The sequence below is a fragment of the Notechis scutatus genome, chromosome 3 (assembly GCF_049901735.1).
Source record: "Notechis scutatus isolate UNSWTSFEM ecotype Mainland chromosome 3, rNotScu1.2, whole genome shotgun sequence".
Taxonomy (NCBI): Eukaryota; Metazoa; Chordata; class Lepidosauria; order Squamata; family Elapidae; genus Notechis; species Notechis scutatus.
The window spans coordinates 145,334,037-145,565,441 of NC_142011.1; the positions used below are offsets into that span (position 1 = coordinate 145,334,037).

Sequence of the window (231,405 nt, forward strand, 5' to 3'; positions counted from 1 at the left end):
ACTGTAGAAATACCTCAACAAGTATAATAGAATTGTTTATTGTCCAAGTGTGATTGGATACATTAGGAATTGTCTTTGGTGCATAAGCTCTCAGTGTACATAAAGGCTATGTGATAAATCATGATCATAATCATAAAAATACATTCATAAATCATATGATCCACTCTATGAATTTGTTGTAAAATAGATACATACTGGAGTTGCATTTTTATATGGCATTGAATGAACACTTTGATTCCACAAATAATAATGGATTTATATGAGTAATAAGTATGTCTGTATAAAAAAACAAAAGAGGCTATGAGGATACTGTTTATCTCCTTAGGTAAACAAAAATATCTGCTTACCTAAAGCTGTATCTAGACATTAAGTTATTGGGAACAGTATGAGACTAACACATAAGTTTGGGAGAACTCAATTTTTATTAAAGGTATGATTCATTGCAAATACTGACATACAGCAGAGGAGGTTCTCTGTAAGGATATGCTGGATTTTCTCAGAGGTCAGAGTAGCCTCAAAAGATTATCCTGGTGTTGCTCATTTTAGTAGTTCTTGGGATTTGTCCAGCTGCTCTATGTAGCACAATTGTTTTGTAACTTTTAGCACAACCTTTAAATACAAACAAGACATTATCCACTTATCTACATAGCGCCTGGAGTTTTCCTATCAGTTCTTTTTTCATTTTCTAGTTGACCCAATTTCTGCATTCTTTTGCTTGCAACTTCATGTCCTCAATCTTGCCGAATCTTTGGAAAATGTTCTCATTCCTTCATTCATGCTTCAGGGGGCTTAATAAATTTAGAATCTATGGTAATAAGGATCAATACATTCCTGTAGAATAAACCAGACAGCAACCCAAACACTATTCGCCATTGTGCGGATGAATCACAAGGCCAGCTTACATCCCCAGAGATGTAGAATAATTGTTCCTTAAATCAATGAAGAGACTCTTTACTCTCTATTCAATAAATAAATGAAGAGAAACGTTTGGCTGCAAGTTGCTTGAACTAAATATTTTAACTGCTGATTAAATTTTTTGATGATGATGATGATGATGATTGCAAGATGTAAAATCTTCCAGGCTTTTTGCTCTTCCATGTGGCTTATAAATACTTCAGTAAAATAGATTGAATTCACACGATCTGGCTTCTCACATGAGAATTTGTATTTATAAAAAAACAGGGAAACCAAAGGGGAACAACGAAGGGGCCGCGTCCCTTCATCTAGACTCGAATCAAAGAAATGGGTAGCTGGTTTTCACTACGTCCCTTGGCACGCTTCGAAAAGGTCCCCCACCCCATCTTTTCACAGTGGCTGCTTATTCCAGTGGAAGTCAAGATCGATATAGACCATCCCTTCGTGCGTCTGGCTGTCTCCTGGCTTGGATCCCTTAAAATAATAACTGTGTGTGTATGTGTGTGTGTGAGAGAGAGGGGGCTGCAGCGAGAGGGGCAAGCAGCCTTTTTCTCCCCCCTCCCCCATCTGCCTGACAGGCTCGCCTCAGGTGGAGAGGGGGGACAGCCAGTTTCTCCTCAATGCCCGTATACTCCTCAATGAACGGCTGAAAGCGCTCCCCTCACCCCACCTCCGCCCCGACGTCGCCGGCGGCGGGAACAGCCAGTTTCTATAGCGACGGCACTGATCCGGGCTGCTCTCCTCCCGGTAGTAACAAAACCAGGGAGCCCCGCCGCTCTGCCCCGACATTCCCCGTGGCTGCTGCGGCAGAGCTGGGTGAACGAGCCAGAAGGAAACGCGCCGTCGCCGCCGCCAAGCGAGCGAGCGAGCAAGGTAAAACGCGGGGCGCGCCGGATTGCGCCTTCGCCCGCGTCCGGTTCGCCGGGTTGCAGGGAGAGAAAACCGCTCTCGGGGAGGAGGAGGAGGAGGCTCGCTCTCTTTTTCTCCCCCAGGGCACAACGGGCTCCGGCAGCCTCCGAGCTTCTCTCTCCTCGGGCCGCTGAGGGTGGTTGTGGAGGGGAGGGAGGGAGGGCGCGACAGGCGGGTCGATTCGATGGAGCGAAGTGGCGTGAAGTGAGGCGAAAGCAGATCGAGAAAGCCGCAGCCTCAGAAGTGAGGAAAGTTTAGCCGCTCCGGTTCCGGCTCAAGCAGCCGCCAAAAGTGCGCAGGTCTGCGGGGCTTCGGGAGGTTGGGGGTGGGGGGAGGATTTGGTGGACCCACTGAGGCGGTTCCCCTTGCTTTTTCATTGATGGAAGCGGGTCGAAATCCTAGAGGTCCTTTCGATCGTTTGTCCTGGTCTGAAATCCAATAAAAGGGGAATATTTATATGTAGCTCAGGGTTGAAAGGAGGGGATCTTGGTGTTCTCTGAGCTTGCTCGTCTTCTTGCAGACGTTTCATTACCCAAACTAGGTAACATCATCAGGGCTAGTAAGGAATGGGGTTTGCTGCAAGCACTCCTTAGTAGCATTGGTGATGTTACCTAGTTTGGGTAGCGAAACGTCTGCAAGAAGACGAGGAAGCTCACAGAGCACCAAGGCAAAGACCCCCTCATCCGATTCAATGAAATCTGCAAACACGGAGAGTTGAAAGCCCTTTTGGATTTCTGGGGATCCACTTTTACTCTAAGTCATCTCCTACCCGTTGCGATTAGAGCAATTAGAGTTTGTGGAGATGTTGCCTCTAGGAAAGGTTGAAAAAGATGGAAATGCCTTTTCTTCCACAGGGCACTTGTAGTAAGTACTTCACTGCTTCCTTGATGAGGGTCATTTTTCTAGCTTGATAGGGGGAACAGATTCATTTACTTAGCAATGAGTATAAAGATAACTTTACAAGGAACCGATGCTTGTATCAGTTCCATTTACTCTCCCCAAATGACATGTAAGAGGCACAGCATTTCTTGGTTCTCTTGAATACATGTTTAATGTCTGCATTTTAAAATATGTGCTGTGAATGTTAGTGTTTTTGCTGTAAAGGAGTAGCGTAGCAGATCCTCTTTAGAATATCTGCCTAATACTGTATTTTGATCATACGAATGGTATATTGTATTTACTAATGTATTATAATTGCAAAACAGTTCAAACAATATTGGGTATTATTTTTCTAATGGATCCTCAAATTAACTTGAATTTTTAATGTGAAACATTCTGTTATATTTACATTTAGTTGTTATTCTAAGAGGACACTTTTCTTCAATATGGTTTAATATGCTGACAAACTAAGATGGAAACACTTTGCTACTTCAAAGTAAAATAGTTTGATTCAGTGACAAAGAGAATAGCAAATGAGCAATTTGTAAGCTTGTACATGCTTGCAATACAAATAGTTTGAATTGTATTTAACCAAATTGTTAATGTTAACTGTTAGCTTTGCTACAGTTTATTCCTACGAACAAGTAGCGTTTGGTGGAAACCCAAGAAAATATTCCTTCAGAATAATTGTTCTGATCAAGTATTTTTAATTTATGAGGTACTTCATTATTATTTCAAAAGGAAAAGAATGTTCTGACTCCAAATAATTGCATGAAATTTTTAAAGAATAGTAGATGTAAAAAAGAAGAGGGGGTAATGAATCAAAAGGATTACAAATGACAAAAATCAATAGTTTTTAAAATAAGCAGTTTAATCAGATTTAAGTCGGCAACAGTTTTCTGGCAGAATTTATATTTAACAAATAGTTAATAGGTAATTTTTTAAAGGATCCAACTGTTTCTAGTATAGTACAAAGGTACTGTTACAGATAAATCTGTAGATTTAATCTGCCATGTTGCTGCCATGTTACAACTCCTAAACCCAATATTCTTTAGCAAGGTAGCATAGACATGAAAAAATAGATGATAGACAGACAGACAACCAAACATGTTATAGAAGAGAGACAGAGAGAGATCAGAGGTAAGGGCTGCTGTGTTCAGTAGAATTGCTTCATGTTGGGGTTGTATTGCAGCCCAAGACATTATGGGCACTTTCAGACATAGTATTTGCATCACTCCAAGATCAATGGTATTCTTGTGATCACATGCCACAGCCTCTATTAGATGGAAGAATTGATTAACTTCCAGCTTTGCTTGATACAAAAGGAATACAACTAGTCCTCTACCTACCGAGTTCACTTAGTGACCGTTCAAAGTTACAATGGCACTGGAAAAAAAGTAATTTATGACCATTTTTAGGCTGAAAAACAGCTTCTATCCCAGGGCAGTAGCTCTTTTGAATTCTGCTGTATAGTGCAGTATTGGTGCGGTGTCGGGGTTTTCGGTTCAATGTGTGGAGGGTCAAGGATGTGTGTTTGTGTTTATTTTCATGGTCATGATGTAAAGATGGTATTTGATTTCGTTGTACGAGGTGCAATGACAATAAAGTAAACTAAACTAAACTAAAAATTTTCACACTTATGACCATTGCAGCATCCCCATGGTCACGTGATTTGCATTTGGATGCTTGACAACTGGCTCACATTGATGACGGTTGCAGTGCCCCGGGGTCACGTGATCACCTTTTGAAACCTTCTGACAAGTCAATTGGGAAACCAGATTCACTTAACAACCGTGTTACTAATTTAACAACTGCAGCGATTCACTTAACAAATGTTGGCAAGAAAAGTTGTAAAATGGGGCAAAACTCACCGAACAAATTTCTCACTTAGCAACATAAATTTGGGGCTCACTTGTGGTCGTAGGTTGAGGACTAACTGTATGTGATATGCAGTATCACAAATAAAGTGCTAAAACTTTGAAGCGGGCAATTTCCCGCCATGCTATATTTCAAGTCCCAGTTCCTGTCCTTCCTTTTCTCTGTGGCTAAGCCATGTATTGTCACACACTATTTTTGCACAAGTTTAAAGAAATGCAAGTGGGAAATGTCATGGCCTCTTACTTTCATGTCAATCTTTTTATTATAATTGCTGGGAATAAAGCATAAAGTGAAGGAAGGAAGGTGCAGTGATAAGCTTTTTCCAGTTTTTTAATTACCTTGTCAGCTGGAGATAACACTGGTTGGATCACCCAGAATTCTGTGCATTTCCAAAAAGGCAGCAGTGATTATGACGTCAATGCATTCATACATTGATTTTAAGGGTTTGAAAATAATGGTTCTGTGGGAATGGCCTTTTGCTTCAATGACTGTCGAGTTCACATATACACATAGGTGTATGCGACTCTGGACTATTTCTATTGTAAAGATACAAAAATAAATTTAATATTGCAATATCTTTCCATGAAATTTATAGTATATGAATGCTGAAATATTGAGAACAACAGTGAATTCCCAAATGTTTAGAATAAATGTTGAAATAGTGAAAAAAAGCAGAATAAAATACTCTTGACAGTACTAGGTTTGTGCAATGTTATATACACTATGTCAAACAATATTTTTCATTTGCTGCTTCTTTTTATTGTATTTCCTTCTGTTGTGTATATTTTTATGTAATAATGTGATACCTTTTTATCTGTGGAACTGACAGAAACTTATGTTAGTAGCCTAGTACAAAATTGCATAATTAGGATTTTTTTCCTTAGTGAAAATTACAAATATATTATCTGGCAGCAGGAGATGACGTATCAGTGTAAAGAAGCCATGGGTCTAACAGTGTGTATGGCCCACATAAGGAAAACATGGAAAGTTAAAACACATTTAACATTGAAACCCCAAAGAGAATTTAACACCTTTCATAAAACATTAATAATCAAGTTTTAACAATACCCAATGATGTATTGATAAATTATGTTATCCTCTGCATTCAATTTTAATTTAATGCCGCACATGTAAAGCTATGTAATAAAAGTGAACAATCTAAGTACATACCCTGTTCATATAGCAGTGCATAATTGCATAAATGTACACTGTAATCTCTTTGAAGGCATATAAGCAAAAGAGTACATTTAGTATCCTTTGAAAGGCCATTCTATATCCTCTTGATCAAACTATACTGACCATTAGGATGGAGTGAAAGAAGCACAGAAGCCAGGAAGGAAAATGTAGTATGAGACAGTTGGCAGCAATAAAATTTAACATTTTACATGCATGTTCTTGAAGATTTGGGTTCCTGCAAAAAAGCAACTTCAAGGACATGTAGACACTTGACAATGACCCCTAGAGCCTGTGGCTTTACTGTTGCTATGGAACTCTGATGGGATCTAGTTGTAAGCTTTGCAAGGAAATCTCCTGTGGCCCGCACAGACATTCTGAAGTGTATCTACTTCTGCCTATTTATTGAGTTAATCACAGTGTTAACAAGCTACTGACATACACCTGCATCTTAAGGTGTGCTTTCCCCCAATTAGTCCTCAAGTGTTGCTATCTTCAGCTGTTTGGATTTCATCCAAGCTCATCACTTGTTCCTTGCTAAAACACCAGTGGCATGTCCTACTTTGATGACAGGCTCATATTTCAGAACATCACAGAGAAAGGTGGGGTTTTTTGCACAGAATTATACCTTCTCGTTCTTTAAATAATGTCATCAAAGTGTTCTATTTACAGACAGTACATATGAACGTGGAGTAAAGTGGACATGCATTCCCTTGTTGCAAAGTGATCAGTGTGTTTTATATCTACTCTGGCAGTGAGAGTTACAAGTGGGATAAGTACAGGTAGTTTTCTACTTGCAACAGTTCATTTAGTTCATTTGGTGACAGTTCAAAGTTACAACGGCATTGAAAAAAGGGACAACCATTTTCCACAGTTACATCCTTTGAAGCATCCCCAAGGCCACATCCTGAGAATTCAGAGGCTTGGCAATTGATTCATACTTACAACCATTACTGTGTCCCAAGGTTTTGTGATCCCTTTTTTCAACCTTCTGACAAGCAAAGTCAGTGGGGAAGCGAGATTCACTTAACGACCGGATTACTAACATCAACCTCAGTGATTCACTTAACTGTGACAAGAAAGGTAATAAAACGGGACAAAACTCACTGAAGAAATGTCTCAATTAACAACAGAAGCTTTGGACTCAATTGTGGACTCATTATACAAGATTACCTGTATAATGCCAGAATTGGGATTGGCAGGAGAAACGGAGAATCAAGGCACTGGTATCTCTCAGCAACCCGTCCTTTTGTTATATAAAAGAAAATAGAGCAGTGAGCAAGAATGTCAGTGAGGAAAAAAGAAGAGAGCGAGGAAGAGGGAGGAAGGAATAGGAAGAGAGAATGTGCAAGGTGGGATAACACAAAAAAAGGGATAATTAGTGCATCGTCTATAGAATAGGTGGGGGCTTCCCAATAACATAGATGTCTCAATTGCCATATAGTTCACGTCTGAAAGGTGAGTGAGGATCTTCCTGGAAAAGCAGAAAAGGTGAAAAATTCTCCCATCCACTTTGCAGGTGATATTGACGAATAATAATCTATCAAACCTCATCTTTTCCATCTTCATTCCAAACCCATGGTTAGGCAATGTTAGGGATAACATTGTTTTACCCTAACTGTTTTGGGTAAAGATAATAAATATGGTATCATGGTTTGTTAGTTCAAGCAGGGATCCCCAACCTTTTCGACGCCGCGGCCTGGTTCCGGCATCAGCTGGGCGCCGCGGCCCGGTACCGGCGTCAACTGGGCGCCGCCATCTTTTTATGACGAAAAAGCGCTTCCGGTGACATCACCGGCGCTTTCGTCAAAAAGATGGCGCCAGCGCTCGGTGAGCTTTTTCGGGTAGAAATGGCTTTCTACCGGAAAAGCTCACGAGCATAGCCGCCATCTTTTGAAAAAGCACTTCCGGTGAGCTTTCTACCTGGAAAAGCTCACCGGAGCGCTTTACCAAAAGATGGCGGCGCCCAGCAACCAGCGGCCCGGTAAGGCTTGTTCCGCGGCCCGGTACCGGTCCACGGACCGGCGGTTGGGGACCCCTGAGTTAAAGTGTGTGTAACTTTAACAGCAAGAATGTAATTAAAGGTGTGGTTGTAAAAGCACTATATAAGAAGCGAGGCAATAGCAGCTCTCTCTCTCTCTGGCTAGAAGATCCCTAATTACTGGATGATTGATGACTGCGTTCTTGCTGAAATGGGGAGTGAAGAAGTGTGTTGATATTTCTCAACGGAGAGAAGAAGATAAAGAGAGATTGGACTGATTTATTGTAAGTGTACTGACATTGGCTATTCAACACGGACTTTGCAAATAGAGTATCCCCGACAAGATTTGACTGAAATTGATATATGACTAATGGACCGTTTATTTGACTATGCTATAATTCTTAAATGGAATAAACTATATTTTTGATAGCACAAGCGTATCTGCATTTTTACTGCGTGTTAACTAGAAAACTTATCTCACACATTTACCTGTCTTCCTATCTGACTTCGCTGTACATTCTGTTTAGTTTGTTTTCCTTAACACCCGTTGGGGAATCCAGGCTTAACACTGGTTATGGGCCCAGAGAGACTGCAAAGTCAGTTTTACTAGGATAATAACAGGTTTATGTAAAAAGTGAGATTTTGTGTTGTTACACGTTACAGTAAACAGACAGCTGTGTTTTATCAATTATAGTTTTATATCCATATAGTGAAACATGGCACAAGTCAGTCTACAAAGTTTGTCCCTTATATCCAAGCTGGATGGAACAAACTATGTTTCATGGTCTATGAAATGTAGTCTACTTCTACGAAGAGAAGGTCTGTGGAACATAATTGAAAACCCACCAAACGTAGAAGAATGGGATCCTGAAGATGAGGAAGATAGTCAAAAGATAGAAGATTTTAAACAGAAAAATGAACAAGCACTTTGCATCATAGGACTATCATTAACTGATCAGCAGCTTGTTCATATACGCGGAGAGCAAACAGCTGTTGGGTGTTGGCAAAAACTGAAGAGGATTTATGTCAGAGATAACGTTGGTGCTCACATATTTACCTGTCTTCCTATCTGACTTCGCTGCACGTTCTGTTTAGTTTGTTTTCCTTAACACCCGTTGGGGAATCCAGGCTTAACAGGCAGAACCATGGTTGATCTTGTTTACAACCAGCAGAAAATTTCCCCGTTGTTTTCCTTAACTTGTCTCACATGAACATTATCAGGGCAGCCCCACTTGTTGGTCTTTTTCTAAGGGAGATTAGACAGGGGTCGCCAACCTTTTGGACCTCAGGGACCACCAGACTCATAATTTTAAATCCCGCATACCAGAGACCCTGGGAAAATCCCCCAGAAAGTCTGCAGGAAAATTCCCCACCCCGTTTTCCTACTGATCGATCATTCTTTATTTGGGATCGCAGGATACCGTCTCCAGCTCCGTTCTCAGGGGGAGGGAGAGAGAGAGACTTTGGGTTTCATGCAAGGAAAGCAGCAGAAGTATTTTTTTTCTCTCCCCTAAATTCCGCCAGAAATGAGTCTTTATGAAACTTGTCGCGCCGGCGCAGCCTCTTGGAGCAGGATGCCTTGCAGGGTCCCAAAGACTCATTTCTGGTGGAGTTTGGGGGAGAGAAAGACTTTGGCTGCTTTCCTTGCATGCAGCCAAAGGCAGCAGAAGAAAGAAGTGGAAAGAAGCAGCCCGGTGGCCAGGCCAGGTGTGTGGGCGCGTAGGGCAATTCCCCCCCCTTTCCCCCCTCCCCTCACTACCTCAGGTTGTTCGCATTGCAAGCGACACAAGCCTTGTGTTCCTGTAGGCCATGTGGGCGGAGCAGCCTTGTGTTCCCATGCAGCCTGGATTAATTGCTTTGGGGGTGACATTTCTCTGCAGACCACCAAAATTTTCTCAGGGACCATCAGTGGTCCCCGGCCCACTGGTTGACCACCACTGGATTAGAGCATACCTGTCAGGATAGAAGAAATGATGAAAGCAGTCGAGCAGGTGTTTTGAGTCCTAAGACTATGTGTTTAATTGCTCTCCTGCAAGTGTTATACAAAGGGTGATGGAGATTTTTCCATACATGGTATTTAACTGAGAAAACATTGGTATTACACTGCTGCTTTTAGAGCTTTTGCAGATCAGGTCAGCAAAAATCCAGATGACTGGGTGATGAAAGAGAGATACTAAAAATACCTCTTTAACTGGTTAGTTCCACCCAGCAATAACTTGGATTTCTGGAGACCAAATAAGGTATCCTTACTTTATCTTTTCCCATAATGTCCTCCTTCTTGAGCAGCCAAGCCAATTTTCTTTTGGTTTGGCTTTGGTAGAATTCAATACAAAACTTGTATTTTGCAATTTGAGGCTCTGGAGCTACACGTTATTCCTTACAGTTTTTGATGGGGTTTATATCTAGAAGAATGACATCTTGACAGGTAGACATTAATCCTCCTCAAACCATCCCTTGTTTGCAGAATGGCCAGAGAAAACACACATAGCATGTAGTGAAAACTTTGTCTCCTTTCTCTATGTAGATAGAATAATGGGATTTTTCTTACTGTAGGAACTTTCATAGCTTGTGGGGTGAGACATCGACTGGATTTTTGCATTTTCGTATTGCTTGGCTGAAGAAGCACTGTTCCTTGCCAAATTTCAGCAACTTAAGGTTGTCAGGAATGAAGATAACCGCACAGCCAGCTTCAAACTACTTTACAGGGGTCTGTGGAATGAAAACAGCACCATATAAATGCCCAGAGAATGCAGTTTTGATTCTGTGAAGATGGATAAAAGATCTGTGGGAAAATCCATTTCAAGTTGCAAAGATTTCTTTGAAATGGAATGACTAAAACACTACTGTATGTGAAATGTCCTTGCAATGCATGGGAGTTGCAGCAGTATCTGCAAAGGGGATACATTTATGATAGGCATTCCATATTGGAGCTACAAAATTGTAAGCAAAAAGATTAGATAACAAAAAGTTATGGAAACTCTAGCTCTTTGCTCCCACCTAGTGGTTGTGATGATTTTTGCTACCTTTTGTCATTTCAAACCTCTGCCATAAGGTAGTCCATGCCCCATTATGGTCATGAGTTGTGAGAATTATAAAGTAGATCGTCATGTGACCCACCCAATTTTACAGTCTTTTTTTCAGCGGCCGGTAAGAGAAGCACCATGGTCATTAAGTGAAACCATTGTTTGATAAACATCTTTGCCGAAAACCAGAAGTAAATGCTGGTTTTCAGCAAAAACATTGTAAGTCACGTGATTGTGGGACTCTGCAAACAGCTATTAATGTGGGCCAGTTGCCAAGTGCCTGAAATGATCATAGAAGGGGTCCAGACATCAAAACTTTGGAACTGGTTCATAAATACTTTGGGTGGGGTGAGGTCCACTGAAACTTTGAATGATTGCTGAGTGACTGATTGTAAGTCAAGGATGCCCTGTAATCTGTCCTTTTGCTTGAGGCCTTTTGCTTGGGATAGATATTTGTGTATGCTTAGATAATTAGATGTTAGTTAAGAAAGCTGATATTTGTCACAACACTGTTCCGTAGCCCAATCTTTTACTGTATCATTCAAAGCAACAGATTGGCAAGTAGAAGTCCAAGTAGCACATTATAGTTAATGCAAACAAAGACATTTTGCAACATTCTATGGGAAACATTTTACAGAACAATAATCTGACTGATCGCGTCTGCGGGTGTTTATATTTACATGAACTACGCAGTGGGGTTTTTTTGTAGGCTGATCTCTGAAGAGATGATATATGTTAATACCATAAATCTGCCTTTGAGACCACCACCTTCATTTTTCAATACCTATTTAATAATAGTATTTAAAAAACTTAAATGTAATTGGCAAATTTCTTTTCCCAGCATTGTAATTTCATGTCAAGAAAATCTACGTTAAAAAAAGTGTCTAACACAGGACCCTTGCCAAAACTAAAGATTTATAAGGTATTCTTGAGGACTTATTGTAATATGCTGTGTTTTCTCAGAATGTGTATCACTGTTTTGTAAAGCAAGCCTAAATTTAGAACCCAATTGCCTATATATAGTCTAAATTTGTGTATACTCATGAACTACTTCGTACATGAGTTATACGCAAATAGTATAGCCAATTTGCCTCTAAATTTAGGCTTGCTTTACAAAACAATCATGTATTAAAAGGTTATTGTGCCTGGATGAATGTGAATCACTAAAATACTACCATATTATTAAAAAGCTACTAGAAAAGGACTCCAGATTTCCTAGATATTTCATCTAGTGGTTGGATTAGATGGTTTACAAGATTTTTTCCAATTCTTATATATTGTTTTCTGACTAAGTCAGAATGATACATTCTGTTCTACACTCTGGAATAGAACAGAACAGATCATTATCATGCATGAGGCTGCTTCTTTAAAAAGCATAGTATATATTAATTAAACTAGTCAGTACATTTTTTAGTAGCAAGATCTTTCCTTAACCTTTGACAAGGACCTCAGTGATGATATAGATGGGAACATGGAATGTTTATACTTGGGGACTTGTGATTGTGATTTGTTTTTCCTTTAAGCATTTTGCATACAAAAATAAATACAAATTATGAGGTAGAGGCAAATTATGAGGTAGAAGCCATGTATTTTAATTTTGACATATTTTAAAGTAGAATTCTTAGTTCATTATTTGAGGTTTTTAGTATTTTATGCCTGCTGATTATTAATGTAGTTTTAAGTTTTGAATTGTATGTATGTATGTATGTATGTATGTATGTATGTATGTATGTATATTGTATATGTATATATAAAATAACAAAACAAAAACTTCATTTATTTATTTTTATTTTATTTATTTATTTTATTTGTCAAGCAGGTATTAGATAACAGGTCTAAGTATAAACTTTATTATGAATACATGAAATGGATACAAATAAAAAGGAACATTAGGATAGGGATGGTAGGCACGTTGGTGCGCTTATGCATGCCCCCTACAGACATCTTAGGGAAGGGGTGAGGTCAACAGTAGACATTCTAGGGATAAAGTTTTTGGGGTTTGGGGAAGAAACCACAGAGTCAGGTAGAGTATTTCAGACATTGACCACTCTGTTGCTGAAGTCGTATTTCCTGCAATCAAGTTTGGTGCAGTTAACCTTGAGTTTGTATCTATTGTGTGCTTGTGTATTGTTGCGGTTGAAGTTGAAGTAGTCATTGACGGGTAGGACATTGCAATAGATAATTTTATGTACTACACTTAGGTGGGACCGAAGACAGAGTAATTCTAGGGTGTCTAAGCCTAAAATTTCAAGTCTGGTGGCATAAAGTATTCTGTTGTGTATAGAGGAGTAGAGGACTCTTATCATGAAATATCTCTGGACTCTCTTGACTGTATTAATATCTGATATGTAGTGCAGGTTCCAGACTGATGAGCTGTATTTGAGTATTGGTCTAGTAAATGTTTTGTATGCTCTAGTTCAGGGGTGGGCAAACTTTTTGGCTCGGGGGCCTCATTGACTTTTAAAATTTGACAGACGGGCCGGGTCAGCACAAGATACGATACATATAAAAAACTGCAAAATCTCCGCAAAATCAAGTCACTGCGCCTAATGCGTCACCTGGTGTCGAAATGCCTGTCATTACAAGTCAAAATCAAATGAATGCAATCATTCAATCATTCACATCAAACCTTAATTCTGTACCAATCTTCAGCGGGCCGGATTAAAAAGACCAACGGGCCGGATGTGGCCCGCGGGCCGTACTTTGCCCACCCCTGCTCTAGTTAGTAGTGCAATATTACTGGAGTAAAAGCTACGTAGGATTTGGTTAACAACTCTTAATGCCTTTTTGGCTATGTAGTTACAGTGGGCTTGAGTACTTAGATCATTAGAGATGAGTACTCCAAAGTCCTTGACATAGTGGGGGCCATCAACAAGATCTTGACCATTCAGCTTGTATTTTATTTTCTGATTTTTTTGGCCAATATGTAAGACAGAGCATTTGTTTGTTGAGATTTGAAATTGCCACTTGTTTGACTATTCTGACACATAGTCGAGGTCTTTTTGAAGTGTAGCAGCATTGTCAGTGGTGTTGAATAGCTTTACATCATAAGCAAAAAGAACCCAGTTGCTATTAATATGATCACAAAGGTCATTTATGTAGACTATAAGGAGAGTTGGTCCTAGAACGCTGCCTTGGGGGACACCGCTATTAACAGGTACGGGATTTGATAGGGCACTCCCTATTTTGACCATTTGTTGCTTGTTTGACAGGAATGCAGCTGTCCAGTTATGCAGGTGTCCGGAGATACCATAAGATTTTAGTTTTAAAAGTAGTTTGTCGTGTACCACTGAACCAAAGGCTTTACAGAAGTCTATGTAAATAGCATCTGTCGCTTTGCCCTGATCATGTTGTGTAGTCCATATGTTTTTGCAGTGTAGGAGTTGCAGATTACAGGATAATTTTTTTTCTAAAACCAAATTGTTGTTTGTCTGTAAGTGGAGGATAATGGATTGGTTAATAATTGATTCCATGACTTTTCAGGTGACGCAACATAAAGAGATTGGTCTGTAATTTTCAACTCGGTTGAGGTCTCCCTTTTTGAAGATGGGGATGACCGTGGCTGGTGACCATAGGTTTGGCAAGGAGCTGGTCCTGAAAGATTTTTCAAAGATTGTGCTTAGAGGTGGAAAGCTTTTTTAAGAAGTAGGCACATAGTCGGGGCTAATAGATAGAGATGGTTTTAGATGGCATAGTGCTTTTTCAACGCTATTTTCTGTAACATTGATACCTACTTGATATATGTATTAGGTCATTGTAATTGTCTGAGGTTTGATTATGAAATATTGGGCATGATCCATTGCTATTTCATAGTTTTAACATTTTAATAGTTTAGAAACCCAATATTTTAGAATATTTTTTTTTCTTTTTGAGCCTTTGGGTCATTGTTGACTTGTAGCAACTGCCTAGATTAGTCCCTGCAATTTTTTGACAAAGATTTTGGAAGCGGTTTGTCATTGCCATTCCTAGGACTCAGAGAGAATGACTAGCCAAAGTTCACCCAGCTGGCTTTGTTTTTAAGGCATGACTAAAATTCATGGGTTCCAAGCTTCTAGCTTTATGGCTAACTACTATATCAAATTGGCTCTCATTCAACATAGTTAGCAGTCTAATATTTAGGTAAATTAACCTTTTAAGTATTTCAGACTCATTTTAATTTTTTACCACCTTTAAGTACTAAAATACTTATTATCTGTATTTATACATTATGTATAATTTGTGTAGAAACTTTTCATCTTCTTATAAATTCTGTGAACGTTCATGGAACTATGCAATTTAATACGATTATTTTGAAAACTTAGATATTAACTTACCAAAAAAATGTGCTGCTATAAACACCTTCAACATTTTTAAAAATTGGTTTTATATATCAACTTTTCTTTAGAACATCAAGCCAAGCTTAGACTGGAATCTTTTTTATGCTATTCCTGCAATAACAAGGAGAAAATCAGTGACTAGTCCATGGTCACAGTCAGTCTATTGCATGTATCTATTTAAATATCAATTTATTTTATTAGAGTGAATTCCTTTAGGAACTTAAGACAACATGTGTAGCACTACGGTATCTCATCCACTTTTTCTCAGAGCAATAATCTATGAATTAGGTTGTTCTTTGGTTCCAATCCAAAAATGTAACCACTTATCTCATGCTGGCTCAGTTTGTATAATTTTCTTAGCTAAAGTCATGACTGTGTTCATGACAATTGAGCACAGAAAGATGGAAGGATTGCATTCCTTTTTCAGGAAATCTGCAAACTGGAAAAACAGTTCTTGCACAAAATTATCTTAGATTATTGAAATAAAAATTGAAAGGGCGTTAAAGAAAGATCATTGGTGCAGGCACATTTCATTCAGTTCTGCCAAGAAAGTTTGTGTATTTTATGTAGAAATGCTTTTATTTAATAATATTTTAATCTGCATTTTAATGCATTTTTTTAAATGATTTGGATATTCTGGTGTCTCCTAGGGGACCACTGTTACTAAAAATGCCATCCAATTCTGTAGTTGGGTATGCTTAGCCAGGTTTAAATTGCTCTTTTATAATTCTACACAATTTAAAGATGCTTCAGCAAGTGAGTCAGCCAATAAATTGGCTAAATAACTAAAATAGTTACAGTTATTTGCTAATGTCTTATTCTTGCCAATACATAGATTAGGATATGAATCAAGGCTCAATTCATATGGTAAGGGTGGGTCTCCAAATCAGCTGTTTTCCAACCCTTCAAATCAGAATTTGAATCAAACCTTGTGTTTTGTGTACAGATGTATACTGAGGCATTTATTAACGTACCCTTAGCTTTATTATGTTATGGGGATGTGTAAAACCTTTGACAGGAACATTTTACTACATGTATTAACACAAGCAAAATCATTCCTTTTTGAAGCATTAAAGCAACTACATCATTTCAAGTTTGTTGCACGTGGATATACAGTACATACAGAGATAACACTGCCACTGGAACCGCCATGCTCTGTGAAGTGCCACTTTGTAAAGTGTCCTCTCTATTGGTTTGTACATCTATAATATTTTAGAGGTGTTTTTTTTTTAATGAAATTATAAACACTTGGTCAATAATACAAAATGTGTATTATAAACCAAAATAGTATCTTTTTCATGATAACAGCTGTTTTATATCACAGTACTGCAGTTTTACAAAATGAAACAGTCTTGTCTTATTCACATACCAGTTGCTTCTGTTTCACTGGGAAATAAAAAAACCTTCACAAGAACAGCAAAGCCTATGCATGTATTGTATGAAAATTGCACATTGTTACTGCAACTGCACAGGTACAGCATGTTTGTACCCCCAATCCAAAATAACTCTCTACTATTTCATTAAAATCTGTAGTTTGAGACACTATCCTTAATTCACATAAATTATTTTGTTACGCAGATAGTCGTTTTGTTATCTAGACTGAATAGTGGTTTGTTTTTGAGTAAGGGGGGGTATCTAATGAATTCACAATAAATGGCTGCAAAATAGCATAAGATTTTCTAATCTCATAAAGAAAAAAGAGAACCGAGCTTGTGGTATGGGTCTTCTCGACCTATTTTAACAATAAGCCCCTTTTCTCTATTTCCCTACCTTAAGCATGATGCAACATTTCATGTATACAGTACATTGTCCTTAATATAGATACTTGGAAAGATATTTTTTTTAAAAAACCCTTTCTAATGTAATTTCTCAGTAAGAGCAGATCTATATAAAATTGTTCTGTGTCTGACCAAAGGGCTACTTAATCCTGTCTTTTGCATAAGGGCAATCAGAATGAAGTAAGGGGCCAATATACTTACGCAGTTCTACTGGATTGTTTACAGGGAGAGTCAAAACGGGAATGTGATATAGGTTAATCTCGTTCATAACTCAATAGCTTTTGATAGCATTCATTATGGTATCATTCTGGACCAATACTGTAGGTATGGGAGTTGATAATAGAGTTGTACAATAGTACCACTCTATGATGTAGACAGATGGGGGCATCTTTGGCTGACAATGCCTCAGCCCAACAGCATTGGATTATAATGTCCCACAAGATTTCATTCTGTACCCCAGTGCTATCTGTGTGTCAGGAATTATTTGTACCAGGAGCTAGGAGACCTTGTCCCCCCAAAGGGAGAAATATTGACTGTATCTATATCTCATCTTTCCTTCAGGAGTTCAAGTTGATATGTATAGAATCCTTCCATTTCCCCCCACGACAATAAACCAGTGAGATTAATTGGTCTGAGAAAGAATGATTGGGTTAAGATCACCCAGGGTGGACTTGAATTAGCAATAGCAATAGCACTTAGACTTATATACCGCTTCACAGTGCTTTACAGCCCTCTCTAAGCACTTTACAGAGTCAGCCTATTGTCCCCAACAATCTGGGTCCTCATTTTACGACCTCGGAAGGATGGAAGGCTGAGTCAACCTTGAGCAGGTGAGGATTGAACCCTTGGCAGTCAGCAGAATTAGCCTGCACTACCACACCTATTAATTAGAACATAGAATAACAGAGTTGGAAGGGACCTAGAGGTCATCTAGTCCAACTCCCTGGACTGGAGCAGGAGAATCTATACCATTTCAGACAAGTGGTTGTCCAGTCTCTTCTTGAAAACCTCCAGTGATGGACCACCCATCACTTCCCTCCCTCCCTGGATGCCAACACCTTAAGCACAACTCTACCTGGGTATTAATACAATTAGGGAAATAATAATAATTGGGGAAATTCAGTAGTCCACCATCAGGGTTCCATTTCCATCAGATGCTAGATTAAATGAACCCAAAAGGAAATAAAGAAGGGAAAGCCTTTCTCTTCAGGCTGAGGAGGAATTTTTGCCACGGGCATCTTGTTTGACTATGCCGGGGGAGACGCCTGCTTTGGCAGTCTCCCCTCATCCAGTGTGCCATGACCAACCTGTTATATCTTGAGAGGGGGCTCCTTTATTCCTCATTCAGTGCAGCATCTTAGTGCTCCTAAGTAGGCATCTCCCTCCTCCCACCCTGTGAACACTGAGGCTTTTATGCTGTTTGTCCACAGCTGCAGCATTCCATTCATTTGTTCATCGGCACTGCAGCCGTTTGAGAATCCAGTGTTTCACCACCTATTCACTTCCTTCTGTATGCTCATTGTACAAAGAGTATGGTTAAAGGAACAGATCACCTGCATCCCTCCCTCCCTGATACAATCCTCTGTAGGTGAAACTGTTGGGACAACTGGGGAAAGCAAGCATCATTTATATGTTGGTGACATGCTTCTGTGCATTGTCTAAGTCAGGAGAAAGAGAGGTAATGAGTAGGTTGGTGGTATATTTCTAAATCGGGAGAAGTCAGTAAGGCGAAACTTTGAATCCCAGCTTCAGATTTAGTCACTTTGCATAGGTGATTAACTGGGAATTATAGCAATAGCCCCTTAGACTTATATACTGCTTCACAGTGCTTTACAGCCCTCTCTAAGCGGTTTACAGAGTCAGCATACTCCACAAAGAAGCATGGTTCTTGTAGCCATCATTTGGAAGCAAAATGGCTGCTATTACAAGGGGTACATGAATTCAGCTCCACTTGACGCACTACCTACAACTGCTCCTGTATAACCTGGGCAAATTGCTCTGGTAACTTACTGCAGTATTTCCTATGGGGGATTTTCCTTGAGAAACCTGCAGTTTCTTTGGTTAAAAAATTACAGTATTGCCAAATGCACGTAGTCCTCGAATTACGACCGCAGTTGAGCCCCAACATTTCTGTTGCTAAGCGAGAGAGTTGTTAAGTGAGTTTCACCCCATTTTACAACCTTTCTTGCCACCACTGTTAAGTGAATCACTGCCGTTGTTAAGTTAGTAACATGGTTGTTTTAAGTGAACCTGCCTTCCCTGTTGACTTGGTTTGTCAGAAGATTGAAAAAGGGGGATCAAGTGACTCCCGGGATCCTGCAACATCGTAAATATGAACCAGTTGCCAAGCACCTGGATTTTGATCATGTGACCGTGGGGACACTTCAGCAGTTGTAAGTGTGAAAAATGGTCATACGTCAGTGCCATTGTAACTTCAAACGGTCACTTGATGAATGGTTGTAGACTCCGGGACTATTTGTACCACAAATAGGTAGCTGAATGGAACAACCTAATTTATATTATATCATCATATTATATTATAATCAAGGGTGGGATTCTACCGGTTCTGGTGAACCAGTAGTTGTGGCGATGATTTGGCCCTGCCCACCTGCCCCTACCCTATTCTGTCCTTTATTTCTGGGGTTATCAGCTCAGCTGTTTAGCACGACATGGTGGATTGCCGCGCCTCAGCTGAATTACTCACCGGGACTGCAGCAGAAGGTCAGTTTTAGATCGGAAAGAGCAGCATTTTTCAAACGCTGCGCATGCATTTGGCGCTTGCTCACCAAACCGGTTGTTACACCGGTTGAATCGCGACCCTGATTATAATATGAAGTATGTTGTGGTTCTGGCTGCCAGTTAGTTACTGAGTTAAGTTCAAAAAAAGTATAATGTCCTATCATATGTATTGTTGCTTAGAATTGGGGTCCCCAGTCCATGGACTGGCACCTATCTGCAGCATGCCAGCAACCAGTGAAGCCCCAAAATCATGCCCCCTTTGGTCCATGAAAAAACATCTCCATGGAGCCGGTCCCTGGTGCCCAAAAGGTTGGAGGCTGCTGGCTTAGAACATCTCCTTTTGGATGCCAAAGTATGCTCAATGCAAAGCAAGACTAAGGTTCTAGAGGCTTGTATGAAATCACACCGTTCTTCTTCTTTTCAACGCGCTGCATTTACCTTTCATCCCTTTCATGGTTGATTGGAAGAGTTATAATGCCTGGAGGGCGTGAGGTTTGCAAACTGCTGACCATCTGACCTGATGCTCAATCAGCAGAGAGAATCACAATGCAATAGAGGAGGAGGAAAAGGGCAAGGGCAGCCGTTCGTTATCTCAATCTGATTCCCCTGGGAGAGAGAATGCCATAAGCAATTTACAGGCTGCTGGTGTTTTGCAAACTGTAGCAATTTAAGAGCAGATTAAGAGAAACACACCTTTTCTTTTTTTTTTTTTTTTCTGGGCTCTGGTGATTGAGAGTGGCTGCCTTTGAAGTGGAATCCAGATTTCTATCATTATGCAAAAAGTAGGGTGTCCATCCTTCCCATTGCAAAGATATTTATTTCCAATGACGTCGTTTTATTTCATAAAGTTGTATGGATATTTACTTATTAAAAGTTCCAATTTTTTTTTTTCATTAGCCCAGTAAAATCATTATGTGGATGGATACATTAACTCAGGGGTCTCCAACCTTGGCAACTTTAAGGCTTGTGGACTTCAGCTCCCAAAATTCCTCAGCCAGCTTTGCTGGCTGAGGAATTCTGGGAGTTGAAGTCCACAAGCCTTAAAGTTGCCAAGGTTGGAGACCCCTGCATTAACTCACTTTAGGGAATCATCGCATAACATATATCATCACAAGAGTTGTGAACTCTTACTTGGCTATCTGACAAAACAACTCCCTTAGATGTTGGCCTATAACCAGCATTTTTGTGGCCATGGCCTCATTAAGATTCCTCACTTGCCAAGAAACAGCTGCAGTAGTGACTTAAGACAGGACATTTGCAATACAAATGCACCAATTCAAGAAATTTCTTCCTGTCGTCAGTTCCTAATCTTTTGAGCTTTCTGCAACAGCTTCCTTCTTTCCAGACTGAAGAACAAATGCTACTGCTTTAAGAAGCTCCTTGTGAATTGAACTCTTGAAGAAATGGTACTGTGTTTTTTCCCCCCAAACTCAGTGTATAAAATCCAGCAACTATATTTGAACAGCAAAGAAATGTAACACTTGTGCAAGGACCAAGAGAGGAAATTTTTGTAATTGCTTCACAATTCTAGAGTCCCTGCCTTTTCTGCAATCGATTGTATTTGTTGTTGCTCTCTAAATAAGGTTTTATTGTCATTCCTCCTGTTTTCATTTATTATTATCTAGATTTGTAAATATTTTAATCTTGTATTTTATATTTTATGACATATAACATGCCTTATTTTAATTGTGACGCTTCTATAAACAAATAAACAAACTACTGTCTAGATCTGAGAAGACTCTGGGAACAGAAAGCTTTTGCTTGAACTGTTAAAGAAGGCTGTGTCTAATAATAAAGGTTTTTGATTGGGTCAAAAGAAAATCCTTTCAAAACATTTCTGTAGTAAAGAAAATGTGAAGGTTAAGCATTCAAGACAAATCTTTCGGAAACACTATACCCCAACATTCATTGGATCATAGTTAGAATCCAGCAATCCTAGGATTTGTGGTGCATCACTTTTCTTGTTTCTTATTTTCATTAGACTTTACGATCATTTATAATAGGTTTCTTCAGGCAAAAAAACTCCAAAAAATAATCATATAATAAATTCATCTGATGCAATTTTTAAAAGATTGATCATTTGGTAAGACCTGCTGGACACAATACGGTTTTTGAGATAAGGATAGGTAAAAGCTGCACAAACAAGTATCAGCTTCCCGTTAGTTTCTCTTTTTTGTTTCAAATGAAATATTATGACTTTTATCATATTTCCACACATGTTTATAACCCTCTTGTGGCTTATTACAAAGAGCTTATTTGCCATTCCGTTTCCAAATCATGCCACAAACATAAGAAAGATATATTTCTACTGTTTTCTGAATAGTGTAACAAAATCAATGGAAGCTTTGTCATCAGCTTCCAAAGAATGAAAGCTGTAACATGTGAGTTTGATCTTTGCTCTGATTTCTGATAAGGAGCCATTTTAAAATGTGATTCCTGAACAGATAAGTGATACTTCTGTAGAAAACAGCAAATGATCTTGTATTAATTGAACTCTAAATTAATCCAGATCTGCATATAAAGTCACTAGGCAGCGTAATTGCAGTTATAAATCTGACACATTTCTAAGAATATAAAATCTAAGAAGGGAAGGGATGTTCCAAAGTTTGTTTCTCAAAAACAGGCTAAAATAAAATATTGTATTATTTCTACAGAAATATACTATTTTATATACAACATTGTTCTGCTTATATATTGCAATACTCCATGTTGTATTACTTTATCCAAGCTCTCCAACCATCTGAAATTTATTTAATTTGCCATACATAATCAGGTCACAGAATTTTGTACAGAGAATTTCAGTTGCCTTACCATTATTGGTCTCAGAATATCTGGTGGAAACTTATTTTCTATGAGGCAGATATGAAATATATCAAGTTAGTGCTGTTCCACCATTAGGTATCACATTGTCTCTAGTACTTCTCAGAATTCTTCAAATGCATATTGCTTTGTATTTACTATATAAGTAATATAAGTTTTACTTGTAGTAAGTATTGCTAGTATTGCTGATTTCTATAGCAACCTAATTGCTAATCTAATCAAAGAAGTTAATTTAATCATCTCTGCAAGTTCTATAATCTTCACCAACCACTCTTCCTTTGTAGGTCCTGAACTTACAACCAGTCACCTAACAATGTTCAAAGTTACAATGGCCTGGGAAAGGGTGCTCCTGGCATTGTAAAACACTGTGCTGGCTGCCACTTCCTACTGTCACACATTGCATTTCAGATATTTGACAACTGGCTTTCATTTACAACTGGTAGCCAAATACCCCATTATCATGAGATCTGCCATTTGCAAACTCCTCTGCCTCCTTTCCTTGCAAGTGGAGGGAAGGAAGGGGACAGAGGTGGTATTCAGCAGGTACTGACCAGTTCTGGAGAACCGGTAGCGGAAATTTTGAGTAGTTCGGAGAACTGGCAAATACCACCTGTGACTGGAGATTATACAATATCCTTTCCCTGCCACATCCACCAGGCCACGCCCACAGAACCGGTAGTAAATAAATTTGAATCCCACCACTGGAAGGGAGTCTGAAATCCTTTGTGGGACTCCAGGAACAGAGCTGAAATCTTCAGAATTTCATCTGTATTCCTGCAGGCTGTCAAAGGATTTTTCTCCCCCTCCAAGCAGAAAAAGGAGGAGAAATCCTTTATGGGGCTGCAGCTGAAATCTACAGGATTTTGGCTCCACAAAGGGTTTCCCCTCTGTGCATAGAAAGGAGCTAATTTTTGTGGGTAGGCTTGAGAACATTTGAGATCAAATGGGCTGCTTCCTGGTTGGGCTGCTCTTTTACTCCATCTGCTTAACCTGGGAAATCACCTAACTACCACAACCAAGAGTGCCAGAATTGTGGCCGTTGAGTGATGTAGTCACATAGGCATTTTACTTAATGATCACTTTATACATTCATTTTATCATACATTCTTTCACTTCTTCTGTCTTTCAACAAAGTTTATACTTTTTAGCAATAACTTGTTCATTATTAGTACAGCTTTCTGTTTCAAACTCCAATCTTACATTGTTCAAAACCATAAAATTCTTTATCCACTTTAATCCTGTCTGGTAATTGTACACAAGAAAACCATTGACAAATATATCCTTGGTTTGTCAAATCTCTGATTTTATTTTGCAATCCTCTTGAGGAAATTCTAGTACATCTAGTACAATTCTACTACAATCCTCTTGAGGAAATTCTAGTACATCTAGTACAATTCTACTACAATCCTCTTGAGGAAATTCTAGTACATCTAGTACAATTCTACTACAATCCTCTTGAGGAAATTCTAGTACATCTAGTACAATTCTACTACAATCCTCTTGAGGAAATTCTAGTACATCTAGTACAATTCTACTACAATCCTCTTGAGGAAATTCTAGTACATCTAGTACAATTCTACTACAATCCTCTTAAGGAAATTCTAGTACATCTAGTACAATTCTACTACAATCCTCTTGAGGAAATTCTAGTACATCTAGTACAATTCTAGTACAATCCTCTTGAGGAAATTCTAGTACATCTAGTACAATTCTAGTACAATCCTCTTGAGGAAATTCTAGTACATCTAGTACAATTCTACTACAATCCTCTTGAGGAAATTCTAGTACATCTAATACAATTCTACTACAATCCTCTTGAGGAAATTCTAGTACATCTAGTACAATTCTAGTACAATCCTCTTGAGGACATTCTAGTACATTGGTACATTCTAGTACAAGTTAACCATTTGTGTTTGCTTATCGTTTCTTTTCTATAAAATGCTTCTTGCACTGAAAGTCACAAAAGTGTTTTCAGGCACAATCTACGTTTATATTTATTCCATACTCTAAAAATGGCCCATCTGGCATAATGAGTTTTGAAATCTACATTAACCTTAGCTTGGTCACATCATCACAGGTATCCCTGTCACATGTTCTCAAAAGATTTTCCAGATTCTCTTGTCCAATAGTACATTAAATGGTAAAGCCCAATATCCAAGTTGCCCTGTTCACTGATGCTTTGATTCTTACAATCTTTACATCACTATCTCATTTTTTTTTCTTTACGAATTACAGTTGTGTCAGTAAAAACAATGTTAAATTAATGGACTTAATGTTATAATGCTAATGAAAGCTAGGGAGTTTTGTTACTTAAGCTTAAATGCCACTTCAAGAAAACTCAAGAAGCCAACTGCAGAGACATCAAGGGAAGTAACTGTGCCAATAAATGAGGATAAAGAGATTGCAGAAGAGCTAAGGAAATAATGCTGTTTTGTTTTTAGTTTGTTTCTTACCATCATAATTTGTCTCAATTTGGCTTTTTAATTTGTTAATAAATGGATGTTAGGAGCAACGGTGGACAAGTACATTGGTGATGTCAAATTATTTTGTATAGTTAGCTCAAAAGGGTACATACTGGTTGCAAAAATAGATATTTCACTGTAAATAATGACAGTATAGAACAAAACAATACAGTTGCAAAATCACAACCGATGGTGACAGCCATGAAGGCTTTGTGGGCTCATGGCTCTGGGTCCACTTCACAACACACCTTCTTGTGAATTTTTCTCTGTCCTTGAATTAGCAAAGCAAAGCAAGTTCTTAAGTTTTGATTTTATGCATACAGCATATTTCAGACAGCTGTTTCATTCCTGCATGATTGATCACTTTCTCCTACTTTCGTGCATCTCTCAGTTTCTGATAAACCATAGCAAAATGCTGGCAAGGCTATAAAATAACAGCTTGATTTGTATGCCTCTGGCCATGCATATTGAAGTTAACCATCTCTGGATGGACATGTGTGCAGACCACATGTTCACTCAATATGCCCAATGCTATTTCTGTATTCCCACTTCCTACTTAGGGTTAAGGAGTTAATTTTGCTGGCTGGCAGGCTCATATAGTATTCTGACTTTATTCTGCCTCTACGGAAGCCATCTAACATTGGGAAGATCTGTCTGTCATTGCCTCTTCTTCTTTCTTCAATAGTTTTTGGATCTTTATCCAAAATCCAAATATTTTCCCAAGATTTTGGAACCAATAAGACTTGAACAGCCAACACCACCTAAAATCTGTTTTGGTTTGGCATTTCACTCCCCACTGCCATCCTTCCAAAAGTTTGTCTTTAAATTTCCAGCTGTCTCCTCCCCGTTGCCAGTAACAGTTTTCTTATGGGAAGACACAGGTTATCTCTCTTTCTCTTGGCTTCTATCCACTAAAAGATAAATGCATGTATCTTTAGGTGACTATGTGATATTGATGCTGTGACACAGTGACAGAACAGAAAAGGAACATTGGGATTACAGTGGATATTTCAATTACAAATATCTAATAGGCAACTATTAAGGGGAAAGTAAATTCTATTTTGGGGTCTAGTTGGAAATAAATTGAAAACATCACTGCTGATACTATAATAATTGTATGTGAAGATACATAAGTAACAAGAGGCTCACATTGGTTGGGCATAGAGAACCATTACCATTATCAGGTAAACTAGTGTAGCAGATGATAGACCAAGGGACAATTTGCTGGGGGCCCTCAATCCTGCAGGTTTGCTCCCATTGATAAATGTGAAGTCCTTCACGTTTCCATAAATGTGAAATCATGTAAAAAGCTGCTCCTATGCCAGACCTGGAATTCTCACATGCTTTTAAAAGAACATATTTCTTTAAATAAGATCTCTGTGGTTTCCTTTTCATGAGAACTGATGACACCCTGCATCTTTCAGAAAATATCTGGAATATTTTAAATAGTCTAGAAATAAAATAAAACAAATAGATGGCATGTTGCTAAAATGTGAAGCATACAGATCAGATCTACAGAATAGAATCAAGTAGTCTATAAATCAAATAAATAAAATGTTCTGTGGCTTAGATAATCATGTTGAATAAACAGGATAGAAGATTTTTAAACTCTAATGTTTTAGGGGGAAATGTTCCTTTGGAATGGAGCAAAAGAAAAGAAAATTGCTGCTTCTAATTTTGCTGAGACATGAGCTGGATCTGATTTCTTTTCTCCCTGAAATCATTTCCTTCTAGCTGTTCATTATAATTTTAAGAAGTTATATCTGTAGCCCATATGCAAGATATGTAATAGTACATCCCTTTGCGTTATGTTTTTCAGAATAAGATTTGTTTTATCTTTTTAGTAACTTTTCCCAACTCTCCCTATCTTACGTATTGAGATTGTAACTCTCAAAACCATCAATGTTAAATTATAAGGTAGCAAAATAAAGTATTTCAGTGACAGTTTGTGAGATTTTGAATAAAGATGTAAGTATTTCACATTAATTATGCCTCTTTTTTTAATCTCTGCAGAAATTTCATCTTATATTTAGAACACGAATATAAAAAAAAAGGCACTGAAGAATAAAGCAGATAAATATGAATGAATACCATTACTGCTTCCTTTTACCTGGATGGATATAAGTGATGTGATAATCATATTATTTCGGATATTCATTATTTTAAAAAAAGAAGATAAGGGCTTGGCTGACATCCTTCTCCAGAAATCTACAGCATATTAAAAAGAAATGACAAGCCTATTGGCAGAAGATAATGTGGAGTCCCAGGGCTCAGATGAGCTTGAATGCAAAATCTGTTACAATCGCTATAACCTGAGACAGAGAAAGCCCAAAGTCCTGGAGTGTTGCCACAGAGTATGTGCCAAATGCCTTTGCAAGATCATAGACTTTGGGGAATCTCCTCAGGGAGTCATCGTTTGCCCATTCTGTAGGTTTGAAACATGCCTGCCTGATGACGAGGTGAGTAGTCTTCCAGATGATAACAACATCCTGGTCAATTTGGCTTATGGAGGAAAGGTAAAGAAGTGCCTGCCGGACAATCCTACAGAGCTTTTGTTGACTCCTAAAAGGTTGGCATCCCTTGTCAGTCCTTCCCACACCTCCTCCAACTGTCTGGTTATTACCATCATGGAAGTACAAAGGGAGAACCCGCCAACACTGAACTCCACCCCGGTGGTGGAATTCTACAGGCCTACAAGTTTTGATTCTGTGGCATCAGTACCCCAACACTGGACAGTGTGGAATTGTACTTCCTTGCTCTTCCAGACTTCCATTCGAGTCCTAGTTTGGTTGCTAGGCTTGCTGTATTTTAGTTCTTTGCCTTTAGGGATCTACTTACTGGTATCAAAGAAAGTCACTCTGGGGGTAGTATTTGTCAGCCTTGTTCCCTCGAGTCTTGTTATTCTCATGGTTTATGGTTTTTGTCAATGTATATGTCACGAGTTCTTGGAATGTATGGCTGCTTCTTAGTGGCAATCGCAATGAAATAAGCAATGAAACGTATGAAATGGCCATAGGTGTAGCATAGGTAACTTACTGTATCCTTCTCTTTCATAATCTTGTTACGTTTATCCATTGAATACTGACCGGTTTTGTGGTCCTTTTCTTACTTTTAAGAGTAAACGAATTGTTTTATTCTGCTCTGTTTATCAATGAATAATCACTTTTAATAGACTAAGCAATAGAAAGAAGATGAGACCAGAATAACTTCTTAACTAGGTGCCTGATGCTACATGACAACAGTGCATTCATTTAAAATAATTTCTTCACTTAGGGATACAACAGGCCTTTCTGGAGCCATTTCAGATGAAGTATCTATTGCATTAAACTGTGTGTTATTTCTGCTGGTGCTTGAGTGATATTCTTTGGGGTGTTATGAACTGGAGCCCTCTGCTACATTAGCTTCTTTGAAATCATAAAAGAGGTTTACTAGAATACTTGAACATTGCACTAGGATTCCGTAGATGTCTGTGGAGATTCTCAGTCATCCAAGCCAGGGTTGTCCCAAAGATGCTTTTTGGAGAAGCAACTGGACTTGCTAGTTTTTCTTTCTCTCGTTTCATATCCCATCCAAGAAACTTCTTCATCTCTGACCGAATAGTGGGAAATGGAAGTATTCAAATAATTTACTTATTTAAATAAATCCTTCCATTCCCCACCGTCCAGTCAGAGCTGAAGAAGCTTCTTGGATGGGAAGCGAAACGTCTTCAAAGAAAAACCAGAAAGTCCAGTTGCCTCTTGAAAAAGCGTCTTAGGGATAGAATTCCATAGGTTTCTGAGCATGGGGTTCAGGTTTCTACAATCCACAAAGAGAACTGGGGATATCTCTATACCAGATGACTTCAGAGAAGTCAGGGGGAAAAAAGAGAGAAAGATGGACCCTTGGATATTTAAGCAACTCCTACAGGTAGCAGGCTGCAAAAATCCACCATCCTTAGGCATATTCCATAATAACATAATCCTCTCCTTATATTTATCCTCAATTATTTTCTGTTTGAAGGAAAACAGAGTTGATTTCATGATTGATTTCACAAATGGCAATTTTCACAAAGGTCATTCTTCATTATTATATACATAGCTTATGTATTTTTCTTTTCAGTTGCGACCATATGGATTAAAGCCTTTGGCCTTTCCCTACTTGCACTCAACTGTGGGACAAATGTGCCACATTTTTTTTCTACCTGATCACATGATATGAATCAGAGGATCTTTGAAACTCTACCGGTGTAAAAATAGCAATATTTGCCCTCGTTCCAACATTTTGCCTCGCCAGTACTCTGCCTCTTTTTCAAACATTGCAGTTGATTTCCACCAAGGCAGTGAGGTGAAAAGGCCTAATAGGTTCTGTAAAGTTGTCCTTGGACAGTGTTGGAATGACAACAACTCAGCAGATTTGGTGTTAATATAGTTTTTTGCTGACTCAGGGATGGTGGGTAGCATTTCAACCCGGCAGTTTTGTTGCAATGTAAGGTATAAGGTTGAGGCATAAGAACAAGAAGGAAGCGCAGGTGGAGGTAAAGAAGAAGGAATACATTCAGAAGATTCAGCCAGGCTTTTTCAGAAAACATAGGGAGGATTTCCATATTGAATTTGTACAGCAAGGGTGTCAAGCTTGCAGCTGTCATGTGACATTTCTCAATGTTTTCCCCTTTTGCGGAGCTGGGGTGGCCGTGGCCTGCGTGTGACGCATCTGGCCCACGGGACGCCAGTTTGACACCCCCGACAGAATGCATGGTTTGCTTAGCACATATCAAACCAAACAATGCACTAAGTGTCATATTAGCCAAAAAAAACAACACAAAACATGGTTTCAGTTTGCAGGTAGAAATCAAATTTTAACTTTTATGATGGAGAATATAATTAGACTGTAATAATGTGAGTTTAACCATATAATGATACTTCGCTGTTTTGTTCTACTTAGTAAACTAAATGTTACTAATATTTAGATGATTTTAAGGGGAGCATTAGAGGTCATACGCAGAATGTAGAATGGGGGGGGGGGAAGCAAACAGTGTAAAGAAGATTTTGGATAATATCATAACAGGAAAGAAGACCAATTCCATTTTTCCATCAGAAACCCTTAACTATAATATAAAACATTGGTAATGTTGAAATAGCATTACATTAGAATGTGAAAATGTCGGCTATAGCTTGCTCTTACTGTTCTATTGAAATCATTGGTTGTTAAAGTGCTTTTATCTCAACTGATACAAAGCACACACCCCAAAGCCTAAAGAAATGTTAATTCTGCCAATTGCTAACAGCATTAAAAACAATGTCTTAGAATTATATATTAATACTATTAATGTGTTTGTAGCAATGCATGTGTAATCAGATGAAATGCCCTGGCCAGCACCAGTAAACCACGAAGCATCATCCATGACTCCAAACCATTCAGGAGAAAAACATTTTATACTGTCTGTGACATTTGTATAACTTGTTTATGTGTATATATGTCATGAGGATTTATATATTTGTAGGGAATTCATACTCAAGATTGTTCAAGCTGTACTCTTTCATAATAAATTTATTCTTCATGCAAGATGAAAATTAAAGATAAACGTGCACCATTTCTGTAAATGTTTATAAGTTGTGGCTGGCAGTGATACTAATGCAAGGTTTTTGGCCTACGCATTAAGAATTTATGTTGACACAGTATCATGTTCTGCGTGTTTCAAAATAGTGCCTTCAAAGCCAATTCTTTATTTCCTTTAAAAATGAAATAATAATATGCATTAATACAGATAGTCCTTATATTATTATTATAAACCAACAGTTGGTTTAGTGACCATTGGAAGGTACAATGGCATTGGAAAAAAGTGATTTATGGCCATTTTTCACCATTGTAGCATCCCCGTGGCCAAATGATGTACATTTGGATGTTTGACAACAGGTTCATATTTATAATGGTTAGAGTGTCCTGGGGTCATGCGATAACTTTCCACGGCCTTCTGACAAGCAAAGTCAATCGGGAATCCAGGTTTGTTTAACAACTGCTATTAATTTAACAACTTCAGTAATTCTCTTTAACAAATGTGCAAGAAAATGGGGCAAAATGTATTTAACAAATTTCTCACTTAACAACACAAATGTTGGCCTCAATGTGGTTATAAGTTGAGGACTACCTGTAATGAAGTAATCATATTCTACTTCATTCCAAGTCTTTAAAGTACTTTACAAAATTTTACAACTTTTTAAACCAAATATAACTGAACTGCATCATAAGTTCTTCTCTCATCCCCTGAACAGTTCCTAAAATGTTTATTTTTTTTTTATTTTCTGGAGGAATATAAAGGAACATTGCCCATGGGGTCGTGATGGGTTGGACATGACTTCACAACTAACAACAAAGCATTATGTTCTATATAAGATTTAAATATATTATTTGAAACCTTAAAATTTTTATGATGTGCACATTGTCTCTTCACTTCCACACTCATATCTGAGTGAGTAAATAGTTTTAAAATTAAAGTTGAATTTAGAGGTTTAAATCAGGGGTGGGATTTTACCAGTTTGGCCCGGTTCTATAGAACCAGTAGCTCCGAAGAGCAGCTGACACCAAACTGGTTCTCTCCAAAGATCTTCTTTCCTTCAGTTGGGCCCGCCCGCCCACCTGGACTCTAGGCTGTCCTTTATTCTTTTCTTCGTTGCTTTGCGCGGCACAGCTGAGTGCCGCGTGTCAGCAGGAGATGGTGATTACTTGCAGGAGAAGTTGTTTTACAAGTACTGTGCACGCGGGCGCAGCAAAGTGTGCGCTCACCAAACTGGTTGTTAATGCCGGTAGGATCCCACCCCTGGTTTAAGTCAGGATATAGAGAAGCAGTTGGTGTTTCTCTCCTGTCAGAAATTATACGAGTAATAATATGAGTGTTTTACCTGGCATTAAAATGTACAGGTAGTAGTAATACACAATTGAACCTCAAGTTTCTGTTGCCAAGTGAGACATTTGTTAAGTGAATTGCACCCCATTTTACAACCTTTCTTGCCACACATGTGAAGTGAATCACGGAAGTTCTTAAATTAGGAACACGGTTGTTAAGTGAATCTGGCTTCCCCATTGACTTTCCTTGTGAGAAGATCGCAAAAGGAGATCACCTGACCCCGGGACACTGCAACGGTCATAAGTATGAGTCCGTTGCCAAGCCTCTGAATTTTGGTCACGTGACCATGGGGATGCTGCAACATTTGTAAATCTGGAAAACGGTCAAAAGTCCCTTTTTTCAGTGCCGCTATAAATTTGAACAGTCACTAAATGAACTGTTATAAGTCAAGGACTACCTGTGCAATGTTCCTGAGGTTTTCCATAAAACCTGTTCCTCTTTGGGCTGCTTTTGCATACTCGTTCTTGCAATAACATCTTTCACATACTGCTTGACTGCAAGATATGCTAGAGTTGTGATATTAACAGTTACTAGTGGGATTCTGCTTGAAGGGGGGAAAAATAATAACTGGGGAAAATAAAAACAGGACAGTTTTATTTCTGTCAAACTGAGACTAAGATGCAACAGTCCTGTTTTCTAAGTCATTTGCTGTTTTAGAAACCAAGGGAACAAAACACTACATTCTGGTGAGTAAATCAATGCATACAGGGCCTATTAAAAGTAAAAGAAAGAAAAACAAAGGGAAAGGTGTTGGGCTGCTTGTATAAGATAAAGCAACCTCATCACAGAATTGGCCCCTCCTTTTTCTGCAGGCTTCATTTAATTAGCTTTCCCTTTCAACTTTAACAAATGGGGATCATTAAAGCACAGCACAGAGTTGAGAAGCAGCTCCATTGGAAATGAACTAAATCACATTTTTTTTTATAGGATTGTAAATTGAGCAAAGAAGAAATAATAGGCTAAGAGACAAATGGGAGGGAAGAGATGCTTTTGATCTCTCCTAGCCCCAAAGGCCTGGTGGGTGGTAGGGAAAATTTATTCTTAAACAGTGTATATCAAATGCATGGGAATGGAAGTGTGAACCTGTGCGTTTTACAGAGCGAAAGCTAAACTTCGTCTAAAAGCAACTATTATAGCAATTTAAGCATGCAGCAAAAGTGAATGTATCTTGCATATTTATCCCTATTATTTATTGTGTGTGCTCCTTGTTCATCTTCTAAACACGGTAGATACTGTGTTCTTCTATTAACCATGTGCTTATTAATTAGTTGTATTTTGAAAAACTACTCCACACCTTCAAGTTACACAACTCTAGTGACTATATGCTCTTGTTTATGTTATTTTCTTGAAAATAATACATGAGTAGTTAGTCTTTGTCTTCTACTAAACCGTTTTCTCAGCTTCCCTGTCAAGCTTGCAGCTCTGGAATTTCCTATGAATTTCATTAAAGTATTAGCCAGACCCGGGATCTGCTTAAATGTTTTTAAATGTTTTAAGCTCACCTTAACTACTAGGTGTTGCAGTCATTGTTGCAAAGGCTAGACAACCGGATGTCTTTACTGCTGGCAGAATGAGAAAAGGAAAGAAGGCAGATAATTGTACCATAGATCACATGTTCTACATTCTATCTAAATGTATTCTGAAAACAGTAAATATTTTAATGACTTCTCCCAAGAGGGATTTCTTTAGAAAGGGGTACATTTAATTTTTAAAAACTGTTGAATCTACAATCCGCAATCAACAAAGTGACTAAATCAGTAGACCAACAAAATGCCATGAACATAGTATGTTTAGACTTCAGCAAGTAGACCATAACCTACTTCTTGGTAAGTTAGAAAAATGTGGGACAGATAGCATCACCACCAGATGGATTCGTAATTGGCTCTACAAACTGTACTCAACAAGTAGTGCTTAATGGTACTACATCTACATGGAGGGAAGAAGCAATGGGGTACCACAAGGTTCTGTCTTAGGCCCAATACTCTTCAATATCTTCATAAATGGCTTAGATGAAAGAATAGAAGGGGAACTCATCAAATTTGCAAATGACACTAAGATGTGAACCCTGATTCAAAAACAGTAACTGGGAGAGGGATTTTGGAGTCCTAGTGGACAGTCACATAAACATGAGTCAACAGTGTGCAGCAACAGCCAAAAAGGCTAATAAAATCTTTGGTTGTATAAACAGAGGCATAGAATCAAAATCACGTGAAGTATTACTATTAGTAAAGCCTTGGTAAGGCCTCACCTGGACTATTGCATCTAGTTTTGGTCACCACATTACAAAAATATGTTGAGACTTTGGAAAAAAAGAAAAGAAAAGAATCAATACGGATAGTCCTTGACTTATGACCACATTTGAACCCAAAATTTATGTTGCTAAGCGAGACATTTGTTAAGTGAATTTTGCCCTATTTTACAACCTTTCTTGTCACCATTGTTAAATTAGTCAAACTGTTGTTAAGTGAATCTGGCTTCCCCATCAACTTTGCTTGTCAGAAGGTCACAAAAGGTGACCCCGGAACACTGCAACTGTCATAAATAGAAGCCAGTTGCCAAGCCTTTGGATTTTGATCACGAGCTCATCGAGATTTGGTTTTAAATGTGGGTGCAGCAGAGCTTTTCTCCCTTATCAAGTCCATTCCTTTCATGTGTACTCCCTCATTGCCAGTCTTGAAATGTTTAATCTCCAGGCCAAGTACCTTATGAAAAAAATAATAATCTTATTGTCATAGTCCCGGAATTAACTGCATCGCCATCATCTCACTACCTTCTGAATATGTAGATCACTGAGGTGCCCAGAAGGGCTAATTTCTTTCCCTCTCAGATGATGAATACATTCTGAAGCTTCAAAACTTGATAGCCAGAGAAGCCTGAAGGGTTGTAAAAAATCTGGGTGCTGTCTCAAAATAAGGAATCTGGAAAATCAGCAGTCACACTCCCCGAATTCTACTATAAAGTACAGTCGGTCCTCAACATACGACTGCAATTGAAGCCCAAATTTCTGTTTGCTAAACAAGACAGTTGTTAAGTGAATCACTGCAGTTAAGTTCGTAAGAGCAAGAGCATCTAGACTTATATACCGCTTCACAGTGCTTTCCAGCCCGCTCTAAGTGGTTTACAGAGTCAGCATATTGTCCCCAACAATTTGGGTCCTCATTTTACCTCGGAAGAATGGAAGGCGGAGTCAACCTTGAGCGAGTGAGAATCGAACTGCTGGCAGTTGGCAGAATTAGCCTGCAATACTGCATTCTAACCATCACGGCTCATGACACGGCTTGTAACACGGTTGTTAAATGAATCTGGCTTCTCCATTGTCTTTGCTTGTGAGAAGGTCGCAAAAAGTGATCACATGACCCCGGGAGCATAGCAAATGTCATAAATATGAGTCATTTCCCAAGTGTCTGAATTTTGAATACGTGACCGTGAAGATGATCGTAAGTGTGAAACTGGTCATAAGTCACTTTTTTCAGTGCTTTTGTAATGTTGACCGGTCACTAAACGAACTTGTAAGTCAAGCACAATATTTACAGTCAGTATGAAGACTATTTGTATAGCTGTGTGGTATTCCATTACAATGGCACATCTTGTCAGCAAATAAAATATGGTCCAAAAGAGTTACTTTGCTTCATTTATTCACCCCCTTGTCCTACAGAGATGTCACTGGTGCAGGTAAATGAAGGATAATGGCTAATGCCTATTTCTCATGCAGATAATATAACAATGGCTTTTACAGTCATAAAAAAGCCATTTGTTTTACTCCCTGTCTCTTGATGAAAGCAAGGGTAGTGTTTTTGATGCTTTACATTTTTATATTTCACCATTCTATTATACAGGTTTGATCTTAAGATCATTTTGATTTACTGCAAATTTAAATAACTATCTCATTAAAGGAAATAGCTCCTGGTATGCATGATACCATTTGTGTGTTTTGTATAATTTATATTGAACTGAATGACTGTGAGAGAAATAGAAATGGGTAGGTCCTTATATCCAACCAGAGGCCATTTGTTCTTCCTTCTTCGCTTTGTTGGGGGACCAAACAAGGCATTTGAACGAGTTACGGGGATTCCTCGAGTTATGACCATTCGTTCAGCAACCATTCAGAGTTACGACAGCACTGAACAAATGCTGTTTCTGGGTCCTCATAGTTCTGACTATCGCCGCATGCCCACGATCACAGAATGTAGGCTCTTGTTCTGACCAAGGCTTCCTGAGACACCAACAAACACACGTTAAATCCAAAATCCTTTTATTTTAGTTCAACGGCTGTGAATTATTGTCATTCACAGCCCCTAATGAGTCTCAACCAGTTGTAAATAGTCCCATGGAAGTCTGCCAAAGTTCTTTAGGAGAAGTCTGATAAGAACGCACCTTTATCTTACTTGAACGACTAAAGAACCAATTCGTCTTTCAAAACGGAGCACAAATTCACCACAGAGCTTTCAGGTTCCAAACCGACCAGAGCGAAACAACGTTGCTTCCTGAAAACGTTCCTGTTCCTTTGCACTTCCTTTATATCCTATGGAAGGGGCAATCACCTCCAAACCTTACTCCCGAGTCGCCCCTTTTGTCTTAACCGCTTTTGCCTTCTGGCAGCTCTGCGCACAACACACCCTGGGAACAGGCTCCCCTTGTTCCTCTGCCTTGCTGCTGTCAGATTCTGGAGGTTCCGGAGTCAGCACATAACTCCCAGATGGCCCTGGCCCCATCTCTGTATTGGATGCAGGACTATTGTTTGAGTCCTCCCCAGACTCCCGGACTGGCCCATGTTCTTTCCCACTGTCTGATTCTGCTGCTGTCTCCACAGGCTGCCGGCAGACCACAACAGTTCTGATGTTCCCTACCAACTTCCTGGTAAGTCAATGGGGAAACTAGTGAAAAGTTACACTTATGTGAAATAGTCACTTAATGAGCCACATTATCCTTGCTCAAAGATGGCAGATGAGACTGCTGAAATTGCCTTCATTAAGCAATGTCCTATGATGCCACGTTTTATGACGACATCATTTAGCAACATTTGGGTCCCAATTGCTGTTATAACCCAAGAATTATCTATAGTCATAATGCAGTACACAGATTGAGCTGGTTAAATAAACAGTTTTGTACTATATTCCAGCCACTACTTTACATGTTCGTCTTAGTTTCCTATACGATCTTTCAAATGGCTACGGAGGAGTAATGAGTAACCTGCTAAGAGTTGAAATGTTTAAGCTACTGTTCATTTAAGCATCATTTTTTCCGTAGTAAAAAAATAAAAGTCAGCCACCTAGGTTTTAAGACTTTCATGCTAATATTATGCTAATATGATACAGTTCGGATGTGTGATGTGTTGATTTTAAATTTTGGAGTAAGGCAAATAGTAGGGCTCATCTCGGAAAAATAAATATTTCAACCCTCTTCCAATATTGTATTGCATAAGCTTTTCATAAATGTTAGCTACTGTTGACATCAGTTCCAACAAATATATTTAGCACAATACACTGATGTGTTGGCTTGGTAAACTGCTTAATGAGTCTTAAGGGAGTTTTCTTTCATTTGTTTTAAATGGCAGTCATAACAAAGGGAACAATTAGGTTAGAGAGATACAATTTGATTCTTAAAATGCCTCCTAAAGCCAGGTCCACAAGTCTTAAAATTGCCAAGATTGGAGACCCCTGTCCTAAAATCCATTCATTGCCACTTTCCCCACAACCTAAGAGTTTAAATAATACCTACAGTAAAACTAACTCCATACCCTACATTTTCTTACATGCAGGCAAATATACTTTTTTCTCTAGCAATGTATGATACAAAAGCTACCATGCCTCCACCTTTATCCTCCAGAGGAATAAAACATTTCTGTGGATTGAGATATAAATTACTGGTGCTAGAACTGGCAAGCATCTTTGAAATCTTCTTGTCCTCTCGTCTGTTCAGTGTCTTTATTATCAATGGCCTTTTGTGCCTCTCAGTGTTGTTTATACAAGCATGCTTATCTTACAGTGGCAACTGAAAGAAATTCCTTTTTCAGCTGTGATGAGTCCTCACTGATATAATGCCACCATCAGCATTTGTACACCATTCAATATTGTGTTAAAAGGAGTCACTTATCCGATCTAGTTGAAAGTCATCTAAACTCTCTTTCAGCAACAAACCTGTAAGTATATAGAAGAACACTGTGTATGAATCAATACACTCCCACTAGAAGTTAGGTTGAAAACAGCATTATTCCAGAAACCTGATAGTGATAGATGACTTCTTGACTGAGTGATTTGTGACTATGGTTTGTTATGATGGTTATGTAATCCATTTTTCATTTACCATGGAATGAATGAAACACACACATACACAGCAATTTTGTCTTTTGGTCTGACAGCAAGATTCTCCTTATGTTCTTACGCATGCAACATCCCAAAGCAGTTCCAGATAAAGCAGAAACGGTGGTGACCAAATAATGATTTATGGACTGGAATGAAACATTATTTGCTTGACAGTCAGTTTTCTTGATGCAAAAATGAACAAGGAAGAGCTGTCATTGACCTCTCCACAAGATTTCCTGACGAGGTGGATGTGTAACGACACAGTAGCATTATTTATCCTTTGAATGTACAGGAAATATTTGATTTGCCAATATGTATAATAGCTTTTCTTCCTTCCAGGATTCTCCACAGCTGCAAATTCTGTTTGCTGTTGTACAGTGATGTCCAACTGCTAGCAGAGCAATGATGCCCTGGATTCTTCTTCTAGTGTCCATCCAGCTTTCCTGATCAGTTATGGAAACAACACAAAAGATACAGAATGTAAGAAAACAAGACAAACTCCAGTCTATAGAGAAGTCTACTCAAATGTTAAATGTAGACCAATATAAACTACAATTCTTGAGAAATAATATGTTTCTTTCTACTCATTCCCTTATTCAAAAAGGCAAATTCTGCTGATCAAAGAAATAAATACAAAAGAAAGTAGCATATGAAAAAAAATGTTCTCAGACACCAGATCAACCACTTTTATTCCTCACTGAATATGAGGCCGTCTCCACCTAGTGGTTAAATGCTTCTATTGTTTCACCAATATTGTTATAAAATGGGCTTAAGCAGCTAACTGTGGAGCCTTTGTTATTAATTTGAAAAGATTTCTTCCATCTTATTTATTTATGACATTTGTATGCTCCTATTAGGACCCTTAAAAGATTTCAAAGCATAAAATAAGTGCAATTTAATAATATAGCCTGCTCTGCTCTTACCAGCTTTTTGTAGTGGTATAAAATCATAGCTAACCCCCAGTTTGTCAAGTGCTTTGGCTGAGTCCCATGTATTGTGCTGCCACTGGTTGAAGGAAATTCTGCCCCTGCTGTTGGTTAGTTGTATCATGGCATTCTGCCAATTGGTGATTCGTGTCTCTACTTGCAGCTAGTATTTTAACAATGTTGCTGCCAGATGTTGGGCAGATAACGGCATACCTTGAGGATCAGATCCAGAAACTTCTCTTTTTGGAAGAGAGTATTATTAGACTTCCAAGATTGACGTCAGCCTTCCCAGTATACCAGATAGGAAACAGACCAGGCATGCTACTGCTCCTTTATTTAAGGCTACTTTAATAGAATATTGCAAGTGTGAAAGTTCAAATCGCCCGCCATTTATTTTTCAGGCTGAGAAGTTAAGAAGGGTCTCTTCTTTGCCTCTTTCTCTACCCCTTGTACAGCTGTGGGCTGTACCCTCTCTTAGGCAGCATCTCTTTGCCCCATTTTTCAAGGTTTTTCCCCACTCACTGTTACACATTCATTGGAAAAATATCATGAAGAAACGGTAGCTTCATTTTCTCTCCAGAACACTGCTCTGACATAATAGCAATGTTCCATATCTAAGGGGCTGCACAACAAGAAGCCATGGATGGATACTAATGTAGGAGATGATCCATCTAGAAATCAGGAAAAAAAATTCCTGACAGAATAAGCAATCAGTGGAACAGATTGCCTCCAGAAGTTGTGGATGCTCTATCATCGGAGGTTGATTGGGCAGTTATTTGGCCAGAATGGTATAGGATCGGGGGTGGGATTCAAAAATCCCAGCAACTGGTTTTCTGCCTGGTTGCTGGGTGGGCATGGCCTACTGAAACTTCCTGTTTCCAGCTTCCAGTGAGATTCCAGAGCCTGGGCGAGGCTGTTTTCGCCCTCCCGAGGGTCCAGAGGCTTCCCCTGGGCCTCTGGGAGAGCAAAAACAGCCTCTCCCGAGCTCTGGAACCCCACCAGAAGCCGGAAACAGGCCCGTTTCACAACTTCCGGTACTTCTGGGAGGGTGAAAGCGGCCTACCTCAGGCTCTGGAGGCCCACTGGAAGCCGGAAACGGGCCTGTTTCTGGACTTGCAGAAGGCCCATTTTTCCCCCTCCCAGAGCCTCCATGCAGACCCTGCACTTACCTGCATTGCGTCGAGACTCCTGGGAGGGGAGGGGCAGGGTGGGCGGGGTCAGCCGGTTGGTTGAAATACTGGTTCAGCGAACCAGATGTAACTTTAACATCCAATTCACCCGAACCGATCTGAACCTGTAGAATCCCACCCCTGTGGGATCACCTGCTTGAGAAGGGTTTGGACTAGAATGTCCCTTCCAACTTCATTATACTGTTATTCTTAGCTAACAAAGTCTCAATTAAAAAGTATTTCTCTATTGAAAAAAAAAGTTTTGGGGGAAAATCAACATCGACTGATAGCTGGTTTGGTGGAATAGTTAAGGTACTAGACAATCTGCAAATAGCCACATAACTTACTGGATAACTTATCCAGGAAAAAAAATAACCACAGGATTACAATGTTTTTTTTCTAATGAAGTTAGAAGTCTGATTTGGAATCACTATAATCCACTGTCAGTGTCCAGATTGTACTTCTCCGTGTAACCTGACACTTGATTTCCTTTGGGAAGGCAATGGATCATTGTTGTGGAGAATGCACAAACAGCAACTTTACTGCGCAGTCTACAAGTTGTGCAGGGTTTTGTGGGCTGGGTATGACAATAGCAGATACTGTATGTTTCCCCCAAAATAAGTCCTAGTTTGATTTTTACACGTGTCCAATATAAACCCCCAAAATAAGCCCTAGTTAAGCCCTGTCCACCTCTGGCTGAATGAGGTGGAGCAAGGTGCAGGTGTAGAAATCAAGCTGGCGGGGGGTGGTGGTGGAAGTGCAGAATGCCGTGAGGCTCATTGTACCGGTGGAGCTGCTCTCGGCAGAACTTTTCATCCAGATGGAAAAATGATGGAGACTCAAAGCTTCATGGGCTTGCAAATGGGACAGTTTGAAACGGAGCAATTAGCTCTGTTTCAAACCGTCCCCTTTGCAAGCAGACAACGCTTCGTCTCCCTCTGGGTGAAAAGTGTTTGGGCAGTTACCACCGGTCCCACCATCTCACTATCTGCTTACCCACAGCCTCAATCGGGGCCAAGCTCTCGGCACGCTTCGGCCTTCACCTGCCCTGCCAGGGCAAAGAGCCCTTGTGAGGCACCGTGGCCGAGAAGTGTCCCAGCGGGAGCTGGGTCAGCAGGCAGGGAGGGTGGAGGTCGGGGCGTGTGGAGAGCTTGGCCCATTGCATTCCCAGGCAAGGAGAGAATGGGATGGAGAGGGGCGGGGCCAGGAATAACTGCACTCCCACTCCCCTTGGCCCCCGCACTCGCTGTCTCCTGCACTTAAAAAAAAATAAGACCATCCCCAAAATAAGTCGAAGTGCTTATTTTCAAGCCCAAAAGAAAATAAAACCCAGTCTTATTTTCAGGGAAACACGGGTAGGTAAAGAAGACTCCTGAAGACAGCGGCCAAAGGCATCTCCATGCAGGTCAGGGAGATAGCAATCATCTCAGTCTTGGCACATAGGAGATAAATGGATCATGGAAGTAGAACTAAATCTTCTGGAGGATCACAACACACCACCTTGGCATCCTCTAGATACGTTGGACCTACAGTTGCCCAGATTCTAAAACATCTGATAGGGAATTTTGGAAATTGTAGTTTCAAAATAACCGAAAGGTACAGGATTGGAGAAAGTCTCTGAAAAAGTCTTCACTTAGTTGTTGCATCTGAAATAGACTGGATTGTGCACCCTTCCAGTGTGTGGGTGTGTGTGGGTGCTGTGTGCTGTGTGTTTCTAAGAAATCAGATCCAGAATAATTATAGACAGATACCTACTTTTTCTTCCTGTTCTGAAAAGAACTGCTGGTTGGTGATTACATTAAATATGCAAAGATATACTGGGCCTGCAGTGCACAGCATTTCTTTAGCATAATTATCTCCCATCAAATGTTCATTTTTCTATGTATAGAAGGAACCTTGACCAGTCCATTTTTGTCTCCCGGGAACAGCAAATCTCCCAAAGGTATTTATAGAGATACATTTATGCATACATCTAACATTATTCGAAATGTTTTAGAAACATTTTTGCTTTTGCCAGTTTGGTCTCATCTGTGCCATCCAGAAATATTGCACTGCAATGTTCACAAAGAGGCTGGGGGTTAAAAGATGAGGCTCCTTCCAAACACACCCTGTGCAGAATGGCTCCCAGTCCAGATTGGTCTATTATGACAATACAAATATCCTGGAAGCCGCACACCCACACCTTACCTAGTGCATAATACAGAATTCAGTAATCAACCAGATGTAAGAAAAAGAAGTTCTCTTCAGGCAAAGGCATCTGTCTAAATGTACAGCAGTAACAGTGCTTACATTTAATTCCTGCTTGCATGTAACAAAGGGTCCTTTGACACCAGTACTGTTTCAACTCAATCCCTCAAAACAGCCTGAAGATAATAAATATCTGTAACAGTATGTGAGAATAACCTTGGGAGATTGGGGGACTGGAGAGGGGGAGATGCTTCCTAAGTAACAATTAAGAGTATGGGAGCCCTCCGCTATATAAAAGCAGAGAAAGAAACTTGGAAATTTTTATCAGACTATAAAAGAGACAGTAGGCTATTTGTATTTTCAGACTTCCAAGATTCTGTTAATGTAGCCAATAAAGTAGAACTAGTTCATCTGGTCTGTTTCCTGTCTGATCTACCTGGGAAGGCTAACAATAGCCAACCAATCTAGTATGATCATAAAAGTCCAGCACTGATTCCAAATTGACAGAGACTTCTGTGTGGGTATGCCTTGGGATGAAAAATAGCAGATAGTTCAGTTAATAAAACACGATCAGAAAGTGAACTGAGCATTTCTTTTATAAAGAAGGCAATCAGAAATTTAACAGAATTTGGGGAAGTTAGGAGAAGAAAGAGATGGTACCAGGGCAGAATGAAATAGAGGAAAAGGAAAAAAAAATGATATACTGTAAGTAGCATATATATATATAAGAGAAAATAAATGAAAACTGATATCACTTATGGCCAAATTTTATTTGATCAGGCTCAGAACGCTTCAAATCAGTATTCAGCCAAAGCCTGGATTTCTAAACATTTATACATCTTCCACTTTGTATGCTAAGATGTTTACCTGACAACTATCAAAGAACAATTAGAAAATCTGACATGCAGAGAAGCCACAATCGCAGGTATTTGTATGGCCAGATTGCTGCACAGTTCCAGGCTAAAGATAGATGTAGGTTTCCACAGTCCAGGGAATATATATCTATGGAGAAATATATATCTATGCAGAAATATTAGTTAATCAGCATGTGTTTTAAACTGTTGATTTCAAAGTACCTGACATATCAAGATCAGTAGGCTGTCAAGATTTTCAGTGTTTACAGATCATGAAAAAATAATAAGATTCCTGCCAGATGACTAATTCTCTGTGGGATTTGCTTATCACATCCTTGCAAAGAACATCTCTTTACATAACTGTATTGTTTTCTGAGATTTAGACTCATGCACCAATGAAAGAAATTTAGAAAACCGAGAAAGTTTGGGGCACATTTTACTAAAAAAACAACTTGATCTTTTACAAAAACAAGCTTCAGGCCATGCACCTGCCTGTCATATATAATAAGATATATTAACACTGTTCAATATAAGGCAAGATAAAAGGATCTGCTGACAAGGGAGAAAGATGTGAGACAAAATACAAGATTTATCAGATATGGGCAGCCAAAATCTGAATGAACACTATGTAGTAGCATAGATTTTTGTATATCTTTGCTGATATTTAGTGGTCATCTATATTTTTGGTATATTTTTAGATTTTTTTTTCAATGTATTAAAACAATGAGATCTTTTTTTATATATAATAACATTTCTCCCCACGAAATATTGAAGGTTTTACAGTATATCCAAGAACCAGGTTTTTTTTTTAGTGAACTGATATTAGTGCAACCTATATTTTGTTGGAGTTTTTATTTTATCCATAAACTTTCCAGAGGAAAAACAATCTATTGGCCAGGAATTTGTGGATTAGATTCATATATATGGAAATTCCAATGGCAATACTAATTAAGGAAGTTTCAAATTTGTTTGTTTAATCAACTATCAAGCAATTCAAATGTTTTAGTTGAGCAAGAACTTTTGAATAGTGATTATCATTATATCATGTTGGTGGTTGTTAATATTGGAGATAGTTCAGTGATTTGGATATATTTTTCTAGACAAATCATTTTACATATTTGTTTTGCAAATTATTTTAGGTAGACTTACCTAACCAAGAACATGCTTTTTTTTCAATTCCATATAGCACTTGTTCTCATTTAAACTTTTAAAACTGATCCATGATTAACTTGGTTGGAACAAATTACCATTCCTGATCAAGTTCTGGGAATGATATTCTTATCTTTTGATAAGAAAACCAAAGCTGTTGTATTGGTGTATTTTAATAGGTCCTTGCTAGAAGATATATAGCTGGTTGTAAGATCCTAGATGTGAAGTTGGGGAGCAGAGATCATAGAAGATTGTTTGTTTGATTGTTTAGATAGAAGATTTGTTTGTTTGTTGGCTTAGAAGATGTTGCTAGTGTACCACACTTGGAGCAAGCCCTGTTTGGTTTATAGGAGAATTAAATATTGTGGAGTGACACACATAATTATTTTTTAGTAAGGGAGTGAAAAAAATACTGTCTTATAAAACCACTGAGTGTCCCCTCTGTATTTATCCTCTTCTGCACTTACTTTTTACAATCCACCTACATGTACAATTATTCAACTAAAGTCGTGGTCATACTTTTTCCTCAGGACAGGAAAACTTTCACACCATCATTTATAGGTCCCAGTCCCAATCCCTTTCTTAATCCAAGCTACTCCCCCAGATGTGGGGAAAATGGGCGAAAGGAACATGATGTACATTGCTTTGCATTACTAATGAAATGCAATAGATAAATCTGCATTTCATTTCTGCCATCTTTTCTTGCTGATGAGTAAAATCACAGTTCTATCCTAGCCTGCTGAAGATCTTGCAGCAATAAAAAAAAAATCCTCCCAGTCTAACCAGGGGTGGGCTGCTGGAGACTCTGCGGGGCTCGGAGAGCCCCCAATAACCTTAGAAAGACAAGCAGCAAGGTAAAGCTCTTAATAGGCTTAATTGAACTTCTGGGCATTCAGCCAAGAGCATCTCACACCTCATAAAAGTGTTGCAAGCTAGATAAACAATCCACTCAACGCTTGTGAGGGAGAGCCATTGAGAAAATCAGATACCATAGTCACTAGCCTCCGAGGGGATTAATTCCCAAATAATAAGAATCGCCTAACTCACCAGAAACTCCACTAAGACTCCAAGATCCCTCTCACAGTCACTGCTATTAAGCCTGGTTTCACCCAATCTTTTATTTAAGTATTAAAGGCACGAAATAATAAACAACTTTTTGGTATATATCTTTTCTTTAGCTAATTAGGGCAAAGAAATGATGTCGAGTTGGCCACACCCACCCAGCCAGTCAATTAGGGCAGAGAGCACCTTGCTAAAAAATTTGAAGCCCACCCTTGATTCTAACCCACAAAAAAGGAAAAAATGGACATCGTTAACTTCATGTCACCCGAAGTAATAAATATGAACTGTGACATTTTCAAGCCAGGGTTCCTTTTTACCGCACTTGCTGAGATGGTAAAAGCTCAGGAGTTGGAAAATGAATTCAAGAGTCATCTCAGTTTCGAGACCCACACAGCTTCAGCATCTTCAGCTGAAAACTAGCTTCCTGGATGCCTCTCTTTCCTGAAGACAAGCCAAAAGTGTAAATCAGTGCAGTTGCCAAACAATAGCATACTATCACAGAAACAGAGCCAATCTGGAAAAGTTCCAGCTGCTAGAAGCGTTTGATTAAACACAAAAACCTATGCCAAGAAAAAGAATGTTAATTATTAAATGGTCAGAAGAGCCTTTTGTTAAAAAGAAGTGAATTGCTTTTGAACTCTTCAAAGGTTTAAACCAGGGGTGTCCAACCTTGGCACTTTAAGACTTGTGGACTTCAACTCCCAGAATTCCTCAGCCAGCAAAGCTGGCTGAGGAATTCTGGGAGTTGAAGTCCACAAGTCTTAAAGTGCCAAGGTTGGACACCCCTGGTTTAAACCAAAGCCTTGTAGCCTGCCATAGAATAGCAGTCTGTCCACTTCCCATAACGTTTTTTTTCCAAGCAATTAAACAAATCAGTGGATTTGATTGATTTCGCAGTCTTTCACTCCTGCTAGAGTATTGCAATTGTCACATGTCCCTAACTGTGTCTATTTCTATGGCTGAAAGGAGGCCACAGTGTGGGTGGGAGTAGAGAGGAGAAAGGGGCTAGAATTAAGACTGAAATAGTTAAATCATAGGCCCATGTCTGCAGCTCAATTTAAAAGCAAGGCTTCTGAAAATATTATGGTAAATCTTCCCTTTCTAAATGTGGATGTCCTTTTTCCAAGCCAAGTAGAAATTACATGTCTCCTGTTTTATCCTCCTGAACCTCCTGCAGTGTTTTTGGATTATACAGGTAGTCCTCAATTTACGTCCACAATTGAGCCTAAGATTTATGTTGCTAAGTGAGACATTTGTTAAGTGACTTTTGCCCCATTTTACAACCTTTCCTGCCACATTTGTTAAGCGAATCACTGCAGCTGTTAAATTAGTAACATAGGTTGTTAAGTGAATCTGGTTCCCTCGTTGACTTTGCTTGTCAGAAGGTCGCAAAAGCGGATCATATGACCCCTGGGAGACACTGCAACCGTCATAAACGTGAGTCAGTTGTCAAGCATCCAAATGTAAATCACGTGACCATGGGGATCCTGTGATGATCATAAGAGTGAAAAGTGATCCTCAGTCACTTTTTTCAGTGCCATTGTAACTTTGAATGGTCACTAAATGAACTGTTATAAGTCAAGCACTACCTGCAGTTTTGAACAGAAAAGTCAACAATGTATAGATAAAACACATGGCTGGAAGCTTAATTCCATATTCAGAAAACTTTATCCTTTGGATCATGACACAGAACTTTGCCCAGATGGACTGGTTCAGTCATTTAGGACTTGCCTTTACTTCAAAGAGACTTCATGTGTAGAGCACACCTAGAGTTCTCCATCCAGTTTTGGTCACCATACTATAAAAAAGATGTTGAGGCTCTAGAAAAAGTACAGAGAAGAACAACCAGGATGATTAGAGGACTGGAGACTAAAACGTATGAAGAACGGTTGCATGGCTAGTCTAGTGAAGAGAAGGACCAGGGGAGACATGATAGCAGTCTTCCAATATTTGAGGGGCTGCCACAGAGAGGAAGGGGTCAAGCTATTTTCTAAAGCGCCTGTAGGCCAGACAAGGAATAATGGATGGAAACTGAACAAGGAGAGATTTAACCTGGAAACAAGGAGAAACTTTCTGACAGTGAGAACAATCAACCAATGGAACACCTTGCCTTCGGATGTTGTGGGAGCGCCATCACTTGAGACTTTCAAGAAGAAATTGGACTCCCATCTGTCAGAAATGGTATAGGATCTCTTGCTTGGGCAGGGGATTGGACTAGATGACCTACAAGGTCCCTTCCAACTCTGATTATCTGTTATCTATTATCTATTATCACGTTATGACTAATTTTAAACATGCTCTAATCTAATCAACATACACTAATATACTCTAGTCCAGGGGTCTCCAACCTTGGCAACTTTAATACCTGTGAACTTCAACTCCCAGAATTCTGGGAATTGGTCCACAGGTCTTAAAGTTGCCAAGGTTAGAGACCCCTGCATCTAGTCTGTAGCGAAGCTGGTATTTTGGAAAGTACAGTACAATACCAATGCAGGTAGTCCTCATTTAGCGAGTGTCTTGTTCAGCAGCTGTTTGCAGCTGCTGTATGATGATGATGAAAAAGTAATTTGGTGACCAATCCTTGACTTTGGCAAGTCTCTAAAGCAAAAGAAACCTGAAATATGAATGCAGGGAGAGTCACAGTTTCACTTAGGAGCACCCACTTCACTTAATGATCGAGTTGCGGTTCCCATCTGAGGTCTCTGAATAAGGACTACCTGTACTTAAGTCCCAATACAAGAATTATCTATATAGAAGCAGGTTCAATAGAGTTGGATTATCCTAAAAGTAATACCTAGGATGAGAATGTCAGAATGACCAGAAACTGAAGAACTATAACTCACAGCATCTCTCATTATTGGCCAAACCAGTTGAATTGCTAGAAATTTCCTTCCTTACTTCTTCCCTTCCCTTCCCTTCTCTTCCCTCCCCTCCCCTTCCCTTCCCTTCCTGGTTTCTCATATTTCTTTTCAGCAACTGAAGGGGAAAAGTCTTCAGAACCAGAGTCCTTCTATTGCATAGCTTTTCTCCTCCTTGAAAAACACATTTGATGTAAAACAAAAGGCAACCTGTGAATTTTCCTGCTTCAGCCACAAACCTGCTAATAATTATTATGGAAGCTTTCTTTTTCTTTCTTTCTTTCTTTCTTTTTTTTTTGGCTTTAGGGGATGTTTGTGTATTTACAACAGGAGCCAAGTTCTAACAAAATGCTTGCCTAAAGAAACAGTTCCGATTATTTTCCTGCTTTGTCTCTGTTTAAAGAGTCACAACCTTCTTGATTATTGAATGAAGATACTTTCTAAGCAGCCTCTTTGAGCTTAGGAAATATATTTCGAAAGTGATTTTGGAGGTTTGCTAGTCCAACTGAAGCAATTTAACATACCACAAATCCAGGGGTGGGATTTGGACTGGTTCAGGTGAACTGGATTTTAAATTTGCCTCTGGATTGCTGAACTGGTATTTGAACTGACCAGCTGGCCCTGTCCACACCACCTCACCCCTCCCAGGACTCTCCATATGGCCCATTTTCAATGCAGGTAAGTGTACAGTCCGTGCAGAGGCTCTGGGAGGGGGAAAACGGGCCTTCCGTACAGGGGTGGGATTCAAATTTTTTAACAACCGGTTCTGTGGGCATGGCTTATGTGGTGGGCGTGGCTTGGTGGTCATGTGACTGGGTGGACATGGCTTGGTGGTCATGTTATTGGCTGGGTGTGGCCAACTCAATATCACTCACATCGAGGCATGTGTCTCCTCACCTGGCCTCTCGTGATTGTGGGGATGCTGCAACAGTCGTAAGTGTGAAAAATAGTCATAAGTCACTTTTTTCAGTGCCATTGTAACTTTGAATGGTCACTCCACACAAGCAAAGTACTAGTAAAGGAAGGGGGGGGAAAAACTCTAGAGACGTTCCTAAGACAGGAAGTCTAGTCCTGCCAAGAATGTAATAAGGGTTAATGGAGAGGCGGTTTCTGTAAGCAACACCAGAATGTTTCCTTCCTGCCTTCCTTACAGGATGAGGCCAGTAATTTCTTCTAACAACTGGTTCTCCGAACTGCTTAGAATGTTAACAACCGGTTCTAGCGAATAGGGGCGAACTGGTAGAATCCCACCCCTGCTTCCGGAAGTTTGGAAACAGGCCTGTTTCTGGTTTCCGGAGGGCCTCCAGAGCCTGGAGAAGGCCTGTTTCACCCTCCTAGAGGCCCAAGGGAAGCCTCTGGATCCTTGGGAAGGCGAAAAATGGCCAAACCGGAAGTACCAGAAGTTGCAAAACAGGCCAGTTTCTGGCTTCTGGAGGGCCTCCAGAGTCTGGGGGAGGCCGTTTTCGCCCTCCCAGAGGCCTGAGGAAAGCCTCCTGACCAGTGGTGGGATTCAAATTTTTTTACTACCGGTTGTGTGGGCATGGCTTGGTGGGCCTGGCAGGGGAAGGATACTGTAAAATCTCCAGTCAGAGGTGGTATTTGCCGATTCTCCGAACTACTCAAAACTTCCACTACTGGTTCTCCAGAACTGGTCAGCACCTGCTGAATACCACCTCTGGTCCTGGGGTCAGATGATCATCTTTTGTGACCTTCTGACAAGCAAAGTCAATGGGGAAGTCAGATTCACTTAACAACCATGTTACTAACTTAACAACTGCAGTGATTCATTCAACACCTGTGGCAAGAAAGGTTGTAAAATTGGGCAAAACTCATTTAACAACTGTCTTGCTTAGCAACATAAATTTTGGGCTCAATTGTGATCCTAATTCGAAGACTACAACTCTTAAACTAGCTGCTACATGTTATATATCTTCATCTTCACTTAACGACCCCATAATCCCTTGCGAGGTGAGTCTGGGCAACTGAATGGAGCTAGCAAAGTGTTTTAATGGCCAGATGCCCTTCCTATCACCAATGCAGAGTTTTGTTCAGCAAATATATTCTCATTGTGTCCGGAGAGAGAAATATCTGCCTCTACTTAGGATTGAACTCACAGCCTCCTGATTAAGAGGCGAGAGCTCCACCTCTAGGCCATCACACCACTCCTTGCTACGTATTATGTATATAGGACAATAAATACGTCAGTAGGTTTCTACTAACAGTCCTCATGCCAATTAAGTTAGTTATATGTTTTCTAGCTCATTTGATCCAGCTGTGAGTTTTACAGTTGCCAGAGGGATTTTGCCTTCAAACGCTTTTTAAACTAGTTCTTTAAAAAAAATGTGATTAGTAGCCAGCTGGGGATAATTTGAAAATCCATACCATGTTGTTCACTTTTTAAAATTTTACACCCCTCTCTTATCAACAAATAGATCAGGTCAGAATATAGGAAATATATTTTTAGAATAATCATGCATAAGAGATAAAGTGTTAATGGAAATAAATGTTCTCTTGCAGTCTTTCAGACTCATGAATTTGTGTTTCATTAATCTATACTGATGCATCTTATAATATAATTCTTTATTTGATCTGCCACATAATATTTGAATGGTTGGTGTTCTTCCTAGTTTAGTTCTGTCCCCTGAATTCCCACCACAGCCATGAATTTATGGCACTAAATACTTGTAGAAGTTCACTGATAATAGATGACTTGTTATTTTTGACTACAACGATGTGACATACAGAAAGACTTTTCTGTCAAGATAGTGAGATATTTTAAAAGAATATATTACTGTACTGAAGCTTTTTCTAAGCATTACGGTAAGAACTTTGGAATTTTTCATGAGAATGTTCAGCACGGTTGGAAGTTGTAGTAGAATTTTAAAGAACTTTCAAAGAGGCCGGGGCTACACCAGATTTTTCAAAGAGCTTATTCATATGATACAAGAGAGCTGTTGCATGAACTTTCGGTGGGACATAGCCAAAAGTGGCAGTGAATTCCAGGAAAATGGAGATTAAATGGATATGATTTAGAGTTAGGAACATTGTACAGAAGAATAAAAATGGGTCACTATGGTTTCTCTGGCATGTTGTGATATGCATAGGAAATGCTGCACTTACTTAAAGGCCATGTGATTCACCCAATCCATCTGTATCTTCATGCAGGAATGCAGCTGGAATGCTTTCTTTTCACTTTGCAATTTGTCTCCCTTATGTATACCTTAATCCATTGAATGGAGCTATAAAACCCATGTAAAATTATCACTATTAAACCACAGCCAAACCCGAAACCATCTAAATATTGCAGTAAGCTACAGGAGATAGTTACATAATTTAGGATATTCATAGTGGTGCCTAACCAACGTGTATATTTTACAGAATAACCTCCTGTTATGACCTAATTAAAGATAGATAAATCTGTGACAATAACTGTCTGAGCCAGATTCTTGGAGAGATGTTCTACTGAGGAGGACATGTCCTAAATTTGAGTGTTGTTAAATGGAATTTGGAGGACAGGGGTACCTCATCTGGCCCCATACTGCCATAGAAATCACCACCATCATACTGTATATGCACTCTGATTAGTGATATAAACTTTTCCATCATGTGTTTATTAGGCAGTGCCACCGATGATTGTTTTATGATTTAGTATTAATGGGAAGGAGGTGCACATTAACTAGAGGGAGACTAAAGTGGTCAGAATTAATTCTGCCAGAGCAAATGCTCCAGTGGGCTATAAATTCCTATTTGTATTCCTGTACAAAGAATTCAAACTCGTCTTCTTTATTTCTCATACTGTATAGTATATACAAAGACCATGAACTTTTATGAGCCAAGGTTCTACCTGTTTTTCCACTCGCTAGTTTAAATAGGCATCACTACAGCATACACCCATTCCAACACAAGTCTTTATGTAACAATTCAGGGTTTTCATTTCCAATCCTCACAGGATCCAGTTAAAGTTTGCCATTTTTACCAGTCTTTGAGAATCCAACATATTAGCATTACCTTGAAAAATCAGATTATGATCTCTGAAATCAGATCTCTTATGTTAGATTTCATTTATTAATTTGTATCCTGCCTTTGTATCTGCAAAACCAAGTACTCAGTGAATTTCTATCCTTTTCCATTTTCTCCTGTATATTTTTGTACTTGGTTATGCAGAAAAGGAAAAAGTACAAAGAGAGAGAGAGAGAGAAAAGGGGTGACTACCAACTTTCTTCAGTGCAGTAAAATACAAAAAAAATACAACCTCAACGTTTTGCTTTACATTTCATTAACACTTCAAGCCATTTCTATAATAACCAATTATTATAATCATCAAAACCTAAAATATTTTTTCCCATTTTCAGCAAGTGCAAAAGAGGTTTCCAAGGAGAAACAAAACTAGATAATTTTTTCTCTTTAATTAGAAAGCAGTTCCCGCGGCTGCACTAACCCCATCACCTTTTTTCTCCAGCTTTTCAAAGAATTTCTCTCTGAAAACAGCTTGAATGAGTTAATCAGTCTGTGTTCTTATGCTTCAAAACCATAAGGTAAAACGTGCAAGGGAGGGAGGAGAGGTGGAGAAAGCAGGGAGGGAATTCAATTATTTCAGTGCTGAATACAAAGGACCAGGTTTGTCTCCATTTTGCAAGGCAGATTAAGCACTCTCCCAGTGGCTGTTGCTCCTAAAATGGATATTGTCTTGTTGGAATATCCATCTGGTTCAGTTCCAAGTGGGGAGAAAGCCACTGGAAACACAGAGGCTGATTGGAAAGATGATTTATTGATGGACAGGACCACATGGGTTTTAGGTCCTGGGCAGCTGACCACATGGAGGAGAGAGAGGTATTTAAAGCCTCTCTTGGGCCTTGCCCTTGAGCTTCCTGTTCCTGTGCAAGAAATGTATTCTATTGGTTGTCAGACTCCCAGGGGGCTATGCAGGAGCCATAGCTGAGGATGTCTGAGATAAGTTTGGCTGAACCTTGCTGGGTGATACAATGAAGGGGCTTAGTTGTGCCATGTGGTGAGCTCTGCTGATAGATAATCCTGTTATGTCCTTGAGGGTCATGTCTTAATCCCATCACCCTGGAGTTGAAGATTATCTACATTGTCTTGTAGATAGGCTGGCCCAGTCCTGCTCAATGGGCACCAAATATCTGCTGGGGGAAAGGAGCTGCAAGAAGCTGCTCTTTCTCTTTAAAAACATGTTCCTCCTTTTCTCATCCAGGGAAATATAATATTCTGACTTTTAATATTTCCTAGAATATTTCATTAAGTGTGATCATTAAGTGTGATCATTGTGATCATTAAGTTTGCAGATGATACTACCATATTGGGTCTCATTACAGGTGGAGACGAAACAGCATACCGGGGGGGGGGGGAGGTTCAAAAATTATCCTCATGGTGTCCAGAAAACAACCTGCATCTAAACATCCGCAAGACAAAGGAGATGGTGTTAGACTTCCAGAAGAAGAGAGAGGAACCTGCCCCGAGGGGGGCTGTGTGGAGAGATTTTCCTCCTTTAAATTCCTGGGAGTCTACCTCAGTGAAGATCTCCCCTGGAAAATCAACACAACCCAGGTGGCCAGAAAATCCCAACAGAGACTCCATTTCCTTAGGGTCTTGCGAAAGAATAAAGTGGAACAACAACTGATGATCTCCTTTTACCGGTCCACAATAGAAAGCGTCCTCACATATTGCATTACAGTATGGTATGCTGGCTTGACAGCCGTGGATAGAAAGACACTGCAGAGGGTGGTGAGCACAGCATCAAAACATTGTGGGCTGTTCCCTGATACCACTAGATGACATTGCTAGGGCTCGCTGCCTTAGAAGAGTGAGGAAAATTTTCAGGGATGACTCACACCCTGGTCAGCACTTCTTCACTCTCCTACCATCAGGTAGAAGCATAACCCGAAGAACAGTTTCTTCATAGGCTTCATAGGCTGAAGAACAGTTTCTACCCTTGAGCTGTCAGACTTCTTGATGTCAATATAGTATGACAGACTTGCGGGGCCAGCGCATTGTGTAACAAGGTCACAGAGTAATAAGATTGGGACTGGGTTAGGGACTTCTGTCCTCACTGTGAGTTGTGTATGTATGGGTGCACGAAGGGAGGCTCAGCCAATCTCACTGTACACATGTTGTACTCTGACAGTAAAGGTAATAATGAGAAGGGTGGGTGCTAACTTTCTATAGTCTTCATTTTAACGACAATATCACCAATTAAGAACTTTGATTTGTCTTTTTCTAATTATTTTTCTTTTTCTAATTATTACAGTCTACGTTGTTAGCAAGACAGAGCAAATGAGCAACTATCTATATCTCTTGCCTCTGCTGTCACTTTTAATATTTTTGCAAAATAAAAACAAAACAAAAATCAAATAGTAGTACAGTAATGGGGGTAATAATACAAAATTGAAAAAAGCTAATTAACAGCAAATCAGAAATAAGCAACCCTCCCTCAACTGGGATATTACTGCATATTTACATGGCTTTGAGCAACTTGAACATTAAAAAAAAATCTATTAAATATTTCTATTAAAATATATCCTGATAGTTATCTATTGGGGATATTTTTTATAAGCTAATAATTGAGGGCTACATTTGACTGAACTTGTGTTTTATTTCAGAGCTCTTTGTTGTTTTAAGTTCTTAAACCAAAGCACTCTCCCATATTTTTAAATATTACTAATCCAACAAAATGTGTGTTGCAATAACCTAGCAGACAACTTAAAACCGAGTCAGTTTCTTAAACTTCATCAATGTGTATTCATTAGATTTATACTATAGATCAATTGCAGATTCGCTATGAAATTTCATTGAATAATTTACCTTTTTTTTTTTTACCAGAAACACTGTTTTTCAAACCATGAAAAATATTTGCCTGTCACACTTGTTAAAGACAAAGGTGACAATTTTATCTTGATGTTACACCATACTTTTTGATAAACTGAAATTCAGCTTACAGAATCCACATGACAAGGAAACCAATGCTTTTCTCTACAAGTATATGTTTTAGCAGTTAAGAGTTTTAAAAAGTTATTTGAAGACTAAACATCAAAATAACTTTTATTTCATCTAGTAAAGGATTCAGGCTAAAACCAAAATAGTCTAGAAACACGTATATATCAAAAGTTATTGCCATGGCCCCTTCCGGTTTGAGCTTCTTTGGTGACAGACCGAAACCTCATCTCTCTGAGGCTTTGATCCGTGCTCGCCGCTGGAGCGCCCCGAGCCAGCTGATTTCGGGGCTAAGCCACCCCATAGAGGTGGTGAAGAGGGGGGAGACTGCCTGCAGGGTTGAGGAGAGCTGCATCTCTCCTCCCCAGCTGGCCATTACTGCCTTTCCCGAAGGCGGTTGTAGCGGTGGTCAGAAATGGCCACCACAAAGAAGAACTCGACCGGAAAAGAATGTGCAGGAGGAAGATAAGAAGAGAAAGTTTTGGTTGACCGGGTCAAACAGCAAAGACAACAAATAAGGTACCCTGGAATTTAAACTTAACAACATTGTTCCCAAAGAAGATTTTGAAGCTGCGAAGGAGAGAGAAGGGAAAGGATTAGGTTTTTTTTCTTCCCTTCCTTATACTGACAGCTAAGAGACTTAAGCAAGAAACTGAAAAAAAATCCACTTTGACATTAATAGGCATCTAAGCTGAAAATAAAAGTCAAGGGGATAATAAAGATTTCTGGACATTTAAAAGTTTTTAAAAGCCGGAAAGGAGAAAAAAAAAAGAATAGAAGGGCAGGATCTGGAAAAATGGAGGAGACTGCCTGGAATTAAGGAATGGAACTGTAATTAAAAGGAACTTACAGTGAAATTTTAACAAGATTCCTCAAAGATACATTTTAATGGAAACTTGGTAACAAAATAATAGAACCCAGGAAGAGAAAGTGGAAAAAAGAAGCAAGTAGAAACAGCCTTGGATTATTTGGATTACTTGGTGATTTTTGGTTTTTGCATCTAGATGACTAAAATTAACCGGGTGGTTGTTTAAAAGTTTTTAAAATGGTATCACTCTTAGAAGAACTGAAAATGGAACTTAAAAAATGGAAAGAAGATGCACAAGAGGGGAGAAGTTCTTTTGGCTTCGTGTTTCAATTCTTAGAAATGGAGATCTGGAACTATGAGAAGCAACAAGAAACGCTTGCAGAACAAGAAGATTGGGACAAAGAAGAAGCCATCTTTAATGATCAAATAATTTTAAGTTGGGGGGAAAAAAGAAAAGGGGGCAGAGAGAGTGAAAGGTTTAAGACTAGAAAAAACAACCAAAAAGAAGAAGAACAATTTGAAAGATAAGTATAATATTAGAAAGCAACAGAAGAGGGGATTACAGATGAGAGAGTTAGAAGTAGAGAGATGAGGGGGTAAAAAGGGGAGGGAGAAGAAGAGGGAGAAGAAGACAAGGAAAAGAAGTTGTAAAAGACAGAAACAAGAAATGGAGAAACAGGGAAAAGATATAAGGATTGTAACCATAAGTTTGTTTAGAGATAATGGGTGAAAATTTAATTGTAAAAGGGATTCTGCAAAGGTACATAAGATAGCTTTGTTATATTACAAATAGAAATAACTTTAGAAAATATGATGATGGATAAAATATTTATTGTAATGCAGTGGGATGTTTGTTAATAAATAAATGAATTAAAATGATTGAGAGAATTAAAAGGGAACATTTTTAATTATTAGTAATGATTTAAAAAATATAAGTGAGAAATATGGGGAAAAAAGAATTAACTATGGAAAGTTTATAAGTGTTCCCAAGGAAGTATGATATTTAATTGAAAAGAAATGTTAAAGATGTTAAGATTTTAATGCATATTAATGATAGAATTGAACTGGAATGGAATGTGTTTTATTTACATATATATATATATATATATATATATATATATATATATATATATATATATATATATATATATAATTTTTTTCTTTTTAAGAATATAGTGTTTATTTTAAGAATGTACCAAGCAGAATTTGATTGGAAGTTATGTATTATATTGAATACTATAATCTTAAAGCTATACATTGAAGCTTAAATAAGAGCTTGAACGGATAAAATTAAAGGATATAAAGGTGTCATACTCTAATTGGTAACTACAGGGAAAAATTTGCTTAATAAGAAAAGATGTGAAATTGTAACAGGACAGACAAAAGTATAAATATAATGATTTGAATTGAGATAATTAAAACAAAGCTGAGAAAATTAAAAGAGGGGAAAAACTATGTAGAAAATATAAAATGGTAATATGGAATAGAATATAAAAATGAGCATGAAATTGAGTTTTGTGTCTGTATGAAGAAGTGATAACCTGGGACCATGCTATTTTCAAAAAAGAGGTTTTATTTGTATTTTGTTTTTGTGAAAACCCAAATAAAATTTTCAAAAAAAAAGTTATTGCCATGGTTTGATGGTATAAAACAGGATTTAATTATTTCAATACACTAAATTCGAGACAATGAGATGATTTTCCAGCATTTGCAGCTGGGTATATCCTTTTATCTCTGTAGTATGAAAGATCTCTCTTGTGTAGAGAAAATAGGAGTAAATGAGATTCCTTTGTTCCAAACTATGATGACAAACAAACTTACAATAAAACTTTTAAATAATTTAACAAGATGGGTTAGATTTAATAGAACTTTATTATATTTAGGTATTTATTAAATTAACAGTCCAAGAACAGATCTATGACAATTCATGAACATACTTTCTGATATTTTTATCTTATATTATCAGTGCCCTAGGGATTCTTGTCTACTGAAAATGTGCATCAAGACCAAAGTGGGCAAGTGGAAGTATATGGGGCTATTTTTTATGTTTTGCATTTATTCCAAAGCTTAAATCATTCCCAAGTCTTTAAACATAAAGCTAATATTCAAATGGGATGGCACAAGGGACACAGGCCAAAATAAGCGGGAGGTTTCGGCAGCAAAACCTGACAATCGCAAGGATCGATACGCACTGGCTAAATGAACGTGAATTCTTGTTTCTGATTATTCAAATGTAATCTCAAAGTTAGTCCTTTAAATTGTTTCAGGATATTTTTGCAGAGAAATAAAGACCATGAACTCATTGTCAACCCATCAGGTTGGAATAAAAGAAGAGATGGGAAGCAGAATTACTGTATCAGCTCTAAACCACTTCTGATTCCAATATTGTTATTTCCCATACTGTTAAACCGTTACTAGAACCTTCTTCCTTTCTTCTTTTCTACTCTTGATATCTTTTTGGGGGAGTATAAAACCAGTAGAGATAGTCCTTGACTTACAACAATTTGTTTAGTGACCATTCAAAGTTACAACGGCATTGAAAAAAGTGACCTATTATGACCATTTTTCACACTTATGACTATTGCAGCATTGTAAATCACATGACCCCCGTGGTCAGGTGATTTACATTCAGATGCTTGACAATTGGTTCATATTTATGGCGGTTGCGGTATCCTGAGGTCATGTGATCACTTTTTGTGACCTTCTGACAAGCAAAGTCAATGGGGAAGCCAGGTTCACTTAACAACCTTGTTACTAATTTAACAACTGCAGTAATTCACTTAACAAAAGGGGCAACAAAAGTAGTAAAATTCACTTAATACATTTCTTAGTTAGAAACATAAATTTTGGGCTCAATTGTGGTTGTAAGTGAAGGATTACCTATAGACAAGGGCTATCTTGATTTTGTTGATTTTATGTCAAGTCTTTTGGAAACTACTTTTATCTGAAGAAAAGGGTAAAAATATTTTAATAAGTATTCTTACAATTCCATAACTTGTGTTTCTGGCAAGTGCAGAAGGAGAATGGTAGTTTAAAAACTAAACACTGGAATCCTGTAAAGACTACAAGTAGCACACATCTCTAATTCCTTTTATTCTAGGAATGTGTCCTCACCCCCAAAGTGTACATGTGGTAGCCCAATAGTTACTTTTTTGCATTTTCAGCCCCATCCCACACTGTGTACGATTGCTGAAAGGGAAACATTGCAGAACTTTTTGGTTTTGGGTTAAACCAATTTTTCTTTGGAAAAAAAAATTCAGGGAAATTTAACAGTGATTTCAAACAGAGGCAACAGAAAATGATCAGCTGTGAGTTTTGGATGGCATCCTTTTCAGGATGATAAAGATGGCTGCAAGCTCAAAGACGGGTGGAAATGATTTCAACTCATTTATGGAGAAAGGCCTCAGAATGATATTTTGGGATGATTTCCACTCCAGTCCTCAGGGTCACCTGAGTAGTACTCCTGGTTCCTGTAGTCTGCCATTTTTCTTCTGGAAATCCATTTATATGCCCTCACCATTCAAAGGGTGTTCATCCCAAATTGTATAGCTAAAAGTCTGTAGAGATTCTTAGTCCCAAAGGTACAACCAGGAACCAGGAGTACTTCTCAGGTGACCCTTTAAAAGGATGCAAATGACCAGCTGTCTGCAAGGAATAGAAATCCTTCCATTCCCCACTATCCTGTCAGAGCTGAAGAAGCTTCTTGGATGAGAAGCGAAACGTCTTCAAAAGAAAAAAGAAAGTACAATTGCCTGCTGAAAAAGAAGGGGGGGGGAAGCACCTTTTCCTTTGCAGGATTCTCTCACACACACACCTGCGCGTTTGTGTGCAATTCTCCCCAGCGTGTAATTACTGTAGGCGGGCGTGCATACGGAACCCGCCTCTCTGAGGATGTTGGGGCTCTTCCCACGGGCTACGTACGCGTGTGCTCGTTTTGTTTCCAAGTGTGCACGCCCGTCAGCCGGAGAAGGGAGGGGAAGAAAAACGACAACAACTGGTGACACATAGCCGGGCGGGTGTTATCTCCCGAACGTCATTCGAAACCACCCGCCTCTTATGGAGGCGCATGCGTCTCGCGCGCCGAACCGGGACCCGTACACGCCGGAATTGAGCAAACTTGGAGGAACTGAGCGCTTTTCTAAAGAGAGCCACCGGTAGACCTCCGGCGCGAAGGGAGCAACAACAACGGCTCCGTGGCGTCGTGCAAAGCCAAAGCAGGGATGGTCAGAAGTCTAGCCGCTGCCGCCATCGTGGGGAACGGGCAAAAGGGCTTCCTCTTCGTTCAGGGAGAACGCGGCGTCCTTCTCGGCGCCGCGCGCTCCCCTTTCCCCGCCGGTTGCCTAGGAGATGGGAAGCGGGCGAGCGGCCTGGCGAGGAGGGCTTTCCGAGCGCGCGCGCGGCCGGCGGCGGGAGTCAGCCCGGGCTGGCGGCCGTGCTCCGAGGCGCGCGCCTCGTCCTTGTCCCGTGCCGAAGGCTTCCCTTCGCCTGCCGTGGGGAGCCGCTTCCTCAGCCTGAACGGGAGCCGCTGCCGAGCGGTGGAAGGACAAGGTGAGACGGGCAGGGCAGGTTGGAGGGGTGGACACCTGCGCGTCGCTTCTGTGGAGGGCTTCTCTGTACTTGGGGAGTAGGAAAAAGCAGCTTTTTCCCCCCAGGCTCTTCTACTGCGGAGTAGTTAACCCGATGCGCTTTCCACGTTTTCGATTTCTCCCCGGTTAGTGATCAAGAGTTCGTGGAGGTTGTATTATATAACGCGAAACATTTGGAAGGTGTCGGTTTGATTTATGGAGTCATCCAGGTCATGGTTGCTTTTTCAGGAGGCAGCTGGACTTTCTAATTTTTTTTCCTTTGAAGTCGTTTCGCTTCTCATCCCAGAAGCTTCCTCCTGCTCTGACTGAAGAATTCCCCACCATCCAGTCAGAGCTGAAGAAGACTTCTGGGATGAGAAGCGAAAGGTCTTCAAAGAAAAAACGGACAGTCCAGTTGCCTCTAGAAAAAAAGCTCCTTTGTGTGTCGGTTTGATTGTAAATGATCACATCATTTAGGTAATAAATGATAAAAGATCTAGGTGCAGTGGCAAAGGATGATTTATTATATTTATGGAATTTAATTTATTAGCCACATGTTCTATAATTGTTAATATTGATGTATAATTTTATAGACTGACTACTTCCATATAAATAACCAATCACAATTTGACAATTGTATGATGTGTTAAATAAGCATCTACTAGACTTGATTAGTACCCAACTCTGCGGAACTGGTAGCAGATTATAATAGGCAGAGTAATTTTAAGCAGTAAGTCATGTCACAATCAAAAATACAAAGTGGAAAGTTAATGATAGTCTGATCCACACAAATCTAGAAGCTCTACATTTTTTTGTTTGATTAGTGTATGTGAACGTATTATAGAACAAAAAATAAACTCGAGCAAGTACAAACAAAAATACCACAAATTGTTGGGAGGCTCTTCAGCCATCCATCATTATTACCACAGGATTAAAAAAAAAAAGACTGAAAAATGAAAAGCAGTAAATATCTTTTTTTAAAAAAATCAAAGGTTTAGTTCCCTCCGATATATGCACATGGTCACAAAATTTAAATTATAAAGGAAACAACTTTCCCTCTGCTAGCAGAATTTTTCTTAGAATATCTTTATAGGGTAAAAAGGATTTGGAGGAAAAAGTATCTTACTGGCTCTGGGTGTTTGGAAAGGCTGCCTGCACAGAACATCCTTACCTATATCATACTAGGTGAGCCAAGCTGACCAGATTTAGAAGATGTCTAAATTACACTATTAGTCTATTATTCAGGATAATTATTTAAGGATTTGATGAAATGGATTGCATCCCACAACTTATACTATAATTTGATTAAAAGATTTGTATTCTGTTTCCTATTTTAAAAAACCTTAAAGCAATGGCTTAAAATAATTAAAACTGCAATAAATGTGACTTAAAATAATTATTGAAAATGTGTATTAATTAAAAAATACAATTAAAAAAATTAAAAAAATCAAATGAATAAAGCAACAACAAAAGAAATATAATGAACTGTTAATGCTTCAAGTTCCATAAAATCAGTAGTTTATCTTAGAAATGATAAATTATCCATGAGAATTTAGATGGAATCCCTGGGCCATAGAAGGAAGGATTCCATCTAAATTCTCATGGATAAGAAGGCAGGCAAAATCTAGCCAGAGTCACACTACAAGATCATCTTGGTAGATAGCAAAGGAGACCAGAGACCAGCGCTATAGAATTAGTATAATGACTTGCACTTTGAAGAAAGACAACTGCTGTGAGCTCTGTTGAAAGGTCACCTTTCCCCCATCCTTAAGAAGTGGCCTGGAAAACAGTATCTAATCAAAGCGAAGTCCTTTCAGATGACATAGATTAAAACAAAGGACATTTAGGAATGTACTTCATTTTAATCCATGTGAAATCGGTTAAACATTTTAAAAAGTTTAATGGGCTGAATTTGATGTTAAAACACTTCAGATTAAATGGTGTATGTGTGTGTAATCATAAACATTTTATACTTATTCTCCATCATTGCATGTTTGCAGTTAACTATTTAAGGACAAAGGAATGAGAATTATAAAAATTCCACTCCATTTTTTAAATTAAAAAATAGCGCTAAATGTTTTAATTGGTGGAACCTGTAGTTATAGAGAATATATCCCAGCTATTTAAAGCTGAAATACATTGTTTTTCTGTAAAAGAGAAAATGGTAACTTGTTTATATTAAATCTTTTTTTTTTTTACATCAGCTCTGCAGTTTGAAAACAGCAAAAGTAGATGTTCACCATTGGGAAGTAGAACACTTTATTTTGATACCCATGCCTTTGTATGCCTCTTGGAAGAAAATGGTAACAAATATATTATTCTACAATTTGAATAACAATAACAGTTTTGTATTCCTTTATCTCTTCAGAAATAACCACTTACATAAATACTATTTTGCATACATTTCCTGGAGTAAATTAGCTGGCATTTATATTTAGTTGTAGTGTATTTATGTCACTGTAATAGTAAGCATGTGTTTTTGTGGGAAGATAATATGAATGATTTTGCACCTTTGGATATTACTTACATATTAAAACTAGATTTCATTTTCTATCCATTTCTGTATTTTGAAAGTAATGCTGTTAAATATTCATATGCATAAATCATACAAGTATTTCATTGCTGATTGATTTTATTTAAGATGCTACCTTCTCACTAGTTGCCTCTTACAATAATGTAAGGCTTATGCGTAGGGCTTTTTTTCAAATATTATACACACATATCAATTTTATATGTTCCATATTCAAACTGCAACATGCCATCTGGGAACACTTGAAAACGTTACAGTAAGAACAGATGCAAAGGCCATAATTTGTCAGTGGCTATAAGGGAAGGCAGGGCATGGAGGGAAGGTAAAATGTTGAAAAATTTGGGTGCCAGGAGGACACCTCGTGCTGGAAGATGTTAAGATCATTGCCTTAAGGATTAAGGGCACAATTGGTGGCCTGTTCTCTAATGATAATTCTATGGGAAAGGGTAGAGTTTTTTACAGCTCACCAAATTATTATTGAAAGCTCTTGTTTTTATGATTATCTTTGTTGAAGCAATGTGTATGTAGTAAATAATGTTTTATATTGTTTTAGGATTCACCACACAGCAGTCTGAAATCATTGTGTCTGCTATAATGAACATCATGAAAAACAATATGGATATGATACACAAAGACATGGTCACCAAAATGCAACAGGTTGAGAAAGTATTTAATATATAATTATATTTACTAGGGTGGACTCAGATTAAATCCATCTAAATTATAGAAATTTAGTTATAACTAGTTTTGATAGTGCTACTAACAAAATGTGTTACGAAGTAAACATATAAAATATGTCTGTGCTAAACAATAGAATACTCTGATCTCCATCTATTCATAAACCATGCAAAAGCATTCATTGTTTGCTGATATGGCTTTATTTTGCATGGATTCTTATATTTACCTTCAAAGTTAGTACTTCTTCATGAGTCCAAGGTGAGTGTGTGGCCATGCATATGGCATCTGTCTTACAACTCTTCAAATCAAATAAACATTTTTGGAGATCACACTACAACTGCAGAAAGCACCTGCCATTCTCAGGAAAAGACAGAACTATTTTAAGTAATAACAGAGGTCATGTGAGCACCTCAGCAGATGCCAAAACTGCTTTTGGCCTTTGAATCTCAAACAATTGTAATAGACAAAGTATTGCACAAACATGCATACTGCAGGAATGTAGTAAATCATGGCTTAAATAGTCCTACATCATAAAACTAAACTACCTTTCCCTCTCCCTCCCAATGGATGGATGGATGGATGGATAAATAAATAGATGAGATGAGATGATCTCATCAAGCATTCCTTTTTCACACCATGGAAACTGGGCAGAATGATTTTTATATTATTTATATATTCCTTTCTACATTCAACTAAATAAAGTCCCCATCAGTTCTACAATATATTGCATAAACCTTGTAGCTAGAATGAACATTGAGGGTGATATCTTAGCACTGATGGCCTGAAGAAACCCTTTTTCTCTTGCTCCAAAGGAAATTGCTGTTCAGCAGATAATGTCTCACATTGGTGGTGTAAAAAAGGATATGATTATTTTGGAAAAGAGTGAATTTTCAGCACTCCGATCAGAAAATGAGGTAATTTTTTTAAAAAAGTGTAATGGGTATTTTTTGAACATGTGGATGAAATTTTAGTGGTGGCTCAAAAATACTGTACGTTGAATCTATTGAATATCAGCTACCATCTGAAATTAAGGAAAGGCTTTTGTTTTCAGTTTTAAGATAGAAACCTTGTACTAAATAAAATCACTGACACCATACTATTGAAAGGGTTTTGTATTTAATCACACTGAGAGCAGTAGACAAAAGAATGTGCTATGCTGGTGCCTATTTCATTTCATGAAAACCAACAAAAATACAAAACAATATAGTTTCTTTGAGACTGCAAATCTTGATTTTTTACTTCCCTTTTTCACTTCCATGTTCATATTTATGAATTCTTTAATAAGATCAATGTGCTTGCTACCGTGTTTCTCATATAATAAGGCCGGGTCTTATTTTTTTTTAAGCCCCGAAAAAATGGCTAGGTCGTCTTTTCGGGGGTGACTTAATTCCCCTCCCCCTTGCATCTTCGGGCGGGCGGGCGGCGACAGCTTGGATGTTGACCTCAGCATTGGTGGGGCACTTCGTATCGGGGTCAATGCAGGCAGCACCATATCCAGGTGTGCAACAAAAGTACTTCCTAATGGCAAGCGCCCCCCCAATTCCCCCCCATTTTGCATGTTTTAATATAGGCCTTAATTTGGGGGGAGGGGCTTAATTTCATTTCATGCCTATAAAACATGCTGGGACTTCCTATTGGGGGAGGCCGTATTGTTGGAGAAACAGGGTACATTCAGTTCAGCTTTGTACAGGCATATACAGTAGGTGTGTTTTGAATATATCTATATACACTCACTCATACATAGTACTTAATGTAGTTAAGTGAGAATTCCAAGTTCCCCTCTTCTACCTCATTATTAAACTAAGTTGAGTGTAAACTAAAATCTGTATTTGCTACATGCTTCACTTCTTTTTTGCCTGGTATTTTAACTAAGCTTATTCTCTTTTTTATGCAAAGAAAATAAAACTTGAACTTCAGCAGCTAAAAAAGCAAGTAACAGTAAGTTACATTATTTTAGAAATGCAACTTCAGAATGTAGAACGAATATCTACTTTCTGTAAGAAGTTATTTTATAATTTCACCCTGTATTGACTTATATAGGAGCAAATGCCATTGAATTCTACTGCCCTTACTTCTGAATGAATATGTATAGGATTATATTCTAAAATTACAAGCACTTGGTGGAGGAATATGTATGAGTTTCTATAAATACGGGTAGTCACTGCTGAATACAAAAATTCTGTGTTAGTCTAGAAAGGGTTTGTTGCTTTTACTCTTACAACTCAGAATGATAATGAAATTATATGCTGACAAAGTACTAAATACACATGATATACATATCCCATGCATTTATACTAACAATCTGTACATGGAACAAAGTTCTATCTTGTATCTTTTGGCCTGTGCCCTGGCTGTACCAAGAAATTGCTGGGAAAATTTACTAAGCCCCAAATTTAAGAAGAGGGCTAGGTCTTCTGTTATCAAAATAAGTTGTCTACGTAAAGTGAAACCATTTAATTTGCTTTTCATCTATAATAAATTAATCCATAGGAAACAGTGCTAAAAGAATGTTGGTAATAAAAATATTCTAGTAAAATTACCATAGCTAAAATATCTTCAGCAAAAAAATGAAGTCTTTCTTATAGGTAGTTGATAGAGGTTGTATACTCTGAAATACAGCTAGTCCTCAACTTATAGCAGTTTAGTGATCATTTGAAATTAAAACACTGAAAAAAGTGACTTCAGACCATTTTTCACACTTACAACCCATTGCTGTATCACCATGGTCACATGATCAAAATCTAGAAGTTTGGTAGCTGATTCATGATGGTTACAGTGTCCCGGGGTCAAGTCATCACCTTTTGCACCCCTCCGACAAGCAAAGTCAATGGGGAAGCCAGATTCACTCTACAACCGCAGTGATCACTTAACCATTGCAGTGATTCACTTAACAATTGTGGCCAGAAAGTCGTAAAATGGAGCAAAGCCCACTGACCTGTCTTAACAGCAATTTCTATGCTTAGCAACATATTTTGGGCTCAATTGTTATTGTAGGTTGATGAATACCTGTACTGCTTTGGAATATGCCTTATAATGTCTTTCCCTACATTATAAATTACAATCATTTCTCGCACTGGATTATGTAGTGAAACATACTGCTGTTGAAAAAGTAAATCATTGATGGGTGTTTCTGTGATAGTGTTCAATAGATATTGTATCATAGCAATGGAAAGGGTGTGTGGCAGAATTCAGCTAACTTAAGGCACCTTTTATAAATTATATTGAGGTTTCTTGACCGGATACCAAGTAATATAGAGAGTAGTATACATTTGAGTAAAATACACATTTTCATGCTTTTAATTTAGTCTTCTCCTTCTGCTTTGGGTCTCTGAAAAACCTGGAACAATTTAGCAGGAGGAGAGTTTGGTAGTATATTAAAAGAAATGACATATTTCTGGAATAATTTAGGGCCATTGACTGTGGAAAATTTCATTAAATATAGCATTGCTATTTTTGATTAAGGAATCTGAATACAGGCATTCAGTTTAATTCTATGAATTTTTTTTTTCTAGGATGAAACTTCTAAAGTGCGAACAGATAGCAAGTTAGATTTCAATCTAGAAAAAAGCAGAGTAAAAGAATTGGTATGTATACTTTCCTTTTATATAAAGTTTATTCAGAAATACCGTCATACTGTATCATGCAATTCTGTGTTAATTGTTAAACAGGTTCTCTTAATTATGTTACTATTTGATCAAATAGTATTGTGAGGATGACACCTGTCTAATGTTTAATCCATTAGATTAAATGAATTAAAATGAATTAAACTAATGGATTAAACATTTGTTTTAGATAATCCTTTTTTTAAAAGAACTTTAAATTATTTTAAGCTCGCTGGCTGCAGAGTTTAGATTCTCCTCATTAGTGCTTAATGAGTTCAAGAATCATAGCTAAAAATAAACTTTGGAAGATATTTATGGTTTTCCTGGGCCAATGTAGATTTAAAAGAATTTCATTTGGAACTTTGCCTGATGGTATTTAGATAGTATTTCATTCATATGAACTCTAGCTGCAGTGATATTTTAAGACGATTAATGACAAATGGAAGGTGACCTTTTTTTTTAGAAGCAGAAGATAACTAACTACTCTCTTCTTTTTCAGTATTCACTTAATGATAGGAAAGTATTGAAAATGAGAACAGAAATAGTGGAATTGGTAAGAAATACAAATATAATTATTAATATAATTATTAATCATAGTGAAAGTCCTTTTCATATCTGTTTTCAAACTTACTTAGACATCATTAATTAATCAAATGAATATAGCCATCCCTCTCACAGAAGGCAACTCTGAGCAGCAAACTATAATCACATAAGAACCATAAATAAAAACAAAAAATATACACCATAAACATCATTTTTAGTAATAAATATCATAAAACAAAAGATACAAACCATAGAAGTGGGGGAATAAAAATGGCTACCTCAACAATAGAGCCATCTGAGCAGTTGCCTGGGAGCCACATGGCTGGACAGCAGAAGTGTGAGGCTTTTCATAATACCAATAGGGATGGAGCTATGATAATCTAATGTTGGGGGAAAGAATGTTTCCATAAGGTAGGTACTGTTGCAGAGAAGACACCTATCCTGGGACTTCTCAGTTAAAGGTCCCTAGCCGATGGGACCCACAACATGCGTGCTCTGCCCGATATAGATGGATAGCTGATATAACTGGGAGAGGCAGTCCCTCAGATAACCCATGCCATGAAGGGTGTTAAAATTAAAACCAGATCTTGAATTGGACCTGCAAGCAAATTGGCAGCCCACTTCTGGAACAGAAGTATAACATGGGCTGCTTTAGAAGTGCATATAACTGCCTGCGCTGCTGCATTTTCTCCAAGCTGTAGTTTCCAGAAAGTCTTCAAGACAGCCCTATGTAGAACGCATTGCAGTAGTCCAATGTGGAAGTGTCCAGATCCAATGTGGAAGTGCCCAGAGCTTTGTTGACTGTGACTGGGCTTAATGACCCAGGAATGAGTGCAACTGGTACACAAGACAAAGCTGTGGTATAATGGGGTTGCTGTCTAAACAGCCTGAATAGTGTAGAAATAGATCTTTTGACTATGACCATTACAGCTGGTTCTTACTCTTTCATGAATTACTAGAAAAATTATAGTGCAATATAAAAATGAAAAGGTTTAAATGAAAAGGTTTTAAAGCTTTAGGAAATTAAAAATCATGAATTACGCAAAAATGATGGATGATAATATATGGCTTTAAGCTGATGTCTATTTTAGAATATGAATATCATCTAGAAATAAGAAAAATCCTTAGATATTTCCCTCATTTAGCCTTTTGTTCTTAGTAAGTCCTGTTATATTTTCCAAAGCATAATTTATCCAACTGGTATATATCTCCAAAAGCAATATGAAGTCTTGATAGGTTTTTGAGAATTGGTGAAGGTTGGTGAAGGTTTAAATCTGTTTGAAATGAAGTGTCATTCACAAATTTTAAAAAACCCTAATACTATATACATTAAGATATTTGATTCAACTTTTGTATTAAATCTGTGAAATTATTTAAGTAGTGCTGCCCTACCTACATATATTCAACTAAGTTATATTAGAAGTGAATTTTTAATTCTCAGACAGGGAAAAAAGAATGTAGCATTTCAATGTGATTGTAATACTGTACACAAGCAATTAGCACTATGTAGTAATAAACACATATACCACATTTTATTAGAGCAAAAGTAGGTTCCCCCCCCCCCCTTTAAAACTATATATTAAAAAAGAGAATCTGTTACATAAAAAATGTACAGTATTATTTTTGGGGTATGTTTGCCTAATATTTTAATAAGATGCTTAAAATGGTATTATATTAACACATTTGTTTAAAGGTGTTTTTTCTACTTTAAGCATGCCCAGCAAGATCGAGCTTTAACACAGACTTATAGGAAAATAGATACTGAAGTTGCAGGTCTGAAAACAATGCTTGAATCACACAAACTTGACAATATCAAATATTTAGCTGGTAAGTTATCCTTTGTCTACATATATGCTTGGTCAACTTCCTTATTTGCCTGCTCAGTTTATGCTTACGTTTAATATTTATGTCAAAAATGATAGTTTCTAATTGGTACCAGAAACTGACTGTTTAGTATATTAGTTTAGATTAACATACAACCCCTTGTTATTACCTCTATTGGTATATTTGGTTGGCATAATCTCTTGTCTACATTGGCTATGTTTTTGATGCTGGAAATAAATTTTTCCTACTAGTTACACAGTATAGCTTTCACTTTTGATACTTAATTGCTAAAACAGATAGGATCTATAAAACAGGTCATATTAGCATAAATTTATTTTAATATATGTATGTATTAAATTTGAATAGCATAAACTGTTTTTAAAATTGTGATAAAAAACTTGAAAGAATAATTTAAACAATCTTTTTACTCTAGTCCTACTTACTATTGTATTTCTTCCATTTATTTGATTATTAGTCCTTTTTTCAATTTCTTCATTCTCTGAAATGATATTGATAATAATAGGCTTTGATCTACACAGCCTAGCAAAACATTAGTTTCCATGTTGTCTAACAATACACAGTTACATGCGAGATTCTAGTAATATGTTAGAACATTTTAATGTTGATAGAATTGTATTTTTGAAAGGACTAAAACAACCATATTTAAACTTATTTTTATATCCAGAAACCCTTACGTATATTTTTTCTCCATTTCTTCATCTAGGTTCAGTATTTACATGCCTTACCGTAGCACTCGGATTTTACCGTTTATGGATATAATGGAACTTTATTTTCAAGGATCTTGTATTAGCTTGCCATATGACATGTTATTTCCATCTGAAATAATGATTTTTTTCAGAAAGAGTACATTTTATTTATTTGTTGCACTGAAGAATATAATCAAAGAATTACATATGGGCGCCTGAAAAATGTATGGGTATGAAAATATTGAAAGAAACCTTGCCTGTGTTGTGGACATCCATATTTTGCACAGAATATCTCCACTCAGAACTGAATGTTTATATGTCTCCAGGATATTATGATCCTAAAAAGGTAGCTTTTAAAATATCTATCTACTACATATATGAAATGCAAGTTTTAAGTTAAAAGATTAATGGTATTATAATAACAGACATTAATGCTAAGTGAGAAGTGATAAAATAACCCAACTGCCTTTATCATGTTCCTTCACAGCTAGAAATTCTTGAATTATGTTGTGGTTTACTTCCTTTTTATCGATAAACAGGATTCTAAAGATTTCTTGCTGCTGTATTTAATGGATGTTTCCATTGTCATCTGTTGTTAATAAATCTCAGTCCAACTAAAAATGTTTTATAAGCAACGGTTGTAAAAAGATTGTGCTGATAACAAAATATCAAAAGAATAGTAGACAAAATCTTAACTGTTTCCTTAATATAAAAATAATGGAAGCAAAAAGTTTTCCAAAAGTTTAATTATTAAAGTTTTACTTCCAGTATTTTTATATTACGGAAACAGCTAGAGAAACAAGGATTTTTTTTCTTAATAAAATAATAAAAGGCTACCAACACAATCAAAAACCTAATTTTAAAAGAAAGGTTAATCAGGTTTACTCTCAGCCAGTAATTATAAGGTTATAGCCTATTGAATTTTTTTTTATATTTTCGGAATAACAATAAGTATAAATCAGTAATGAAATTTATCTGCAGTTATGCACTATAATAAGTTCTTAAAGAGAAAACTTTCCCAAGTAGAAAATAGTATCGGCAATTGCAGCTAGCCACAAATACATACCTGGAAATAAATTCTCATGAAATCAAAAGAATAGTCATTTTGCAGAGTGGAAAATTGTGTATACAAGCTATGCCAAAATTTAAACCAAGCACATATATCCAAAGGTACATTTCTTCTATGGAAATGTGGAGGAGAATGCTTATTTACATAAGTAATTGGTTAATTGTTAAATTTGGCAACCTAAAAGAAGTTATTATCACTTTTATGATAAAACAACAAATTGATAGTAACTTTATTATTGCCAAAGAAGAGCCTAGGTTTTCTCAGCTCAGATGCCAAAATAATCCTGCAACAAAACACTTTTAGTTGTTCATACTTATTTAATTATTTCCCCTTCTTTTGTGATTTTTAATTGTCAGTGACAGTTGATTATGAACTATTGAGTTAACCTCTTAAGAAAGATTGAATAAATTCTTCTTAAAATAAAGGTGACTTGAGTGGTTGCACTATTTTTATCAATTTTATAAATATAATATATATATATATTGAAGAATAAGATTTACTGAGTAATACAAACTGAAATATCATTTCAACATAGTTGAACCTTTTTTTTATTATGCTACATGTGTAATTACTTCTTTGTAATAGCAGTTCCAAAGTCTTTTTACATGTAAACTGTCACAAATTAGTGGCAAATAATGTTTTTATAAAGAAATTCATTTACAAATAGATATATTACACTAAATTAAATAATAAAATAATCTGAACTAGTTGTCATTGCCAGGCCTGAGATTGGTGTATTTGGTGAGCCCGTTTTGTGTGTGTGTTTTTGTGTGTATGTATGTATGTGATTATTATTGCTTTTTAGACCATGCAGTTATATTTGGTGACTAACTTTTAACTGTAAAACATAATAACTGTATTTTTAAAATGCCATAAATACTTTTAAATTTTGGTTTTTGCTAAATTGTATCTTATTAGTGGTTTTTCTTTCTAAATAAATGTGTCTGTCTTTCTAAATAAATATAGATGGATGGATGGATGGATAGATTGATTTGAAATATTTATATACCATTTCTAGGGTTGCCTTCTTGAAATTTCCTATTTGAATAATTTTAGTGGAAACTAAATATAATTTTAATCAGTAAAGACCCAAGAATATAAATGGGAATTAAAGTTATTAGGTTTTCTATCACGTCATAAAATTTATTGGGCTATTAAATGTCAGAATAATGTGGAATAATTATGTGGAATAAGTGCTTTAAATAATAAATTATTCAGGATAACTTTATTGCCCCTGAAATTATGTACTACCATGAGAAAATTATATTGCTGCTGCTATCTTCTCTTTTCTTTGGGCAATATATAATCTCAGTGTAGCAATACATTATAAAATGGGTATTTATATGATTTTTTTTCATTCTAGGATCAATATACATGAAATTGGAAGTTAACAATGTTTTATGCAGAAATGTATTCTATTGATTAAATTTATACTTCTCTCTTCAGTCCAGTCCAGTCCAGTGTATAGATTAAATTCAGGACAAAGCTGTTTATGTTAGAAAGTTTGGAAAGCTCTCATTTTTAGATAGCATCATTTAGGAAAATACATATTTAATATAAAATGATTTAACTTACAATTAGATAGATAGGAGATGAGATTGGGGGTCTTTTATTAATTGTACTATTGGCTCTTGGCCTAACTGAAATTTCTCTCAGACAACTTCAGGAGATAAGAATGAAATAAATATGTATTTGATTACTATGCTATAAACCTGGCTGCATTTATGGAACATTTTTTTTCAGAAAGCTCCCCATTTTAGCAATGGATTTTCCAGGTTTAAACATTTGTTTAAAATTTCTCCAATGAGGCAAAAAATTGGAGCTAGTTCCAGTATCTTTATTGTACATTTCTTTCGTATTACCACAAGGGAAGAGATTTTATGTATCAATCATCCCATTGCATGAAACAGGAAAAGAAGCCCCTGGGACATTTTTGCTTCAACAATATAACTTTTCTGAAAAGCCATATGGGTACAGAAGTAGAAAAGCCAGCTCTGACGTTTTTGTTTCCCAGTCGATGACCTTGAGGTTTAGGTCTGCCTCATGCTTCCAGGTGGCACGCTTGCTTTCCACAGTTCCCTCCCAAACCTCCCTTACCTTCCAGTGCCTTCCCTCCCCCCTCCCATTACTGTTGTCTGGTTGCAAGCAGGGCGGCATAGCAAGTCAACCACGACATTATGTATATTTCACCAGGAATTGGTAAAATCCTTATTGGAGTTCTAGCCATACTAAAGTATCATTCTATCCTAGTTTTACCAAAGAAGTCTCAAGATAAAATAAGTTTATTTAGAAGAACCTGAATTCACTGGATCAGTACAATCACAATATTTTATGTGGTTTCCAGCAATTACCTCCAACAGATCATCAAGACCAGAGATTTGATAACCATATGAATGCAAAGACCTTTATAGTTGAAATTGGTGGATGGGTAAGTTTGACTGTGTTTCATTTCATGGCAAGGGAGACGTATAAATTTGCCTGAGGTGAGGGAAAGAAAAGCCTCACTGCAAAGGTACTGGATTTTTTTCTTTTCTTGTCTCTGTACTCTTAGCAATTTCACGATAATGAGTCTGGGCATATTGCCAATTTAAGTCTTCATCTTTGAGTTTAAATGCTTGGTTTGAAATTGTTCTGTGTATTTACTTGTAATAAGAGAGATGAACTACAATACTATCTCACTGAGAAGTCATGCAATTCTTTATTTCTTGGGGGGAGAAGTAAAGGTTCTTTTCAGTTTTATAAATAATCCGTGTGCTGTTGGGTTATTGTTTCAGATTTTTTTTTTTACCTAAACACAGACATAGTCTGGGCAAAAAAGCACTGAGTGGGAATGGCTTTTGATTTCCTGCTGGCATTCCCATTGAATATTCTTGTGGGAAGCTGGCAGGGAACAGATGGAAGCAACATTCTCCCTTCCTTCTTCACTGTTCTTTTCTCCCTTCTGCCCTCCTTCCTTCCCTTCCCTTCCCTTCCCTTTCCTTGTGGGTATCTTGCCATAAGAGAATCAATGGGGAAGCTTGGAAGTTGCAAGTCCAAGGCTCACAGGCAGGTAAGGGGGCCACAAGAAATTCCATATATGTCAGGGATGGCACAGGTTGGAAAAGAGCATTGGGGGGGAACACAGCGGTTTAGGCTGGGAGTGTGGGGGCGGATTTCTTCCTGTTCTTCCCTTGCCAGTTGCCAGCATGTAGGTAAGTCACTGCTGCTGGGTGAGGAAAGGAGCAAGGCGTTACGAGAATGGCTGGGAAACTCATGAAACATTCAAAATGAACATCAAAAGACTGCAGCAGCAGCCCAGCAGAGCTGAAGCAGCAGCAGTACTGAAGCAGCCATAATTTTCTCATGTTTCATTCCCTCAAGATTCACGAGTCCCGGATAATTGGACATATTTTGTAAGTTAGCCCATTTGAGGTACTTTGGTTCAAAAATGGTTGCCCTATGATGTACTCTTGCCCATTTAAATGTTACTAGGAACAAGATTTTTGGTAGTTTATAGATGTCATTCTTTGTTACTTTAATTTCTTATAATCACATTTTTTTCTGTTAAGTATAGATTCTCTGCATATGTAATATATTGCTATTTGAATATTCATTTGAGTTCCTATGAAGGTTCTACATCTGTAAATAGTATTAAAAATATGATAAATATTTAAATACTGTAAAGTTCATAACTAGATATTTGTGAAATGATGCAGATTATACAATGAATTGCTGTTGGGAAAACATTGATAAGTGGGCCAAAATAAAATTAATGAAGTTAATATAAAAAGAACCTCAAGAACCGAAAAACAAAATTAAATTTTAGCATATTTAAAATATGTTAAGGGCAGATATTTCTTATCTACAGGAGACTCATTTAGTAGAATAGGAGAAACTTTTATTAATAAAGTATAAAATGAATTTAAATATTAATCTACGAATATTGTGTGGTACAAATTTACTTACAAATACTTCAAAGACAGCTAAATATGTGGCTAGTTTGTTTCAAAAAAGATTACCAATTGATGTGCAACAAATTATTATTGATGCAAGGAAGCAGGAACTGTAATAGCTATGCTTAATATTTATGGAACTAACTTAGATTATCCTATTATGTTCTGTCAATGTTTTCAATACTTGAATGAGTGCATTTATGACAAAGTAGAAGGAGATTTTAAAGACATTGAACCCTGACCTGGATAAAAATACACCGCTGTGGGGGGGAAATCATTAGTGAGGGAAACAATTAAGACCTACAGTATATGGAAGAGATAGCTCTCTGCATGCCAGTAAAGAAACTTTGTCATACATCTCTGGTCTGCTTTGGTTATTTAAAAAGTGATCTATTTTTTTTTTTAGCACAACAGCCTGTCATAATCAATAGAACACAAAGACTAAGTATTGGGGGGAAAGGGTTCTCTTTGTCATCAGTGTTGTGGTTCGCCGGCAGCCGGTGCAGACAGCAGCAGAATCGGACAGTGGGGAAGAACAGGGATCAGTCCGGGAGTCTGGAGAGGACAAGGACAAGGGTCCTGCATCCGATGCAGAGATGGGGCCAGGACCATCTGGGAGTGGGGTGCTGCCTCTGGAGCCTTTGGAGCCTGGCAGCAGTGAGGCAGAGGACCCAGGGGAGCCTTCCAAGTGTGTGTGTGTGCACAGAGCTGCTAGAAGGTGAGAGCAGCTGAAACAAAAGGGGTGACTCGTGAGTAAGGCTGGGAGGTGATTGCCCCTCCCGTAAGGTATAAAGGACAGGCAAAGATGACAAAACCTTTGCAGGAAGCAAAGTCGTTAGTCCGGTTCAGATTCATTTCTTGAAGCTTTTTGTATTTTGGTTGGTTTTTTTTTTCCTAGTTCATTTGATACTTCTGTTATTGGCAGCACTTCACAGAAAAGAAAGGCGAGTGCTTATCTCGAGGGACTGTTTGAAATTAATTCTGGCTGGGAATGAAAACAATTCCCAGCATTGCAATAAAATAAGTCTTGTTTTTAAAATAAGCATGTGCGTAGTTATGGTCTAGGAAGCCTTGGTCAGAACAATCAAGCCCAAGAATTTTTCTTTACTGGCATGCAAAGAACAATCTGGCTTCCCAGCCAAAAAAAATACCAAGAGTCCCAAGTATTCCAAGGGCAAAGAATTATATAAATGAGGAAATTATATAGATTATCCACAGATGTTCTGAATAATTTATAACATGATAGATGAAGGGGCATTTTCAGATAAAATAAGGAGATGGAGTTCCACCTTGGAACACTGGTGCCTCTGCTTCACTGTAGAAGGTTTCCTGCTTACATTTGTATACCATCAACACAATAGGATAAATATTCCTCACATTGCTGCATTTTATCATGTCAATGGGATGACTTTTACATCTCTACCAGGAAATGCCAAATCTGGGTACTGCAGTCTCTATCACTCAAGCCCAGAGTTTAATTTGCAAAAAACACCTGACCCCTTGCAGAAAATAGCAAGAAGTTATACAAAGTTTGATCCTAGTTTCTGCTTAGATTCTAGTAAATCTAAATTCAATGTACACAGGTGATAGCCTGAGGCTTTGCAAAATCAGTATCTAATATATTTGCCTCATTGGTCAGCTAAAGTTTTAAATTACTTCAATAACATTGAAATATCTCTTTGCAGCTAACTTCTTAAATTTTCCGTGAGGTTATATTGTACTTTTTTAATCTTACAAATTCTGTTGGATGGAAAAAAGCTGAGACCAACTTAAAACCATAAACTTCATAGCTAAAGTCTAAATATTTTGTGGCATTTCTCCTTTGACAAGTTAAATCCCAAACAAATAATAGTTTGTTAAATAAATCATGGGGATCAGGTTAACAGATACAGATTTGGCGTGCAAATTACTATAAGCCAAAAGCAGAAAAATGCCAATATAAGTAGTGTTAGATGCAAACCAAGCCTACCTGTCTTAAGTTGATTAGTACTAATTTTTAGTACTAACTGAAATTGATTAGTACTAATTTATGCAATATACATGTTAGCATACTTGTGCTTTTCATGATACTTTTTTTTCTATTCAGTTGTATCCAATTCTCAGAGACTGCATTCTTGGCAGAAGTGGTTTTTTTATTGCCTCCTTCCAAGGGCTGCAAGAAAGTGAGTAGTCCCAGGTCACATGACTGGCTTTGTGCCTAAGGCAGAATTAGAATTCATGGTCTTCCAGTTTCATGCGTGATGCTTTCACCATTATACCATCATTACATCATTCATGAGACTTATTCTGTGATAAATGTACAAAGGACTGCACTCTTGTTCTTAGATAGCAGTCTCCTACTAATAGGGTAGTGGCACTGCAGAAGCTAACTTATCAAATTATTTTACATCATATTCACATCATGCCACATATTATTTAGAGCAGGGGTTTCAAACTCGTGGGCCGGATGTGTCACGGGCTGGCTCTGCCCCCGCCCAGTTTAGTGAAGGGGGAAAAAGTCCCAATACGTCACGTGATGCCACTGGGACGACACGAGTTTGACACCTCTGATTTAGAGGCTAAAGGAGAAGCTCTTTTTGGACTAGAACCAGATTTCAGGAAAGTTGTCACATTGTACTAGATCTAAATTAAAATAAAATCTTATGTTCAAAATAGCTTACCTACAGCATACATTTTAATGAATGATTGTCTAAACATAGTGGGCTACAATTAGATAGCAGGTAGATGGTATGAGAGAAAATGCTGAATAAATATAATAATATATGAGAACAGGACATACTTAACACAGTTTAAAACCACTATATATTTTTAAAATTTGCATTGTAAGTTCTCCTTAAATTTTTTTGGAGAAATAAAAGATTTTCCTGTTAAACTGATCAGGGGTCGGCTTTTCTTAAAAAAAAAAAAAAAAAAGGAAAAAAAAATAAGGAAGGAACAAATAACAGAACAATATGTTTTTTATTAAGTTAATTGGCTTCGTTTTTCTCTTTCCATGGCCTCACTAGTTTATTTTCCAACCCTGAAATCTTTGGGATGACATGGAAGAATTAGGTCACTTGGCTCAAGAACACATTTATTGTAAAAGGCAAAACTGTTAGTTGAGTTTTAAATGCACATTTATTACCCAATTGACTGGAAAAGCAAAACAGATTTTCAAAGTCAGATCCAAGAGTGGTAAATATTAAGCACGTATGGGCTTATTAAGTTCAGTTATAGAGTCACAGCTTGATCTGCAGCAAAATAACCATTCTTTACATGCAAAGGAAAGCAAATACAAATTATTTATTGCTTTACATAACTCATTATACTACAGGTAGTCGATTTATGGCCACAACTCAGCCCAAAATTTCTATTGCTAAGCATGACTTTTTTGCCACCGTTGTTAAGTAAATCACTGCAGTTGTTAAGTGAATCATGTAGTCATTTGGCAAATATGGCTTCCCCCATTTACTTGGCTTGTTGGAAGCTGGCTGGGAAATGGTGATTCCATGATTCTGGGGCAATGCCATTGTCATAAATACATGCCAAGCATCCAAGTTTTGATGCCGCAACAGTTTTAAGTGTGAAAACCGGTCATAAGTCACTTTTTTTCAGTACCCTTGTAATTTCAAATGGTCACTAAACAAATGGTTTTAAGTTGAGAACTACCTGCGTATGACAATAAGAACATACTATTCACTGTAAGATTACTGTAAAAGTAAGGTTATCCTCAGATATCAGCAGCCCATCATGTAATTATATTGTCTTTCCATCTTCTATTTTGTTTTAAAAATGCATGGCAGTTAGAAAGTGCTAATGCTGTTCTGGGTTTGTTTAGGTGGGAATGGCCCGGTAGTGATGATAAAGGTGATACATAAACCAAGTACTTGCATACTAGTTACTTAGAGGAATACAATATTTATAGAAAATAGATCTTTAACAGTAGTGCTAGTTGAACATTACACAGTGGGGAAGAAAATATTCCACTTCTATGACATAATTCCTGAGTTGTGGACAAGATCCAGACTCCGATCTAAACTAGGCTTATTGAGATAATTAGGATTTGGACAAATCACTTATTTCAATAAACTGCTCTGGACAACTGTGAAAAATTGTGTGGCAGGAAGGCTAAGTATTTAAAAACTCAAAAATAAAGAGAGGAAAGTATGTTACTAGTGCAAAACATTTCAGAACAATGTATCTCAGAATAGTGTCTGCAGAATTAGTTTCCCTTTTTTAGTTATGAGTCAGATCTCTGTGTGCACATATCCTTTTCTTTCTGTCTCTTGAGAACATAAACAATTTTCTAAGATTGAATTGCATTAAGTAATCCTTTCATTGCTGTCCATGAAATTTATAAGATGAAGAAAAAAATTCTCTTCATTCGAAACTATGAATGAAAATGTCTGCAATGTTCTTAAAGGGGATCCAAGTATATCTAAAAATAAGTGGAGTTGGTTGCTTTTGTTGTTGTTCTGCATTACAGGAATACTCTCATTAATACTCTTTGCCTGACAAGACACTCTTGTCCATTCACGCAGGATACCATTGCCTATACAATTTTAGAACAGCACTGACCTGTAACAAAATGTTATCTAGAAAAATAGTTCGTCTTGTCTGTAGATGCATCAGTGCCATTTTTAATGGCATTTGCTTTATCTTGTTGACAGCACCTTGGCACCTTGTCATACTGTTACCTGGCATATATAGACTCGCATGTAAAGATAAATTCGTTTCATTGGTATCTACAAAAGTAGACCTATAAGAAAACAATTTTGAAATTGTTTCTTCCTTTGATCCCAAGTTGTAATTGCTAACAGTCTAATGTAAGAGACTGCTTGAACAAATTAGGGCAATGAAAGGCTAAGACCTGCTGATTATATAGAATGCTGAAAACAACGCTCTTCACAATACTTGTTTTCTTAAATACAGCCTTTCTGGGGATGTTATTCTATTCTTCAGTGCAAGGACTTTTACTGTTTGTTTAAATGAGACAAAACCAATGCTTTGTTTTAAAGAAATATTTAATGTGGAATATTAAATTTCATTATTTATCTGATGTTCTAATATCCTGCTTTTGTCCCTCTGGAAATCAAAATGGCATTCTTTTCTTTGTATTTGGTATAAGTACTTCACAAGGGATAAGACATTTGTTAATATGAGGGTCAGACATTATTAGTTTGCAGATGAAATCCAGTTGTATATCTTGATCCAGGCTGAACCGGAGATGTAATAGAGGTTGTATCCTGGTGCCTGACTGGTGGGATGTAGAACAAACTCAGCCTTAATCTGAGCAAGACAAAGAAGCTGTGGATACAGAAATGTTCTGCCTTCACGGATATTCAACCTATAGTTCTTTGTGGGGTTGCACTCTTTCTTGCAGAAATGGGTTGTAATCTAAGAGTCCTCTTGATTCATAGAACAAGTGGCAGCTGCCGATAAGGAGGTTTTTGCAGAGTTATCTTGTGCCAATTGCAATCATTCCTGGAACATCCCTGACCTTGTAGCAATCACTCATATCTTAGAGATCTTTTAGTATAATTCACTAAGGAGGTTTTACCCTTAGAGACAACTTTAAACTTCCAAGTGGTCCTGAATGTATCTGGCTCCAGTAGTGATAGAGCATGAAAGCTACCCCATGTAGAGTACAGTAACAGCCTGCTTCATTGCATGGCTATTAGTTTACACTGGTGTAGTAAGGTACCAGTTGTCACCTTTAAAGCTCTACATGGCTGAAGAGCTGTATATCGTTGAAGTCACTTTTTTTTCCCAATGATTTCTGTGTAACCAATAATACCCTGTTTCTCCAACAATACGGCCTCCCCCAATAGGAAGTCCCAGCATGTTTTCTTGGCATGAAATGAAATTAAGCGCCTCCCCCCAAATTAATGTATCTGGCTCCAGTAGTGATAGAGCATGAAAGCTACCCCATATTAAAACATGCAAAATGGGGGGGAATGGCGGGGGGGCTTGCCGCGGCGTTTGGAGCAACGCCACGGTGTTTGGTGTAGCCACGCGATGTTTGGCGCAGCCACGCGCGGCCAGCCAGGGCTCCTCCCTGCAACCGGAGCCTGGTGGAGACACTTGGCTTCAGGTGCTGCTTCCCTGGCCAGCAGGTCCAGCGGAGAGAGCCTGAAGCTGCCCATCCTTTCCACCCCTCACCCAGCCCGTCCCTGTCCCCACGCACCTCCAAACTCACCGGCAGCTCCAAACGCTGCATGGGCATCGGGCAGAGGTGCTCACTCGGTGGGGCTCAGCTCGGAAGACGCGGCGCGGGCTGTCGTCTTGCCTCCCTGTCCACGGATGGGTGAGCTCTATCACTGCCTCGGGCGGCCTCTCCCAGTGGCCCCTTCCAGGTCGGGCTGGAGGGACTTGGGAAGAAAGCCAAGCTCGAGTCAGCCCGGTTCTTTTGCTTGGCAGGCGGGTGCGCACCAGCAGCTCGCTTTCCCGGCTCTGCCAACCCCACCCGGCTCCGGCGCGGCCCTGGCGGGATGAGTGGAGGGTCCGGCTGGGAGGCGCTCGCTGCTTTGGCCAGAGCTCCGCCGCTGGGCAGGAGGGCCCGCCTGTCAGCTGCACTGGGTGCCCCAGGCGAAGCTCTTCGCACTCTGCCCGGCGCCAGGCAGGGATGGCGGCTGGGCGCTTCTCCCAGGGTGGGCTGAACCTGCGCTGTGGCCCCGGGAGATTTGCCTCCCCATGTGAGGTTGGGCTGCCCTTTGGGTAGGGCAGGCTTTGTCGTACCGGTAGTAGGGTGTCGTTTTTAAAAGAATGGGCTTTGCCTTCGAACGAAGCCCGGGAAGGCGGCAACAGGAGTGCCTGAAGCCGAGTGTCTCCGCTGGGCTCCATTTGCAGGAAGGACCCCTGGCCGGCCCTGCATGGCTGCGCCAAATGCTGCGTGGCTGCGCCAAATACCACAGCGTTGCTCTAAATGCTGCAGCAGCACGGGGAGAAGGGAAAGCAACGGTCACGGAAGGTCTCCCGATACAAAGTGCCCCACCAATGCCGAGGTCAACATCCAAGCCGTCGCCGCCCGCCTGCCCGAGGATGCAAGGGGGGGGAATTAAGTCACCCCCGAAAAGACGGCCTAGCCGTTTTTTCGGGGCTCCAAAAAAAAATAAGACCCGGCCTTATTATATGAGAAACACAGTATTAGATAGGGGAGACTCTCTACAGGTCTCTTCTTTAAGGAACGTCAAAACCCCAGAGTTAAGTCTTTTCAATGGCAGTCCCTTTCCCAAAATCAAATTAGCACCCACCATGTTATATTTTAGGAACACCACTATAACCTGGCTTTTCAAGACAATCTTTTGGGTGGAACTTTTAGGAACTATAATCCCCCATCCCGAGTTTCTAATCTGTTTGCTGCTTGTGTGTGTCAAACTTTTTGTAATTATAACTGCAACTTTTTTGTAATAAGGAAATATAAGATGTTCAGTGTCTTGGATTTGAGTAACATAAATAAGCCTCATTAATTCAGTAAACATGTCTATTGTTAAAGATAAAGAGTTTTCCTGTTTATAGTAGTAAAAGAAAATGCTGCAATATTGAGCTCATGAATTTCAACATGTTTGAATCCAGCCATTTGGATTATAACCACAATTTATGATAGTACTCGACTTTGATTTCTTTTGTATGCTGTGATTAAATAATCCATGGTTTAGTATGATAAGCAAGACAGTCTCTCCATTATGATCTGAGAAAGAATTATAAACTGAAGATAATAGTTTTCTAGTTTTCCCATGTAATTTCTACTGTCCAGGACTAAATTGTGAAAGCCTTCAAATAGCCTGTCATCAAATTGGAGCATGGTGATGTAGCACAAATAATTACAAGCTTCAACTTGTAACTGTGAGGTCCAAGTCTATTCACAAGGTAGTCAAGCTCCAAATGTACTGAAAACTCCAGTTCCTTTCACCTTCTGCTGAACATTTTTGGATAGCACTATACTGGAAAAAATAATGGAGGATCTGCCTTAGTAGAGTGATGTAGGCTAACACACAGAACCTATTATTATCCTTTCACTGTACAAATACAATGCCAACTTTATAGAACATAAGGCAGGGGTGTCAAACTCCCATTGTCATGTAATGTATCGGGACTTTCTTCCCCTTCGCTAAACCAGGCAGGGGTGGGGCCAGCACATGATGCATCCGGCCCATGTTTGACACCCCTGACATAAGGCAACAACATTGTTTATTTTCATTATTTTCTTTTGCCATTCCATTCATATTCTATATATCTGGGTGGCCATCAAGATTAGAAATGCTAGAAAACTATTTAAATTATAAACATCAAAGATAAAAATATAGAATGAGAATGTTACATTTAAAGTGTAGTATTCTCTTGGAGTCTATTTTTAGATGACTTGCCTATTCTATGGATTTTTAATAGGTAAAGCTCATTTCTACAAGCAGACAACATTTATAACTTTTTAGGTCCTGAACACAAATCCAGTCATGTTAAATTAAGATTAAAATCAAGCATTACACAACATGTATTGTTAAAAAACATTCTCATGATGCCAAAAAAATCTATTTAGAATTCTTCATCTACACAGTCCCACGCAGTTTATTGCTCCTGGCAGCAGAATCCGCTACTGATAAGGTAAATTGTGTTTATAAACTATTTTTAATTCTTAAATAGGGATGTACAACACACAGTCTTCAAAGCTTGCTGCCATATTATAAATTTTAATCTTATAGAAGTGGGAAATTATTAAAATGTCAGAATTGTATTTAAATTTAATTTAAAACAAACCTTACTGTTTGCATGCCATTCAAAGCCACATACAGTTATTGGTTAAAAAAAGTATTTAAACTTAGATGTCTTAGACATTCCACAATTCTGTAAATTTTCAAATCAGTATAAAATAACAAGATATTAGACATCTATATTTGCCATGCAACTGGAAAATCAACATTAAAAATATGGTAATTTTTATATTCTACAGAAAAATATTCATATCTTAAAGGTATTCCAGTCTTCAGATAAGAATTTAGCAGCTACAAAGGGCTTTTCAGAAAGTCAGGTGTCTATGCAAGAGTTTACTAATATAGGACAAAATTCCACAAAGTAATAATTCTATAATATACAGCAACTGTGAGATTGACTATGATTTAAAAATCAGTATGTCTGCATGGGTGAAAACTTTTTCTTCATTTCATGTAATAAAAAACAAGAATTTAAGTACTGTAAGTAGATTATATTTTTTAAGTGCAGAAAGCAGGATCATTTTGCAGTACCTGGAGAACACTTTTCTCTATTACTTTTAAATAAGGGATTGCATTTGTTTTTATAGAACCCACCTATCTATTGCATTTATAAAAAAAGCCACCAAAAAGATTAGTGCTTTGTACTAAACTCTAGATAATTAACTAAATCGCATTCCTCCCAAACTTTAAATAAATTATCTCAATAATAGTCCTGAAAATCTTTTGCTAATGAGATTAAACCAACTAATTTAATGTGGACTAAGCAACAGCTAGAACAGAAACTGCTCTTGCAGAGAACGGTCATTATTTTAAAACAGACTGAGACCTGAGATACAGATGGTAGTCAAGAATACTGATTTGCTGAAATACTATCAGAAATTATTCACATGAAAGTCAGCCTTCTGGGGCTCAGATATATTTGCATATGATGCATCCCTAAACCATAGGCAATATTCTTTATTATCAAAATACATGTAGTCCTCTATTTAGGACCACACTTGAGCCCAACATTTCTCTTAAGTGAGACATTTGTTAAGTGAGTTTTGCCTCATTTTACGATTTTTCTTGCCACAGTTAAGTGAATCACTGCAGTTGATAAATTAGTAACCCAGTTAAGAGAATCTGACTTCCCCAGACTTTGCTTGTCAGGTCACAAAAGGTGATCACATGATCTTGGGCACAGCAATGGTCATAAATATGTACCAGTTGCCAAGCATCTGAATTTTGATCATGTGATGCTGCAGAGGTCGTAACTGAGAAAGATGGCCGTCACATTGTAACTTTGAATGATCACTAAGCCAACTAAGTTGAGGACTACCTGTATGGTAAAATATTAGCTAATTGACAAAAACAGGTGCTGATATGACTCCATTTTCTTGTCTCTGTTTTATGAATAATTAAATGCAAATGTTTGAGGATATCACTATCATTTTAAGGCTTATGTATTAGGTTTTTATTCTGCCAAATTCAACATAATGATATAAAGGACTTTCACATATCCAGTTAGATTTAAATCCAGATTATCCAATATCATGTGCCTTTGCATTTTGTTTATAACCTATTGTGTTAAAAATACTAGTTATCTGACTTTCCTGAATTATTAACCAAGTACCATCTTTCATTAAATAAATGTATGTGATAAGATTCTTTTTATGTTGTTGCTGTAATTATTTTAAGACAGCTTTAAGGTACATGTACTTTTTCTCATAAAAATACCTTGTACAATTTGTCAATGTAAATGGATATGAATTTATATTATATTTAATTTTACTTAACAGTAAGATAAATGTGATATGAATCAATTATTGAGACTTTTCTTCATTAAATGTTTTCTGGCAGAAGCTGGAAAGCTTGGGAATGTTTTAGCTTGGTTTCCTTCACAAAACAGAGGGGTGGATTCAGTGGCCAAGTGCCAGCTCCAATTCTTTCTGGTCTTTCCCAAAGTCACCTAGTCAGCTACTGTGAAAATTTATACTAGAAAGGCCTGCAGTCAGGACCAGCATTTTTTTCCTTTGTTTTTAATTCCATGCATGCTCACTACTATCCTAGCCATTTGGGAATAGACTTACTGAACTCAGCAGGCTAAGATGAACTGATTTCTATTTGGCAGTGGCACCGATCAACATATTTAATTTTACTCAAAGTAACCCCTACTTATTCCAATGGCATTTCCACAAAAATCCAACAATTGATTGCCACTACCCCTAGGCAGAAAATTAAAAATGTCTTGGCATGCCTGGAGGGGCTACCGGATTTGGCCTGCAAAACTCCAGATGGTCGCTAAACGGCAGCAAGGAGAGATGGAAATCCCTCATTCATTCCTGTTATGGTTGAGAAAGGAGAGAGTGACTGTGTGTGGGAGAGAGAGAGAATGAGAAAGTGAGACAGACTGTGTGTGTGTGAGAGAGTGAGTTTGTGTGTGTGAGAGAGAGTGAGTTAAGTCGCAGCCCCTCATCCTTTCCTGTTTTGCGACACCGCGGGGCGAGGAAGCCGGCCAAGCTCTGCTGGTTGCCGCCTGGCCCATCTGCAGCTCCAGGCCCGACAGCCCACTTCCACTCCCGTTCCTTTCTCCCTCCCCTTTCGCAAGCGGGGTAACCGGCGCGGACCCTCGCCGTCGTCCCCTCACGCACTCCGTGTCACTGGCAGGCAAGCACCTCCCCTCGGCTCTGCCACGCCGCTCAGCTGATTGAGGAGCACGTTCGCAAGCGGCGGCGGCAACTGCTGCCACCGCGGAGTTTAGGGAAGCCTCGGCGAGGCGGGCAGCTTCAGCAGCAGCCGCCGCCCGAAAGGCTCGCGGCGCAGTAAGCGACAAAAAGCCAGAGCTCTCCCTCTCCCTTTGGCGTCACACGCACACGCGCGCGCGCGCAGGCTCCCGAACTCTAGGCCGGGCGACTCGGCCGCCTCCTCGCGCGCGCCTTCACGCACAACATTTACGGCCTTACACACACACACACACCTCCGCGCGCACCCCCGCTCGTCATCACCTTCGTCGTTTCCAATCGCTTTCTCGTAGTCGCGCGAGCTTCCACAGCCGAGTCGCCTCCGCCGCCGCCGCCTCTCCCCCCCTCCCCTCCGGTTGTGTGGCTCCCGTGGTCTCCGCATCTCGGACTGTCACTCCGGTGTGAGAGGCTGTTTGCATTCTGAGAGACCTCCGCTTCCTTCGAGAGAGAAAGAGACAGAGAGACCAAGGCCGGCATGTCCGGGCAGCAGCAGCAGCAACAACTGCCGGCGACGGCTCCTCTGGCGCCGAGCAACCCGACTCCCTCGCCGGCCTCGGCCGCGCTCCTCCTTCACCCTCCGCCGCCACCGCCGCCACCGCCGGCCACTTCGGCCCCGCCGCCGCCTCCTCCTCCGCCCGCCGTAGTGGCGGCCCCGGCGGCGACGACGACGACGACGGCAGCGGCAACAACAGTCTCGGCTGTCTCCTCGGCTGGGCCCATGTCTGCCGGGAGCGGCAGTAGCGCCCCGGCTCCTTTCCCTCACTGCGGCGATCCAGCCCTCAACGAGCAAGAGAAAGAGCTCAAACGGCGCCTTAAGCGGCTCTACCCGGCCGTGGACGAGCAGGAAACGCCGCTCCCTCGCTCTTGGAGCCCGAAAGACAAATTCAGCTACATCGGCCTCTCTCAGAACAACCTGCGCGTCCACTACAAAGGTGAGGGGCGGGGGGGGGAGAAAGGTGAGGGGGCGACGGACAAGGCCGAGGCCAGCCCGCTTTGCTCTCCGGCCTTCCCTCCGGCAAAGAGACACCCAGGCAGGCAACCCAGCAGGTTGTGTGACAGGATGGTCGACAGAATGGCAGAGGCCGGAGGTTGTCGACTTCTTCCACTGTCTAGAGAGCGAAACCCCAACCCGAGTATTTCCAGGTCGACCCCTAAAACACCCATCCCGGTTCGGCCAGGGAAGGCCCCCCCTCCCAGCCCCCCTTGGCACCCGCCGCTGCCGATGGACGACACCCCGCTTCTTCGTGCATCATTTTTTGTTTCCACCTTCAGCAGACAATACTGACGCCACCACAGTCTCTCCCGCTGCCCACTTCCCAAAAAGCCGAATGGCATATTATTCTTTCTCCCTTCTAACAATCCAACCCTGTTTTTGACGCCTTTTGTTTTGCTTTGCTTTGTTTTTGTTCTGCTCTCTCTCTCGATTTCCTTTCTGCCCCATCTACCTTCACCTTCGGTAACTTCGTTCCCCTCAGCCGGATTAAGAGCAATCGGGCCTGTTATTTTAAGGGAACTAGGCCTGGGATTAGCTGTTTTTTAAACCTGATACTTCATCTCTTAAAAAAAAAAACATCCCTGGTTTTCTTTTCTTTTAACCCAGGAGGAAACGTTTTAGAAGCAATCGATTGGGGGGTGGGGGGAAGGAGGAGAAATGTTAAAAAATAGAACAACAGGAAACAAATCTCATTGGGTCCTCTTGAGAAAAAAAGTTAGGAAGCCAAGTAGACTCCCTCTCAGCTTCATTTTTTTTTTTCATCTTCCAAATATTGGGAGGTTTGGATGAGCCTTTATTTTCTGGTTGTGGGTGATGTGGGGAGAAGGAGTGTATAAAGTGTGATTTTCTTCAGAAGTGAATATTTCTCTTGTTGAATAACAACTTGGGGTCAGGGGAGGAGAAAGCAAGTCAGTCAGTGTGACGTGTCCAATTAAAAATAACCGGTTTGGGCAAGAAATGTGTTTGTTTAGCAAGAGAGTAAAGGTCAGCAAAAGTTGGAAGAATAAATGTAAAATCTTTCAAACGGGTAAAAATGAAGAAAGAAAGCCTTTGTTTTGTAAATTCATCCTGCATCATTGTGAACATTAGCTGCAATATTGGCTGATGAAAAATTAATTCCTTCAGATTTGGTTTCTGTTATCTGTTTATCTTCCTTCTTCTGATGAACTTCTCAGGAAGTTAAGAGGCAAAATCTGATGTACAAAAGAAGTTGTATTTTCTGTTGTGCTGAAATCATTTGGGACAGTTTATGTTTCCTTCTGCATTTTAGATTTATATGTGTACACATGTACTCATTCATCTAAAATGGAATCGGAAGCAAGATAGACTTAAATGAAGCAAGAGAAAAAAGGAGACAACTGGTTACTGTAGAAAAAGATTCATCTATTGTTCTAAATTTAACTTTTAAACTTACAAAGCACAGGCTTTGGAAAAAAATATGTAAGTGTGTGTGTGTTATATGTATGTATGTATGTGTATGTGTATGTATATGTATGTATGTTATGGCTGAGGATATATACATACATACAAACAAACAGGAGCACTTCACCTAGAATGCAGGAAAATGAAAACAAATAAGAATCTATTATATATAGCTTCTGATTTACAGCAAATATGAAATCCTCAATATTTAGATATCAGCATGCATCTTTCACAAAAAGAGGTACAGTGTCCTGATATGCTGACAGTCCCTTTAAGCACTGGAAGAAGTTTCCTTGTTTTGATGCTGAATTCCTACATGGTGAAATAATATTTTTAAGTTTGGAGTTTTCCAAGCCAAGTTTTTCTTTGGATGAGTCTTTTGTATGTTGTATGATAGTACTGTAGTGTTTTATTTGAAATACATAATAATTTAATGATTCAGAGATAAAGGTAAAGTACTAAACTATCACTAACCTAAATGAGAAAGATGTTCTGTCCTTGAGTTACATACTTCTTATCCCTGTGAAAAAGACTATAAGTAATTGCTTCCATTTTTATTAATTGCCACTTTTCATATCATCAAAGGCCAGATCAACTTTTATTTATGTTAGTTATGATTAGAAATATTCAGAATTTGAGAGTGTTATGAATCTATGCTCACTAACCATAATCATACTATAGGATTTGGGAGAGATGCTAAACTGAAGTTAAACTAAAATAGAAATGGATGGTTTTGAGTTGATAGCAAGGGGGAAGGTAGAGGCTAAACTTGTTGGGCTAACCATGATTTATGTACTGTTAAGTCTGAAAAGTGCTTAACTTCCTACGGATTTGAGCTTTGAGTTAATATGCTCCTTATGATTTGCATTGTTAATCAGGAAATATACTTTTAAGAATAATTTGCAACTATCCCATATTCATTATTTTATTTTGTATTATACTTTTTGTGTGATATTTTATTAAGTAGTATAGTAGGTAGTTGGCTTAGTATAAAAGTATAATAGTGGTTTCTTTCTTTTTCTGTAATGTTCAAAAATAGTTTCAGCTCAGAAAATTTGGATTGAGCTGATTTCACCTATAGAGAAATAGAAAACTACATAATTCATTATTCATAATAATTACTGTAATTCAAACAGATTTAATTATTTGAGGATATATATAAGAATATTGAAGATTTGACTATACCTTTTGAATTTTTTCTTAGAAAAAGTTTATTTAGAGAGATAAAATGTAAATCAATTCAGTTCAAACAGGTATAAATCCTAAAGAGACAATTGGCGAGTGCATCTTTTCCAGTCTTAGATAAAATTCTCAAATATAAAAAATAGTTCTTCATGCACACAGTTGTTTTGCTGTATAAGTTATATTATTTAGTAGTTTCAAACACCATATATTAAAAGATAGCGGAAAAAAATATCTAAAAATCTTGTGTAATAACTAAAACTAGAAAATGAACTTATTCAGAAGAGGAAAGCATTGTATTTTGATATATAATATTATTTTGAATAAGTTCAATAATAAATTTAACTGTTTTGTTATTAGTTACATAAATGTAGCATTTTAAAACTATAATAAATGTTCCACTAAATTATAAGTAGATTATTCAAATAGTGATTCTACAGCAATAAGATTATGTGGAAACCACATAAACTGTTTTCTATAAATGTCTGTACTAATTTTCAGATAGCTGAAATGCAACTGCTCCTGATTAAAATCATCCCAGCTGAACATTAACTTATATTGAACTAATATTATAGCCATGTTGCTAAACATCTTTTTATAGCTTAAATACAAATTAAACGTATTTGTTATTGCTTAACCCAAACTGCATATGGGTTTGAATGGATAGCAGTGTCATTTTTCCCCTGTTCCTTCTATTGCATAAATACCACTCAAACTGAGTATTGCTCTTTCAACCCTATATTTTAGTGGGCTGTGTGCTATATTTTGGTTTTCTAGCAGCAGATATGATTGTTTGTATAAAAGTTTAAATCTGTGTTAACTTTTGTTTTGTTTTAACTTTTAAAACCATTATTCTACTCTGAAAAAAATAATGTACATTTATAATTTACCATAGGACATATAGAACCTATGCCAGCATAAAATAATGTGGTATAAAATTTGTATTTCAATTGCTAAGCCCTATTTTGATAGTTGGTTCTATACCTATTGTTTAAATGCAGGACAAAATAAGGAAAATGATTGGTGGATTCCCATGGATTACTTTCTCCTTCCACTTAATGTTATCTGCCAATGGGGAAAAATATCATTCACTTTCCCTGATTTGGAGAAAATGATTTGAATTAGATTGAGCAAGTTTAGGCAAGTTTAGCTTTTTGTCCGATTATGCAATTAACACAGGTCTAAGGTGCCGTGGCACTGGATCCTATTAGACAGATTATTTCTGAATACAGATCTAGTACTTTTATGGAAAGAAACTTAACCTGTATCTAAAATTAATCCTGATAAGTTACATTAATAGAAGAAGAACATAGGGAGGGACAGTCTATAACAAGCAGGAGGGACAATCCATAACAAGCAACATGTTCATCCTGAGTGCTGCAAGGGACTATCAGTGCTGGCATGCAGATATCCAGAAGTAGCCATGGTGCCAGAATGCTTTAGCAATATAGTGCTGCATTCCCCCACCATCAGCATCATAAAAGTACAGCTTCATGAACCTTTTATTGGCAGAAGCATTGGAAAACCTGCAATGCATACAATGGTGTCAACAACATACAATTAGTGGGTAGAAATCAGCTCATTCTCCCCAGCCTTTTACTCAACTTTCTGAGCAATTAAAAGACTAGCAATCTCTTTATAAGGACCTTATGTAAGGCCTAATAAATACTTCAAAAAGCACCAATCAGGCAATTCAAGAGGAGATACATATGGAAATATATGTACAGTGTTACTCTAAATTGCTTTGAAATTCATCGAATTTGGTACTCAACACATTTTGACATAAACATTTTGTCCTGGTACTCATGGTACTCAACACACAAGCTAGAACTTGTCAATGTCGGCTGCCTTTTGACTAATTATTCCTTATGGGGAAATTGGTATTTATCGTTTTTGGTACTCATTGTGCCTCCCACTACCAATTAACAATGAGTACCAAGGTACCATTGTATTTTTAACACATACGTAGAATCGTTTAAAATGTAATCACACATTTTAAATCTTATGCGGGTATCTAAATAATCTTATATCTGTAAAACTATTTAACCATGATTAATCTTATTTATTGATTTGAGAGATGATTTTTTTTAGTAAATACTAAGAGCAGATGTCTTTTTGGAGAATAAAACAAAAAATAATATTTAATTACATAAAAGTAGTAAAATACCCAGTCTTCGCTTTAAAGTAACTAATGTTAAACTCTTTGTAAATTTCTTCAGGTACAAGGGAAGGTTGTAAATTAACCATTGTTTTAATACAGTTTTACAGACGGATCTTTCCTTGTTTTTTGATCAAAGTGATGATGAAAATGATGGTTTATTAAATTTGTATAGCAGTCAACTTCCAACTAATCAGGGCAATTCACAAGAAAAAGTATTAAAAACAAGAAAAAAATGCAGTAGGCGAAAACAGAAAGAAAGAAAAAGGTGGATGAGAGAAATCGATCCGAAACAAAAGAGAAAATAAACTTATAGAATCCTAGGGGGGACCTTGCCAAAGCCTGGATATAGACACATGTCTACAAGAGCTTTCAAAACATCAGTAAATTGGGGTACCATCCCAATCTCAGCGGGACCTCATTGTAGAAGACAGGCCACTACTAAACTGAATGCATGTTTCTAGGGTTCCAACATGTTTAGCCTCTCACATATACTTGATTTTGTAGCTGTTTAATTAATGAATACATTGTCTTCAATTTCTAGAATATAATTTAATATATTTTTCACAGGCCATGGGAAAACTCCAAAAGATGCTGCTTCTGTTCGTGCCACTCACCCCATACCTGCTGCTTGTGGAATATATTATTTTGAAGTAAAAATTGTCAGTAAAGGAAGAGATGGGTAAGATTTTCATATATATTATTGTGAATATAGTTTGATTTGTACAGGCTGACATTTTAATAAAAATTAGTGAAGTGCATGCAATTGTTGTTTCTAATTTTCTCCATATATTTAAAGTTGTTCAGTTTATTCAATTGAAGAATTGTTATAGGCTGACATTGTTCATTTTTTTCAATAATCAATTTCTGTATAGTCCAGAGAAATCAAATTCTTGGCCTACTTACATTACAAACACTGGTAATTTAATACAGTAATACTGTTAAATTAATAGTATACATACTACCAAACCACTTCCTAGATTAAAATAGAATTTTTTATTTTTCATTTCTGCTTTCTGATAGTGTTTAGTAAATTCAAATTTAGTAAATTTGTGGCTCATGTGAAATAATCTAATACAGCCTACAATTTCAAAATCCTGATTTCTTTGATTCAGTCTTAGTCTATAGAAGAGTTCTGACTACCTGAAAAACCATAGCAGGCTTTGCAAAACATGATGATAATTATGGTCCAAAAGTGAATAGGTCTAGGGTCTTTTTTATAGAACAGGCGTTTTAAGGAGTCAAATTAAGTGATTATCACTAGGACTCCAATCCCTCATGCAGTTACTGCTATTGAGCCAAATTTCATCTAATCTGTATCTGTACATTTGGTTTCTCTTGCCTAAGGGTAAAAAGCTTCCTTTTGTCTACATTGAATTTCATTTTGTTAGATAGAGCCCAGTGTTCAAATCTGTGGGAATCCATTTGGCTCTTGGGCCTATCTTCTGGGGTGTTGAGTATTCATGTCAGCTTGGTGTCGTCTGAAAATTTGATGAGTTCCCCTTCTAGCCCCTCATCTAAATTGTATATGAAGATATTGAAGAGTACTGGGCCTAAAACAGAACCTTGTGTTAACCCTCTGCTTCCTTCCTTCCATATAGATGCAGTTCCATTGAGGAGTAAACATTGAGTGTGGTTTGTCAGTACAAATCCATCTGGTGATGACGCTATCTATCCCACAATTTTCTAGCTTACCAAGATGTAGGTTGTGATCTACTTTTTCGAATGCCTTCCTGAAATCAAAGTACCTGTGTTTCCCCAAAAATAAACCTGGGTCTCATTTTCTTTTAGGCTTCAAAATAAGCACTAGGACTTACTTTGGGGGGTGTTTTATTTTTTCCCCCAAGTACAGGAGGCCCATTTCTATTTGGTCATGGCAGGGCAGGAGGCCGTGTGGCGCATCAGATCCGCCATGAGGCAGGACGGGTGGAGCTGTCCTACATGCCCCATACCAGATAACCTCAGGGACCCCGCAGCCAGGCTACCCATGCCCCAACACCTGCCTCGCCTCGTGGCAGAGGCTCCAGCATGCCACTCCTGCTCTGTTGCAGCTGCGAGCAAGCAGAAGTGGGCTGGCAGCCATGAGGGCTCCTGCTGCACGTGGTTGCCAGTGCTGTTAGTGCTGCGGCCGTGAGGCAGGTGTCGGAGCATGGATAGCCTGGCTGCAGGGGCCCTGAGGTTAGCCAGTGCAGGGCACATGGGGCAGCTCCACCCCTTGCCTCACCTCATGGCTGCAGTACCATGAGCAACCAGACAGAATGGACATGTGGCTGACTGTGCAGGCTCTTAAATAGGGCTTATTTTGGTGGGTAGGACTTATAATTAGGCGCACACATAAAGCATGCTAGGGCTTAATTTCAGGATAAGTCTTATTTTTTATACTATATCCACAGTATTTCACTGGTCCACTAATTTAGTCACTTTGTCAAAGAATGAAATAAGATTTGTTTGGCATAATCTGTTTTTGATAAACCCATGTTGGTTTCTGATTATAACTGCATGCTTCTAGGTGTTTGCAGATTGGTTGCTTGATTATCTTTTCCAGGATCTTCCCAGGTATTGATGTCAGGCTGATTGGTATGTAGTTTTCTGGATCTATTTTTTTCTTTTTTTTGAAGATGGGAATCAAATCTTCTGGTAATTACCCGCTGCTCCAGGATCTTTGAAAGATATGGTTCGATAGTTCTGAGATCACGCCTGCCAGTTCCTTCAGAACTCTGGGATCTAATCCATTAGGTCCCAGGGATTTGAACTCATCTAGAGTGGACAAGTGTTTTCTTACCATTTTCTTGCCTATTTCTATATGAATTCCTTGTCTGTCTTTTACTATTCTGTTTTTGGTAGGCTGGGCTATTTTTTTCTTTTTGTGTAAATTAAGCAGCTCTGCTTTCCTCCTACTGACAGTCACTTCCTTGTCATTTTCTCCCATTAGTGGACCAATGTTTCTTTGACTTTTTTCTTGTTTTTTATATGTTGAAAGAAACTTTTAAAATTATTTTTGACATTTGTTGCAAGTTTTAGATCATTCTGAGCCTTAGCTTTCCTGACTTCATCTTTGCAAATTTAGGCTATGTGCTGGTATTCTGCCTTGGTTATGTCCCTCCTTCATTTTTTATACTTACCCTTTTTGTCTTTTATTTTATCAAGAGAGTTCTTTGTGCAGCCATGCTAAACATTATAAATAGACAGAGGCATTCGACAAAGTAGACCACAACCTACGTCTTGATAAGCTAGAAAAAAGTGGGATAGATAGCATCATCACCAGATGGATTCGCAACTGGCTGACAAACTGTACTCAACAAGTAGTCCTTAATGGGTCTAAGTCTACATGGAGGGATGTAAGCACTGGAGTTCCACAAGGTTCCGTCTTAGGCCCAGTAGGCCCAGTACTCTTTAATATCTTCACTAACAACTTAGATGAGGGAATAGAAGGGGAACTTAACCAAATTTGCAGATGATACAAAGCTGGCAGGAATAGCTAACAAGAAGATAGGTTGAAGATCCAGATGGATCTTGAAAGACTAGAACACTGGGCCATAACTAACAAAATGAAATTCAATGTAGAGAAAAGTAAAGTCCTAAACTTAGGCAAGAAAAACCAAAAGTACACATATAGACTGGGTGAAACAAGGCTCAATAGCAGTAACTGTGAGAGGGATCTTGGAGTCTTAGTGGACAACCAGCTAAATATGAGCCAGCAGTATGCAGCAGCTGCCAAAAAAGCTAGTGCAATCCTAAGTTGCATTAACAGAGAAATATAATCGAGATCAAGTGAGGTACTAATACCACTCTATAAATTCTTAGTAAGACCACACCTAGAGTACTGCATCCAGTTTTGGTCACCACACTATAAAAAAGATGTTGAGGCTCTAGAAAAAGTGCAGAGAAGAGCAACCAGGATGATTAGGGGACTGGATAGTAAAACATGAAGAATGGTTACAGGAACTGGGCATGGCTAGCCTAATGAAGAGAAGGACCAGAGGAGACATGATAGCGGTCTTCTAATATTTGAGGAGCTGCCACAGAGAGGAAGGGGTCAAGCTATTTTCTAAAACACCTGTAGGCCAGACAAGGAATAATGAATGGAATCTGAACAAGGAGAGATTTAACCTGGAAATAAGGAGAAACTTTCTGACAGTGAGAATAATCAACCAATGGAACAGCTTGCCTTCGGTAGTTGTGGGAGCATCATCACGTGAGACTTTTCAAGAAGAGATTGGACTGCCATATGTCAGAAATGGTGTAGGATCTCCTGCTTAGGCGGGGGGTTGGACTAGATGACCTACAAGGTCCCTTCCAGCTCTGATTATCTGTGATCTGTAACCTCTGTTTTGTTTAGCAAAACCAGCTAATGCACTTTACAATGCTTGTCTTTTGCTTTATTAAATCATCGCTAATGCCAATAGTAATATGGGATGAGGGTGTATCTGAGCAGCCATATTATAATAATATAATATAATATAATATAATGTAATGTAATGTAATGTAATGTAATGTAATGTAATGTAATGTAATAATAATATAATATAATTAATATAATATAATATAATTAATATAATATAATTAATATAATATAATTAATATAATATAATTAATATAATATAATTAATATAATATAATATAATATAATATAATATAATATAATATAATTAATATAATATAATATAATATAATATAATATAATAATATAATATAATATAATATAATATAATATAATATAATAATATAATATAATATAATATAATATAATATAATATAATATAATATAATATAATATAATATAATATAATATAATACAATACAATATAATACAATATATAATCTTGTATCTTTTGATAGAAGAAGTACAAATTGTGGATATAATAAGTTGTATTAAGAAAGTCCACTTCTTACAGTTTTCTCTGATTGGAATAGTATATCTTTAGCTTAATATTTATCATAATTTAATGCATGTAAGTCTTAATGTAATGAAATAATAAGTGGATACGCTAGCTAGTGGAAATATTTAATCATATTGTTTTTGTTGCTTGCGTGGTGCAATTCTAGAGAACATACTAGAACCTGAACTTGGCTTTGTTTACTCAAACAAAGTCCTGTTAACTTTCTTAGAAGTGTGTAATATTACAATAAAAGGTGCAAAACTGTAGCCAATTTTTAGTAGAACTCTATAGGATTATCCTGTAAATCTGTTATTTTTTTATATAATGAAGATAATTTTTTTTCAAGAAACGTTCAGGCTTTTTGTAAAGGAGTTTTAGTCTATTTGTTTTAATTCTGGAGTAGATATTAAAATGAAGGTCTGATTCATTTAAACTCCACATCTGAATTATAATCATTGGTTTATTTTATTAATTTATTTGCAATGGAATTTGAGTTTTGCATTATTAGAAAATTAGACTAGAACATCTGAGTGAGTGTTCTTATATTTATAATTCTTCAAATAATTTTAGATTTCCTCAACCACTACCATCCTTTTGTTATTTTACTTCATTATTCAGTCTATAGAAATGCAAATAGGATCTAGATGCTTTGCCATTTTCATTTGTGGGGGGAATCAGTATTTTTTTTAAATAGCCATTAAAGAAATATCACAGTGTCATATAAATAGTTTAATGTAGTTTTATTATGGATCCAGTTCCAGTTATAGTATGTTTTATAAAATATAAAACTTGCATCAAGTTTTAAAATCCTTTAAGTTATTGTAAACACAATTTGAGCTAGGAAAACCTGTGGAACACCAATTATTTAGCTAAAATTGAAGAGTAATATGAATATTAAATATAGCTTTGAAACAAAGAGTTGTAGTAATCAGTATGAATAAATCATAACAAAGAGTCTTAAAGAGTATTATGTTTCTTCTAATTTTGAGATAATTCAACAAAAGATTATTATTTATTGGACATCAGAGAAAGTTCTTAAAAGGTTGGGTGCAAATTTTATTGTTTAAAAATGGAAAATTATGCAAAGGCAGTTACCTATATGGCTTCTTCACTATTGTCTTGGTTTTGTTTGATATCCATAGTATTGTTAATAAGGTTTTGGGGAAAATAATGTAAATTATATACCTCTTGAAACCTAGTTGCCAAAGAAGTGATGAAAATTAGATATTGGCTTATCAGTCAATAGTATCTTGCAGATCAAAACAACAAATACAATTTTAGGCTATATCAACAAAATAGTTGATGATTTCTGAATCATAAGAATTAGTAGTTTATCTTGCGATGGTGAATCCCATCTTCAGCACCACTGTCCTTTTTTTACAGTGGTAATGTATGTATTTAAATGTCTACATTAAGTCACTGAATAAACTTATTCAACACATGATCAGGGGTCATCAGTATGCTGATAATATTCAGTTGTATATCTTATTTCCAGACCAAATAGGTGAGGAAGTACTGTTTGGAAGTCTGAGGATGAGAGTCTCAGTGAGGAGAAATATGTTCAAGTTTAACCATAGCAAGACAAAGTGCTTTGTATTTGGAAACTATAATAGCTGATTCCAGAGACTTCCTACCTTCAGGCCTGGCTTGGGGTTGATAGGGGAGAAAAAAGGTCCAGCACGTGGTCCCAATTGTGTAGGGTTGCTGTAGAGCTTGTTGCTCTCTCATCTTTGGTTTAATATCTATGTAAAGTTTTGTAAACCCTGTGGGTGAGGTCATCCAGGTGCTTTCGTATTCTGATTAAAATATTTGTGATTTTAATAAATTAAGCATACCCCAATAGCTTAATATAAAATTGTACAGTGTAAGAAATAACAATTAAATGTTGTTAATCTTAATATCTGGGTTGGAAAGCATATAGTTTCTGTTCTATTGTTTATATTCAGCTTTCCTCACATAACACTGAAACCTTTCCTTTGAATGCTATGAATACATTTAATTTTGAATACTTTTACATTGTGTAACACTCAAGTTAATCTTTGGTTGTGTGAAGCAGTTTTAGCCTGAGAAACTGGTTGATTGACATTTAAGTTTATAATATTCAGTTTATTAACAATAAATTACTTTGCATATAATGATCTGTCAGAATCTTTAAGAAATTTGGCTCATTGTTAATAACTAGTTGGTTTATGTTGCCCAATCTTTCACCATTGACTCCTGCCAACAAAAGAATCTAAATCTGTCATTATGGAAATTCTAATTCTGAATTTGTGAGGCATCATCAAGTTGCTTAACTAAGGACTAAATAAACAAGGTTATTTCTATCTATGCTTCTCTTGGTTTGTTGTTTTTCTAATTGGAATCCAAAACCATCTTTTTTGTTAGACAAGTAACAGAGATTTCAATATGAATATGAAACTAAATAAGGCCTTAGTAGAGATGCCTTTGATGAGAAACAAATAGGAGCAGTTAGATTACAGTTACATAGTGGCTTCTTTTAAAAATCAGAATTTGATATTAAAACTGGTCACTATTAACAAATAATGTATTTGGTTATTATACCTGAGGATGCAGGATATGGAATAACAGTTATAAATTAGAGGGAAACATTATTTAAAAAAAACCTAATAATAAGAAAATGAAACCTGTTATATTGGGAGAATGGATTCTCTTTGCTGGGTCCATGCAGAGCCATCTGGTGAGGGTGTTTTAATTTAGAGATGTATACAAAAGTCAATGGCCTAAATATTTGTTTACATTATTATTGTATTTTTATGGGTACAGTAATAATAAACAAGTACATATGTTAACCCCTGAAACTATTCCCACAACATATGGTGTAAATTGAGCGCTACTTGAAATTATGGTTTCTTTGTTTGTTTAATTGATTTATATAGCCAGCCTACTTGACATACAATTCAAATTTATGCGATACTTCATAAGAAGCCCAGCCTGATTCATGTTTCTAAACATATAGGACAGCTATGGTTTTGATCAGTGTCTATTAATTGCTTATGGGCCAGTATATGAGCACAGTTCAGAAGCACCAATTGTTCCTAAATAGAACAGTCACCCAAAATTCAAGGTCTAGACCAGGGGTTGCCAACCTTTTGGACCTCAGGGACCACCAAATTCATAATTTTAAATCCCGTGGACCACTAATATGAATCTAGCATGCCGCTCGCTGAAGTGCCTGAACTCCCACTGACGCGATGGGGTCCTTCAGGCACTTAGCTTGGCTGCCTGTTTCTGCAACTTTAAATACTCAAAGAGTCATTTGGACCCGTTTCCCACAGAAAACAAAACACCAGGATCTCTCTCTCTCCCCCCTCCCTCTCCCCTCCTCTCTGTCCCTGGGGGTGGGGGGAAAGGAACCTCTGAACTGGTGCTGGGTGGTGGGAATCTGATGTCTGGAGGCTGACAAGTCACATGCTGAAGACCAGATGGCTGGTGGGGAGGTGGCCCAACAGGGATGATACTGGTGGTGGATGGACTGATGCGCGTGGGAGATTGCGGCATCGAAGCCCTTCCCGGGTGTTCCCTGGCCTGCAAGGGGGATGGGGATGGAAGGAAAGGAACCTCTGAACTGGTATTATTTCCTGCCTCCGCACATCGAGGTGGTCGAGCGGCTGCTAGAGACGCCCTCATGTGAAGATGTTGCGAGGGGGAGGCTCGACCTGCCAAGCTTCCGCCTTCCCGCTGGGCATGTGAGCACTTCTGGCAAGGACGGAGAGAAGCACGGTGGGAGGAGGTTTGGTGGCTGCCAGAGGGGCGGTGAGCGCTTTGCGGCTCCTGAGTGGAGGGGTCCATCCGCCCCACAACCTCTTCACCTGAGGGCATCACTGGCAGCCACTTCCTGTGGCTCAGGAAGCCCGCACACTTCCCGCTGCTGCTCAGCCTCCTCGATGCACAGAGGCAGGAGGCAGCAGCCATGACACAGGTTTGCTAGGGAGACTGCAGGATTGCCCCACCTCCACGCCAGCCATCTGGTCTTCAGCACATGGTTTGTCGGCCTATGGACATCAGATTCCCACCACCCAGCACCAGTTCAGAGGTTTCTTTCCACCACCCCTCTTCGCAGGCCAGGGAACACCCCAAAAGGGCTCCGATGCCATGATCCAGCGCTCTACCCTCCCTCCCCGTGCGCATCAGTCTATCCACTGCAGATATCACCCCTGTTGCAGACACGGGTGCGCTGCGGAGCACCAGAATTTTCTCACAGACCCCCAGTGTTACGTGCCCCACCGGTTGGCGACCACTGGTTTAGATGGATTTATCTGAGTAGCCGTAAAGTGCAGCATATACCAAGGTAAAGCATTGTACCTGCTTTGTTCTGTATAGGCAGATAATCACATAGAGATATGGATATAAATTCAAGAATGGAACTATCATCAGCCACCTCCTCTATGTAGAGGCCATCAAACTGTGTGCTGAGAGTGAATTGACTCGCTGATCCATCCATCCATGAATCTACAGTGAAGAGATTGGGATGTCGGATTTCATTTGGACTCGAGAAGTGTAGCCAAATAATAATAAAGAGAGGAAAGGTAGTTGACTGATGAATGAAACTACCAGCAAGCCACATAAAACCCATGCTGACCAGCCTCAAGTATCTTAGTATCCAAAGGTCACATGGGAACCATGAGGAGGTGGCAAGGAAGACACCAACACCAAAGATAAGAGCAAGTTCCATGCCATCAAGATGTATGTCCTGCTAGTCATTAGATACCCTGCCAATATGGTGAGCTGGCCAAAGGAGGACATGGAAGATTATGCTGTGAACCAGAAGCTCCTCACAATCTATAAAGGTTTCCACCCAATGTCCAACACCCATGTGTAGTACACCAGTTGGAGACAGTATCTAAACCAATGTCCTGGATGAAACCTATAACATCTGGGAATACATCAGTAAGATAACACCCAAACATGATCTGCTGAGAAAATATCTGAGGCAGCAATGGACAAAGGAGGAAGATCAAGCAGAGGAAGCGCCATTGCAGGACAAGATCAATGGTGGGCTGCAACCGGTTTAACAACTGGTTCGGTGAGTGCGCACATGCCTCAGGCACTTGTGTGCAGCGCAGAAAATCGAGCATTTAGAAGCGCAACTGCTTACCTTCCAAGTCAGCAACAGTAAGCAGAACAGCGAGGTGTGGGGGAATCAGCTGTGTTGCGCAATTGAGATGAGCTAGAAAGCAGGAAATAAAGGACAGGATAGGGTGGGGGTGGATGAGCGGGGCTAGCTGATCCTCAGAACTACCGGTTCGCCCGAACCAGCAGCAGTCCACCACTGGACAAGACCTACAAGGGATGTACCATCGCGAGGTAGCTGAAGTGGTTGACATTGGGAAATCCTACCAGTGACTGGATAGAGCTGAACTAAAAGAGAACACTAGTCGCAGCAGCACAAGAACAGGAACTAAGCATCAGATCTATAGAAGCAGTGGTCTGCTGCACTAGCTTGGACCCAAGTTGCAAACTGTGCAAAAACAGTCCAACATATAGTGACAGGATATAAGTTTCAGGCAGGAACAGCATATATTGAAAGGCACAACCAAGTAGTTGGCATTGTGTACAGGGACATTTGCACAGTATATGGGCAATATTCTCCCAAGTCCGGATGAGTGATTCGTGGAGAATAATAGGGCTAAGATCCAGACTGGAAGGCAATCAACCAGATAATAACTTGATTTCAGGTTAAGGCTTTGAATCTGTTCGTCTTTTGGAATACATTCCACTGAATAAAAATAATACCTGAATAGATATATATATAAGTTTAGCCCAGGAATAATCCACCTCCAGATATTTTAAATATTTCCAAAAAATCCCAAGTCGATGTTCATGTTGGCTGCGGTTAACAGGAGTTGATATCCAAAACATTTGGGAAGGATTGGATAACTTGGCTCTGCATTAATAAAATATAACGTAAATCTAGCATATTCTGCAAATGAAAATGGTAACTTAGGAAAATAGAGTTCTTCATAAGGTTGATAGGGAATGCCTATACAGTTCTGTTGGCAGTCATCAATACTAATTTTAGAATTCGAATCCATTATTGAACATAGGGCATGGTAGATAATCCTTGAGAGGTAATCCATCTAGATTCTAGCACTTATAGTGTCTTAAATTCTAGTAAAGCTTACAGCAGGCTTGTCCAGCCCGCGGGCCGCATGCGGCCCAGGTCGCCTCATAATGCGGCCCAGTGCCCACCCCAACCTTCTGGCAAGAGGCAGCGAGGAGGAGGAGGAGAGGCAGGCGTGAGGCGGGGCGAGGCGAGCGCCACGCCAAGCAGCAACAGAAAAGGCGGGCGCCGCCTTTGCTGCTTCTGCCCCCGCCGCTGCTGCTTCTGCCCCCGCCGCCACTTCTACCCCCACCACCGCCGCCACCGCTTCTGCCGCTGCTGCTTCTGCCCCCCGCTGCCGCTGCAGCTTCTGCCCCCGCCGCCGCCACTTCTGCCCCCGCCGCCACTGCCGCCGCCGCTGCTGCTGCTGCACCGAGCCTCCCGGTCCTCGCCTTCCAGTCCTGCTGCATCCAGCCGGGCCATTTGCAGGAGGAGAGGTAGGCGCGAGGCGGGCGAGCTTTCTTCCCCCCCCCTGCAAAATTTGGCTGGAAAATTAATAAAAAATAAATAATTTTTAATAAATAATTAATAATAAATAATAAAAATAATTTATTATTTATTATATAATTTTATAATATAATTATTTTATAATAATTTATTATATGTGCGGCCCAAACCAAATTTTCATATTCTAATGTGGCCCAGGGAAGGTGAAAGGTTGGACACCCCTGGCTTACAGCATTAATTATAAAATGCATAATTTATTATAGCCATTATAATTGATAACTTGATATAATTTGTATTGTTCTTTTACATAAAAATACATTGCTAAATTGTTGTGTGATAGGAGATTATGACTGAGTTTCAAGGGATAATAACTGTAAATTTTGTGATGATGACTATTAACAATCTCCAGTTTATTCTTTATCAATTTACTTTGAAATAGATTATATGTGCTTATCGATACACATTCATCCTATAGAAATCTTTAAAGATTCAATTCAAATATTGAATTTGAATTTCCCTATCAGAGTCCTGGATATTAACATGATGCTTTCTCAGCTGCTAAGCAGAGGGGGGGGGGGAAAGCTATTGTTAACATTAAATATCTCTGCAAAAATGTATTTTCTTCATTAATGTTTTTAGAGGATGAGCACCTCCATATAATAGAGGATTTCCCTTTGAAAAGTAGATATTTTCCTGAATTGCTTTTTACCAATGAAGGGAAAATCCAACTTTAACATTCTAATTCAAAATACACATTAAAGATGTCTAAATTATTCTTCTTTTCCAAAATCTTACTTGCTAGATAGAAATTAATACAACTTTCTTTCTTTTTTCTTTTTGTCATTTTCATGGAATGTGGATTGTTTTTCATTATTCTAGAAAGATTTTAGAAATCAGCATTACTTTCCCACAACCTATAGGAATTTCATCCTAGAAGACATTTGATTTGTTTCTACCACATTTCTTTCTTCTCTTTCTTCTCTCCCTAAGCTCATGGATTTTCCCCCAGAACCATTTTAGGGCATTTCTACCTGTCAAAGTCAGACTCCATAGCTTGCATGTTATCTTTTAGAAAGATTCTTGGAATGGCAAAATTCAAAGTTGAACATGGGTGTGTTCCTTGCTGAAATAGTTCTTAAATCTTGGCAAATGTTTTTTAGATTGATTTGCAGAGCAAAATATAATCCAAATGGGAAATGTAACATATAACTTTTTTTTCTGATTAGTTTGTTATACCAGAAGAAATGCTGAATAATTCCTTAATATCTGAATATTGGAAAAGTGTTTTAGCAGTCTAATAGTAGGAAAATGATAAAAATCAAACAAATATTTTGAGTAAAAAGTAAAAAAAATGGTATTATCTTTGAAAAGCTGGAGTAAAATATATAAATGAAATTTAAAAATTGCTTTTTTTGTTCATTACTGTTTTGAAATGAGTATATATAAAGCAGAGAGAGATTACCTGTTTAATTTCCTTTTTTCAGTTATATGGGAATTGGGCTCTCAGCTCAAGGAGTGAACATGAACAGACTGCCAGGTATGATGAAAAATAATTATTATTTTTTTTAAAAAAACCTTTATTATGATATATTAATCCATTCAACTTTTCTTTCTTCTAGATGAGAACTATCTTTAATATGGTTTTTTTGCTTTTGTTCAAGCTATAGTTTTTGTTGGTTTTTGTTCAAGCTAAAGCTATCGTATCAAAACTTACTCCAACATTTCAAGAGCGATTTGCAGGAAGATAATGCAGGCCTTCCATGCAAACATCAATTAAACACCATTTTGCATAACAGAACTGAAAAAAGCACTCTGTAATTCAGTATAAATTTCATTTGGAATAGGCTACTCATATAGATGGGTATTTTTGTCCAAAAAAGAGGATATTCAACATGCCACAGTTATGTGAATATCTTAGCTCTGCTTAGGAAGCCTCAAAATGTAACATTTTGACCAAGAAAAGGAGTTGAGTTGCTAATAGAGAATTCGAAAAGATAGTTTTTACACTATTCTGATGCTGATTTCACTTTAAGCACAATATATTTGAGGAACATTTCCTAAACAATTGGACCAAAAAAGAGTTATCAGTAACATAGATGTTTTTCTTAGCAGTTATTTGAAACTCTTCTTGGAAATTGTAAATGCTTTGGAGGAATTGATTGCTAATTATAAAATAGAATAGAATACTTTATTGGCCAAGTGTGATTGTACACACAAGGAATTTGTCTTGGTGCAAATACTCTCAGTATGCATAAAGAAAATGTACATTTGTTAAGAATCAAGAATCATAACGTACAACACTTAATGATAGTCATAGGGTACAATCAACAATCAAATCATACTAGGAAACAGTCAATATAAATCGTAAGGATACAAGCAACAAAGTTACAGTCCTACAATCACAGGTGGGAGGGGATGGGTGATAAGGAGTGATGAGAAGATTAACAGTAATAGAAGTGTACACTTTGTAAATAGTTGAACAGTTTTGAGGGAATTTGTTTAGCAGAGTGATGGCTTTCGGGGAAGAAATGCTTAAAGGTTTCTGTGTTGGTAATTGCCCAAATTGCACTGTGTTTTTCATTTTGTATATGCATGGTGGTTTAAATTACCACTCTCTCAAAAAAAAAAATTAATCCTTTTTTTCTTAATTGAAATATAGCCAGTTGTTAGATTAATTTATGTATGGCTGAATGAGTGAAGGGCTTCAAACTGAGCAGACAAGAGGATGTACATACTGGCCTTAGCCCCTTTTCTCCTCCTGACTTCGATGTATTCTGCCTGAAAATTGAAGACAGAATTTATTCATCTGTTTAGTACTATTATTGATACATTTTGGAACTGTTTTTTATAAGAGTACTGAATCACATGAAATTCTCTATGGTAGTTCAAGCAAACATATTATATAACACTTTTTTAATTTCTCAAACCATAGTCTAAAAATCTAGACTAGTTTTTATAATCAGTCATTCTTCACTGCTAGTCAGTCTCAAGTACACTTATTTTTGTAACAGTAGCATAAATCCTAGATTTAGTTTTAAACTACAAAAAAAAAAATCTTAAAATGCATTTTAAATAATAATTAAATAATTTGATACATTCTAAGATTGGTTGTGATTTTATCCCCGGCACTGTGTATTCTAACTGTCCTTAAGCAGTGGAGAGGAAATGCAGAAAATATTCGTGGTGTGAAAAGTTTAACAACTATATTCACATATTTCAGAGTATGTCTCCTTGAAACCAGGGGAATTGTTCTTGAAAAATCATATTTATAAACTTCTTTATATGCATTTTATTTACATTTCTAAAAATTGTACTGGGAAGGAAAATGAGAAGGGAAGAATTCATTTCATTAATTAATTTTATTACTTTGAACCAGATTTTAATTATTTGTTCTCATACAGAATTCAGCAGATTATTGATGCGAATGCAGAATGCCAAGAGTCCATACATAACTTTCCATGCATCATCTGTTTTTTATGCTTCTCTAGCCTCAGATGCAGCAGACAGTATCATGTTGTAATGCCAAAACCAGGTTCATTTTCAAAGTCGGTTTACTGAAGATTTCTAAACTCTGTTAATTTATTTGTATAAGACTGATACAACTAAATAATACAGGAATGTGTGAGAAAATTTCAACCTAACAGCATGGTGAACAGGCCAATAACAATCTTGATAGAACTGACACTAGAAAAGATGGGAAGGGATGGGACTTGGGAAGAGAAGAAGGGGAGAATACTGTTTCCTAGGTACAAAGAGAACATTTCAGTAACTCTTCTGCTGCTTTCAAATCTTGCACTGAACAAGAACTTCACAGTCAGTTTTTACATGCCAAACCTTTTAATCTATGGCCTGTGCTGAATCGGGGACAAATTATTTGGTGAATGGGTGGCAACTATAATTAAGGGAACTTTTGTGTAACTCCATCTTGAGCGCCAATTAAGGCCTTTCCTGGAGAACTTGCTCATAGTCACTCATGCCTGGTCACCTTTAATTTGGACTATTGCAATGTGCTTTTCACGGGGCTGTCACTGAAAATCACCCCAAAGCTTCAACTGGTTAAAAAATGCAGCACTTTTAAAGTGATGGGAGCCTTTAAGTTTTCCCGTTTAACACCTCTAATGCAAGAGCCTCACTGACCACCAGTTTTCTTCTGCATGTAAAATAAGTGCTGGTTGTTACCTTAAAGCTCTGTATAGCTTAGGTACTGATATTTATGCAATCATCTTCCAGTGGCTTCAACTCTGGACCCTTAGGAAATGTCATATGCAGGAGTCATAGCAGTAAGCTGTTTTAATTGTAGCCCCTTTCTCTGGAACAGCATTCTTTATGAGGCCAGTATGGCTCTAACCTGTTTTCCCATTTGGAAATCCATTAAGCCATTAAATTAAATTAAATCCATTAAACTTTGGGAATAACTTTGTGGTGACAGAGACTATGTTTGGAAACTTTAGGCTACTCCTTGGAGTGCTGTTATTCTGTTTTGATATGGATTTTACTACTGTTATTTTAATATTCTTTCTTATTTATTTTATTCTGTAAGTTAATTATACTATTTTTTAGATTAAAGCAGCATTTAGATTACAACAAATAAATAAATAAGCATTCTTCCTATCTAATAGTTCATAGTGCTGCAAACACACACAGCTAACTTATGTATCCATGATACCTTCTGTTTCTTGAGCTCAGAAGCACAATGTTTGTCTTCCTGTCTTTATAAAACATTTTTTTAAAAAATTCTTGCATGTTGAGGCTGAGACAGTCCAGACATTTAGTTTGCATCCAACCTTCAGCAAACTAGTACGATTTGATATAGTATTTGAATCTGTTGAAAGAATAATTAAATTTAGATGCAGCTCAATCTATTTCTGGGCATTTTATGATATAGTAAATACTTCTTTTTGTCTTTTTTCTAGGTTGGGATAAACATTCATATGGTTACCATGGAGATGATGGGCACTCATTTTGTTCCTCGGGAACTGGACAGCCCTATGGTCCAACATTTACAACTGGTGATGTCATTGGTTGTTGTGTAAACCTTATCAACAATACCTGCTTCTACACAAAGAATGGGCATAGTTTGGGTATGAAAAAATTATTCTATTTTGTGAAAATATCAAATCCTGGATGATAGCAAATTTGACAAATCTTTCCAAATTTTATATTTCTGTAATTTTGATTCAGAGCTTAACTCTTAACAAAAATATAATGGTTAAAGTTTGGCTCAAACAGATCTTGGTTTCTCAAGCAAGGTCCTTGTTAGTACCTCTCTGAGGGCTATGATCTGCTTTGGAAAAATGTAATATCCAAAGTTATCCATTTTAAAAGAATAAAATATTATTAGTTTGAAATGAAGCTACAGTTTTAATAGCATGCTTGAAACATGCTTCTGTTCTGTGGGAATGGCATTCCTGAAACACTAAATGAATTCTGAAAGTGTTTCTGATCTTTTATCAATGAAAGTTCAGAAAACTTCATTCATTCATTTGTATAGCCACCCATTTCAAACCAGTGACTCAGGGGAGAAAGTAAAAACAATAACAACACAATACATTAAAAAATGAAATACAAGCAACAGCCAATTGCTGTTACTTGTTGGTTCTATGATCTATCATCAGTGGATGGCAATTTGATAATAGCTTTGAAATTTATATAGATTATTTTATTGTAAATATAGCCTTTTAATATGTTTGCTTTCCAGTTACTCTGGTTATTTCAAGAATTAATGTTTGAGTAAGTTAAATATTTTTCAGTACAGCTTAATTAAACAAATAAGGATATGGAATTATACATTCAGTGAAAAAAAATTGAAATGAACACATATGTGATAATTTCCCAGTTTTGGTTCTGTTGGTTTCATGTAGTAAATATTGTATAATGAATGCATTACAGTTTTAATTTTCATCTCAACAAAAGAGAAAAACTAATAGACCTAATTTTATAGGGTAGTTTCTTAAGGTAAAGTATTGTATATGATTTGAGAATGCTAGATAAAATATATAGCATCTTAGTAGAACAATTAGACTTTCATATGAATCGTTGATAACTTAGATAATACGTTGCCATTACACCCAGAGTTTTGAAATCTAGAGAGCTAGATTTGTATTAATTAAATATATGTATATACTGTGGGAGAGACAACAAAATGTATACCTGTTATGATCTCAGTTTCCTTCTGGCTTCTGTTGGTGAATGGGATTCTGTTGTAACATCCATCTAATATTGTTGAAGGTAAAGTATTGAAAGTGAAGGCATTATTAATATGCTGGTAAATAAAGTAGAATAAGTAGCTTGCAAGTATCAAGTTTTTTCAACGAAAAAACCCACCCCAGGTAATGAATGGGCTGTGGTATTCAGATCTAAGTGCTGAGAATGGTATCAAAAAGACTTTGAGGAGTTCAGTCTTAACTCTTTAGAACTAGGATCAGTAGAGAAAAGAGAAAAAGATTTCAATACACAAGTCGGCTGAGATTTTTGTTTCCATGTTGATGAAATGTAGTGGCTTTCTCCTTGCAATCCTGCCATGCATACTATTGTTCAGTGTTTTCCTGTTGGTGATCTCAGGAATACTGACATTCAGCAATGCAAGAGAGGCCTTTAGTTTGTTAAGTTATTACCCTGCTGTTCTTTGAGACCTCCTGGAGAATTGCCTCCATATATAAACAATCTGCTTTCTTTGGAAATATTTATATTTCCAGCCTGGTGAGCATTAACAACTGTTTTTTGGAAGTCCTCAGAAATCTCCCTTGTTTGAACCGTGACACATTTCTACATACCTATGTTGTGAAGATCAGATTTTGAATATCCAGAACACTGTTCTTTAGGCAGGACACTCCCCCCAACACACCTGATTATCATCCCATTGATTGAAGGACCTGACTTTAACTTTCCCTTCAAATGAGCTGATTATCCTAGAGGCTCAGGTACAGTTATGTGACTTTGAATCATTTCTTCAATAAAAATGAAGAAGAAGAATATTTTTTACTCATATGTTTAATTGGATTCATTTTATCCCGTTCTAAGATTTCTGTGGAGAAGAAGTCACATTTTAGGTCATATTTATACAGAAATATTGAAAATCCAAAAAGATTCAAAACATTTAAGCACTATTAGAAAGAGAAAAGAGTTGCCTATACATATTTGTCCTTCATATCTGACTTGATAAGGTGCAGTCTTTATGATAATACCAAAATAATTTGCTACATGAGAATTACATTTTTGCAGTAGCAGAAAATGTTAGCTGGAATGCTACATAAGAGACAGCGGTTATTTTACTGAATTTGGTAACAAAGCATTTGTTAGTCATAATATCATGTAACATTTAAATAATGCTGTATTTGTTTAAACTTGGACAAAGTAAGCATTGGAGAAATGTCCAAAGTTAGGTTTATTGCAATTACTTTGAAAATTTGAATAATATATTTAGTATCATAAGTTGAATAGTTAAGACCTGGTTATACCAGCAGGTCTGGATACACCGGGAGATGGGTGAACTCAAAGGTTGCTCCATTATTGCTCCACTGTTTATTACCTTTCTTCTTTAGTTCTGTTTTTATACAGAACTATTATATTACAGTTTTTAATATTCCTTAATATTTTAATTGTTTTAGGTAACAATTGTTTTATATCTGTTTTATTGTACTATTGTATGCTGCTCGGGGTCACTTTCCATGAGAAAGGGGTGGTCATACAAATTTGATAAGCAAGGACACTTTGGTAACCCTTTTCAGTTTGGTACACAGTAATGGAAGTATGATTCATAAGAATAAACTGAAAAAGTAACTTTTCAGATAGCTTTTCTTGAAAATGAAAATAAGAATTTCACTTGGTAAATTGGTGCTTGATAAATACTTTGACAATCCTTTACTTTCTGGCCTTGTTCATCACAAATGTAATTATATAAATAATGGAATGCGGTTGCTATTGGATGTTTTGCCTGTATAAATTTATTTTCTAACAAAAAGAAGTGAATAGCTGTTAATATTTTCTCTTGTATGGAGATATATTTTAACTACAAGAGCACTTGTGTTGACTGTGACAGCTCAGATTTTAATTAAATATTTCTTGATTACAGGTATTGCTTTTACAGACTTGCCGGTAAGATCATTGTATTAAAGTATAAAATATCTGTGCCCAAAGAGCATTTTCCTTGCTTACATAACATGCATTTTTCAGTTAATTCTATTTTTTTTTAATTATAAGAGCAAAGAGCATTTTAAAAGTATCAACATTATTTAATAAGCATTGGTTTATAATAATGGCAGAAGATTCTAAGGAATTGTGATTACTGTTTGGAGTTCTTTCTAACTTTTGATGTTTTATCTGGAGGATTTGCAAATATAGAATTTTAAGTTTAGCAGTAGAGTACATCCTTTGCATACTGAAGGTCTCTGATTAGGTTTTTGGCATCTTCATAAATATAAAAAGAAGTACTGACGAGGAAATTTTTGTGCTGAAATCTCTAGGCAGCAATGGCTAGTTTTTATGCACAGTAATGAGGTAAAAGTACTACACTAGATTAATACCAATTCTGTCCTTCCCCAATCTGAGTTCCCACAAGATGAATGGACTTTAGCTTCCAGAATTCTTAGCACTAATACTGCTGTTCATTATGCAAAGTCCACATTTTTAGAGGACATCCAGGTTGAGAAACAGTGCTATAACATCTACATCATGTTATGAGAATGTATTGATTTTAGTTTTTTTTTTGTTCTGGTAGATTTGAAAAATACTGTCCACCACATTAACCCCCCAAAAGCAATACATTATTTTAGAATGTTTGTTATATTAACATCTTCATTACAAAACTTATTTTTTTGTTTTTATAATTTTTTATTCTCGGAGACGCAGGCTTGCTTCAGACTTCTTGAAACCTAGATGCTGCTTCATTCAGTTCATAAGATTACCAAGTCTCTATTGCCTATCCTGATTGGCAAGAAGTCTGCAAGTTTCACTGAGTGAAATTTTTCCTCCTGAGGATTTCTTAAATAGCCTTGAAACTCAAACATTAACTACTTAATTTTTCTGTTGGTGGAGCATGCAGAAGTTATTAACTTAACGATGTGGTTTTAATGCTAACTTCAAATTATTTGCATTTTGTACAATTAAATTTTATATTGTAATTATCTCTTGCAGCCAAATCTATATCCCACAGTTGGACTTCAAACACCTGGAGAAGTGGTGGATGCTAATTTTGGACAACATCCATTTGTATTTGACATTGAAGATTATATGCGTGAATGGAGAACCAAAACTCAGGCTCAGATTGACAGATTCCCTATAGGAGACCGGGAAGGAGAATGGCAGACGATGATCCAAAAGTATGATTTGAAGATTATAATGAGTGTCTGTTTAAATTCCTATTCAAATTTGGGAGATTTTAAAACTGGTCCATTTTGGTCCTACAAATCTTGTTCTATATTTCTTGTACATTTGTGCAGTGAAATAAGACATGCAAATATGATTTTTATTCCTGAGAGGGTAATTTTATCTGATGTAGTTATCTCCATGTAAAACCATGCATTGAACTCCTTTGAAAAAATGTTACTGATTTTTTTGTATGTGGTAGGGCTGTGCAGCACTTTGGATTTGAAGGGAAAAGGGTAATACAGAGTTTCTTAAATATTTTTAAGGGCTGCTATGAGGACAGCCATGAGCCTGGAAAAAGACATTGTTGTTTTAAAGAATATTAGACAGAAGGTACATCTCACAAACACACACGTGTGCACGCACACATGCATACACACATACTCCTTGCAAAGCACTTTTCCCATCTTCATATCTGAAGCATTGCACAACTCTCATTATCTGATTACTGTAACTTGGTGGTGGCTGCCTTGATTTCTGGTCCAAACTTGTTCTAGTACATCTAATTTAAAAGGTATTTTATGATAACATCTTGAATCATTTTTGTGCTTGGAAATGTTAGAATTATTTTATGTTCACTAATTTCAAGTTTAAAAGTGATCTATAAAATGCAAATGTAGTTGGTAAAATTGTTTTAATTTAAGTGCTGCTCTTTTAAGCTTTGCATGCTTCATATTGATATTTTCAATAGGGTATGCAGCACATACCAGGAGAGGATAATTAGCATATTCTTGATTGTCACTAATTCCAACTGTACATGCCTTAATTCATACCATACCATGCAAATTAAGCAGAGAGCCCTGTCATTATGGATTCTTCACAATCATGATAGGGTATTTCATGTTATTGTGAATTGTTAGCACTGAAGTGTATTAAGAAGATACTGTTCTAGTAATTTGATGGGAAGATGGGTAGAATTATTTTCTCTTAATTATTTTATGAACAGTGTACTGCAGGTTTGATTCTGCTTGATTGAGGATGGAAAATTGTGTATATTTTTTCAGTGAAAGCTAAATTAACACATGCCATTTATTACTGTTGCTGCTTTTCATTCAAAGCCATTTGTAACTAATAGTATGTTTTTGAATCATGAATCATGTGGACACACTTGGATAAATTTGATGGATAGAGAATACAGATAATCTTTCCTCTTTAATATCCAAAACTACTTTGTCTAAGACAAAGAATACTCTTTGCATGCACATTATTACGTGTGTTACGCATCACTATGTTACCGCTTCTACCACACCTCTCACTGTGCTAAACTATTTCTCCATTGTGTGTAATTCCATTTTATAATCTTTGTTATCTTTGGCACTCTTGAATGTTCTGCTTAAACTATTAGGTTCCAACTGGTAATGAAGTGAATGTACATATGTATTTAAATATACATATGTATCCAATTTTAAATTGAGAAAAGTTAAATACATATAACTTGTAAATACATATCATGATATCCTTATTTATATCATATTTTATAATATATTTTATTTTTAACACTGTATATTAGAATAAATGTAGCATTTTATTCAGAGTAAATTTGCGTAACCTACTGAAAAAAAGTTTGTATCGAAGTGAATTTTCAAAGAAAAGAAATACTTGTAAATAAATTGCCTAATCAGCGGGATTAAATGGTAAAACTGCCTCCATGCTATATTTTGTATTAACTTTCTTTTACAGGATGGTTTCATCTTATTTGGTACATCATGGATACTGTGCAACAGCAGAGGCATTTGCTAGATCTACTGACCAGACTGTACTAGAAGAATTAGCTTCCATTAAAAATAGACAAAGTAAGCTTGAATAGTGCTGTGATGTTGTCTAAAAGCATTTAAATATTCAGTAAAAGAAATGCTTCTTCATAAGTAGCCTTTGGATTTCAGATATTATATTTCATTGATCACTGTTTTAAATATCTGAATAATCAATAGAAGCATGATTTTGTTTTACCAGAAATTAATTATGCACAAAAAATTGATTGGATTGTTACCTGATAAAAATAATGGTTATTTACTTAATTTCATTTTTTCACATTTATATTATGTGTTTATAAAAACAGCTGAATAAACAAACTGACAAAAAAAAATCTAACAATATGTAGAAATTTTAGTACACTTCCAATGAAGTAATGCTTACATGCTTTATTATTAGTTAATATCAATTTGCAGTTTAAAACAGTCTATATACATTGTCAAGACACCAATAGATATATAGCTTATAATTGTGATCAAAGCTATCTGGAATATTTTATATATTTTTGACAACACTGTATTAGCACTAAAGCAGATTAAAAATAAACAATTGTATGAATCCTTTTATTTTATTTATTAACTTTAGATCCTAGTCATTTGATCTCAAGTTTAGTAAAACATGATTAGAAAAAGATTTGTGGGACCCAAGGAATATATCAATAACATCATAACAAAGAAATACATACTCTTACCAAGACTGGAGACAAGAGATCCAGAAGTATTAATTGTTGCTTAAACTGGTCCTCAAATATACATTTTTAAACTTGTACTTTTGTTTCTGCTAATAGGAATTCAGAAACTGGTTCTAGCAGGAAGAATGGGAGAGGCCATTGAAACAACACAGCAGTTGTACCCAAGTCTATTAGAAAGAAATCCTAATCTTTTATTTGCTTTGAAGTGAGTCTTTGTGTAATGCAGATGTTTGTGAATAAATAGTCTGGGGGAGTCTATTGTGTCCATTTTATAGTTTCCAAGCTCCTATAGCAGCAAATTACTTTACTGATCATCTGGGAATTTAGGTAGTTATATTCACCGAATGAATAACTAAATAATGGGTCCAAACTTTGCCCTATTTTTTAATTTCAAAAGATTAAAACAGTTAAAAACTAGATTAAAATTTAAACATTTCTGATTATTGATTCTACAATAGATCATTAGAATCTCCTTATAGCCAGTTTGTGAAGAGTGCCAATAACCATTCATTTGAGTTTTAATTTTTACATGTCTATTGCCCATAGATAACATCAGTGCTGCAATTCATTGTTTTGCCTATAGAGTTGCGTCCCACGGTTTAAAGACTTTTTTGTTGTTAAAATGTGTTTTTTTTTTAAATTCCCCCTAAGTGAAAAGGTACCTCCTTGTAATAGTTACTCCCCCAAGAAGCAAAACTGATTTGATTGAATGGAACATAGTTCTGGATATGCATGTTGTCCTTGCTTAATTTTCTAATATACTAGACTTCTGTGGGAGACAAAGAAGACTTCTTCCTTTATTATTTCATTATTTTAATATATCAATTTAGACACGTACCTAATTAAATAGATGCATAATTGGCCATCGTATAAAATAACAGGAAGGCCCCATTGTACAAATCTTTAGTGCTAATACTACAAGCTTGGTTTTTAAAATTATTGTTTAATCTTCATAAATAACTTCTCTTCGTGTTTTCCAGGGTACGTCAGTTTATAGAAATGGTTAATGGTACAGACAGCGAAGTACGGTGTCTAGGAGGTCACAGTCCAAAATCTCAAGATAGCTATCCTGTTAGTCCACGATCATTTAGTAGTCCTAGTATGAGTCCCAGCCATGGAATGAATATCCATAGTCTATCAACGGGCAAAGGAAGTAGCACGCACTGTTCTGGTGAGTTTGAAGAAGACGACATGCCGCTTCCTTATCTTCTTCAGAGTTTAGACTCATTTGTCACTTAGCACGTGGAATACTTTGTGTTGTGCATCCTAGCCTGGAATGTCGAACAGGAGAAACAGCCTTTTTTTTACCAGTATCTACTTCATGGGTTACCAGCTGTTTTATAATACTCTGTCCCCACTACAGGTTGCACTTCCATGAACAGTTTACATAATATGATCTAGTTTAAACTAGAGGAGTTCTTGCTTTGTGTGATGTCATTTGTTTTCAACAATATTTGATTTAATAAAAATTGATATTCTGAAAGTTTGAAAAAAATAGAAATGGAGCAGGAGGAAAGAGAAAGAAAACATACTCAACAAACTGCTATAGGTGTTAGCATCGCCTTTATTGTGAGAATAAAGATCACTCAGAAATTTGTGTCATGATGTGTACCTAGAATAAGGGAAGTTGTTTATGGTACTACATTCTGGGAAAGAACTATCCTTTGAGCAGGACTGGATTTTAGGTATTTTAAGGCAAGAATCAGGATTTCTTTTAAATTAGCTTACCCTCTATATTACTTGATGTATAAGAGGTATTCTTATGTGATTATAGCATAGCTATGTCCATGTAGCTTATATTAGTTAATGCATACAAGCTATATGAACTACATATACTGTAATCATGTAAGAATACATTCTGTTAATTCAAAACATTATCTGATGCCTTCGCCTTTTTTTAGGTTTTGAAAATAGTTGCAGTAATGGAGTGATATCAAACAAAGTTCATCAGTCATATTGTCACAGTAAACATCAGTCTACCAGTTTAAATGTACCAGAACTCAACAATATAAATGTAACAAGATCACAACAGATCAACAACTATTCCAGGTACATAAATGTAATTCTGTCTGGTTCTATTATTTTTCACTCAGCTGTCGTGTTTGTTTTCCTGCTCTCCTTTATTATACTCTATTCCACTCTTTCCTTGTTCTCCTCACCCACACGACAGTATTCCTGTATCAGTCTGGAGAGATGGAGGTGGGCTGCCACTGAGAATTGGGTTGATAGCAGCTTGGTATCAATTCTCATATGTGCATGTCAAGGACAACATATCACAATGTTAATAGGTTAAGTATCATGACAAGAACTTAGCATCCCCCATCATGCATGGGTAGATTGTCTGCCTGCAAACTTCCAGATTGCAAAGGAGAGCAACAAGAAAGCCCATGGCTTCATTTGATCTCCCTAAAATTTAAAGCTAGGGCTATTTTGTGTATTTTATCATTTTTTAGGCTTTTTCTAGAATCATTTAACACCATGTTGAGCTGCAAGATTTTCCCTATTGACTCTCTTATCTTGGCAAGAAAAGAGCTGTCTTACCGTAGCACAGGCTCTATTGAAAGAGTCAAGAATTTCAGGATGCTGGAAGCTATAGCTCAGCAAAACCTGGAGGCAGCATATTCCCCATCCATGGGCTACACATCGTCTGCTGAAAACAGAATTTAACTGTATTGTGGATATATAGTTAAATAATGGTGGTATCCTGCCACATCAAGGTTGTAGATTACAATATGATTATTTATAGATGAGGTTTAATTCTAAAAAATATCCATTACTTTCTTCACAGCAATGATGTAGACATGGAAACAGATCACTATTCTAATGGAGTTGCAGAGACATCATCCAATGGTTTCTTAAATGGTAGTTCTAAACACGATCATGAAATGGAAGAATGTGACACAGAAATGGGTCTGCAATGATTTTTTTTTACCTATCTACCTTTGCAGATTGATTTTTATTACTGTTATTTGAAATGATTTCCAAATGATAAGAATAGTTAACTCTTATGTCAGTTTATATATGTAACATTATCATGAAAATATTTTATGCAAAGTATACCTGAAACATACCATAGTATCCCCCAGATATGTTTTTGTCCATGTTCATACTGATGATAATAGGTCCAAAATACCTGGAAGGTACAGGCCACCTTTGCCTGAATACATAAATATTAAGTATCTCAAATACTTGAATTAGCATTATTTTTGTTCGATACCTTACCTGTGTCAGTTTCATGGCTCAGCTAAGTTGCAGAATACTGATGGGATTAGAATATTAAAATGGGGATAAGCTCCATTTGTGTAGTATTTGATTAGGTAAGTGCTCAAAATGGAGACTCGGATGTGCTTGGTAGTTTGATGCTACTTGGTATGCTTCTTCACGCCATCATTTGATTCTTCCGGGTTGAATAGTATGTCTTGGCATCAACCACATAATTTTCTTGGCAAATGACTGATGTGAAATAAAGACATAGATTGAACAATGCCACAGTACCTCCTCTACAAATGTTTTAGAAAATGAATTATCAGTCTACAGAACAAAACGTGACATAGGGTTTTAATATTTTTGGTAACTGCCTAAATTCTTTGTATGCTTTGACTTACTGCTTGAGATACAGAACAGCCTAATTTGTAGAAATATCAGAAAATAATTCTGTGACAGTTGAATTTTTCAGAGGTCAGAGTTGGGATATAGTAAAAAGCTGTGAACAAACAGTTAGATGCTCAGAAGCTATATTGTAGAGCAACATTTGCAAGCTGCAAAAGGATCACATGCATTTTTCACACAAGGACTAAAATGAGCCTAATAAGATGTTTAAAACAGTGTTTTTGTCTGAAGGATTTTCAAAAATTGCCGATTCTCTTTATTTTATAAGGGATAGAATAATATCATAAGTGTTTGTTGTTCAGGTTCAAGGAAGCTATTTTATTCCTTAACTTCTTCCCCTCTCCCCAAGCCACAAAAAAATCTCAGGCATGTATATTCCAGAGAAGCAGAGCATCTTCAGATTGCCACATCTTTTGGCTTTGGTCTCCACTTCATAGAACTCTTTTTCAAAGTATTGTTTAGTGTTTGTATTCCTTGGTGATTTCAGAAAAGCCGTAAAAGCTGTTTGTTTCCCTGGGCATTTGCGCCCTTGAAATTTTTTTAAATTGGTGTGTCATATGAAGTTTCCTGTAAAGGTAGTGTAGCGTAGTGGTGAAGGTGTTGGACTTGGACTAGGGAGACACAGACAAATCCCCAACTGATGTTCAAACTGTCTGAATGTTTTTAGACTAGTCACCCAGCCCAATTTACATTGTAGGAATACAGTTAATGGGAAATCCTCATATAACCTTTTAACTGTCTGAGATGGCTGGCTAGAGAGAGAGAAAAAAAAGTAATCATTGTTATCATAATGTACAGCAATCTTATAAATACTGTATATACTACATATATAAATACTGACTTAAATTTGAACATGTCCCATACTTGATTGTTTTCATCATTATCTAATTACTACCTTCTTGTTCTTTAAGAGGTGGATTCCAGTCAGTTAAGACGCCAACTATGTGGAGGTAGCCAAGCAGCTATTGAAAGAATGATTCACTTTGGCAGAGAATTGCAAGCTATGAGCGAACAACTAAGAAGGGAGTGTGGCAAAAACTCACAAAACAAGAAAATGCTCAAAGTAAGTCACCTTTGTATAGAAATTGCTAATAATATGATAGGTTTAGATTCTACTCCATTTATACAATGTAGAGGAAAATTGTCATTTGCTTGCAGACATTTCATTAGCCAGCTAGGTAATATCATCAATGTAAGTATGGAGTTTGCACCCTACTTATATATAGTAGCTTTTCCTGCCAGTTTTGATGGGGATGTGGTTTTCTTCTCATTAGTTCCTAGATTAGAATACCATATTTTGCCTGATTGCTTGACTGGTATTTATCCCTGTTTATCTGGGTGTTTGGCTACTAGAGAAGATGTGTTCTGATCTTTTTGTTTCCTCCTTAGCTTTTTTTATTGTCTCTTGAATCCTAGACTAAACTAAATCCAGAAATATTATGGGTATTTGGAAGCTTGGCATTCAGACAAATCAGCCATCAGTAGACCCATAGAAATAAACCACATTTCCATGCTATTCAAAAGACCCAATAAAAACACCAGGAAGGAAACAAAAAGACTAGAACATATTCTCTCCAGCAGCCAAGATATCCAGATAAAGGATTAAATAAGGGAAACAATCAAGCAGAAAACAATACTGTAATCAAGGAACTGCCAAGGAGAAAACCACACCCCTACTAAAACTGACAAAGCTGTAAACGGGGAGCAAACCCCACACTTACTCAAACTGATGATTCTACTTTCTTGGATAATGAAATGTCTTCAGTCAAACAACTAAGCTCAGAGAGTGCCAAAGACTCCCCAGTTCAACCCCGAGTTACATAAATTCTCTTCTCTTGGTACTGAAAATATAGCTAGCATGAAATTGTGCTGACTTTTCCTTTTGCATAAGTGATTGGAAGATTGAATTGTATTGAGGGGAATGCAGTAGAATTAAATTTGATCTTGAGTAAGGTAAAAACTAATACTGAAAATAACCTTAGTTTATTTCAATAGGAAGAACAACGTAAATGTCATAATGGCACATTTCATAGAAGGTCTCATTTAAGTCATGAAGCCTATTCTCCTGCTTTATGCAGTAATCCTAAATTGAAGCATCCAGAATCAATGACTATCCAGCCACTAATTTCTAAGATTTGTTTTTTCCCCCCAACAGGATGCATTCAGTTTACTTGCATATTCTGATCCATGGAATAGTCCAGTTGGAAATCAGCTGGATCCCATTCAGAGAGAGCCTGTATGTTCAGTTCTCAACAGTGCAATACTTGGTAAGCCTGTTAAGTTTCCTTCTTTATACAAATTTATTAAGGCACATTAAACACAGAGGAAACAGATTACTTGATTATTGAAGGAAATTCTTGTACCATAATTCACTAAACCTTAGCATTCCATTTGGTGTGCCATTTACTATCAAACTCATGTATACAAAACAAGCAATTCCATCCAGAGGCTTGTTAGCAGCCAGAGTAGGAAAGCCATTTCACTCCCCCCCACCTCATGCTTTTCTCTACTCTGCCCCACTCTTATTTCTTTTTCACTCCTCTGATCATAGGGAAATATGAAATTTTCAGCTACTGACTTAGAAACAGAACAAAGGATTGCTCCATTACACCTAAAATAATTAGCATCATTCCATAATGTCTTGACATTCAGGTACTGTGTCACCCAGGGTGAGCACCTTTGCATTACTAGTTGAGAGGATACAAATGGGCCTTCTCTTTCACCAACATCAGAACTTTCTATCAAGACTTTATTAATATTAAGTAAATATTGAAGGTATTAACATTTTATGATTTGACATGGTCTGCATAGTGAATTAAACTACTACTTAGTATGGAATTAACATTCCATTCCAGTAATTTTGAAAATAAGTTACTTGAGTTGGATAGAAATATTAGTGGAAATTATTTTTTGAGAAGTAAAACAAGTTAAAATAGTGCATTGTTGAATTTTTTCAGAGACACACAATCTACCAAAGCAACCTCCTCTTGCTCTCGCAATGGGACAGGCTTCACAGTGTCTAGGTCTGATGGCCCGATCAGGAATTGGATCCTGTGCATTTGCCACAGTGGAAGATTATCTACACTAGCTATGCATCTGAAGGTGTCCATGGTGTATAATGTGGCATATATTCAACATGAAAGTAGACCAACTCTGCCAATTGGGAGTTTGGATTTTTTTTAATTATGTACTAAGGACAGGTCTGTTGCTTTACATTGCTTCCTAGTTTACAGCATGATGCAAATGATTTTCTAAACTACTGTTAGGAGATATTTTCCATCTTTAACCAGAGTTAAATATCATCAGTAACATCAGATTGAAAAACCTTTGAATTGTTACAAACAAACCAAAAAGTTCTGCCTTCCTCCTGGAGGGCAGGGCAAAATAGATAATGTTGTGGATGTGTTAGTATGTGGGTGATGTAAACTTCAAGCAGAATAATTTGCCAACTTTCACCCTCATTACATAGATCAATCAATGTAATTTGCAAACTGCATATGTACCTGACAGTTTGGCTGTATAGTATTGATGGGAAGAAATATTTTTAATGTGTACTGTAAAACTTGAAATACTCAGGAGCTGAGTGAATATGTTTGTTGCTACTTACAATCTCAACCTGTTTCCTAGTGGTTTTTGTTTTAACATGGTTGTTTCAGCTCTGTTTCCTGTTTAACTGCAAACAACTTTTGTTGTAGACTCACCTGTTTAACTGTTGTATTATAACAGTATTACATGTCAACACAGTGTGGTTATGGCCTATTTATATAAAAACCAAATATTTAGTCAATTTCAGTCTTAATTTAATCTTTGTACACCCTGCATTTTAAAAAGTGCTTAAATGAGTACTCTATTGCAATAAAATGTAGTGATACCATAATTAATCAGCCATTAAATACTTACATATGGTAGGATTGCTACCTTATTTTTCTGCTTGTGTTGTATTTTGGATTCAAGTAGATTAAATTTAAATATTTAAATTTAAATATTTAAATACTGTGGTTTCTCTTCAGATGATATAAATCCTTCATCCTTAAAATATTATTGCTAGGTCAAGTGACCTATCATGTTACGATCTAAGGCTGATGCAACTAAATTAACTGCCCTGAATTAATTGTGGTTAACCTTTGCTAAGCATATACAGCTGATATAAAAACAGAAATAGTTGTGTAAGTGGATAGCAGAATGTGGTTACCTATACCAAGTGTCAACAAATGCAGGCAATGGACACCCAACATATGATTCTCATAGGTCGGGCCCTATACTTATCCCATACTTTATGCAGCAGGAAGTCTACATAAGAGCTAACATTTGTTTCACATTTGACATTAAAAGGTAGCAAGATTGGATGTTATACAAAACCTGATCTTATCCTATAATAGGAAAGAACCCAAATACATACATTTGCTTCATTTTTTTTTGTCTGGAGGGAATGAAAAAAGCAGCATTAATAGTTCCTTCAGATATTAAGCCAGGAAAGCTTTTATGCTTTCACCAGAATAGATCCTGCAATAATCTACCTGTGGTTCTTAATGGAGTGGCAAGGAAACATTCCTGAATTATTGTGTAAAGAACTTATATTGGGGGAAAATGGTCCAACTTTATAAACAACTGTTGATGCTTTTGTTTGGTAAAGCCTTTTGATCTCACTGTACCATGCTCTTAACCATCTGCTTTTCTGGCCTGACAGGTTTGTTGGCATGGCTCATGGGCAACATTAACTCCTGCTGAAAATTATGGATTAAGGCCCCACTTGAGCAAGATTGTGTTACCTATATTATTCTCTGTTTTGTAAAGAAGGTATACTACTAGCAGTAATTTAACAGCATCTCAGGTCTATTCATAGAATGAAAGTCTCGTATGTCTCCAAGCAAATTTAAAAAATATATATAATGAAACGTGCAACATCAGTAGCAGAGTGGAACATCCCAAGGCTGTGATAGGCAGAATTTGCAAGGTGAAGATTTGGCCAGGCATCATTATCAGTATTGAACAGACTATTTCATTACTCAGCCTACTCCTTAGGTATAGCTACAGATGTAAAGCTAGAATGCTTCAGCTTCTGCAAAGTCAATCTACTGAGTCACCAAATTTGAAGGGATTATGTGATTGCCTTTGAATACAATAACCACTAGAATTAAAATATACTGTATTAGCTTTCCAATCTTTAGACTTTGAAAAGTAGGAGAGGAAGAATATTAATGAACTTTGGAGAAAACTCTTGAGACTATTGTGGACAACGAAAAAACAAACAAACAAATCAACCCAGAGTTCTCACTTGAGGTGCCAGTTGACCAGGCTCTAGTGACCCTACTTTGGGCATAAGACAGCTCTCTGGAGAAGGCTCTAATGTGGGGAAGGTGGAAGAAAAAGGATGGATCCAGACAGAGTGCCATGAATACACCACTGCCAAGAGATCTGAAACATCAGGTTTAGGGACAGATAAAATTTATGTGGCTGCTAAGAATCAGCAATGGCTTGATGTGTAATCAAGTGTCTCTCTTAATGCTAGTTGTTATTCCAATTCCCTTAGCGCAGGTTTGGGGGGCGTCACACACTGGCCACACCCACCCCTGGTTTAGCGAAGGGGGAAAAAGTTGCGCTACGTCACCTGACAACATGTCATTGCAAGTTTGACACCCCTTCTTACACCCCTGTGCTTAGAGAAATAGGGAGAGCAACAGAATTTGAGTAAAAATTAATATAATCCAGTGATGTCAGGAAATAATACTGAGATTTTAGGGGAGCCACCCTAAATTACCTAGTTCTAACTAGGATTCTGACTGAGATATGTAGATCTGGACTACAAGAATTATGGGGTTACTCCATCAAGAGACAAACGGCAGAGAAAAAAAAGCTTGCCCAATTACTTAATAGTGGTCTGTTTAGGCATAGTGGATACCTGTTCCTGAATAGTTCAATTTTTACAGTTAGTTCTTGATCAGTATAAAATTCATTCAGATGAAGGACAACAGCTTCCAAGTTTAACTTTTTTTTACTGGAAAGGAGCCAAATGTGAAATAAATTTCCTGACAACCTGATTTCTTCTTTGGACCTGCTTTGCTACTGGTGTTGACTCCTAAAGAAATTCAGCAGTGGATTATAACTATACCATTGTCTGCTGTAAGTATTCTGTGCTGGCTTCTTGCATATGACCATTCTGACTATGTCTCTTACTCTAGTAAGTGGGCTAGGGATAGGCAGTTAATGAATTAGGTATTCCTACTGATTCACATCTTGTGGTTCCCATAGGCAGCTAGACGGCAGGTTGGGGAACAAGCATTTTTGTTGGAATATTTACTAATTCCATGGGAATTATTTTCAGGCAAACTAGATTCAAAGTGTTATGTTTTAATATTTCCCATATTTGCAAACCTATATACAAATTATTTCAAGATATATCTTCGTTTTACAAATCTAATGTACTTCCAAAAAGCATGTTGTGGGTGCAGTAGTAAGTCAATTTACAGGTGTGGGAGAGTCAAATGTTAAAAAGCATTTTAGTAAAAATAGTGTCAAAATATTTAATAAACTTAATTTCTCATTCAATCAAAACTTAATTCAACTGAATTCCAAAGATCCAGGTAAAAACGTTTAGTTGGAACAAACCATTGCAAGACCTTAATTACTTTCCAGAAGGTTATACGTTTTAATTCTTTGTAAAGATTTAAAAGAAAACATAAATCATAAAAATGTTAACATATAAAACAATAGCAAGGACATTGTGTAATTCAAATACAAGGTATTTTGCAATGATATTGTACATAAGCAATAGCAAAATATTTCAGGGAATTAGTTTTGAAGATACCCAATGTTTTGTAAACCGAGTAGCTTTTTCTTTTTTTACTTTACCTAGGGAACAAGAAAACAGACAATTAGTTGAAAAAAGAAGTCAAGAATACTAAGTTGCTATAGGTTCCATAAAAGCTTGTATTTGCCACTGCTTGAGCAATCCCATTTAAGAAAATCCATTCACTTTCAACAATCTATATAAAAACAACTATAAGTCTATGGCATATACAGTATTTGTGAACAATTTGGTTAGATTTGCCATTACAGAGCCAGTTCATTTTATGTTAATCAAGCAGAAAGGGGAAAAAGTCTTCCTTCCATCTCTGGAATTTGAGATTGTTTTCTGTACTTTTCTGTAATTTTTTGAATTTGGTGGCCCAAAGAGACGAAGTACCTTGCTCCTTTTATTCCTTTGGTATCAAAACTCATATTTACATGACAAATCAGACATCCACTAATATCAGAACTCTCTCTCCAATATTATAGGAATAAATACAAAAATGTCTATTGTTTCTGGGAAGACTTTACAAGATTTGCAAACTAAAAAGGTTTCATTCAGGTCTTCTACCCTTCACGAACTTAAAAAAGCTTTATATATAAACTACAATTCTCAAATAAACATCTCTCTTTCATTTTTCTGGCAAAAATACAGATACAGTTTGACATTTGCTTTTCTACATTTTTTGCCCCTTTCAACTTTACATGGTAGCCTACAATCCTGGAATCTCCAGATGGTTTTACATCCGACTGTTTGACGCTGCTTGCTTTTTTAAAATGAACTAAAATTGACTATATGTGCTGTTATTATTGTTCAAGACCATAGGTGCTTTGAATGGTAGGTTATCTTGAGTATACTCAGTAGTAAACAGCTCTTATCTTAAACTACATGGACAGCTTTATCACCCAATTTCACACTCAAACTTCATAACCTAAGGGTATAAATGCCTCTCATGTTACAGACATCTTTAGCTACATGTGCTTTTGTTACACTTGACCATATTTATATTTTTCATATGTCGGAGCATGTAGGAAATTACCATTTTGATGGAAGGTCCTTCAAAATGACTACAGCAATTGCTTTGAACCAGATTTTCACATTTAGTAGATGTTCCTCAGTTAAAAGAAATGCAAAACCATGCAAAACCTAAGCTTAAAACACTGAAGTCAATAAAGCACAATCACCACAAAAGCTCTTTTAAATTGTTGCTATAAGACAAAGGAATATCATCTTACCCCAAGATCTATTCACAAACTGCATTGCAGCTTTTTTAACTGCATTTTTCTTGTTTTCAACCGAAAAATATTGATTTGCTGGAATAACAAGAGGGATTTAACTGAATTACAATTGTCATGCGATCAATATATTTTCTAAGTTCATTATGCAAAACTCCTTTACCAGTAGTTCGATTGCAGCTTGCTCCATAAAGATGTTTCTGTATAAAGTCTTTTGCTTCCTGTTGCTGTCGATTGGTTAGCTCCTGGTCTTTTAACCGCACAGCCATGTAATTTGGCGGGCATCTAATGATAAAGAAACAGTTAACGTATTCACTACCTTGGTTTTTTGCTTCATTTTACAGAGCAAAACCACATTCCCTATATATTAACCACATTGACTAAATAAAGCAATAACATGCAAACAAGCTAACTCTTATTCTAAATGTATTTCCATTATTCGTGTATTTACATGCTTAACACTCCCTCACTCTCATGACTTTGGGCAGGACTGTTCAACTCCCAAGGCTTTGAGAGGTTTACAATAAAATTAATGTTAGATAAGGAGATAGGTAGATGTCACCTGTTTAGGTTCAGATTAAGCAGTTTAATTTGAAGAATTGCTAGTTGCAGCATGAACTATGACTGAATTCAAGCTTATCAAGAGTTTTACTGTTTCAAATATTTAGCTTACATAAAGTGGTGCCACTTAACAGAGCTTCATCTGCAACTGATACTTCAATTTAAACTATTGCAAAAACCTGCTCGAAACAAAACAAATGTGCAATAGCAAACCTCGTGTTTGTTGTAACAATATTTTTGAATTACTCCAGATCACTGCAAAGTCTCACCATCCATAATATAAGCTTCTTCAGCATACATCGCATCAATTCTACAGCTACAGTCTTTTGAAGCTAAAACAAAGTATTTCTAAAAGTTACTGTAAGAGTGACTTCCATTTTAACTAACTGTGGCCTCTTCCTAAAGAAATTTAATTTGGGACCTTATAAAAGTACAGCACATCTCAGCAATCTGAACCTTCAGGAGACAAGGGTATCTACAACTGCCTAAATGAGAATGTTGCTTTTATTTGAGAATAAATTACAAATCAGTTTTTGCAAAGACGTTATCTTTTCTTGAAATTACTGTAATAGTTTAGTTCATCATACCAAATAATAACAACAAAGTCAGGGCTTACTAAACCTGGGGCCCTCTTAAGTATGGATTTCTATCTCCAGAATTATCTTCCTGCTGGCCAAGGAATTCAGAGCCTTGGTCTATACATCCAGAGGGTATCCAGAACTGGGACAGCTAAACTAAGCCATACCTGGTTGCCAAAATTTCTTCTTCACTGTCTTTTTCTGAATCGTCTTGATTTTCAACTTCATCTTCAACATCCTGATCTATAAATCAATACATGTGCTGAATATTAAAGGCCTTAAATTAATTTTAAATGGGATTTTAGAAACCCTTGCTTATAAATGTGTGAAATAAACTGATGACTTGTTACCAGAAAGAATTACAGTTCAGGATCCAGCCTAAATGGGAATTTTTTAAAAAATAAATACCAAGGTAGACAAGAATTGATCTGCATGCATAATCTCCAGAGGCTTTGATGCAAACCCTCCCTAAGTCTGAATTTTGATAGGAATCAATTGGGAAAATTTGATAACCTGCTTACGAAAAATCCCTTATCATTTTTATTAATATGTTGTTTAGAAAATATAATCCATTCTGCTCGGTATTTGCTGGCAGATATGGTTGTTATATTTGGTTAGCTAATTTTAGCATGACCTACTGATGCACAACTTTGCTTAGTCTCTCAGAAGTAACAAAAGAGTAATATTATTTTAGTTTTGTTAAGAACTTTGCCTTCTACAAGGATAAAGCCAGAGTCCTCCACTTGTACTTGTTCATGGATGGAGACAAATCTGCTAACCAAGACTTAAGGTTTACATGATGTTCTAGAACTCCCACGGCAAACTTGTTAACTATCAACTTGGAATGTTTTTTATCTGCAAAGAGTGGGATTACAAAAATGCCATCTTAAAAAAATACTTAGAAGTATTTACTGATCAATATTAAGGAACAGTAATATTTTTCTAAGTAGGGTACAGTCTTATTGACTAAAACTTTTACATCATTCTTCTAGACCACTTAGAAACATCTGAATGACCATCACAGAGAATTTTATATATTCATCTATTTCACATATTTATTTTATAAATAATATAAATATTAAATATTACTTTGAATTATTTTTTCAAATGGCCCAGTTCACCTTCTCTATTTGATTCTATGTCTGCCACATTACATGTGGATCTCAAACCACATTTTTATTCTAGTCACAAAATGATAACACACAGTAGAGGTAATATAAAAAGTAGACTTTTATACATACCTTGTTCATCAGTTGTTGAATTGATGCTAATAATGAAAGAAGTTGAGGAAGAATTTAAATATTTCATAATCTATAAATAAAAAGTTAATCACATGCAACCAAACTATCAATACTAAAATAATTAAAATATAGGAATTTAATATGACAGACTGTAAATTCCTCACATTCTTTCTTTTCAGAAATTGACAAGTTTTTGAACTGGAGGAAATAATTTAGCTTTATTTCAGGTAGGTACAAAAATAGTCAAGTACTTGACTCATTAACAGCAAAAGATTTCAACCTGTTTCTTACATCACAAGTTACTTTTGGTTTCACAAATGCCCCATAGAGGTGCTCCTTTACTTAACAACCATAATGGAGCCCCAAATTTCTGTTTCTAAGTGAGAAAGTTGTTAGGTGACTTCTGCCCCATTTTACGACTTTTCTTGTCACTGTTGTTAAGTGAATCACTGCAGTTATTTGGTTAGTAACACAGTTAAGTGAATCTGCCTTCCCCTTTGATTTTACTTGTCAGAAGGTTGCAAAAAGTAATCACATCACCCCAGGACACTGCAACCATCATAAATATGAACTAGTTGCCTATGTCTGAATTTTGATCACTTGACCATCACAGTTGTATGAAAAATGTTCATAACTCACTTTTTTCAATGCCAATGTAACTCTGAACTAAATGAATTATTGTAAGTCAAGAACTACCTGTAATACAATTTGATAAACATACAGTACTGTCATTTAGGGAAAATCAAGCCTGAGAGAAATGATGGAATGAACTGTTTCTCAGGATTACAGATAAAGATACACTGTATCTTAAAACTTGGAATAGTTACATGTCTCCCAGAACATATTTGCTTACCTGTTCTGTGTAGATGCCAACTCCTCCAAGACATTTTCAGGAAGCAGCTTTCTTTTCTGAGAAGATTAAATTTTTCCAATTAATACTACTTCTAGTCATTAACATAGTCTTCTAATGATTTTTTTGGACTTGGATATAAACTGTAGATCTAGTTAATTTAAGGCAGCAAATTAAATATGAAAATATAACATTATAACAGTAATGTAATACCTAAATCAAGCACATATTGATGTTTCCTGCCACAGCTCCCCAAACCCTGATCAATTGTGGTGCTAGCAGAAAATCTTTGCACAATTGCTTGTTATTGTCCCAGAATTACCTACTTTTTTAGTCGGTAAAAACAGCACTAAGGAGTTTACTTTTGCAAACTGCCAAATGTTCTGAGAGGAGAAATGGTTTTCATGGTAGGGAATAAATCCCTAAGAACAGTTTATTTCTATATCATTTGCTACATTCAGCACATATTCCCATGTCATTTTCATTGCTTAAATTTGTCCAATTTGATTTTCTTTGGATATGCCAAACAAAACTCACATCATCCTCAATCAAGTCCAGCTCACTTGAAGGACACATTAAGGCCACTTTAAAATGGTAGCTGAAACACTTAGTGGTACAATAGCAACATTTTGGTAGCTTTTCATCAAGACAATTCCTTGTTCATTAATTGCAACATGCTGTTACAAATTCTCAGAAAATCAGAAGGTGGTATATGTAGTCAAACTTACGGAGAAACATGATAAAAATTATAATGATGTTTATTCCCAGGTAGGGTGTAAACAGGTCTGAACCTTTTTATGTTTAACAAAGCATGACCGAGTACAATTAGCATATCAAACAAACCATCTCAAGAATTATATACACAAGGTGCAAAATTACCTTCTGTTCCTTAAATAGTTCTTCTCTATGCCGTCTCTTTTCTTTCAATACGGCCTTTTCTCTAAGAAAGCAAAATAAAATATTTAGGAAAAATATGCATTTGCTCCACAAAGCTGAAATCCTTCACACAATGCTGCCTACGTACAAGATAATGTAATTAAGGGAGATTTTTCTTTTTATGGGATGTATCACTTTGATTAAAATCTGTCTTCTTGCAATGTGTATAATCAACACCCAGAACACTAACAGAGTTGGAAAAGGGACCTTGGAGGTCTTCTAGTCCAACCCTTTTCTCAAGCAGGGGACCCTATCCCATTTCAGACAAGTGGTTGTCCAATCTCTTCTTAGAAACAATATGCGATGGAGCACCTGCAACTTCTGGAGGCCATCCGTTCCTCCCATTCATTGTTCTCTTCTAGGTTGGATCATCTCTTTCTTTGACAAGTTGCCATCCGTTACTTCCTATCCTGTCCCGAGATGCTTTCGAGATGCTTATCGACCCCCCACCCCTCATTACAAACGATACGAGAGGCAACTTTACAAATTCCTTCCATGAATACTGAGGCCAAACAAAGACAACGAGGAATGGAGCGACGGAAGGGAAATTCCTACTGAAAGCCTGGCCAGGATCGGACAAGGGGCCACCCCTGAAAACTGTCGCTGCAGTGACTTTAAAGGCTGCCTCCGTTGGCTTTTGGCTTCTCGGCTTTGCTATGCCGGAGCGGCGCACCCAGGAGAGGGAGGCGGTCCGGCCGCTCCGAGGCCTCTCTCACCCGTTGTTGCCCCGCCGCCCCGGTTCTCGCCTCGGGTGGCGGAGGAGGGTTCGTGTTACCTGCAGGCCCGCTCCCCCGCCAGCCGGCGCTCCTCCGCAGCGGCCTCCCGCGCCCTCTCGAAAGTCACCTCCTCTGGGGCCTCGTCGCTTTCTTCCCCGTCGGAAAAGGCAGCGGCGGCCATAACCGCCGCTTCTCTCGGCTCCCCTGCCTCAGCGCCACCACTGCGCGCCTCCATTTTGCTAACCTAAACTTCCGGTTAACCTCGAACTCTATCGCCGGAAGGAATCCCCCAGAACCTAAAAAGACCGTTGGGGGGGTGTCTGCTTGCTTCCGTTTAGGTGCCGAGGAAGGCAGCTGGAAAATCGCCTTCATATTAGACAGTCTTTTTTAAGATAAAATCGTCTCGTTAGTGGTTTGTGGAGACAACAGAAACAATGTACAGTGTAAAATACCTGTAGGTGGGCGTTAAAGGGCTTTGATAAGGAAAGTGTGTAGAGATTCTCCGTCATCCAGGTCATGGTTGTCCCAAAGGTGCTGTTTCGGGAGGCAACTGGACTTTCTTATTTTTTTTCTTTGAAGACGTTTCGCTTCTCATCCAAGAAGTTTCTTCAGCTCTGACAGGATAGTGGGGAATGGAAGGATTTCTATTCTTTGCAGACAGCTGGTCATTTGCATCCTTTTAGAGGGTCACCTGAGTCGTACTCCTGGTTCCTGTAGTCTGCAATTTAGAAATCCATTCCTACTCCCACATCATACAAAGGGTATTCATCCCAAATTGTATAGCTAAAAGTCTGTAGAGATTCTTAAGTCGTCCAGGTCATGGTTGTCCCAAAGGTGGACAACCACCTTCAGGAGGCAACTGAGATTTCTTGGATTATTATTATTATTATTTTTTGAAGAAAAGACTATCCCGTCAGAGCTGAAGAAGTTTCTTGGATGAGAAACTAAACATCTTCAAAGAGAAAAAGCAAGAAAGTCCAGTTGCCTCCTGAAAAAGCACCTTTGGGATGCCCATGGGAAAGAAGATCCCAAAATGTAGGTTCTGACAATTATTTTTCTTACACCAATTGCAGCATTTTATGCTTCCCTCTCTTCCCAAAATGAAGAGTGGTCTGGTTAATTATGTCCCTTTGGTGTATCTGTCTGTGCATTGGATGAACATCTTTTCTTTCTAAACAGCCCATCTTTTATCTTGAACAGCAAATTAAGGTAGTGGTAATTGGAGTTGGTAGGAAGTGCAGTCCAAAACCCGGGCTATTATAATTGGACCGAAAAGCTGTAATTTGGCAGCAGGTTTTCAAGAAGTCTATCCAGGTGGACAGGGCAATCTAGGTAACCAATGAGTGACAGGACATAAACAGAAAAGCCTTTGAACCAGCAAGATTACATACTTTGATATTACATGTTCCAATTCTGTGGTGCTCTCTTTGACCCACTTTAATATCTGGTCTTCCATATTTGTGCAACAATCTCTTTTGCAGAGTGAACTTTGCCCTTGTCATTTGGAGAAACTTGAAACTTTACCTGTTCCTTTGTTGTTCTTTTTAGAGCAAGTTATACCCCCATCCTCATAATGGAATTGCTAGCAGACGTTCCACTTGTTCTGAGCATGATTTTATTTTCTTTATATTGTCAGACCAACACAATTATTACAGTTACCATAGGAAAATGCTGTCTTTTAGGATTATAAGATTCAGTCTTGTTTTTCAGATTTTACAATTATGAACTATTTATGCTTTCTACATCTTTTTTGTCACACGACTGGTCACTGACCACCATAAAATTGTAATAATCCAAAGAGATGGTAGATGTGATCCAAGGCTTGACACCTATTTCAGCAGAGTGCTTGAATTTGGATTCTTCCACTGAGCAAGATTGGCCCCTTGCAACTTTAGGATTTGAAAAATATTCTTTCCAGTTCACCCAGCCAAACTGACTGCTAAAAAGGAGGGGAACAACCGTGGCTAATAGCATCTCTATAAAAATGCATATTACAGGCATTCAGAACGGCTCACTGTGGAAGAAACCAGCGGAGCATCCGAAGAGGAGGAAGGGGCAGGAAGCCACCTTGCTGCTTGTTCTCCACTTTCCACAAAGCTTTTCACGAGGAACCAGGGGCTGCAAAATGTTACCTCTCCATTCTTTCCTATAGCACAAGCAGGCCTCTATATCAAGCTCAGTTCCCTTCAATGTGTTTATTAGTGTTACTCTAATAAGGGGCAGAATATAATCAGTCTACTCTATGCTACCTGCTAACATAATATAGCCTTATTTTTTGATCAACAAAACGTTATTAATCAATTAAAAAGGCATTGATTTATTTTAGTGCATTAGAACAGCTAAGAATTACAACTAATTAAGTCCATACATATATTCATTCAACTTTGGAAGTGAAATGGAAGTAGGCAACCATATGTAAATTGAAGCTATTAATCTATTTTTATATTGCTTACAATCTGAGGCATTTCATCTTATAACAAAGAATACTTTTGTTTACTGGTTTCCTGAAAAGTATTGGAGTGTAGGCTCTATTAAAAGCTAGCTTATTCTTAAAATGTTCAGTTTTACCCCGTTTTCAGAAAATAATTTTGTGAAATATGAATAATGGTAACATTCTCTTTTTTCTTGACATTTATCCAAGATACAGTCTGAAACTATGAAAGTACAAATATCCTTTTCACCATATTTGAGCAGTTTGTATATTTATACATTCAATTCACATGATTTTTTTCCCAACAGTGATAACCACTTTTCATGTCTCTGTCCATCATCCTTTTTCACTGCTCATTCTTGTCATCTGAGAAACATGATTTATTTTGTTCACCATCATCTTGACATTCCATTGTTCAGTTTCAAGCAAGGTGTTTTCCACAGGAGAACTTGTTCCTCTTACATTTGCACCATTACTGACATTGGCAATTATAGTTTTTCTCTTACTTCTCATAAATATTCAAGAAGTGATCTCAGTTTCTTCACAGGCAAGGGCTGGGGGCAATGTAGTGCCACAGGGACCTGAGAAATGGAATCTGAAAAAGATTTGGGATTTAAATTGTTTTTCAATAAATTATACATAGTGTGTGTGTGTGTGTGTGTGTATGTGTATGTATATGTATATGTATATATGTATATATGATGTATATATGTATATATGTATATATATAATATAATTTAAACCATTTATGGAGTTGCCACGACAGTACCTATTAGAAATGCATTTTGACTATTATATCAAAACTTCAATAAAAAAATAAGGCAACCTTAGGAGAGAGGTGTCTGACCCCTCATGCTAGTATAAAAAGAGAGACTGCTAAGCTTTTTCTTATTCATTCATCTTTCATATTCATTTGTTTTTCCATGAATGTCTACAGTGTTACTAAGAAGACATAACAAACTAAAAAATTATAAGTAATAAAGTAATTATAAAATAAAGTAATAAAGTAATAAACTAGAAAATAACCTTGTCTTTTTTTTCTCCAAAAAGTTTTTTGTTTTTTAATTATTTAAATACATCTTTGTGAGAACAGTGTGGTTCCAGGTGTTTTATATTTTAAATCAATCATATCTATAATCACAAATACAACTTTCGAATATCACTTCATTATCTATTATCATTTTTCATCTTTATATTTTCATAAATTACTTTGCATCAGTCTTTTTATTTTTATTCATTCACTATCTTCCTTAATCGTGTACAATTTAATCTATTCATATCATTTCATTAATTATTCAAAATTTCATCTTAATTTAGTTATCCCTTCTCTAATTTAATTACCATGTTTATATTATCAAATCTGTAATATATCCTCATTACCTTAGAAAAATGGATAACAGAATCTTTAAATCATTATGAATATATTAATCAATTACTAATTTCCTCAATCATGTATTCTTGTGCTCACCATGTTTACAATTTCATACCATTCTTAAAACATTTAAAAATTCCATCTTAATTTATATTATCCCCTATTATATTCCCCAATATTACATTTGCCACAGTTGCTTATATTTTATTTTCTATATGTTCCCTTCCCTCTAACATCTCATTTTTGCACAAGAATATTTTCTCTTAACCAATAAGTTCAAACTTATATTATTGCCTCATTATCTTATATATATGAACAAAAAAAATATAATTCATTAAAAATATTATCCTATCATATGGTTATATCTATTCTCTATCAGACTCCACATAACATTTCTTTTCATATATTAACTATTAATTACTTGCATCTTATATAAACATTTCTATCTTACTTAATCCATTATGAATTCTTATTTTCATCACTATTACATTAGCATTATTCCTTCTTGTTCTTATTCTTAATCCCAATTCCTCAAAATCTATTATATATTTTTACTAAAAATATACCTCCCTCCTTTCCATTTCTAACCATCTCTAAGTCTTTCCTTTATATCAATTTGTTTTTTCTTTGCTTGCTTACCATTTACTATCATCTTTTGGCTTTTTCCCTTAATCCTTTCTCTATTTATCATCATTTCCTTATATTTTCTCTCACATTTCAGAAAGTTTGCCCTCACCCTCTTTTGATCTCCTCTCTGTATTTCCCTAACCATTTCATTTATCAGCATTCCAATCTCAATATCTCCCCTTGTTTATTATATCTATCATTAATATCTCGTGTTCAATTTATTTTTTCTTCTTTTGTATTATTTGTTGTTCCTTTTATTCTGTTTCACTAGTTCCTCTTTCTTCTAGCTCCTCCTTTCTTCTTTCTCCTTCTACCGTTGCCATTTCTGAATTTTCTTCTGTATTCTGTATTTTAGTGCATAAATCCAACATTCTATCCCACATCTCATTCATGTCTTGAATGTCCATCTGTATTTCTTTGCATATATTACTCATCTTTATATTTCTTATTGTTCCAATTGTCCAGTATCCAGTAAGTTTTATTTTATTTAAACCATTGTCTCCTTTTTATTTTAAAATATCAATGTCCTCCAAATCTTTATATCCCACTGTTAATCAGACCAAGTCACCAATTGTTCCAGGGATAGTATCCTCCTGTATCCTTACTTTTCGATTATAATATATTCCAACTTCCGGTGGTCTTATTATAATCTCTTTCTTTTATTCCTTTTTTAATTTCTTCCTTTAATAAAATTGTTAGTTTGAAGGGATCTACAGGATTCTTCTTTCATCAACAAGTGGCGCTTTTAGTCCAGTTTCACAGCCACTCTTTTTCCGTTTCTTTATTTAGCTTCACCAATTTTAAAAATCAAATATTATTTCTCTTTAAAACAATTATTTCCAGCATTCAGATTAATGCCTTTCGATGCCAAATCCTATCTGATCACCAATTCCAAATTAATATTCTTCCAAATTAATTCCTTTTCAAATTTAAAGGTTTTTTTTTTTTGACTCTTTATATTTCCCAATTTCTTCTATCTTCTACCCGCCGCTAGCACAATTCTTTATTCTTATTCTTCTCTATTATAGTCTTCTGGGGTAGTACAAATAAAATAGATTCTTCTCACCCTTCTCCAAACACCGTTCCCAATCTCCACTCCAGCACTGCGCTTAGATGTTCCTCGTCTGTCCCAACTTTGTATCAGCCATCTTGGCACACTCTTCTCTCCGTCGTGGCATACAGAGCAAGCTTGGGGTTTTTACAGGGGAGTTGCGTTCTCCCCCGGAACCTCACTGGGTACCTCTCCTTAGCTTCGCCATCCCTCCGAGGCAGCTTTCAGCTCCATTTGAAGCCCACAAACGGCAAGAAGCCAGCGCAGGAACTGAGACCTCTGTTCGCTGCTTCTGGTCTCGTCGTGACGTCAAGTCAATAACCTTGTCTTTCTAACAAGCATTTATAAATCCTTCCAACTCTATTTACATTACTGCAAAAAAGATCTCACCATAACAACAAAAGGTGTTACCTGAACTTATCTGTTGCCGGAGTGCTTTGCATGTTGAATTCTGCAACTGGCACTCCCCTGGCAGATACCTGAGGAGCAAACATAGCAGCAGGATATACTACAGAAGAAGTTCCAATCTGTGAAAGAGAAACAAAACATGGCTGTATCAAAGTCAGCAACAGGCTGACGAACTAATAAAGCATTCATCTGACTTGCCCTCTAACTTTTCCTGAGGCAAATATTTGCTTTCTCAATCTCTTTTAACTAGAAAGCTTGACCCCAACCATAGAAATGCAGCATTAGGACCAAACAAATGGCAATACTAGCCTTCAGCCACAGATCTACAAGCCATTTCTCAAATGCTATTCCTGCTTTGGACTCAGATGTTTCTTATCTGACCATTTGCCTTGGCTGCAGCTCTTCCTTCTGATCCTCAAAGTTACTCTCATAGCCCATTGTAGTAAGTTTTAGCAATTAACACAAATATCAAATCAGTTTATACTATTATTTTTGCCCACCAATTTGTGCATGCACATGTATGTGCGCATGTGTATCTGGGTTATTTTTGACTCTGGCAACTCTCTGGATAAGTCCACGCAGATTTCTTGGTGAGATTTTGAAAGTAGTTTGCCACTGCTTTCTTCTCCTAAGAGTTACTGGCCCAAATTTCCCCAGCTGGCTTTGTGCCTAAGATGGGACTAGAACTCCCAATGTTCTCGCCTGATTCTTTAAACCACTGCATCAAACTGACCCTCATTGATTATAATAAGAAATTTTAATTTTAATTATAATTAATAAATTGACACTATTGATCTATACAATGTTCATTTTGGGATGCTCCAACTTAGTAGTATTTCTTAGAACCTAAAACAACAGGGGTCTTGGAGGTCTTCTAATCCAACCCCATATCCATGGCAGGAGATCCTATGCTATTATGGACAAATGGCTGTCCAATCTCTTTATGAATGTCACCTTTGCCCAGCTCCTGAGTCAGCTCTTAACCAACCACAGTTGATTTGGGGGGGGGGGGAAATCCCTAAATTGACACTTTTAAACATTGATGTGGGAAAAATCTTCTGAGAATATTGTAGACAGCCAAGAAAACAATCAAATGAATTGCCAAACAAACACAAGTTCTCATTCAAGGTACAAATGACCAGGCTCCAAATATCCTACATTGGATATATGACCTAGATGTCTGGAGAAGGCTCTAACACTGAGAAACATGAAAGCAAAGAGAAGAAGATGGAAACCAGCAGGCAGGTGGTGATGGGTGCACTGTTGGAAGACCTGAAATCCCAGGATAGGGACAGGTCACCACAGAGAAAATCTCACTGTATGGATGTTAGGAGTTGACAATGATTTGATGGCACATAATTAAGCTGGGCTGGAGAAGAAAAACCCAGGGCTGGTTACTAGGTTGGAAAAAATGAAAAACAGAAGAAAGCAGTGTATCGTGTATATTGTTGTCAATGAAGCATGCCACACTTGATATTTGTTGAGAGATAGATATCTCTCCTAAAAAGAATAGAGTTTTACTTAGTTAAATGTCCTAACACCGAGAAACACTATGGTTAGTAGTTAAAATGTTGGATTAGGGTCAAGGAAACCCTGATCCTAGTAGTCTTTCAGTCATGAAAACCCCTTGAGTACTCTTTTGGCCCAGCCCATCTCATATTTTAGTGGAAGGGAAAACAGAAGGAGGGAGTACAGATATTTAACCCCTGGATTAAAAGTGGAATACAAAGTTAATCAAGTAAGAAAAGCAAGTAAGTTTTAAAAACTACTCACCACCAAACAAAGATCACATATCTCAAGTTCTTTTTCAACCTCTGTAAGGATATTAGAATCCAAAGTTTCTCCAAACCATACAACATGAGGTCGCAAGAGGCCATTGCACAGTTCGCATCTGTCTCCCACAAAATATGGAGAAATTATATGTATAATTGAAGCAAAGCAGAAAGTTTAGTAAAGCAGTGTAAAAGAAGTGATCACTATACTTTAGAATATGTTGTACATGTATCAACTTCACTGCAAAATTATTGTATATTGTTTAACTTCTAGAAAAATCCATTAGGAAAATCTTCATATTTTGTACAGTATATACATTTAATCCAAACAAGCTATTCAAAATATTTCACCAATCTTGATATTGTTGTTATGCAAATAAACATTCCAGCCAATGAACCAAATCTAAGTTTTTGGATTTTAAAATAGAGAAAATTATACATATAATGCTGCTAAAAATCACTGGGCCAAAAAAAATACTCAGCTTAGATAAGTCATATAACAAAAGGCTGGACTTTCATAATATTAATATGAAATTCATCATGTTAGTCTATGATAGCATAAATCCACTGTTTTAATTAATTTTAATCCTAAAACCTCTTAGAATGAACAGAACAAGAATAATAGCAGAATTCTAAGCAACTGCATTTCAAATTAGGGGTCCCTGAATTAAATATATACTTAGAAATGCAGCTTAAGAGACAGTGGTCAGTAGCCCAACAGGTATCCCCAAATGGTGGAAATCATTCCTCAGCAAAACTGAGAGGAAGATTGGAGGCAATTCTACTTCTCCTGGAAGTTTGGGAATCTATTCTCAAGCCAATTTAGAAATAGGGAGGGGGAATAAAGGGAAAAATCCTGGACAAGAGATCCCTGTCACTGATGGATTATTTTTATCTCGAGCGTGACACTAGCTAGATGCTACCAATACTTTCATGGACAAAGCATTTTAATGTTAATGCAACTGTTTTCTGATTGTTTGAACAAGAGTGTACGTTAGGTGTATTCTTTTATACTGTCCAACAAATGCTCTTACAGAACAGAGGCAGCATGTATATTCTGTTCCCTCTCTGAACATTAGAGTTAATGAATATGAAAGCTGCAAACTTGTGGTCATTCAACTGCAACCCAGATTTTGTTGTAGCGCAAATAATAGTATCATGGATAAACACACACACACTGGGTTTGTTTTGTTTTGTTTTTTTTGAGAAAATTGACATGAAATCAAAACTTACCGAGGAAGATCTCCCGCAGGAATAGTAGCTTCTTCCGTTTCAGGATCTGGAGCACTAGAGTTGTTAACAATAATAAGAACAAACATTTTACTCATAATAAAGTACCACATAAGTATCATATTCTTCCTGATACTAGAAAATGTTTAGTTTTGATCTTATTTTAGTGAGATAATCAACAACATGCACATTTTTCCCCTTGAAAACTAGTTTGAAAAAAGCAATAATGATTTTAAGAAATAGGCTTAATTGGCAATAACAAGGAAAAGTTTTACTCTAGTGAGAAATGAATACAGTATTTTGCACATTTCCATGTAATAAAGCTTTTCTTGTTTTCCTTTTTCCTACTTTAGATACCTTATTTTTTGAGATATAATTTTCTTGAAATTTTAAACATGAAGGAAGTAATTCAGCAAAACATCAGTCTTTGCACAGTCCTCATAACTGCTCATCTATGTAAATGCTTAAGCAGACGTTTATATCCCCCGTTCTTGGAATAGTGCTCCAAAATTACAAATTAAACCGCTAACAATTCTACATAGCAGCTACAGTAAAATACTACATATATGATGTAGGGGCCTACACAGGACAGCAGCTTGCCCACTCTAGGTTCATATAACTTGCCTGCCTATTTAATGGTACCCTGTATTTCTATCATTCTTCACTAATAAAAACTGTGACTATCATGGCACAGATAATTACCCTTTTCCAGCTAAGGCAGGACAGATTGGACTGTTGTAATTCTCCACCACATTTCTACAACTGGTGCATCGGGTTTTGAATAAGCTACCTGTGACGTTAAGCAATAATATCAGATTACAATATTAATATTTAAACTTTTATTTCTGGTAAAACTATAGGAACATGATACAAAATGAGAAGTAACAATATAGCTTTCATCTACAACAAAATCTAAGTTAATTGTAATATTTTGAAAAATGGAATGTAAGCACCAACACGTACAAGTTATAAAATACTATACAAAAGGAATGGTAAATAGCCAATTATTTTTGGTTTACATTTCCAGACATAAAAAATGCTTTCCTTACAGAGATGTTTTAATTTCCTACATACTTGTAATTTGGGAATATGTAATGTTCATGCATATTTCTAGAGCTACAATATTGCCCATTTCCCTTTCTTGCTGAAATGACTCCCTTCAAGATCTGCTGGAGGCAGGACAGGAATAACGGGCTTCAGAGAAAATAAAAGAATCCTCAACTGTTCTGTATAAAAATGTGTACATAAGCCTTGAAATCTTAATTTGTTTATATATGTAATTCTTATTGTCTGTTTTCAAATGTTAATTTATAATCCACATTTTAAATTCATCTTATATATTAAAGAAAACAATGCTTTTTTAACTAAGCAGAACCTTAAAATTGCCTATTTATTTGAGCAGTGGTGTTGGGAAAAGGAGTAATACAGGTAGTCCTTGACTTACAACAGTTCATTTAGTGACCAAAGTTACAAAAGCACTGAAAAAGTGACATGACCATTTTTCACACTACAACAGTTGCAACATCCCCATGGTCATGTGATCAAAATTCAGATGCTTGGCAACTGGTTCATATTTATGACAGTTGCAATATCCCTTGGTCATGGGATCAGCTTTTCTGATCTTCTGATAAGCAGTCAATGGGGAACCTGGATTCGCCTGACAACTTTGCTACTAATTTAACTGCTGTGGTGATTTCCCAAACAACTGTGACAATAGAGGCCATAAAATTAGGCAAAACTCACTTAACTAATTTCTTGTTTAACATCAGAAATTTTGGGCTCAACTGTGGTCATAAGTCAAGGACTACCTTTATTATCCTATTCTTCCATACTTCCATTCCATGTTTCCTTAATCAAAATCCTTTATTATTATTTTTGCTCATAAGCTAAAATATAGGAAAAAGCTTTCAATCTTTACAATATAAGCATAAAAGCTATTTTGATACTCTGCTGAGGGAGAATCAAGAGAAAGAAAGAATCCAGTCATAGCATGTGCAAGATCTTAGTATGGAATTTATACTGACAAATAATTATTTATATTGATTTATTAATATAAAATATGATTAAACGAGCCCTTTCTGTGAATTCCTACCATGAATTTCTAGAACATGCTTTGATCCTGCTCTTTTGTGGAGTTCATCAATGTTTTGTGTGATGATCGCAACACTCCTGCCTTGTTTGCTTATCTTAGTCTCACAGTCTGCTATGGCAAGGTGTGCAGGGTTTGGTTGTTTGGTCATCATTAATTCTCTACGGTAATGATAAAATTCCCACACTCTAGAGGGATTCCTTGCAAAAGCTTCTGGAGTAGCCAGTTCCTGTGAGAGGAGAAAATTGTTATTTTTCTAAAAGAAAGAAAGATCCATAGCTGACTATGAAAACTGACTTCTTTATATGAAGTTGCAACAATATAAAATCAGTTTGCGTTTATACAGTGTATTCCTATGTTCATAATGCTTTATGAATATCATGGGGGAAGGCTAGTATAACTTTGGCCTGTTTGCTTAAAACCACACATTATATCAAAGCAAGTTTTTATATAATTGAACAATACCCTTTCCCCCCCAACTAATCCATTAAAATAAGATTTTATATCATGTTAGTAAAAGTTAATAATTCTAACAGAATTGAACTACGTTTACCACAGATACTGTAAGTATTCCAATCTACACTGAGACAATTTTGAAAATAATTTGTTTGACACTGTTGTGTTTCATCTAGTAATACACTGAATGATTAGCTAACTAGCCTTCATATCAAGATTTTAAGTCTACTATAGAGTTACATGTCATTCTAAGCAAAGGACTTGGTTTTTACTTAGAATACTGTGTGAGTCAGGCCACAGTATCAACCATACTCAAAGCAAACTGTTGCTTAACACATGTCATACTAGGTATTAATACTTAAAAAGTATTAAGGCTTTTAAATAATATTTAGCATCCTGCAAGTATATCTATAGTACATACTTGTGCATGCCATTTCCTCCAAAAGCCTCCTGCACCTCGGAAAGTTGGAACGCCGCTCTCTGCACTGATTCCAGCCCCTGTGATAATTGCTATATGTTTTGCTTTAGCAAATATTTCTCGAAATTCAGCCATATCTTAAACATATAAGAAAAATGCAAAGAAAAATATAAGAAAAAATTAATACATTTTGAAACATGTTCTCAATACACGTTATTTTTATTAGAGTGTGGAAAATTTATAGTGAAATTGTTTTTCAACTGTAAAGGTTCCTATTCTGGGTGGTCCTAAATGAATTCAATCCAATAAGCTCTGCCTAAATGTTAGATGTGGATCTTAACATTTCTGAGGACAGACAAATATGTCCCAAAGGTAAATTATGCTTGCTTGTCTTTTGAATGTTTAAACTAGAGCTAAAAAGGAGAATAGATAGTTTATACTCAAAATTAGATACACATGAAATCTATTTTGCATGGTAAAATCCAAGGAATCTTATGCAGCTTGGCATATAAGTCCTAAAAAATTAGAAACAGACTTTTCAACAATTTGTATTGATATTTTCTTGTTTTTACGTAAATATGTCAAAGAAATGACAGCTTAGTTCTATGATTATTTAGCATATCTAATCAATTTATTTAAAAAAATGTTCTTTCTGGGGCTAATGTTAATTGTTATTTGTTGGTCAAATTTAGGAGGTCCAACTCTATAAAATCATTGGGTTGCATACAATATTAAAAAAAAATACTATAAGAAAAAGAATGAAGCACATCCAAAAGGGGGGAAAACATTCCAATTAACATATAAAGGGATATAAGAGTTTGCCACCCACAGTAATATAAGATCTAGAGGAAAAGTTGGTTTTTGGAAACTTTCTATAGTTAACTTTACTGCAAACCTGAGTCAATAATTTTTTTTTACTAGCTTTAAAAACTGACTGAGGAATAAGAAACAAGGAGATTTCATATGAATCATTTAATACAGTATGAAATCGGTTCCCCCTCCTTTCAGATTTTATATTATAAGTAAAATAAATCTCATTTTTTATCTGAAGAGAAGAAGCAGGCAAATTTGGGGAGCTAGATCATCCGATTGCTGTTTTTAAACCAAATGATTTTTTGGAGAGAGTAGACATGGACAGAGAAATTATGAGGAAGATATAGTGGCACAGGAGAAGCAATCACCCCCTCCCCGTTTATTTAATATGGTCATAAACAATTTCTTTGCTCTCTTCATTCAAGCTAATAAAGCTAAATTCAACCTAATTCAAGCTAATGCATTTGCCAGTTTTACTTTTAAAAGAAACTTAAATGTACCCAAAATATTCATTTAACAACAGAAAATAAATTAAATTCCATTATTTGTACAGTCTCCACCATTAACTGTTCTCAATGCCCACATACTGTGCATGTCTGATGTCACAATTCCTTTGTTATACAAGAAGTGATATTTTTAAACTTCTGAATAAATAAAAGAATCCCATCTTACTTGAACTGGGTCGTGCCATTTCAAAGTATGCCCTTTCTTTCTTGGCTGGAGCAAGTTTAAGCCCGCAATATACTTGAGAAACCACGTTCCTCACGGTAAGGTTGAAAAGCTTCATTAGGATCCTGAATACTGCTAAGCAAGATTGAAAAGAGTAAAATGGAAAAGTAGCCATCTGACAACATAAAAAAGCAAAATGGGTTTGCCTACATTTATCCTGGATATATTTCATAGTAATTACCATAATACTATATTAACTAGCACCCTAATAAATTGGCCTACATTATGAGCTACATTCTATTCTAGTCCAGAGCACATAAATGTATTATAATACATTGCTTTTTATGTTAGCTTTTCTATGATTGAATGTTCCACAAAGATTGCATCCTTCTTTCTTCATTTTGCCCATAGCCTTCCTGCTAATACAAGTTGTTGAAGCTTTTTAACACATATTCACCAGAGTGACACAAGAGAATACCTGAAACTGGAAGCTTGAGAAATTATTTGTCAAAATGTATCTTTTCACAAAAGAGAAAAAAATCTAATTTTATTCACCGAAGGACCAGTCCAATGCAATTTATATCATTAATTTTTAAATTCTACCCCTTCTAACTAGATTTAATCTTTTAATAAAACCTTTTTAAAAATCTGATGTTAACTTTTATCTCAATATACAATCTACCAACTCAGATAAGATTATTCACATTTCCTGCCTTATCATTTCCTTCCTCCATAACTTTGTCTATGAAGATTCTAAGTCATCCAGGGTTGTTCCAAAGGTGCTTTTTCAAAAGGCAATTGGATTTTCTGGTTCTTTCTTTGAAGATGTTTCACTTCTCTTCCAAGAAACTTCTTCAGCTCTGACTGGATAGTGAGGAATGGAAGGATTTATACTCCTTGCAGACAGCTGCATTCTTATAGCAAGTCAAGTTGTTAAGGCCACCTAGAAGTTTATTTGTGTTGTCAGGGTGAATGGTGCAATTGGGTGTGGAGCCTTCTTGGAACTGTTGAAAGGACTATGTTTTTTTATTTTATTTATTTATTTATTTGATTTGCCAATTGTTTACAAGATAATAAGTATAAGTGTATACATAGTTGTGAATACATGAAATGGGTACATATAAGAAAAATAAAAGAATAAGAGAAACAATAGGACAGGGACGGTAGGCACGTTGGTGCGCTTATGCACGCCCCCTACAGACCTCTTAGATAGATGATATCATATCCCCCCCCCCCACAGGTGGCCTCTTTGACCCCTCTTTCAAACCAGCAGTTCTCTCTGTCCAAAATATGGACTTTGCTATTTTCAAAACAACGGCCGTTGTCTTTTAAATGCAAATGGACTGCTGAATTTAGTGGGTTTGTTCTCTTACGTTGTGCCATGCCTTTATGAAGTGGTTCATGAAGCTGTCTGCAAGGAGTATAAATCCTTCTATTCTCCATCATCCAGTCAGAGTTGAAGAAGCTTCTTTCTTGGATGTCTTCAAATGTCTTCAAAGAAAAAACCAGAAAGTCTCCCTTGAAAAAGCACCTTTGGTTGACTCAACTTTGCTGTGATGATGAATGACTCGAAGGGACTTTGCTGTCATAAGTGACTCAAAAAAAATGTTCATATTACAGAGATCCTTACAAGATGACTTACCAGATGTCACCCAATGTGTCGGTTATTAAAGTATTCATACATTCACTTTTAGTTGGGAAAATTCACTAGGAATGCTGATGTTATTAGGTAGAAAGCCCAATGCCAAAATAAGTAGGGGGAAGAGTTGTTTTGAGATGGGGGAGGGGAGAAAGGAGGGTAATGGCCCAGTGGCAAACAATACTGCAATCCCGTTCAGTTCCAACTGAAGTTCTAAAGGCAAAAAATAAAGAAAGTAACAAAATTTAAGAAGAAAAAACTATAGAGATACGTTTTGATCAAACCAATTCAAGCTACCCAAAGCTTCCTTATCAATAAAGCAGGATTGGAGATAGGGACAGCAGCAGATGCCCCATGAAGCCTAAAAAACACTTGACACCCTTTAAAAAAAAAACTAGATTAAGTGACTATTTAAATTCAGCATCTGGGGTCCTATCATTTTCAGTTCTGCCTACTGCATATAATTAATGGAGGGAAAAGAAGGGAACACCAGAACTTTAGTTAGCACAACCGTAGATTCACCACCTTGAGGTGACGTACAATACGTACGTACATACATATAGTCCTCGACTTACGACCACAACTGAGCCCAGAATTTATGTTGCTAAGTGAAAAATTTGTTAATTGAATTTTGCCTCATTTTACGGCTTTTCTTGCCACATTTGTTAGGTGAATGACTGCACTTCTTAAATTAGCAACCCAGTTAAGTGAATCTGGCTTCCCCATCGCCGTTGCTTGTCAGAAAGTCGCCAAAGATGATCACAGGACTCCCTGGGACACTGCAACCGTCATAAATGTGAGTCCGTTGTCAAGCATCCGAATGTCAATCACTTGACTGTGGTGAATGCTGCAATGGTCGTAAGTGTGAGAAAGGGTCATAAGTCACTTTTTTCAGTGCCGAACGGTCACTAAACGAATGGTTGTAAGTCGAGGACTACCTGTATTATAAAAGTGGGATACAAATATATTATTATTTCTGTCACAAACGGCAAGAAAGAGGCCTAAACAGACGAGGGCCCGCCTCTACCCCCACCTCCAATACAGGCCACCCAGCGCTTCTGGACTCCCCCAAGAGGGGCTGGAATTGGTTCTTCCTCCTCAGGTAATGAGGCAATGGAAGAGCCAGGAACAAAACTCGCCCTCCCGCCCCCGGGCCACACTTAGTTGTCGGGTCCCCTTCCTCAGAAAGCGGGAGAGCAATGCGGCAAAGGAGCCATCTAGTGAAACCCACGGAGCCCAGCGCTCCCGGTTCCCGAAGGCTCCGAGTGTCGATCGAGCGGCCGCTTTACTTACCCCGAGCCCCGCCTCACGCTTCCCCGGGCCCGTCCAGCCACCGCGACCGTAGGCCGCCAAGATGTGGCAAGCGGGCCCAACCACCAGAGCGAGCCCCCTGCGGCGCGCACGAGGAGGCCCCGTGTGAAGGGCGGCACGTCCCCCGCGCGCCGGTCGTCCCTAAAGTGCCTGTTCTGGGGTTGCTATGGCAGCGGTGGGGGGAGGCAGAGGGTGTCCGTCCACGTCTCTGTGCTCTCGCTTCGAACTGACAGGCATCGCCAGCGAGGCGGGGTTTAGCGCCGGGCTTTTATGGGATCTTTTTACGAATTCTGGGAGTTGAAGTCCGCCTAGCTTAAAGCAGCCAAGTTTGAGAAGCGCTGGTCTAGATCAAGGGTCTTCAAACCGGACAGCTTTAAGACTTGTGGACTTCAACTCCCAGAATCCTCCTCCAGTCATGTTAGCTCAGGAATTATGGGAGTTGAAGTCCACAAGTCTTAAACTTGCCAAGGTTGAAGACCCTTGGTCTAGATCAGGGGGTTCCAAGCTTGGCTACTTAAAAGACTTATGGACTTCAACTCCCAGAATTCCTCAGCCACCGTGGGGAGTTATGGGAGTTGAAGTCCACACGTCTTAAAGTGGCCAAGTTTGGAGTCTATTGATCTAGGTCAGAGGTCCCCAAACTTGGCCACTTTAAGACTTGTGGACTTCTACTCCCAGAATTCCTCAGCCAGCTATGCTGAGGAATTCCCAGAATTCCTATGCTGGCTGAGGAATTCTGGGAGTGGAAGTCCACAAGTCTTAAAGAGGCCAAGTTTGGGGACCCCTGATCTAGGTGGTGGAAAGGAGCTGCTGAACTATGGTAGCAAATGTCTGTGGAGATTCTATGGTTGGAACAGATATATGCAGAAATCAGTCAGTTTGCTGAGAAGTACCCAGAGAAAGGCTCCAATCCTAGAAGACTTAAAGGTAAAGGTAACCCTGTCCAGTGTTGTGAGGGAACCAGCGTTTTTCAAAGACATTTCTGTGGTCATGTGGCCAGAATAACTATACTCCAGGCACAATGCTGTTATCTTCTCCTCGACTTGGTACCTGTTTATCTACTCACTTTGCATGCTTTGAAACTGCAGGATGGGCAGCAGGTGGGTTAAGTAACAGGAGCTCACCCTGTCCTCTGGTTGTGAACAGCAGCTGTCAGCTACAATTAAGTTTTCTCCCAAAAGAATGATTATGAGTTTATCTGAGATCTTGAGGTGTTTTTTTCTCCTTGTTTGAGGGGTGTTAATATCTGGTTATCCAAGTGTTGTCTTTGGAGAGGCTATATTCTGGTCTTTTTGTTTCCTCCCTTAGTGTTTGGAATTTAATTTTTTTTGAATGGTACGTAAATATAGTTTATCTTTATTGATGGGCCATTTGTCTGAATGCCAAGCTTGGGCTGTTTTTTTTTTTTTAAATTTAGCTTGGTCTAGGATGCTCACAATTTCCCAGTTGAAACTGAGTCTGTCCATGTGTTCCGAGATTAAAGATTTTCATTAAACCCTGACTGCACTACTTAGTAGCGTTGGGCAAAGTATTTAAAAGCAGGGCTTTGGAAGGAGAGATCCAGCTTTCTGTATGTCCTTTCATCCCAGAACTATTTTCATACAGAGACAACCTCCAAAGCAAACACAAGAACCTTTAAATGTGACTAGTTTAACACATTGAGTTGTTTGCTCATGCTAAAGCCATTTGCACAACTCCTTTGCTCAACAAGAATCTTGATATCAGCAGGCTGCTAGATGCACTGATTCCCAATGGGTTTCCTGGCACAATATAGTCGGGCAGCAAAGGACAAAGCTACACATTAACCAATTAGCCATATAAATGTAAAAACATAGAACTAAATAAAAACTAAATGAGTATATTTCATTCTGTATGGCCATGTCAAAAATATTCAGAGTCCTCCTCTGGATATAGAGTAGGCTAGATGGGTGACCACAAAGAAATGTCTTCATAATAACAGTATCCAGCTTACTTTATGTCCTTCCCACAAATATGTACAGTATAAGGCACCAACAATGATATTTATCACTGTCAGAATAAGAATACTAAAATACTGTTTTTAAATGGCATTTTATAGTTGTTGTAAACCTCTAGTTGAAACAAGATTTCTCTTTAATAACTGCATTGGTGTGTTGCATTTATGTGTCTGTATGTAGTTTATGTATATATACCATTAGAAGGCAGAGCTCATAACTACTGATTAAAATTTCCTATAGAATAATATATCCCATTTATAAAAGTAAGTGAACTTCTACCTGTGTATATCAACCATTCTCTACACACACACACACACACATTTCCCTCCCTCTTTTAATGCATTCAGGAGTGGGAGTAGCTGCAGTGAAAATGGAGAAGGTACATAACTGGGTGAGGCAAGAAGAAAGGTAGATAAACAAGAATAGAAAGAAAAGACAAGTTGTTTTTAAATGCTATAAAAATGGTTCTGTTCACTAGTCAAGCAACGGGCTAATACAGTTTAAACTAAGCTATCTTTATTTCTCAGCAAAGACATGTACTATCATTTGTACCTCATGCTTATTCACGACCTTTCTCATAGACTATTTATTAGATATGTGACGTGCTTCGATGTGGGAAGAGCAGCTGTCTGTGCCTTTTAATACAGCTGCATTTTTTTCTGAAATTGCATGTTTATTTTCCATTGCTACATGTAATCCTGGGGAAAGATGTGGAAGTTGCAGACAAGTGCTACGGTTTGTGCTCTGAAGTACCCTGTAGAATCACTTCTAAAGTGGCCCACAATCCCAAATGATTATCACTAGTTCCTCCCATACTCTCCTTGGTGCTGATGAGAATCCTCCTTGCGCTCTTCAAGTGGCAAAAGGAACAGGGAAAATTGGCAAAATTACTTTCCTTCTCACATCACCAGCGGAAATCCAAGTGGCAAAAGGAACAGGGAAAATTACTTTCCTTCTCACATCACCAGTGGAAATCCATAATTTCAGACTAAATTCAGTAAATATGTGTGATGAAGCAGCTTTCATATATAAGCTGGAAGCTACCTAATGGTATAGAAGACCATATGCATTGTAATCAACACAAGGAATGATGGTTTTGCAGAGGGGTTTGATGAAATCTTCATTGAACATACTTTATGTCTTTAATACTTTGTCATCTTCAAAAAGTGTATCCAGACATAAGTATAGAATATGCTAAATTTTGAATTACTGAACAGTTTAGTTAATAAAATGGTGTGTTACAGAATATAAAATCAAATAAGCAAAAACATTTATAAAAATCTGAAGTAAACACTCTGTATTCTAACACATTCTGTACCAATTAAATACAGTATAGCAGAAATAGAATATAAATTACATTCTTTACAATAATTGCAAAATACTAGGAGTTAGCTTACCATACATACAAATCAAACAGCAGTAGCAGCAGTTTGTTCATAAGGTCCCATTATCTCAATTACTCTCTAAAAAGTGAAAACTACAGTAGGCCATTCATATTTCCTTTTTCTTGAACCATTTGCTACTTTACATATATCCAACATAGTATCTATACATGGAATAATTCCCTAAAACCCTCAAAGCATAATACAAGTTCATATAAAAATATATTTACAGATTAAATCACCTTAGAACATTTTACCTAAGTCTTGTCACACAGCCAGCAACAAACAGTGCATTTGTTTGTACTTATGACGCTGTACTGCTATTTACTTTCTTGTGCCCACAATTTTAAAAAGCAGTAATACTGTTCCTGCATCTAGAATGGCTGGTTGGCATGTATACACACTAAAATGCCATATATACAATATTTAGGCATTTTAAATATTTCCAATAAATGTCAAGTTGACACAGTGGCAGGCCCATAGGAAGACAAAACATGAAATCAAAGTGAAAACAGTATCTTCAGTGTTCATATTAAACAAAAGATATACGGTAGCATGATGCCAGGTATTAACCTCTAGAAATATGGCACCAAGCTGTCAGTTAAAATGTATCCATACCATTAAACCATGATATAAACAGCATGTGTATTAATCTAATACAAATTCTTTGGTAATTAACATATTGTAGGTTTTCCCTCAGATGCATATTTACATCCCGTGACCTTTCCACCCAATAAAATATTCTGTATAAAATGTAACCCAATTTGTTCAGTAACATTCAGTAAAACTCAACAGTTTTATCTACAAACAGTGCATTGATATACATCCATTCTCAGGAATCCAATTGAGCTCAATGGAGTACGTATCCAGCTTATGATAGGATTGTATTCTAGTGTGCAACCGTGTTTGCCTTACGAGTAGACAAATGATACACAGTCAACATAGTTTTTTTAAAAAAAACGAACCATAAAATTGTATCTGTGATTCAAACATTCAATTACATCTTAAAACTACAATTTTGAAAAAAACTGTTTCCCTCCCCCACCCCCAGTGATATGTGCAGCAAGTGCAAAACCAAAACCAACCTCAGTTAATCCAAGATTTCCTAATCTCCTGTTTTCTAGAAAAAGCAGAAGCTGCTGCGTCTCCTGATTGACAGAAGGCTTCTGCTTTGAGAGAGGATGATCCTTGAAATGTTGAACTCTTCAACTTCTCCACATTGGACAATACCTGAGATTGTGAAGTTCTACTGCGTAACTTGACTTGAGCTGGTGATTTAGCAAGGCATTCAGGACGAACAAATATCCCATGTTGTGGTTTGCAATGGAAGTATTCTCTGCCTTTTACAGTTCCATCATGTTTTCCTGAAAACAAATAAAAGTTACATTATCACCTTGTTATGCTGCAATTTCAATAAGAGTTAGATTGAAAATCTGAAGTATAATCATCAGAGGAATTCATTTCTAGAACTATGCAAATATTCATTAAAATAGCATCTTCTCTAGACAGATTCCTCAGCTAAAGGAAGAACTGTTTTGTGAAGAACTGTTTTGGATAGTAAATTTATTGCTGAAGATGTCTCTTAACAAGTTTATAATTCCATTTTACTAAGGAAATGAGAAAGCCAGTTTGCCATAGCAGATAAGAAATGTTGACTACAAGTAAGGAATCTTGATTTCTAGACCTCTCTTGGGCACAAATCCAGCTAGTTGATTTTGGCCAACCACTCTCTCTCAACCCTAGGAAGCATCAGCAAACCAGTTCTGAAAACATTGCCAAGAGAACTGCATGTATATGCTCATTTTATCACCAGAAGTCTTTTCTTGCCACTGTTGTTAAGTGAATCACTGCAGGTATGAAGTTAGTAACATGGTTGTTAAGTGAATCTGGCTTCCCCATTGACTTTGCTTGTCAGAAGGTCGCAAAAACCGATCACATGTCCCTAGGACATTACAACCGTCATAAAGATGAACCAGTTGCCAAGCATCTGAATTTTGATCACGTGACCATGGGGATGCTGCAAAACTCGTTAAGTGTGAAAAATGTCACAAGTCACTTTTTTTCAGTGCTGTTGTAACTTTAAACGGTCACTAAATGAACTATTGTAAGCTGAGAACTACCTGTATTACTAAACAATTTACTAGTATAAGATTCTAAATATTTTATAAAAATAATGAAATCTTACCCATTTGAACGTGTAATTCAATGCCAACCCAAGTACCAGTTGAAAAATCCACAGGCCCAATGTATCTTACTGTGCCAGTCTTATTATCATCAACGTATACTTGCTCTCCTACTGCCAACCAATTAGAATGTTCTTCAGAAATAGTATCTTCAGAACTTGGGACATCTAAATGATTTTTTCCAACAAAATCACCTACTGGGAGAGAATCTGCACACTGTTGGCAATTGGAAGACTCTTTTTCTCTGGCGTTCAACAAAGGATTTTCAACACTACTTGACAAGTCGTATCTCACTGATCCGGATTCCAGACAGCTCAAAGCACTATCTTGGTCATGAACATTTTTTGAGAAAGGTATGAGAGAGTTCATTCCAGCTGCTAAGAATTTTTTTTTTCTGTTAGCAGTTATACTTGTGGAACATTCAAATTCTTTTGTGTCATCAACACCCATGAATTCTGTAAATGCACGATCCTCAAAAACATTTGAAATGTGCTCAACTGTTGCTTCTCGAGATGGAAATTCAATCTCATGTTTGTTAGTAGAGGAATCCAAAGAGGAACCCTGTAACCCTGGAGCATTTACATTTGTGCTTTCAGACACTTGAACTTCTGTTGCTAAGGCACAAGTTCCTGTGATTGGCAATACCATTTTTTTACATTTAGCAAAGTCCCTTTCTGCCTCCGAAACTGCTTGGTTTGATGATTTTAAAACATGGGTTAGGTGTGCTACAGAGTGGTCATTTGAATCCAAATCCCTTGTCTGATTGGCTAATTGGTCCATGCTTTCACTACATGGAATAAGCATATCCGATAAAGTTGCATTAGAGGCACTATGAGAAAAGTAGCCACTTGTAATACTGCTTGTGGTGGGGCTCCGCGATACTTCTTTCGCAGTAACACAAGAATTTGTACAATCTCCTTTAGTGGATAACCATTCCTTATTTTCCAGACTGGCATTGTAAATACTGAAGTCAGCAAATTCCACGGGCACATAAGGTTTCTTGTTATTAATCTCCAAATCATCATCTTCCTCAGAGTCCTGCTAAAGGATAAGAATGTGATATCAATAGTCCTACATTTTAAACAAAGGAAAGATAAGTCATCAATGAACAAGGGATATGATTAATGCCTAAGTAAAGAAGTTACTATGACATTGTTTAGTTAGTATGTAGTAACAATTTAGTGTAATGTTTCAACAATTCTAGTAGTATAATTTCAAAACTAATAATTTATTAGATTAAACAACATGAATAACAACTATTTACTTCATTATAATTATACTGAATTATAATTATCTCAAATTATAAAGACACGATTTATAAAGACATGATTTAATGAAAAGGTTACTTTTGTTAACTTTGTTACCATTAAATGCATTTAAAGCTTTGGGTTATGGCAGTTTCCAACATGTAGAATCAAGATAACGGTTTTTTTTTTACATTTTAATAAAATTATAAATGACTATTATATGAAACAGAACAAAATGAAGCTCACTATTAAATATTCAGGTTGTGAACTTTCAAAAAGTGTTAATATATGTTTAAAAATCTTTTTATAAATAACAGCAGTGGGTACCTCCCCTTAAATTTGCTTTTAATAAAGAATAATTTCTTTATCACATGTTAGTCTTGTTACAGTGAACTAGGAAAATAATGCTATTTTTCCAAATACTAAAACTCTCCTGGCATGAATTTCATTTTATTTTATTTTAGTGGAACTTATTAGTCTTATTTTTAAAGAGCATCTGCTAGTCATATTATTCTCAACGTATGTTTTTTGTATTAATGAAATTTGCTATTTGCCAGGTCTCTCTAAGAAGCTTTACAGCTAGGATCCACAATGCTTTATAAAGCTTATTCAGAAAATGGCGTACATCCATCAGGATGTTTGACATTCTTTCAGTTCCCCATCATACTTGTTTTTAAAAAATATCCATTCTGTTTTAACAGTTTGCCAGGATGGATTACATAATGTACAGTATGGTTTAAGAAAAATGAACATGAAGCTATGTGTTGCAGATTCTAGCACTAAGAGTTTGAATAATATCAAGTTCTAATTTAACATCTATTATTTCATTCTGATTAAACTATTATCATAATATAGATGTTAATATCATTCTCTAAAAATACAAACAATCTGTTAACTGTACAGATCTATACCTATAAATTATTTGTTAAGCTAGCAACACAATCAGAATTAGTGCTGGAATTAAATGAAAACATCCAATTAACCATTAGCACAAGTGTATCAGGATGACAATTATAGTAAAATATGTAAAATCCAGGGGGGGAATCTAACATAAATGCCTACACCTTTTACAACATACCCATTTTACCACTTTATGCCCTAACATATTTGTGCAGAAGATCACAATTTTAAAAATCTGAATATAAAAGGAATGCAACAAATCAGCATTCATAAAACTATAATATTCAATGGATATTCAGACACTAGAAAATTTTATTTTTTTCCAATGGAATTTTGTTCTGTAGTTTATAGGTTCAAAAGCAATGCACACTCCCAAAAGTATTTTTTAGTGCTTAAGAAAAAAGTCTTATTTAGAACATACTCAGTTCCTGGTGAATACAGAAGTAAGACTTAGCAGTTTTCTGGACAATATGAACAGTCTGCCATTATCTTCTTCCAGGTTGTTTTTTTCAACTTCCTAATCTAGTTTAAGATGCATGGGCTTCAATCTCAGAATTCCACATTCAGCATGCATGCAACATGCATTACATTTGTCAAGATTGAAAAATACTGGTCTGGGGCCTCCTAGTTCTGTCCTATCTAAGATATAACTGCAAGAACCCTGGTGGCACAGTGGTTAGAATGCAGTATTGCTGGCTAATTCTGCCCACAGCTTGGACTTCGATCCTGATGGGCTCAAGGTTAACTCAAGTAGACTTCCATCCTTCTGAGGTCAGTAAAATGAGGACCCAGATTGTTAGGAGCAATATGCTGATATTGTAAACTGCCTAGAGAGTGCTATAAAACACTGTGGAGCAGTATATAAGTTGGGGCAGTATATAAGGCTAAGTGCTATTGCTATTACTAATCAAAACCAGCTTTGCTTAGCTTGGCTAGGTACTACCATCTAAACTGAAAGTGAACTATTACTTACTATGGCACTATACGATCAGTTGCTAAAAAAAACTAAACTGTATATGAACAGTAGCTAGCAATTATCAACCACAGGCAATCAAGATAAAAGGAATGTTTCCAGCTCTCACAATAAGGTGTATTTTTATATGGCTAACCATCATTATTGCAAGGAAATTAAAATTTACATAAAAGCTTCTATCATAACAGAAGTCATAGATTATGCCTTTGGCCACCAAAGCAAATTACAACCGGTAACCTATGATTTAGATCCAGAATTTCCATTGCAGAGTGATTCTTTGTTTCTACAATATTGTTGTATATTTTTGACAAATCAGCAGCAGCCACCAACAGATGATTGTCATAGAATTTATGCTATGATCTCTAAAGCTGGAAACAGATTTGCCTGCCTCAATATGAAGGCACTATTGTTAAAGAAATTTTTCTTCAGTAGTTCAGGTATCTACTCCTGGATGGCCATGGAGGAGACAATCACAACCTAGAAGATGCATTTATCTGCTGTTTCAGCTTTAAGAAGAGTTCTGACTTTCTCTTCCAATCTGGCCTTTTGAACAGGATCAATAATAAAGTTAAGTTCTTTCTGGGTTTTAACTATTTTATGTTTTGTTTGTCTCTTGACTATTAGCTATCCTGAGGGTCCAAAAAGTAGCAGGCTGAGGCAGAAATTGAAATAGTAATGGCCCTGTTCTCCTCAGATGGTCACCTAAATGGTGGGAACAATTTTCAGGGGGACTTAATAAAAGAGAAGTGAGAGATTGATTTTAAAAAATATTCAGCTCACATATTAAGTTATGTTTAAAAATATGACCTTTTTAAAATTTCCAAAATTTATTTCTGTAATTTTTTTTCTTTCTGTAGAGAGTAATGCAATTGATGTAAATTAATTGTAAGTTGCTGTTTTTAATTAAAATCGAAATTTGAATTAATGGCCAAATAACATAAGCTAAACGAATAGAATTGGCTGTATATCCAACAATGCTCAGTTAATTTGTTCAATAGATCAGAATACAACAAAGCCTTTGTTGGATCTGAAACAACTTCTGTACTTTCAATATTCAATATCATTCAGTCACTACTTGCGGTTCCCCAATAAAGAAAAAAATATCCAGATCTCAGTTCTCTATTATCACTGGGAGGGGATTCTTGTATTTTTAAAAAATACATTAAGCCTCATAGATCTTGTGCTGTTTTCTCATGCAGCTTCAGAAAATTAAAGCAACATTCTCTGGCCAACAATCTCATCTTCAAGTGATTTTTGGACAATCCTGCTCACTTATTAGTATAACTGACATTGCTATTTTCTGATATATCCGAAGTATACACATTATAATTAACTATTTTAACTATCTGAGCATGCCAAAACAACACCGTGTGATCTGAAATACAATATTAGACTCCATTTTGGAAAATGTATCAGTACTAAAAGTGGTTTAAAATATAGTGGCCAAACTTCAGTCATACTGTTTATTAAAATTTATTTCAATATGTTAGATCTAGTAATCTATAAAATGGGCTCACCATTCAATAGACTTTTTAAAACTAGTCCAAAATGGTCTAATCATTTCAGAATCTTCTTGTCTTATCCTTCATTAGCTAAGTTATCAACAATACAATATATCCAATCAATGTCCTGGAACAAGGGGAAAATTCCTGGCAACCCTCTTCTACTCTGAAGAATCCTTCCAGAGAAGAAATAAAAGCCAGGGGAAAATTAGTTTTTGGCAGCATCATATCAACAAGACAATGAAAACCTACATTTTTTGTGCATGAAGAAAGTGGTTTTTACTTGATAAAAGTACTGAATCTTGACCAATATGTTATTTGATGAATGCTTTTAAATAAAAAGGGAACTAGGCAATTTGTGGTGTAGTAATAATATTTAGCTATGTATAAATCTAGTATGACAGTTTTGGACCGTGGCTGCCCCAGATGAGATTATGTTATACTACACGTTTATATAATATATTAGATACTAACATGATTATTATCTTTGTATCTATGTCATAGGGATACTACTCATAATAATTTGCTGATGCACACATCAGATTTTTATATCAGTTTAAGAATAAAGAGTATATCAATATTCATACCACTGAATTTAAATGCTCATGTGGAATATTCAGCATATTTATTTATGAAATGTAGAGGCCCTCCAGCTCCCAAAGGATTCTGGATGGCTTACATTAAAAATAGAAAACATTAAAAGGGAATCTCATGCATCTCAACCTTAAATGGCAAAAACATAGCTATATAACAAAATGGATAATGTTCCTTTCTTGTAAAAGTATATTTTTAATGTATTGCTGCAACATCTATTGGGCATTTTATATTCAGCTTTTACTTTCACGTTAAGCAGTATATACTCTGAATTACCGTGCAGAAAAAGATAAAGATATTGAGTAAGCACAGTTAGATCGCTTCAGCTAGAAATTGGCTTATAAATGCAATGTAATCCTCAACTTACGACCACAATTGAGCCCAAAATTTCTGTAGCTAGGGTGAGAAATTTAAGTGAGTTTTGCCCCATTTTATGACTTTCCCCCTCCCACATTTGTTAAGTGAACCACTGCAGTTGTTAAGTTAGTAGCCCGGTTGTTAAGTGAATCTGGCCTCCCGATTGATTTTGCTTGTCAAAAGGTTGCAAAAAGGGATGACATGATCCTGGGATATTGCAACTGTCATAATAAATATGAATCAGTTGTCAAGCATCCAAATGTAAATCCCATGACCATAGAGATGCTGCAACAGTCATAAGTGTAAAAAATGGTCATAAGTCACTATTTTCAGTGCCGTTGCAACTTCAAACGGTCACTAAATGAACTGTTGGAAGTCAAAGACTACCTATAGTCATACTATACTACAGTCTTCAAACTCTGGTCCATGGACTGGGCTGAGCAGTACGTGAAGCTCCATATTTGCAAGCGGTGTGCGTGTGCACAAGGCTACACCACCACCCCCGCCCCCCGCTGCTCCCATCACCACTGTAACTCCATGGAGCTGTAAAGGTTGGGGACTGCTGGTATAATGGAATGCAACTGAAAAGATAGGGCTAAGATTTCTAAACATGGAAGAGTATAAGCATTTTCTAGTTGTTCTTTTAAGCATTCTGGAAGGAAGTTTAGAGTTGATAAGCCTTAAAACTAATTTGTCATATGCTTTCTGTTGGTTTTCACCAAAATACAGACTAGGAAACCTCTCAAATTCCAAAAACACTTTACAAAAGTTTCCTGGTCCTTCTTTCTACAGCAAAGGTGAAGAGGAGGAAGGAAGAACCCTGCTTCTTGAAGGGCCTTTCACTTCTCCCTCTTTCCCATGCACCGCATTATCCTTTATTCTATAGAGTCCCTTGACTTTCTATATAATATTGTCAAGGAATTAAAAGGCCTGTTGCGGAGAACAGAGCAGGAAAATCCATTTTGTCTCCCTGCTATGTGTGCTAAAACTGGATTTTGCTTTCTGTATTTTATTGAGTTGGCCCACGCATGCATGAATGCATGCACATATGCATACATGCATAAGTGAATGGCAAACCTGCCTGTTGCATGCTTTTAATATTAACTGCACTCAGTCTAAGGTACATTATCACTTTCAATTTAGTACTCTATCAATTAAAAACGAAAAGTTTTAGAACACTGGTAAAAGTTGAAGTCAGTGCCAATTTTTCAGATTTCAATCCTAGCTGGGGGTGGGGAATGAAAAAAAATTTTTTTTTAACCCTATCCTTTTTACATCTCTTTTTAAATAGTGAAATATCCATTTTTAAAAAGTGAAATATTATAAATAAATGATCGGTCTAAAACATCAATGTATGGATTTTGTCACTTTCATAAGCACCACCATGTAATCAAGAATTCTGTTACATGCATTTTCCCTTTATAGCTGGAGCATAAATGCTTATTTAGAATGGCCACCAGGCTTTAAGTCAGAAACGAATGCAACACTTACAGTCTTTGCCTCTTGTATGCTATTGAGTTCAAATGGCATGCTATTGCCATTATTTCCTGACAGCACAACACAATCAGCATTATATACCTGAGATGATGGCATGCTCTGCAAAGGTTAAGATACACAAAACATCACACAAAGAAAATACTGACGTTCAACCATGCATGTTAGTACAACACAAAAGGTTCTTGTCCTCTAATTAAAATAATCTAGGCATGGCAGTTAAATTAATTGCAGAAATCCATGCAAAATGAGCTTTTGGACTTTAAAAATATTGTTTCAAATACTGTGCTAATGTGGGTTAGACATTTAAGCATGCAAACATATTTAAGCAAAAATATAATACATGCAAGAATGTTTACCAAAGGAAGGTGACACTGAAAGAATACCCCATTTAAATAAACAGACCAAGTTTAACACACAATTAATTCCAAACGCTTTCCTATCATAGATACAAGTTGTGAGCTTCTTCCAAGATCAAAATACTTACTATCCACATATAAAGTCTAATATAGCTGTATAATGTTACTAAAGCCTATATTTCTTCCTACTACTTACCTCTTTGCTAAGTAGAGGTTGCGTCTCAAGAGAGGCCTTTTTATTCTCTTCTCTTACTGGCATTAATGGTTTGAAAAATTTGGGTGGTTGTGGAGAGAAAGCTTTAAATGAACTGATACTCGATGTGTGTAGATTCTCTGATTACAAAATAAAAACAACCACAAACATTCATTATTTTAACATCAACTGAAAAATAAACAGGCAAATGCTGTGAAAGACAAATAAAGCTTCACAAAATATTTGGTCATGAGTTTATTATTCATCACAATAGTGGTTCTTGAACTCACAGCAATGTTTATTCAGAAAATTAAGAGAGGATATTGAATGAAGTAGGATCAATTACATTTCATAGGATTCCTCAGATTCACTAATCCTATTATTCAACTGATCATTCTACGAGAATGAGCAGCATCACAAACTGATAAGCGCCATTTCAAAGGCCAGTTTGTTTTTTATTATAAAGGAAACAGATGGTGAATGTTCCATTAATGGTACCCTACAGCAGGAAAATTTCCATACAGCAAATATTTTTTGAATCATATGATTCTTTCTCACCAAGAACTGCTCTAATTTTGTATTCAATTCACTAAACATTTCAATTGAGGAAGCTCTTCCATCATCTTATCTGTATATAGAATATATTGCAAAGAGACTTAAATACCATAGAACATTTTAGAGTCTAGGGGGCTCTTTTGTAGTTACAGTTCATGGCGTTATATCAATTCTATTAAGGTTTCAATAAAAGAAAAAACAGTAATATGTACTATTTCTATGTAGCCAAAGCATATTAAAATAACATTTGTGGTGTGAAACACTGTGGGAAGGAACAAAGAAGGAGTAAAAGTTAAAGGTGAGAAGAGACCACAAAGCTGCAGGAACAAGCTTTTCAGAAAGATTTCATGTAAATTAACTCAGTATGGTCCTGACTGGAAATATGCTCTCTCAGTATTCTTTTTGTTAATTTATGTTGCCCCAGACCATCATTAAATATATTTTTGGTGGTTTTGTTTCATTTATCTTTTCACCTGTGTGGAGCTTGATACTCATGTACATAGGTAATTAAAAATAACCACAATAACTTTTATCTTTGACAGTGCTGCTTTAGCTTTTTTTTTAAATAGCTTTTTAAGAAACTATACTGCACATACATGCACATTCTTCCTATGCTTCCCTTCTATAGAATTTCCTCCTGTAGAAGTCATAGAAAAATTACTCTCTTTGTAGTAATGTTATTATGCCAAATGCGATATGCACTAATGGCAGAACATAGAATAATTTACCAAACAATGAAAAAAGTTGTAAACCAGCTTCAGGTGGCTTCCAGTTTGAGCTTCTTCAGCGACAGACCGAAACCTCGTCTCTGCAAGGCTTCGATCCGTGCTCACCGCTGGAGCGCCCCGAGCTGGCTGGTTTGGGGGCTAAGCCACCCTGTAGAGGTGGTGAAGAGGGGGGAGACTGCCTGCAGGGTTGAGGAGAGCTGCATCTCTCCTCCCCAGCTGGCCATTACTGCCTTTCCCGAAGGCAGTTGCAGCGGTGGTCAGAAATGGCCAGCACAAAGAAGAACTCGACCGGAAAAGAATGTGCAGGAGGAAGATAAAAGGAGAAAGTTTTGGTTGACCGGGTCAAACAGCAAAAGCAACAAATAAGGTACCCTGGAATTGAAACTATTAAAAAACAATAACATTGTTACCTAAGAAGATTTTTAAGCTGCGAAGGAGAGAGAAAAGGGAAAAGATTTGCGTTTTTTTTTTTCCTTTTCCTATACTGACAGCTAAGAGACTTAAGTAAGAAATTGGAAAAAAATCCACTTTGACATCAATAGGCATTTAATGCTGAAAATAAAAACTCAAAGGGATAATAAAGATTTATGGATAATTAAAAGCTTTTGAAAACAGGAAAGGAGAGAGGAAGAATAAAAGGGCAGGATCTGGAAGGGAGGAGACTGCCTGGAATTAAAAAAGAACTTATAGCAAAATCTCAACAAGACTTCCAAAAAATACATTCTAACTGAAATATTGCAACAAAAACCCCAGGAAGAGAAAGTCGAAAAAGAAATAAGAAGATATAACTCGGGACTATCTGGATTACTTGATGATTTCTGGATTCTTGGTTATTGTTTTGAATGACTAAAATCAACCGGGTGGTTGTTTAAAACTGTTTAAAATGGCTCCACTTTTAGAAGAACTGAAAATGGAACTTAAAAAGTACAAAGAAGATGCACAAGAAGGGAGAAGTTCTTTTGGCTTCGTATTTCAGTTTTTAGAAATGGAGATTTGGAATTATGAGAAACAACAAGAAATGCCTGTAGAACAAGAAGATTGTGACAAAGAAGAAGCCATCTTTAATGAACAAGTAATCTTAGATGGGGGGGGAGGGGAAAGGGGGGAAAGAGAATGGAAAGTTTAAGATTGGGAAAAACAACTCCCCCCCAAAAATAGAGTGAAAAATAAGTATAAAATCAGAAAGCAACAGAACAGAATTATTTTCTGAGAAACACAGTAGATCTAAAAGCCACACCTTTAACATCAGAATATAGTAGCTAGAAAATGGGATCTACCCCAGAGATGGAATATGGAAAAAAATCAAATATAGAACCTGAGAAATCTGAAGGAATAGCAATATATCAAGATAAGGTAAGAAAAAGGGCTGTGTACCACTTAGGATTCAAAGACAAAAGGCACTTTGGAGGACTCATGCAATATCTATTTGCAACTCCTTGCCCCAAATGTGTATTTTCCTGAGATTGTGCTGCAGCCATGGAGGGCATTGCAGCCATGGAGGGCAGCCACACAATCTTAAAGAGATACAGCTGATTATAGGAATTGTAGACTCATGCTAGGGGAAACATCTGCATGTTTTAAAAGATCTTTTCAACTTTGAATCTAAAATCCTGTACAGTATGGCTTTGTTTAAAAAAAAAAAAGTGGAGAAGAAATTACTTTCTATGTATAGCAACATTATTTCTCTGTTAAGGTTGCCAAGAGAATCCTAGAAAGTCAGGTTAATCTGGGAATTCAGAGCGTCCTAAATCTGTGGCTGTGCAAAAATATTATTTGCTTAGATTACAACAGTATAAAACTTGGCCTGTATAAATTGCACATGAAACAACTGCAACTGGGTTTATATTTCACACTATTAATTTCTCTTTCACTACTTTACAATTTCATCGATATCCTAGTAAATGAAACACAAGAAAACCTTACCACTGTTATCTTTATTTTTATGAGGTGAATCCCTTGGTAAAGTACCATAACATGATATATCTTGATAACTAGAACAGTCTATGACATCTAGATGACCTTCCAGCCAACCCTTGTGATGTAAACAAAGAAAAAAAATGCATTAATTTTCAAGTAAAATAGCAACATTTTCAGTTGCCTCCAACAAAAGTTCCTCTTTCCTTTATAGTTTCCACATCACTGCTGGTTTGGGGTAGTACAGCATGTTTTATGATTGTATGGCTTTGGATCAGTTAATATAGGGGTCCCCAACCCTTAGGCCATGGACTAGTACCAGTTCATGCATGTTAATAGGCCGTGAAACCTACTGTAAACTGTGCATGCGAGGGATCTAGATTGTATGTTCCTCCTCCCCAGTGCCCTGTGGAAAAATTCCACGAAACCAGTCCTGGTGGCAAAAAGATTAGGGATCACTTAGTTAATAGTGATTAATATTTATCATTATCCCATCCAAATGACAAAACCTGCTTACCTAGTATGACTCTATGGTAGTATTTAAAATTACAAAACCCACTGATAATCCCAGTTTGGATTTGTAACATTTTCAGCCTTGGAAACCCCTGGTCTATTACAAGTGATTATTAAATCTTATGACACAAAGAAATCTAAAATTACTTCTATAAAACACTTTTAGGAATTAATCAATTTTATATGCAAATTTCAATGACTGAATGGAATAAAAATTACATTTTTATAATTTTTCCCATCAATCAAGAGGAAACAAATTCTGTTGAATTTAACAAGTATTCACATATTTTTTCTACTAATACAAATACTTTTTCTAAACAATCTGCAATAATTTTCCTAAATGTTGATATGTATGATTTTAAATGATATCTATATAATCCTGTATTAAAAATGAAGAAAAAATATTTGTATTTATATTTTCAAAGTACTTTAAAATACTAAATTAATAAATATTGCCAATAATTTAAATACCTTATCTTCATCACAGCCAGAAAGATCTAATCGACTAGAAGATACCTAAAATAACAACCATAACAAATTTTAATCTAATGAATGCTATCAACCTGCTAAGAAATTACAGTACACTCCCAGACTATCTACTACTAAGTTTGATACTAATATTCATGGCAAACAAAGCTTAATCTACAATTTATCATATATTTAACATTGATTTTTTTAAAATGCAATTTTAAGCATATCTACCAAATACTTCTTAAATTTACACAGGACCACTTCTCTGTCCAATGCCCTATATAATCCTATAAGTGCAGGCAAAGTTTGCACATAAAGGTCTCAACAATTAAACAACATGTAATGGGCCCAAGAGGTATACTTGTCTTCTGAATCAACATTCCCCTCAGGATCTATCTCAGAATGTAATTCAGAATGGCTTCAAAAAGCTGGCAGACATTGAGTAGGGGTAGCTTGTGGACCAGCTGGATGAGATATAACTGAAGTTTCTGTCTTTCTTGGGTGTAGATCTTTTTTTATTCTTCCTTGTTATTACAATGTGCTTCTGTAAGTCACCTTGAGTTGCTTTGTGGATTGGGCAGAGTTAGAAAGTGAGTAAATAAATAAATAAAATGCCCCAAATAAAATTGTAGATTGCCACAAACAACTAGCAGAAATTACTAATTTTACATTTCAGGAAGTTCCCATTTATTACACAATCTGAATTTATACACATTTGACTATGACATTAACATTTATAGTAATGCAGCAGTGCAATATCTTAGAAGATTATCTTACATTGTGAACATTGGGTGTGCTAATACTCCTTTGTAGGTGTCGAGTTTTAGCAGAAAGAGCTTCTTTAACGGTGACTGCCTGTGTTAAAAAAGAAGGAACACAGTGAACTCTACTTCCTTTAATAGAGCTAGACAATTAACAAGCAATACTGTATGTAAATTTTTCTATTTAGAAAAAAGGCTCCATTCTTAGTATATATAAAGACTGCAACATAAATCATATTTCAGGATAAATAAGAACTACATTTATTTATAGCATGTTCTTTCTTTGCTGTTACATATCCAGTGATAATCATCTTTATTACCTCACGATATAGTAAGGATGGGTCATCACTTTAAAATATATTTCAAAAAATAAGTTTTTACGGTGGACTTCCAGTTTGAGCTTCTTCAGTGACAGACCGAAACCTTGTTTCTGCAAGGCTTCGATCCGTGCTCGCCGCTGGAGCACCCCGAGCTGGCTGGTTTCGGGGCTAAGCCACCCCATAGAGATGGTGAAGAGCGGGGAGACTGCCTGCAGGGTTGAGGAGAGCTGCATCTCTCCTCCCCAGCTGGCCATTACTGCCTTTCCCGAAGGCGGTTGCAGCAGTGGTCAGAAATGGCCACCACAAAGAAGAACTCGACCGGAAAAGAATGTGCAGGAGGAAAATAAGAAGAGAAAGTTTTGGTTCACCAGGTCAAACAGCAAAAGCAACAAATAAGGTACCCTGGAATTGAAACTATTAAAAAAACAATAACATTGTTCCCTAAGAAGATTTTTAAGCTGCGAAGAAGAGAGAAAAGGGAAAAGATTTGGGTTTTTTTTTCTCCTTTTCCTATACTGACAGCTAAGAGACTTAAACAAGAAATTGGGAAAAAAATCCACTTTGACATCAATAGGCATTTAATGCTGAAAATAAAAAATCAAAGGGATAATAAAGATTTCTGGATAATTAAAAGCTTTTGAAAGCAGGAAAGGAGAGAGGAAGAATAAAAGGGCAGGATCTGGAAGGGAGGAGACTGCCTGGAATTAAAAAAGAACTTACAGCAAAATCTCAACAAGACTTCCAAAAGATACATTCTAACTGAAATATCACAACAAAAACCCCAGGAAAAGAAAGTCGAAAAAGAAATAAGAAGATATAACTCGGGACTATCTGGATTACTTGATGATTTCTGGATTCTTGGTTATTGTTTTGAATGACTAAAATCAATCGGGTGGTTGTTTAAAACTGTTTAAAATGGCTCCACTTTTAGAAGAACTGAAAATGGAACTTAAAAAGTACAAAGAAGATGCACAAGAAGGGAGAGGTTCTTTTGGCTTCGCATTTCAGTTTTTAGAAATGGAGATTTGGAATTATGAGAAACAACAAGAAATGCCTGCAGAACAAGAAGATTGCGACAAAGAAGAAGCCATCTTTAATGAACAAGTAATCTTAGATGGGGGAAAAAAAGGAAAGGGGAGAAAGAGAATGGAAAGTTTAAGATTGGGAAAAACAACCCCCCCACCCAAAAAAAAATAGAGTGAAAAATAAGTATAAAATCAGAAAGCAACAGAAGAGGGAAATTCAGAAGAGAGAATTAGAAGTAGAGAGACAAGGGGGTAAAAAGGGGAGGGAGAAGATGAGAGGGAAGAAAGAAAGGAAAAGAAGTTATAAAGGACAGAAGCAAAATATAGAGAAACAGGGCCTATTTAGAGATAATGGGTGAAAATTTAATGGAAAAAGGGATTCTGCAAAGGTACTTAAGATAGTATGGTTATATTAGAAACAGAAATAATTTTAGAAAATATGCAACAATGTATGATTAAAATGTATGATAAAATAGCTATCGTAATTCAGTGGAATGCTTGTCAATAAATAAATGTAATAAAAGGTATATTTAATGATTTATAAAACATATGTGAAGAGAAATAAGGGAAAAATTAATTATGGAGATTATATGTGTTTTTAAGGAAGTATGATATTTAATTGAAAAGAAGTGTTAAAGATGTTAAGATTTTAATGATTATTAATGATAGAACTGAACTGGAATGGAATGAGGGTTTATAATTACATATATTTACAATCTTTTTTTTTTAAAGAATATAGTGTGTATTATAAGAATGTACCAAGTAGAATTCGATTGGAAGTTATGTATTATGTATTATATTGAAGGTCATAACCTTAAGGTATATATTGAAGTTTAAATAAGAGTTGAATGGTTGCAATTAAAAGATATAAAGGTGTCATACTCCAATTAGTAACTACAGGAGAAATTTTGTTTAATGAGAAAAGATAATATGAAATTGAAACAGAACAGACAAAAGTATAAATATAATGATTTGAATTGAGATGAGATAATCAAAATAAAATTGAGAAAATTAAAAGAGGGGAAAAACTATATAGAAAATGTAAAATAGTATAAGATATGGAATAGAATACAAAAAGGAACATGAATTTTGTGTCTGTATAAAGAAGTTCAAACCGAGACCATGCTATTTTCAAAAAAGATGTTTTACTTGTATTTTGTATGTGTGAAAACCCAAATAAAACTTTATTAAAAAAAAAAAAAGTTTTTAAGGCGATTTGCCATACATCTACAGGTAGTCCTCGACTTACAGCAGTTCATTTAGTGACCATTCAAAGTTACAGTGGCACTGAAAAAAAGTGGCTTATACCATTTTCCCCACTTATGACCATTGCAGCATCCCCATGGTTACATGACCAAATTCAGATGCTTAACAACCGGTTCATAATTATGACCGTTGCAGTGTCCTGAGGTCATGTGATCAACTTTTGCAACCTTCTGACAAGCAAAGTCAATGGGGAAGCCGGATTCACTTAACAACCATGTTACTAATTTAACAACTGCACTTTGGCTTATATAGCGCTTCACAGTGCTTTTACAGCCCTCTCTAAGCAGTTTACCGAGTCCGCCTATTGCCCCCAATAATTTGGTTCCTAATTTTACCGACCTCGGAGGAATGGAAGGATGAGTCAACCTTGAGCCTGATGAGATTCAAAATGCAAAATTGCAGGCAGCTGGCAGGCAACAGAAGTAGTGTGGCAGGAAAAGTTGTAAAATGGGGCAAAACTCGCTTAACAAATGTCTCACTTAGCAACAGAAATTTTGGGCTCAATTGTGGTTGTAAATTGAGGACTACCCGTACTTCCAGAGTCACAACAACATTAAGGAAACATTCGGGATGCAAGGTGCTTCAGATCAGATGCAGAAACAATGCTTTGGAGGGCTCATGCATGCCACACCTGTCGACACCTCCTTCAAGAAAACTGTATCCTATCCTGGTTTACATGGTAAACATTCATTCCCATGAAAATGCATGCTTGAGTAAGAAGGCATCAACAGCATGCCCAGGCCTGTCTCAAATATGAGTGCTTCTTTACCTTGAACCCTTGACATTTTCTGATATGCCTCATACCTAACAACCAAATGCAATAAGCCCAAAACTTTTTTTCTATTCACCTGTCTCAGACGTTCAAGACTCAAAATATTCTCCACTTGTAATACCCCACGTATATATTTTTCAATGTATGTTTCACCATCAGAGGTACCCTCACTTTCATGTCTGGCTGCCATCAGAGCTAGAGTCTCTCGGTCCTCAATTTCTTCTGTGGCCTAAAAATTAAATGTTAGGTTTAATGCAGGATTCCAACCTTACATAGTTCAGTCTGCAACAAGGTTCATATCAGAATGACTTAATATGAAAAAAAAAAAAAACAATTAGGTTTTTTTTCTTGATAGGAGCACAGTTGTATTTACCTTTGGTATGTTGGATACTATTTCATAGGTCACACCACAAGCATACCATATATTTTTTAGAGATATTCTTCGTTTGAGACTTTGTGTAAAACTCTAGGGAAAAAATTAAACCGCAAATGAGCAAATTCTCTAAACTAGTATATCAAATATATATTGAATATATCTTCTCAAATCTACTTCAGGCACAGCATATATATGAACTTTTAGAAAGAGTATGGTTTTTTTTTCCATATGGTTCAACCCACATCTACAATTTAAATCCACATGAAAAGCTTTCAAACCGCAAAAGTAAATCAGAATGTGTTCAGTAAATGATAGAACATAAACGGTTTAAGCGTGATATTCAAGCCTTTTAAAACTTTTTAAGGATGAATGAGATTTAAGTATAATGTTAAAAATGCATGATGGGAAATGGCATGGGGTATATAAGACATCACTTACCTGCTTATTATAAATATTAGCAGCAATCCTTTTACGTAACACTAATTCCATTGTAGCAGGATGGCTGAGTTGGACTGTAATCTTGACAATCAAATATATTCTCTCATTTTGAGGTGTTACTCTGTTTAGGTGAACTGAATCATGTACAGAAGAGTCCCAGGCTGCAGTGGCTGAAATCTAAAGGAATAGTTTGGTTGAAGGTGAAATAGAAAACTCACCTCACCTCTATGTGGATCTGAAGTGTAAAGATACCTTTTCTTGAAGAAAATTATTTATCCGAGGTAATAAAGCGTACATTGAGACAACTAACAGAAGACTAAATGAAGTTTAGTCTACATCAGGGGTGTCCAACCTTGGCAACTTTAAGACTTGTGGACTTCAACTCCCAGAATTCCTCAGCCAGCAAAGCTGGCTGAGGAATTCTGGGAGTTGAAGTCCACAAGTCTTAAAGTTGCCAAGGTTGGACACCCCTGGTCTACATCTTATTTTCTATAGTTCTCAGTCAGATGTTGAGAGAACTGAAAGTGAAGTCATTATAACTAATAATTTAATATTCATTCATTCCTTTCTTCAACAAAAGGGCTACAATAATAAAGAGTTAAAAAAACTAGAGAGAGTTTTTTTTTTAGGATACTCTTTAAACATCTGTATGTTAAATTTTATTCTTAAGGAATAGTTGTTCAACAAATAAAATGCAACAATGAGTATCAAGAGATTTGAGTGAATTAATATTATTCGTATAATAGACTACTAGTAATAGAAGTAGAATAACTATAAATCTATTTACCTCATCCTTACTGTGCTTTATCATCGGCAAATAAAAAAACTGACTTCCATGCTCCTTTGGTAGTATTGAATTTACTCCTGATGCATGTGGACCTATCAGCTGTTCATTGGCACTAAGATCATCAGCTACCAACAAAGAAAACAAAGCTACAATTAAGACAGGACTAATTTTAAATTCTACCCAAGACCATGTGGGTGGAATTATAACAACAAACAAAAAACATAAAATAAATCCTAAATACAAATTACACGGCTGATAAATGGATTTCTGTTCGATTGGCAATCAATGTCAACAGCTGGATTCTTAATTGGGGACAGTTACTGATGGAGGTGTTCAAGTTATTTTAAGTGCAATCTAAATTTATCACAATACCTGATAAATCTTTATTCAAATGTCTACAATATCCTTCCATGTTTCATCTCCGAGTTCCGACTAAATACAGCAGAATGTATGTTTCCAACAATAACCAGCTTTTTGATTAATTTATCACCCACCACTATGAAGAAACTGAAAACCTACATGCAATTTTTGAATAGATTTTGGATTTTTAAAATTATTATGTTCCATGAGCTACTTTTTTATTCATGGAGATTTACCATAGTTTATTTCACTGAACTGCCTCAACACAAAGATATCTAGATGACTAGATGACATATATTTTTATTAGGATCTTTTAAGTATATCTTCCCATATTTTAAAGGATTTCATTGCCCAAGACTGGACTATTCTCAATACATTCAACAAATGGTGCACTTGCCGAAAGTCACTTCAGGTCCAAGGTCCAGTTGAAAATTTACTATTTTCTATGCAGCCCTAAACTGTATCATGAATTCAGCTTGGTATCATGAATGCCAAGATGGAACTTACCATTTAAATCAAGGAAAAGTACAGGGACATGTGTTTCCATTCCAGGAGGTGGGACCCTAATAACAAAGAAATATATCAATCAATAGATTGAATCATAATTTGCATCGATATTTTAATGGTAAATTAAATATCTCCTGGGTTGTGGAAGTAGCAATGGTTCACACCCTCCTCAAGGGGGCAATCTTGGACCCAATGTTTTCCAATCTCCAATTTGTCCCTAGTTGGACAAAGTTGTCAGTCTGAAGTGCAGATGTAATAGTATATGGCAGCTACAAACTCATTCTCAATGCCCCCAAACCAGGGGCGGGATTCAAATTTCTGTGGGCATGGCCTAATTTGAGGGTGTGGTTTGCTGGTCATATGATTGGGTGGGTGTGGCTTGCTGGTCACATGACTGAGTGGGCGAGGTTTGCTGGTCACGTGACTGGTGGTGTGGCTTGCTGGTCACGTGACTGGGTGAGTGTGGTTTGGTGACTGGCAAACCAAATACAAGTGGTCCTCACTTAATGGCCGGTTGCTTAGCAAGTGTTCTAATTTATGACTGGCCTCCCCAGAACTACTTGACCTGTTTTTGGAGTTTTGACAGCCATGCACACACATATACACATACTCCCTTCCAACCCTGCTGGAGCTGGTCATTGGACTAGAATCAGCAAAGCATCTCTCATTAGATTCTAGTAGTGAATAAAATCTAATCAGAGATGCTTTGCCGATTCTTGTTGATTTGTTTTATTTGTATTTCTTTATTTTATGTTGCTGAATTGCATTGACATGTGTGTCCCTTCTTGTGCACAACCCAGAAGCTTTTGTGATTCTTTGCAGCAAAAATTACCGACCTCTGGCTTTGCTCTACTTTTCAAACGTGCCAGCACTGCTGCGTTCTAGGTGCCAGCTCCGCAGGTCCACCCCATTGAGCCCGCTGCACTGGAGGGACCTGCCCAAGCAAGTCTGAGAGGAGTGGTGCACCAAATCAATGGGGTGAGCCTGGGAGAGGGAAAGAGAGAGAGAGAAAAGAGAGAAGGAAGAAAAGAAAGAGAAAAGGGAAAGAAAGAAAAAGGAACAAAGAAAGGGGGGCACGGAGGGATGGAGTGGGGATGGGGAGAGAGGGAGGGAGCGAGAGAGAGAGAGAGAGAGAGAGAGAGAGAGAGAGAGAGAGAGAGAGAGACCTGATGCATCAGATTGAAACGAGGCCTAGTTTAGAGAACCTTTTCCACATTGAAACATCTTTGCCAGCATCTTTGCCAGCACACTGAAACATCTTTGGCTTCTATTAATTAAAGGTTTTGTGGACGAAACATGGCCAAGACTATCAGGAAGCTCTCACATTTTGTTGAGGCTTTAAACAGGATCCATTGGACCAGATCTCCACCCTAAAAAATTACTTTTCCCCAATGTATTACAGTGCCAATTCTGAAGAAGGCAAAACCAAAATGCATTGGTAAATTACAAGGAAAACACACACACACACACACTCCCTTCTAACCCTGCTGGAGCAGGTGATTGGACTAGAATAGATATCTCATTATCTTTCTCCTCCCTCCCTCCTTCCTTCTTTATTTCTTTTTCTTTCTGTCCCTTCCTTCCATCCCCCCTTTCTTTGTCCCTTTTTCTTTCTTTCCCTCTCTGGCTTTGCTCTCCTATTTCCAACACTGCGTTCGAGGCGCCGCCCCGCCACCCTGAACACGGCGGTGGGATGTTTGAAAAGGCTTTGCTCTCCAATTCCCAACGCTGCATTCGGGGCGCTGCCCTGCCGCCCCAAACACGGCGGCAGGATATTTGAAAAGGAGAGCAAAGCCACTCTGGCTTTGCTCTCCTTTCCCAACGCTGCGTTCGTGGGCAGAGCTCCTTGCACCAGAGCGTGCAAGTCAATGGGATGATCCTATGGGGCCTTGACTCGAACGCGGCAGTGGCGGCATTTTTTCTCACCCCTGAATTGTGCCCTGCCGCTCACCTCCAGCGCCCTCCTGCTGCCTCTTAGCGCTCCCCTGCTGGACCCCTTGCCTCTCAGCGCCCCTCTAAGGCGGATTTTCCACTGCCCCCAGGGGCGGTACCGCCCACTTTGGGAACCACTGACTTCAATAATAAGCCATTAATGCCTCAAACCTGACCACTCCATTTCAATTTTTCCCTACTTCTTCCTCTAAATTCATTGCAACAGCCTTAAATTCTAATCATTTTGAAAAATGTGATCCTTAGATCTTTATAGGACTATTGAGAAAATGCAGTTAAAATTTCTTTAACAATTAACAAAACACTCATTTCTGCATTCATCAACACTATATGCAGAAACAGCTGTCATCTTGAATTATGGTACTGGATGAAAGACAGGGCAGAAATCAAATCATCTGGATGAGCCTATTACTGTTTGTCTGGAAATAAAATTAAGGTCTCACCCAAAAGATGCTGGCTCCTTCTATTTTATCACATAACAAGTCTGTAAAATAGGTTGGTGTGTGATTAGCCAAAGCCATTCAGGACTGAGATTGGCAACTCCTAGTCCAACATCTTACACCACACTGGCCTGAATGACAGAGTATAATAAATCTAAATTCATAACTACTGTACTACTGGTGAAGGAGGAATTAATTAAATACATTTCATTAATTAATTAAATATAAATTTTTATTTCCCCCAAATTTCTGTTGCAATCGAACTTGGAAAAACAAAGATAAGCACCAAAAAACTTCACCACGCCTAAATGCACTAATAGAAAACAGAGGGGCAGGGGAAAGACATCAAATGAATTATTTTTTATTATATGATGTTGTATTACCCTATTGTAATTGGGTTGCTTCTGTTTGTGTTTGCGTTACTTTATGTTGCTAACTTTTCTCAGAGAATCGGCTTGATACGATAAAATTTAATATAAAACAAAAAGTCCCACATGCATTGTAACCCAGCAACCTCCTATCTCTGCATTTTGATACTCATGTGACCTTATTTTACACTGAATGCATAATGTGATGCAGTGACTCTCTCCACCTACCAGTTTGCAGGAGCACCTGGAATACCACTGTTTGGTGCTGGGACCAGCACAGCATTTCTCTCCTCTGTAAGTCCCACCCATTGTTCTACAAGCCTGGCTTCTCTTTCTATGTCATCGTCTGTTTTCTCTATAACGCAAAGTAACCCATTAGAGGAGGCAAGAGACAACATATTGGAGGCAACAATTTTTAAGGTACAATATGTTCAATATTGTGAAGGAAGACATGGCAGATTATTTTTAAATTAATCATGGACAAAACTCAGCTGTAACAGAACTCATGAAAAGGTGCAGAGAATAGCAAAAAAGATTATTAGGGGGCTAGAGGCTAAAACATGAAGAACGGTTGCAGGAATTGTTGGTTGCCCTAGAATAATATAGTGAAAAAAAGGACTGGGGTGTTCCAATATTTGAGGGGGTCAGGCTATGTTCCAAAGCACTAGAATGCAAAATAAGGAACAATGGATGGAAATTAACCAAGGAGAGAAGCAACCTAGACCTAAGGAGAAATTTCCTAATAGTGAGAACAATCCACCAGTGGAATGGCTTTCCTTCAGGGATTATGGGCGCTCCATCACTGAAGGCTTTTAAGAAGAGACTGGGCATCCATTTGTCTGAAGTGGTATAGGATTTCCTGCTTGAGCAGGAGGTTAGACTAGTAGATCACCAAGGTCCCTTCCAACTCTGATGAAGATGATGATAATGACTGTCACTGAAGTAGCTATCCTGTTTCATTTCTAATGAACTAAACAGCATCAGGGTTGCCATATTAAAAGTTCTTTTTGAACTATATCATTTTCAAATACTAAAATAAATATGTGTAGGAGGCCATGACAGCACTATGCCCTATCTACAGAACAAACAATTATAAAGGAAGCAAGGCTCACAAACCTTGCTTGTTGTTGATTTTTTTAATTTGCTCATCTAAGTACTCTTTGCGTTTTATTAGCGCTTCTGACCACTTCTCCCTCACGCAATTCAAATCTTCTTCCTAGTGGAAAAAAACAAATATTTGAAATGGTAATATACAGATTTAATTTTCTGCGGTTTCAGGTTTGATTGGAGAAGATTACTTAATCATTTTTCTTATTGACACAGGGAAGAATAACTACTTCCGTTACCACAGTCGCAATAAATTGCCCCCAAAGGCAAGCTCACCCAAATGGCAAATAGCAAAGAGAAAGAAAAGCTGGAAAATGCACCAGAATTTTCATAGAAATATTTCTCTTTCAAATTTGTTTTTGTAAATCTGTGACTTCAACCTAAGCAGGAAAGTAATGCAGCAGTCAACAAATTATTTAATAGCATAAGGAAATGTTGATTAAATCAATATAACAATCCTTAAAACTGCATCAATTCTTTCATATTTTGTTCTTACCAATGCAACTAAACCATCCCCATGCAAAACCAAAAACCATGCAGTCATGCTTTTTGACATTACTGGAATGTTTCATCTGGTCCTTAGCATACATTATCAAGAAGCACTATAAGCAGCTTGAAGCACATTAGTAGCTAATTTGGGCTCAAACTACTTGTGAGAGTAGTTTGGTTGTGTATTTAAACTTGGATCTATGCAAATCAAACAGGAGTAAGGGGGGTATGTAACTTTTGCCTGATTTAATTTACCTTCCCATAGTCTGACCCTGAAGCCACCTTCCCTTCAATCCAGCTTAGAGTCAGGAATGCATCTAATCACAGAGGATGGACTAGGGAAAGGTCTGCAGAAAATTATCGATATTTGCACTGGAGAAAGGGAATGGGATTCTGTTCTCATTATCTATAAACTCCTTAAATTGGATCCAGATGGTCCTCTTTGTACATGATAGGAGTTAAATTGAGTCTCAGCATAAAGATTTACAAGTAGTTCAAGTTAAGTTTCCATAATAAGTCACTGTACAACGTATTAAACTAATTTAGGATATGTTGAAACTAATACCTGGGCTAATTCTGCTGCTTCTTAAAAGTTAAAAACCTCTATTAGTTTTGTGTTCAAATGTATTATTTAATTCAGAAATCTCTTATAGGCTATTATTAGAAAAAAGCATTCATAGATATTTTAAAAAGTTAATATGTGATTAAAAATTGAATTGGCACATTTCAATTTTTGAATTGGCACAAATCAGAATAAAACTTAAAATAAATTCTGGATGATTACTATATTTGAAAATCTAATAGGATTTTGTATGAAATTTAAAATGTAGATATTCATAAATTAAAAAAACTTTCAACTTTGTGCTAGAATTATTCTATTAAGTAATTCACTAAATCTGAATTGTTTTGGAGATTGTTGAGAATATTGTTGAGTTGTGGTTAGGTTTTATAGGCAGCCCTCTTAAGGAAGCCAGTGCTGCTTGCCTGAACTCCATCAAAGTGCAAAAATTTCTCAGGCAAGCATTTTACTTATAATAATTCATTATTTTTATCTATTAAAAGAAGCACCTATTATCTTTCAAACTATTCATTTATTTTATATGCTGTTTTATTGTTGTTCTAACTATTTTGCAAGTCATAAAGAGAATTTTTAACCCAAAGTTTAGTTAAATGCATTTTCAAATATAGTGTATGGTATATTGATAGTTATAGATGTCAAGTGCAACAATATAGTTTATGGTCCAAATTTAATCTAAATAATTGAAAAGGTCTTTAAAACCAGAGTACTTCAAAAGCTAGTACTGTTTGTGCTAATATTCTAAAAATGCTTTCATGACAATTAGCATTAGCTGTGCCCCATGCCGTGTGATTTAATAGCAACAGCAGCAATACCTGATAACTATCCATATCACCATCATCATCATCTCCTTTCTGATGGAAAAAAATAAGCTTTATAAACACATAGAACATGCATTATTGGTAACACACCTCAACAAATGCAAGATACATGCAACACAGATTTTGAAATACCCCTCTCCCTCATATTAGCCTCAGTAGTTGACTGACATTGCTCAAGGAAGCAATCAAGTGTTTCTCCTCTCTTACATACGCAATAAGGTTATGGGAGCTCAGGCTTCTAGCTATGCTGGCTGGGTTATTCTGGGAGTTGAAGTCCACACATCTTAAAGTTACCAAGATTGGGAATCGCCAGCATAGAAGCCTGAGTTTCCCCTAACTTTATTGTGTGTGTAAGAGAGTCAGGTGTTCCCCAAAGACTGGGAAATTCTGTTCTATGCTGCTGATGTGATCTGTCAGTTACACTTTCTCAAGGAAAATAAACTCTATAAAGGAGAGTTTCTTACAATCAGACATAAAGTAGCAGGATGCTCTGGCCACCACAGGCACCCCTGATACGAGTGACTTCAAACTGGCCATGCCGCCCCTGACCACACACACCCCAAGATCAAACACAACCCCAATGTGGCCCTCAATGAAATTGAGTTTGACACCCCTGTTCTAAAGTAAAAAATGAAAATGTTTTAACTTTTCCCCATCTGCATCTGAAAAAGCAGCACACACATGTGCCTATGGTAGAAATACATGTACTCATAGTGTTAACGGAATTTGTTTAAGAACTTCTAAGTCATAGTTTGCATCAGGATAATCTGGTTCTTTTCCAAGTGTTTGGAAGTAAACTTTCAAAAGCCCCAGCCAGTCTGTCCCATAGTCAGAAATTCTGAGAGTTTTAGTTCAAAATAGCTACAAGTCACCAAGTTATTTAAATGGGGGCAGGAATCACACAAACATCACCACTGCGTTTTGAAATATGTGAAAGAGAGAAAGGGTGGGAGGGAGGGAGATAATAAGAATATTAAGATCCCATGACTTTAGCTTGGCAGGCAGATATATTTCTTCCATACTGCCCAGGCTTGTCTATTTTTCATTCCATATCTCCCAATAAAGAACTGCTGATCTTATAATGATCTGAAGGTCAACAAATGAGTCAGAAGGAAGTTGTGTACATAGTACTAATTCTAATATTGGTGCAATGTTTCGTTTGTGAGTTACAATGCATAAACTTTGAGAAAGCATGTCAAATGCACAGGTTGACAGCTATATTATATGCCACCACTGAAAGACTACATTTGCACCATGCTTTAATATTTCAATATTTAAAAGGCCTACCTGGTAACTGTCTAAGCCCCGTTGCAATTTGGTTGATCTGGCAGTCACACAGCCAATGGAAATGGACAGAATAGCTTCAACCATAAGTGGCAACGTTCCTGAGTGTTGCACTGGTGTAACTACCACCTGAACTCTACGAGAATGACCCTGCACAATTAAAGAAAGGGAGAGGGGGAAGTAATATAAAAAAAATATACAAATATGCTAGCATTATTTTTAGAGGGGAGAATCCCATCCACTCTACCTGTCTAAGTTGGAAAATTCCTCCTGTGTTTACATCTTTTGCCTGGTGAAGCTCCACAGCTGCATAATCACCAATTTCATTTAGTTCTTGAATTGAAACCCACATTTCTATTCGACGTGTTACTTCATTCCACCTAAAAACATGTAAAAGAAATCAATAATTATACTTTTCAGGAGCCTCAAAATAACTAATTCCTGATGAAGATTCAAGGATAATGTAATACCTGTCTCTCAATGTCCTAGATTTTGCACGAAGAGAATCGACCTCCCATATGGAGGTCCCATTTCCAGCACATCTGTGACCCCAGACCTCAACCGCAAGGGCTCCATCTGCAATGAACTCCAGAAATTCCTCTGTTACGTTCACCACATAATCCTAAAAAAAATAGGAACATTGACCGCAGAAAACACGATGTATGTTCTTGTATGGTAAAGAAGAAATAAATCAAATTCCCACTCAAACTAGATTGCAATTGTAGAGAAAAAATACAGCTAAAGCTGTATGGATAATTCCATGAATCAATTCATCTGCACCAACAGGCTGTACCATGCAGAATCCAGGAAATAGTGAACAGATTTCTATTTTATAACAATAGAATGTTTTCACAAATAATCAAAAACCAGTTTTTATAGTGGTGGATACAATATACAGCATTTTGTATTCAAACTTATACCTCAGAATGACAAAGTTGAACTTGAAATGATTGCTCTCTATCACCCCTCCTCCCCCATAAACTTTACAATTTACAAATTACAAAATTACTTATACTATCTTTTAAATTTTATTATTATAATATATATTATTATATTATAATAATAATATATTATTATAATTATATATTATTACATAGTAATGTGTAATTTCTTTCTGCTTATATGTTTTTCATTGGTTCTGTTGGCTTTAGCTAGAAGTGTTTGTGCATGTGTTTGACTCAGTGTTGAATCTGGCCAGACAGTACTAATTAATCCCTGCATTTATCTTGTCGAACAATCTGGAAGTGGTTTGCCACTGCCTTCTTCCTAGGATTGAGAAGGAGTGTGCGGTCTCAGTTGGTTTCATACTGAGGCAGGAAGGGAATGTCCTCTTGTTTTATAGCAGACTGCCTTTAACCTCTATACCAAATTAGCTCCCTTCACTAATTATTTTATATGAATTGCATACGTTTAAAACGAACTGCAAATTGAGAAAAGCTTTTTTGAACAGTAGATGTAAATCCAATCTATAAATTGGATTCATGTTTATCCTCTGATACCAACTGTTCAAACAAAAAACAACAGCTTCTTATTTCTCTTAAAACTTCCTTTTTCCACTGGTTTTCTCTGAAGTTTAAACGATCTTACAGTTAGTCCTCAACCTATGACCATTCAGCAACCATTCGAAATTATAATGGCACTCAGAGTTACAGCTATTCCAGTACCTTGTGGTCAATGAGATTGCGATACGGGTGCTTGGCAACCTGTTTCCATGACAACCAGTCACAATGCCCCACAATCATCACTTGCAATAGTCCCTGCTGGTTCCCCAGAAAGTCAATTGGAAAGCCATCAGGGAAGGTCAGAAATCTCTGGGTAAGTCTTCCCCACCTGTACATCCTCCCCCACCTATCTGTGCTTGTGCTGCACTCATTCATCCTTGCGCACCCTCCCTGACCTGCGCCTCCCTTGCCTCACCTAACAACCATGGGATTCAGTTAATGATGGCAACCAGGATTGCAGAGATTGCTGTTGCTAAGCAACGTGGGCATGCTTTACCTAATCTTATTGCTTAATAATGGAAATTCTAGTCCAAAACGCTGTTGTAAGTCAAGAACTATCTGTAGGAATTCCTACCAGAAACAGGATACACAATATCTATCTTTAATATATGTAATACAGTAGCTTATAGTTTATAGTAGTTTAATAAAATCAACAATTGATTAAATTTCTAAATGCCTGCCTAGGGAAACACATAGAATCAATTATAATACAGACAGCCCCAAAAGTGTATTACTAACTTCAAATAGGCAGGAAAATGAGCTATTCTCCGATATAATTTCTTTTTGCATAGACTTCGCTTAAAAGTAGCGAAGAGCACCCTCCATCTTAAAAACAAGTACATATGTTTTAAAGCAGTCCTCATTGTGTGTACTTGTTTTTGAAAAACTACTCTTAGTTTGATGTAGACAATTAAATGAACTGGGCTTGCAAATAGATACAAAATAATTTGCATTCTTCATTTTTTTCGTATGAATACATATCGAGGTTTTTGCATTTACAAAAATGAACTAACTCAAATCTTTACCCTACAGTGTATATCAATACACAAATCAAAAACATGATCATGATGGTCTCAGGAGAAACAAATAATTACCCTACAATGAGAGAAAGTCACTGTAAATTGGACATCTTTGCCCAGAGGTGAAGGCACATCTGGATCTACAACTGGTGCTGCAACGGTTGGTTCACACTGATCCCAGAAGGTATATTGGCAAAAGACAAAGTTTGAAAGATTCAGTGGTAGTCCTGTTGCTTCTTTGATTTTTACCTGGACAATTAGGAAACATAAATTCAATAAACTAAAATATTTATCTTTCTAAACAAATATTTAGTTACAAAAATGTGTCTCCTATGGGAAAAATTGTATCTCTTAATTAGCATAGTGCTACAGTTTTGATTCCAAAGGTTCTTCTGGTACCTCCGAAGGTACTTATAGCATATCAGGATTCAGACATGGCCCTTCTCCACAAATTATTAAAACACTTATTTATTTTCCTGAAACCATGCAGCTTCCTTCCCATGCTGCCACCTGAAGCTTTTTTGAAGGAGCTGCAGAAAATTGCTATGTTTTGTGCTCCAAAACACTTTTGGAAACTGAATCCAAATTGTTGCATGAATCTGAGATAGAGAAAAACAGAGATGGCAAGGGACATACGGTATGTGAAAGGGTCAACTGACTACATATCAATTAAAAAATGACCCCTAAAGCAAATAAACTCCTTACATCTATCAAATTGGGGTTTGGGGTTGTTGTTTTTTACTCACAGAACAGCAGCTCTTTCTAAAACTGACCATGCAAGTGTTGGCTGAAATATGAATACATCTCCAAGAAAAAGAAATCAAAATTCTTGTAAGAACAGGATTAGGAATTATTTCCAATCAAGGAGCTGAACTTGAGTTCACCCTAGAGGCTGCATACCAGCAGAAGGTAAGGCAGCCATGAATATTCTCCCTGTTAACACATGCATGTTCACTCACAAACACATCTTTCCAGCCCTACTTTCTCTATTCGCTCAGACAAAGCAGGGAATTTTTTCCCTGCCCAGTTCTGAGATGGATTTCCTTTTTCAGTTCAGGGCCAAAGAAACTGACTTATTTTTTAACCCTTTCTAAATGGTGGCAGAGAAAAAAATAATTTTGTCCCCATCACACCCAAAGAAGATTGAGTTTTGCCTTTATTTCAGTGCTATGGTCAGGGGCAGGGCCTAAGGAATGATGCATCTTGGACATGAATCTCTCCTCCACTCAAAGCTTCATTTTGTCTCTGGTCTTCAGCACAGAATACAACCAATCAGTACAGAATACAATATGAAAACCTCTTTATTTTCATATAACTGACAGTTAACTGAACATAGCTAGAATATAGATTTAACCCTAGAAAATGTAACTGTGGAAGACTAGTACTTTCTAGAGCATAAATACGGAAGGATACACCCTGTCTTTGGGAAGCAAGCGTTCCAAGAGAAAGGAAAGCACACATAAAGCTTGCTTCCAAGGTTCCGCTCCACCTATTTCCTGTAGGGTTGGAATCCTTTCTGTGTCCTTTCTGTGTTGCTGTACATTATAAGTAATCATGAAAATTTTAAATTGAAGTTGCTCCTTCAAGATTGGCCTATCTTGGAATCAGACCAGGATTAATAGCCACTTGATCTTGCTGGAATTAAACCTCCATTTGTTTCTTCCTACCCAGTCCCACACAAACCCTAGCTACTACCTCAAGACTTTTGACACTATCAGCTGCTAAGCCTAGGTGGTACCTATCTGGTAACATCAGCATATAAATGATATACAGCTCTGAACTGCCTGACAACCTTTCCTAGTGGCTTCATGTATCACAGGTGTTTTAATATTATCAATCAAGCGAAGCTCTAAATATTGACAACAGAAACAATTTCCTATTGCAGTATTCTAAGCTGTGTAATTACCAAAGTATTTTTTTTAAAAAAAAATATCTACCCCTAAAAAACATCTGAACATAGATGACGCAGCCCTTACTCTGCATGTGAATTTTTTTGGTCTGTGAATAATTTCTCCATTATTATCCATGATTTCTAAGCTTCCACTTTCACTGGAGTTTTCAGAAGAATCGTCTCCTTCCATAACACGTTCTGGTACAGCACCAGTGACACGCATCACTTCAACATGCAGACGGCCTACCACCTGTATTACAAAAACATGTTAAAAACATCTAATTATCAATAGTGCAAATGAGATACACATATATTTTATATATATAATTTATATTTCATACAACTGTATCTTCAGCAACTAAATAAAGAAAAAATACATATATAATATTTTCAAGTTTGACATACTAGTTTTCTTAAACAACATTGATAATAAAAAATACTACAAAGATTTATATGTATGGGAATGATCCTGGGATCTTCACAGTATGTAACTGTGCATCTAATTATTAATTTACATATTCTAAAAGAAATAATAATTTTGAAAATCCTTTGGTATAGATACCATTCTTTCATTGATATGACCTTTAAATTAAACACACTAGAACTCTGTGTGGAAAAACTATTTGTCAGTATATGAAATTTAGTTGATCTCCATATGTCCCACAGATGTCCTGTTTATTTGTGGACATCAACTGATGATTTTTCTTTTCCTCAGGCTTTCACTCCACAGATCAACAATGTAGTATGTCTGGCATTTTTTCCTTTAAGCCACATCCTTTGCCTTTTCCAACCCTTTGCTAATAGAGACTGCAAACAGCATCACCAACAAATAAACAAAGAGAAAAACACGAACACAGCAGATGGCAATTCCAACTGTGCTATACATAATATGAGCCATTATTTGCAATTCATTCATTCAGTCAAGGCAGTTATTCACAGGATGTATATGGCTGCCTATCTCATATAATGATTCTGAGTGGCTTACAACAATCAGTAAAACAAAGACACAAACCAGAAGTACCCTTTTCCCTAGACACCAGACCAAACAAACCTCCCAGCAAAAACCCCATCCTTGCTCAATATTTGGGGGAAGAGCCAAGTCTTCAAGGTCCCCCAGAAAGCTGAAAGGGCAGGAATGTACATGTATAACAAAGATACTCCTTTCACAAAAAAAGTGCAATATTTATTATGGATTAAGCCTTACCTCTCCTTGTTGGCTAATTATTGGTACCGCATACTGAAGCTTAACATCACAGAAAAGGCACTCCAAAAAGACATTTGCTACGCCAATTAAATTGTGATTTTCTTGGGCTTCATAAAAAGGGTCACCTCTTTTTCCCGTGAGTCTCTTCATCTATTTTTTTTTTTAAAAAAGAAGATAGGAATTTCAAAGGCATGAAGGGTTTACCAGAATGATTCAATATGGAAATGGCAAGCTATATTTTGGAATATATATCATTTATCGTAAATAATCACAGTATTATTTTCATTTTTATTATTATTAATTGTAATAATTATATTACGTATCACAGCAAAAATATACATATTATTTGCACCAAAAAGTTATATCAGTTAACAAAAACATTTTAAGGACCAACAGTTTATCTTTAAAACAGAAATAATAAAAACTTCAAACAATCTCTATTCTCTCCCAAATACAGGACACAATATATTAATTAGGATCATTTTAACTGTCAGGATAGAAATGTAAATGTAGTAATAAAGCATAATAATAATCCTTATTTCTTATCGTTAGGCAGGCAATATATCTTACAATGCTCAACAAAAATCAGTGAAAGGAACTATATTTCAGAGTACTAGCCATTTAATATGGGTAGCATAATGAACCAGACCAGTGATGACGAACTTTTTAACCACGGCATGTTAAAAATTTGAAAAATGTCTAATTTGAGTCTGTTGACATGTCACCCGCCCCACAAAAAGGAGAAAAAATTCTCTCTCCTCATGCACCATTTAGGCCACCCTGAACAGCGGCACTGAGCAGCAGCACAGAATCTGGGCCTGAAGTTAAGGCCTGGATCTTGACTTCAGCTGTAGTGCCACCACTCCCATTCGAAAAGGCACCTCATGCAATTCCACAAGGCATATGAATTTGGGGGAATGATATGATTGCTCCCCAGGATCAGCTGCATGCCATCCTAGCAGTCCCCAGGATCTGCTGCATGTCCCTTTGCAGGAAGTATTCTTTCTCTTTATGGTGAGAGACACCTGGGCCTATCTGAGGGTGCCCAGGTTGCATATGGCCTTTGTTCTTGAAGAAACTTCAGAGGATGCTCTTCTGCAGCCTTGGCAACCTCTGAAAACCATCTGAAAGGATGCCCCATTCTTGTGCAACTTCCAGAGTTACACAAAACCATATTTCACTCTCATGTATCTACCACAGCTTCCGAAAATCATGAGAATGTTCTGTGCTTTTGAAATTAGTTGTTGTTGGGCATCACATCACCCAAAACTTTGTGGTGTATGCCACCTTTGATGCGCATGTCATAGATTTGCCATCACTGGTTTAGAATAAACTAACATAAAAATGAATTAGGCAATGGAGTCCACACAGGGCTTTATGCAAGCATACTTTTATAAATCTGATATTGGAAAAATGGTTAAATACCTCCTGAGAGCTCTCTTTCCATTCTTGATATAACTCTCTCATATCGATTAATTTGTTTTCTAGCTTTTCAATGGTCCACACCTGAGTGCTTTTTCCTTTTCTTTTTACCTGAATAGCTGGTTCACTGACAATTGCTCCTCTCTGAATAACAAAACACAACCATTTTATTTATAGTATTTATTCAATGTGTGTACTGCCAAAATCTGCCAAGGTATTCTGGTGATGTAAAATCATGAATCAACATCCTCAATAAGAAAATAATACATTACTATTGTAATTAATGTTGATCAAATTGTTTATATTTAATAATATAACATTACCATAATAGCAAAACATTTAACAATAATGTAACATTAATAGTAATACTTAAAATTAATTTATTAAAACATGAAAGTTCAGTGGTAAAATGTGTTTTAAAAATATGTATTTGTTTCTCAGATGTCAATATACATTTCTTTCTCTTTTTATTTTTGGAGAAATATATTTGAAAAATCTGTTTCCAAAGTTAAGCACATGGAATTACTGTAGTTAAATGTAGTTTTAAGATTTCATGCATGAATGCAAATCTCCTTTACTGAATGTATTGCAATCAACAAAGAATCTTTTATTTTGGCATAATCTTTCATAGTTACATCCACTTCACTGAATACATCACAGTCAGCTATTTGTTAGGGGAGCTGAACATGCAGGCAAAATACAGCACAGTTTTCTAACAGTTTGTATGACCCTACCAGAATATGCCTGCATGTGAAAAGTGGCATGCAAAATGAGAGCTTTTATCTCATTTTAAGTTAAGATTCTATGTACTGAGTATTCCAGACACGTTCATTAATGGAAGTGATCTGTGCTCTCACCATATATACAAGACTTCATCTTATCAAATTTGAACTAATGTGAACTAATAATGATCACCAACAAGTTCTTAGTTTAATTTTTTGGAACTGATTACCTGTGGATACTTTAGTACTTCAGTATAGTACATGTGTGAATCTCTATTTACATTGATATGTACAGGTTACAGAGACAAAAATAAAAGAAGCTGCTTATTCTGGGTGTATAACTATTCTCATTCTATCTACTTCATGCACAAAAATCAGCGAATTTTATCTTGAATGCAAAATGATTGTGGACTTTTTGACTTTTTATATTAAACTATTTTATATAAAATAGTAAAAAAAATTACCTTTCTGTTGGCATTCAAGTTAGCAGCAGGGATCTGAAGTGTGACTTGATAATCTGTTAGCTTGCTCATTTCTTCAGCTAAAAAATTCGCTTCCCTTACTAATGCATTGGCTTTAACTATTTGTTCTCTCAGTTTTGCTAAGCTTTGTCGAAATAATTCATCTCTACAAGGGAAACACGACATAAATATATCAAAAAATGTAATTTAGAAACCCAATTTCTAAATACTATTTAAAATACTATTGAGGAGACTATTACATTATTTTTAATAAATTCTCAATGAAAAAGCATGAATTTAGCCACCAGCTGTAGAGTTCTGATGGAAATTAGAATAATCATGCAGCTGAAAAGCATAATAGTACTAACATTAATATATGTAGAATTTATAATTAAAAATTCAAACAAATTGCATAAATTAATCCATCCTTACAGATGTTTTAAGAGACATTATCTGTAACTAAGTTTTCCTGGGAGCTGGAATCTAGATTATTTGATTTATGGAATCAAACTTAAACTATGTAATATTGCCTATAGAGGCTGTATTTTATTATGTTACGAATAACACATGAACAAAGGTTCAAAGCAAACTAAAGCCGTCTGATAAAATCAAGAGCATTTTCTATTTTTAAACAAATATTTAATCTGTTTTTATTCAATGATTTCAAACAAAAAAAGTCTCTCCAGGTTACCCCATAAACCAGGATAAAATATTTTAAATGTTAGTATGTAATACTAATACAATTGAAAAAGTCCAGAAACATTTCACAAGAAGAGTTCTCCGCTCCTCTACTCATTGCAGAATACCTTATGCCATCAGACTTGAAACTCTAGACCTAGAACACCTAGAACTAGGCCGCCTCCAGTCCAATCTAAATATAGCATATGAAATCATACATTGCAATGTCCTACCTGCAAATGAATACTTCAGCTTTAATCATAACAATACAAGAGCACACAATAGATACAAACTCAAGGTTAACCGCACCAAACTTGATTGCAGGAAATACGACTTCAGCAACAGAGTGGTCAATGTTTGGAATACTCTACCTGACTCTGTGGTTTCTTCCCCAAACCCCCAAAACTTTAACCTTAGACTGTCTACTATTGACCTCACTCCCTTTCTAATAGGCCTGTAGGGGGCGTGCATAAGCGCACCAATCGTGCCTATCGTCCCTGTCCTATTGTTTTTTTATTTTTCTTATAAGTATCTATCTCATGTATTCAAAACTATATTTATTCTTATACCTGTATCTTGTAAGTGATTGACAAATCAAATAAATACTAAATACTAAATATACTAAAAAATGTAATAGCCACAAGATACAGTAGACCTATCCCAAAAGTGCTTTAAAAAGACAACTGGACTTTTTCTCGAAGATGTTTCACTTCTCAACCAAGAAGCTTTTTCAGTTTCAAGAAACATCAAGGAAGTTCAGTTGCCATTTTTAAAGCAGTTTTGGGACAACCATGACCTAAATGATTGAAAACCCGCGTAGACGAACCATAGGCCTAACTTAGCACCACTTGCACAGCTACCATTCAAAGGTACGATGACTCTGAACAAGAGGACTTTATAAACGTTCCTCACAGTTGCAGCCATCACAGCAGGATTGTGATTCAGGCACTTGGCAGCCGGCTCGCAATTATGATTGCAGCATCCTGTGATCATTGCCATTCGTGACCTTCGCTGACAGCTTTCGATAAGCGAAGTCAATGGGGAAGCTGGCAGGAGGTTGCAAATGGTGACTACATGACTACAGGATGCTGCAATTCAATGGGATTTGCCTAATGACAGCAAAAGGAACTGGTGCAACTGCTGTTGTAAATCAATGCAGTCAGGTGACATCACATTTTATGACCATGTGGCTTAGTGGCAGAATGGCTGATCCCAATTACCATTATTAAACAAGGACTGTTAGAATGAATCAAGGCAGGTACATCTCTTAGTAAACTGGATTACACAATATTTAAAGAGGAAATCGTGCAAAAAAAAAACCAACAACAACCCAGTTCAATGCACTGAAGGCCTCACAGACACAAAATATGAAAAACTTAATTGCCTCAGCTTTGAGCAACAAATTAAGTAGATAACCCTTCACATCACTATTGATTCAAAATGATTTCAAGATTTTCTTTTGTCCTCCAGCACAATCTCTCGGTTACTTAAATACCAATATTCTTACCTCTCTTCTGACCAGAAGTTTATTTTCTGCTGAGCAGTCTGGGCAGCATCTGAAAGGCTGCCACCACACTGCTGATAATGCCTTTCTGGAGAAAGCTGTTGCCTGAGCTGTTCCAGCTCCCGCTCATACATTATCCGCTGCTCTTCCAAAGCACTACGTTTTTCTTCCAAATATTGTTTCTCCAACACCTGGACCACATTTTGCAATGGATCTAGACAGAAAGGAGTCCACGCCATTTTAGGACTTATTTCCAGTGGGAATGCTCAATATAACATTATCACTTTATGAAAATCCTCCTAGGCTTAACAACCTTGTGCACTGACCTGATTAAAATACTATCCCAATATGCGTTCTGCATAGATTGGCTCTATTACTTCTTAACATGGAACATTTTCACATATTCTTATAGCTACAATGTTTTAAGGTGGAATAAAGGACATGACCCCCCCAAAAAAAAGTATATATTCTAGAAAAAAAGCACAAAGAAAGGATAAACCCCATAAAACTTTCAGGAAACATACTGTATTTAGGTTCCATCTATCAGAAAAATAACCTTGGGAAAAAATACTTCAAGTTTTCTATTTGAACATCTATTTACAGAAAATCACTACAATTATGCATTGTATTGATAAAGAAAAAAATGTATCCTTTTTGTTATATATCAAGACAACCCAGAAACCTGTCTATCCCTGTTTGATTTCAGCATCCCTGAACACCATTTTCTCACCATTGCTGTTTAGCATTTTCATTATAACTTCCATTTGTGCAAATTCATAGTTATAGTCTGGTTCTGAAGAAGCTTCACTGGCTGCATCTAAATCCTGTTCTGCTTCATGTTCTTTTTCTTTTTCAGAGTCTTTAAAACAATCTCGACGCTTTCTCTTAGGAAGATTAATTCTATATGAAAAATAAAAAGGTATAAAATTACCAATATGGTTTTAAAATAAACTTGTATGAAGGAACTGGGGACAGCAGGAACAGACATACTTGCTCCAAAACACAGGAAGCAAAACATGTGATTATAGTCCTTGATCATCCTATGAAATGTGAATACAAAAGTTTACTGCTGGCTGCCATCAAACCCTTGGAACGTCACTAAACGGTTGCTATGGAGGATCATTATGGAAGATAACCTTCAACTAGCAGGAAGCCAAGATGTATTATGTTTGAGATTTTTAGATCATGGATAATTACTCCCGCCAAGGAGGTACTCTGGGAGTAGCCTGGGAATAACAGAACAATTTATAGTTTCTTGTGAGTGAAGGATCCAGTTTGGAGTTGCTACCATAGAGATACTTGTATAAAGCAACAGCGCCTAGGTTTTTTTGTGGGGATAATGACCATATTTAATTTTTGAAAGGGAGAAATTGAGTCAAACATTCTAAAAACTACTGTTTTTGGGTCAGTCTTTCCATTACCAATGGCAAATATGATAAAATGTGATTTTTGGTTTTTTTAAAGAATAAAACAATTTTATATTATGAAAAATGATATTTGTTGCCCTTTACTATCAAGATTGTTTGTGATGAATATTGCTAAATATTAAAAGCTGATGCAAGTGATAACCAATCTAACTGAATTTAGATTAAATTCATTTCAAATTCTCTTCTATACAGTTGTCAGAGTTATGAAATTGCTTAAAAATATCAAGTGGGCTGAATAAAATCCTTGAAATAGTTGCTGGAGCCTGTATGCCACTATTCCAAACTGAGAAAAACTATTTCTGAACTTTCAAATATAGTAACTTTTAAAGTAATGCTATTTCGAATTATCCTTTGCAAGCAAAATCATTCATTTGTATATTATCTATATAAATAAGATAAACTAAGTAAAATCTTGACCTTGACTCTTGGTGGTTTCACGGACAAGTCCATGTTATTTTTCTTCAAATATGTGCTTTGCTGCTATGTTTTTCAGGGATGCTTTTTTTGACTTCAAAGTCTGGCCTTTGGTATTCCTAGCGGTCCCTCATCAGTGCAAAGTACAATCCAGTTCACATCATGCTTAACTTTATGACATCAGAAAAGGGTTGGCCAGGTATTGCTGCCTAGTATTACAATGGAACTACTATGGAACATTAAAAACAAATACCTAAAAAAGTGGTTGTTTCCCCATAAGATTCTATCTCCGTGCCACAGCTGAGTCACAGAACATACCAGTGTACCATTTACGCATGATCTGAAAAATATAAGACATTTATAAGACTAAAATCACTCTTCGTAGTCAAGTTCTCACACTCTATTGTGGATATTACTTCAGCAAAGTCCAGTCTACCAGGGAATTATTCTAGTCTGTAAGATCAGTCAGGATGAGTAAGCACTAGACATTTGCTACCTCTTTGTATGGAGAAACAGAAAACCTAGTCATGTCTCTTCCCTCTTTTGTCCTTTAGTGAAAGAGTGGATAATCACTACCTTTTTGGCTGTGAATTTGCCCTCATTCCCCAACAATCTGGAAAGAGTTCCAAATGTCCCCTTAGACAGGCTATATTTAGTAAGTGCTGGATTGACCAGCCGTTTCAAATCGCTGCTGGGTCACTGTGATACTAAACTAAATTGATGCAGCTCACTGCTTGATAGGCTAAATACAAATATGTGGCCATTAAGTGTAATGGAATACAGAAGTGACAAATCTCACTGCTCTAGTGTCTTTGTAGGCTGCATGACTTCATCCAAGTGATTTGATTTGATGCTAGCTAGAGAAATATAGCATAGTTTAAATGGCATGTGAATAATTACACTCAACCCAGCAAGCTGTTGTAGCATGTATGGTGGAAGAAAAGAGAAAACTAAAAAGCTGAAAATCAGAAAACTGCTTAGCTCATCTAGTGAGCCACACATGGGGTGGAAATGAGTGGGCAAGGAGAACTTGCGTAGACTTTCTAGAAAATATCTTAACCAGAACAGCCCTGAACCTCAATATCTTTGCTCTTCTGGAAAGTGTATAGAAGGCTCCTTCTAAGCCAACCCAAAGTGAAGGTTGCAATGGAGTGGAGGTAGGGATTTGTGCATGTGCTTGTAGGGCAGAATTAGTGTGTGGATGTATAAACAAACAAGGGCAGTCCTGAAGAGAAAAATGATTGACTCTTGCACATACATGACTGGGTGGAAGATATAAACTATGGCCTTACACACCCGATAACAAAATCATAGGAGACTTCTCCATTAGACCATCCACCTTCCCATTGAAACGAGACCTATAAAGTTGTGGGAAGCTCACACTGCAGATGCTCCATCTAAATCTGATTGTTGATGGCTGATTATATGAAGTTCTATTCAGGTCTTATAATTACAACTAGAATTATTTGATGATGAGCAGCCCACATCAAAGGCTACCATTTTATCCCTTACTAATTTTTACTACTTATATCTTTCTGTATATTACAATATTTTGCGAACTAATGAGACAGAATTTTTTATAGCTTGTATATTCCAGTTTTGGGAACATATTATTAATAGGTTACCCATTTTTTTTAACTTAATACAAACATGAATGAAATAAAAATAGTAACTCTGTATTCAGTGTTAAAATCATCAAGGATTTAATTAAGACTTCAATTCTTCGTGACAAAAACATATTTGCTGCAGTACATCCCTGCTGTAAAAAAAAATGGGGAAATAGCCAATGCAGTGCATGTATTTAAGTAACTGGGTCACAGGCTGTTTATCACAAGCCATCTGCAGAAACCTAGTTTAAATCTCCTTAATGAGACATTTACTTAAATCACTTCAAAAGTAACATAAATTATTCTAATATGCAGTTATTCTGTGAAAGTAATGTTTATTTCCTATATAAGCCAAAAGAAGCAAAATATACCTTTTATTATCAGTTTGGAATATAATTTAAAAGAAGTAGCTTTTGTATAACATTCCACTCTGCTCATAAACAGAGGCACATAAACCAGGAAAATAATTAATTTTCCATCTCAATTTTCTCAAGCAGATGATATTTAGGCATAATTTCTTTGTTTTGTGGCTGACAATATAAATAATCCTCAGTACTTCAACTGTAAAAAAAAATCTTCATTTTAAATTCATTTTCCAGTCATTAAGAACTTAATTGCTTTTTCCACAAGAATCAACAATGAACTGACTCAACTGATTGCCATTGTAACTCTGTAACGTAGTTTGTACTTATTTAGAAATCTTGGATGAAACACAAATTAAATAAAGTTTATTTATCTATACATTTTTTCCAGTGACATGCATCTTTATTGTTGCCAGTCAAAATGACTAATTCTTCACAATGCAACTATATCATAACACTGAATTCCATCTGTTTGGAATATTTTTGTTGTTAAGCCTTGAACTTTCATGGTAACACACTCAGGTCTTACACAAAACCATAGTGAAACTAATTTCTATATATTCACATGTTTCTAAACAGCTGGCCTCCCCCAATTAAAGAGTAAGAATATTTGTGTAAAATCTCTCTAAAGCAATTATACTAACTAAAATCTTACTGAAAAATACTTTCCTGCTTTGTTTTTGGCTTTAAAAAGAGTCAAAAATGTAACCAATGATAAATGTGTACGTGAACACAAATCAGCACTTAATCCCAAAATTACCGATACTAATATCTGCATGATGTGAAATAAGGAGGGCTCTTAACCTCAAAACAACTTGGAACCATTAGGCACAAACTTTGTGAAATGTATGCATGCTGTCAAGTTTTTCTGAGGGAAGAAGTCAGGAACAGAAATTAGTACTAGCTAAGATAAATTATAACTTTCAAAGATTAGGCAAGTTTACAGAGTCTTCGTCTCTTTATTAATGCAAGGTCATTTTGTTTAAATTACAAAGGCTCCCAATTTTACAGATGCCCTTACCTTGCATTTTCTTTTGGTGAGAGAGAAACTTCTCCATCTAGTGCAATGTCTATCTCACAATGTTCTGGTTGAATTCCTATCCCAAATAGCTGTATGTCCTGGGAGGTATCCGCACCAACCCTAGTGTGGTCCTGATTAAGACAAATAAAGTGACAATAAAATCTGCTGCTTCTATCATCCTAAATAAAGATTTATAAATTACAATGTATGTGCAATCTAATACAAACTCAAAATGTTTATATTTACTGTAAAATGTGAAATGAGTGATATTACATCTTTCTACAAACACCTTTAATCTTCTCTATTTAGTTTGTCCATGCCTCATGTACACTGAGAGGCCATATGTGTCAGAAAGAGCTATTTTGAAATCTTTCACATGAGGAAGCTTCATATGCTAGCCTGTCACAAGGGTTTCATTAAACACTGACTAGTGTGTGGCTAGATGACTTTCAAAATATAGGTAGTCCTTGATTTATAACTATTTGTTTAGTGACTGTTCCAAGTAACAATTGCATCAAAAAAGTGACTTATGACTATTTTTCACATTTACCACCTCTGCAGCATCCCCACAGTCATGTAACCAAAATTTGGATGCTTGCAACCAGTTCATATTTATGCTGGTGGCAGTGCCCCGGGGTCATACAATCACTTCTGACAAGCAAAGTCAATGGGGAAGTCAGGTTCACTTAACAACCATTTACTAACTTAACAATTGCAGTGGCAACTGTGGCAAGAAGGATCGTAAAATAGAATAAAACTCTCTTTAAAAATGTCTTGCTTAGCAACATAAATTTGGGCTCAATTATGGTCTTAAGTCAAGGAACACTTGTAAAAGATTTACTGGGTGCAGTAGACATAGTAATCTTCCGTTTTTTTTCTTCCAAATCCTGTTTGACAAATTTCAATAAAAGGAAACTTTAAAGAACTTGTAAGTATGGATTATTATTGTTTTTTACCTTTAAATAATAAAGCAACAATTCATTGAGTGCAGGATCTGCATTTAAATTCACCAGATAACACTTATCTTCTCCCATCTTGATGCCCGAAGATTCAAGAGAAATGCCCATGCTCTCTAATTGCTTTTGTCTTTCCTGTAAAATTCATAGGAGGTTTGAAGTAATAGCTGTTAATTATCTTCACAACAATGAAATTAAATATTATAAACTGTGTCCCAAAAAAATCACAAGTGGAAGAAATATACATGCTAATACTTCTCTATACTTATGCTACAGTTTATGCCATACGGTGTTGGGTATTGAGTAAGATACTGTATTAATTCGCCATTAGACCAGAACAATTTTTGGTATAGTATTCAATTATCACACACACACACACACACACACAATTTCGCTATGAGCAGAATCACTGTTCTTCAAAGTCAGTAATAGAGAAGGAAAGTAAATGATGCTCAGAAACTAAAAATGCTCAGATTTCCTTGAAGAACTCAGGCCCACAGATACTAATTTAATACAATGTAGAATAAACAGTTGCATTTTTCTGTTATAATGAGAAATACTTGCCTTCAAAATGCTGTGACTACCTACAGCAGGGGTGTCAAACTCAAGGCCCACAGGGTGCTTAAATCTGGCCCACGGGGCTGGCCTGGAAACATCAAAGGAACGGCCCGTGGTGCCTCTGCCAGCCAAAACGGGTTGCAGGGGCGCAGGGGCCGTTTTCAGCCTCCATGGCCTCTTGCAGCACTGTCGGCCAAAAATGGACCTCGTGGAGGCCTTGCAAGGCTCTCGCGTGGCCTGTTTTTGTCCTCCCCGGCCTCCATCAGCACTCAGCTGGCCAAAAACGGATTAAGGTTAGGGTTATGGCAGGGTGCTGCAGGAGGCATCTGTCCCGTCTCCCCCCTGCCCCCCCCCATCGGCCCACGGAGAACTACAATGCTCACCTGGCTCTCGAAGAAATGCAGTTTGACACCCCTGACCTACAGCATATATAAGACTCAAAGCCTCTTCAACCCCAGCACTGTGTATTGGCTCTATAACATTATTACAAAAATTAAAAATATGTTGCACCTGGAACATGTTTAGGAATACAAATTTAGTCCATCTCAATTAAGTACTAAATGTATAAATACCTGCGCAATTTCTTCAGTTTTTCTTAATTTCTCTTCCCAGGTAATGGTGAGTTCTTTTATTAGTTTTTCAGATTCCTCCAATTTTTCCTTTAATTCTGGTGCTTTCATAGACTTTAATATTCAAAATACACCTGTTAACAGCTTTCTCAAAATTCCATAGTGGTTTATACAAAATATTTTCATATCAAAAATTATAATTAAATAAATTGGAAAAAAAATGGGGGACAGATCAAATCACTCTCTTGGGGTATATTTATAAACTGCAGACATTACTCTTTGTTCTCCTTTATAGAATCATAGAATGAAAACTGAGTTATATTTCTCTCTGTCCTTTCCATCAGAACCTCAAAACAGCAACCTTTAACAAAACCTTTTTCTGATACAAAGTTTACAGAAAACCCCAAATAATTAATCTTATCTAAATGAATTTCAGAATGCAAATGCATTTTGTCCCTTTCTCTTATTTCCATTTTACTCATTTTATAAATATCAATGAATAAAAAAAAACTTTATCTGCTTTACCTCTGCCTGAGAAAGTTGCTCTTTCAGCTTCTCTACTTCTTCCCGTAGTTCTCGGATAACCCTAGCATTGGGATCCTCATTCACTATAGCATGATTTACTATCCTTTTAGCTCTATCTGCATATCTCAATGTAGATAATGTTTCTTCATAATTATCAGCTGCTGGACTGATTGTAGCTATCATGGCTGTTTGGCTATTTCCTCCCAAGTTGTCCTAAAACGTTTATTAGGGAATAGATAAAATGTGTAAAAAAATATTCTTATGTCTGAAATATATTATTTCTTCTTAACAGATACCATTTTAAAATCTATTTCAATTGTAATTGATCTGCTCACCCGTAGACATTTTTAACATTCAGCATTAAAAATGACTATGTAAAAATTAGAACGACAAATTTTGTTGCAAATGTCATAAAGGAAAGACACAAACCCCCAGAAGAGATCTTATTGCAGTATTGCTCTTTTTTACTAAACATGCTACATTTTGTGCAAGGTTATTTGAGGGCAATAAATGTGCAAGGTTATTTGAGGGCAATAAATGATATATTCATTTTGAAATAGGAGTAGAATATGGTTGTTCTATTCCTATATTTTACCTTGAGAAGCCAAGTGAGTACAGAATCTCGGTAAGGCACAAATTTATTTTTCCCCTTTCCTGCTGCTTGGTCTGCAAGTGATGAAATAACCAAACCTAGTGTTGAAAGGGACCTATGAAAATAACAAATATGATCAGTTTGAACATGTGACCTTCGATTCAGAAAGATGGATACAATTAACAATGCCTTATTTTTTAAAAAAGCAGGCTGTACAATATGTAATAAACTTTTTGAAGAGGAACAGGAATCTGTAGAAGATGACATTATACATGCATGCAAGTTTAAAACTTCTTTATAACAAAAATAATCATCCAAATGAATCTATTTTAGGATCAATTATTTAAAGACTTTAAATGTAGTAATGTTATGAATTATTGACAAACATGATTAGTTTTGATGTAGTGTGATGTCCAATACTGTTTATTTGTAATTTAAAATTGCTTCATATAGCATGCTTACAGTAAGAAAAAAATCCTGTGTAGTATAACAACATCAGTCACATTAACAAAATTCACATTTTGTTCTCCTTTTTTGCCCAACTAAAACTTTGTTATATGTAATGTAAAGATAAACAACACTAATACATTCCTGCACACATAAGCGTGTCATAGAACAGAGGAAAGGACACATCATACATTGGAATGCATATCCTTTCAAATACATATGGAAAGCATTAGTATTTGTGATTCTTGAACTAGTTCTGACTTTTTGAGGGAGGGAATTGGAACAATGACAGAGAATTAAAATTACAAGGTATCTTAGGATATTGTGAGAGATACTACACAATTAGCAAATCCCTGGGTCTAGAATGCCATCCACCTGAGAATCCTTAATGGAGAGAATTAAGAAATGGGGTAAGCAGTGATCTGTCCAAGTCCCCAGATTGTATCAAAATGCTTAGAACAGTATTAGTGGATGTTCAAGTCCAAACCCCTTAAAGTTGCTAAGGTTGAGAAACATGGCTCTAGAATGCCACTGAGAGAAGATGAAGAATAGATGAAGAATGAATCTGACCAAGCATTGATAAGAACCTTTCTTAAGGCTTACTTTGTGAGCATATGGGTAGCAAAAAGTAAATATTGTTCCACTCTTATCGTGTCCATAGAGAGCTAACAAGAGGCTCTGTTTAGAGTGACCCAAAGAAAGTGAGGGATCCTGGAAGTGTGCCTTCTACATCATATTGCCTGCCTATAGACATCATTTCCCCTGTGATCTGGATGGTCCTCTCTTTCCCTGTGGATCTTTTGCAAAGTCTTAAGACCTAGTTGTCTCCCCATGCCTTGGGCCAGGATGTTAATTAAACCTGGTTTTATGATTTAAATCTGAGGAGAAGGGGATGAGTCAGATCTCAATGTCATTGAATTGCGTCAATTAAAGTTATTTATTTTTGTTGCTACTGCTGTTAAATTAATATATTTGATCCAATCTGGGTCGGTCACCGGGACCATAGGTTCTGTCTTCCAGGCTTTTGGACTTATCCTCAGGGAACTTCTCTCTATCAGAGTCTCTCTAGCACACTCTGCTAGAGAGAAGTTCCCTAAAGGTGGGCTTCAGCATGGGTCTGATAGCTCGGAAGACAAAACCTCTGGTCCCGTTGACCGACCCAGATTGGATCCTGCAACATTATTCTGGGACACCTTCATTTTCACCTATGTTCACCTTCATTTGTATTATATTTTAGATGGGAATCAATATTCATATAAAACCATATGGAAAATGTCTCTGTTCCTCAAAATATTAGGCTCAGAAATCAACTAATAAAATTGACTGAGGAGGGAAAATGAACTCACCACCCAGAGTGAGCAGGCATTACTCCTTTCCTCCTGGGATCTAATGCTTTGGGGCTGCCTAGGAAGGAAAGTTAAAACAGCCACAACCCCTCCTTTAATTGGGAGACTTCGTATATAAAGTGGATCAGATGAATCAGGCATGTGTGTGGGTGTGGAAAAAAAAGAAGTCAAGCCAGGAAGACAGCAGAGAAGTGGGGGGGAAAGCACTGAGGCAAGCAACTCAGCGGCAGTCCCCAGACAGGGAAACAAAACTGCCAATCCTGATGCCCCAAGACCTGCCGAGAGACAGAGGGGAAAGACGGGAGAAGGGAAAGTGGACCAGAATCTGCAAAAGGAACAGCTCAAAGTAAGCCCCACTAGGTGCAGCAGCCTGGCAGGAAGCTCCACAAATCAGCTCCAGAAAATAAGGACTCTGAGGGCTTGGGAATTGGGGGTGTGGAGAAAAAAACAGCACACGCTCTGCTATTCCCTGAAGATGGCCTCCAGAATGAGTCTACAGACTTGGAAGACGAAATCTTTGATCCCAGTGACCGACCCAGATTGGATCCTGGAGAGAAAACTATTTGTAAGTCTATAATGGAGCGGAAAGGATCTTCAAATGACTCTGTGACTAGAGCTGGGGAAAAGGGAAATATTTCAACAGGTAGGAAATGGTTAAGACAGAAAAAATGCATTGCTACAAACATAGAGACAGCATGCAGAGATTTAAAAAAAAATAGTTGTAATAGTAAGAGGAAGTTGCTAAATTAAGATAGTTAGGAAAATAGAAACGAGCATAGAATTAGCATTAAGAGTAGAAGAAAGATATAATAGTTTAATTTGATGTAAAGCAGCTTTTGTCCGGGGGGGAACAGAACCCAAACTTAAGTCTTTGTGCCAGTGATCTGTACCAGATTAAGAAAACCCTGACTGGAATCAATTTAAAACAGGAAAAAAAAATGTTTTGCCTGTCATACAGCATATAATCAGCCTGTGGTGTTAAAGAAAACTTGGTAATAGTCATCTTTAAAAGGGGACTGGAAAAATATGCAAGTATACTGAGGGCTATCATTTCTGAAACCTCAACATTACCTTCAGTTGAGAAATAGTAGTAGACCTCAAGTATCAGCAAGAGTGGGAGCAGAGCTAGAGAACAGCATACATTCACTTATTGCTTATGAGCCTCCCAAAGAAACTAAGTACTAAAAATAGCCTTAGGCCAGTGGTGGCTAACCTTTTTGGGCTCATGCCAATAATTGTGTGCATGCTCGCATGCGCACGCTCGTGTGCCATCAACCAGAAGGCAATGTGCACAACCCACACGCCCCCCGCGCATGTGCATGCACATGCAACCCACACGCGGCACATCTCTGCGCATGCTCACGTGATCTCCATGCCATGCATTTCTACGCATGCACGCACATGCCCCCACATGCGCCGCGCCCCCCGAACGTGCACACCAGATACCCGACAATCACCTGGCGGGCAGGTGGCGTGCGTGCATGTGCGGTAGGTCTGCTCTGGTAAAGGTCTCGCGTGCTGGCAGTAATGGCTCTGCATGCCACTTCTGGCACACATGCCATAGGTTCGCCACCATGGCCTTAGGCTAACCCATGAGGGTTATTATTATATCCTTAGAATTAAATGAATACTAAGATCTGCTGTAAACATTTGATAATTCAAATTCAATTACTGTGGCTGACCTGAAGTACTTTCAGGTTAGATTAAAGGATAATTATAAGAAAAGGGCTTTATAAAGACTTACTGTCTCATCTTGCAAAAAAAACCAAAAACCAATTGTCATAAAATCAAAATTCAAATCAAGATACACATAAGCCATTTAGAAACTGAAAGAGGCCTTTTGGCAATTGCTACACTTCACAATGCAGCATTCCAATCTTATGTAGTATAAAATTGCTTACCTGAAAGAAAAAAAAAATCCCATGGGCTCACTGGGGCTTACTTTTAAGTAATTATACACAGAACTACACTGTGGATACATATGCTTGATCAAATTACTGGAAAATGCCTGTAATAATGGCAGAAGCTGCAGGCCTGATTAAAAGCTTAATACTGATCAAAATGTTGGACAGTGCTGATTCAGATAAAATGCATCATCATAACGAACCCAGACAAGGAGGAGAGAGGCTTTCATACAAGACAGGGCTGAAGAAACAGAAAACATGATCTATGGCTATTTTCAAATTCTACAAGTCTAAATGTATGGTAACACTGCTTGAAAAAAAATGAATTAAGAGGAAATAGGCACGTGCATTCAAATATATAATAAAATAGGTCTGCTAAAAAGCATGTAAGAAATAATTATTTTATAAGCCATCCTTTGTTTCATTAAAAAAGACCACAGTGCAAATAGCTTTAGTGGAAGCAAATAAGATAGTTTTAAGGCAAATACGGAAGTTTCTGGATCAGAACTTTTTCTTTTGAAAAAAAATTACTTAGTTAAAACTTGTTTCTTTCATTTACTTGTTTCTGAAAAGTACATTAATTATGTGAAGCAGCCCTTCAGTTACGATTCTTCCCATTTATTTAATAGCTATACATTTTGAAAACATGACCCTCTACTCGGTTCATTATTTTTATATTTTGTAATTGTATTTTAAAACCCCACAGAAAGAATAGTTTGAAAAACTTCGTATTCATAAACCTAATTTCTCCTTGTTGCCAGGGGTGGGCTGCTACGGGTTCACCCGGGTTCAGGCAGACCCGTTGATAACCTTAATGTTGGGTCGGCGAACTGCCAAATCCCACCCCTGGCTGGCCCCTCCCACTCCTCCCAGGAGTCTCCACGCGACCCGTTTTGGATGCGAGGTAAGTGCAGGACCCACGCAGAGGCTCGGGGTGGGGGGGAAATGGGCCTCCCAGAAGTCCTGGAAGTGGGCCTGTTTCTGGCCTCCGGAGCCCGGGGAAAGCAATTTTCGCCCTCGCAGAGGCTCGAGGAAAGCCTCTGGAGCCTGGGGAAGGCAAAAACGCCCCCTCCCCGAGCTGTGATGCAGGAGACCATGGCCATGCCACTTAGCAACCAGGCAGAGAACCCATTGCTGAAATTTTTGAAGCCCACCCCTGCTTGTTGCCATACCAAAAACTGCTTGGGTTGATTTCAGTGAATTTGTTTCAAGGCAGAAGATCCGGTTTAAATTATAGTTCTAGCTCCTCAATAGAAAATAAACGCAGGAAAAAAAAAAAGTAAGACATCCAAGACATAAAATCACAATTATCATGTAGCAAAATGACCAGAAACTTGATTTGAAAAGGCCTTCCAATAAATGCAGCTAGAATCAATTTACTTGGATAATATAGTTTCATCAGTGCCTTACTTATTTATGTTGCTGCCTTCCTTTAAACGTTCTCCCGCAGCTCCTGTTTTAGATACTCTCTCACTACCAGCCAGATCAACCAGGCTAACTTTGCTTACTTTCTCTCCAGAGTTCTAAACAGGAAAAAAAAGAAAGGAAAAAAGGTGAAGCTTAATGGACATGGAGATTTACAGAAGTAAAAACCGACAAGACACGTGTAATCCACAGTACCTCACTGATCACATCCAGCAACAAGAAATTTCACTGCTGAAATTTGATGCCCAAATGGTTGAGTTTCCCTTTACTGACTTCACTCTCTTTACCACCAAATACCTAAGGCAGTGATAGCAAATTTATGAAACGCATATCACAGGTGACATACCACACCATGTCTGGTGACATATGCCAGGCCTCCAGACCCTCTGAAGCTCATCTGAGAGGGTCTTTCTCTTGCACAACCTTCTGAGGCATCTGAAAATCGTGCGAGGATTCTCACACAATTTTCTAAGTTGCAGAAGCCTTGCGGGGGGCCCTCCTGTGACTTTTGAGGGTTCAGAGAACGGAGAGGAGAGTCTGGAGAAGAGATCCTGAAAGGTCTCTTTGGGCCAAGATGCAGGTGGTGATATGACATGCCAGAAGTCAAAGGTAAACATTTTCTGAATTTCTGACACATAAGAGTCCAAAAAGTATCAAATCACAGACCTAAGGTATGATTATTAACCAACACCCTTCAATAAATTACTTATGTAAAGTTCTGGATTACAGAATTGCACCCATTTTTGTTTAGTTGCATAGGCACACATTGAAAAGCTATATCAAATAAATGTGGTTAAGTGTCATATTGGATCTTTATAATTCAATATTTATTCTGATATTTAATGCAAAATAAACTGTAGTATGCATTAAAAATCTTATAATATTAGAGACTACTTTGGCTGAATTTAACTGTCCAAGCATTTTAATCTTAAAACTGTTTTATCACCTAGTGTCACTTTAGCCTTTATTCTAGATTTAAAAAATAATCTTTATACCTACAACAGTAGAAATTTCATTGGACATACATTCATGTTTTACATTGTTATTTATACAATTTTAGGCAAATACCACTGAAAATAACTGGACAAGGTTTAAATTTTTCAATATATTACTCAAATAATAACATGACTTTATATTCAATTCACTTACACCAGACTGCAGATCATAAAGTGTTTGAGTAATGATAATATTAAATACAGCATGAGAACGGCTGCTTTCTTCATTCATGTTGGTTGCTGCAACCGTCCGGGACTTATTTCCCTCTGACATTAGTGACTCTATATCCTGATGAATAACATAAAACATTGCACATTACAATTTCCTTTTTCCAGTTGCAGCATTTTCAATTTATATAAACCTATCATTTTAGATGTAAACAAACAAATAAAAACTTAAAACATTATATGCATATTATATGTGTATTTTTTCACTCTTATGGAACTCTTCCACTCTACATTTACTAAAGTTCCATCTAAAGTATGGTTAAGATCTATTCTCTGAGGTTGCTGTTCAAAATAATTCTAGAGAGATAATGATATTTCCATGATTGTAAATACAATTTTATGCTGTTTTGCTTTACTTACCAATAAACACAGACCAAGACTCCCAACCAATCAGGATGAAGAAAAAACCATTCTGGCACAGCAGTAGGCTAGCCCCAAATTTAAAACTGAAACAACTGTAAAAGTCTGACTCACAGACGAACACAATACAGAAGCCTGATGATGGCAGATGAGATTCTGCCGAAACGTTGCTACAACTTTAAAAGCACAACTATAATGACTTGGGAAAATACCCGAACAAAGCTGAATACCATACATACATACATACATACATACATACATACATACATACATACATGATTTATATATATAAAATTGTTTGATGTTTGCTATACTAATTCAAAACGTACCTCCAAAATAGCTTAGTCAACTGAAAATGAATACATTAATATAAATGTTTTAAACAAAACCTGTTTAGTTATCAGTACATCTAAAATGTATTAGTGGCTAATGTGGTTTAAATACTAATTACTGCAAATAACTTATATAACTTATATTTTCTCTTCTAATGCATTTTCCTTGTCTGTTTTTTTAACAAATATGTTTAACACATGCATATTTTTTATGCAAGTGAATCTATCTTACCACAAATAACTTTCTTACATATACTGTCCTTATATAAATTAGCCCCCATTCTTCTTTTCTCACCCTGCAGTACAAGCATTGAAGTGCAAACTCATTCTTCAACCCAGGAATACCGTTATATTGACCAAATTCTTACACTTTACTTACTTCAAAGCAAGTAACAGCTAGTTGAGACAAACCATCTACATATGGACCCAAAACTTTATGCTCACGAACTTTGAGGGATTGCCGACTCCTTTAAGACAAAAATATTGTTAAAATTTAAACTTTGTTAGGAAGATGAATCAGTAAAATTAACTCATTGTAGGCAATGAACATATAAACTTGTTCTCAAAAGGAAAATTCATTTATCAGAAATATAAAGATTTTTATTAAAAATATTTTCATATATACACTGTAAAAAGGCAGGAAACAGAAAACAAAACAATGAAATTAACACCCTCCTTGAAAAAAATCTGGTTCCTTTACAAATTTTTTAAAAGTACTAAATAACTTTTCTAACATCTCCATAAATGTTTTTTTTAAATCCCATTTTTCCATTAAAATTGGCATCTGTATACTCTTTTTTAAGACAAAATCTTACAAGTAGCAGCCTTAATAAACATTACTCACTAGAGACTCTTGACAATTCTGCTTGAATAACCATAGCTCTCTGTAATGAACAGGATCAGGCTTACACTACACATCCCAGCAGCAGAGATGTGACTTCAAACTGGTTTCTCCAATTTAGATAAAGTGGTGGTAGAGTGCAACAAATGGAAATGCTGTCAGTTAAGAAAACAGTTCCCATTCTTGTCCATACACATTTTCCTCATTAAGAACAGTTAAGTTTAAAGATGGAGTGACACAGTCATGATGTGTAATTGAATCTCAAATTAAAAAGGAATTCTTTTTTTGAATCTACCACAGCAACTAGCAGGGTAAACAAATATTATCAGTGTTATTCTTATATACTATTAGGAAAACAATGCAAAATACAAACTATAAAGCGAAACTAAAAAATATGTACCAATGTTCCCCTATACATTTAAATTAAAAAGGGTTGGGGGGGGGTAACTCACCCTTTAGGGTCAAGTAGATCTCTGACCTTTTCATTATAGATTTCCATATAGGACACCTCCACTTTAAAAGTGTGTGAATCATTTTGTTCTAAAGTGATTCTCTGAAATAAAGCACAGCAGAGGCGCGGGATCAGACCCAACTGCTCCGCATTTCCCATCATTGAGAAGGATTTTCCTGAGCCTAAAAGAGGAATATAAAGATGCATTTTATATTTAAAAATGGAAAAGTTATCAATCGATGTCTCTTTCGAAAATGATAAGTAACAAATAATAAACAGTATAAATTGTACCATCTCAGGAAAAACGTGTATTTGAGTTAAGGAGGTAGCATAGAACAAAGTATCATTTCCCAAGAATGCATGTTAGCTACAGAGGGAAGATTCACAAGCTCAGGAAAAAAAAAAATGGCTGCTTTAAGGTGTTCCCAAAAGATGCTACATGTAAGTCCACACATACTCACAATCACATTTTACCTTTCAGTTCCAGATCTCCACATAATCCTGTCAAATAGTTTTTCTTAGTACCCAACAGAAAAATCAGAAACAATGCAAAAGTATGCCCCAAGGCTCAGCCCTGACCACTCACTTAGAAAAATATCATGCCTGATTGTATTGAAAGCCTCCAAGAGTTCTAAAAGAGCGCCCGCCTACCCCCACCTTTTGGGCAACAGGGACTAGTTTCATGGAGAGATATTTTTCTGCACATTGGAGGGAGTGGGGTTTCGCATGCTGCCTGCATCCAATGGGGCTTCACTTATTCGTGTGGCCCGGTTTCCGGCCCAGTGCCAGTCCATGGCCTGGTTGGGGACCCATTCCAGAGAATCACCAAGGTTAAAGCAAGATAACAAAAGGAGAACAGATTGAAAAATGCAGAAAAAAAACCCCAGACCGAAATAATTCAAGAGAGGACAGGGCCTTTCTGTTTATATATAAAAAAAAGCCATATTAAGGCAAATGGTGAGGAGGGAGGATGACATTATTGGACCTAAGTCAAGTCCTGACCTTAAGGAGAGTTAACACAGTGAAGAAGACACTGGTGAGTGGTTCGTCTTTCCCAGAAGATGGTGACAACCTCCGCAAAATATATCATTTCCGTTTGGAACTTATAAATACAACTCTTACCTGTTTGTCCATATGCAAAAATGCAAGCATTATATCCCTGAAAGGCTTTCTCAAGAATTCCTTCTCCAAGGCACTTAAACACAACTTGTTGATCTACAATAGAGAAAAAAAAGGAAATAACTGAGATGGAATTATCTATACTGTAATGCACTTTGCCCCCTCTGTATCATTCATGGAGCTACCACTGTTGCTTTTACCGATAGCAATTCTAATTGTTGGAACACATTGGTTCATATTTATGACAGTTATAGCGTTCCAGGTAATATGATTGCGTTTTGCAACCTTGTGAGAAGCAAAATCAATGGGGAAGCCAGATTCACTTAACAACTGTGTTACTAATTTAATAACTGCAGTGATTCATTAAATAACTGTAGCAAGCAAGGTCCTAAAATGGGACAAAACTCTGTCTCATTTAGCAACATAAATTTTGGGCTCAATTGTGGTCATACCACAAGGACTAACCTGTCAAAAAAGTCAAGAACTCTCTGTATTTCTATGCTGCCTATCTCATCTAAGTGACTTAGATTCTGCGGAGCCATTATTTTGTTTGTTTTTAGTTTTTACTGATGTGTACATGTCAGAGAATCAACCATAGCCTCTTGCTGTTCTATTGGCTGAAGTTGATATGTTCCCACCGGCTGATGGAAAGAAAAGGATAGAACTCATGCTGTCCCTGATTAATAAAGAAGGCTAAAGATGGCAGAACGCTTGGGCTAGCCTAGTGATATATGGAAGGAGCAAATACAGATAAGCTCATGATTAGCGCAACTACAAATAATGCAGCATACAATTTAGCGTGAATTGTAAATTGATACCAGTTCATTTAATGGAATCCAAAATTTAGTTAATGCAAAGCTAGCACGTGAGTTGTTGCAACTGAGGATTTAAACGGCAATTTGTTAGGATTGATCCTTGGCTGAGAGTGTGTGGCCAAGGATTGGAAAGCTGATAGGACTTAACAGATCATCTTGCAACCTTCCCTACGGGCTTCTCTAATGACTTTGCTTTGCCAAATGGCAATCACATAACCACAGGATGCTGCAACCATTGTCAGTATAAGCTGGTTGCCAAGCTCCCAAACCACACTTATATGATTGTGGCAGCATTGTAATGTGAATGAAACTTCGAGAAACAGTTTATCACTCATTCAGCACCACCACAATTTTGAACAGCTGCTGAACAAATGGTCAGTAAATGAGGATTATCTGTACAGCCCAAATATATTAACACAAATACCATAACAATTGAGAAAGCAAAAAAAAAATCAATGTTTTATGTTATACAGGAATGGATAAGAAATTTTTGAATCAGCTAAAGATAGTAGTAATTAAAAATCATACCTGCATATTTGGCAGTGTTTGATTCATCCATAGACCAGAAACAGTAATCAAAGGCAAATACCTGTGGGTAAATATACTTTATATCACTACTTGCACTAATATGAACTCAAACCATATTTTTAAAAGTTTAAAAAATTAATTAAGCTTACATACTTAGTTCTTAGTTTCCCTTTGATTATTTCAACTAATTTCTTATCAAAAATAAGACACTTAAAATCCAGTCTAATATGCTTATCCTTTATTTCTAGTGAAGATTTCATACGAGTCCTATTCTCTTCACTAAGTAGCTACAGTGTTTAGGGCAGTAATGATAAAGTCCTGGAGGAGTATTGAAAGACCCTGGTTCTAGTCCATCTTCAACCATGAAAACTCACTGGGTATTTTTGACCTGGTCATTTTCTCAGAGCCCAACCCATGCCCCACAGAACTTTTGCTATATGGGATTAGAAGAGAAGTATGCCTTCCCCCCTTGCTTTCTGCAAAACAACCTGATGTTTTACATGACAATGCCCATCTGGATTGGCAACCCTGATCCATGCTGAGGGACAAGTAGGTTTGGAAGTCAAGATAGTTGGATTCTAGTTGGCATCTAACTAAAGGTACTTTTACATAGTTAACAATGTATAATTCAGTATAAAAAGATTTGGCAGGAGAGGCTAAATAAGGAGATTGATAGGAACATATCCGAATACAGGTCGTCCTCAATTTATGAGCAAAAATTGAACCTTGATTGTTGAGCAAAAATGGTCATTAAGCTAGATGTCCACATGACTGCTTTGCTCAATGACTGCAATTATGGCACTCCTGGTTGTGGTCATTAAGCAACATCCCAGATTAATAAGAAGATGGAGTTAAAGTGTTGCCTGTTGAATTCAGCATGAAGGGAAGGGAACTGCTCTGGCAGGTTGGGGGAATAGAGCTTGGGCCTTCAAGATTTGAGCTCCATTTTGCATTCTGTTTGAAGAGTTGTACTCCCCTATATTATATAGTGTATTAGTTATAATTTAATCTTCAATTCAAATTTAAATTACTGTGCATTTTCATAGAAAATAATATGAACATGATTCCTGCTATCATAGCTCTACTAGAGGTTAGTATGAATACAGTTGTATGTGAAAGTTTAGGTACCCAGCCACTAATAAAAACTATGTATTTCAACAAATTCATAAGTGAACAGATACTTTTTATATGCAACTGTGTGCAGATTCCAGAAATGAAAATTGGATACGACAAGCAAAGTTTAGGATCCTTTAAATTTATATTTTACACCATCTCTTTTTGTAGAAACAAGAGTTTCCAAACTTTTTGTAAAAATCTTTCTGTGCCTAATTTTGCAATTTTTCCCACTCTTACTTGCAGAAAAGATTCTTAGTACTCCTGGTATATACTGTGTGTCTAAAATCTTCCTATAAATTTCCAAAATATTCATGTCTATGACCTCTGAGATGCATTCCAAAACTATTATTAAGGTTTTCAGAGAAATATAATCTTAAAATTTGTAGTATATGAGATTGTCTCAGATTTTGTTCATTTTGAAATTAACTAAAACATGGAATTTGACTAGAGGTGCCTAAACTTTTTCATATCTCTGTATATGTATTTTAAATACTTTCAGTATTAGTTTCAGAGAAGGTATGGCATTATTTGAACTGAAAATTAATATTCCTGTTCCCTGGTCTGCTCTTCCAATTTAAGTGCCTCTCACTTCTATTTCATAGATGAAAACTAAATCCAAGTAGAAGATATATATGTTTCTGCTTATTAGAGAAAACGAATCACATGTATATATGTATACAGTATTTTCCCATTTTTTCATCTCTTAAACAAAAGTGAAAAGAAAGCATATCAAGATTATTCATACAATCATTGAATATGCCATAGAACATTGCAGCAAATATAGACATGCACTAGACGCTATTCCATCTGAACCGACCATCAGTAATATATAATCTACATTGGACAAAAGGAGAGATGGTTGAACATCCACCTCAAAATGTATCGTAATATCTACTACCGGTATTATTTGAAAATTTGTTCATTGATTCTTGTATATATCTTTGAAGCCCTTTCTCTGTCCCCATTTTAACAAATTAACAAAATACAGATAGTTGTACTAAATCACATTAGATTACAAAAGTATTGATCTGAAAGCAAAATGGCATTATTAGTGCTTAAAACTAAGACCTGTATTATGTATCACTGTAAGCAAAAGATCTTGATTCGAAATTACAAAATCAAAGAGAATAGAAATAAGTTGCTTACCTTTGGTAATTTTCTGTGGTGTGGAAATCCAAGTGGAAGATGAGTAAGCATTAAAAAGAATTGAAATCGGATTAGTGTTGGTAACTATTAAATCACTTTAATATATTTTTTTCTATTGTGAAAGATAGTTGAATTTAATATTTATTGATGGTGGAAAAATGTGTTTTTGATAGTGGGAAAAAAGTAGCACCAACAAGATTTAGATTAAAAAAAATAACTGCTTAGCACCCTAGTAACATTACACCCTTTTCTTATTTAGCAACTACAATTCCTTCTTTAAATAAGAAGGAAAATGGTCATTTATAGAACATGTGAGAGAGAGGGAAGGGAGAGGGGGGAAGAGAGAGGGAGAGAATCACAGATTGCTACTGTTTCATGAACAGACCAACTGTAATTTTGAACAGTTAAATGACCAGTTGTAAGTCAAGGACTACCTGTGTTTTAGATCCCACTAGTACACTATTCTATCTGGAACCTCTGATTAAGACTCAGCATCAGGTTTTCAACAATAAAATGATTTCTGCAGTAGTCTATGTTATGATTGCTTAACAGATGGGGAAAATGTTTGATCAATCATTTTTTTCCCTCATTGTTCCTCCTGAAGAAAGATTAGTGATGAGTTGTACATACTGTATGTACTTTGCGTGGAGAGATGAGTCGCATGGAACATAAGAAGGATTTGTCATGTGGCATTTAATGTGATAAGACAGCTTTTTCGTGGAAGGAAACAATGTATTATGAAAACCGCTATGATAATGGCAGTGGTAGGATTCAAAACCTTTTACCACCAGTTCGGTGGGTGTGGCTTGCTGGGCACACTTTGGGTGCGTGCTCACACTTCGTGTGCACGTGCACACCAAACACACACTTTGCGCAGGCGCAGAGGCGTTCCGACTCACCTCCTGCAAGCCTGCACTCTCCCGGTTGCTTCAGCAGCTGTCGCGCGGCACTCTTCTGTGCCGCGCAAAGCAGCTGCGCTTCAAAAGCAGAAGATAAAGGCAAGTATGGGAGCCCGGGAGGGTGGGCCCAACAGCAGAGTGGCAGAGAGAACCAGTTTGGTCTCCACTGCTCATCGGCGCTACAGGCTCGGCAGAACCGGTAGCATACCACCACTAGATAACCACTAGCTATTCTACGGTTAAAACATTAGTGTGAAGAACGCAGTAAATTCAACTGAAAACTGGCAGAAAACTCTTGGCCAATTTTTTTTCACAGATAAATATAGTGTCCTAAAAAATGTGTATCAAGCTATTCTAGAAGGTAATGTCCCACACTCTGAAGAAACTAAAGCTGAAAAAAGATTGGATATTTCAGAAGTCAATTAGGTGAAAGGCGCCTCCATATCTACATGAAGTATTTACAAGAAAGAAAAGTAAAGATTTTGGAATATTTTGATTATTAATGCAGATCTGTGAGCAATCTCAACATGTGGTACCCCCAAGGAGACAAGAATATTTCTGCAAGAAAAAATTGGGGGGGGGAATCCAACAAAAAGACTCAGCTGAGTAGAATTATTTAATTTCTGCCAAGAGAGGTGTTATACTGTCTGAAAGTGCATTCAAACCTCTGCGATTTCATGTTCATTATTTTCTTATTCAAAATCTTTAAACAATTTAAATACAAAGAGTCAGTATGCATTCAGATTTGCAGATATACCATATGTAGAAGTTGCGTCAACTTTTGGACATTGCTAGCTGAACCAGAGAGAATGTATGTTTCAGTGGAATGAAACCTCTTTGCAGCCTTGTCCAGCAAATAATCTTTTAACCTTAGGATGGACAGAAACAATGACATGCACAAACCAGAAGTTGATTAAGGTATGTATGACTAATGGATTAAAGTGCCAAATGTTAGGACATGAACTTCCACGATACAGAACTGCTTAAAAATAGCCAGACCTCTCCCTGAAATTGCATGTTAATTTATAACATTATTCCAAGACAAGACTGATAAAAACCAGTTGTTCAGAGTCCAGTATTTTTAGGTTATAAAGTGAAAAAGAGGAGCTAGTAGAGTAATCTGTATATATGTGTGTGTGTGTGTATGAAACGTACCATTGTGCTTACTGCTTTTGCCAGCTTTTTTTCTTGCTATCTTCTCTACTTTGGGATAGCTTTCTGAAATCAAAGAGTAGCAAGAACTTTCTGTAACTATGGCTAATTTAGAGAACTTGCATTGCTTGGGGAAAACCCTGTGGATCCATGCTATAGTATATACCTTCAATTAGCTGCAATTGCGAAACCTATTAAAGCAGCAATTATATTCAAGCTGTGATTCAGTAAACCTGAATGTACATTGTTGCTTTCCATGATGATTGTGCCCTTCTGAAATCCAGAAGTGCTTAAATTTTAGCATGTAACCGTAGTACTACTGAGAGCCAATTTGGTGTAATGGTTAAGGTATCAGGCTATTAACCAGGGGACTATGACTTCTACTGCTGCTTTAGGCACAAAGCAGTTGGGTGATCATGGATCAGCTACTTTCTTTCAGCCCTTGGAAGGAGACAATGGCAAACCACTTCTGAAAAATGCTGTCCTGAAAACTGCAAGGACTTGTCTAGGCAGTCTGAACAAGAATCAAACATGATTTAAAGGAAGTAAAAAAAAAATACTATTATACGATGGGTTGAATGAAAAGTACTGTTCCGCCTCCATATCTTTAGTTTTAATTTGGGGTATGTTAATAAATGAAACAGGAAAATAATTCTTGAAATAAGCCCTTTTGTTAGTGTATTTACTTTTCCACATGATCACAACCATTTGCTCCACACTTCTGCCAACAAGGGACAAACTTCTTACAGCCATCATGAAAGAAACCTTCCAATCTTTTCATTTGAGTCAGATACCCGCAATGGAATTTTTTCTATTTTGCAAAAAGATAGAATTTGCAAAGCACCCAGCCTGCGTAGTCTACCAGTGAAAATTAACATCACAACTGCTTCTTGGGTGACTTGTGAGGCACAGTGTTTTCATGCTGCAGCAAAATTTCATTTTTGTGCTTCTGAATGCTACTAAACTGTTGTTTCAAAGTTTTGAGTGTTACAATGTAGCACTGAATTGACTGTGGTGCCAGATTGAAGGAAATCGATACAAATAACATTCTATGTACCTTCCCATACACAATTAGACCTGAGGTCTATTTCTCTCTCTTTCTCTATCAACTTTGTGATGGTACTTTATGGATAGACGTTTCATTTCTGGGTCATAACAATTAGCCTATGGGTAGGGTGCTGTCATGATACTATGAAGAAATTCCTCATATTTATTCTGATAGTATGACAACAATTGTGAGCAAATTTCAACTTGTGAATTGTTTATCTCTATCATGGGCATGTGAAGAGCCTATTTTGGACAGACTTTCCAATATTGAAGAACATGAACAATGGAACCATTACTTTTCTGTGAAATACCAAGATTGACACAAATTTTCTTTCGACTGTTTTGCTGACTGTAATCATATCAACCTTTTTTCATATGAAGCTTGTTAGCTGTCATCACAGGTCTTCCACTTGAGTCTAAATCACACAAATCAGATCTTCCTGTTTCACATCTTTATTTTTTTGGTCCAGTAGTGCACAGTACTCGTCAATAGAGTACTCACCACCATAAATAACCTGCATTCAGCAATGAATATCATTAAGAGAGCCTCTTTTGGCAGCAACCATGGCATATCCCTAAAGCAGCTGACAAGCACTCACTACAGTTTTCGATTTCACAAATAATAGCAACTTTTCCTCCCTAATTCTTGCCAACTAAAGTGAAAGAACACATCACAGCTTCCAGCATATCAGTACTGCCATCAATTGTTGATAACATTGGAAGCATCAATTTTCCTTCAACCCTGAACAACCCTGTTGTTCAGTTCTAGTCTCACTAACATTATCATTTGCTTACTGTTTAATGAACATTACAACCCCATGGTTTTAACTGACCATGTCAGCACGGGAGTGATTGTTTACTGCATGTGTCCATCTGGGCCACAATGTTATATTCATTGAATAAATAATGTTTTTTTGAAAGTTCAAAGTTTCAGCAGGTCCAAAGTTTACGGGCTACATTTAGTTGCTGTACGTTTGAAACAAGAGGATACTGAAACAAGGTTATAACACTGGAAGATATTTTAAGCATGCATCCAAGTCTCTTTTCGTTAAATAGGCCATTCGCTGTTGCCAGTGTGCTTTTTAGTAAAGTAAATAATTTAAGAATTTAGGGAAAGGTTGACTTAAAATATCTTAATATATCTATATTCAGTCGCATGTAAAAGATTATGATGGGGAAAGTGAAAACTTCACTATCCAAAAGGAGAATATATACAGTGTGTGTATATACCGTATTTCTCACAAAATAAGGCCGGGCCTTTTTTTTTTTTTGAGCCCCGCAAAAACGGCGAGGACATCTTTTCGGGGGTGAATTAATTTCCCCCCTCTGCGCACCAGCGCCGTCTCCAGCAACTGAGTCGCTCCCGCTTTTCCCCGTCCCCGTAACAACAGGAAAAAAAAAGATTTTGAGGTACCTGGGAGCACCGCGCACTCCGTTTTGGTTTAATCCCGAGCAGCTGGGTGGGCGCGAGAAGAGCCGAGCGAGCGTCTCTGCTGCTGCTACCCTTGGTGCTCCAGCCTCGGGCTCTGCAAGTTTGCAAAAGCCCCGGTGCGCAGCCCATTCCTGCATTCCAAGCACTCAGGCCGAGCTGCAGCTGTCCCTCTCGCCAGCACTGTCTCCAATAACAGCGGCAGAAGCGGCGGGAACCGTGGAAGCGTTTTAGCTGCTTCTCGGGTGGGGGAGCCGCCTCCGTAACTTCCACTACTATGATATTTCTAAATAAGGGCCATGACCAGAAAAAAAAAAGTTTTTTCTAAAAAAAGATCCCTATTTTAATATCTTAATAGTATTGCCACAGATCTGCCATCTTAGGACCTGGGTCTTAATAATTCATAATTTTAGAATAACACTCTAATAATTAGTATCTCACACAACATCTGAGACAAAAGCAACGTGGTTAATGGGTAAATGTTTATATTTAACAATATGTTAATATTTTATAAACTGAAAAAATGAACATGATGAGCAATTTAAAAGAAATCAGAATAACTTTTTTTTTAGTTTTCTATAAATAAAGGCTAAGGATGCAGTCAGCTGTTATTCCATCGACTGCTTCTGGCAGGTGATATTATAAGAGGGCCTGCATAGCAGCTTCTATCTGGCTGATAATATGTTGGATAAAAAAACAGTTGGTATCTGTCTCATTTCACCAGACACTCCACTTAGATAAGATGAAACTGAGGGTTTTACAGTGAACTACTAACTCACCACAGCTATAACTTTTACCTATTAACTTGATCTAAAGCTTGAGGCTATGATAAATAAGCACATCAGCCACTATACATGGCATATATTGTTTCTAATGAAAAGGTTTAAAAAGTTAGAATTAAAAATGTTATCTAAATATACTGTATCTTGTTTTAAAATATATGTGTACCATATAATCTCTGAAAAAAATTTTTTTAACTCATTATAATCTATATGTATAAAAGCGAAATACCATTCACGCATCATCACAAAATCTACAAACTCTGTAAAGCCTACAAACTTGAAATTTGGCACGTATGTTCCTCTTGGCTTCTAGGTGCTAGGTAAGAAAGGATTTTTTGAAATGACCACCAGAGCACCAGTATTTTGTGTGTTATTATTAACAAGCTCTGATGCTAAGGAGTTCTACCCCCCTCCCCACCTGAAAAGAAATCTGTTCCAAATGCAAAACACAGAGGAGAGGAATTTCAGTTTCAGTTTTACTTTCACAGCACCAAGCAGCTTTAGTACAGAACAGTTGAGCTAAGCCATGCCCAGGCTCCTTGCTGTCTCCTTGCTCACACAAATACTATTTCAGTTTCCAAACAGCCCTCAACTCTAGCCTGATGAATAACGATGGATGTTAGTAGGCAGAGGAAGAATTCTTTTTCCTTATTTTCCTCCCCCAAAATAAGTCCGACCACATAGTTTTGTAGCGAAGCACGGGTGTCGAGCTAGAGATATCCACATCATTTTAAAATCAAAATATTTCATGTCCAAAATACATTGCATCAATTACTGTAAAAATTTAGAAGCCCTGTTTCAAGCTTAAAGCAATTATTTTGAACTTGGAAATAACTCTTCTCAGCTTGAAACATTTTCTGATTGATCTGAATAATCCATTTTGAACTTGATACTGGATGTTTCAACTCAAAATGTTTGGCACATTCCTACATGAAATATGGTAATCATTTCAATCTGCACGGGAAACTGTAGAAAACAATTAGGACTTAAGCACACAAGATTATTATTAAATCTTAAATATAAATTATTGTGTTACAATGAGACTTATTTGGTTGTTATCAACTTGATTCTATGAAAGCGCCAGCATGGTGTAATGATTAATAGTGAACTCAGAGTGGTAAGACCCAAGTAATTTAGTCTTCTCTTAGACATAGAAGCCAAATCAATGTCAGCTAACAGTCCATCTGTTCACATTGTACATTGTAAGCTTTATTGGAAGAACATGTGAAATACAAAAAAAAAAAAATGGCCCATGCAACTAAGCAAGACAAAGAGAAAGTAGTAGTATCTTGGAAGCAGAACTGGACATATTAAAGCTCATTACTTTTACTATCTTTGGATATATCTAATTTTTGATGGGACTGGGCTATAGCTTCATTAGACTATTGATAACAAATTACAATGAAGTCAGTGGTAGATGAGAATCTTGAGAGCACTTCTGGAATTGTCTTTACTCCTGGGCCGCTAGTCACTGTGGCACAAAAAATGGCCACTCAGGTTTTGGTGATACTACACCTGGAGATGTTACTAAAGCAGGTATATTATTGCCAAATACAGGTCTGCTTTCAGAAATATTTGGAACCTGTGGCTGGTACAAAATGCAGCCACACCTAATATTGTTGTGACAGAGTGGAAAAGTCTGATTCACAACTTACTTCCATTTGAAGTTCTATCAATGGGCAGGAGAGAATAGATATTTCTCATCAGTGGGCAGCAGACTCTGCAATTACCTCCTGCAAGAAACCTATGTTGCTCTCTCTTCTGAAAAAGCTGTAAAGCAAGTATTTAATCCACCTATTGCATTGTTTCACAATAGTTTCATGGTGAATCTTTATTTCAATTATTAGGCTACACTGTACAGATAGTCCTCACATTATGACCAGAATTGGAACCAGAATTTTCATTTTAAGTTGTTGTGGTCATAGGTTGAGTCAGGCCCAATTTTACCACAATTTTTGTAGTTGTTAAGCAAATCACACAGTTCTTGAGTCAATCCAACTTCCCAAAAGGCTTTTTTTTTTACCAGAAATGGGCAAAAAAAAAAAAAAAAAGCTGCAAATCACGATTACATGACCATAGGACACTGCAACTGGCTGTAAATGCAAGCCAGCTGCCAATTGCCTGAATTGTGACCACATGACTGTAGAGGTGATACAAGGGTTGTAAGTAGAGTACAAATTATAAGTATGGTGGAATCACAAGCTGAAGGAGAGGAAATCCCTTTAGGGGGAATAAAGAGACATTCCAGCATGGAATCAGTTTGGGAGAGAAAATATCTGAGGTCAAAACATTAGTGTGGTGGAAACTCAAGCTACACTGGAGGGATGTGTTAAGAGGGGGCCAAGCTTAGAATCCTTGCACTGCAGAAACCTCCACAGACTTGACCTATCTCAGAATCCCTGAAGCTTTTTCTGACTATTTCCAAGGGAATGCAGTCAATCTGACAAGATTCCTATAAGTGATCAACAAAAATATCTACCTGGGCATATTCACTAGCGATTCTGGTTTCTTGCACCTGACAATAAGTCACTTTTTCCAAGGCTGTCATAACTTTTAACCATTGTTAAATGAATGGTCATAAGTTGAGGACTACCTGTATATGTTTAAGCTACCTGGCGAGCTATTTGCAGACATAATAATATGTAGCAACTAACGTTCATACAAACAAACATTACACATCCCTTTGCAATTTCCTTCAGCACTTGCAAAAGTTAGTACAGTTTTCGTAAGATACTGTACTTGCGCAGAAACTTCTTCTAATTCTTTTACTAGCTGACTTGGAAGACTTCTGCCAATTATGAGCGCCAGAGGAACTGCAGGATGCTGCAGAAGAGAGGAAAGTAATATGGCCACTTCAGTTTATTCTGAAAGTAAAGGAGCCAAGTCTCTTCATGAAACAGATTCCAGAGTGAGCTTTGCTTTATCTTTCATTGAAGCAAACTATCCACACGGAGCCCTACTGTTTAATACATTCAGATGTCAGTGTGACACTCTACATTATAGTGACTTGCATTCCTAGTATAATGTTGTAAATCAGTCATAGCTATGCATACTAACTATAGAATTACTATAGCATTGATACAGAGAATAAAGTCTCAATTGCTCAAAAAGATAATCAACCTGATTCAATTCAAATGAATCTGATTTAGAAAAATATTTGACTTGATGAATCAAAGAGTCAGAAAATCAATCCAATTCAGTTACTGGAGCTTAACCAGGTCAATTGTTTAAATTTTGATTTGAATAAAAAAATCTTTCTGGGCATATGCCGAGGCTTTGAAATAATTTAGACAAATTTAAAGCCATTCATTTTGGCCTTCTGATTTGATTTGGAAAGGTAATTCAAGTAGGAGAGTCAAATCAATTGCCTTCAAATCAAATCTCTGAATCCAAATTTCACATAGACCTAATATTTCCTTTAATTCCCTGGAACAGTGTCTTGATATAATAGAAAATACTGGAATATAAAAGTAACACTATAATAAAATTATACAGAAGTATCCCTTACACATCAAATAGTCATTTATCTCTCATCTCCATAACTAAGACACATAATTTTCATTGAAAGACAGGTTCAAATAATATAACTTTCCTTTTTTATAAGAAAGCTGTAACTCAGATCCACTGAATAAAAACTCACAGAGACACAGATTCATATTTTAGTCAGGAGATCACTATCAAAAAGTAGAAAATGTAAATTTTCCTTCTGCACCTTTGCTGCATAAGTCCTCCTTATGAATCTCAAATGAATGGGGGGAAATCTGATCTATTTTTAAAGTTATTTTGGTATTTGGGATGATTTCCAATTGCTCTTTTCAAGGATTTATAAATAAATGCCAGATATATTCTTACAACTATAATAAACCACAATCAATAAGGAATCCAGGAGAGGCATTCTGCACATATTTACGAACTTTTGCATTTAAGCACCAACAACCTCCATTTCTGCCTGAAATTCTAAATATCTTTCAGATCAACCCCAAACCCCACACACATACTACTGTAATGCAAATCATTTAGAAGACAGCATTAACTTTTTATTCATGCAGCTGGATATTCTGATGTTCTGCAGGTTAACTAACCTTATTTCTATTTGGCACCTGCATGAGCCAGAAAGGGATCATGGCCAAAACCTTTTTTTTTTTTTTGGGAACAGAGGCAGATTAAGGAAGCAACTGATGTGCCCATAACAAAAGCTGCTGGGCTCCAGGACACAGGTTTGGCTTTGTTCTTTTACCTGCTTTCTCCTTGCTTGTTGTTTGAAGGCGGAGGATGCAAGACAGTCTGATTCCCTTCCATTTCCACAACACACTTGGTATTCAACTCCAACTCTAGAATGTAACACAGGGCACTTCAGAACTTTTGTCTGCCCCAAAGAATACTTTTTTTCTCCCAGCTCTCTTGTGATTGATGGATGGATGGATGGGTTGATTGATTACAACACACTTCATTGCTAGCCAGCGGGAACTTTTCCCGTTTTTTTCCCCTCATGCCCAGCCAAAACAAAACAAAACACAACACAACACAACAACCCCATTCCCCACTCACGAGTAGAAAAGCCAAGGAAGCAAGATGGGCGTTGTTCTCCCAAATACTGAGAAGGAGCGCGGCGGGGTTGAAGCCCAGCAAGACACTCGAGAGGATTTCTGCTCCAAGCGCTCCTCCGGCACAATCCGAGAGCTCCGTTTTTTTTCGCAGGATCGCGCTCCGCAGCCCGCTTCCCACGGACCTTCCGCCGTTGCAAAGAGTTTGCCGAAATGGTGGGAACGACAAACAACCCCCCCTTCCTTTCCCGAAAAGCTGCAACTCTGAACACCCCCCTTTTTTTTGCTTCCACCCCACAACTCTTTTGCAAACAAGTGCATTCTGCAAAGAGCCTGGCCAGGGAAGAAGAAGAAGAGGAGGAGGAGAGGGGATCGTTTCAGGGAGAAATGTGCACGGTTTTGATTCTTCCATCGGATTTATTACCTCGCCTGTTCATGGGCCGGACTCTGACGGCCACTTTCACCTGGTATCCGACATCTTTCCCGGCAAGCGAGGGGGAATCCTCCCCGCAGAAGCGAACGCAGGTCCGGAGCCTCCTTTTCCCCCCTTGGCCGCGGACCCTTCAGAGCCGCGGCAGCCGCTCGCAACGACTCGCCCGCAGCCGCCCGGGCAGCGCGACCAGCGCGGCGCCGACGAGGCTCATCCCGGCCCGAGGCGGGGAAGTCACGGGTGGGGGGTGGGCGGGGAGGGAGCCGCGCGAAGCTCGAGGAGGAGCAGCCGCCGCGGCGGGAGAAGAGTTTCCCAAGGGCGCTCTCGCTTCAGCCTCGCCTGCGCGACAAGCTCCGCTGCCGCCGCCTCCTCCTCCTCCTCTCCCCCGCCACCGCCATCTTCCAGCTTCCGAGCCGGCGGCGGCGGCGGCGGCTCCCGTCTCAGTCCCTGCTTTCCCCCTGTGGAGATTCCGGGGGGCGGGGGAGAAGGGCAGGGAGGTCCGCTGTCGGAAATACCCGAGCGACTTCGCCCCTGCGAAGCGACCGGGGAGGGAACGACTCCACGGCACAGCCAACTGCTCGAAAGGGCGGCTAAAAGTCATGCGCGAACTTTCTCAGGCCGCCAGCCGGGAGGGCGGCTGGCGCAAGCGCAATCGAACGCGTCGGGATGGTGCGGGGTGGGGGGCGCAATACGTGGGGTCGTGTTCGCTCTTTTCTCCGTCTGGAGGCAGCTATCGGGCCGGGGGGGGGGGCGGGGTCAAGACTGAAAAGAGGGACGGCGGCAGACTTGGAGCCGCCCAACGGAGCAGCAAATTTAAGGCTGCGGGTTGTCCGATGGTCAGGGACGGGGAATGGCGTGAAGTAGTGCGGGAGCGATTGCCCGCCCGGGGGAAAAGCGTGGAAAGTGGAATACGGGTAGTCTTCCACTTACCGCCACCGTTGAGCCCAAAATCTATGTGCGAAATAAGTTTTTGCCCCATTTTACAACTTGTCAGAGTTGTTAACTGAATCACCGTGGTTGTTAAATGAGTCACCTAGTTGTTAAGTGAATCTGGTTTCCCCATTGACTTCGCTGGTCAGAAGGTCGCAAAAGAGGATCACACGATCCCCTTTGGGACGGCTGTGACCATCATTAAATGGGGATCAGTTGCCGAGCCTCTGAATATAAATCACCTGACCACGGGGGATGCTGCAACAGTCATAAGTGTGAAAAATGGTCTTAAGTCACTTATTTCAGGGCCGTTGTAACTTGGAAGGGCACTAAATGAACTGTTGTAAATTGAGGACTACCTGTAGTTTCAAAGGGACGCAGATCCTGTCTACTCAGGATCCCGGTTGCATTCTTTGTTTCTTTTCAGCTACGACTCGCCGGGATTGAATAATTCACTTAAGAACTCAGGGTGTGGCACTAGTCCGAGTTTTGGAGATCACAGAACCACCTTTAACACTGTGTGCAAGGAAGGGGCCATAATAATTTGTCCCCTTTTCTGCTTCCTTCTCTCCCCTCCTCCTCCTCCTCCTTCACTTTTGTCAGTCTCCCTCCTTCTCCTGGGTCCATCGCTTCTTGTGAACAACTTCCCCTGTCTGGCCTGAAAGGGGTGGATTTATTTTTATTTTTATTTATTTATTTTGTCCTACAAGGAATGTTTGTGTCCTAACTGCTGTCAAGCCTTTTCTTCTTGCTGGAGAAAAGGAAAAGTTGTTTAAAGCAGGAAAAGTTGCTTAAAGCAGGGGAGGATAGGTTCCTGAGGCACAGGATGAGTTCTCTATTGACCTTTTATATAGGGCGAATGAATTCAGACAATACAGGAACCCTGGTCATTTGCTGACTGTTTGAAGTTTACAACGGCATTGAAAAAAATAACTTACGACCGTTTTTCACACTTATGACTGTTGTGGTATCCCTGTGGTCACATGATCAAAATTCAGGCACTTGACAACTGACTCATGATGGTTGCAGTGTCCTGAAGTTGTGAAGGTCTCCTTTTGCCACCTTCTGACAAGCAAAGCCAATGGGGAAACTAGTTTCACTTCACAACTGTGTTACTAGCTTAACTGCAATGATTCACTTAACGAGGCAAGAAAGGTAATAAAATGGGGCAAAACTGGACTAACTATCTCACTTAGCAACAGAAATTTTGGGCTCAATTGTCATCAATCAAGAACTACCTATATACCTCCGATTTAGCCCTTAATTCTGACATACTGGGAGAAGAAGGTAGATTCGTTCCTTTCCTAAATGCATGCATGCAGCTGGAAAGTTACTGCGTTATAGAGCAGGGGTCTCCAATCTTGGCAACTTTAAGACTTGTGGACTTTTTTTGCTGGCTGAGGAACTTTGGGAATTGAAGTCCACAAGTCTTAAAGTTGCCCAGGTTGGAGACCCCTGTTACAGAGTGTAAATTCCACCTCTTCTGAACCCTAACCCTTACAGTAATTTTTATGCCGTGTTTTGCCCTAAACATTTTAGGAAAAATCTTTTTCTTTTCTGATCCATGACTAATAAAAAATCCAGAGTGCATCAAATTATCTTGTTTTGGTCCTCACCATTAATGGGACATGTCATAGCACAGTTTGTGAACTAGGCCAATGATTAGGTCTGCCCACTGTACACTGTGTTTTGATTTGTTGGTGGCTATGTATTATCTGATTATTGCTTGTGAGTGTGTGTGAATGTTTGAGTCAGTGTTTGACCCCTGGTGAATGCCTGGATAAGTCCTGCAGGTTTCTTAGGAAGGTTTCAGAAGTAGTTTGCCATTGCCTCCTTCCTAGGTCTGAGAGTGACTGGTGCAAGATCACCCAGCTTGCTTTATGCCTAAGGCAGGATTAGAACTCATAGTCTCCTGGTTTCTAGCCTGGTGCATTAACCACTATACTAAAAATACAGCTTATTTCTTAATGAAAAAAGCACAAGAGCTTTTTTGGTACCTGCAGGTGTTTTTTTTTTTTTAAAATTGACACAGTCATTAAAACACATGGGTGCTATTTGTCCCTTAAAGCCATGCATTTCGGTGAAGAAGAAACTTGGTTTAGGCTTTGTGGTTTATTAAAACAAATGCATACATGATTCTCTCAAACAATAGGAAAAGTTATGTTATTTAATCAATACTATTATCAATTCCATACATGTCCCTATGGTAGCATTCCTTATAACAGGCAGTCAAAGAAGTAAGTGTGTGTGAGAAATTAGACATCATGCTGTTTCCTTCTATTGCAAAGCATAATGATTGATGATTAATTGGGTGGTCATTGTTCTTACTCTATTCCCTTTTAATTCTCATTTCTATTCTGGAACTGGAAGATAAACTGCTTGGTCTCTGAAACATTTAGCAACACATTTTTCAGTTTCTGACATATTCAACACAAATTAGTGTGAACTATAGAGAAAACAAGACTTCCATTATTTGCCCCTTCCTAAATCATCCATTCTTCATCATTATGGCAAAAGAATGTCTGGTATGCAAGAAACAGATCCCCATCACTCAATTATGAACATGGATTCTAAATTGAAAGCAGAGGTTCCTGACAAAAGAGGCCAAGAACTAAAAAGGTTAAAATTTTCAGGACAGATTCTTTAAATAGTTTTGAAAGATACTTTCTGAAATCATATACACAGTACAAATCATAGCACTTTGTATTTCAAGATAATCTATGGTACATGTTTCAGTCTTGTTTAAAACTAACATGTCTTCTGTTAACAGAAAGTCCATTAGTGTATCATTGTAGGCTCGTAGAAAAATAATCAATTCTTACATAATAGATAGGAACCCAATTCCATAGATCTATGCAAAAAATTAATAAAATAAGTTCTTACAATGCCTTTATAAAATCTCTAGACTGGCCACAGTTGGAATTGCATTAGTTAGAATGTGTGTAGTTCTACCCAGAATATAAATTACAAAGGATTCTAGAGTTGTAAAAAAAATGCAGAAAAAAGCAATTGCTGTAATCAAAATTGTTGGACCAACTTTTAGGAAAAGATGAAAGAGAATTTAAAAATATATTTGGGTGTAAATAAAAGGACCATGTTTCTCCATGGTTTGTCTCATATGCAGTTTGCAAGTCCATAAAAACCTCTCAAATGTGTTTTTCTGAAAGTTTAGTTAAGATAGAAGCACCTCTTCATTGCAACATATTGGCAGAGATATAATTTGCTATAATAATTCTGATGACCTGAATGGAGCAAATCTGATGCACCAGTTAAGGCACTATAAAAATATAAAGTCAAGTGTTCAGTTAACATTCTGTCTCAATGTTATTTTCCAATGAAGAAAAAAGGAACAGGGAAAGAGTGATAAAGCTCTATGGTTCTTTGACTTCAACAAGGAGGGGAGGAAAACCTTGGAGATAAGAAATAATTCCCTGATGGAAGTCTTACAACCCTAAAATTAACGCTGCAAAATTCTCTTTACTGTGTTTTCCTGTATCACAACAGAGTTAGAGAACTGACAAAGAGCTCCCATGTTAAAAGTACACAGAGGGTACAACATTTGTCCCAGATTAGTACAAATACAGCATGTAGAATGGCCCAGATATTGGTTGTTTTATTTTGTAAAAACTGCTGGAATGAATTCCCCTTCTTCGCCATCATTGTCTAAGCGAACGATCTGTTGATTCCAAAATTCTAATGATCCTCGTTTCTTAAATGTGGATGATTGTTTCACTAGAACCCATGAAGAGGGAGACAGGTTGAGGTAAAAGTATTACAACAGCAATGTTACACTGTATGCAATTTGTCCTGACTTTAATTTTGCTCTGTGTAAACCTTTGGAACAAAGCAGACCATGTTGCTACATTGTACACCATGTGATTGTGATGTCCCTGAAATTGGAAAAAGAGGACATCCGTAAAGGATGGCAGTTTCTAAGCAATAGCTGCAGGCCTGTTTTTAAACAGAGGATTTCACAGAACATTCTAAAACTAAAACCTGGGTCTCATAAAATTTACATTCAACTAAACAAAATTATGGCTGAATGTGCTGGCCTTTCTCATACAAGAACGTGCTAAGAGAAAATTAAGTTCTTGCAGTGTTCAAAATAACAAACAATCAAGTTCCACTTTAACCTGGTGTAGAATGTTGTAGGAAGCCATTCAATATGTCGTTTCTCAAGTTTCCTAAATTTTGGAAATGGTGCTGTACCATTCTTTTTCAGAATGTTTACGGGGTTTTATTATTGTCTTTGAAGGTAAGAAATAGATCATGTTTGTCCCATATGCAGTTTGTAAGTCTATAAAAACCTTTCAAATGTGTTTTTCTGAAATGTAAAGGATATTGGAGAGATGGAAAAATGTGTATAGGAGACACCATTCTTGGCTCCTTTTTTTGAGTTTAAATTCTGTAAGGGTCATTTCCGTTGCCTGTTGCATCCTATATGTGCTTGATTTTCACTCTCATTTCAAGTCAGTTCAAAATCTTCAATACAAGAATATATAAATAAACCTGTTACCTGAATCAGCTGAACAAGTCCAACTTGGGGTATTGATGGAGACAGGGTAGAAAGGATGTTCTCTTTTTGTTGGCTGTCTTTCCTTCCATTTACTAAATTGCAAATAAGTCATGTTAACCTGTAACATCTGAAGTGCATCAAAATTGAACATTATTTTTAATTAAGAAGTGTAATTTTGTAAAGAATGTGATAAAGGTGGCAATTTTCTTGTGTATACTACATTAATACATTCAATATATGTCATACTATACCAAGTAGAATTTATTGTAGAGGTACTCCTCACTTAAGGACTGCCCTGTTTAGCAACTATTTGAAGTTATGATAGTGTTAAAAAAGTAACTTTATGACCAATACTTGCATTTACAGCCATGACGGTTTCAAGCATATTGCAACTAATGGGTGTTTATGACTGTTGCAGGATCCGACAGTCATTTGTTTGCCATTTGTGAACTTCACAGCTGACTTCTGACAAGCAGAGTCAATGGAGAATCTGGCAGTAATATTACAAGTTGCAGTCATAATGTTTCATTTAACAATCACAAGTGATTCACTTAACAGTTGAGGAAGAAGTAGGGTTGTAAATCTGTGATGGTCGTGTGATGTCTTGCTTAATGACCACATTTCTTAGCAATGGAGTTGCTAGTCCCAATTGTGGTTGTTAAGTGAGGAGTACCTGGAATTCCTTTGAGAAACTAACATTAACTTTCCATTAACTGTCTAGCTATGTTTTTCATTTGCAGAAAAAAACAAAACAAGAAAACTAAAGGGGGCAGTGGGGTTGGTGTGATTGTTGTTGGTTTGGTATTAGTGTGGGAAGGGGAGGAGAAGGAAAGGGAAAGGAGGGAGGAAGAGAGGGAAGGTGGGAGAGGGGAAGGGTGAGAGGGAAGGAAGGAGGGAGGGAAGGAAGGAAGGAGAAATAATGCCTTTTTTGGTGCTCAGTTTTACTCACAATCCATGGGTACTAGACAAGAAAAGATTCTCAACCCTGTTATAGCCTGCAGATAAAAAAGGAAAGCTTGGTGTAATTTTTGTGTTAAGAACCTCATTCAAAAAAGTGTAACTTTCTTTTTTGTAATATGGGGAGGTAGGTGGGGGACATTGTGCCATGCAATGGGTATCTTAAGCTTTCTCTTTGTTTTAAGATTTTTTTTCTTACTTGCCTGCAAATTGTTAAAAAGAGGCAATATTTTTGGTTCCCCTCTACTCTGGGGGGACTCTGAAAGGGGGGACTATAGGAATGCTGGCAAGTTGAACGTGATTCATGGTTGCACATTATTATCCCTGCTTATAGAATAGATTTTTGGAATGAAAGACTTCCTAAGGCAGAAGTATGAAAATTAAACCTCATGCCTTAAAATGAAAACAACATTCAAGAGATCCAACTCAGTTTACTGGCACTGCATCTCTTTTAGCCCAGTGCTATTAAATGAATCAAATGCTACTGTGGTTATTTATAGGTTATTTTAAAAATAACCAGAATACATGTTCTGTGGATGTGGGCAATATGTATACACTAATCCAAACTTTGTACAATACAAACTTTTCTCTTGCACTGTGAATTTGTTGATCTTTATTTTACTTTTCAGTACATGGAGCCAATGACATGACTAGCATTGAAAATACTTGTTAATCCTGTCAGTTTTGGTAGACACTATAAAGCTTTATTTCTGTAAATGAACATGGAGATACTTCTCTGACAGTATCTTGTCTGTGCTGATGTGAAACATATTTATTTGCCAGAAGTAACTGTAGGATACTTTGATTGCCAACTTTTTCTCCAAAAAACAAAGGGGAAAAAGAAAACATTATTTTTATCCTAATTCCATTCCTGTTCTAACTACAACATACCAGATGGTAAATTTTGTACAAATCATGGCAAGGATCCAGAATTAGCTTCCGGAGAATCAAAACGTTTTTTTCTATTGGCAGAAGGATCCAATATATAACAGCAGTTTGCTTTGAGAGTAAGGGACTGGGCATAAATTGCAGTATGTCCCAATTTAGTGGTTCTCTATTCAAGGGAATGCCCTAGCCTTCCAGAGCATAAAGGGGAAATGACAAATATTGCCTTCCTTATTCTTCCACTCAGAAGAACTCTGGACGCAATTCAGTCATTTGACTCAGTATTTTTTTCCATGTGGATTTCCAAGAATATGATGTTTTTATAGCCTCTCATGAGTTTTTCATATGTAACCATTTTAATTTACACAAGGATGCTAGGTAGAGTAAAATTCCACCAGATTAACCAATGAACAAAATACATTGTATTTTTTTTAACACCCCAGGAGTTATAAAATTGTATTTACTAACACAGATTCTTTAAGTTCATCCCACAGAATCATTTGTATGTTCTTGATAAGAAAACAGCAACAGCAGTATGTCTTGTGTTGTGCGGAATGCACCTGCATCTTTGTGTTGTGAATTCTAGAATCCTAACAACGCCAAGACTGAAAAAGCAGGAAGTAGTACCTGCTTAACCATGTGTAACTTTCAAACCTAAATAGGCTTGGGTCAAGTTGGTAATTGGATGGGAGATCACAGAGTATAACCTAGTTCAGGGGTGGGCAAACTACGGCCCGCGGGCCACATCCGGCCCGTTGGTCTGTCCAATCCGGCCCGCCCCTGAAAAAAAATCACTGGGCGTGGCATATTGCCCTGTGCCGCGTGACCCCCAAAGCTGCAAAACAGTGCGGAGCGCTCTCGGGGTAGGAAAGAAAAGAACTTTGCAAAGGCCTTGGCTGGGAGTTCGAAATCACCTTCGAGTGCGACCTCTCCAAGGTGAGTCCCCGCCGATCCCCCTTTTTTTTCCGGGGCTTCCAGGCTTAAACTTTGCAAAGGCAAAGTTTGCAGGCTGGAGCGTCTTCTCGCCGAGGAGTGGGAAGGGTTCCGCCCGGTGGGCGGGCGGGCTGCTTAAACTTTGCTCGGGCGGCACTTTAAAAGCCTGCTCCCAGCACCCGAGCAACTTCCCAGCAACTTTCGGCTTCCTTTTAACTCGCAGGCGCTCGCGCCTGGCCCCGAGCCTCACGGCAGAGGGGAAGCCCGGCGGGCGGGTGGGCTGCTTGGAGGAGGCGACCCGGCGGTGCTCCGGCAGCAGCAGAAGGCAGTTCCGCCCGGGCTCCGCTCAGGTGTCCGGCTGGGGCTGTCAGGAGTTGCTACCGCCGGCGCAGCTCCGGCGGCTCCAGTCCCGCGTTGCCTTGGGAAGGAAAAGGCAAAACCAGGAGCCACTGAGCCTGAGCCTCCGGTGCCGCTGCTCCCGTTGCAAAGCACTGCCGCGGCTCTTTCTTTTTGCCTTTCCCTTCCCGAGGCAACGCGGGACTGGAGCCGCGCCGGCGGTAGCAACTCCTGACTCAGGGAGCCTCCGAGGGGAGGGGAAGGAGGAGAAGGGGGGGAAGGGGGGGCGATTCCCAAAAAACCTTGTGCTGACCCGGCCCGTCTGTCAAATTTTAAAAGTCAATGCGGCCCCCGAGCCAAAAAGTTTGCCCACCCCTGACCTAGTTGCAGACTGGAAAACTGAAAAAAAATTCTGAAAGAAAACAATGGCAAACTATTCCTCCATTTTCCATGGATGCATTCATGAAGTTAACTCTAGTTGATTTTGAAGGAAGTTTAAGTCTGCTTTTTGTTAAATGTAAGTCAAATATATCTTAGTAGCAACCATGTTTATTTTGGTGTTTTTTTTAACAGCATGCTTTTTGAGACTTTACCCATTAAAGGAAAATATGGTGGAGTGAAAATGCTTAAATTAAATTAGCTATCCCCTCTTCTGCCACCTGCCCCAAGTAAAAATGCATCTCCAACTATATTTTATTATGTGAAGCTAATTTTCTGGATGATCATTGGATGAAAACAACTATGGGGGATAATAGTGAGCAGAAAAATAGCTCCAAGGAAAATTGCCAGAATGTCCTTGTTATTTTGGGGGGAGGACGAAGGTTTAAATTTAAATTGAATTTATAGTTCTGAAGATTGTATTCCTCCCTCCCTCCCTCCCTTTCTCACACAAAAATGTAGTTAATACATTTAGTTATGTTACCTGCATACGAATGCCTCAAAAAACATCACTATTTATTACTGTGTTATGTATTTCATTCACCCATTAAAGAAAGGAATATGTGATGTAAAATGTCATTCTGCATATGTACAGTAGTTTGTCCCTTACATTGATGAAATGGTTGATCTATATCTCTTCTCTGAAAGAAATTCTGTAGCTAGTACTGAATTATCTTAACACTTCGCTTAATGCTTACTGTTTTCCACATGCAGGTTTGCACTGGTTTAACTAGCTGAAGAGTGTTTAAAAAATAAATTAATATAATGATATGGAAGTGAGTCATCCTCATGCCTTGACTAACTGTGAACATGTCACTCCAATACCCTGCTTTGTTCCACTTTAAATTATTTACATGGTGACACTGCAAGCATTTACTGAAGGCAACTTTTCCCAGAATAACTAACAAGTATCATTTCCCCTGATGTTTCTTGGGTCAGTCTTGGTTACAAAACAGCCTTTCTAAATTT

At 37.3% G+C, this 231,405-nt stretch overlaps 6 protein-coding genes and 1 long non-coding RNA gene across 33 annotated transcripts; 4 read left to right on the forward strand and 3 right to left on the reverse strand.

Moving 5' to 3' along the window:
- Positions 1–463: 463 nt before the first annotated feature.
- RNF182 (ring finger protein 182) lies at positions 464–38,808 on the forward strand. Of its 8 annotated transcripts, none has more exons than XR_015748816.1 (4): positions 464–1,788; positions 36,564–36,610; positions 37,739–37,892; positions 38,395–38,808. XR_015748816.1 is itself a non-coding variant. In XM_087961357.1 (2 exons), exon 2 carries the CDS (start codon positions 27,102–27,104, stop codon positions 27,840–27,842), a length of 741 nt encoding a protein of 246 aa, XP_087817483.1. In that variant the 5' UTR covers positions 1,841–2,123; positions 26,887–27,101; the 3' UTR covers positions 27,843–30,442. The 8 variants fall into 8 exon arrangements, 2 of the variants coding, with proteins under 2 accessions (XP_087817483.1, XP_087817484.1); XR_015748813.1 differs by lacking the exon at positions 464–1,788 and adding an exon at positions 1,841–2,123; XR_015748815.1 differs by lacking the exon at positions 464–1,788 and adding an exon at positions 1,841–2,123 and having other exon boundaries at positions 37,767–37,892.
- Positions 38,809–59,945: 21,137 nt separating this feature from the next.
- Positions 59,946–71,968, forward strand: MCUR1 (mitochondrial calcium uniporter regulator 1). The gene is made up of 9 exons (XM_087961359.1): positions 59,946–60,564; positions 62,786–62,884; positions 63,665–63,768; positions 64,602–64,703; positions 65,686–65,727; positions 67,302–67,373; positions 67,891–67,944; positions 69,647–69,761; positions 70,483–71,968. The coding sequence occupies exons 1-9, from the start codon at positions 60,237–60,239 to the stop codon at positions 70,536–70,538; spliced, it is 972 nt and encodes a 323-aa protein (XP_087817485.1). The 5' UTR covers positions 59,946–60,236; the 3' UTR covers positions 70,539–71,968.
- Positions 71,969–86,818: 14,850 nt separating this feature from the next.
- On the forward strand, positions 86,819–123,414 carry RANBP9 (RAN binding protein 9). The gene is made up of 14 exons (XM_026669998.2): positions 86,819–87,805; positions 93,200–93,311; positions 105,562–105,614; positions 108,991–109,158; positions 112,149–112,171; positions 113,210–113,394; positions 115,121–115,233; positions 115,980–116,088; positions 116,864–117,054; positions 117,785–117,932; positions 118,672–118,793; positions 120,404–120,555; positions 121,648–121,759; positions 122,450–123,414. The coding sequence occupies exons 1-14, from the start codon at positions 87,349–87,351 to the stop codon at positions 122,578–122,580; spliced, it is 2,076 nt and encodes a 691-aa protein (XP_026525783.1). The 5' UTR covers positions 86,819–87,348; the 3' UTR covers positions 122,581–123,414.
- A 2,586-nt stretch (positions 123,415–126,000) lies between these two features.
- NOL7 (nucleolar protein 7) lies at positions 126,001–132,665 on the reverse strand. The gene is made up of 8 exons (XM_026670003.2): positions 132,456–132,665; positions 131,624–131,684; positions 130,748–130,803; positions 129,895–129,920; positions 128,821–128,896; positions 127,678–127,799; positions 127,515–127,592; positions 126,001–126,341 (listed from the first exon to the last, which is right to left on the reverse strand). The coding sequence occupies exons 1-8, from the start codon at positions 132,629–132,631 to the stop codon at positions 126,274–126,276; spliced, it is 663 nt and encodes a 220-aa protein (XP_026525788.1). The 5' UTR covers positions 132,632–132,665; the 3' UTR covers positions 126,001–126,273.
- Positions 132,666–134,693: 2,028 nt separating this feature from the next.
- Positions 134,694–148,910, reverse strand: SIRT5 (sirtuin 5). 6 transcript variants are annotated; one of them, XM_026670002.2, is made up of 10 exons: positions 148,665–148,910; positions 147,375–147,584; positions 145,736–145,864; positions 144,254–144,387; positions 143,380–143,605; positions 141,990–142,077; positions 141,291–141,344; positions 140,059–140,176; positions 138,289–138,404; positions 134,694–135,422 (listed from the first exon to the last, which is right to left on the reverse strand). In XM_026670002.2, the coding sequence occupies exons 3-10, from the start codon at positions 145,848–145,850 to the stop codon at positions 135,347–135,349; spliced, it is 927 nt and encodes a 308-aa protein (XP_026525787.1). In that variant the 5' UTR covers positions 145,851–145,864; positions 147,375–147,584; positions 148,665–148,910; the 3' UTR covers positions 134,694–135,346. The 6 variants fall into 6 exon arrangements, with proteins under 6 accessions (XP_026525787.1, XP_026525785.1, XP_026525786.1 ...); XM_026670000.2 differs by having other exon boundaries at positions 145,736–145,867; XM_026670001.2 differs by lacking the exon at positions 147,375–147,584.
- Positions 148,911–149,419: 509 nt separating this feature from the next.
- On the forward strand, positions 149,420–153,432 carry LOC148131426 (uncharacterized). The gene is made up of 2 exons (XR_015748820.1): positions 149,420–149,609; positions 153,165–153,432. It is a non-coding gene; the product is annotated as an uncharacterized LOC148131426 (long non-coding RNA).
- KIF13A (kinesin family member 13A) lies at positions 151,929–221,904 on the reverse strand. Of its 15 annotated transcripts, none has more exons than XM_087961370.1 (40): positions 221,436–221,904; positions 220,705–220,798; positions 211,159–211,171; positions 208,897–208,957; positions 207,557–207,649; positions 206,436–206,616; positions 205,522–205,609; positions 204,377–204,511; positions 203,213–203,325; positions 198,109–198,220; positions 197,514–197,726; positions 196,992–197,102; positions 195,862–195,996; positions 194,906–195,036; positions 192,169–192,255; positions 190,805–190,974; positions 190,078–190,288; positions 187,896–188,058; positions 186,713–186,853; positions 185,288–185,437; positions 184,169–184,333; positions 182,268–182,441; positions 180,142–180,293; positions 179,919–180,051; positions 179,675–179,821; positions 178,382–178,420; positions 176,510–176,609; positions 175,622–175,748; positions 172,636–172,691; positions 171,769–171,893; positions 170,982–171,158; positions 170,541–170,633; positions 170,244–170,396; positions 166,801–166,878; positions 166,024–166,068; positions 165,049–165,157; positions 161,846–161,982; positions 161,288–161,392; positions 154,226–155,261; positions 151,929–153,404 (listed from the first exon to the last, which is right to left on the reverse strand). In XM_087961370.1, exons 1-40 carry the CDS (start codon positions 221,446–221,448, stop codon positions 153,127–153,129), a joined length of 5,844 nt encoding a protein of 1,947 aa, XP_087817496.1. In that variant the 5' UTR covers positions 221,449–221,904; the 3' UTR covers positions 151,929–153,126. The 15 variants fall into 15 exon arrangements, with proteins under 15 accessions (XP_087817496.1, XP_087817495.1, XP_087817493.1 ...); XM_087961369.1 differs by having other exon boundaries at positions 154,226–155,264; XM_087961367.1 differs by having other exon boundaries at positions 154,226–155,264; positions 171,769–171,914.
- Positions 221,905–231,405: the final 9,501 nt, after the last annotated feature.

What these genes read in the sequence shown, in the direction of transcription:
- NOL7 (XM_026670003.2), bottom strand. Translation starts at nt 132,631, where the DNA reads ATGGAGGCGCGCAGTGGTGGCGCTGAGGCAGGGGAGCCGAGAGAAGCG. An exon ending in AACTATTTAAGGAACAGAAG is followed by an intron (nt 130,804 to 131,623) that starts GTAATTTTGCAC and finishes TAATCTTCTCAG; the next exon opens with AAAAGAAAGCTGCTTCCTGA. An exon ending in TTGGCATCTACACAGAACAG is followed by an intron (nt 129,921 to 130,747) that starts GTAAGCAAATAT and finishes TTTCATTATTAG; the next exon opens with CATCAATTCAACAACTGATG.
- RANBP9 (XM_026669998.2), top strand. Translation starts at nt 87,349, where the DNA reads ATGTCCGGGCAGCAGCAGCAGCAACAACTGCCGGCGACGGCTCCTCTG. An exon ending in AAGTAGCACGCACTGTTCTG is followed by an intron (nt 117,055 to 117,784) that starts GTGAGTTTGAAG and finishes GCCTTTTTTTAG; the next exon opens with GTTTTGAAAATAGTTGCAGT. An exon ending in TCTCAACAGTGCAATACTTG is followed by an intron (nt 121,760 to 122,449) that starts GTAAGCCTGTTA and finishes GAATTTTTTCAG; the next exon opens with AGACACACAATCTACCAAAG.
- MCUR1 (XM_087961359.1), top strand. Translation starts at nt 60,237, where the DNA reads ATGGTCAGAAGTCTAGCCGCTGCCGCCATCGTGGGGAACGGGCAAAAG. An exon ending in AAAGCAGAGTAAAAGAATTG is followed by an intron (nt 67,374 to 67,890) that starts GTATGTATACTT and finishes CTTCTTTTTCAG; the next exon opens with TATTCACTTAATGATAGGAA. An exon ending in CAATATCAAATATTTAGCTG is followed by an intron (nt 69,762 to 70,482) that starts GTAAGTTATCCT and finishes TTCTTCATCTAG; the next exon opens with GTTCAGTATTTACATGCCTT.
- RNF182 (XM_087961357.1), top strand. Translation starts at nt 27,102, where the DNA reads ATGACAAGCCTATTGGCAGAAGATAATGTGGAGTCCCAGGGCTCAGAT.
- SIRT5 (XM_026670001.2), bottom strand. Translation starts at nt 145,850, where the DNA reads ATGAAGCTTTTCAACCTTACCGTGAGGAACGTGGTTTCTCAAGTATAT. An exon ending in GCATGTTCTAGAAATTCATG is followed by an intron (nt 142,078 to 143,379) that starts GTAGGAATTCAC and finishes TTAACGTCACAG; the next exon opens with GTAGCTTATTCAAAACCCGA. An exon ending in TATGTGATCTTTGTTTGGTG is followed by an intron (nt 138,405 to 140,058) that starts GTGAGTAGTTTT and finishes TCTCTTTCACAG; the next exon opens with ATTGGAACTTCTTCTGTAGT.
- KIF13A (XM_087961363.1), bottom strand. An exon ending in AGCAACTTTCTCAGGCAGAG is followed by an intron (nt 197,103 to 197,513) that starts GTAAAGCAGATA and finishes TGAATATTAAAG; the next exon opens with TCTATGAAAGCACCAGAATT. An exon ending in GCACACCCAATGTTCACAAT is followed by an intron (nt 166,069 to 166,800) that starts GTAAGATAATCT and finishes TTGTTATTTTAG; the next exon opens with GTATCTTCTAGTCGATTAGA.